Genomic DNA, 288,358 nt, shown 5'->3' with positions numbered 1-288,358 from the left:
ATAGGACAATTTTACACAGATCGACCTAGACCCACGGTAAGCTCAATAAGGCTTGTGTTGTGTGTACTAGACGACGATATATATATAATACATATATATTTATATATAAATACTTATATACATAGAAAACATCCATAACTTAGGAACAAATATTTGTGACGAACACATAAATAAATGCCCTTACCAGGATTCGAACCCGGGACCTCCTGCTTCGTAGGCAGGGCCACTACCGACTAGGCTAGGAGGCCGTCAAAATGAACCTACATAATAAATAATAAAGTTAAATACTACTACTAAGTATCTGTACAACCCTTGTATATTTATATGTATTATGTTATACATTATATATTTGTCAACATGTTTTTGTCATCTGTGTTTGTTTGTCATAAATAAATGTATTTCTATTCTATTCTATCCTTGTAGTACATACGTATAGCGAAGTTTACAGTAAAGTGGTAAAATAAACAGTTAGAGATACTTAATAAAAAATTATTAAAACGAAATTAAATTATAATACTAATAAATAAATAAAATTAACTTAAAATCCTTATATAAGTACGGCATTACGTAAGGTCTGAGGGGCTACCGCGAACACCGAAATTCGAAAATAGTTCTGTCAGCAGAGAAAAATGCCCGCAATTTGCGAACTTCAATTTTCGCGGTTATAGCCCTGTCCTCATACGGCAAGCCCGAGCAAATAAAACTAAGTATGTTTCACTTAACCCACCTGACCTTATAAAACTTAGTTTCTTAGCCATGGGTTATAAAGTATATCATATTACTACATATTTGATTATTTATGTTGCTGGCCTAATATTTTTGTATATAGCGCCTTGCCCTTAGCTGCCAAGTGTGTTTGCCTGAGAGTTTGACAGCTGTTTGCTCAAAAGTGGATGAATAACAAAAATGTAAACTATCCTTGATTTTTTTATATATGTATTTACGTCGTACGTGCACGCAATGATGTTTACTGATATACTTACATTAGATTTCACCATGAAGGTTGGTTTTCTTGTCTGTGTGTGTGTTGTGCGTGTGTGTATTCTAGGTAGCAGGACCGCCTTTGGAAATTTGCTGCTTTTTTTTGTAGCTACGCTTGTAGCCAATTCCAGCGTGTTCCCGTTTTGTAAAGGAAAGCGACTACGAACAGAGAACCCGCAATTTGGAGCACATATAAATATAACATATTAAAATCTACTTAAATTTATTTATTATAATATGTTGTTAAATCTTTTCTTTTACTTTGCAACTGAGATAACGGGGGATCTCGCGAGAAAGGAGCTTCTTACAGATCTGCAACGTTCTGCAGATGCTATCATCCTCAGACTCGTGTAACGACGTACTTCCCTTGTGCAGTGGTCATTAAAATGGAGCTTTTTATTTCTTCTTATTAGCCAGCATTTTAAATCTAGGTGAAAACTTTTACCACGTATTTTAAAATTTGCGCGAGTGCTGCAATGTTTTCATGTATAACATAATACAAATACTTAGATGTACGCTGTATTAAGGTGTAGCATAGAAGAACATAGATCAGTGTATGTTATGCAAAGCATATAATGTTTTTAAGTATCCATAGTAACAGTAGTATCTTATAAGTCTTACAAATGGGTTCACTTATTACCATCAGGCGAGGCGAAGACTTACCTATTTGCCACCGACATAATATTAAAAAGACATACATAGGTACTAAGAGCAGCGCAGTAAGATGGGAAAGAAAAGCTCTCAATGCCTCCTGGTAAAAACCTACCTACCCACCTTCTTGCTGGTAAAAAAGAAGGGGATTCGACACAAAAAAGAATCGAAGAAAAGCGTGAAGAGGTAACAGACAGATAGAGTTACTATCGCATTTATAATAGGTATTAGCAAGTATTAGTAAGGATTGAAGAACCATATCCACGTTACGTATACTAAATCCATACATAAATGTGTTAACGTACATGAAATGATTGCTACGGTCTAATTCATGGTTTCATAAAACAACTCTTGGAAAATATCGACCGCTGTTTTCCCGGAACAAACAATTGTGTCACAGGCATTCTTTGAGCGGCACACAAACGTATTATCAAAGCATTAAATTATTACCTACTCCATCATTTTCAGTCCAATCATTCGGACGTTTCCACTACGAAACTAGGTAGACATAGCTAGATAGACTCGTAGCTACAAGCTACGTATAACTGTGAATTTTATACCTAATAACACTTGACTAACTAAATAATTTGCGATTTTAACATAATCCACCCTGTAGAACAACATAGACACATGCATAGAATAAAGCTACCTTGCTTGAGGCTTATAATATTAAAAAAAAAATACTTTTTTTACTTATCTTGTTCTCTTTGAATAAGTTCTTTATTTAAACGATGTTTTTCATGCAAGTACTGCACGTACGATAAGCAGGGCAGATTGTATGCACAAAAGATTTGTTCATATTATTTATACTTAACAGAAAACAAAAAGAGATATGTAACTGAGGGGCTGTTTGACTTTTAAATGTGACATTGCGACATATCACACTTAGCCAAATCGCATCGACCTCATCAACATATTCTGTTAAGTAGTAGTCAAATGAACTGAGTCTTTTCAATAGGGCTATGGTGTTCATAGAGAAATAAGCCCTTTTGAAAATACTCCCCTCAAATCTGTGGCTTTTGAAACGCGATAGTAAGAAAGTCCATATTCAAAACCCATGAAATCGCTTTATTGCTATTACAAATCTTCACGACAAGTCTACAACGGAAACACCGAAGGTACCACTCGGCGCTTTATCGAATGTCAGAGTCATTGCATGTTTATTTACATTTTATCAAAAATAGATGCGCAGCGTTCTGTGGTTCAAAGGGACTTAAGTTACCTACGTAATCATGGCATTTAGGATGTTAATGTTGTAGGTTGAAAGGGTTGGCATGCAATCGCTTGGCAGACATGAGCGAGTCGATCGCTCTGGCTAACCAGTATATAAACGCTTCCCGAATATGAATACTTATTACTCATCTTCGGGTCACCTTACATTACTCGATTGGACTCGTGCAACCAAGTGAAGTTCACACGTCCAATGCGCCCGAGCATTGTAGTTGTCTCACTCACTATCCCAATGCTAACGTTCAATGATAGATCTTCATTGCTAAAAGCTATTTTAACACCGCGCAAATTAGAAGTGTGGACACACATGTGTTTCGGAAATAGCATTTCTTTGTTAGCGGATTGGATTGAGACATTGTCATGGAATGATTTATTGTTTTTTTACAGGCTTTGTGTAAATGTCAAGGTTGTTCTTTAGAAATAGCCGGTTTTTACTTATAGGGCGATAAGTCATGCCGATTTTGCAGTTGTAAGTAAATGCTTAAAATAAAACGTCACTCCATTGTGTAGGCAGGTATGTACCTGTTTCTTTTTTGTTACAAAGTATCATATCATATGTGTGCATTCGTGAGTCATATTAAAAAACATAATATAATATAAAATTGATATAATTATTATTATTTCCTTTCTTAATTAGAACCCGCATTTATTGACATATGGATTACATTATTATAATGTAAAACAAGTTACACATACCGATAATAAAAATCGAACCAACAGATTTACGGGTAGTCGTTTTAATTGATGATCAAACCAATTATATAACATTACATGAATATTGTACCCGATATGTTCTGTTACCTCAATTACATAGTTATTTTTAGTTAATCGTCATCGCTACGAGTATTCTAATAGGTAGCTGCAAGAGGTGGCCACCTACGGCTGGCTAGCATTTTAATAATTTATACGGGTAAAAGTAGGTCTCCACGAATCGATTAGCGGCCAAGCTTTAAATGTCAATCGGTCTTGGTACCTAATGACCCGTAATTTTAAGTCTCAAGCCCAGGCAGCGAACGCCTGTTCCCAATTTGGAAAACTTTTTAAAATTTCGTTTTTAGGTAGAACAGGGAGGTTGAGGTAATCCAAGAGGATTTGTACGACTCGTCCGACATGCCACGGGTGCTCCCGCTTTCAGGAATTTCAGTTAGGCCATGTTGAAAAATATCTTATTTACGGTCATTTTATGTGAGCATAGTGCTTTTAAAGTCTAAACTCAACTTTACCTTAAAGTTAATGTGATAAAATAAACAGGAGTAAAAATTTTATTGCAGTACATAAAACGGAATGTTCTTGTTTATTAATAAAAGGCTCACCGTCGCTTTGCCGTCGTCGCGTAAAGTTTAAAGACCTCGAACAAAATCGATACTAATGGAGTAGTTATGTACTACTAACAATTTATATTTATATTTCTCGAATATATCATAATTATTGATTATGGTGGGACGTTGCGTGTTTTTTTTTAATACTTTTATACATGCTAACGCTATTACCATTACTAATTTAGCACCTAATGTCATATAAGTAAATACCGGATAACCGGGACTTTTAGATATGTTATACATAGGTACAGATTCGGTGGTAGAAGTTTATCTGCATGTACATTTACATAAGTAAACGAGACAGGTCTATAAACCAAAATCTCTTTATGAATGAAGAAGGTAGTGAAATGTAATAAGTTCCGCGTTAATATTAAAACACCAGTTGTCACCTAACCCTTGCTACGCGGTCTACGACAATAGACTGACGACTCGATTTGGGAAATGAATTAGAGATTAACTAGATACGATATAGTGAAGATTATCTTTACTATTTCATATCTAGTGAATCTCTAATTCATTTCCCGAATCGCACCGTGATATTCGAGCGTCGAGTAGTACCTACTCGTATCTGTTACGCAGTCTACGACGTAGCTGGGCGTAGTTTAGGTACCCTGTAGCAAAACTGATATCGTTTTACATTATTTCATGATCGCATTAATGGCATATTGAAATCATGGGTCTTATTCCATAAATGGACTTGAGAAGGAAAAGCAAATTAAATATTGTCCTAGATCGAGATTATTCAGATTGATAAGGATAAGCGGCGACTTTTCCGATTTCCTGAGGTGCCGAGTGCCAACGACCATCGTAATCCGCTAAGCTGACAAGCATCAGTAAGCTGACTACGGCGGTGTTTTAGCAGCTATTTCGAATCGACTCAATTGAGGCTTAGCGTGTTACGGTTTGAAGGTCAGGATCAATCTCGTGAAAAACTGTTAAAACACAGTAACGAATTATTAAACTTTGATGCTTAATTATTGACGTTGCAATCAAACGGTATTCCGCTTGTAAATAATTAGGCTTCATTAAATTACTTCCCTCTAGATTTAGTAATGAACATAAGGTCCAGACAACTTATGTGTGTGACAAGAACTGCCTACGAGTTACCAAGTGTTCCTCGCAAAACTTTTGTAATTATTACATTTTCTCAAACATGCAATGAGATATTGATGTTATGTTCCTTATAATAGGCTGCGAAGTATGACGTTTCAGGTGCGGCTAGGACAAAAGGTCGTTAATGGAATTTCATATCTTGCAGGCCTAGGCCGGCAAAGACCTCTTTTTAATTTTCATTTCACAGATATTTGAGCCACAGCATCGTGGCATTCATCCATTAAAAAAAAAACTAGAGGCAGTATTTGCTTTATGGTTCGTAATGACACTCTGCCACTACGCCTATAAACAAAAAAAAACAAAAAACAATGTTTGCTATAATTTGCAGTTTTATTTGTATAAAATCAACATGAACTTAATAAATAATACATTCTATAATTTTATAATTTTAAATTATAAATTTAACTACACAAATAAAATCATTTAAAATATTTCATCTAAACGTTAGCGGTAAAAAGGTCTACTCAAACACGCGTAGTTATATTTTTTAAATTGTTATGGAGGTAAAGTTGAAAAATATTCATTCTGTTTTATTGGATTTATGGTGCGTTGTTAATTTTTTGACTTTAATATGAGTTCCGACGAAATAATGAAATTAATATTAATTGTAATCGTAGGCGTTGGAATTGATTTTAATAATTTGCTGCCTCTGCCGCCAAGTCAAAGACGAAGTATGTATATGGTTGCTTATGGCAATTTCATTATTTGAGAAACTAAGAAAAATGGCTTACAGTTTATTAGAAACAGTTTTGTGGTATATTTTAAATGAATGTAACTACAAATTCGTCAACACTGTGGAAATTATACTTATTTACTCCGGGCATAAAGCAACGATGTATGTGAAACATGATATCAACATGAAAGACTATGTAAACTTATGTGACGAAAACGACAGTCAGATGGATACAAGGCGAAAAAATCAAAGATACATGAAAATATACGGGTAGTAAAAATACACGACTCGTGTAAAACATACGCGTGATAATGATATAGGTACGTGTTGGTTATATTTTGGGTGTACTTTACTTTTAGTTTTTTCTATAAATAAAACTTGGGTTTCGTGGATTTTTTATTTTATTTATTTCATTGCATGTTAGAGAAAAGCACTATACATACCTCGGCGGCAAATGGGGTTGCCCGCGCTCAGACCTATCCGGCCTCGCTTCTCTCGGCCGTCTATATGTCTTCGGCCGGCAACCCCTTTCGTCCCGGCCTCTGTAGTAATGTACTATTAAAGCACGTTCACGTTCATTTCACTGTGAACCTAACAGTCTGCGGCTCACTATAACTTTACAGAGTACACCTACAGTCCTACACTACCGGCTGTAATAATGTAAAAGTATACAGATGTGCAAATTGCGGAAAATAAAAGTTCCAGAAATTTCTGGAAATTTTTATTTTGGAACCGGAAATTTTAAAAATATGAGATGTTTCCTAAATTATACCTAAATTTGTGGACTTTTTCCAATATTGGAAACAAATCTTTCCATCGGCATATTATTAGTAAGTATGTAAAAGTACCTTTACATATTAAATATTTCGTGTACCTATCCATTACTATCCACTTTTATATCAAACGTTAACGCGGCCATGCAATAGGTACCTACGCCGTTAATGAAATTAAACAATAACACAATTTGCGACTTTGGCAGCATAGCTGGCTATTTGCAAACACCATTTGATGCACGCTCCGAGCGAGCTGAGCGACCCAATCATCGAATTGTCGCCGCGAGACATATTACGGACAAACTCGTTTAACACATTCAGGGCCAAGAACCCGACTGTCGGGTACACTGTTCGTAGCGACTACGCGCTACATACGGCGAAACCGTGGCTACGCGCTACGAGCGTAACCCGTAGCCCGTTCCGTGATACATTTTTTCAATATTTACAGCATTTTAGGGTCGTACCCATTTGTCAAAGGTGTATACAAGTTGGTGTCACAAATATGTAAGCTTCCTGAGCCAAATGATGAAAAAGGTGACAAACATTATTTATATTTACATACAATCTGGTTAACTATTCATCCACCAGGAGTGAATTTTGTATGATCCAGTTTCTTTGAACTAAAAGCCATTAATAAACTCCTGTAATATAAGACAGTATTACTTAACTAAGGTTTAGTATACAAATAAACAGCACCCAAGGCATTTAGCCAGTTCCCGTTGACTGATGTTATCGAGTTAACCCAAATCTGGAATGTTCGAGACATTATGCGTCCCTTAGCTGTATCAGGAACGCCAGCATAATTATGAATTAGTAGTCGGCTCAACACATAACTCCTGGCTCGCAGACGTTCGATGTTAATGTGTTTAATTTGTAGCTTCATGAATCTATGAAGCAATATGCAATGATAGTTCTATGTGTGTGTTCGTGTGTCCTGATTGTAAGCAATCATTATTTTATCAACGTAGCGTTTTCCTAGTTGCATTCTAAAGGACCGGGCTCCTTTAGGCTTTATATATTTCTGGTCAATATTATGAGTGAATTGCAAAAAAATTGTAAGTAATTAAGCGCAGTTAAGAAGCTGTGATTAGTCTTAACTTAATTGATTCATTTGTGTAACGAAAATTAACTATGTAGATATGTAAATTGTATTGTATTTGTTGTAATTAATTCGTACACATCTATAATAGTCTATAGCATACGCTAACACACTTTCATGCATATAATCTAATAGAAATGGCTTAACTGTGGTAACACAATGGAATCAATTAACTTTAGACTAATTACAGGTGCTTAACTATGTACAATTTTTTTGCAATTCACTCATATATTTGTCTCTTCGATTCTTTACCCCTAGATAAACCTACTTTTTTTAAGAATATTATAAAATAAAATATAAATTTAATTACAGATGTGGGCAGTTAATCCCGCTCGCTCGTCCATTTGTTCAGGCAGTACCATTATTCTGCCAGTGCCTGTACCTATAAAAATATTACCCTACTTACTCAGTTTTCTGTTCTAGAAACCTTTGTCTTTTTACCGGCGGGCATCGCATTTATACGCGGCACAAGATTTCTCTACCACAGGAGTACGGAGAAATAAGGCAATCTGAATATAGCTGCTTGGGGAGAAATAAATTCTTTGAACGCCAATTTGGGGTCATCCATTAATTACGTCACACGTTTAGGGGGAGGGAGGGGGTCAAGAAAATGTGACATATTGTGACATGGGGGAGGGGGGAGACACAAACTTTGTGACGTCACTTTAACTTCATCAGTAACCGAAATTCTTTTTTAAATTATTTTATTCGCTGTACATTTAAATAACAAGTTTTTAAAACGATAATCGTTTTTATTCTTTTAATTTTCTTTCCTAAGCAGTTTTGGGTTATAAAATTACTAATATTTATATCGTCAAAAATATTTTGATAAAATATTAATCATACTTAGGTACTTACTTAATTCGATTTGGCGATTTCGTAGAAAAAATGTGACGTCACACTAGGGGGGAGGGGTTTGCCAAATGTGACCAAATGTGACAAGGGGGGGGGGAGGGGTAAAAAACCTAGAAATTCGTGTGACGTAATTAATGGATGACCCCTTTGCATGAATGAAAATATGAAACTTTGTTTAACAGTAAACATATTTTTATTATGTATTTCAAGTGCGTGATGTGTAGGTCCACGTAGATCCTATGTTATTCATGTAGGTATATTTTTTAGCAAGTGTTTCTGCTCGAACGGTTTTAAGATTTTTATCATAAATAATATTGGATCGCCTTGTGGGGAGTTACATTAACAATAAATAATAGTCAAAAATGTTTAATATTCATTCGAAGGTTAGCTGTAAGGGTTATAGTGATAAGTTCGCCTTTGTACTTCCATAAAGTGATTACTACTACTACTATTTAATTAATGACTATTTTTTATGATTTTATTCTAAAGAATTACTCAGTACCTACCAGTGTTAACATCATCATTAATCGTTCCTTCAATGTGGAAAATAGTGACAGCATTTGCCTAATGCCAAATAGCTAATCATAAACTCTCCTAAACAATGGAAGCAAAAAATAATAAAGTAGGTATAACGTAGCAGGATCCATAACGATGCAATATAATGGACAAGAGAACAATCATATTACCCACCCCGTAAATCTAAGTCGGGAAACCGATAGAATACCAAAGTTATACGCCAGGATAACTTCTCTACCAACTTCGGCAATAATTCTCTAGTAAATCCTAACCGATCGCCATTTATCACTTAAAACTCTTTCATAACGGTTCTAAAAAAAAGGTATGCTAGTTGTTATTATTTTGAAAGGGTAGTATATTGTATAACTAAGTATACCTATATATACCTACTTAACTGCATATTTTTAGGGTTCCGTACCCAAAGAGTAAAAACGGGATTCTATTACTAAGACTCCGCTGTCTGTATGTCACCAGGCTGTATCTCATGAACCGTGATAGCTAGGCAGTTGAAATTTTCACTGATGCTATATTTCTGCAGTAGTTATGAAGTTGACCCAAAAAAAAAATTATTAAGCTATGAGCTTCATCACATATGTTCCTTGAGTAATTCTAAGCATTTCAAGCCTAGGAGGCAATAAGAAATGTGCGTCTAGTCGGGGAGGGCGGGGTACAAAGATGGCCGCCACCCGTCATCTTTAAAAAAAATCTATTCTGGTCCTGGTGGCCACTAGGGAAAGTTTGGTATCATTTTCGTATAAACCGAAGACGTAGAATTCATTGCCGATATTAGTTTTATTCAGTTTCATAGTAATTTTACAAGAAAAACGTCAAAAGGTGAAAATTTTGGTTGGAGATTTTTGCTTTGAGAGCTAATAACTTTTGTATAGTGACCACGTCTAATAATATCCTTATGCAAAAGATGGTGAAAAAATATATTAAATGACCGCAGCGCGGGTAGCTGGACTCGCGCTAGGCGGCGTTTATCTTACAAAATGGTCGAGTACGAGTATCTGCTTATGTTTACTTTGTTAAATTTTATGGTTTCAAATAGGTAAAATACTTTCTATATATTTTTACAAAACAATTTAATGACCGCAGTATCCGATACACAGACATAATTCTGTGTACTTTAATTTTCTTTTAATGCAGTTGCAACGATTTTTGCAACCTGTCTTTCACCTACAACGAGTGAGCTCCAGGCACACACTTGCGACATAGGGTAAATCTGACCAAACAGGAGTCCATTCACTGTCTTCCATTCTCCAACCTCAAGAAGAAGGACTCTGAAGCTTTTGGAGAGGGACTAAGGCTTGTCCCCAGACATGGACTCCTTTAAATATTGCTCGAAGTGTATGCTGGCGAAGAGCGGCTTCCGTTGGAGGGATATTTTTTAGCTGTCTATCCCTCTTCGTAAATAGATATAGTCTGCATTCGTTGACTGTTGTACAAGGGCTTGAGCTGAAAAATAAAATCTTGGAGTCATTCTTACGTCATTCGGTACAAAATAGATTGTAACTATTTTATATTAAAATAGGTACGCTGAATTTGTATCAAACTAGTTTATACTTGCGGGTCGTAAATTGTTATAATAAATTTCTGAATAAAAGTGTCGATGGCTGATGGCCGTTGGGGCGGAAAGGTTCTCGAGTGGCGACCACGTACCGGAAGGCGCAACGTGGGTAGACCCCCCACAAGGTGGACTGACGACCTGGTAACGCGACGACCTGGCCTGGTAAAGGCGCAAGACCGGTCATTAAAATAAAATAAATAAAATAAAAATTGTTTATTTCAGACTAAGTAAGTCCATAAAAATGTTAGTTGTATTACAAACTTAAAAAAGGCTATGTTAGTTAAAAATAAGCAAAAAACAAAATTAATTTAAAAAAGGTTCCACTGACAGGAGCAGGTAGTAGATATTTTTATTCACTACCTGGTCCTGCCAATGACAACCTCCACCCAGTACTTGGTTAGCGGACAGTCCAGGCGTTCCGCTAACACCCTCAGCATACTGTTGCTGCTGCCACGCACCCGTCTTAGCATCGAGGCAATTCTTTTCCGCCTTATAGCGAAAAAGTCATCCGCCCGCGCCTCGGCAAACATGGCTGATGCACTGCAGTGCTTCGGCAGCCTCAGCAGCATCCTGAGGATGGTATTGTACTGCACCCTTAAGGTGTTATAGGACCTCTGCGTAAAGCTTACCCACAGGCATTGTGGCACTCTTTGGGGGAGGCCTATGTCCAGCAGTGGACGTCCTCTGGCTGATATGATGATGATGATGATACAAAAATTATTAGCTCTCAAAGCAAAAATCTCCAACCAAAATTTTCACCTTTTGACGTTTTTCTTGTAATATTACTATGAAACTGAAAAAAACTAATATTGGCAATGAATTCTACGTCTTCGGTTTATACGAAAATACCAAAGTTGCCCTAGTGGCCACCAGGACCAGAATAGATTTTTTTTAGAGATGACGGGTGGCGGCCGTCTTTGTACCCCGCCCTCCCCGACTAGACGCACATTTCTTATTGCCTCCCAGGCTTGAAATGCTTAGAATTACTCAAGGAACATATGTGATGAAGCTCATAGCTTAATAAAACATTTTTGGGTTATGTACGGGAGCGATGCATAACTGCTTCCAGTATGCCGCTATAACAACAAAATAAAAATACTATGGGCTCCCATACAACAAACGTGATTTTTTTGCCGTTTTTTGCGTAATGGTATGGAACCCTTTGTGCGCGAGTCCGTCCGACTCGCTCTTGGCCGGTTTTATACGAGAGACGTTCTTCACGCGACCTTTATTTAAATACACAAGGAGTGGTCTGAGTTTGAATAAGGCATAACGAGACGGCGCAAACTCGTGATGAAAGGACGGTCTGAAATCGCTGTAATGAATGATAATTATCGTAGTACAACGGCACACAAGACAATTTTGCCTGAAACTATATCCGTGTATGATACCCTTTTCTCGTGAAATTAGAACGTCACGTGGCGAAAACTGCCCGAGGGCTTGAAGTTGGAAAACAAACATTGTTTGTTGTTGTGTTAAATTAATTTTCAGAATAATGCTTCAACCTTTTTTTGTATTTATCAATTTAATTTAAATATTGTGCTTCGTTGGATGTTAATGTGTAATGTGTTGGATGTTTTTATGCGATAAGTGACTATGCCACTGCATTATTATAAAATTTATAAAACTAATATATACATGGATGTAAATAAGTAATTAAGCGGTATTATAGTATGTATAAAATAGCTGGGGTAAGGTGACAGCCGTCATCTCAATACATATTATAGCTTAGAAGTTATAAATTGTATGGAATGACAGCTGTCAGCGTACACAAGCTATGTCAAAAAAATAAAATAAGAAATAAAGTAAATAAATAAATGTTTATTCACGAGTCATGCGCGTGCGTGAATTTTAAATTGTGTCGCTGATTAGTAGTGCAGCTGCGGTCAGAAATGGAATGTTACCCTTAAAGTGTCATATTCCAACGACAGCAGCACTACCATTCATTTTACTATGGAAATTGACAATTACACCGACGCGTTCGTACTAGTAGTGCAGCTGCGGTCAGAAATGGAATGTTACGCTTATGGTGGCTTGTACTTGTGCCAATCACTCGGATGTCTACCTTATAATTTATACTCTATATTTTTATGAACACTCACAAATAAGTAATATCAGCCAATATTGCCAGTGCATATTTAAAACCTAGCCTACCTAAAAAAAATTGACATCTAGAGATAGAGGTACACATATTGTGATTCTATCTTTAAGTTATTCCGATAAATAGATAAATAAATTGCTATTACTAAGAAATCTTCCAGACTAATATGCTATAAAAGGCTGCATGCACATGTACCTACACATGTAGGGCAGGCTTGTTTTTCAACATTACCTGTTTAACGACATCCGATCGCGGCTTCTTCGTCCTAAGTATGTACTTACCAGTCGCGCAACCGAGTTAAGTGCTTTCCAAGGCGACAATAAAAGTGACGTGAATCTACTTAGATCCACGCGTTGAATTTTATATTATATTTATATTCTATAAGTATATTTTTTTTTGTGAGTCATATCTGATGAAAAATAAAATAAAATTGTAACAACTACGTACATACCTACACGAAAGCATTTTTGTTGTTTTAGTACTTATAAAGTTTTTTGGTTGTATCGACTATACAAAATATTGTACCTAAATTAAACGAATAATGTATTCAAAGTCAACATACCTAACACCTTGCTGGTGAGGAAACAACTGGAAATACCTAGTTACATCACAGAAACAAATACGAAAAAAAGCAGAAATAGATGGCATAATTATAATAGGTACCAAATCGATAGTGCTATCGCTATAAATAGTTGGAAATACAAGTAAATACGTAACGTTTCACGGCGGGTCTGAATTTAGTCTTCTCGTTCTAGAGTTAGCGGTATTTCGTATACAAGACACAGTCCCGCCAACTTCGTGATGTGGAAACTTAAAATTGAGTTTGTAAATTTGTAAAGCTCGCTACCTAATGTTTGCTTATTGTTTGAAGTTAGTTTGACAAGGTAATTGGCTAAATTCATTGTTTGTTGGCTAATAAATTGTGTAAACTGCAATATATCTTCGGCATTGTCTGAAGTTAAAAGGCCAAGAGAACCGGAAGATGGGACACGCTCGGAGCGTCAACCATTTTGGGAACGATCTTGTCGGTTATAAAATTTTGTCGATAATTTGCCGCCAGCTAAATTGGGCCATGACATGTACAATGTACTCGTATACTTGTAGGTACTTGTAAACCGTTTATTTCTCCATATTGTCAATTCTCAATGTTCTCGAGTCGCATATTAAAATATATAGAATATAAATTGAATTAGATGTCGCGGAATGAAAATCCATATTGAATCGCCAAACGAGGAAAGGGGAGGACTGCTTCCCCATACTTGCCCATACAAACGTATTCTCGTTTCCTCTCTTGATATTAATATTTGGTATAGAAAGTATGTTTACACAATTTGATGTATATTGACCATAGATGTGCCCCTCCCTACGTTTGATTTTTTTGATTTTTTGATTACTAAAAGAGTTAGAAGCGAAAAAAACCATTTTTGATTTCAATTTTATTAATGTTCCTAACCTTTTACTGATGAGCAGACATCATAAATTTTATACCATTTTTGGTGTAGCGGAGTGGTGTTAACGGAATTGGTATAGATAATTCCAACTGAAATTGTAAATTAAGGTTAATATTAACGTAATTAACGCTAATTAATCATTAGGGTTGAAATTGTTTATACCAATTCCGTTAACACCACTCCGCTGCACCGAAAATGCTATAAAATTTACGATGTCTGCTGATGAGCATGGCCGTGATTGATATAAGTACCTACCTATACCTACATCAAAAAAGTTAATATCCAGAGAGGAAAATGGGGACTACGTTTGTACAGAATTGCGGTTTCAAGGCAGTCGTCCACTTTCTTCTTAATAGGTTGTGCTCAGTTTTTGTGAAATTGTGTTTCAATTTTACAGTTCTCATAGTTCCAGATTTACAGTTACATATTTTCAAATAATCCAAGTATCTTCTGATATTTTAATGATGACAAGAGTTAAGTAATAACGTGTTAGTAATAGATTCCGTTAGAAGTCGGTGCACCGGCGAGGGCGAGCCCGGGGGGGCTCGCAGACTATCTTCACAGTCAACCACTTTATTTTGTTACCTATGTTATTCCTCTACTAAGGGGATAGGATGAAAATTAGTGCTGACCTTGTCCGCGTCGGCTACGAGTACTGATGTCATATTTGTGCATTTTTATTTAGGTAATGTAAGATTATTCCAAGTTATAAATCTTATAATGACGACCGGTCTGGCCTAGTGGGTAGTGACCCTGCCTGCGAAGCCGATGGTCGTGGGTTCGAATTCCAGTAAGGGCATTTATTTGTGTGATGAACAGTAATATTTGTTCCTGAGTCATGGGTGTTTTCTATTATGTATGTATTTATCTATATAAGTATGTATACCGTCGCCTAGCACCCATAGTACAAGCTTTGCTTAGTTTGGGGCTAGGTTGATCTGTGTAAGATGTCCCTAATATTTATTTATTTATTATTTATTTATTTATACTTTATTGCACAAAACATAAAAATAATGTACAAATGGCGGACTAAATGCCTAATGGCATTCTCTGCCAGTCAACCATCGGGCCAAACAGAGACATGTAAAACTTGACTAGGCTAATAGGAGGCCGTTGAATTCTACCTACGTTCCTTCGTAAGTTTAAAAGTTAGACTTATCGAGTAGCTATGCCATATCTTTACCAAAGTTCCATCGAATTCCCTAGCACGATAAATAACAACAACAAAAAGTGACTGTTTAAATAGGCACATTTTCGTTTAATTTGCCAGTAAAATAAGGGCACGGGATTCGCATTTCCCAGTAAATTATTATTACGACGGCAAGCGACGTGGTTCCAAAAATAAACCAAATTTCCACTAATATAAATATTCCTGGATTGTGGTACAAGTCGTTATAAATTACCTACTTGGATACAATTAACTTTTTTCTCATGCCTATTCTAAATGGAACATAAATTACAATGTTTTTCTAATCTGCTTTTGAACGGGGCTCCTTAATTTGAATCATTTTTATGGCACGTTTTCGTAACTAGATGGAAACAGTATCATGATTTGCAAATGCTATATATTAATCACAACTGGCAGCTTTCTCACTCAACCTCAACGCATTTGTATTGCAAAACTGCGCGGCGGTGAATTATGCTGCCATCAGCATCTAAAACAAGTACCAACCACGGTACACCCAAATATTCCGAAATGTTTTTCCGACTTTCATAACCTCGATTTTCATAATCCCGATTTTTTATATTGGGTCCTTACCTATGAAATTGGCGTTTTTGTTCATAGATATAAGTCTGATCCTAGTTTTTTTTTTTTTACTAAAGTACATACACAATTACAATAAAACTACAGTGCACTCAATAAACAACGATTTTACATACAATTAATTGTTATTTTTTATTGTTAAGTGTTCAGAATTAAGCCTTGAAAATAGGTCTTTTCATGTGCTGTCGGTTCGAGTATTAAAATTACTTATATTTTTCTAATGGTACCAATTTTCAAGAAATGGAGATATTGAAAACATACCTTAAAGGTGTCAAAAATTACTGGAAAAATTTTGTTTGGTTTGAATTAGCCATCAAAAAAATATCCGCAAAATTAATTGTATGGAAATTCGTGTTTCGTTGAAATTCTCCGAACAAAACGCCAATTTCATAGGTAATGACCTAATATGTCCGAAATATCGAAATTACGACTTTGAAAACCACGAAAGAAGAAAATCACGACTGTGTTATTTCCGAATACTTAAAATCCGATTTTCATATGGACGAAAGCTTAAAGTTCCGATTTAGAAAAAATCCGAAAATATTATATATAATATTATACCGATCGGAAATAAAGTAATTCGGTATTCAGAAATTCGATCTTTGTAAACTCGGAATAATGAAACTCGTGATTTTCAAAATAATACTTAAACGCACTTTTTTAAGTCTAACTAACCAAAATCCGAATCGGGCACCCCACTATCCACGTGGTCTTGTCTGTCATACCCCTAGAGTGTATTATGTAAAAAGCCGGAGGTGCAGAGGGGAAGCAGCCCTCGCCCGCCGTAGCAAAGCTCAGAGTAAGTACAATGTGAGCCGAAGCGGCTGAGGCTGGTCGCCTCCAGCAAGCCGAAGCTGCGCAGGCGAGCATGTGCCTGCGCTTTGCTACGCAAGGGCGAAGAGGCTGCTATGCCCGTAGCGCCGGAGCAGATGCTCCGTAGATGCCCGTAGCGCCCAACAAAAAAACTGTTGCCAGAAAAGTGGCTTAGGTTAGGTTAGAACTGCAACCCCACGAAAACCAACTGTTGCCACAAAAGTGGGTTAGGTTCGGTTAGAACTACGACCTCACGAAAACAAACTGTTGCCAGAAAAGTGGGTTAGGTTAGGTTAAAACTGCGTCCCCCAAGAAAACGAACTGTTGTCTGAAAAGTGGGTTATGTTAGGTTAGAACTGCAACCCCCAAGAAAACGAACTGTTGCCAGAAAAGTGGGTTAGATTAGGTTAGAACTGGGACCCCACGAAAACAAACTGTTGGTCGCCGAAGGCGACCAGGCCCCAATTTCACCACGGTGACAGGTGCGACAATTGTAAAATCACTGTTGCTGACGTCACAGGCATCCATGGGCTACGGTTACCACTTACCATCGGGCGGGCCGGATTCCTGTTTGCCACCATCATTGTATTATTTAAAAAACTTTATTAGATCGGCAAAAAAACAGATATTTCTTTTGCGAAGTTTCTGACAATTGTCAAGATTTAGAAGAATTGTAGGTAATTCTTGACAGGTAATGAGTCATATGTCGGAATTTCGTGACAATTGTAGTGTTTCTTGTGACAATTGTCATAAACTTAGCGAGAGAAATATCTGTTTTTTTCCGATATAATAAAGTTTTTTTTAATAAAACAATGATGGTGGCAAACAGGAATACGGCCCGCCCGATGGTAAGCGGTAACCGTAGCCCATGGATGCCTGTGACGTCAGCAACAGTGATGTTTTACAATTGTCGCACCTGTCACCGTGGTGAAATTGGAGCCAGCAAGCCGAAGCTGCGGAGGCGAGCATTTATTGTGCCTGCGCTTTGATACGCAACGGCGAAGGGGCTGCTTTGCCCGTAGCGCCGGAGCAGATGCGGAGCACGAATCGATAAATTCGGAATTTAAAAAATGGGGATATTTAAAATAGGAGTCACGTGGAATCGGAAATCAAATTTTCGGAATAATGGCATTTCGGAATTCGTGATTTCAAAAATCGTAAATGTTAAATTCGGTGTTTATCACTATCGGAATTTTTATATTCAGAATTATGTGGTTCGGAATTTAAAAAAATCGTCTTTTTTGATATTCGGAAATACACACTTTCGTGATTTTCATCGTTCGTAATTACGACAGTCGGAATTTTGATGGGTCGAGCATTTAAAAAACGGAATAATAAAATTCGATATTTCAAAATTTGGCATAAAATATTTCGGAATTACGTAGTGTACCCACCACGGTATACCTATTTAATCATATTTTTTTACCCATATTTTCAGTATGTTTCCTCGTAAATAATTAAGTTTGTTTATTACAATTCTATGTAAATAAAATGGTGATGTCATTTAGGGATTTAATTACGAATGAATATAACGGGGTCGTTTACGCTAATTAGTATTGTGTATGTTTAAGGTAACGCCCTATGGGGTTACATTCGCAAATTAGTTTTCAGGTCGATAGCCTTGGTCCGTGCTATAAAAAGTACAAGGCTTTTATAACAACAACATCGCTGTCAGCTGGTTCTATTTTTGTTTTTATATATTAACTTTATACTCAAAAAAATACGTGGGATAAGGCAGTATAAATTTTGAAGTAACATCTGAACGCTATATTGTTATTACCTACCTACATCATTAGGTACCAAGATATTACCAGGCCAACAATCACTTCATAAGGTGCCCACTTTACTTCATTTGGTCCTAAATTCGAAGTATATATAATTATATATTTTTTTTTAATTAATACCTATATGTTGATTCGTTATGTACATGCCGATTAAATAAGCCTTACTACTATCATGTTATAATACTAAATGTGGTTGTGTATACCTTTAATTTTTATATAAAAACTGTTGGAGCACAATTACCCAGTGGGGAGCAAAGTAGGCTAATTTTACGGTTAAGATATTAATAAAGTGTACTTAGATGATTATAAATTCATTCTTATCTAGGTTTTATGGCCTTTCTAGGTATATATTATACTATACCACATATTATGCAATCGTTTTTGAACGCAATTTACCATATAACGTATATACTGTAACCGATATAGTTTAAACGTTACGTACCTAATCGATATTGCGACCTTCGCAGTACCTAAAAGAATATGTGACTTGTACTGCTTAAAACGTCTTATGTGTAATTAGTAGGTACTTGTCTATACAAATATCTTGACCAAAAATAAAATATCTAGAATCGCCTGTAAATAAAATAATAAATAATAATAAGTTATAATTTGAGTGTTGACTTTTTTTAAGTACTGAAGTAGAAAACAATAAATTGTTTCGACTCTTATACTTATATTGATTATCGCAGTTTAATTACCCACTAATCGAACGTCAGCAGTTCCAAACGAGTTGTGCAAACAATCGGCTGTTTGCTAAATTGGTTCAGTTTTAACAATTTGCTCAGCAATATCGCAAAGCTTGTAAAATTTCAATACATTTTTAGTAGCGGACCCGACAACATTTTCGTTCAACTCTTAATTTTATTTGTAACCGTTTTGCGGATTTGCTGAAAGTTGAACGAACATACCTACATCAGTAGTTCAGGTTGATAGGTAATAATTTATTATATTTAAACTGCAAAACGTAATTCAAGACCAAAAAAGTAAGACAATGTTGCCACTGCAATAATTTGTTTGTAAAATAGTAAATTCCTTTTGATAAATAATCACGCTAAGATAATTTATTTACTAGTAATTTTACTCCTACTATTAAAAAAAAAGTACTTTTATTTACTTATTTTTACATAAATACAAGACGCGCTAGTAAAAAGTGGCAACATTGTCTTACTTTTTTGGTCTTGAATTACGTTTTGCAGTATAGGTATAATACAAATGTAGATTTTTGCCCCGGAAACTACATTCGGATAATTTAAAATATCAATTAATTAAATCGCCCCACGGCTACGACCTACTGGGTACTATAAGTTATATCGGTTACGAAACAGACTGCTACATAATGTATGTACTTACCTACCTACTTACCATATATGTATTTCTGATAGGTAACGTTTTTCATAAATATGTACTACACGAAAAGGAACATAAGTACCTACATTACTTATACGGGTGTCCAGTGGCAAATTTCCGTAGAAAAAATGAGTTTCAAAAAATTGTATCCGCATTTATCAACTTTTTATATAAGTACACAGTTTTGGTTTATATATTTTAGTTTTTTTTTTATCAAATTATGAAATCGGAAATCTGCCACTGGTACAAGCGTTATTCCTTTATATACCCAGGATCACATTCGTCTTTAAGTCTATCGCCTATCATAAATCATGATGGTCGCGTAAGCCCTTCCCTTCCATGTTAACATCCAAAGTTATGTTCAGATACGTATAATTTTATACGAGAGATCATCCTATCTGTTAACGTCCGCAATGAAAAGAAAACGATACCTTTTCAAATGGAAATCTGCTATAAAACGCTTTAATATCTAGGTACCAGCGAAAATAAAACTTACGAGTACCTAGTTTACAAAATGTTTACAGCTGCAATCAAACACCTTTAGAACCATAAAAAGGTTTTCCAAGTCTATAGTGTTCGTTGTTCCCAAGGCGCTAAAGATGTCTATAACACCAGTTTATAACAATATATGCTGGCTAGCTCCAATTAAAATTTAATGCAAATTGCACTTATAAGTTTGTTACGAGGAAGTATTTGCTCATATTATAACAAGGTGTTGGTTTAGTTAGTATGTAGTTGGTATAGATCGATAAAATTAACCTAGAGGCGTTTGCCAAGTTGGCCACCACTGCCCATGACCGCGTCTTACACATTTGTCATTAGTACCTACTGGCGTCTTTAGTAGGTATTTTTCTTAAACTAATTATTTTATAAAGTTCTGACTTGTACTGATACTATTTTCTTTCTCCACCTGTTCTCACGCGTTAAATGAATAAAAAACCTAAAAAATTTCGGAAGCGTCGCGTCGGGGCCCAAGTAGGACGCCCTCGTATATCTCGATTGAGCTGGCGCAATGCATACGAATTAGTCACTCGGACCTCGTTATCGGTATTTTACCCCTTTACATTAGTAAAAGGTATAGGTACAGGTATAGGTAAGGTAGGTAGGTAAGGTAGGTAGGGAAGGTAGGTAAGGTAGGTAGGAAGGTAGGCATGAGGCATCTTTCATTTGAAATCTCAAACACATGCTGTTGGTGAAATTTTCGATAAGTCAATTTTATCAGCCCCATCGTGTGTGTTGAGTTGACCTAAAAATTCAATGAATCTGATCGAATATTGCTCTGATGTGTTCTGGCGTTTGAAAATTAGTTCACACATTACTTACTACAGTTTGCATAACACATCACTCTTTCAGCGCGTGAAAGTAGAGTTAGAAGGATACAATACTCACCTACCTACCTATAGGTACATCATTATTTTGTTATACTGATGTCAGGGGTAAAATATCTACTTCTACTATTGACAAGTGTAGTTATTATACATAAAAGTGAATTGTTTACTTTTACCGTGACGTAAATTATAACAATGTAGGTAAGTGGTAGTTGTCGTGGTTAATTTAAGCCGAAATGGGGCGGTGCGGGTCAACGATTTATATTCATTTTATCGCCACTCCGACCACCGTGTAAGGACAGTATCTGAGGTACAAATAGTTCCTTGACAGTTTTATTTATAGGAAGGTCGACGGAAGGAAAGGTTAGTAAAATTTATTAAGTCGTTCTTTCGAGTAGTTTCGTTACAGAACCAAACCACTCAAAGTATATAGCAATTAATATTTCAATTTTATTGTTAGGTATAGCTTATAAATAAGCAACTGCGACTAATACTGAAGTCTGGTTCTCCCTTATTGTTACATGTCCAATTTATTATTTTAAGTGATTATTACTTTTTCAATATTCGTAGACGTGAACACTTGAACAGGGGTAAGTGTATTACCTATATCTTATTAATTATCTATTCAATATTAATGATGAAATAATAGATTACTATTATATATTAAGTATGAAATAAGGGACACAATTTACCACCCACCTTTATTTTTGAAAACATGAGCAGCAATATTAGAAAGATATATTATACTTATAAACATACATCGGGATTTTCGGTGCGGGAATGTTTTACACTAGCCAAATAACAGGTAAAAACTGTAAAAAACGATACTAATTTAACATTTCCAAGCACATTTGGACCTTACTACCTACGTTTAATTCATAGTTTGGTAATTATTTTACAATAAACAAAGTTATAAATACACGAAATCATTCCCGCACCGAAAACCCCGATGTATGCTTATAAATGAGCTTTTGTTCTAAGCCATTGTGATCAAGAGTGTTTTCTTCGTAGGGACAATAAACAAAAAAACCCTAATAATTACGGTTACTGTTTCTTCTCAGCTGGATTCCAATGGTGTGCCAATTAACGATAATAATATATTAGGAAATAGCCAAGAATAATAGCTTGAATCCAGTCGCAAATCAGTTGATGGGAACCAAATATCTTTTTAGCTGGGACTTTTCTTTAAAAAGGTATCTAGTAAGGGTGGCCAAATAACAGGTAAACACTTCAGTTTTTGTAATTTTATTCTATTAAATATAAAAATTATTAAGGATCTCTTGTTAAATATAGTATTTAGGGCCGGCAATGATATATGGAAAATAATATCAGACAAATGTCCACCTCTAGCAGCATGGCAGATGTGAACCCCTTTTCATCGCGTTTTTCATCACATTTTCTGCGTTATCTCAGTGACTGTGTCTCGAATATTTTGTTTTAAGGGGCTACCCCACGCCAATGACCTTCGATCTGAATCCCTTAGTTTTCTAATGTTTTTCGTAGCTTATTATATTAACAGCAACGGCTTTAAGCAATATAGTATCCCATATTTACTTCAAAATTCATTGTCTTCGAGATATTTGGCATCAAAGTTGAACAATTTTAGGCTAAAAAACTGGTTTTCTGGCCATAACTTTTGTGTTAATTAGTTTAAAATTAAAACCCTGGACACGTTTTTCGAGACGTCAAAGACAAACCCAAATATGTAGATTTCGTACCTGTAAGATCCTTCATTGCAAACTAGATACAAAAAAAGTGTTTTTTTAGACAGTGTTTAAAAAATAAGTATTCATTTCTTTAAAAATCCGGTGGAGAAAATATTGAAATAAAAGATTGAAAAACCGATAACCGTTTGTCTTATAATTCTATCTGTAGTGCAGTAAAGGAGATACGATTCAAAACTTGTCAAATATCGATGAAAACCTCGGGTAGCCCCTTAATTGCTGAAGGTTCATTGGCCTGTTAGCATAGACACGTCCCTTTAGATAGCCCCACAGAAAAAAATCAGGAGCTATTAAATCAGGCGATCTTGGGAGCCAATCAATGTCACCGGTTTCTCGAAATTAATCGACCGGGAAACGTTCTCTTTAAAGTTTCTATTGTGGCTTGTGACACACGGCCCCGTCATGTAAAACGCTCTAAAACAATTTTTCATCACACTTGCTCGGAAAAGATGTATTTACACGTAGGGCTTGCGGGCGGGAAATTGAAATTTTCGCCCTAGGGCGGAAAAAATCTTTTCCGAGCAAGTGTGATGAAAAACACTTATTTACACGTAGGGCTTGCGGGCGGGAAATTGAAATTTTCGCCCTAGGGCGGAAAAGTGTTTTATACAGAAGTTTGTTTTTATTAATTCTCCTTTTTTTCCTTACAAGTGTGATGAAAAACATTGTGTGTGCCACGGGCGGTAAAGAAATTCCGAACTCGTGAACATTTTAAGCCCTCGCTTCGCGTCGGGCTTAAAATTGACACTCGTTCGTAATTTCTTATTTCCCGCCCTTAATACACAATGTACTATTGCCGTATCTACACAAAGTAATTTTCATGCAACAACTGTCATATTTGCTGCCAAAACAAAATGGCGGCAAAAAAACCTTGTATACCTCCAAGTTCCCTGTACATAGGTAAATATCACAGAAGTCCATCAGCTTGCCCATTTCGGGCGTACAATAATAAACTAAACTAATATTTACATACAAACGTAAAAGATTAATTGTTTATGTACCTACCTACATAAAACATTCATTTCAAATTATAGAAACTTTACCTGTTTGAAATACGGCCATAAATGCCGTAAAAATAAAAGGATAATGCAGTATTTCGTAGATATTACGCTTAATTAAAGGTCATATAAAACAAGTGTGATGTGGTAAATAGGCTGTGAACTGGAACACGGCGATGCAACGAGCTGTAAAGGATGACATTTTACCCATTGTTCCGGATCTGTATAAAAGAGACGGTTATAGATGGCTGGTCAAACAATGTAAACATTCAATATTCATTTTAAAACTCAGCTCTATTTGAAACTGTTTACCAGCAAAACTGAAACTCGTCAGAATTTCAAAGACAACTATGTATTTACTTAATTGATTGTGTATATTTGTTGTTTAACAATATTCATAAACATGAAATATGATCCAGCTGGAAATTGTAATAACTAGTGAGACAAGCAGCCCCATATGTAGGTAACTCGCAATAGTTTATATTCTATCTCATAAAAAAATACAACACTGTAACGTAATATACCTTACCTTATATAGTATTTATCACACTGGAAGGGTACGATGCCGATGATAGATGTTATATCCATACAATTTATGACGTAAAAATGCCAAATGTCGCATAATTGTATCTATCATTGTACCAGTTTCATCCAGTTTGAAAAATACTGTAGCGAGTGTTTTGAAAATGGAATCGATTTGACATGAATAGAGCTCCTGAACGGGCCAACATTTATCTAGAATTAATAGTTCTTCTTTATCCCTCGCCTTGCCTTTTCTAATTAGTCACGAACGCCAACGCCGCCAGCAAACTTCCGGAAATCAGCAAATAGCGCTCGGAAACCTCACCGGCGGAGGTTGTATAGCGGCGGATAAATGAAGCCCGGCTCAACACTAGGTGCCATACAAAGTTTAGTATAGTTAATTATTCAGCACACCCTGTTCGCGCATGTTCTCTGAGGAACGTCTCCGGGCGCCTTTCGTATGGAGATATTACTCCGCCTTATTTTTTTCTAAGAAATATGCTGAGTGCCGTGCTGACACGCAGCGCTGAGACGTGAGACAATTCGGAGCAACTGCTCCCTTTATTTGGATTGTTGTGCTTATTTTATGAAAAAGAGCTCGTTTGTCTCCTGATTTAACGATATAGGGCGAAAAAACTGGGAAGGTTTATAAACTGCCCTAGTTATTTAGGTAGTAAATTAAAAATTATATATATACTCAAAAGTGATTCAATAGCAGTCACTTTGTCCACTTGTTGTGTACAGTAGTGTACACTATATATTAGGTATTGTAAATAGTAATTAAGTAGGTACGTATTCTTCATTTTCTACTAAAGCAGGCAAATTGCTTTGCTATCTGAAGTTCTACAGACCTATTGTTGTATATCGATTTTAAATGAAGAATGCCTAAAATGAATACTTCAGTTAAATTTATCAGAGAGCAATACCAAAATTGCAACTTGTTTCAACACTGTGTGCCGTGAACGATGTGACTATAAAATTAAATCTTGATAATCCTATTATGAGTGTTACGGCCAACATAATCGAGCACATGCAGATAATCCTTTAAATCTGTTGGTTCGTTGCTGAAAGGCCATTCAATATTCGTAATTTTACAAAAGCTTTCGAGCAATGAATTTATATAGAATTTCCTACACTTTGTTTTCAGTGAACCGTTTGCGTTGCTATTGATATTTAGTTAGTATATTATTTCTATGATATTTTTGAACATAGGTTAAGGGGTCAAATCGGTTGCCCCTAAGGACAGGTGCCATTCGTCTTCGTTTTTCCGTACTGAAAGCGGTACCCACCATTTCTGAAAATCAACACAGTGCAGAGTTGATTGACAAACACAATCACTACATTCAACATTAGTAAATATTCATAACGTACGTGTAACGGTTTGCAGGATGATGCATAATGTACGACCCAACCATCCTCATCATTTTATTCACCGTGTGATTAAACGGATACGATTTCCTGGGCAATGAAAAATCCTGTAGGACAGACACATTTGTGTTGAAAACTAAACTATCTATATGACACATTATTTATTATCACGATTTTTAAACATTATTAAAGTTATTAGTATCGCTCGGCTAGAAGATGTTGATGTCAACTTTAGCCAGTCTTCCCGAGACCACGGGGACAACGAACGCTGTCCTCGAAACGTCGGAGGTAAATCTTAAAACATAAATACGCGATTAAGTCCCGTTCTACAATTTAATAATATCTATACGAACTTCGCTTTGTCAACAAAGGGAGGAAGCTAGAATATCTTGGTATCAACATAATAAAAAGTCAAAAGTACCCACGAGAACGTAGGTACTGCCTACTGTTAACACGGTCATCTTAAGCCGAAAAAAAGGAGTCCATCTCGGAATGAGAGATAATAAGCTAGAAACTCGTATAGGTACACCTTCATTGCGGCGTTTTAAAAGTTGTCTTAGAAGTCACTGAAACTAAAATATCATACATAATTTAATACTGAAACACTACCTAGATTGTAAGATACTGGAAGAAGCAGATAGTTATGTTGAAACGCTATTTATTAAGTTTAGATACTCTTAAGTCTAAATATACATTTGTTAAAGATTGGATTTCTAACTTTCCAAGTGAGGTTAACGCAAATAAATTTCCTTTCTAATAAGCACAAAAGAAAACATGGTCCAATGTTCGATACCCTAATTCTATTAAGTGAAATCCTGCTTGTCACTTGATTGAAGATGCCAACTAATGCACGGGTAAGCCAGCGAATTCAACAATAATATTAATGGTCGTATACCCCATACCCCAGTCTTTGAATAGGAATGAGGACAGCAATGACTCTGTAACCCCTCGCCACTAAAATAACCAGTAATAAACGTCGCAGTGGCCTTGACACACATACATTTACCTGTGATTTACGCCATATTATAAGTGCTTACTGATAGCACATAGGTAATGTATTTACATAAGTGGAATTTAACGCATACTACAACCACGCCTAGGGTATCTGCCAAAAAATATTTAACAAGGTACGTTTAATAACCAGACATCGTAAATTTTATAGCATTTTCGGTGCAGCAGAGTGGTGTTAACGGAATTGGTATAAACAATTTCAACCCTAATGATTAATTAGCGTTAATTACGTTAATATTAACCTTAATTTACCATTTCAGTTGGAATTATTATTATTGGAAGTTGCCGTTATCCCTTAGAGCCTTAGACAGTCCCAGTCGGTAGCATCACTCAAGACTAAATTGCATAAACTATGGCTATCCAATGACTCGTGTTCTGGTTGAGTACTAAGTATTTTTATTTAATTCTGTTTATGTATATATTTATTTCCATGTATGTATTTATATTAAAATGTATTATTTATGTGTATTTATATTAGAATGTAGGCTAAAGGTTTTAATTATTTACTTGGGTAATAATTGAACCACAATTTACTTTTCTGTACATGTGTTCGTTCGTTTCATTTGTCTACTCTCAATTGCTCAACGGTTGACTGGAAGAGATCCCTTATAGGGATAAGTTCGCCTTTGTATATTGTATACTTTCTTTTAATTGTATCTTAACCTGTCTTATGTACAATAAAGTGTTTACATACATACATACATTATCTATACCAATTCCGTTAACACCACTCCGCTGCACCAAAAATGCTATGTCTGTTAATAACATAACATGTTAAATTACTTTGCACTACGACTAAATGATCCGGAGATGTGCCTTGGGGCCATGAATATCATAAAGCATATTTACAATCAAGTCATTTTGAATTCCAAAAATGTAAGATTATTATAATTAAGCACTAAAGTGACCATTTATTTATTGGCACTAGGGACATGTCTGAATAAGTACTCTGCATTTCAGCACTTACGGAATAGCAATATTTTAGGGTAGCTAAGTGCAGGTAGGTACATAGGTACTTAAAATTCTATTTTCGCTATTATGCACTTCGTCATGTTTGTTCAGTTTGCTCTATATTGGGTTACTCCGAAGGCAGACCGTTCACAAATTTAATGTAAATAGGTCAATGTTTATGTTAGTTGTTTATTGTTCCGAAGTAAACGTCCGTCCGCCCCACATATACCATTTTGTCTAAAAGGCTGCACTCCCAAGTTTTTAGAATAACTGCTGTTTTTGCTCGCTTTAGCGAGGTAACGTTAAATGCGAATATCACTAGGGGCGCCGTTACCTAATGTAGTTTGGGTGGGTATCGCTTATTACCTACGGTATTATACGTGTGCGTACCTAATTACTTTAAGAAACACGTTCGGTTTTATGACATTTTTATGAGTTCATCTTGTAACTATAATCTCCCTTAGGGTTTGCACGACGGAGCCGAAATGTATGGGAAGATCCGCGGATCCGGATACAGATCCGGATAATTTCATACATTTCGGATCCGGATTGCAAACCCTAATCTCCCTCTTATGATTATCAGGGTGTCATATCACATTTTACCTACCTATATTGCAGGCGTTAAATACTTTATAAATCCAAGAATTACATTATTTATTACCAGTTCTGGTTTCCCTCAGACGGAATGAACATAAGAATCGTAGCTTTATTACGAGAAACCGTCCAGGTTTCACAATTTCACAGTTGATTAAAACAATATATTATTCAGGGGCTTGCTGGCAGGTGGTGAAAGCTATGTCTATCGTGGTCGTGCCAGCATTGCTAATGCATTCCTGGGGCCCTGCGGTGTAGCCACCGAGACATTGTAGGGTTAAACACGATGCCAGCGATATGCAGATTTGTATAATTAAATATCTGGGGTTCTAGCCAAGTGACAATCGTTTGTAGAAAACGCCAAACAAAACTTAAATAAGTAGGTATATACATCCATTTCCATACATCTTTAATTCTTTACTCTTTCGATTAGCGGTTGTCAATGTACAATTTTATTATCATCTTGGCTACGGCTTCTAGTCTCGTCGTTGGGGTCCTCAGTCCTCAAGAGAAAAAGCTAAATTTTAAGATTTAACACAAGGTCAATAAAAACACGTAAAAGATAAGTATTAAAGAGAGCAGTTTCATATCCACAAGTATGCTGATAAATATAATCCAAACTTTTCATTTAACTTTTATTGTACTAAATAACGCCCTATTATTACAAATCAAATTAACCAAACTAAAAGCTTGTATAATTTTGCAAACAAAGCAGTTACACTGTAACACTTATTAAAAAGCAAAACTTATTAAATAACCTGACCTTAAAATAGGTATCATTAACATTGCATTAACAGCATCAGTCGTGTAACAAGATGAAAAAAAAAAATCCCCGCCCCGTTTTAAATGTGGGCTTCCGTTTGCAACACTATACTATTGCATTGAAGCTAGTCAACAACCATAGTGTAACTAATTATGAGGGACGAGTCGCAAATTAGTAGCAAGACCTTACGCTCAATTCAATTGGATCCCGATCGGTTTGCACTAAACCACTTGGTGGCAATTCACGCTAGATTTCCCCGCCCGTACATGGCGGCCTAATTAACAGTGCGATATTACACACGCATCACACATCAACATGGGCTTATATATGTCTTGAAGCGCTAATGAGTGGGTTCTGATGATATATATTCTATAAATTATCGATATAAATTGAAACAACACAATGATTGTCGAGGAACGACAAGCGTGACCGTAACGTAACTTAAATTTGCGCGTTGCCGACCCTTTAAATATGCTGAAGAGCCTTAGAAATCGATGTGTTAAACTTCAGTAAGAAGCTGATCTTCTTCCTCGCGTCATCCCGGCATTTTGCCACGGCTCATGGGAGCCTGGGGCACGCTTGACAACTAATCCCGAGAATTGGCGTAGGCCGTTTTTAAAGCGACTGCCATCTGACCTGCCAACCCAGAGATAAACTAGGCCCTTATTCTTGATTTAATCATCCCTACCTACTGACCCCTACTGTATCAACTTGACCCTTAATTATTGAAACCTTATTTTGTACAAAACACTACAAGATCACTAGTCAATAACACGTAGTGAATATAAAGATAAGGCGATTAACAGCAAAATATGAACCCATAGATCTGATTAATCGATTTGGCACTTGATGCACGGTCTTTTATGAAGACGGAGCATAAACAACCCGGGAGCAAGTTAGGGCAGTGTTGACATGCCATCTGGTCTGTTTAACTCGTGAATATTTAGACAGATCATGTCCGCCGGACATCCCTTTACGAGCTACCGATTTCCGAAATGAACTGTCCGCACTACGGGAGGACAGGTAGTGCAGCGCTACATTGGCTATAAATTATGAGTCAAGAGTATATGGCGTAACATTGATATACCATTATCCAAGCTGTTCCCAACACATATTGGTATTTGGGTAATAAGAAGTTATTGCTGTGCTATTATTAAATACCTACAATGTAATCTGGGTCTCCGCGAAGATTCTTTCAATTCTTAGACGCTAGATTGCGGAAACTATAAACGACCATTCTTTGAAACGAACATTGTTTCATAAACCATTGCTGCAATATATAATTTAATTACTTAGGTGCATTGCTTGCTAGTATTATTAAAACGGCAGAAACTGTGGGTACAGGGTAAAAGTAATTTAAGTAAAGTCGTTCGTATCATAAAATACAAACTAATAGCAGCATAATCAACTTTAACACTCGGTAAACAATATACATACAAATATTGTTTTAATTATTATTCGTAAGAACTTAAATTAGCTATGAAATTATTCATGGACCAATTATTACCGCCTTCGCGCCTTACGTGACCAGCGTTCGAAAATGGTTCAATGCAAGGACAATTGAACGAATTCTGGGGATATTGGACTTGATTTCCGAAGCAGAGTTGACTAATAGCTTTTCCGACGGGTGACAAACGAGCCAGTTAAGATGTATTACGCCGGGACAGTCTTCTACTATGATAATAAGTTCTACGCTACGGCGTGTAATTGCCAAGATACGTTTACTAAAATAAATGGTATGGCGCCAAACGGATGTAGATAAATATTTATGATTCCTCTAAGTAAATTGTTTACAAAAAGATTTCCCTTTTTTACGTATATCGATATCGTCATATACAAGAAACATGTAAAAATTATATTGTGTTACTGTATATATATGCAGGATCGTTTATATCAATATAATATTTAAAACTTTGATCGTTTTGAACACATATTAACTCACATTTATAGAGGGGTATATCGCGAATTTATTTTATTACGTTTATTTACCGACGTTTCGACATACGTTTTGAGTTAGAGTCGGACCAAGAAAAGTCTGCAGCGGTTTTGATAGCCCACGCAGTGCAAGTGTTATTTTATACGTCATAATTTCATAGAAGTTTGACGTTTTGCACTGCGTGGGCTATCAAATCCGCTGCAGCCTTTTCTTGGTCTGACTCTAGCCGCGACCACGACCAGTGAAACCTGCATCGAAACGTCGGTAAATAAAGGTAAGTAATAAAATAAATTCGCGATAGACCCGTCTGTAAATGTGCGTTTAAATATAATTATTGTAGTGGAAAGAAAATACTTAGATTACTTTTCAGTTCGCTATTCAAGCTCATTGCGGAGTTAGTTGAGCCGATGCCGCCGTATGCATTTCCGGCCTTAGGTAATCTCATTTGCCGCGCGGGCTCTCCCTCCACTCAAAAGCATTTGTTAATGCTGCTTGAGCAAGTAGATTTTCTTCCAGCTCGTGTTTTTATCCTTTTACTTACTAATGGTACTTACATAATGAATATTTCACGCTTTTTCTGCCAGAACTCGGGGTCTGACGGTTATTAGATCCATTTACATGTGGTGTATTACTCGGCTTTAATGGCCCCATATTATATAGCTTGCAGCTTTTGATTTATTTAGCGTGAAAAAGGTTGGCATATATAAATATTAAGACGATGAATTAATTATTAATATGTCATACACATAATGTTTGTATATGTTTTAGCAAGAATACACACGTAAGGCGAATCCGTTAGATTTGAACCACTAAATATAGGACTTAGCGCTTGCATTTTGAAATAATCCATATTGAGTGATTAATGACGTTACCATAGTTTTGTCAGAAAAAAATGGTTAAATTGGAGATATTTATTTAGGAGACAGAGTCCTAAATAAATATCTTGGACTCTCCTACATCGTGTTTATTTCTTTTTGGTGTCGTAGTTACAAATTCAACACGGATTTCAATGTGCTCCTGTACGGCACTTCTATAAAATCTCGTCGAACTATCAAGCTAGCAACGCGAGAAACTTAGTTAGCGTATTAATTACGAATGTAGATTATATTGCTCCTGTACGACTTCATTCCGGCACTTGGAGATAATGTTAGTTACAATTCATTAATTTACCATATACGCCACGCTACAATCTACTCGAAACTTTAGGCATATAATTCTGAGAAACTAAATAGGTTAGAATAATAAAGAGATCGTAATATAAATTGCGTCACACAAGTCGCGGTAATTCGCGCTCCATGTTATTTTAGTTAATATCTCGACTAAAAGCCATTTTAGGTGTTGGTTGACAAAAGTTTTGGGATGTTGGAGAGCCCTTAGAAGCTAAAGATGCCAGCTAAAGTGGCCGCTCTGAGAGAGCCTCGAGTGACCCATTGTTCGACTAGTGACAAAGCACATAACCATCCTTTGTCGGGAACTATTTTGAACGGGACTTGTTAAGTTTTCGGTCATGCTTGTGTATTGGCATCCATTCATTTTGACAATGATTTAGATAGGTCTATTTGAACCTAATCTTCGCACTTAAAAAAATCCAATTGTGTCGGTCGGTAACTTTAATCTTGCCTTCCTTTTTACTTACCTTTTATATTTTTAGAAGAATATAAAAAACGGATACTTGACATTTATTTTTACCAAAAGACCTTAAAGTGTCATTCTATGGAACTTGCTAACTATGTAAACAAACCGCCATATTAAAATTATCTCTGAATGTAAATTTACTAGTGACTTTTGTTTACATACAAAGTTAGCAAGTTCCATAGAATGACACTTTACAAAAAACCATAATCAAAACATCCATGTTATAAGAATATGAATCCAAGTACGATCCTTATGCCGAGAGGAAACAATCATGTATTTTTTACAACTACGAAAAATCCTCCCACAGACTATTACGGAAGAACGAATTCCTTTTTAGACGAAAATGGAGAAAGGGATCGTGTTCCTGAAGGCACACTTGTCGTCATTCGACATACTATTGGCTTGGCCTATTTAATCATATACGTAACCCGTAAATAAACAGCACTACGGAAGAGACAGAACCTACCTACACTCTGATACTACAAAACAATGGCTGTGTACTTGGTGGTTACGAGTGTGGGTACCTACATACCTAAAGGATGTATGAAACCATGAGTCATGCATGAGATGTGAGTAATACTTAATTACTTATATTAAATCCATACCAATCCATACTAAATCAGGGCAAGATGTTCGAATACGGCGTCTTTAAGGTGTGTTTTAAGCGAGAGGCATTAGCTGTAATATTTACATAAGTAGACAAGCAATAAGTAAAAGGGAAACAAAAACTTTTAATTACTGCTACTGCTCTATGGAAATCTTAATCAAATATTTTTCAAGGAATTAGGATAGAAAAACTGACCAGAACATATAGGTGTAAGAAATTCAATATACTTATCTGCTAGCGACGACCCATTTGACACCCATGATCGGTTAGTTGCGTGTTTGGTCATCGATTTGCCGAAGACAGAAAAATAAGACATGCGCCGGGCGTAGTTACTAGCTATCTTCTAAGTAAAGATATACTTGTCCTAGATTGATTGATTACGCTAAATATTTTTGTTGGGCAGAATTTTTTTGCGAAGTCCTTTTTTCGGACATTGAAAATACCTAATGCTTAATTTTGACATTGGAAATGTCTTTTCGTTCGCTCCAGTATAGGGTCCGATTTCACGAAAAAGTGCGATCCCCTTATATCTCGGAAAGTTGTGAAGATATGATATTAAAAAATAGGCTCAAAAGACGCATAATCACGAGAGCTGTAAAGTGCAAAAATAATTATTCGAGAAAGTCAAAAACGAAAAAAGTTATGGTCGAAATAGTGAAAATAAAATTATTTTTTTTCCGAATTTTTGATTTTGGTGCTCGATAATTTGGAAACGAAGAACGATATCAAAATTTAAAAAAAACGGCTCTGGACAATTTAGTCAGCTACAATTTGAGCCTAAAACAAAGACGATCGGGTTAAGGGTTTGCCCTGTAGCCTAACCTTAAAATAGTCAAAAAGTCAGAACGCACTATTCGACAATCTATGCATTCTTGTGGTGGTGGAAATAGAAATAAGAGGTAGAGGTAGAGGTAGTAGAGGTAGAGGTAGAGGTAGAGGTAGAGGTAGAGGTAGAGATAGAAATAGAAATAATTTTATTCGTGAGCACAAACACAAAATAAAAACTTATACAGTGAAACATAAAAAAGAAAAAGTGCCACGAAATGGTCTCACCTCAGCATGTTGCTGGCGGCTGCTAGCAGATAGCTGATGCTGAACCCTGGTTGTACCTAGCGGAACTCAGGTTTGGTGCAACATAGGCACGCGCTGTTTTGGACATCCGATTCGTCATGATGATCACATGGTAGAGCATTACCCAAGATAGCTGATGCTGAACCCTGGTAGTACCTATTGGAACTCAGGTTTGGTGCAACATAGACAAACGCTGTTATGGTCATCTCTCGTCGCGTCAAACTGCTGTCAAGAAAATTTCATATCTTGCAGCAAATGGGCCGCTGCCGATCAAGACTCGAGTGACGATAACGGCGATGTGGCTACCACTTCTCGAGTTGACTACGGATTTGCCGTGTAATAATTTTCTTGTTCTTTGAACATTAATATATCCTGCTTATTAATCGAAAAATGAAATATTATACCTATTATACTTATGCGACAATTATTCAAACTTCGATACGCGTGTGGAAATTTTGCAATTTGTTTGTTCACATGCGTTATGTCCAGGATACTTGTGTTAATCTAAGAATAAAATAATTATCATTCAACGTTGTAGTTTTATTTTGTAACTTTTTCCTTATCCAGACTTTCTCGTCGCTCAGCGACAATATTTTTTCGAATTCCGTAGATTCATTTCCAATGTGCTCGATAGTCGTGTGAGGCACGAAATCTGTGAATTTTTTTACTTATTTTTATTTGTACTCACAATAAGTAAATATGGTGACGAGAAAGGGCAAGCCTGTGATTCAATTACAAGTATTATAGATGCGTATAATATGGTAATGACGCTTTACAAAGAAAAGTATCAAATAACTGTATTCCTTCCAATAATAGTAATAGCATTGCACCTCGCGTGTTGTCGCTCAGTTGAAGCGCGCAAACAAATCCCATTAGCACTAATATCATGTAAATGTACGTTTATCGTTGCGTCTGGTACAACCATTCGTATATTGACTCGAATATTTCTGTGATGTCAATCTTGTATGAAAAATGTCTACACCGATACCTATGAAAGTTTATACTAAAAAAAACAGTTAACTCTGACTAAAAGAAAATTCACAGTAGTGAATTATCGAACGAACGTTTATTTCGTTCGCGAACGGGCGGTCGATATCGCCACTACCAATAGACGACGTGTCGCCGAAACGGTCAATATAAGGTCGTCGCTCCATAAAGGCTAAAACTCACCTTTTATTATTTAAGTAAATATTATAGCTGAGGGATAAAGAGAATTTCAATCCGAAGAAATTTTTTCAGACAACTCTGCTATCTATGCACTGAAGACGAAGTGGGTCCAGGCCGATTTACGGTATTTACTTTTCGGATCTGATATTTTATAAGTTTAAGTTCTGTTTTATTTTATTTTATTTATTTATTTGGAAAGCAAACAGAAATAAGTGAGCAGGAGATAAGTTTACAGAGACACACTAAGGACATTCACTTATTTCCTTAACAGCTCTCACTAAAACATATATAACAGGAATATACTACACTTAACTACTCTTAAGGTACTAAATACAATTGTTAATTTACTAACACTACATAGACGCTAAGCTTATCAAACAGAATGATGGTTACTAAGAGAGGAAGAGACACAGTAAAAAATAAAAATAAAACAGTAACGACTAACACGACTATTGTACAATAACTAGGTACTATAAGTATGTAGTATGCGTATGTTCACTCATGCATTAAAGTAAGAAGGTAGATCTCTTATTAACTATCCATTGCCAATTTCAGTATTTTTTTCTTAAATTGCAGTTTACTATTATTAAAGATGTCGACTGAAACCCACAATTTATTGTACTCATCACAAATACGGTGCAAAGGTGCGCGAGCGCCAGCGTGGCTCGAGGACAACGGGACGGCAAAAGAGGCGAGGGATCGCAATGAGCGCGCGCTACGTGTAGGGACTCTAAAGTGAAGTTCCTCAAGAAGTTCAGAACTTTTATAACAGCCCGAGCAAATATTAAATAGCGTTGTCGCGTCAGCCATTTTACGCCGAGCTTCAAGAGTTGGAAGGTTATATTTTTTAAGAAGAGCAATGTAGGACATTTTTTTACCTGTTAGTCTACGGTGCATTGACCTCAGGAACCGCTTTTGCACCATTTCAATAGCATTGGAATATTTGTTATATTTGGGGTTCCATATTACGGAGGCGTACTCGAGATATGGCCTTACAAGTGCCTTATAGAGCTTTAGGTAGGACGAGGCAGTCTTAAAAGGTTTTGTTGAACGTAATACAAATCCTAACATACGCATAGCTTTGGAGACAATATTATCAACATGAACATTAAAATGCAGTTTATCGTCATATAATACGCCCAGGTCACTACATTGATTTACCTTCTTTATTTTGGTATTTCCAATACTATACTCGGACTTGACAATGTTTTTGTGGTTCTTAGTAAAGGTTATTTGCATACATTTGTCTACAGCAAGTTGCAGTTTGTTACGCTGACAATAGTTGAGAAATGAATTTAAATCACTTTGGAGCATGGTGGAATCATTTTCATTTTTGATGGCTTTGTAAATTTTGAGGTCATCAGCAAACAAAACAAAGCTACTATTCTGAAAGCAATGCAAGATGTCATTAATAAAAATAACATACAACAGTGGTCCTAATATTGATCCCTGTATTACACCGGATGTGACGTCAGTTTCCCTCGACTTAAAGCCATTAACAACAATGATTTGAGTTCTATTGGATAGGTAGGATATAAACCAACGAAGGAGGTTACCACGAATACCATTGAAGGCTAGCTTTTTCAGTAAGAGCAGATGGTCAACTTTGTCAAAAGCTTTGCGAAAATCGGTATATATGACATCCACTTGCTGCCTCGCATCCATAGACTTGAACAAGTAATTACTGTAAAGCAGCAAGTTTGTGACAGTGGACTTATTTTTCATGAATCCATGTTGCTCAGGTAGAAGAGTACTTTCAACGGAAGGGTAGACAATGTCATGTACGAGACCCTCGAAGAGTTTAGGGATACAAGATTGAACCGAGATGGGTCTATAATTTGAAACCTGTGTTTTAGAGCCCGATTTATGTATGGGAGTTACATAAGAAACTTTCCAACGCTGTGGAAACGTGCCCGCCAAAAGACATTTGTTAAAAAAAATTATGTGTAACGGGCTAAGTAAGGAATGAGCCGTATTTTTTATAAAATAGGGATGGATTCTGTCTGGCCCAGCGCCCTTATTGGCGTCAATAGTTTTGATCTTTTTAAGGATATTAGATTTAGTTAATATTACGTCGGCTACTTGTACGGCCGATTCAGAAAAGGGTATTTTTTCAAGGTCATCGTAATCAATTGAGAGACATGGTTCGAACACCGATTTAAAGAAGTCCGAGAACATTTCCACCATTTCTTCCGGAGAATCCGATATCTTGTCATTATGGAGCATCTGGGGTGGGTACTCAGATGACTGACTTTTTAATGATTTTATGTATGACCAGAACGGTTTTATGTTATTACGTAAAGACTTCTCGGTATTAGAAATATAAACATTAAAACAGTGCGATAACAATTTTTTACAACGAGCTCTGAGAAGGCAGTACTCAGAATAATCAGCTAAGGAGCCATAAACTTTCCAACGGTGCCATATTTTTCGTTTTCTTTTAAGGGTGTTTTTTAATGCCGGAGAAAACCATGAAGGGTATTTAGATGACTTATTATTTACTAACGGTACGTTGTTATCAATTATGTCGAATAGGAGAATGTAAAAACGGTCAACAGCGTCATCCGGGCTTAGATGAGAAAGTTCAGATTCCCAATTGATTTTATTAAGTTCATCGGATATGTTTGTATAATTAGCCCTATGGTAATTAAATTTTGGTACTTGCACCTTTGGGAATGCGTTTGATGTCGAAAAGTCTAACGAAAATTGAATAGGAGGGTGGTGCCTGTCTACATTAGAAAGCTCGATCTCAGGTTGAGTAATCTTGCAATGAGTATTACAGAATAACAGATCCAGTATTTTATTATTCGCGTTTCTGAGCATGTTGTATTGACTTAATCCTAGAAATTTAGTGGTATCTAATAACGTTTTCTCGCTTTGGCCCAAGTTGTCGCTGGCTACCAAAAATTCAGACCCACCCGTAGAATGAGTCCAACAAATGTCTGGCAGATTAAAGTCACCTACTATGCAAATATCACAATCATAGTTCATAAAATTAGACTCCTCTATTTTACTAACATACGAATTATATATAGAGTTATTAGATTTAGGAGGAATGTAAACTCCATTTACTACAAGTTTTCGTCTAGGTGTCAAAATTTCTATAAAAATACCTTCCACATACACTGATTCCCAATCTAGTCTACGGTTTACTTTTAGATATTTCTTGGTAGCTATGAGCACCCCTCCCCCGTCCTTTTTTGCCGTACCCGCCAAATCTCTATCGCGCCGAAAAACATTGTATGAATTATCAAACAATTCAGAGTCATTGATTCCGGGCCTCAGCCATGTTTCAGTCAACACAATTATATCATAGTTACACTGTAGTATGTTTAAGCGCACTTCTATAAGTTTCGATCTAAGTCCGCCGCAATTTTGATAATAGAACGTTATTTTATTTCTCGTAATTTTTAATTAATATGAAGTAACAATAACTCAGATATACAACTATAATGGACGGTACATATATGCGGCCGAGGACTTGTTTAGCTAGTCTTAGTAAAATACAGGTATGTGCGCTTGTTACATAAGGTATTATTTGTAATATTATAGAAGTTAACACAGGAAGTCGAAACAACATTAGTGAGATAATAAGTGGTGTGTAGATAATAGGACATTGGCTTCGATTTAAACAACAGACAATATAAATAAAATAAGCATTATGTGTTACTATTGTAGTATTTGGCAAAGTATAGGCAGTTAAAAATTCAAATGGTACTAGAGAACTTTGACCGAACCGTCATAGCTTTGATAAGTCGGTCTCACTACGAATAACGAGCACCCGTGAATTATCATCTTTACGGACGAGAATCGTAGCATTCTTAATCCAAACATATTTATAGTTTTTATTCTTTGCTTCCAGTCTAGTCCGAGCATATAAAATCTTATTTTTTAAGGTGAGATGTTCATTTATATAAATACGTCTACTGGCAATAGCGTCGTCAAGGCCCGCGCCGCCCGCGCCTGCCGCCGCGTCCATCAGCTGGCCCGCGGTGTGTTATAGGCTTTGTTATGAATTTAAGTTCTGAACTAGAGATATTGCTACTACTACTAGCCGAGATACTTACTGACGACTGAGGTATAACACTACCAGTACCATCTTTACTAACGCTATTACTTGACAAGAGCCAGTCAGTATATATTGCGGCTACTGTACCTAAATGATCAATAAAAGTTCGTCTCTTATAAAATTGATGCGGAAGTACATCACACACCTACGACAAATCGACACACGAACATTTTTAAGTCGGAACTTGGTTGGAACGCTAACCTGGCAAGTGGAATCGATCTAACGTCAACTGTCTAGGTCTGCTTCAAATAATTATTAACCAATATTGAATACACAATATGCATTCCCGTTGCCACGTTTTGGGATTATACTGAGCAACTTTAACTATGGGACCAACCCCGAAATCGCAAAAAAGAAATTTACCCTCCCATAGAAAATGGACCAGCAAAAATGAATGAAACAGCCAAAAAAATTTTCGCGATTTCGGGGTTGGTACCATAGTAAAAGTTGCTCAGTATAATCCCAAAACCTCCTTGGCAACGGGAATGCACTTATTTTTTGGCCAACCTGTATACAGGGTGATTCATGAGACGTGAGCAGGACTAATCCTGCACACTCAGTAACTGATAATTGATCGATCACCGTCGTATTTAGGAGAAACAACAACACTTTTTCCTATTTTTTAACTTTTTGGTGAGGGCAAATTTAATTCTCAACAATCATGGTCACCCTACCGGACCTAATTAATAAACATAAAACCTCTTTAACCGTAATGGCATTTTGATTACGAAGAAAATAAACTGTCAAACTTGAGTGAGATACGAGTTTTCAAAAGTAACCAGACCTGACAGTAATGACATTCAATTTGACACAAAATATCGGTTGTTTAGTATTCTAATTTTCGGGTGACCATGCATGTCGTAAAAAAATTAATAACTTTTTTTTTCAACATGACTAGAAAATTAACGTTAACCTCACTAATACTGATACGAAACAGTTGCTTATAATGAACGATATGCGCAGTGTTAGTCCTGCTCACGTCTCCTGAATCACCCTGTATGTAATACGTTACTCATACTCATATACGTTATAGTGCATTACTTAGTCTTCGTTGGGAATCGGGTGAAAATATGTTTAATATCGATGGAGCCAGTTAGACTGAAGACTAAACTAGAACACGCTACATCTACACCAACTTAGTACAGCTGACATTTAATTGCCATTCCAAGGAACTTGTTTCATTGAACGGACTAATGTCACGGCCCAAAGATTAAAAAGTTCATTCTCTAGCAAATTGTACTACGTCGTTGATTAGTAATTTCAAAATAGATTGAGATATTTATTCCTGGCACTTAGAGTCTGAAATCATCACGAAGTCAATTTAGCAGCGGCATAACGATTCGCTTCGCTCTAAATTAGACTCCATTTGCGTCCATATTCGGATTGAACTATTTCTGAACGGGATGACGTCGGTGTTTATTTTTATCCTCAATCTACATGGACACTACTATGTATAGTCTATAGTATAATTTCTAGCTATAAGAATAGGAAAATTACCAAATTGCTGAATATAACGTATCCAAAAAAGAATAGGTACTCCTGGATGCAGGGGCGTATTTACCCTAGGGCCATCCAGGCCATGGCCCGGGGCTCCAATCCCCTTTTGTTTTTCTTCCTTGGCTTCTGGGACGGCGAAACGTATTGGCCCGGGGAGCCAAATTTCAAAATACGCCCCTGCCTGGATGACAAATTAATAATAGAATGGTGTAGTTATCATTTGTAGTATACTCGTTAGCATTAGGTAAGTACATTATTAATTACGTTCCTTGGTTTTTCAATGTGTACCTAAATAAAATTTTAAGTTTTTTTATCGCAGTCGGGTTTGATATTTAGATTTTTTTAAATCTGCATTTAACGCAATCCCCTGTATCTAAAGCTTAACTGAAACTCTTAAGAGGAAAGGGGACGAAGTTACGTGACCGTTTCTCCATAGAAACGCACTACGTTTCCTCTCTGGATATTCCCATATAGGAAATATTTTTACGCAATTTGATGAAAATCAATCACAGCTATTATGCCCCTTCGTTTGATTTCTTTTATTATTTTAAGAGTTGGTACAAGCTTTTCAAAATTTGTATGGAATTCGTTTTTTGCTCAAAACTTTTATTAATCAAAAACTCAAATAAAAGTCAATGACATTCGTATAGCTATGATGAATATACAATAAATTCTGTAAAAGTATTTTCCATGGAGGAAAATGAGGCCTACGTTTGTATGGAGAAGGGGTCGTCGAGTATTGTCTTAAAACCCAAATGTTTGCGAAAAGACAACAGATACAACTGTAACAATCTCGAAAATTGGCGATTATAACGTTTGAATAAAAGCCAACATGATACGGACACGGCCACGCCTTCAACGTCGCTGCTGCGGAAATGTCCGAGGACCAAACATTGCCAACAAAATGGAAACAGTCACGCAATGAATCGTACACTAAACGCCCTACATTTCGCGATTAATTTCACGATGTAAATATTCAATACACTAGCAGCTAAGGAAATGAATATTCATGGTATATTAATAATTCGTAACTCTGACACTCAGGTCTGTTGCCTAGAAAGGTAAGAAAATTAAAATGAGTAATAAAAAGGCATATCGTGTTTCAAGTGTCAAGAGGACTCGAATAAAAGTCCTTGGTATCGCAATCACTCCTTTGGGGACATTAAAGCCGCAAGCTTGCCATAAATACTAACAGTCGTAGCAGAGCGTTGCTTCCTTTTACATAAAACAAATACCTAGAAACACCTAGGTAACTTTTGTTTAACTAAACGTAACGATTATGGATGCCACGTGATAAAATAACTGTCACTTTTTAACACCGCGGCGGGATAGAAAGTGACAGACACCGTTTTAGCACCCTGTCACGTAGACAAGAACGACTATCATATCCGTACTGGATTTAATTAAAACTTAAAAGGTAAATTTAGGCATTAATGATGGATGGAAGGATAAACAACGTTAAGTTAAATCACTTACGGTTCTGTCGTGTCAGCGTATAGAAGCTAAAATATCAACTTGTCTAAATAAATATATTAAAAAGCACCTACTTACAAAATGTTAAAATATTGGCTAACAAAATATACTTTGAACCATGTCTGAGCGAAACAGATTATGACAAAGCGCAATATTCATCACCGTGGAGCGGCATAAAAGTTGGGACTTTGGAAGTTATTACAAACTTTTAGGAAGTTTAGCTTCTGTCTTTTGAAACTTAATCGCCAGAGGCTGGCCTATTACTGCGGGCCACAGCTCTTTAACTTACATATTTCAAAAGGGTATATTCACAACGAATTTTATTTTTTAATTTGTTTTCTCTTATAACACTTTCTAATCCCTTTAAGCTAGGAAATCAGAAAGGAACAAGCGCGAAACTCGCGACCGTGAGAGGTTTAACGTTTTACCTCAATAACTCAGTATACCTCTGGCCAATTCTAACGAACCTACACTGATATCAGAATGACCTCTCATCAGTTTTCGCTCGTACAAGTTTTGGCGCCACACTCAGTGCCAGCGCGAGCTACGTGCTACGAGGGTAGCCGAACAGAGGAATAGAGGGCCTACCGCGAACCACGTTCGACGTGTTGCCTCTCTGTCGCACGTGTACATTCGTACGTAAGTGTGACAGGGAGGCAACACGTCGAACGTGGTTCGCGGCAGGTCCTCTGATCGGTGACAGGAAATGTGTTAAGTTTCGCTACATGCGAAAATTTACCTGTTACGGGTTAAGGAGCAGCTACGCTTAACTTGCGGCCTGAAAATTTATTCCTATCCAAATGCTGAGAAAACGTTAATGTAAATTTAAGACTTTCGACGTTATTTGCATTAAAATTCACGTGTTAACCTTTATTCGACTAGTTATGGTAATCAAATATCTTGTAGCTCTCTTTCGTTTTGTAGCAACGAAGGAAAGGATCCGCGACCAAAATGAGGCTCGGTCACGCGACGAGCCAGGGTTAACATTCGGAAGGTGAAAATGAAGTGGAGGTTAATGTCGAGCGAGACGTTTTACCTAAGCGTTTGCCTTCGGAATCGCAATCTTGCAAATGCTAGCCAGTCAGTAGCAATCAATTTTTTATGTCTGAAATGAATCTAATAACTGCTGATTAACTAAATAGGATAATTTCATTCAACAGGAAAATATTTTTTTGATTGTAACTAGGATTGTTAACTAACTACAACTTGATAGTTAATGCAACCTGACATTTTACTCGTAGCGTTACTGTTCCGTTTACTTGAACTAACTAGTTACGATACAGTGTACTAAGCAAGTCCTCAGTAATATACCTAATCGTGTCTGCAGTGAAGAAGGTTACACTCAAGGATATGAAAACAGCGCGCGAACAAAACTAACCTTGAGTTGGCTGTATTAAAAAATAAAATTACTGTTATTCTTATACAGCACCGCAACTGTAATTTTACTTTGGTTTAAATTATGATTTGCATTTAAGTCGGTAAGTAAAATTATGTTTTTATCTTATAATTATAACGTTATTAAAACGGAACATATGGAAAGTATTTCAAGTCTTTTACATAAATAATTTAAAACAATTTAATTGAAATGATGGCTTCCATTTGCGAATGGAACAGACCTGACGTTCATTCATTAATTCATTATCGATTCGACAAATTTATTTTCCGGTCGCGTTTCCCTAGACTTGGTAGTTAAAGTCTCTTATTTAGACTGCCTACGTTTTAAGTTCCTATCTACCTCGAATGTCTCCATTGCGAAATCAACTTTCCGTTTAACTATACAAGGTTGATAATCGCGCCAAAGAAGGAGAGAATTTTTGATGTCTAAACACTCGACCAACCGTTCTTCCCAGGCTATTTTGGTATTCGGAAACGTTTCGTTTTTAAAAGACCTCCACTGGCTGACATGTGACACGTACGAAGAAACGGGGTTTTGTTTGGTAGGTATGTAAGCAGTAATTTACACGCGTTCATAATGAGTGACCCTTGTGGGACATACAAATGTAGTCGAGGTTTAATTAATGTTGAATTCGCTTCGCTGGTATTTTTGTTCCGGAATGAGATTCGAATTAATTTTATTTTACTGCCTATATTTTACCAGCAAGCTAAGTACGAGCTTTTTTGCAGTTACGAAGTATTGTACATTTACCTTCCGAAGTGCTGCTGTTAAAGATTTAACTCTTATTTAAAGTCTTCCCCCTTTATTCATAAAACTCGACGGGCCTGATTTAGTTAAATTATGTTTTATCCTTTTCTTACAAATACATAATAAATCAAAATGACAGATAAATACAAACAATGCATAGCTCCAAAATTCGAAATTACTTAAATATTAATTTTAAAATTATTATACTGTGGTAGGTATGTTGATATATATGATGATTTATGATACTATCATGTAGTAACACTAATATGAGCTTGCGATATATATACTTTTCTTACTCGTACGAACTGTTGAAGCACAATTACCCGTGGGGAGCAAATTAGTAGTACGTAAAAAACAAAGATTCCGACGAATGGAGAACCACCTCCTTTTTAAAGGCGGTAAAAAAATATGTCTTCTCAATAATACCTGAGATAGCTCACAGGAAACAAATACTAAAATAGGAACGTAGAAAACAACAATCACGATATTGGTTTTCAGAAGCTCACGGGATAAGATTAAAATTGGATGGAAAAGGTCTGGTCTGCACTCTCCGTTTATTGCTGGCCCACATACCGACATTACAATGTGATTATGGTTATGTTAAGGTAGGGTAAAACACAGGTGTTTACGTTTAATACTTCACTACTTGTTTTTTTAGGTTATATTTAGGTTCATCCATAAGTTAAATGTGCACTCATATTTTATACAAAAACGTTAAACAATCCGGCGTTGAAATCATTCATTCTCATTCATTAATTATTAATTGCATATACAAAATATACAAATCGAGCAATATTTATTTAAAAAAAAAACTACTTTTTCACCGAGTTTATGTGTTTTATCACTGATTTCTTTTTATTTCGCTGGAGCGTTTGACAATCGTTCTACTTGATATGCAACGGAACCGGAAAAAACAATACTTATTACTATGCCCTAAGTCGCACCACTCGTAGCATTGACGGCTCTAACTAAGCAACAATGATCCACAAAAAAACTGAACTTGAGTTCCATTAACTAATATCACATATTTAACAGTGTTAACACTTTCATGAGGTGTATGAAAGTGTTAACACTGTTAAATGTGATATTAGTTAATGGAACTCAAGTTGTGTCTTATTAAAATAGAGTTCTTTCTTGCTAGTTACCACTTTACCAATGGTACCTAGTGGGAACAAACTTTAAAATTTGGTCTCAAAGTGTAAATTAAATTTAGTTACTATAACTTTCTTCGAAAACTAGGCAAAATGTAAAATACACACTTTTGAGGTAGAGCGGCACGCCTCGGCTAAAAATTAATAATTCATCTAACGCAACTGCCATGGTGAAACGAAATAATTGTGTAAAGAAAGATCAATTAAGTATTTAAATCTTAATTAAAATATACACCGGGTACACTTTGTCAATAAATTATTCATCAGAAGACTGTTAATATTTAGACGGTAATTTGATTTTACTTTAAGGGAGGGTTATACTAAACCATCTCAACTTACACAGTTAAAACGTTTCTAAATAAATTTATTGGAAGTTTCATAGTTATCTGCAGTGTAACTTTGATCAGTCTATCGTTTGTGGTTGGTATTTATGTCCTGTTTAAAAACTAGTCATTAATTATGTGAAATAAATTTTTAAAATAATAATAGTACGCCAGTAGGTTATTTACTTTTTTCGTATTTCGTGTCCAATATCTCAATTCAAAAGAGTAGTTTTTTATTATGAAAATTATATAAAACATTTTCCAAATCCTAAATGTTGAATAGGTACGCCCAAGGTACGCCCATGAATCCTATCATACAATTTATAGAGGAATCATGATTTAATGTTAGTTAAGGCAAAGTTATGTACTAAAGGTGAATTTAAGGTACGTATTTTTGCTAATACTTAAGGTATTTTCAATGAACTACAACATTGATTAAGGGGCTTGGATCATTAACATTACGACCAATTCAACATACTTGTGTCTTTTTAATGATGCCTAACAAATAAATAGAGTAGAAATTAAATAAAATGGAACTAAACAATTTCCATACAAAATTGTTGCCATGTTTAAGCATTTTACGTCAAAAATGTGACAGTTACAAAAAAAGTGGCGTCCTCATTTATTTTCTACTATTTTATGTCGCACTTTGTACCTACAAGCCTGTTTCTGTTTTAGAATTACGGAGCATAACAACGCCCCGGTTGGCTAAATGGTTATCCCGCGGTGTCAGTGCTCAAACATACGCGCGGATTACGGCACTGAGCTGCCTGACGCCCGCGATATCCGCTGGATTTGTCAGGCGTTCAGACATATTGTATAAATAAATAAAGCTTTTGTATTGTCAAATTACGTGGCATAAAATATTAAGTGCTCTAAAGTTTGACCAATTCGGATTCCACATTCAATGTGCGTGTACACAAGCAATCTTTTCACGTATTTTCACTTATGGGTTCTGGGGTAGCTATTATATTACTTTAGTACAATTTTTCGTTTTGAAGTCACAAGTTGTACCAGGGGTTAGGTACTTAAATATATGAGAGCTTTTGCCGCCCTTACTTCTGACTTTTCAAGTTTTTGGAACATTAAGTGTATTACGTTTAACTAAAATGTATGAAAACTAATAATGGGATTGAACACACAGAGTTTGGTAACCTAGAAACTTATGATTATTACGTAAAACACGGGATGATATAAAGGTTTTTTTTTTTACTTTAAACCAAAAATATTTTTTACTCATTTCGACAATTTTATGTTATTCGACACCGCTTGAAAAGTTGAACTCTAGATTATTATAATAACATGCACCTCATTTTCGCCATATTTATGAGTATCTAAGATACCTAATACCTATCGCGAAGCCTTAATATTCATATTATGTGCATAGGCATAGGAAATTTTAGACACACGCACCTATTTTTTAGAGCTGAGGATTTTTTTAAATTTTGAAACAAATTCATTTTAATTCACAACGACGTATTTAATAATTTAAAGGTTGTGTATTGGATGTTTACAAAGCCAGTTAAAACTAGCAAAATTGGACGAATTTTCCAACGATAAGGCCTACAAATATTGCAGGCTACGCGATCTCGCTAATTAACTCGGCGTGAAACGAGTGTAATGTAAAGCAAACATTTTAATATGCACAACTTTTACATTTTACCCAGAAACCAGCGCGACTCCGTTCAGACTTAAAATATTTTTAGCTCAGTGTACCTTCTATAAAAACTTTATGCGAACTAGATAGATAAAGTTATGCCTTTTTAACGATGATAAATGTCAGGGGATAGTGCATGTAGGTAGTTTTTGTTTGCACCATCAACTTTGGTTATTTGGCGATGTCACACGGTCGCATCAGTTAGGATGACGGATAGTAGGTAGTTAGTAGTTTTATTATTTTTATGAAAATGGGTTAAGAAATAGCGGATAATTTAGCCAGTCTTTCTTCGAGATCACGGGGATAATCCGCACTTGCTATTGATCACTCAGTCGACACACAACACTCACGATGATTTGTTTTTCAACCGGCGATATTCGTTTACATTTACTAATGAATGGATTCCCGAATAAGATTCTGGATTAAGTCCCGTTTTCGTAAATAATAATGTATAAGAATCGTTAAAGTTAAAATGAGACTACATAATTATAAGCAATTAATTATTGGATAATGATGTGGTACATTAGGTGTGCACCTAGTTCCTGAAACACTCTCACTAAGAAATACACCTACATAGTAAATAAAGTATTGCTACGGTAAACTAATCATCGCAGTCTAATAATTAAGTAAACATGAAGAAATCAAGTCTCAACTAGGATACAAAATATTTGTATCCTATAATACACATATTACTTGGTTTATTTTTAATACCTACTGTTTTTTTTATTTAGCGTAATGAATGTGCAAAGTGCTTGATGGAAGAAAACAATCCAACGGGTCAAATAATCATTCGTCGTCTGTCTAATGTCTTATGATGAATGTGTCCCAACGCGCCAGGCGCTATCACCGTCAATAGATAACCAATTTCGCCGCGTGTTAGATGAATACCACACCGCTGATGTAATATTATTCATCAGCATTTCATAAACAATAAAAGGGCAGGTAATCGTATTACTGGAGAAGATATTTTGGATTTCCCCCAGGCAACATCACCGGCGAGTAAACCTCATGGCGGCATCTCGAGGGACGGTTGTCTAGGGCTCTGAAATACTAGCAAAAGCCGGTTTTAGTTATGTCTCACCGTTGCAAATAACATTGTTAAAATGACAGCATTTTCTTTAATTTTACATTAATGCATATAACTACGCTGTACCAGCGAGATCGCTAACTTTTTTGTTTGAAATACCTATGTATTATGAAGTCTCTAAAATAGTACATAATTACCTATTCACGTGACCCTAGCCTCAGAACAAAGCCTAAACGTACGGTGTGTGTTAATTAGGGTATTTGTAATAACAATTTGGACCACACGATATACTAAAACAATTGGAACGGAAATTTACGGAAAACAAAATAAGATTAAATAGAAAAATTGTGCAACCTCTTTGACTAAGAGATCCTTATGATTTTATTTTTAAGCAAAAGCAACTGTATAAGTGTTGTGTGATACTGATATGATTGATATTCATACCTATTTGTTTATTATCAACCAATATAATCATTAATAGTATACTAACGATCACGGAGCAAAGCCGCGGAAGGACAGTCGGACAGACAGACGGACATAGCGAAACTATATTGACTACGGAACCCTAAAAACGTACAATAAGCGACAATACTTGTACAAAAAATTAAACTTTTGACAGAGAAGTAAGCTTCTAATAATAACTATATTAGGGTAGCATGCGCGTTAACTATTGTACAGACAAGAAGGTAATAATAGGTCTGAACACCATCGAGGTAGGCGGGAGAAAGTATATGGAATATCAATTTCAATACAGCTGTCGCTTTTCTCAGGCCACTTACGTACACTTCGTAGAGGTATAAGTACTTAACTTTACCTATTTCGCTACGTTTTCCCATGAGGTAAGATAGGTACTGTAATTTCAACCATAGCCCATGTATTAGGTGTATTATTTAAGAGCGTAGGTCAAATTACTAAGGATACGTACCCTATGTATGATCAGCCGTGTACCGTGATGCAACTCTCCCCGAGTTTTCGACCTCGTATAATGCTTGATATTCATTTTCCACGAGGTACCAATTTTGTTTAATATCTTTTATAGAAGTGAAATTTGTAAAATAAACTAGGCATTAATAGGTCAATACCCGACAATTCAGGTATAGCTAACAGTTGGCGCATGTTGTATTTTACTCTAACGATAGGTATATCAGCGTACATTCAAACTTGCATACGGAAAGGTAATTTTTTATAGGATTAACTCCCAAAGGTCTCCAGAATTTAAACTAGAAAAGCGCAAGCACGAAATTGTCGGACGGATTCGGAAATTTCTGCTGTTAAAAATTCTTTCTGTCGGATATAAAATCGCACAGGTACCTACGTTATTTCGCAATGTGAAAGAAATGTTGGGTCACAATTCAATTTCTCACTATCGGCAATCGATCAAAAACTGCAGTTCGACTTGTGGTGCATTTTCTTTTAGGTACATTGAAGGTTTTGACATTAAACGTCAAAAGGGTGTTTTACAGTACATATGGTGTTACTTTCCCGCACTAGTGCGGGAATAAGCACTTTCCATGCCTATGTCGAAAATTTAAAGGGCCATATTATTATGTACTGTAAATCGTTGTACGATACACGTGCGAATAGGTAATTCGCAACTCCCTTCGGTCGTGTTTTAATTTATGTGGTGATAAATTTGCTGAAAAAAATAAATTCGTTGCGGATTTCCTACTTTCCGAACTTGTATCGTAAATAACTATTATATTACAGTACGTAGGTACTATTTATTCAATTATGTTGAATTAACTCTTATTAAGATGTAGGTATTTGTATTTATAAGAGTTCCTATTCGCAGTGGTGGATTTGCCCTAAGGCCAAGTAGGCCCGGGCCTAGGGCGGCAAGATATTAGGGGCGGAAAGTTGTGACAAAAAATTCGCTGATGATAACAAGAAATAACTCAAAATGTAGTCAATATGATGGGTGCTGAGAAAGGGGCGGCTACAAGGCCTGGGGCCTAGGGCGGCAAAGACTGCAAATCCGCCACTGCCTTTTCGGCATTATCCAACCGTCCAACGGTTTTCGATATTCGAAATTACCCGAATTACCTTACAAAGTATTCACTATTTATATGTCAGTTTTATTTATGTATAAAACGGGGGGTTAAACCAGATTAATGTATAGCATAACTTTAGTGCCAACCGGAAACGGTAGTGTGCCTTTTAAGTTCGGATATTCCATGTATTTTACATTTAAATTATATGCCCGCGCAGTATTCGCACCCAAAGTACCGCATTAACCTTTCATAGATCAGCCGAGCCGTCCGTTATTCTTCATTTATATTTAATCCGCCGGTCTCTATAACATTTCAGAAGCAACGGTATCGATGGCGGGCGGGATATACTTCGAGACGTTTCAAGAATGATAACTCAAGAGTTATGGAGGAGCTTTTGTATGCTAAGGCTCTTTACTTTTAAAATACCTATTTGTAATCCTCATCCTAAGAGCTTTTTAGTCGTCGAAAGGATCCCTAAGGCCCGTTTAATTTCAATAAGTGGCGCAGGTATTACTTTTTATGAAAATAATCCGACCTTGTGCCATGGAAGGGACTAGTCCTGGTTGGATGATTGTAATACTCTAATTAGTGTAGCTCCTCACAACGACTTCCTTCACCTGAGTTACTACTTAGAGAATATTAATATATTTATTCCATGCAAATAAGTTTACTAGAAAACAATTGGTAGGTAACTCGAGGTTGAAAGTCGCCGCCTTACCGCTTTGGCTACACGTGATGAATATGATTATTTAAATAATATTTGTCTATAACGGCATTGCCACACTCCAGTTATTGTTAAGTAAACATTATTTTTAGCAATGACAACTCTGGTATGAAGTGCAACATCATCGACGACAGTCGTATCGCCCTTGCGTCTAAAGCCTATTCCGGGAATTGATATTATCATAATAGACAGGGTCCCTTTAATATTTAACGGCTTGTGTATATAATATAATCTGGAAAATGTAATTCCCTTTGTTAACTCTGCCTTAATCTGCATACTTGAAAAGCAGTGGCGTAATTACCTCGTTCAAAAAAATGTGATTGCGTCGTTTCATGTTACAGTTCGAATAAAATGAAGAGGTTTTTGTGGTCGGGAGCTTAAAGGTAATTTTCTCTGAGTTTTGAGTGTTTTGTTCCCGTCATGGAGGAAAGCATATGGTTCCCCTTTTATGTGGTTCTGGGAAAGAAACCGACAGAGCTGCCTTATGTTCTTGAAAAAATTACATTTTTCTAACACAAGGTCTGTGCATTTATCTGACGTTCAATTAGTCAACACTTTATTTAACCAGAGTTGTTATATTTCTTTAACGAAACCAACTATTTACACAAGGCTATAAATGTTTCTGACCGGATTAAGGAAGAATAAAATTACAACATGAAAAAATCGTTAGGTAATGGGTAGGTAGGTAAAAAGGTAAAAAGCTTCACTTCGAGTCGCTAAAATTGAATTCAACCCGAATACGAATTGCATTCCTAACAACGCTTTCCAAATGTCCGATCAAATATCAATCGAATTTTCTTAAAAGGAATTTTTGTCGGAGAATGTAAATTCAAGTAAATTTATTTCCGGATTCCCTTTACAGAGTAGAATTCTTGTAACATATTTTATATTTCCCGTTAAGAAAATAAGTACCTATACATTAAATATTTTAAAACGAATCACTCACGTTTTGTTTGTGTATTGTTATTATGTAGGGTACAAAGTGGTACTAGCACTTGTAGCTGGTTTTCCGCTACTAGCAGTGTAGACAGGCTAGTTAAAGAGTTATAAATAGTAAGATACAAGTTTTCATGATTAATTGACTACTTTTGAAAGTTTTGAATAAGAAGAATGAACTGTGCTCAATAAAGCGGAAATCAGTTTAACATGCGAATCTGCCGTAACTATTTTTTATTTATAATTTCCCACATGTAGGTATAGACAGTGGGGAGACACTCCTTACTTCGGTCGAACTCGGCTCCGTTCGGCTCAGCATTGCTCCGAGCAATTATTAGGGTTGGCACCACTTAACTTCCTTGTGCGTGCACGACCACAGCCCATATAACCATTCCAGTCGCAGAATCACAAAGTGGTAACTAAATGTCAGATGTGTCGTAACAGAGTCCACACAATGTGTCTAGAATTGTTTCGAAACAAAGTGTCGTCGCCGTGTCTACACTTTTCCGTAACAAGGTGTCGACACATTTGTGTGCACTTTGCGTGCGGTTTGCGACTAAATCTGACAGCAAATTTGTGACAGCAAATGTCAATATAAAATACCTCTTGAAAACCAAGGTTTGTCAAACTACTATTAGTGTCTCGTGTGCTCGTAATTCTAGTAAGTCATCATGGGCAATGCAAATGATAATAATCGACCGAAACCATATAAACACCCAACACCCGTCAACCTTTTACAGAAAAGTTTTTAAAGAAATTCAATAAGCTACTTAGGTCAGGCAACGAATGCTCCAAAAGTTGTAGAGGGAAATGCTCGGAACACAATTTTTGACTCCGTAACTCGGTTTGACAAGTTAGGAGGTGAACATATCAAAAGTCCCCGGCCGTAGCCCTTGAGCGGGGGGGAGAGAGGGGGCTTTGAAGGTCCCATTTTCCCGTTTTTCGATTATATCTCGGAAACTATGCATCTCAGCGACATGACCACTTTTAATTTAATTTGTTACAAGTTTATTCGTCAATTTTTTCGATATGTTGAATAGTTTTTGAGATATCCGCTCTTGAAAGTTTATTTAGGGCTCTCAATTTTATCTTGATATATCTATATCAGTGAAGGTGCTAGGCCGTGTTTGGTATCGTTTTCGTATAAATCTGGGGTGCTGAATTCATTTAAGATATCACATTGACACCATTCCACAAAATAAAAATAAATCTTTTTAGGGTTCCGTACCTCAAAAGGAAAAACGGAACCCTTATAGGATCACTCGTGCGTCTGTATGTATGTCCGTCTGAATACACAAAATAGTTCTTTACCTATAGATGACAGGAAAACCTATTAGAAATGTGCAGTCAAGCGCGAGTCGGACTTAATGTACGGAACCCTTAATACGCGAGTCCGACTCGCACTTGGCCGGTTTTTTTGAAACTCTTCTTGACGCTTAACCGCTGAACCGATTTCGTTGAAATTTGGTATAGAAATAGTTTGCGTCCCGGAACAGGACATAGGATAGATCTTATAACCAAAATCATCTTTTGAAGGTGTAAAAAGTGGCGTGGAAATTTGTACGGGAAATCAATAACCGCTGAACCGATTTATATGAAATTTGGGATGGTCTACATCTTTGATTTAGTTAAAAATGATGAAAAAACATGACTTCAAACCTAAACTTAAACAGTATTAACTTCAAGAAGTCAATTCTGAATTCCCCCCTACACCTCATTTCACACCTTTAAAGGATGATTTTTGAGATAACTTATTATATCCTGTCTCGGGACTCAAAATATATGTGTACCAAATTTAAATTAAAACTGTTCAGCAGTTTAAGCGTGAAGAGGAGTTTAAAAGAAAGTATTTTAATAAGTTTATATGTTTTTACTTCGGAATGGTGTCAATGTGATACCTTAACTAAATTTGGTACTGCGAATTTATACGAATACGATACCAAACATGGCCTCGTAGCTTTACTGTTGTAGAAGTCAAAATAAAATTGAGAGCCCTAAATTCTTATTACTTGGCCAAACTTGTGTAGAAGGAAAAGGTAAAATAAAAGTCTTCGGCAGGAATATAAGACACAAATATATTTTTTTTTGCGTTACTATTTCATTCATCAAATATAAACATACCTTGATTATACTATTCTAGTGAGATCCTCATAGATAAACAAAAACATTTACTTAAAAAATTACAAGGTCGAAATGTCACGGAACTTGTGAGAGTAATATGTGAAAAATATAAACTTTTATGACAAAAAAAATCTGGACACAATTTAAGAATCACCCAATTGCGTCGAGGAATCATCTGTATTTTTGCTTGTTTCATTACCTCCTCGCTTCTTTTTTGTCCTTTGTATTCTGTAGCAATTTGTTAGATCTGAAAATAAAGATAACTTGCGTCGTCACGGATGTCGATTTATAGGTTTTAGGGAGTGCAGAATTCGAAAACGATGATCATTTTATAATCCAAGATGGCGGCTACGTATTTTGTCATAAAAGTGGAATCCAAAATAGTCGTCATTTTCGAAATCTGCGCCCCCTAAAACCTATAAAACGACATCTATGACGACTTTTATGACATAGTGCATGGCCGCCATCTTGGAATCCAAAATAGTCATCATTTTCGAAATCTGCGCCCCCTAAAACCTATAAAACGATATCCATGACGACTATTATGACATAGTGCATTGCCGCCATTTTTAAATTGAAAATGTTATCATTTTCGAAATCTGCGCCCCCCAAAACCTATAAAACGACACCCATGACGACTTTTATGACATAGTGCATGGCCGCCATTTTGGATTCTAAAATGGTCATCATTTTCGAAAGCGGGGCCCCCTAAAACCTATAAAACGACATACATGACGACTTTTATGACATAGTGCATGGCCGCCATCTTGGAATCCAAAATGGTTATCATTTTCGAAATCTGCGCCCCCTAAAACCTATAAAACGACACCCATGACGACTTTTATGGCATAGTGCATGGCCGCCATTTTGGAATCCAAAATGGTTATCATTTTCTAAATCTGCGCCCCCCAAAACCTATAAAACGACACCCATGACGACTTTTATGACATAGTGCATGGCCGCCATTTTGGATTTCAAAATGGTCATCATTTTCTAAATCGGGGCCCCCTAAAACCTATAAAACGACATCCATGACGACTTTTATGACATAGTGCATGGCCGCCATCTTGGAATCCAAAATGGTTATCATTTTCGAAATCTGCGCCCCCTAAAACCTATATATCGACACCCATCTCGACTTTTATGACAAAGTGTTTTGCTACCATCTGCATGCAAGACATTTCTATTATTTTTACGTACAAAAATGGCCCCCTGTCAACTTTCAATCGAGATTTAATCGATAATTTATTCGATTAATATTCAGATTAATTCAATTTCAATCTATGTTAGGTCGACTAAACTAATCGCGATTAAAATTTGAGAATTAACTTTTTTTATTCCATTAATTAGTCGAATAAACAGTTAATCGATTAATGCCCATCTCTGACCACGGCATTTTTACACTTTGAGAATATCTGAAAACAAATCAACACAAGGAGCCATTTTGCAAATCCAGTAACATACCAGTAACTTTGTTATTACTTTTGACAGCGCGTGTCATGTGTCAACACAGAGTCGACACAAAGTCGAAACATTGCAACTACTTTGTGACTGCAATATTTCTCAGCCTTAAACCATATTTATACATCATAATTAACAAGTTTCGTAGTATGTAAAGCGTTATTTCTGTTATTTAAGTATAGTATACGCATCGAAGTACTAAAAATGCTTCAAATAAAATAGTTATGAACACAGGCACTGAGAAGTAAACAATTTCATTTCCGGCTAAACTAAAACAATGTGGTGGCGCGTTGATTATATTACACTTAGTTTATCAAATCATTCGAGCAGTTTAATTCCCCATAATAATTTAAGTCATATTGTAATATAAATGCAAACAATATATAATTACGTCTTGTAATCCGTTTTAGAGATGGCGTATTAATGTCACTTATTTTTATTTAAGTATTTTTCTATCTGACAGTTTCCATTTGACAGGAACAAAATGAACGAATGAACGAATGATTTTGGCATAAAGTAGTCGCAAACCCGAAACAATGTGTGCACACGGCGACCACACTTTATGTCACTTTGTGTCATGTGTCGACCCTTCCCCATTTCTGGTAACTGTGTCGACACGGCGACGACTCTGCGACTGGAATTGTGACCGAAACAGACGGTGTCGACACAAGATGTGTCAACACCGCGTCGTAACGGCGACTGGAAATGGTTGTATGGGAGATAAGATAATCACTTGAATTTTGACAACCCTAAATAGCCGAAAGGGATAGTGCTATATATTAGAAAGGGATAGCATGATTCGACCCTGAATCGCTGTCAAACTTCGGGTTTGTAGGAAGTGTCATTTCTGTACGGTAGTACTATTATTTCTTCTGTGGTATAGAGTGGTAGGTACAATTATTGCAATAGAAAATGTAATGCTTCGCTCGTGCTTAATAAATTCAACGATATATAATCCCGGCACGTTGATATATTGTTATTACATTTGAATTGAATTGTTTGTCAGGTCATTGGATTCAGATCCAGGCTCATTTCCCTATAAGAACACATTTAATAAACCCGACACAGTTCACCGCGGGTAGCGCCTTAGCGCGGCCTTCGTCCATTCTTTACACGGTATATTACTTTGAGAACAATCACTTTTCTTCGAGGGCATAGTATCTACTATGCAACCTTTAGCTTGGGCTTATAAGCTCACTATTTAATAATAGGTATTACACTAAGAAGTCTCGCTGACAAAAAAAAAATAGATCAAATGATTTTTTACGTGTTAGTCCCAATAGTGTGAGATGTAGGTGTAATAGTTATTTACGATACAAGTGCGGAAAAGAGGAAATTTGAAACGAGTGGCGTTAAATTAAAACACGACCGAAGGGAGTGTTTTAAATCGACACGAGTTGCGAATTACCTATTCGCACGTGTATCGTACAACGTTTCACAGTATATATGGCCCTTTAAACTTTTGACTTCGCACGAAAAGCTATTTTACGCACTAGTGCGGGAAGATAGGACCATAATTATGTACTGTAAATTCATTTTTTTATTTTAAGATGTTTTTCAGCAATAATCGCTCACAAAAAGTCCCCTTGAACCATGAATGAAAAAATATGAAAAAGTCATGAAAGTAAAGGTTAATAAAGACTTTGTAGGTACCTAGTCTAGTCATTATACAGGCCGGAAGTACCTATAGCGAATTGGAAATAATTTATAGGTAGGGAGGCTGATATTTTTAGTTTATGTACCTACGTCATATGGTTTTGCTGTATATTATTGTACCTATATTGGTGTATATTGTATACATTTCCATACATTAAAATTTTTTCAAAGAAAACAGGAGAAATCCGTAGAGGGTAGCCAACTGGGACGAAAGCATACGAGTATGTGTCAGGGTGGGATAAAGGGACTCAAAGAGAAAGGTAAAGGTTCATTCACACCTGCTACTTGGAATTAAGTCTCACTCATGTGTACAGTACAGTACGGTAATGAGAAACCGTACATATAGACACTCGACTCGAACGCTCAATCACCCAGAGTAAACGACTCATTGAAAATCTCTAATTTGACGTTATACTGTGTGATTCAATTTAATGTCGCGCTGGATTTGATGTGACGACTTACGAGTATGAATGAGTCGATGCACATAACATATTATGGGAGTTAATGTGTATTTCACTTGTATTTGTAACTGCTACATTTCTCTCCAATGAGTACTTATGGTGATAATTTCTACTGCATGTCGCTCTAAAACGCAAATTCATTTGGAATGGTAAAATAATAAGTACAGTATCTAAGTAGAGCACCTAAGTACAGGCTCAGCAAGCACACAGACACGAAACAACTTAAATTGTGAAATCTCTAATACCTCTATCATAACCGTAGGTACCTCTATATTAAAACGTACTATGTTCAATTCCTTACGGCACGGTCGTCGGAAGCGGGTCGGTGTATAAGCCCCGGTTAGGCCGGACACCGATGCAAATGCCGGAAACTGGTGTAATCCTTTAATTACAACCCGACAGATTTGCTCGGTTAAATTTGAAAAGTGGCGACCGTAAGTCCAAGCTGCCCACCGACCGTAGAATTATTTGACCGAGCGAGCGCAAAGCGCAAGCCAAGCTTCTCCGTTTCCGCTTTGGAAATAATGCTTTATTTATGAAAGTCCGGTTGTTCAGTTTATGTTTGGTTTTGCGAGCCACATTAGAGCATTTCATAATCTGTACAAGAACTATACAAGACAAATACAAATGTTTCATTTCGGAAATAAAATTATAACAATATTACATTTATGCTGGCCCCCACACTAGGCATTGTTTTGTGGTGGACATAAACTGTTGATGAAATCGGCATTACCGGATACGGCAAGGAAGATTGACTGACTTGACTGTTCATCTCTACAGGTCTATTTCTCAACCGATTTTTTGTAGATCCACGTACCTAAAAGACATTTTACAAAATGGCGGAGCCATGGAGGTTTGAGAGGCCCACAGCTCACAGACCAGTTTTTCACACGGTTATCTCACTAATCTCTGGATGCACTAATGCACTTACATCCATTAGGCTAGAAGCAACATAAACCTGGGAGCGTAACTATGCTTGACTTTATATCTATTTTTATTAATAAAAAAACCATTCATAATTTTGGTGTTTACTCTGCTACTAGTAAGTACTCGTTGGGAAATGCTTACTTTCCACACTTGTAATAGGTACAAATAACTTGTATTACACTCGACGGTCGCAGTAGGCCTACGAGTTACGAGGCTTCGCTACGTCACGTTAAATAATTGCATTAGCCGTAAGCCGTCACAATAGCCTCAATTGCTTTTCCGTTTGTGCACAAAAGTTTACCCATTATCTTCTAAAGGCTTAGGCCTACATTCAATGATAACAATTCGAAATCAATGTGATTATCAGGAAAATAAAGTTTTTTGTTAATACTATTTAAACAATTACAACGCAATAGTACCTATGACAAACCAATACCTATGTACCTACGTATAAACACTTGACTACTGTCCAGGGAGCCTACCGCAAAAACCAAAGTTCGCAAATTGCGGGCATCTTTCTCTGTCACTCTAATTAGGTACGTCTTAATTACGTAGGTATTAGGCCAGTACTGGAGGCCAATGTGAACGTACCCCAAGCTACAAAAGTGCGTAGGTATTCACTTCATGAATGAATTCGATTTGTAAAGTTCGTAATTTGTTAGAATTCGCCTCCAGGTCTTCTATTGGAGCCATGAGATGAGGTCAAGGTGCATCCCGCTTGTACGTTTTCTTATGAGCTAAGTGCAATTAGGCGCTTGCAACCAATATATATTATTGTTTAAAATAGAAACTACAATAACACAATTGAGAATATACCCACTCACGGATTTTGTTGAACTTTTGTAGCATGTATATTCATTAGCATAGGAATGTTTGTGTATTTGTACAACGTGACCTTCCGAAAGCAATAACAGCGGGAGAAGCTTATATGTATGCCGATGACGTCGCTGTTGTAGTATCCGCACCCAATATAGATAAACTCGAGCAGCGCCTAAATGAAGTTGCTAGTCAGGTATCGCGGTATTTCAGTGTGAACGGCTTAGTACTTAACTTAAAAAAGACCCATTTCCTGCATTTCAATCTTGCTGGAAGAGATCCTAGGGATCTAGTGGTACTCGTGGACCGTGTCAGAATAGACCGGGTCCAAAGCACCGCATTTCTGGGCATTGAACTTGATAGGGGCCTCCGGTGGGAAGCACACACTATTAAAGTTTGTAACAAACTGGCGGGTGCCTGCTTCGCACTGCGACGCCTGGCAAGGGTGGTGCCCAGGGATGTGGTGAGGTCTTGCTATTTTGCCACTGTGCACTCGATCCTCCAATACGGTGCGGAGCTGTGGGGCCGCGCTGCCGAATGGGAGCGTGTCTTCCGAATGCAGAAAAGAGCCGTCCGAGCGATTGTGCAGGTAGGACAAAGTACATCTGCAAAACCACACTTTAAGGACCTCCAGATACTCACGCTGCCCTCTGTAGTTATATACCAAGTGGCAGTCTATGTGCGATGCCACCTTAATGAATACGCGAGAGGAGCTGACGTACACGGTCGTAACTTGCGCAATGCCCACAGACTCTTAGGTGTTAAGCATAGGTTAGCCAAGTCAGCGAAACTAACCCACGTGATGGGGCCGACTGTGTACAACCGACTGCCGAGTCATGTCACGAATGCGCCGTCATTAACGAGCTTCGAAATGCAACTGAAACGATGGCTTATCGAGCACACTTTTTACAGCTTTAATGAGTTTATGGAGTACAAAATAAGTACCTAAACTTAGATTTTAATATAATTTTAATTGTATAATGTTACAAATCTTATTTTGTAAATAATTTCTTGTAAATAATATTTTTGACATGTAATACGAACTATTATGAATAAATATATGAATATGAATATGAATATGAATATGTGAGCAATGGAAAAACGTTTACGCAAAGTCGCCATCTGTATGCACTCTTGCTATTCGGGTAAGTATTAAGTACCTAGTTGTTTTTACAGCGGATACAGACGAAAAAAACACAATGCAATCATCATTATCATGATCAGTGCAATGCAAGGGAGGGATGTGTGTATAACTTGAAATCTTTGAAAATAACAAATATCAATGGTAATCATAGTAACTTTTTTTTTCAGTTTGTTCCGTTTCGTTTAAACTACTAATTCTTAAGGTTATGCTAACCATAGTAGTTCTCTACATTGATTTCTATACTCAAATTGACTTATTTGGAACAACAATTGGAACCATGACGTCCATAACGTAAATTTAATGAATGTGGAATGATAAATCGAATTATGATGAATTTTGAGATTGCTGTCAAAACACCAAGTACTTACCTAATTTTATTTTAATTAAATATGCATATTAGTTTTGGTCGACAGTTACCAACTAATGTTAATTGGCAATGTTTGAGTATTTCATCAAACATCATTTCCCTACAACACAATTATTAATGATAGTTAAACAATAATTTCTCCTAATAGTTATAACAATTAAAAATTTAGGTATTATTTTATGAACAGCATCCGAAATATCTACCGCGCTTTCAATTTCTATAATAACTCATTTCGGAAATGTGATATAGCTATCATGAAACAAGCTTAACGATGTACCTAAAATGGAAATTTCTAACTTTATCTTAGGCTCATAAATTAGTTGTCCCACGGCGACCAATCGACATAGCTGTTGAGTGAATAAATAACTAATACGTACCTACACAAAAGATTATGGATTGCATTGTTGGGCTTTAAAAAGTCAGGTTCTACAATATGTATAACGAAATGACAGGTGATAGGACTGACTTCCAAGCATCCGTCCGTTCCTTGTAGTTTTTGAGCATATAAAACTAGGTAAGTATATCAGTAGTGAATAATTAACCCAAAAAACGGGAGTAACGTAAAATTATTGCGCATTTAAACAAATTGTGGTTTTTGGTCAACATGTTGTGGTTTTCACCAATTAATACTTATTACAACGTTGTTATTAACCTCCACGTTAAAAATGAATAACTGTGGTCGAATGATTTGTAACAAATATTTAATTACACAAACGGGTCTACCGCGATATAATTTCATTGTTTTTACCTTTAATCCGACGTTTTGACGACGGGGGGGATTTGTAACAACTCTGTAGGTATGTGTGCATGATATTGATAAACAAAGGTTGGTTGAAAAATATAAGAACAACTTCCAGTCTTTTGTCCCTTCGTGCCTTTTAATAATATACTACAACTGCAGACTTTGTTTAACTTAATTAGCATTTCCCATAAGCGTTAAGCTTTTGCCGTAAATAGGAAAGTAAAATATCTAAAACGTAGGGAAATTTTTCTTGTCTTTATAAGTTATCTTGTTACAGTCGAGATGGGCATTCTCATAACTTGCCGAGTACCATCGATAGTTCACTATAAATGAACCAGTATAAGATTTACCTTATGATTTGTACCCGCTTTGAGTAACTGTAAACTAGATCGCCTGTTCGCAGGTGCTCAGATAGCAATGGGAATTACAGGGCTTGAGAAAAACAGAGACAATGTTTTTCTTGTCGAAACTGATCTCGACGGCTCGGGGAATCCTCTATTTGCATAATCCTCCCACGGACTGACGACATTGTTTTCGTTATTGGGCTCATCTGTTTTACATTGTTAAGTATGTATTTTAACTGTCTGTAGTAACCCCCTTATTAATAAAACTTAGCAAACTCTTATAAACCGCTGTTACATTTTGACTCTTTCTACCGAACTAAAATGTCAGAATGAGGGATAGGGACAGACGGTTAGCATCGGTTTGACAAACGTTTATTAATAACGCCATTAGTATTTTATAAATATAAATAAAATACAATAAGGTTAATTGAGAGTGAATGTCACGTCTGAACGGGCCGAATCGGAAAGGGTATTAATTCAACTCTATTCAAAAATTCAAGTTTAATTTGAATATCAGTGCATCATGCTCTTACACATATGATCGAGTAACACAGCAAGCGTGTGCTTTTAATGCGATTGATATCGTAATTCAACATGGTAAAAACACATTCAAGATCAAACCCATAGGATGTCAGGTAAATTAGGTTCATTTTTTATAGGGGCCGTGCAAATGGTCTTCATAATCATAAAATACAAATTATTACATCGTAAACCATCCGTCAACTATATTTTTGAAATGGGGACTAAAGATTAGTGATAAGCATATTTCAGGAATACATTCATACCTAGGTACCTCCTATCTAGGTTATAAATCATATACTGGTGTGAACTGATTAACGGCTCCATTGAATGCACACGGCAATAGTAGGCACTAGGTACGTGTCGTTATAGTGTAGTAAATGAAGCAAGTTGTTGTATGGAGACCCATGCATTAATTTCTCAGTCGATGAAATTTTGCTTGGTTATTGTATACGTAGGTTGCCCTGAAAGTTTCGGGAATAGAGAAAACTGTCGCATCTAGACAGTCAATCTTTATTGTAATGCATACTTAAACTCAAACTGACCACGCATATAAATTTTCTTTTGAAAGTAATCATTCTGTAATGCACACGGCTCATAATCCCAAAGTCCTTTTTGTATGGCGATTTTGGGGCCTTAGTGGTTTTGTATGAAATTCGTGGAGTAGCCAACGGAATTGAAGTTTTTTTACATATATATATATATATAAAAGATTTTTTTACTGTTGTCATATGAATATTTAGGAATGTCGAAATCTGCCGATATGCAACTTTTTTGGCAGTCTTTTTAATTAACAGCACAAATGCGATTTTAATTTTTGACGTCGCTTTGGAATGACATGCTTCTTTAAGATCACCCATGGGATAAAATGAAAGTGACTTTCATATTTAATTTTAACTGCAAACGAGCGTACGATGAACTCTAGTTCATAAAAAAATAACAGAAGCCCATTGTAACTTTTATTTGTTCGCTGAGGGCATATTGAAAACCGTTTAAAAATATGATCCGAAAAATCACTTGGCCAAAAATTCAAATAATGTTCGACATACAATTTTCAAATTGCCAGTAATTCTTAAATACAAATGACAACCAAATGGAATATACCTTAAAAGTTTTATAAAGAGTTACATTTTTATAAATTATATGCCTGTTTCTATTATGTTATTTCTAAGTGTCCCATTCCCGAAACTTTCAGGGCAACCTACGTAGTATGAGCTGAAACTAACATATAAATATTTAAAAAAAAACACTCCTAAGTTAGGTATTTATACGTAAAAATACAAATCTGTTTATATATTGAACCGATCCTCCGTCCAAAATTATTTTTCCAAATAAGTTATTTGTATCAGTATGTGATACTAGAAGAAAATCTAAAACTTTTGTCAAACATGAGAATATTTATTTTATGATAATTCCTTTTTTGACGCTCATTTTCATCGGAAAATTACTCTGCCATTTTTTCCTTCTTATATGATCTTAGAATATAATTTGGCGTAGTGGGTAAGAAAATAAAAAAAAATGCATACCCAAGTTTAAGTATTTTAGAACTATTAAAAACTGAGAGTGGAAAATTTCTCAGTCTGATTTCTTTTTAAATATATACTAAGTAGTCACGTATATACTTAAATCCAAAATATCCAAAAGAAATATCATCCCTTGTACACCCCGCTCCCTATACACTGCTCCCGATATGTTTAGTTTTTAATACGCTCGTTATTTTTTTGGATGTTTTTATAGTTGAATGGAAAGAAAACTGTGAACTTAATTCAATAAATAAAATGGATAGAGAAATTTTCCACAGCGAGTAAAAAGGCAATTTCTGAAAAAAAGTATAGTTACATGGTAACTTTTTTAGATTTTCAATTTGTAGGTATAAATCGGCAATAAAATGTCATTCTAGTGAAAAAATTAGACTGAGCAATTTTCCGGTCCAAGACACGCCAAAAAATTATATTTTGTTAATATTGGTATTTCTGCGGGGATATTTTTTTTTGATATTTCATATATTGTTGCAATACGTTACATGAATATGTCCGGAGAAGAAGGTTTAAACGGAGCATTTTTCCGTAAAAAGATATTAACGATTTAAGACTTTAGGTATTTACTTAAATCCTATTATAATTATTCTTTGGAAATTTATACAATACTTTTTATTTATTGATACTTTATCATACTGTAAAGATTTTTCTGGCTGAGGAATTACTGCGGGGTCCACTTCCTTTATTTACTACACTATTAAGGGATGCTTCGAAACAATGCGCACAACTAAATTCAGCTACAAACTTTATCAGTGGCACAGCTTTTATGTAATTTAAAACAACAGTCTTTTGTTACAAAGTTCCTTTTATTCAAAGTCCAAATTAAAAAAAAGTGTCATTGTCATTCCCTTACACTGTCTTTTGCTAATGAATTATTTATCGTGAAACAGTAACCGAGCATAAAATAATTAAGGATAATTAATAAAATTTTACATAAGCTATATTTATTGCTAATTATAAAGGGAGGTAATAAATACGAGCGTGACATTGTGATCATAAAGATATTAAAGAATTATGGTAACTTTAAACAAGACAAATTGCTATTAAGTCAAAAAATATAAATGTCACGAAACTGATAAAGACAATGGAGAGTCGCGCCCATGGGCATTGTTAAGTGCCCAGCAGTAAACGGCAATGTGGAGCAAAACAAAAACACGTCCGCGAAAGAATTGCAGAAATGGGAAGCCGTTGCTGACTTAATTAAGCCCGGGAGAGAGCTGATGAAAAAGGGGGTGTAAGGCTGAAATATAACCCAACGCGTTCACATTTATACTAGCGACGCGAATTACCCCTAAATTGAAACATAACTGTATGCTGGGTACGTTCCATATTCGAATAATTTTGGATTGTTTACCTAACAGACATGAACAAAATGATGTTTGGTCTGTAGAACAATCGATTTTATTGGGAATATTAAATTTGTTTTCTACGTGAGGTTCTTGATAGACGTTACTATACAAATGTTTCAATGCACCTGACTAGGTATGACATCGCACCCTTGGCACTGACAATGTACATAATTAATTAATATAGCCACGCCATACATATAACCACGTAAAACGACTTAGCATAGCCCTTTTTGTCAATGACGTGCCTACCTACAGTTTAATTTGGAGAGCACTGGAGGACACAAATACTTAACATCAATTTAGTAATTTGAAAGGCATGGTATAGACTCATAACAGTCATAACCAACCTCAATATGAAAAGGAAAACGCAGTAATATTAAAATGACGATGAGTAAATTCACATACCTAAAACGTCCTGGTTGTAAAGTTTAGCGTTATAGAATTATCATAAATGTATCTGTTACGGTTAACTATAACATAAAGGATTGCTGACATGTTTAGTTATGTCATGAAACAAGACCTGAAGGTCGCAATCGGCGCCATCTCTCTATGGTACCGTTGGACCTATTTTACCCCGATACTCGTAAAATAAGGCTATTTCTACCTACAGAGTTAGACCAAGATGTCTGCAACGATTTCGATAGCATACGCAGTGCAAGAATGAAAAACAAACCTGATCGACTGATCCCATTTATGAAAACTTGTCATCTAGCCTATAGACTGTTAAAAGCTGTTTTCGTAAAAATGTTAAAATGTACCTATAATATAAATAGCTAAATAGTTACAAATTGTGGTTATATTGTTTCAGATAGCATCGTGATGGTGCGGCGGTGGGCGCCTGCGCGGACGCGTTGATCACTCCACATGCCGACACCACTCTGCAGTCAGCAGAAAGGTATTGTGTCTTTATATTTTGATATTGAAAGAACAATTTCAGAAAAATCGAGCTTTTTTCAGACAAGGAAAAATATTCAGATGGTTTTATTTTGATATCTGTTTGATTCAAAAGTCAGTAGGCAATTAATAATAGTTCGACCGCGATAGCTAACTTGACTATATAGTTCGAGTTGTTTTTCAATCTAACGAACCTAAAAAATTTGTGTAACCACCAACGAATTGTGTTTTTCTTTTTCATTTTGAAATACTTTTACGTTCAATCATTAACAAAAGTCATATCATTCAGGATTTCTTTAAAAAGCACCTCTAATTAAAGTCTTAAGTAAATTGTCGGTAAAATTTCCACGCCGTATTTTATTTAGTTTGGTAGGACTTACATCAGTAGGTACTCTTTTGAAAACCACTTTATAAAGTCACACGGGAAACTTAAACTTTCTGACTGCAAAGTTATTTTGGCTCGGTATTGATGAACGAATCAACTCGCACTATGCCAGAGTTTCCAAAACTTCTAATAGAGTCGAACCCATATTGCTTAAAAAAGTTGCCCTCATTTAAAATTTGCGACGATGAATCTATGTAGGTATTTTCTCTTCTGTTAAAGCTCCAGGTGGCCCTCTAGCTATCCTACCACGGCTAGAAACTCCAGACTTACCTATACAGAACGAAGCGGGTTCACTAAAATTTAAATGAAATTGGCAATATGTTAGTGTTTTAATTTACTTTCTCAATAAGCCTCATAGGTACTCTCCCGATAAGTTTTGGTAGTCTACTTCGTTTACTTGTTTGGAAGTCGACATCGGTAATCCTGATAAATTTTAAAGTTACCTACCAACTGAACATTTACTCATAGCAACTGGTGAGCGATTGTGTCATGACAATATTCAATACCTTTGATCACGAACATATTCAATGAAAGTAGAGCTGTAGTTTGCAATTTTGCATTCATAAAGTTCATTGATGTTCAGCAAAGTTGTTGCTCCGATCCCGTCTCCGCCAATATCGCTTGCAGAGAACTTGGAAATTCAATATCAATAAAATTTTCGAGTGAATGCAAGTATGGTTCTAGCGCGAGTACGAACTGCTAAGCCAATCGAAGTTGATAAAGAGTTTTGGTCTGGCGACGTCTCGAGGGTCGTTCCTTGTTTGCCTTTTCGATTTCTCGCTCCGGGAGGTAAATGTTTTAACTGGTTGAGTTATGTTAGTTAAAATGTATTGCAATTGTTACGAACGTTTTAGAGCGTTTCTATTTTGAATACAAAATACACTATGCGAGTATTGATTAACTTTTGATTTGTCACTGACACATTTGTCGCTCATAAGACAGGATACATTGAGAGCTCACGGACTGTATATTTTGACAGATTAATCGGTAGTTGATGTTAAACCCGCTACGAGTAAAGGTTACTTTGTAATTTAGTATTTTTCATAGGCTCCGTGTAAATGTTTGTCAAGAAATATTCAGTAACCCGAATATAAGATAAGGCATTTATTTAAATTAAGCGCGCCCGCAATTTAAATTTTAAAGCGAACATTTTCATGTCTATGTTAGCACCGCATCAAAGCTTCGTGCCTTTATTGACGTCATAAGCATAACAACTTTTGAAAGTAGGTCATGTATTCAATTCCGGGCCAGTGGCAAAAAATATATGTATAATTATTATTCATGACCTTGCGACATGTAAGTTGCTCATGAACGACCGCGCCTCGCATGACTGTTCCCGTATGAAAATTATGCAGTTGTAATATCAGTAAGGGAAATCTTAATAAAACCAATAAATGTGTCCGAGGTGAACAGAAAACATTTTATTGAAAGTGCAGTTTAAGTACCTATAATTGAAACTTAAAACTTAGAAGTAGAAAATAATATAAATGCCACTATCGCATAAATTAACATGTCGTTTTAGTTATACAGTTTTTTGCCTAACATACCCTGCGATCTACCGAAAATATTGACATTCTCGTAGATCAAAAATGAATACGTAATTGTACTAACCAATAAACACTACATACCTAATTAGACATACCCGTAACCACTAATTTCATTGGGCTGTAATGAAATTTATTTTAGTTTTAATATGACATATTGAACACATTGTGTTCATGAAACATTGTACAAAAGAATATCAATATTATCATTTATTAATCGGATTTAAAATTTCGAAGTAGTAGATTCTCACTTCGTCGGGATATTTCAATTTCATGAAGAGCTGGCCAAATTGGAAAATTCAATGTTTTGTTTCAAAAGAACAGGATCTGAAATGTGACATGTGAAATCATTGGATTGGAAGAACATATTGTTTTAGTAGGTACAATCGGTGGTCTTATAATAACGAGTAGGTAGAGAAGAACTGATGATAGGATTCTGGAGAAATTGAAGGAACTCTTTAGCTAGACCAGCTAGAGTAATAGACTCACTGTAGTAAATGTTTTCTCTCCGAAAACGACCTTTATAAAAGTTGACCTGCTAATGATGACCAAAAAATTACTGAAATTGATTTATTTTTTGTAAAATGTTATAATAGTAGATAAAAAAAAATTCACAGATTTCGTGCCTCACACGATTATCGAGCACATTGGAAATGAATCTACGGAATTCGAAAAAATATTGTCGCTGAGCGACGAGAAAGTCTGGATAAGGAAAAAGTTACAAAATAAAACTACAACGTTGAATGATAATCATTTTATTCTTAGATTAACACAAGTATCCTGGACATAACGCATGTGAATAAACAAATTTCAAAATTTCCACACGCGTATCGGTTTGAATAATTATCGCCGTGGCGCATAAGTATAGGTACATATTTCATTTTTCGATTAATAAGCAGGATATATTAATGTTCAAAGTACAAGAAAATTATTACGCGGCAAATCCGTAGTCAACTCGAGAAGCGGTAGCTACATCACCGTTATCGTCACTCGAGTCTTGATCGGCAGCGGCCCATTTGCTGCAAGATATGAAATTTTCTTGACAGCAGTTTGACGCGACGAGAGATGACCATAACAGCGTTTGTCTATGTTGCACCAAACCTGAGTTCCAATAGGTACTACCAGGGTTCAGCATCAGCTATCTTGGGTAATGCTCTACCATGTGATCATCATGACGAATCGGATGTCCAAAACAGCGCGTGCCTATGTTGCACCAAACCTGAGTTCCGCTAGGTACAACCAGGGTTCAGTATCAGCTCTATCTTGGGTACTACTCTCCTAAGTGCTCATCAAGACGAGTCGGATGACCAAAACAGCGTGTGCCTATGTTGCAACAAACCTGAGTTCCTTTAGGTACAGCCAGGGTTCAGCATCAGCTCTATCTTGGGTACTACTCTCCTAAGTGCTCATCGAGACGAGTCCGATGACCAAAACAGCCAAAACTGCCAGGGTTCAGCATCAGCTATCTGCTAGCAGCCGCCAGCAACATGCTGAGGTGAGACCATTTCGTGGCACTTTCTGTTTTTCATGTTTCTCTGTATAAGTTTTTATTTTGTGTTTGTGCTCAGGAATAAAATTATTTCTATTTCTACCTCTACCTCTACCTCTACCTCTACCTCTACCTCTACCTCTACCTCTATCTCTATCTCTATTTCTATTTCCACCACCACAAGAATGCATAGATTGTCGAATAGTGAACACGTTATCTACGCCCGTCTCAAACAGGATAGATAGAGTTAGACCAAGAAAAATCTGCAGCGAGTGATAGCCCACGCAGTGCAAGTGTTATTCTGCCGTCATAATCCCGATAATTCACAACAAACACCGATAACGAACTCTGCGAAACATGAAGTCATAAATGTCATGTGAAAAATGTCGTTCCGACATTTTGACTATTTTAAGGTTAGGCTACAGGGCAAACCCTTAACCCGATCGTCTTTGTTTTAGGCTCAAATTGTAGCTGACTAAATTGTCCAGAGCCGTTTTTCTCAAATTTTTGATATCATTCTTCGTTTCCAAATTATCGAGCACCAAAATCAAAAATTCGGAAAAAATTGAATTTTATTTTCACTATTTCGACCATAACTTTTTTAGTTTTTGACTTTCTCGAATATTTTTGCACCTTAGAGCTCTCGTGATTATGCGTCTTTTGAGCCTTTTTTTAATATCATATCTTCACAACTTTCCGAGATATAAGGGGATCGCACTTTTTCGTGAAATCGGAGCCTATACTGGAGCGAACGAAAAGACATTTCCAATGTCAAAATACATGCTAGTTTTAAATGTTCAAGACTTTTTCTCTGATTGCAGATGTCCTAATATGGGTTGGTCATGCATCGTGGCACGCATCGTGGCCTTCTTCCTCATGCTCAACCAAGTATCGGCTCTCACGTCCGACATGTGAGTTACTACATATCATCATCTTCCACGAAACTGGTCAAGTCAGGCTAAGCACTTTTTACGAAAACCACTGCCATCTGACTTTCCAAATAGTTTCAACCCAGAGGCTACCTAGGCCTCATTAGGATTAATCCGGTTTCATGATATTCTTCACTGAAAAGCGATTGGTTAAATATCAAATACTACATATTATGCCAAGTAAACTATCGTCTATGGACACAGTTCCAGTAATCCCGCGAATAGTCGTATCCAGCGTTATATAGGCTATTGCGGCGTTTTTCGGCAATGTAGGGAAATCGCCCTTCGATCTTCAACCGGCTTTCAGTGGGAAGTAAGGCACGTTATTCAAAGGCTTTAGTTTGTTTTATACCCCCAGAAGCCCCTAAAGCCAATGGGTTTTGAGAGCATTTCATACAGAATACAATTCAGAATAATTTTGCGATTTAGGCATTTTTTCGTAAAAAATATTAATGAATAGAGTAATTAAATAGGTAGGTATATTATTCATAGGTTTAATTAATGAAAAGTGTAAGTAAGGATAAATAATGGTTTACTCTAAGCACCTACGTGGTGCAAGGAAAATGGGACCAAACGTAATAAATAAATATCTGATATTGATATAAAATTGCAAACATAACAAAGTAAGCTACCGACTGGTAGATTTATATGGAACTCTTACCAATAAACAAACCCTCTATATGCCGCTTTTTGCGGTCGACTGCGATATCGACATTTCGATCTAATTGAAATCGAGTTGCTCGCCTCGTATGGAGAACTGAGCGCGGTAATGAAAATACTCGTAGCTGGGGCAGAATTAAATTCAAGCTTTTGTATAAAGTAGAGTAATATATAAACTAATTTCATACATATTGAGTAAAACCATGAAAAGGCGAGTGGCGGGCGACGAAGCGAAGGTAACGCGGTGGCCGCTACAGGCTCGCCGAAGCGTTAAGTTCCTCGCTCCATTTATAGACCCTTTAGAGGGGCTATGTAAATCATCTGTGGAACTCTGGCGCCCCTCGTGAATATAATTATAGATTAATGCTGGAACTTGCTGTGGAATTTTATTAATTTTAGGTACCTACTACATACATAAGTAATATAATATTCTAATGTAAAATGGACTCAATTCAACTACACTTTTGTTATGAACCTAGCAAATAATAACTAATAGTCATTAATTAAACATTTAATACTTACCAAATAATAGCGTTGCTTCGTCTTGATACGAAGCTATATAACCAAGTTATGATTATTTTCCTAAAAACCATAAGAGATCTCCGCGCCCTACTCGTTCAGAAAAAAAGTTAAAAAAAAATCAATTATACCAGGATCTTTTCTTTTTATACTTCCCTTTATATACAATAAAATTAATTGAATAATAACTAGTATTAAGTATTCATGTAAAGAAGCTACTTTGACTTATGCGAGGAGCATTCGTACAGCAACAGTTCTCTTATATTATCACATAAATTAGTTAATACTATAGTCTGTCAAGCAATTTCTGACAGTAGAAAAACGCGGCAAAATTAAAAAATGTAGGCGCGCAGGGTAATCGTCCCATAGAAAATTTGAATTTCGCGCCTCATTGTGCCACATGTCTTTCTTTCTCTGGTATCCTGTGTGTTAAGTGAACTGTTAAAGGGTTGATTTCTTTCCAGAAATCTCATTGTCTACTTACGTCCGATTATTGGTGTGAGAAAGTATATTTTTAGATGTTAATAAGCCCGACCCTCTCTTGTGGCAAGGTAATGGGTACTAATCTGAAATCAATACCAAGTCTGCCATTCCGCGTTCTCACACACTTAATTTGCCGTGATAATATGCGTGGTAGATTGATGTTTCTTCTGCTTGTAATGGTCAAATTTATTCGGCTGAATTAATTATATCGTGGACATGATACAGCATCTGTTAAATTGAATGTTTTTCTTTAAATTATTTCCAGTTTTGCAGCGGGAAAGTCGGACAAAGAGATATTGGACAACCTACTGAAAAACTCCCGCTATGATAAAAGACTGCTTCCTCCCGTAGATGGTAAGCTTATCCCCATACACGTACATCATGTCTTAATTAGCGTCACTCATTAGCTGTTTTATTTTTTTAATAGGATGTTAAGATTAATGTAATAATTGCAGATCCAGAATTTTGTTGTGGTCTAACATCGCCCAATGACTCTCTGGCTCAAAATAGGGTCGGGCTGTCATCGCTGCGGCCCCGCTCGCACAATCGCGGTGCGTTGTGTTTCATGTTTTTGAAAAGAGAATTCCTTCCATGTGGAGCGTCTTGGATTTACTTTCTTTATCGTAGAGTACTTATGTATTAAGAGCCTACCTTGTTTGCACGCTATTTATGTGTTTAGGATCCGTTCCCACGTTGGCTTCTTCTTGCGGTAAATACTTCTTTATCTGTGTATATTTTTTTTTTACAATCACTTTATGTTTCATCCATGCACCTTGTTCTAAATGTGTTAGTTATGCACACTAATTAACACTAAGTGGGTAATTCAAGGATAATTTAATCACTGTTGTAATATAATTAAATCTCGATCAACCAGGCATCGTTGGCTGACGTTTTAACCCAAAATTAAATGATAACTTCGTTAGACAGCTAAAACATTTCAGTAGAGTGCCTTTTGTTTTGTTTTCCGCTTTGTTACTTCCTACGTTTTCTCTTTTCACAAACATCAAACACAAATCGTATAATAATATTATGCTGTATTTCTTTGTCCTTTAAATCTCGGGTATACCTCTTATTAGTTTGAATTATTATTGCAACATTTTGCGGTTACCATGCCTCTTACTGACCAATATTTTATGTAGGCACTTCTTATTTCTATTTAATGATTTGCTGGGGTAAGATTACAACTAAATTGCAGTGTAAGTTGAATTATTGTGAAATGTAGAGGTCCTTGCACTTAATTTAGTCACTTCCTAATGTCTATATATATTATATGAAACCTATAGATAAGCCTAAGTGCATGTATGTCTACTTATGTCATGCAGTATGTTCTGTAAGAATGATACTATCTTTGCTTTTAGAACGTCTATGTTAAGGTTTACAACTTGTGCGTATTCATTTTCAGGTGTCCTCACCGTAAATGTTAGCGTGCTACTTCTTAGTTTAGCATCTCCAGACGAATCTAGTCTTGTAAGTAGATGTCATCCCACTACCTATATCATATCTGTTCTATCAAATGTCAAACAACCAGCTGTAAGAGGCTAATTTACAAAACACTCAAAGCTATAAACATTTAGCTGTAGTTTTCATTTCCTGCTGATAAATAATTGTGTTTCTTAAAGGATTGATACATACATTTTAAGAAAGACTAATTAAAATAATGAATTTTCCATTGCCATACATACAGATGCTAACCACAAGTGATACGTTTCAGAAATACGAGGTAGAATTCCTTCTACAGCAGCAGTGGTATGATCCGCGACTGCGCTACTCTAACCAGTCCCACTACGATTTCCTCAACGCCATCCACCACCACGAGGACATCTGGCTTCCTGACACCTACTTCATTATGCATGGAGACTTCAAGGTCAGTTCCATTCCTACATCATACATATTAACTAACTTAACCAGTGTAAACCCATTTTTATAGTAAATTATTTCCACCATGCTCTCGTCTGAAGGAATTTTCCCAGCACTCATGGGTATTTATGACAAACTAGTAAAACGCTTTCAACTTCATTGGCCTTTATGTATATATATATATGCCTTTTAAATTAATTTAGGGTACCTACACACAGGTCGTAAAGTACCATTTCACACATGCTCTCACCTTTTATTGACATTGCATTTTACTTTGTGTGGTTGTGTTTCAGGACCCAATAATACCAATGCACTTCGCGTTGCGTATCTATCGTAATGGCACTATAAACTATCTGATGCGGCGGCATCTAATATTGTCCTGTCAGGGACGGCTCAACATCTTTCCTTTTGATGACCCATTGTGTTCATTTGCCTTAGAAAGTAGTAAGTAGAACTCACAGAGTGACTCACAAATTTTATAACATTCACTATCTACATGTTATGGCCAAAATCATACCTCTTATCGATTTTCAGTATCATACGAGCAGTCAGCAATAACGTATGTGTGGAAAAACGATGAGGATACGCTTCGTAAGTCGCCATCATTGACGACTTTGAACGCGTATCTAATCCAGAACCAAACCATCGCTTGCCCTATCAAAGCGAGTTGGAGAGGTAAGCAGCCATCTCCCCGCAACCATGACATACCAACATCGCTTATTACATCGTTATATTTATACTTATACATAAACAATAAAGATAATCCTAATTTAAATTATGTAGTTTAGCCTCCCAATTTTTTTTCTAAGCACATCCTTACACATTGCACAATAAAGGATAAGTGATGTTTTCATATTGTATTCAAATTCTAATTAACTCTTTTCAGCTTGGTCTTGATTTCTGTTAAAGGTTATTTTGAAACTTTATTTCATGTAAACATAAGTAGACGCTTTTAGACTGTGAAAGTTATAAACCTTAGTATATAGCTAGCATGTCATTTAGTTGTTTGGTTCAGTGAATCGAAACAGCCGTTTAATCAAAATAGATTTTTGTGACAGTAACAAAGTATGTCCCTACAACAAGTAGATGTTTTTAAATGTTAGTGAGTAAAATTAATTAGAGTATAGAATGTAAGATTGTATTAACGTCTTTGCAAGCAGCTGAGGGTAATTCACTTTACGAAGAAGATGAAGAGCTGACATGTAATCTTTGCCAGAGACGGTTTGAGGAGCAAGGTACTGAGCGCTGGACGATCGCCGTTCCGTCCGGTGCCGTCCGGTCATTTTACAGTATTATTCCGCTTATGTGTGAGTAAATGCGTTGTTGTGGCCATGTGCTCGATGCGACGTTATCGCGACCAAACACATGGAGACTCGTAACAGCGTCTTGTGGAATCTCAGGCCACGACTGTTGTAGCAGTACAACTTGGTTGTTTCATTTGCCGCCACAGTCTCTCACAGTTATTTTCAGAAATATTTGTTCTGTGAATTTGCTACCGATCTAGCCCTTTGAAATTACCAATACTTAATACGCAAGTCATATAAAGCTCTATTTGCTTACGTAAAGCTGCATTATACTCAATTGAATGTTATTTAAGATGTTAAAAGTTGTAACTTATTTTTTAATTTTTTTGTCTCTTCTGTATTATTATCATATTAATGGCAATGAGTGAAACAACCAACAGTCATACTCAGTTTCATCCTCCATACCCTTGCACGTAGTAAATTTGATGTACTTGAATGCACGTGTTTGAAATAGTTTGCGCTCATGTTTTTGGACAAACTACACTTCATTAAATATGTTCTTATACATTGAACACTATGCGCTTTACTCATACATACCGGATAGTATTTTAGTTTAGTTGTTACATTAAATATTTTTGTTTGACTTGCTAGACATTTGGTGTTTACTACAAGACCAGAGACTGAATGGAGTTACTTGGAATATCTATTATTCACGCCACCTCCAACATGTTATATACTTATCGTATACATCAAAGTGTAAATGTTATTTAGTTTGATGTGCTAGTATTCGTAACAATGTTAACTCCACAGGTAACTACAGCTGTCTAAAGGTCGACCTCATTTTTACAAGAGACCGCGCGTTCTACTTTACTACAGTATTTATTCCTGGGATAATATTGGTGACTTCCTCGTTTATCACGTTTTGGTTGGAGTGGAATGCGGTCCCGGCGCGTTCCATGATAGGTAACGGCCCGACGCGGCAGTGGGAATGGCGGCTGTACTATACGCATCTTTTCTTCTTAACATCTAGAAGTGGCTGGGGCTGATTGTAACACGCTAGCTCTCATTTCGCATTCCGAACTACAGTCAACTTTCGCAATGCACTTATTTGGTTTCTTATTTTTAGATTATGCTTGCTATTTCTAGGTAATTACAGCTGTCTGAAAGTGGATCTCATCTTTACACGGGATAGATCATTTTACTTCACTACAGTTTTCATTCCGGGCATCATTTTGGTGACCTCATCGTTTATTACTTTTTGGCTGGAATGGAATGCAGTGCCTGCTAGAGTTATGATAGGTTGGTGTTAAATTTCTATTACTTTGATTTATTTACACTATTACTTTTATTTAAATAATAATATACCAGAAAATGACCTTCATCCTGACAAAAATTAATATCAGATCAAACTTCAAAGCACAAAATTATCGCGTAACTTAATTACTACGAGTGAATCGTATGTAACCTTAAAACATTAAATTCGAAGATAGGCATTCTTTAATCATATACTCTACACACATCGTCCTACATGCAGCTTCTGCTACTTTAAGATATGTATGTATAAGACGGTTAGTAATGTGTAATCGAAATTTTAGGTGCATTTTAATAAGTAGACATGTTCTTGCTATTTATCTTACACACATGCTACTATTTTATAAGATAATCATTTACATTTACACATCTTTATACAATCACTCATTAGGTATAATTATATTTACAGTATTTGGCGGATAACCAACTTGGCATGTATCATCAATTCTCACTAGCTTTGGCCGGATTATTTCATATTTAACACTGTTAACTTTAAGTACATTGACAAATTGTTTTAATTCTTCATTTATGTATATCGTAGATAGTCAGTGTCTACATTTATTTAGTTGTTAGTTAATTAACTTAACACTGCATTTGGCCTTGCCTGATTAATGGGTATTTTTTATAAATTTAAGTGTCTTAGCCAAGTTAATATTTTGTATCCATAGTTTACATAGTTTTTTTTTTAATATTTATGTTTAAACGTTAGTTATCTTAAGGATTAATATATTTAATTAGCGTATTACTTTACATACTTAACGCTTATTTCTTTGTTTTTTATTATTATTCCCAATTATAAATATTTAACACAAGTCTCGTACGCAGGTGTGACGACGATGTTGAATTTTTTCACAACATCAAATGGTTTTCGCTCCACCCTGCCCGTGGTATCCAACCTAACAGCTATGAACGTATGGGACGGCGTGTGCATGTGCTTTATATACGCCTCCCTATTGGAGTTCGTGTGTGTCAACTATGTGGGAAGAAAACGGCCTTTACACAACGTCGTCTACAGACCAGGGGAGAATCCTGTTACTCAGGTGAATATGAACTGTCTTAACATTACAAGCATTAAATGTCTCTTTGACGTGGTTTTGTGTTCCCAGCTAAGATTTGAGGTCGCATATGAGGACAATTTAATTTTTGATTGTGGATAATAATAACAGAAATTGGCTTCATATCGACTTAAAATCTTTTTAGTGTGTCAATGTATTACAAAATATACACAAAATTAGTTTTGTTTGGTATGTTGGACGAATAGGTAACTTACATATTATTCCTCAATTGTAATAGACCTTACATGACAGAAGCACTTTAAAGTCAATAAATTATATTCGTTTAATATTGTTCCTCAAAACCTACACGTTGCATAAAATACCTACCCCGAAGGGCATACTTTGTACATACACATTACCTATATTTTGTATGCTGACTACATTACCGCGACTCTATTACCTTCCTTTTTTTATTTTAGAATTATAATACAGAGAAACATAAGAAATAAAGTAACCATTTACCTAAAACTGCAATTTATATACTCTTGAGTCACTACTAGTGAGAATGACCATTTTGGAAAGCACAATTATTGAACACAAAATGTAGTAATATTTTACACACAATGATACGGTCAGCATTAAAAGTAACGGATCAGACTACGCGTCAAAAGTACCTATCTATTTCATTCTCTAATAACTGAACAAAAAGAGATTCGTCTCTATTGTAAAACAATTAGACAGTGACAAATAGATATTTTTGAACGCAAACTGAAGAAATATGTCTTTATTTAAAAGAGTACTCCATGATGGTATTGATGGTAGATACTTTTGGCGCCTTGTTACTTCCGATATTTTTTTTGCTGACTGTACCGGTAATATTGCTAAAATTCCAAAGTTACCTTTCCGCTAAAATGTAATTATTACCTACAGCTACGACGCTTAGCACACTAGATGCGATTCGTACGTCGCTCCGATGTGCGAGCGGGATGTCGCTCTAATACGCGCATAGCGTTGTCTCGCTCAAACATCGGAGCGACGTGCGAATCGGATCCAGTGTTAAAAGCGCCTACACGCTTGTTAGTTTGTTTTATCAAAGCCATGTCAAACTGACTGTGTTTCAATAAGTAGACGTGTATTTTATTTAACTATTTACTCTTTGCAATGTTTTCCCTTTTACATGATATACCTACTAATCAATAATTGGCACAATCTGCTGGTAATTTGTATCTATCGATGTTGTTGGTTTTCAAAAATCCGTTATCTGGAACCACTAAGTCATTGAACTTTTAAACAGTTATTTTAACAAATGTTTTAAATTTAAATGTAATTGCAATAACACCAAACGCGTGTGATAATTAAAATAAATGTAGTTTAATCCAGTATACAATTTTATATTTAAATTTTGGTTAGATTGTTAAAAAAACGTAGAAACCGTGTAAATATGGTATATATATTTAATTACACAAACGGGTCTACCGCGATATAATTTCATTGTTTTTACCTTTAATTCCGACGTTTCAGCTGAGTTGCACCAGCTGTGGTCCCGTTTGTGTAATTAAATATGTGTACAAAACGCGAGAGTTTAAAGTGTTATAATATGGTATATGTAAATACTTCTACATTTAAAAATAAATCAGCTCCACAAGTTTTGGTTAATTTTCAAGTATATACCTACATATATACAGCCACGCGGTATTTTTGACACACCAACAACACAGATTTTCTGTATCAGCATGCTCACAATCAATGTTCAAAATTTATCTCTGCATGTACTTTCTTTGTGTTTGACGATTATTGTATTTCGGGTAGGCCAGATTAAGTCATCACATGGTTTCATTTGCAATCGTATCAGTTTCATATCACTGAACTTACACAAAGACTATTTTGTGTGGCCTTAGTTCACATTGATAATTCATTCATTCTTAAAACGTCATTCAATCCGCTAATTATTTTATTATAACTTTAGAAACCAGAAAACATTGCAAAGAAGTTCCGCGAATATCACTAACACCCGTAACCGTCCAAGATATATTCAAGATTAATGTTTAGTACAAGTACTTTCCCTGGCCACCACAGACTAGTCCGTGTTCACGGTTGCACATCGTAAGACCATCTGTCACGAGTGAACAAAATTGTGTGTGTGATGTGTTCACAGCGACTGCCTGCAGTCCTGAGCAGAATTGGCATTATACTGGCCAGCCCCTTGGTAAGAACGTTCGCCGCATTCATAGGCACTTTCCAAAAATTACACTGTTATATTTCTTTATCTATTCAAAAACAAACGCTAGGTATATGATTTTTGGCTAATGATTCCTGATACGTAATGCGTACTTTAATACGAATATGCATTTAGTTTTAAGAGTAATTGTAATTCTTAATGGATAAAAATTATGACAAACAATATTGCCCAATATTTTAATGAAAGAAATATAACATATATTGCAAATTCATTATCTTACTCCACCAAAGAACCATCGCACGACTTATATGCATGCGTTAGTTTTGTATCGTAGTGTGTTCATATATTTTAAAATTGGTAAATATTATTGTACTATTTATTAGGTAGGTACTTTAACTTAATAAACAAAAGATGACTACAAAAAAATACAGGTATTTACTGACATTATTTCTGGACACATGCTACGTCTTCGTTAGTAAGTAAGGTGATCCTACTCACATGCATGTAACTACACAACAAGCAAATGCTAGGAATTTAAATGATGTTGCTTACTCACACTACATCAAACCAAGATTTCATCTAGAGTAGAGAGTTGGTAAGCCGTATTGTCAAACTGTTCAGTCCCAACAGTAGAAAAATTACACGCCAACTTGATCACACTACAGAATTGCTTCTCATGAATACGCCATTTTATCTACATTAAATAGTTACAGTCACAGCTTACAATTTTACTATTATGTATTTGTATCCATACGTAAATAGGCTGACGCAAATAAAATTAAGCAAACATGCAACATGCTTTTCTTAAGCTTTCTTTAGATTAAGAGGCAAAGTGAAAAAGTAGATTTGAAGAAGAGCAATGATAAAGCTTCTGCTAGCCAAATATCACAAATGATTCCGACTCAGTCAGCCTGTTGCTTGAGCTAAAAATAGTTGTCAATTTATATAGGAGGCGATAGCATTCCTACAATGGGCTAAATCAGACGCGAACGATCCAGAGCCAAGCGGTGCCGTAAGTGATGCCACTGAACAGTTCAAAGTATCCCCTCCTCATCACCGTATTCCTGATTTCACGAAATTAACGCATGATCTTTCATTTAATGCTGCTTTGGATCACTTCAGCCTGTAAGTATTCTGACCAACCAATATTTTCAATGTCCATGTTTGTCGTCTAGTCCGTTTCAATCATATTTTTAACATTCACAAAATATTTTAGCATTTTACGAGTATCAACGGTTTCATGAACCATTCCCAAAATATGTCGTGAGGTGTATAGTGAATGATATGGTATACGTGCATTTTTAATATGGAACATAACTAAGTCAAAATGATCTTGTACGTACTAATAAAAAAATTGGAGCCACAGAAATTGCCTTACATATCCCTTATCTGTAATTATTTCCAGCATATTACTTGCTTTGTTAGATTCATAAACGTACATATATAGTTAATTACGTATTTTATATTTAGAGTATACGAAAGCATATGATAATTTTTCTTTGTTAATTTTAGGGAGACAAAAAGAGGGAGTCGACAGGTGCTGCGGACCTAGTATCGTGTACTACGTGCACTGGAGCGCCGGGTTCCTGCACACACACTGCCAACAACGGAGGAGTATCCGAGGTAGCTAAACAAAGCTCTATTTGCTCTCCAACTTCTTCAAAGTGAATGTTTAATCCACAAACAAAAGACTACTCCGCTATGTAAAGGTGCGCTGTGGAATCGCCATCTCCATTTAAACCACTGTCTCGTTAGAAAATAACTGGAGCTAGGTAAAGAGATCATCCATTTATTTTTTTACCTTTATTGCAGACACAACGTATAAAGTAAATCATTAAGTATACTTCCTGTCCATTAAAATTAAATTATGATCTACACGGCTAGCACAAGTTTTCAATACATCCCAAACATGAGGCACATACATTCTAGTACAAAATTATGTTAATTAAAAGATTAATTCATTCATTTCTCAGCTAGAGAAGTCCGTCATTGCCATGGTTCACCGTTTCAAATTAATTTCTTTCAGCCATGTTTCGTCCAGGTTCGCAAAAAAGAACCCCCTCATCCGATTCGCGTGGCGAAGACGATCGATGTCATCGCGCGCATCACCTTCCCCACTGCCTACGCCGTGTTTCTAATCTTCTTCTTTATACACTACAAGGCCTTTTCTTAATGCTGCCTCTACTTTACTTCCCGCTGCAGGCTGCTTCACGTGAACTGGACAGTTGTATTCTTAGATCTTGTACGTAAGTACTTCTTTCACCGCTCGTATGAATTGGATCGCGCTGCAAGTGACAACCTCCTCGGTGCAGTGTGTTCGCCTAACGAGTGTTCATGTTGACATTTGTTGCCATTGCAAATTGTGATGATTACTCACTATAGTGATAGTATTTGATATTAAGATAAGGACCATATTCAAAGCTGCAAAAGTAAAGAATAGTTGCAGCTTGCCGTTGTTAAATAGGACGTCATTGAAGTAAGGTATATGGATTAGAGACGAATGCGAATTTTCTACAAGTTTTGAAATAGTTTTCAAAAAATATTCATAAGTTGAGGATCGCTGAATATGGGGCACGAATTTTATTAGTTTCTTATCAATACCAGGAAACTTATGATAGGATAAAGAGGGATCAATAAAATATTACTATGAATATTCTGCATCTATGCGGATAACGATACACGGGACTGTGTGATGAGCGGTGTTTGAACGCGCATTCTAAAGGTGCGACTGAAAGGTGGTTTTGTTAGAATAAAGAAATCTATTTCAAACCTTAAAACAGTCCAAATGTAAATCATTGCTTTAAGTTCATGAGACGTATATTTTAAGATAGCAAAAGACATAACTTTTATATATGTTACATTTAATCACCACTGTTTCCTTTATTTATAGTATATGTGACATATTATGTATATAAATATACACCCACACAAGTTAAAGTTGTGATAATATCATAATTCAATGTTAAAATGTTTGCTTTTTAGAACAGCTACAAAGTCAATAGGAACGTGTAGATTTTATTCAAATATTTCCTGCATAATGTGTGTTAAAGTTTAGTTTCAAAATATTCGATTAGATATAAGTCAAGATGAAGCTCAAGTCTCTTATTTCAAAATGTATGTATTAGTTAGTACCTATCGTTATTAAGATACATTGGATTCTCGGATTGTCTGTTTTTATAATAATACTTTGTTTTAGTTTGTGAGCTGTTAATGTGAAACCATGAACATGCCTTCTAACATTAATTATTGTTTGCAGCCTTGACATTACGTAGGATTTAGCTTTAGCCCGCCCGCCGTAGACTCTAGGCAGGTACAACAAAGCCGCATCACACTATTGGGCACCATTATTTGTTTATTTAGGGTGCTTAGTACTTTGTTACAATCATATAAATTTAAATCAAAAATATCTTAATCAATTTATAGTCATATCCACTGTGTAGGTATATAATAATATGGCGGGACGTGAAATTTTAGGTATTTGTGCGCGAGTATGCTGTTATATTATTATAACACGTTACTTTTGTTTCTTCCACGAGGAAATACCTACGTCTTAAAAGCATTATGGTGTTGAATCAAATTTGAATAATGCATACACCGTTGCTTATATATTGTCCCCATCTGTTGTAGTTTTATGCCTTATTTAAGTTAAACACTTCCTGTTCTTTATAGCTCTGTTAGAATGTTTGATTAAGGGTTGTTTCCTTATCAACGTATTGAGGTAGTAATAAAGCGCACGCAAGTTTTAATAATAATTAATTAACCAGCCTTCAACAAAGAGAGATATAATCACTAAAGTTACTTAACTATTCATGATTTCTTAATAACAATCAATTTCTGATAATTGTACATGGAAAAGAAGAACAAAAAAAAGGAAAACAGCTCAACCAACTACATGTAGGTATACTAGTCCGGCTGTATAAAATTCGAGGTTAAGTTAGACCTTGACGGCATATTTAAGCCTTCAGCAATGTCCAATGTAATAGGTTTATACTTTTATATGTCGACCTAGTCCCTCAGTATAAAGTTTGTGTTGTGGATACTAGACCCCCTTTTTTCAGATTAGAATTTTTTTAACCTCAAAAGTAGTGGTAACTTGTTGTCTCCAAAATTAAACCTGTGTAATGTAACTAAGCACTGAATTATTGTGTCGTTTCCATAATATATATTGTGCCGCAATTAATAGATACCATAGGATCCCTTGTATTTCGGAATAAAAAGTTTATTACCACTACTTTTGAGGTTAGAAAAATTCAAATCTTTAAAAGTACTGTTTATAGACTGTATACATATATATATTGTTATATCAAAACTTAATTAATTAATTGCTCATTTATGTTTTTAATTACGGAATGGACTGCAACGTCTATTTTTTTATATGGGTACTGAATATACAGGGCGTCCCAAGACTATGGGACATTGGAACATCAAGGGAAAGTGCCTTAATATTTTGCTGAAAGAAGACATTATTTTAATTTACAAAACAATTTTAACTGCAATTGTTTTTTAAATTAAAATAATGTTTTCTTTCAATAAAATATCCTATCTACGATATTTAAGGTACTTTCCCTTGATGTCCCATAGTCTTGGGACATCCTGTATAACAATAAATGTAATCACAACTACCAGCCGGGCTAGATATGTGTGCGTGTCAATTGATAGATAAATAAACAAGATAATCGTCGTTTCATCATCTATCGGCGCGATTCGGGAAATGAATTAGAGATTCACTAGATATGAAATAGTAAAGATATGTGACGTTCCACGGCAAAAGGTACCTTACGGCGGCTGGCGCTTACGCTATTATTAACGCCGCTCCAATATTCAGCCGGGGCAATAGTACCTTTTGCCGTGAAACGTCACATATCTTTACTATTTCATATATAGTGAATCTCTAATTCATTTCCCGAATCGCGCCGTACGGTTATTTTAAATATATAAACCCATTCCAGGTCCAAAGCTACGTCGCGTAGCACACTGACGCCTCCTGGGCAATTTTCGCGATGTGGCGAAATCGCTCGTAGGCGCGCGGCGCGTTTAGGAGGCATTCCGCAAAAAGATTTTTGTCGGAGACGTGACGCGTATAGCAGATACCTTAATAGCCTGCAAAAATCTGTATTATACCTATACCGTTGAATAAACCCAAGTTATCATAATATATGTTACCATACCAAATATCGTCTTCTTAGCTTTATCAGAAGTGTTCAAAAAATAGCGTCACGTATCCGACACTGTTCTGGAATGCCCCTAAGGCATTAACTGGCTTTGAATAGATTCACAGAATACCTACTACAGACTTTACCTCATCTTTCACCGAATATAATATTAAACTATTTTAATAATTATCCATATTATTTCTAATGAAACTTGATACCATGCCTTTTGCTTAATAAAGAGCGGACCAACCAGTCAACTGTTTTGGAAAGTAGATTTTGTAGGTGTCTAAAATATAATAAAGAGTACCTTTAAGAACAAATGCGTTTTGGCTGTGCTTTGATTCAACTTATGTAAATTTAATATACCTTTAAGGACCTGTTACGTCTTTTCAAATTAAGTTTAGTATTTTATTCTCTGGGAAAAATAATATATACCTATCTATAGACTCGGTGTAACGTGTCTGTATTAAGGTTGCAAGTAGTTCTAGCTACTACGGCTTTAATAATTATAATCATAATTACCTACATAACACTTAAGAGGAAATCCCATACTTTACTTATGATATGGAGTGCTTAAGCGAAAATACTGCAAATGCAAAACAATATGCTATAAAATAGTAACAGAAACTGTTTATGTTAAATCATATACAAATAAATGATCTCTTGTTATATTCTGATACGTTACTAATATTTTAAAGTTTATTGATGTTAGAGTACAATGTTCCCATTCCCTAAATTTTTTATTAAGTATGAAAGTGATACTACTTTTATTCGCAGTGTTTTTAACTAATTAAACTATAAGATAAAAATAACATATCATTCGCTTTATAAGATATCTACCTAAATTGTGCTATATCCTGTTAAACTAAAAGTTAAAACTGAAATGTATATTTTGTGCTGGCTTTCTATATTTGTATCCGTTTTATTTATTATTAAATAAAAGTATCGTGTAAGTGTTGTGCCTGGCATTAGATACTAATATTTTATTTTATATGATTATTGTCTCTACTTGAAATATGACTCATTAAAAGATCTGCTGCAAATCGCAGTAACTAAATACAACAATAAAAAATTGTAATCTAAATGTAAAACATAATATTATTATTTAGGTACCAATAGCGCAAACATATTGCAATATCATATACTTGCGCATTATACATTATTAATGTACTTACCTATAACAATATTAAGCCTCGTAATGACGTTGCTTTCTGTAATTTTGTTTTGGTTAATATTGACTTTTGTTGTTTTTTTTCTGATAAACTGTTATTCGTTTCCTAAATAGATAATTAACGATTTAAGACTTTAGAAGAACGTCAACGTCAAACCGAAAAAACTGTTTCTTATAAATATTTTAATCTTAATTTATTTAGAAGGTCTGAAATCTAAATTTATACATAAGATTTCCAAATAAATGATCTAAAAAGACCACAAGCTATCAAAATAGTCCGGAATCTGGCTCTCCCGGATAATAAGAGTCCATGCAGTTCAAACGACGTTCGCCGCAATACATGTTCTTTGATAAACGTCCACTTCGATGATAAACGTTCTACTATGATATGAGTAATAAAGCTACCGAAGGAACCCTAGGACACCACAGCTGCCGCGCCGGCGCGCCGCCCCGGCAACCGCCTCCACGTCAGTCATAGAAGACAGCGCTGTCAAAATATTTCTAAAAACATTAATTTTAGTGTTGTTTCTTTAAGTTTTTTTTTGTGTTTTATACATTTTATACACGTGTAATGTCAACATCATGCTCACAAGCCGACAGCCAGGGATACAGTCAATCACAGCAAGAGTTTACAAAATGTCCTCACTGCATTCATCCAAAATTCTTTAAAGGGATAAGAGGTCTGCAAATCCATATAGGCAAGTCACACAAATCCATAAATAGTCAACCATCTGTCCCCATACTCGTACATCAGTCATCATCTCCTTCTACTTCGCGTCATATTTCGGCCTCACTTTCTTCCACCCTAAGTGATCTCAAGAGATCTTTCCCTGTTATTAAGCGAATTCCCAGAGGTGCTAGATTTACCGTCGCCTCTAGCCTCTCGAAGACGATCAATGACTGTGTCAGTGAAAATTCGCCTTCTAGCTGGGAAAACCTCTTTTTATTTGCTTACAAAACCCTGCACGTATCCAAAAAAGATTCCCGCCGTTCACTTACCTCGAAAATAAAACTAAACTGTTCCCAACCAAACTCAAATTGCTTTGACGTTACTCAAAATACATCCCTTCATATATCCAAGCCTCGTGAACGTGATATAACTAAGGTTGTTGAGGCTAAGATTAATGATGGGGATCTTAAAGGTGCAGCGCAAATCCTTTTCTCTTCTGACACTTCAGCGCCCGAAACTCCTGAGACTCTCACAATCCTACAAAGTAAGCACCCGGCGGCCCCTTCGACCCCAAATTATCCTGATCCACCCAACCCGTCTTTGCCATATATGCAAGCTACCGAAGATGCAATCATGGCTGCAATCATGTCCTTTAGGAATGGTTCAGCTGGCGGGCTAGACGGAATTACGCCTCAACACTTGAAAGACCTTATATTAGGTAGTCCTGGTGGCAGAAATGATGACCTGCTCAAGAGCATTACTTGTCTGGTAAACCTTATGCTTTCAGGGAAAGTTAATGACGAAGTTGTTCCCACGCTCTATGGAGCCAACCTGTGTGCACTGGGGAAAAAGGACGGAGGCGTTCGCCCAATTGCCATAGGCTCTACGTTCAGAAGACTAACATCTAAAGTCGGCTGCAAGTACATCACCAAGGATTTAGAGCCCTTATTTCAGCCAACCCAGCTGGGCTTCGGCTCAAAAGGAGGCTGCGAAGCCGCTGTTCACGCCTGCCGAACTTATTTAGAAAGTTGTAAAGAACAGGTGCTTGTCAAAGTGGATATAAAGAATGCATTTAATTCAGTAAACCGCAACGCCTTACTGACTGAAATACAGAAGAATATCCCTGGGCTCTACCCTTATCTTTGGCAATGCTACAGACATCCTTCCAACCTCATGTACACACACCACCAAATCCCCTCCTCGGTCGGCTGTCAACAAGGTGATCCACTCGGGCCAGCCATCTTTAGCTTAGCAATACACCCAATTATTTCGGCTCTAAATTCTAAATTCAACATCTGGTATCTCGATGACGGTACCATAGGCGGTGATGCGAACTCTGTCCTCGCTGATCTTCGCTTTTTAGTTACCAAATTCAGCGAAATCGGCCTGGAGCTCAATATGAGCAAATGTGAACTTTTTGTAAGCCCAGATGTCCAAAATGATACACAAATTATAAACGACTTTAGAAATAACTGCCCTGGCATAAAATTACTCACCAAAAGCTCGCTTCATCTCCTTGGAGCCCCAGTGTTTGAAGAATCAATTCCAGAATACATTGATACCCAAATTCATCGTTTTTCTGAAATTTCGGACCGCCTTCTACAAATTAATTCACACATGGCTTTTTTTATAATTCGGTTTTGTCTTTTCGTTCCTAAATTTACGTACGTAATGCGATGCAGCCCTCTTTTCAAATATCCACAATTATGTCAAAAGGTCGATGAAATTATACACATCGAAATACAAAAAATCATCAATATTAATATTGACAATAGGCAATTTATCCACGCCACATTGCCTATACGGTTTGGTGGCCTAGGTATAAGGCAGATATCTAGTGTCGCACTGCCCGCTTTTCTGTCTTCCGTGCATGGTACACTATCCCTCGTAGGTAAAATACTCACACCGTCACTGCGTGACTTCGAGGTAGTGTACCTGTCGGAAGCAGAAAATGCGTGGCGTCTAGCTTGCCCGAACAAAGACATGCCGGCCGAAAAATCAACCCAACGATTTTGGGACGAACCGCTCTGCCATCAAGTACAAAACTGGCTGCTAAATTCAGCACAATCCAACACAGAAAAAGCCCGCCTTCTTGCCTCATCCCAACATGAATCCGGCTTTTGGCTACACGCCTTCCCCTCCATTAATTGCGCAACTTTACTGGACAACAATTCTTTCAGACTGGCTGTCGGCCTCCGCCTAGGCGCCGAAATAGTTGTCCCCCACAGCTGTCCCTGCGGAACAGAAGTTGACAGTCTGGGCTCCCACGGCCTCTCCTGCCGAAGGAGTGCCGGCCGCCTGTCCCGCCACGCCAGCCTCAACGATGTCATCCGTCGGGCCTTTGTCAGCGTGGGCGTGCCGGCCGCGTTGGAACCAGCCGGTCTGGCGCGCGACGATGGCAAGAGGCCCGATGGAATAACCCTCATCCCCTGGCAGATGGGACGGCCGCTCATCTGGGATGCCACATGTGTAGACACCCTAGCGCCGTCCCATCTAGTCGCCACGTCTCAGAGAGCTGGCGACGCGGCGGCAGCGGCTGAAACCCTAAAACGCCGCAAATATGCTGGTCTTACAAACAACCACATATTTGCGGCGTTCGCGGTAGAGACCCTGGGGCCGTGGTGTCGTGACGCTCACAATCTTTTTAAGGGCCTAAAAAAAAGACTATTGGAAACCACGGGTGACCCTAGGGCTGGCTCATTCCTAGGCCAAAGAATAGGCATAGCTATTCAGCGTGGGAATGTAGCCAGCCTTATGGGCACCCTTCCGCAGGGGACAGATCTGGGGGACCTAAGGTAGGTGGGTAAGTTTTATTTATTTATTTTATTAGTTTTATATAGTTTTAATTTATTTAGTTTATACATAATTTTAATAATAGTTTGTATAAGTTTTGTTATTGAATAAATTAGTATCACTATTAGAAAAAAAAAAAAAAAATAGATAATTATTTTGAAACAAGAAAAAGTACGATTAAAAAAATGAACTGTATGGAATGTATGGGCAGGAGATTCTTTACAAGCTATAATTAATTTAGCTCGGAACACAGTTACATTAAGTACTTAGTTTGTTTAAGGTCAAAATAATATTGCAAACACGATATGAACCAAACGGGTTCATGATGTCCACATGTCGGATTGAGCTGAAACTTAACACACCTTCGCAATATGCAATGCTATTGTACCATCAGGCTTTTCTGTAAGTAAACTATTAAAGAGCATACTGTAATAAAAAAAAGTCGTCGTCATGAAGTGCTAGATGTATAAGTAAGACAATTTTTATTGAATAGAAAATTTTTTTTTACGTGATAATTATAGTTGGCTTAAAATTATTGCGTATGGTTATTAATTGTCTAACTAAACTCCTCTATTAACTTTTCCAGTGAGTCCTTTCTTAAATACCTTCTTTACATGTAATGACTAGTTGGAAGATCTCAAAAAACACGCGTCATTCGCAATGTATTGGTAATTAAAATACACCAAAGCTTTGAGAATACTTCTTGCAAATAGATTTTTTTTGTAAGTTCTCGGCAAATTATACATTTATATCCGTGCCAGTTTGGCTTCATAAATGTGTTTCAATCTTATTGCTACTGTTGTATCCTGTTTAAGATATTTAAAATCCAAATACCAAAAGAATAAAAAATAAACATTGAATACTGCCATTCAGTTTATTTTCGTACGAACGTTTATTTGCATTGCTAGTAAATTCTGGTTAAATTAGTTTTTGTAAAATACACTCGGCGTCACGGAAATCGCACACCCACGGATTTTTGTTTCAAGCCGTTATAAACCTTATGTTGTTGAAGGTAAAGTATGAGTGTGTGGGATCATTTTAAAGAGAATTTAACCCTTCATTTAAAAACAATGCAATAGTTACTAAAGAGTAAAAAAAAGGCACCTTTTTTAATAAGAAATAAAAATCGTATATTCATGCAAAAAAATCAACAAATTAAAACACAATAAAATCAACAAATATCGGAATACAAATGCCTAAAACTAAACTTAAAACCTAGTGTTGCCTCCTCTGGCCTTAATGACTGCCTCCATGCGAGCCTTCATGGACCTCACGAGAGACACGACGTATTCTTGAGGAATAGCATCCCACTCTTCAATGACGGCATCTCGAAGCTGTTCCAGGGTCGCAGGTGCAGGATTACGTGACCGCACCTTCCGTTTTAGCTGATCCCAAAGGTGCTCTATGGGATTCAGGTCCGGACTCCTTGCTGGCCACTGCATGACGGTGATCCCAACCTGATCAAGGTAGTCCCGAACAATCAACGCTGTATGGGAGCGGGCGTTATCCTGCATGAATGTGAATCCAGGACCGACAAATTCGGCGTATGGAACCACATGGTCCTCCAGGATCTCTGTGATGTACCGATGAGCAGTCATGGATCCCTGGCCTCGACCACCACCAGTGCGGGAAACACAAACGAGCTCGGTTTTGCCGGCGAGGGAAATGCCACCCCAGAACATGCAGGATCCTCCTCCGTATCCGACGGTTTCTTCAAGACAGGCCTGTGAATAACGTTCCCCTTGCCTCCTGTACACTTTTCTGCGCCTATCGTTGCAGAACAGGCACACCCTGGTCTCATCGGAGAAGAGGACAGCCTTCCATTGGTCGACCGTCCAATCCTTGTGTTCGCGAGCAAACTCACGTCTGACTCGCCGATGCTCTGCCGTCAATTTGGGACCCGTAGCCGCTCTATGGGGCATTATCTTCTTCTCCCGCAACCTTCTTCTTACTGTAGAGACACTCACCACCGTTCTCCGAACTGCTTGCAGCTGTTGCTGCAGCTGGACAGCGTTGGAGAAACGGTTCCGCAAAGACGTCGACACAATAAAGCGGTCGTCTCTTTCGGAAGTGCAGCGTTGTCCTCCGGATCCAGGCTTCCTGGTGAAGCTTCTAGTCCTCTGGAATCGATGAACTGCTCGGAGAACTCGGAAACGGCTTATGTTGAGTTGCCGAGCAACCGCAGACTGCGTCATTCCTGATTCCACCAGGGCTACTGCTTGAGCTGCTTCTGCTTCCGTGGTATCCATTTTCTTGGGGTGTTTTCTTTCTCCAGCTGTTCCGGTGTGACCTCTGTGAACTCTGGATACCGAATGACCCATATTCCACTTTTACCCCCCCTTTTAAACCTATCCAAGGTAACGCAACTAGCGACCCTTACAACGCGTATTGTAGGTGTTCTTTCAGAACGCCGTAATTTCGTGATTATTATTATTTTTCCCAAAAATGCTTTACTCATGTTTTAATGCTTATTAATTGTGCTTTTAAATGATGTATATATTGTGAGGGTATAATACATATGATAAGAGCTATATTCGCTTAAAACAAAAATCGGTGGGTGTGCGATTTCCGTGACGCCGATGTACTTTGACCCGTCCAATTCAGTAGGTGTATAAGCCAGTGGTGCTTAACTCGTACTCTACAATTAAATGTCGGGCTTGTGTCATAATTACACATCGGTAACTCGTGGCATTTAGGTAGCACTTAAAAGATTAGTGATGAGCACACATCGGTAACTCGTGGCACTTGTCAGTTTCTTACAGACTAGTGATGTGACAATGTTTTTCCTATACGAGCCGAGAAAAAGAAACCACTAAAAAAAGGAATTAATTAAACTAATCTTTTAAGTGCTACCTAAATGCCACGAGTTACCGATGTGTAGTCATAATACTATCTAGATGAAATTACATATAACAGACCAGACTCGAATGGCTATGGGTATAACCTAAAAATCAAGGGTAAATGAATCATTTAATCGATAATATTAATCTTTATCTCACATAATCTTGTTTTTCCTTCTTTAATAGAACTATATTTTTTATTATCACTGCATTAAGTATCAATTTACTTTTAAAACAATACTAGTAGTTAATAATAAAATTATATTAACCATTTTCTTGCTGTAAAATTATTTTCTTCAAGAAAAACAGTAAGAGACTTTAAATTAAAATTATTGTGAGTTATTCTAACGTCGTTGTTGGTAATTAATAAAGAATCGGTTAAATCACGTATAAATGTACTGTAGGCGCTACGTGTGAGGTACGTGCTTATCCCAATTATGGATTCGCGAGAAATCCGAAACATGTCGCGCTAACAGTGACAAAATACTTCAATTGAACCAGAAGTATGAATCAATTTATTAAAAATTCTAGTCAAATGTAAAAATAAGAGGCAGCTATTATTTTACATGTATATCTTTTGTAAACCATTGCTGACGCTACAATGCTATCGCCAGCTAAATGTAGCTATAATCATGTTTGGGTGTCCGTAGCGGTTACATTCATCAGTTGTATAAGTAATAACAAAACGCGAGGAAAATATCCCTTCAAAAACCAAGTGTCCAAAAACCTATTAAATCCAACCGAATACTCTAACCCAAATTCCACGTTAATAACAGGCAAATCTTCGTAAAATGAGCAATGAATATTGAGGCTGTGACTTAACATTTTATCAGATAAAAAATGTCGTACATATGTCGATATCTTAGATTGTATGATCTTCACATGCCAATAAATAAGACCAACAAGAGAAAAAAATATCTTAGAATATACTGCCTATGTATCCATAAGTAGATACGTACCTACATATAAATATGTATTATATACCGTCGCCGGACACCCTGTATTTTAGTATCTAGGTAGACAAAACTAATTAGGAGAAGTATGTAAAATGTATAACATATTTAGGTAAAAATATATAAAAAGGCACGAAAAGACATTAGTGAGATAAATAATTACAAAAATAACCAATATTCATTAGTAGTTAATGTTAACAGTTCTTTATATTGTTCGGATTGTTTTAAAATTGAACGTAGGATATTGAAAATTTCAAAACCCATGCTCACAAAGTGACAACCAATTTGATTTCAGTTTAATTCATAATAAATTTAAAACATAAAGAGAGGGCAACAATTTATCCAGTCTCGTTACTTAATAATCGTATCTGGGCCATTTTATTCAAAATTGTACATAACACTTCTTTTTAATTTATTGGGATTTTTTTATGTTATGTATAATTCTCTTCGAGCAACACCGGCTTCCGACACAAAGATAATTCTATTCAGAATCACGAGCTCTTTCCTCCATCCTAATAAGAGAAAAAAACGTTCAAAGGGGGGGGGGGTCATTCTGTTACCATTTTTTCATACACTTCGTAAAGGAACGGAAGGAACGAAACAAATAGAAATATATATTGTTTATATTATTCAGATGTCAATCACAATTAAAATATTAACGATGATCAAATCTGGGTAACGTGGGATTAGAACCCACATTTTTGGATTGTCGATAATACATTTTATAGATTTTAATGTGGCACCTACGTCTGACCTTTTCGACGCCGTGTCAAACACAAAAGCTGTCACTCCGACGCCACGTCACCGAAATGTCAAAACTGAAATTGAACTTTATGCATATGCACGTAGGTCTGTGTTGCTCTGTGGTCTGTGACAGATTAATCGGTCTTTGGCGTTGGACCTACGATACGGATATATCGGTCATTAGCGTCCAAAAGGTTAAATGAAGTCTTTTTCTCCTATTAAGATTGAAAGAGCTTAAGTTTCTGAGTAGGAATCACATATTAATAGCCGAATAAAAAAAAATTACTTACAACTTTAAATAAAATGGCTTACATGTTCCAGAATAGATCAAAAACGGTTATATCTTCAATAAAAAGTAAAAAGTAAATATCCATGCACTTCTTACATAATTAGCACGATACCTGTCGTTGTTAATATACATAATAATTGCAGTGATCCATCTCTGTAATAATATAATATGTGCATAAATCGAGTGGACAACACGGCCCATTCTTTAGTTAAAACAGTAAAAAACATTTTTAAGAATTTTATAGAGCCTATCTCTGTATTAATTTTAATGATCCAAAACAATATTACAAAATAACCGCGATTTTCCGATTCTTGGCCTAGCTAGGCCATCATAACACTATTAATTCAAGTAGATATGCCGGGTACGAGAATAAATGAGAAATTCAACTAAATTGAAAAAAAGGCAAATTTAAATCGAGGAAATGTAAGTACACGAATATCCCTACAAAAATATTGAAATGTTTTTGTTTTACTTACAATTAGATAAAGCATCATCCGAGCAATTAAGTAGATAGTAGGTAGGTGCCTTCGCGTGTTCAATGAATGTAATATCAAAGGAATCAGAAGCCTTTATACACTTTGCTTTATTTTTTTTATTTTTAGACCCAAGAGCAATGAAAACGGGTCATTTTGCACAGAAATGTCCATACAATATAGGTAACCCGTTTCTGATCACCTAGTTGGGAATCGTAAACAAAGCTGAAGAAGTTTCGTGTCAACGGTAACAAGTATTCTGCATATGCAAGTGGCTAAAAAATTCCACGAAGTAGGAAATAGTTGTCAGTTTTTTTTATACTTATAATATAAGTAGTTTTTTTTTATAATATAAGTTTCCAGTTTGGAATTTTGGAAATGGTAAACTTAGTTCCCCAAAGGAAATCTTAAGAAGTTTGCGAGATCCATAGGGAAAATTCTGGAATTTTGTAAACTTTCCACCAACACATATTTAAAGGTATCGTGCTACAAGAGATATACGTTAAACCTATATTTCGAATATGTAAAGTTATAGTCAAAGCTAATATCATATTTGTATAAAGCAACCACTTTGCTGAAGTGGTTCATTATTTATACCGTGTAATAAGAAATCAAGTAAGCATAAATTTATAAGTGCATTATAAATTTAAGATTTTTTTTTAATGTTTAAATACTCGTAGTTCTAGTGTGGAAGATTGCGCTACATGTAGGTAAGGGCAAATAGTTCATGCGATAGCCTACCGCGAACGAACCACGTTCGACGTGTTGCCTCTCTGGCGCACTTGTAAATTCGTACGTAAGTGTGACAGGGAGGCAACACGTCGAACGTGGTTCGCGGTAGACCCTCTGAAATGTCACCGTAACCGCGTATTTTTTGTAATTTGTATAGCTGATAATGTACACTCTATTTTAGTTAGATACGTCATAGACAAAGCAATAATAAGACTCACAAGGTTGAGTAATATAATACAGGCCTCTGGTTTAACGGCTAAAGTAGATGGCGCTATAAGGTGTTACCGGGTTGTCAACTTAACGCTTAACAAAGTAGAAACTTTTCAGATGTAGTGCATAATTATTTTAACAAGTACTGAGGTTGACTGAAGTAGCATGACAAATACGAACGTTTCCGAGAAAATACGATGGAAAACAATTATGCAAAATGTACGTCAGCGTACAGCGCCATCTAGTTCAGTGTAAAAAAACCGCCGACAATATATCACTTCACTTTGTCCGTGCTTTGTCTATGGTTACATAATTTAGTTGAATAAATGCATCCTCACGAATTACATATTTTGTAGTTCGAATTTATTACTGTATTGTACAATAATCACTGACACGCATAGCCTTTGTAAATAAAATGTATGCGATGACTGGCCATCGTGTTTGTAATGTGGCTCCAAAACTGTAGCATTGTAAATACTTTTAATGTAAAATTTATGAATTACAATTTTCATCAAATAAAACACAAATTCAATTTACATCGTTTTTGTTTTCCTCGTTACCAGATGAGTAAAAAACACTTACTGACCTACCTTTAAAATCATAATTCACGCAAAAATCCTAATTGATCTTCATTGGGTTACCATTTTTTTACACATGGTTCCAAAAAGAATATAAGCACTATGAATGGTTTGTTCAAATGACCAAATACCCAGTAACATACCCATAGGTATATCAATGCATGATGAGCATATGAATTAATAACATATGAAATCTAACATCGTTCTTAACAACAGTATTCGGAAAGATGTTGTAAACAGTGTTAGGTATTTATTTATATCCATTTCATTACACTTGTCACAGTCAGTATAGAAAAAATGTAAATTTTCATTTCAAAACATATAGAAAATATGGCAAATTTCATTATCATTAGTTAGGTACCATCAGCCGTAAAATTGCATGAAAACTATCAATGAATTCATTCCTAATTTCTCCATGCATTTTCGCAGGTCGATGTTCATTCGTAGACATGCCCTAAAGCACATTTGTTGCGGCCAAATATGTGTTCAATGCCTCGAGAAACAATGTAAAATAGGCCTAACGAAATGCTGTACCTAGGCCTAGGTAAGTATTTACGAAGCTACGCCGTAATCATTATAAAGCAAACTAAACACATCACAGGCAAGTAATTTTATACAATACTTAGAATAATACAGTAAAATTATACATTTAGCGTTTGCGTCAAATCCGGTAGTTCTGATTTTTTGCAGACTTATTTATGATGTTGGTCCAATGAATAATCCAAGTTGGTGACCTCGAGCGCCGAACGCAACTTTGTCAAAAATCGAAAAACCTGCGAAAATTTCGGTTTTTGTTTAGTTTTAGGCGATTCTAACCCTAAAGGACTAGTTTTTAATAGTACATTCCTTAGACGTTTTTAAAGAAGAGTAAATATGCTACAATACGAGATTAGAACTGTCTCTGTAGATTGAATAGTTTCCGAGATAGAGGCTTTCAAAATTTAGATTTTTTTGAAATTGAGCTTGTAAGCTAAGTGAGTGCAGTGAGTATGCACTTTTGACTCAGGCGATGCCGCTTGGCACGATTGTTCCTAAGGTCAAACAAAGCTGATATGAAAATGATATATAACATGCCCTAGCTCCTAAGAGTAGGAAGAAATATAGTAAAGATTGGACCTGGGGATCCGACCTTTCCCCTCCCTTTTTGGGGGGTATGCACGGTACGATCTCGTAGCTACTGGGCCAAATCAGCTTTGTTTAACCTTAGGAACAATCGTGCCAAGCGGCATCGCCTGAGTCAAAAGTGCATACTCACTGCACTCGCTTAGCTTACGAGCTCGATTTCAAAAAAATCTAAATTTTGAAAGCCTTTATCTCGGAAACTATTCAATCTACAGAGACAGTTCTAATCTCGTATTGTAGCAAATTTAGTCTTCTTTAAAAACGTCTAAGGAAGGTACTATCAAAAACTAGTCCTTTAGGGTTAGAATCGCCCAAAACTAAATAAAAACCGAAATTTTCGCAGGTTTTTCGATTTTTGACAAAGTGGCGTTCGGCGCTCAAGGTCACAAACTTGGATTATTAATGGGGCCAACATCATAAATAAGTCTGCAAAAAATCAGAACTACCAGATTTGACGCACAAGAGCCACGTTATAAAATTCTACAATTTCACTGGATTAGAAGTAATATTTTATTTGTGATCTAACTACTACTAAAAACTCACCGGCAGGCGGCGCAGTTTTCCTCAGATCTCAGATGCATTAGTTATACAATCGTGATGGAATTGTAACAAATTAAACTAAAATAAAAATAATAACGTAACTTACATTCCCGCATAAACCGCTGTCAACCAACTGTCAGTACTAGCAAAGAGAATATAGACTACCAGTAGCGTTTTAAAGCCGTGACAGACGGGCGTACAGACGGCGACCTTGGTTTGGTCAAAATATTTCTTTCTCGCTCTCACTTATAGCTGCGTCTTTAACGGACGTACGGTAGACCACCTACAGACGATAGAACGTGAACCGGACCGCGACTTTGGTCCGGTCCGAGGTCTATTCGATTGTGTGTAAGTGGTCCACGTCCGTTAAGGACGCAGCTATAAGTGAGAGCGAGAAAAAGATATTTTGACCGGACCACGGTCTCGATCCGATACGCCCGTCTGTAAGCAGCTTAAAATACCTTGGTAGTTCAGAAAACCATAGACAAATTAACAAATTATTTACAAAGGGCAACTTTATGTTCAGGAAAGTCATTGTCACTGTCAAAGAAATGTGAAATCGTCATGACAACAATTTCGTCAACCTGTAAAAATGTATAAAGTGAAAAGATAATAATTGATTAATTTATTAACATGGTTTTCTTCAATGTTTGGTCAGTACTACAATGGTATTTGAGACCTCTCATTAAATGGTTTCTCAGGAAAACAACAAGACTATGTGAGTTACAAAGGATATGTTATGGCGATAAACCTGGCGCGGAACGGTCATGCAATGTAGAAAGATCTCTGATGCTATCCCGCACTGAAGACGTAAAGCAAGTAGTTTCATATTTAGATACAGTTGTATATGAGCGACGTTTTGTTCCTTCTAACTTTCCCGAAATATTAAACCCATCTGTGGCTATAATTCTCAGAGCGAAAAAAATTAATCCAAAACTACATGATTTGTTCATTGTATCATTTCGGCGATGCCTCGAACAAATTTGGAGTTACAGAATGTTAGTACAGGGGGTAGAAGAAATGCGTAAGGCTCCCTATGACTGTACAATCCCTGATCATGAAGAGAAACTATTGAAACTTTGGAGTTTATTAGTACCCAATGAAGATCTAGAGAGTAGAGTGACCAAGCAATGGCAGTACATAGGATTTCAGGTCAGTAGATAGACAATAGCGTATGTTTTAAATTGACTTTATAAGGCAGAGGGAATATATTTCCCACATGATTTTGAACTTTATTTCAGTGATAGGGTTCAATTTTGCATAACTCCTGACACTCTTACACCTTATAAAGGGTTAAAATATTCCTATTGTAAATATTCAATGAGCATGCATCTGAACTAAATGTAATTTTGCAAGTGTTCATGTTTGTTTTTTTCCAGGGTGATGATCCCAAGACTGATTTCCGTGGCATGGGTTTGCTTGGATTGGAAAACTTGTTGTTTTTTGCTTCAGAGTATCCACAAGCTGCAAGCCATGTTCTGAGCCATTCACATCATCCAAAATATGGCTACACCTTTGCAATTGTGGGCATTAACCTAACTTCCATGGCATATTATTTGCTGAAGGATGGCTCTGCTAAAACTTACATGTTTAATGCTAAACAGTACTTACCCAATATGAATTTGTTCCACAGATTTTACTGCTACCTTTTCTATGAATTTGACAAAATGTGGATAGAATCAAAACCTGAAAATATGATGGAATTTTCAATAATATTCAAAAGATTTGAAGATGCTGTCAGAACTGAGTTAGCTGATCCAGCCTCAGTATTTAGAATCAACATAGAAATTGATACAATATAACAATGACCTGTTGCTAGTCTAATTTTTTTGGAAGGTTTTTTTAACCTCTATTTATTTTGTTCAAGTGTTGTGATGTTGGGTGCAAGTTCTTGCCACATTGCCTTGATAAAGCAATTCATTTGATCTGTCCAGTATTTACATAAAACAGATGTGAGGTGCTGCAAATTATAAATATTAGTTCAGTGTTTGGAAAAAGGTAAATTGCCACAATTTTATTGACGCCACTGTGATTCTACAAGGCATTAACCATCACAATTGTACATATAAATATTGTGTATAATCTTATTTATTGCTGTGCACTGTTTTATAAATTACATTATGTTTGTCCCATACTGAATGTATAATTAATCCTCAATTTACATGTGTGTAGTGTTAAGTACATGTCTGGTTGTAGCACATTTTTAAGTACACAACTAAAAATGTCTAACTAGTATGCATGGTTAGTACATTAGAGGTGTTTGATACTACTAGTAGTACATGGTAACCAGGGACCCTAGTAAGATAACTTGAGTGTGTTTTGTGAAGATGGTTTGTGTTTGTCAAGATTTGCTTTAAATGGTGTTCAAATAACATCTGCTTTAATGTGTGTTTGTAAATTGTAATAAATTAAGGATGCAAAAGCTAAATAAATTCAACATTATTTTATTCTTTGTTTTATTTCTGTCCAGCCATGTGAATAAATAATTCTGAAATATTTATTAATTGTGAGATTAGTACCTAATGATTTGAGGCGTAACATAGCATTAAAACTTACATGAATTGAATTCACATTAGAATAAACAAAAGTAAAGATTTCATATTCAGAATCCTGTAAATACAAATACTAGCAATTTCTATGAGTATTTCTAATTTATTTAAATTTATTAAGTTAGTTTAACCTTTTATCATGCTGAAAGTTCAAAAATGACAATTGAATGTCAATCTTACTCATTGAAAATACAACACATGTTTGAAGAGCCGTATGTGGAAAATATATCCTTAGCATGTTAAAGGGTTGACAATACATTTATATAGGAAAGGCCTCACCAACAAATTATTCCAAACATTGACTCTACTTCATTAAAAACATTTAGATTGTACAAAAGTAGAAAAATATACTTTAATGCAGTTTACTATCACCATAGATCATCTAGATTTTTACAATCCATAATCTTAATTTAGGACGGAAACCCTTAAATCTTATATCAAATCCAAAATGAGCCAGTCTCACTAACATAGTGATAGTAGACTTCGTATGGTAGGCATCAGATATATTAAAGAATACACTATTTTATAGGTTCATTTTGGATTGGCGGTCAAAAGGCTAAATAAAAAAGTTTATTCCTATATTTTTCTGGATATGTATTTAAAAGATATGTCAATCCCCTTGTCAGATAAAACTTTTAAAAAATAACGCAATTTGTTATAGAGACAATCTTGCACAAATCCACTTAGAATATATAAATGGACACAAATATTTGTACATACCAAAAGTAAACATATACTTATAACATATTACAATACATAAATGATCACAACTCATCAAGTCATCAGACTGTGTTATAAATAAATGCCGAGTCAGTCTATGACAGTGATTCTTAGCCAATGGTCCCTGGAAGCACCAGCAGAAGCCAGAAGAACTTATAAATAGAATAAGTAGATTAACATTTTGACTTGGTATTTACTTCGTAACTGTTGGTAGTCCTTGGCAAAAAAAGGTTAAGAACCACAGGTCAATCAGTACGTCCTATTTGCTCTTTTTCTCCTTTTTCGTCTCCTTCGCTGGTTTTGAACGGCCAGCTTTGACTAGCGCAATAAGAGCCGTGATGGCTACGAGGCCGAAACCGGCTCCACCGATTTGCCAAATCCAGGGGTACTTGGCCAGCAACTCCAGTGCGAGGGCGACGCCAAATTTAATCATCTCAACGCACCAGTCCACGAGTTCGTCACTAAAAAATCAATCGTAAAATTAGTTGACGTTAATTGTTTTGTTATCATTGTCATCAAGCAGTAATGTTTGCAAACGATACCTCCATGTTATAAATAAAGAAAAAAAACATAAATTCACTATCTCGGGCGAGACTCGAACTTACGACTCCGGGATATTCGCCCATCGCTCTACCAACTGAGCTACCGAGACTTACACGTTGACAGCGAATTTTGACACCATAATCCATATACCTAGGGGGGCGTTGGACAGTGAGTTTATTTTCACATATTTCCTTTATTTTAAAGCATTATTTGACCTAGTTAACCTATAGCTAGTGTTTCTTAGGCAAGTTAGAAATGACACTATCTACGCGACTAAGAAACAATATTTTGCTCTTATTGGGAAGAAGAAAACTCGTTCGATAGCTTCAACTCCAGCAAGAACTTAATTATACTTACTTACTTACTTAATGGCGCAGCAACCCAAAATGAGTCTTGGCCTCCGACACGAGTACACGCCAATTGTCTCGATCCTGTGCCTCTCGATCATCTCCCGCCAGTTATCGGCATGGAGATCGCGCAAGTCCGCTTCAACCGCATCGCCCCAGCGATACCTGGGACGTCCGATCGGCCTCCCCCCTACCGGTCGTCCCCGGTATGCCCTTTTAGCGCCGCGATCCTCCTCCATTCTCAAGAACTTAATTATAATGTCATAAAATTATATATACCTAAGAGATGCTACAATTCAAGGAAATAATTATGAAATATAATATACTTACAATGGTGATGAAACCAGAGGCACACTCTCAGCCTTTGCATTTTTGTACCAATCTTGAGCAAATGTGACGAATGATTTAACATCATTTTTAGGTATGTTGTACCTATAAACTTTACCAAGGCGGAAGCTGAAACAAACACATTTTATTGTTAAATACTTCAAAGCAAAGAATTAGCTGCAGTAAGCATTTTTTCGACTCCTTTCGTAAACTATGGTCATATCATTTGGGAAAAAAATATACTCATAAAGTTGAGAATTGAGAATCAACAATAGCGCTAGTAGCCTCCTGAGACTAAATGTACATTAGAATGTACAAATTCGTTGCAATCTAATTTGAACCTTTCATGAACCAAATAAAGTAGAATTTATTTTGTCTCATTGCTGTTTAAAACAAACGAAATTCGTTCCAATTTCCTTATAGAATAAGGTTCAAATTAAAAATTGAGAGGTATTGAGGTGGTGGTTTACACCTATTCCACAATCAATAACTCCTCAACCGTCCTACTAGGTAAAAATTATGCCGCCGAGTATGACAGCTGAACTAGATGGCGCAATACCGCGCCATATTTTTAAGTGGTAACTCAGGTAACTGAATTGTCAAACGTCAATATTAGTGTTAGAATGTGTATTGTCCTCATTAGATTGGTATGATCGTGTGTAGAGCCCTTACACTATGCCTGTATTTTTTTTTGTTTATGCATGTTGCCTCTGGTCTCTCTCTCTTCCTATCCGTCAGCCATAGCGTTAACATACAATATTAATTTGATGTCTAGATTAAATATAATATTAATATCTTTGGACAATTGCAAGTTGTGCTTTATTCTGAGCAATAAACGGACTACTTCAAGCTTATACGTGAGTTATAATTTCCATCACCTTCAGCCGGCCCTCGCTCCCATCTCTGTGTCATGCGGTACAGATGCACTGCTTAAGACCATAGGACCTCAACAGTTTATGTTCCCAGTGAAGGTAAATCCATTTTCATCTATCATCTGTATTACCGGCGTGACCTGGATTTACGCGCAGAGCAACCCAACAAGATGGCACCGCATGGTGATGACCATATTGAGGTTATACCGACTGCGAGTACACCGACTATTACGACAAATACCTCGACGGTAATGTTGGGTGGCACAGGCGTGATGGAGAAGCTGGAGGGTGCCGGAAATTTCATGAGTTGGAAATTTACAATGAAAATGATGCTCACACTAGAAGGATTATGGGACCTCATCGTGAGAACAGAAGAGACACCGCTCACAGGCTCGGATGTCGCGCGCGATCAACGTGCGCTGGCTCGCCTGTGTTTAGGCTTGAAGCCGGGGCTTTACCAATACGTTCGGGAGGCGAAATCAGCACAAGACGCTTGGAAGAAGCTGTCTGATGTCTTCGAGGATCGTGGCCTTTATAGGCGCGTGCTTCTATTGAGACAACTGCACCGTATTGAATTTTCTGACTTCAGTTCAATGTCTGCCTATATTGAGAAAGTTATGTCACTTGTGCACCAGTTATCTGACATAGACAAGACGGTGGACGATGAAGAAATTGCTGAAATATTGTTGAGCGGATTGCCACCAGAGTATGACCCGCTTGTTAGTAACTTAGAGACCCTTTGTTTGACGTCCAAGCTTTCTAGCGAGGTAGTGAGAACTAGGTTGTTACAAGAAGAGCAGAGGAAGAACTCCAATGCGTCCTCAACTTCTACTACTTCAGCGTTTGTTAGCAAAAGACAGATCACATGCAAATACTGTGGGAAACCGGGACATGTGAAGGCTAAATGCTTTAAGCTGCGACGCGAGAAGATGGCGAAGAAACGGGACAGCCAGGATCAACATGCCACTGCCTACCTAGCCCATGCTGCTGCCGCTGAACTGTACTTGGATTCGGGTTCCTCGAATCATTTAGTGAAGGACAAGGATTTGCTATGCAACCTTAAGGACACTAGTGTGCAATCCATATCAACAGCAAATAAACATCAGATGACCAGTACGAGTGCGGAGAGCTGCACCTCATTATGAACAATAAGGTTAGACATATTAAAAATGTTATGTTTGTCCCCAGTCTGTCTGTAAATCTCTTGAGTGTCTCTAAATTATGTCAAAATGGTTATATTATTGAATTTAATGCTGATGGTTGTTTCATATATGATGAAAATAGTAAAATTTCTGGCAATTATTTAGCAAAAGCTATCTGTACTAATGGCATTTATAAATTAGAGGGTTCTGTATGTAAAGGTAACTTGCCCAATAGGATGCACTCTTTGCTCCTGCAAGAGAGGCAGGAGACACCGAGCGCAGCAGTCGCTACCTCTGCGGCGGCAAATTTGTTTCATTGCCGTCTAGGCCACTTGAACATTGCAGGTATGAATAGCTTGAGAAAGCATGTGTGTGGTGTCGTGTTTCAGGGTGATGCTTATGACAAGTGTGAAGCTTGTCTTAAGGGGAAGATGGCCACCAAGCCTTTCCCTAAAGCCAGCTCAAGCAGGACTACCCAACCGCTGCAGCTCATACATAGTGACGTTTGTGGACCATTACCAGAGGCAAGCTGGGGTGGGGCGCGTTACCTGGTCACCTTTACCGATGACTTCACACGGAAGACCTTCGGATACCTCATGAAGAACAAATCGCAGGTAATGTCCCATTTTATTCAATTTAAAGCCTTAGTCGAAAAGCAACTAAATTTGCCTATAAAATGCTTACGTTCTGATAATGGTAAAGAATACTGTAATTTAAATTTTACTGAGTATTTGCAAAAACATGGTATAATTCACCAAACCACAGTTCCTTATTCGTCTTCCCAGAATGGTACGGCAGAGAGAGCATTTCGTACTTTATTTGAAAAAGCGCGCTGCATGTTACAGCATGCGTCCTTGGAAAAGCGTTTTTGGGGAGAGGCCATAATGGCAGCCATATATTTAAAAAATAGGTCTCCCACGACTGCTTTGTCCGGACGCATTCCTGAAGAAGTTTGGTCTGGGTCTAAGGTGGACCTCAGCCATCTCAGGGTGTTTGGCTGTATGGCTTATTCGCTTGTTCCTGAAAATAAAAGGGATAAGCTAGACGCTAAGGGGAAGGAATATATATTTGTAGGTTACAGTGAGACGTCTAAGGGATATCGACTAGCTGATCCCTTATGTCCTACTAAGGTGATTATCTCTCGGAATGTAGCATTTATTGAGAACAAGTTCAGAGGTTCTTATCCTCGACCATCAGAGGCTGACAGTGAAGAGCAAATAAATATTTTTAACTTTGACTGTGATACAATAAAACAGAACTGTGATAAAAATATTAATGAATCAAATTTTAATAATAATGAATTAAATTTTAATAATGATGAAATATGTGTAAGTGATAATGAATGTAATGATATTAACAGAGATAATGTTTCAATTTCAGATGGTGAGTACTGTACTGGGAGCGAGGACGAATCCGAACCCGCTGGTTTGTCTGCAAGCGAGGCCGAGCGCGACCCCGCTGGGTTGCCTGTAAGGGAGCCAAGCTCGGAGTCCGAGACTCTAGCTTCGCCGTGCGAGACCACAGCTCGGGATGGTGCCGCGACTGGTCCTGTGACTGTCGCTTCGCACACCGGTCGACCAATCCGCTCTACACGTAATGTACAACCACCGAGATTTTCCGACTATGATATGTCAACTGATAACAGTTTTATGGTCTTTGAAAATCCTTTTATCTCTGAACCACTTACATACAACGAGGCGGTGAATTCAGCTCATAGTAAGGAGTGGCTGGAGGCCATGACGCGTGAGTACGACGCACTAGTTGCAAACAACGTGTGGGAACTAGTGGATAGACCCGTAGATAAAAATATTGTTAAATGCAAATGGGTATTCAAAGTAAAATATGATGCATCTGGTAAATTTGACCGTTTCAAAGCTCGATTAGTTGCCAGAGGTTTTACTCAATGTAAAGGTATTGATTATAAGGAAACTTTTTCACCTGTCGTACGTCATTCTACTATGCGAATTCTGTTCTCGATTGCTAATCAATTTAATTTAAATATAGACCATTTAGATGTCGCCACAGCCTTTTTAAATGGCGATTTGAATGAAACTATATTTATGGAGCAACCAATAGGTTTTTGTGATAAAGATCCTAATAAAGTTTGCTTGCTAAAGAAAAGTATTTATGGCCTTAAACAGGCGAGCAGGATGTGGAATTGTAAAATACACAATTTATTATGTAAACACAATTTTGTTCAATCTAAATGTGAACCATGCGTCTATATGAGGTGTTCTGGTAATGATATTGTAATAATTGCTTTATATGTAGACGATTTTTATGTATTTTACAGTCCAAACAGCTCTATTAAAAGTTTGTTAGTTTCAATTCTTGAAAAAGAATTTAATGTAAAGAACTTAGGAGAACTAAAGAGCTGTTTAGGTATTAACGTCACTAGGGATAGAGTTAAGGGCATTTTAAAACTCGACCAAAGTGAATATATACGTAAATTGCTTGTTCGCTTTAATATGCAAAACTGTAAGGCCGTATCTACACCAATGGAAGTCAACTGTAAACTACTGAAATCTAAAAATATTGATAGTTTACAGGATGACATTTACAACTATCGTCAGCTGCTTGGGTGCCTGATGTATCTGTCCGTCTGTACGCGACCAGATATATCTTATGCATGCAGTCAGCTGAGCCAGTTCAATAACTGCTTCGATAGGACTCATTGGTTGGCAGCCAAACGGATTCTGCGTTATTTGGCAGGAACAATTCAGTACTCTTTATGTTATCATAAAAGTAAGAATTGGTTTTTAAATGCCTTTACTGACGCGGACTGGGCCAATGATGTGACCGATAGGAAAAGTTATACTGGTTTTGTTATCAAACTTGGAAATGATACGGTCAATTGGGAAGCTCGTAAGCAAAAGTGCGTGGCGTTATCATCATGTGAATCGGAATACTTAGCTATAAGTGATGTATGTAAAGATGTCACATTTATTCGAAATTTTCTTTCTGAAATTTTACCTAGACAGTGTCAGGAAATTCAATATGTTGTTTATAATGATAACCAGTCCGCACAAAGATTATTGCATGTTAATGAATATTGTCATAAGCGTACGAAGCATATAGACTTAAGGTTTCATTATGTCAAGGATCTTATCAATAAGAAATTGATTGATGTTAAGTACATGCCTACTGACAAAATGCTCGCAGATGTTTTAACTAAACCGTTATCTAAGGTCAAGCACGAGCGTTTTGTCACTTCAATGAATTTGATATAAGCATTTGGAATGTGTATCTTGTTTATTATGTTCTTTTGAATGTAGAGTCACATAGAGGTATGGCTTATCAAATGTAGAGTCACTTAATGTAGAGTTTTTTTTTTTGTGATTGCTTTATATTCTGCATTTGGTTATTTGCATTGAGCACAATAAGGGGAAGTGTTAGAATGTGTATTGTCCTCATTAGATTGGTATGATCGTGTGTAGAGCCCTTACACTATGCCTGTATTTTTTTTTGTTTATGCATGTTGCCTCTGGTCTCTCTCTCTTCCTATCCGTCAGCCATAGCGTTAACATACAATATTAATTTGATGTCTAGATTAAATATAATATTAATATCTTTGGACAATTGCAAGTTGTGCTTTATTCTGAGCAATAAACGGACTACTTCAAGCTTATACGTGAGTTATAATTTCCATCACCTTCAGCCGGCCCTCGCTCCCATCTCTGTGTCATGCGGTACAGATGCACTGCTTAAGACCATAGGACCTCAACAATTAGGACAACCAGATTTACCGCATAATATACGAGGCCGTACAACGCAATCTTCTGATATTAAATTTCTAGCACGAATATTTCTTCTACAATTCTGCTAAAAGACCCTACTCAGTGCATAACTTTATTAAACAGACAATCAAATCGAGGCCGACTTACTGTTATTACCCAGAATATAAGAAGCCTAAACTGTAACTTTAATAACTTACAAATATTATTAACTAGCTTCCATTTTGAATTTGATATAATAATTTTAACAGAATGTTGGTTGTCTGCGGATTCTGTTATACCAATTATGCCTAATTACCGAAGTTATTTTACTCAGAAATATCTTAATCAGAATAGTGGTGTTGTAGCTTACGTTAGAGAAGGACTCGACGTACAGGTAACAGAACCGGATCTAGATGAGGCAAACTGTCTCCTTATTACACTTAGACATAATTTTGCTATCGTAGGGATACACAGACCACCTTGTTTTAGAAATATTAATCTTTTTATCACAAGCCTAGACCTCCTACTTCAGAGCATCAAGCGCTATCCAAATATGATAGCCATGGGTGACCTTAACATTGATATAAAACCACAAACCAATGATCACAGAAGTTGCGACTACTTAAATACTGCGGCTTTTCATGGTCTTATACCAAGGCACTACCTCCCGACGCGCCTTGACAACTGTCTGGATCATTGTCTTATTAAATCTCGACTCTCTGCACTAACTTTTGTATGCGAGACCACCGTCACCGACCACTGTTGCGTATTTACATCTATTTGCAATGTAGGAGCTCTTGCTACTAACACGCATAGGGTAAAACATAAAACTATGTATAAAACTGCAGCAGAAGAAATATTAACCGTCGATTGGGGCCAAGTCCTGGAGTGCTCTGATGCTTGCACGGCAACTGATTTATTTCTGTCAATGGTATCAACTATCTTGGATAAACATACTGTTTCCCACGTAGTGCCTAATAGAAGGAAGGCTCATAAGCCATGGATTACGCCTGGTCTCCTCCGTTGTATTAGGTTTCGAGATCGACTGCACATACAACTTAGGAAACAACCTAATAATCAAGTTCTACAAGTTTCATATAAAAGATATCGTAATACGTGTAACCGTATTCTAAATAATCTAAAGCGTAACTTCGAACGCGATTTAATAAACAAAAATAAACACCCCCCGCCGCCACCGCCTGTTGCTACCTTTATTTACAATGTAAATCTGTTTTTGTATTTTTTTTTCTTTGTGGTGCAATAAAGTGTATTTACTTACTTACTTACAATTTAAAGAAAACTTGGGAAGTAATAAAGGATATATGCCACATTAGTAAACAAAAAGCTGAACCCTTTGATATCCTAAAAATAAAACATAATCCTCAAGAGTCAGTAAATTTTATTAATGATTACTTCAGTAACGTTGGACAAAATCTTGCTGAAAAAATGCTATACAAACTACAACAATCAAACATCTGCCAATAATTACTATGCAAGCCCTGCCAATTCCATTGTCTTACTACCGACCGATTCTACGGAAATAAAAACCCTTATACTATCCCTAAAAACCAGCTCTTCTGCAGGATGGGATGGAGTTTCATCTTCGTTCCTTAAGCTATGCGTGGACTCCATATCTCAACCTATAGCTCACATCTGCAACCTGGCTCTGACAACTGGTGTTTTTCCAGAAGCACTTAAAAAGTCTATAGTAATTCCCATTTACAAGTCGGGTGACCACAGACCAACCCCTATAGACCGAGCTTATAGGACGACTCGCGGTCACCGTCCGTATGGTGTATAGGTCAAATATAAGATTGTTCGCGCGCCGCTCCGATCAGTTGCGCCCAAGGTTACGACCTGTTAGCAGTGTGCACGAGTCTTAAGAAAATAAATCGTAAACTATTGAATTCATTGGGAAATCATGGGATATTGCAGCGTAAAATGGCGTGGCAAGTCATCTAAGACATCTACTTACGAAACAGATGGAATAACATCCCACAGGAAAGTCAAATTCATTATTTCATTGAATAATGTTTCTTGTCCGCGGGGTTCATTTTATACTGGTCAGTAAGCAGAGGCGAAGTATGTCCGTCCCTTTTCGTCAACTTGAAAATGCAATGCGCTATCCCTTTCCCTTTCGACTAGTGATGGTTTTTCAGTTGCGGAAACTTCGTGCTTCGTCATACCGTATTGTACCATTTTAGACATAATATATAGGTAATATGTTGTGTAAGTTTTTTAGAATCCTCTAGACCAGCGGAGCAGTTAGGCCGCATGTCACGAGATGGACCTGATGATGAACTTCAAAGAAGTGCGAGGGCACTCGGTGTTGGTTTGTGATAGACATATGTTGTATGGGTTTTTTAGAATCCTCTAGGTGAGCAGTTAGGTCTCATGTCACGAGATGGACCTGATGATGAACTCCAAAGAAGTGCGAGGGAACTCGGTGTTGGTTTGTGATAGACATATGTTGTATGAGTTTTTTAGAATCCTCTAGGTGAGCAGTTAGGTCTCATGTCACGAGATGGACCTGATGATGAACTTCAAAGAAGTGCGAGGGAACTCGGTGTTGGTTTGCAATAGGCATATGTTATTGGTCCATTTGAATATGTTTTCAATACAACCTTCTATGACCTTAATAAAACGGACAAAAGAAAATAATTGTATGAGATTTTGGCGACACTTTTTTCTCGTATCGAAAGAGATTGCGATTCTGAGTGGAAATAATATAAAAATTCTAAACTTTAAAATTCATGTTCTGGGTACTTTAAGCAGAAATGCCCTAATATGTTAAGTAAAAATTTCAGGTACATTGTTAAATTACTTAATGAAATATTAAATTAATCAATATAATTATTAAGTAAGTTTACTCTAAGTATACTAAATTGGTAACAATTTTACCACAATAAATTTCGGTATCACTGGTAGCAGTACCCACTACCTGTAATGAACATGTCCCATCCCTACGCTTGCACGTGTCAGCGCGCCATGTTTGAAACGACCAATCGCAACGCCGTGAGCACCCCTCCCGCACCTCACAGTTTGGTGATTTGCATCGGGAACAAAATGGCCAATATTAGGTTTCTAGAGGCGGTGTTCTGTGCGGGTGACAGACACAGCATTAATAACTATCGTCCAATTTCCCTCCTCCCAACTCTAGGGAAAATCCTGGAAAAGGTTATAAATAAGCGCCTGTTGCATTACCTCGAATCAAATAAATTTATTTCACAAAACCAGTATGGCTTCCGGAAGCACATCTCCACGTCTGACGCTTTAAATCACGTTGTTAGTTTAATATCTCGTAAACTTGACTCTAACTATAAATGCCTGGGCGTGTTCTTAGACTTAGCAAAAGCCTTTGATACCGTTTATATTCCATTGCTTCTAAATAAAATGGAACACCTTGGTATCAGAGGAATTCCACTACATTTATTTTATAGTTACCTCAGCGGAAGAACACAGTCTGTCAGGGTGGGTGAATACATGAGTGACGAGCAGCCTCTATCTTTCGGTGTTCCCCAAGGCAGTGTGCTCGGTCCAACCCTTTTTCTTATATTCATTGACGGACTCTGTCGCTTACAACTACAAAATGCGGATATTACCACTTTTGCTGATGACACGGTTTTAATCTTTCATGGATCCACGTGGGATGAATTTAAAAACAATGCGGAATTGGGCTTAGCTAAAGTCATTGAGTGGCTCAAATCCAACATCCTCTCTCTGAACCTTGATAAAACTAAATATATTACCTTTAGCATAAGGAATTCCACCCAGCCAGATAATACTTTCAGTATCAAGGCCCACTCGTGTACTTACCCCTTCCTATCTTCTTGTAGTTGCTATAAGCTGGAGTCTACAAGAGTAACTAAGTATCTGGGACTACTTATTGACCAAAATCTTAATTGGATCTCTCAGATCAATTTACTCTCATCACGCGTTATAAAACTTATCTATATCTTTAAAAATATTAGACACCTAGGCGAATCACTGGTAAAGAGTGTTTATTTTGCTTTGTGTCAATCCATAGTAACATATGGTATTGAAGCTTGGGGAGGAGCCAAGAAATCACATCTGATAAAAATTGAACGGGCCCAGCGTGCTATTATCAAGGTCTCAACTTCTAAAAAAATAAGTTATCCCACTGCTCTCATCTATAAGGAGTTTGATGCTCTGACTGTTAGACAGCTATTCATCGTGGCTCTGATTTCCAGACAACACAAGAACACTTCTGGTGTAAAAACTCTGCAAAGACGACGGGATCGAGTCTTTAACATACCACCCTGTAAAACAAAATTCGCTCATAACTTTCAGTTCTTCTTAGGACCCTTCCTGTACAACCGCTTAGCTAAACACATATATCTGCAGAAGTACACCAACAGAAATTGCAAAATTGCTGTAACTGCGTATCTCAAGCAACAAAATTATGAAGATACAGAATCACTACTTAAGATATCATCCTGATAATATGAAACAACATAACATATAGATAACATAACCAAAGACCTCGAATTGATTTTATGTAGAAGTATGCTTTTCCTGCTGAGCACTGTTGTCTGGCTATACTGTGTATTGTTACGTTTTGCCGACCGTTAAGTTTTATTTGCACCTATATATATACCTACACACATTTATTTCTTGTTTTATAACTTAAAACTTCCATACCACATATAGCACACACACAGACACACCATGACTTCACAGACATATCACACGCACAACATACACTAAATAGCACTTACAAATTATACATTTTTTGCATGTAAATCTAGTACTTAAGTTTATAACATAGCCTGTTTTTATTATTTTAATGTATTCACTCTGATTCATTACCTATATGGGGTGACCAACTATGACATCATGGACCGCGGGCAGAAGGGGAAGGGGGTACCTTGCCGTAATACAGTGTAAACTAGTACGGAGGGTAGCTTGCTTTCGCTATACCTTGCATATCCATAAAAGTAAAAATATATCCATATGTATAGCAATGTACCACACCGCATTTTGTACCTAAGTTAAGTTCTTATGTAAAGTAAGCAATAAATATATTGATTGATTGATTGATTGATTAACCCTTTGAACGCTACGCCTATCGTGTGTGGCGCGTTATCCTAAGCCTTGTCGGAATGCACGAAGATTGATATTGGGATGTAGCCGCGCGCGTCAGCGTCAGTTAACGTCGTTAGCGGTCAAAGGGTTAATAACTCTTTGTTTTGATTGTTTTAACTATAACTTGTCTAAGAGGGCCTACCACGAACACCGAAGTTCGCGAATTGCGGGCATCTTTCTCTGTCACTCTAATTACGCCTTAATTTATGGGAGTAAAAGAGAAACATGCCCGGAATTGGCTTCTTTGCTACTAGTCAAATCAGCTTCTTTTTTAGAACTGTCAAAACGATTTGCTAATATGGAATTTATATGAAAACGTGCATAGTGACGTCACGGTCAACTCACCTATTTTTTTTATTTCAATCCGATTTAATATATATGTCGTAGTCAGATCGTATAATCCGCCGTATTACATTACGGCTAGCCGTTATCAAAAACAGGGGCGTTTTGAAATGCGGCGGTTCGACGATTAGCCGGATTGTCATTGCGATACGTTCTTCAATAAGGCGGCCAACGTTTAGCCGCATCGTACTACTATTTTAGATTGTAGAGTGACCAGTTCTTTCGGTCGCCTACGTAACCGGAGTTTGACAATGTTTGCAATTTAATTTATTTTTACCATGTTCCCACCGCACTACATGTGTTTATTTTCCAAAACATTTCCTTCGCAACTTAAATAGACGGAGCCCCGCAAGCGGGGCTCCTATTTCTGGGCGGTTTGCCCTTCGGGCATCTGAAGCTACCTAACGAACCTAACCTACTTACCTACCTACGCTTTTTTCCCCAAAGTGTAATGTTTTCACGGACGTCTCACTAAATCAATAGGTAGGTAGGTTAGGTTCGTTAGGTAGCTTCAGATGCCCGAAGGGCAAACTGCTCAGAAATAGGAGCCCCGCGAAGCGGGGCTCCGTCTAGTTAAGTTGCGAAAGAAATGTTTTTTGAAAAGAAACAGTCCGACGAACTCCAGATTTGATGGACACCCCAGCGTTTGTCAGGCAGCGCCACGGGTGTTAAAAATGGGAACTAAAAACTGTCAAAGCGGCGGCTAATGACTCGCTGTATTACATTACGGCTAGCCGTGTTGAAGAACGTATGGCGCCGAATACATTCCAGCGGATTCTCATTCAGCCGCATTCAATCCGGCTAATCGTTAAACCGCCGCATTTCAAAACGCCCCTGTTTTTGAAAACGGCTAGCCGTAATGTAATACGGCGGATTATACGATCCGACTGCGACATATACAAATCGTGGTTAAAACTAACCGCTATCTATGTTTTTCTAATAATTATCTGGTGTTTTATTTCGTGCACAGTGTGTAATAATTTATTTTAAGTAGAGGAACGTACCTAATTTGCCAACTTTACGTTGTTCGCGGTAGGCCCTCAGTACTTACAATAAGAACGCTGGCAGCTTAGAGACCTGGAACCGCTTGGCAGTATTGAGGCCGGCTAGATTGGCGTCCATGCGCGCGACGTTGATTCGGCCGCGTAGAGTCGCGCCCACGCCTTCCCATACTGCGTGCAGGCGCTGGCATTCCACGCATGAAGCACCGTAGCTGGGAAATTAGTTTTAAACGATTATTTTTTAATCATCAGAGTAGTTATTTTTCGTAATATGTCCCAAGGCACTGGGCTAGAACCGCGAAAATCGAACTTCGCAAATTGCGAGCATCTTTCTCTGTCACTCTAATTAAAACTAACTAACTATTTTGGCTCAGCGATCCAAAGAGAATCTTGGCCTCCGAAACGAGAGCGTACCACCTGTCACTCTAATTACGCCTAAAAAAAAAGAGAAAGATCCCCGCAATTTGCGAACTTCGGTTTTCGCGGTAGCCCTCTGGCTTGTAACAGTGATAACTGATAAACCTTTAGAGTGATAAATAAAAAATAAAGCAGCAACAGAATTTCATACAATGATTCTTGGGATGCCCCTTAATACGCCTAACATTAATTGTCATAACAGTTTCGGCATAACATAATTGTGCATAACATTGACAGGCATAATATTAAAAAAGCATACCACTTATTGCGCATAATAATGAATCCCGCATTAAATATGCATAACATTATTAACTATAACTTTATTTGGCACAAAATGAATTAGCATAATTTAATAAAGCAAGAGAATTAGATGGATGAAGGCAAAACCAACTCGGTTAGGTCAGGTTCACAAGGCTAAGGCAGGATCGAGCGAAACGAAGCGAAGCTTTTACGAAGCGAAGCTTTTGTAACAAATAATAATCTTTTTGCTGTAAAACATTATTAAGGCGTAGTACGTTCGAGTTCTTCTTTTTTTAATTAATTTAGGATTTTATAGGTTTTAGAAATAATTTTCATATTTTGATTTTTCTGTGCAAATTTATTTAAAGTGCATTTTAGACCTATTTTAGTGTTTTTTTTTATCGAGTAAAAGTCAAAAACAGGATTCGAATCGCTGAAGACCCTAGAGAAAAGCCGCAAAATTGCTAATAAAATTCTTGGCAACCGTATTGTGATATTTGTGATCTAAAAAAGCACTACAATAACTTAAAACTTCGTTTTCTGAACCTACGGAACCTTAATTGGAGCCGCTTTGTCTACATTTTTATTAATTTGCCTTTTATATTTATACCATTTAATAATTATGCAAAGTAACTTTATGCTTATTATATTTATCCCAAGTCATTGTTATGACAATTTACGTTATGCGCATTAACATTATGCGTACTCAGTTATGCGGAATAATGTTATGCGATTTAGAAATTATGCGTAACATACGTTATGCCGATTTGAATTAAGAGTATTACGTTATGCGAATTAATATAGACCCTGATTCTTGAGATATTACCTGCCAAATGCTTGGTGACAGATGGACAACACAGCTCGCCTTTTAGGTATAGAAACCAAAAATAGGTTTTGTGAGTCTTGCTAGAACTACGCGCAAAGTGCGTAGCTGATAACACGCTTCTTTCTGTTTGTAGCGAAAAAAATTAAGAGCAAACTTTTTTTTCTGTTTTCCTCACTTAAATACACTTAATAATTAACTTTTTTGAAAGTTAATAAGTAAACTTACAACATAATAAACCAGTCTCCGGTAGTTGCTCCAGTAGCAGCTTGCGTTATGTGCTCAAAGATTTTATCATTGAGTTCTTTGACTACCGGTGATTGGTTCTTTTCCAAAAACCCGTAGATTTCATTTTCATCAGGCTCACCTGCAGAAACAAGATGATTGATTTAACATTTAAAAAAAACATATCACAGAAAGGATGCCACTCAGCAAGTAGTGACAAGAAGTCATCATCATCATCAATCATCAAACATTAAACCTAAAAATAGACATAATAAATAATATTTTTTTAAGCAAAACTTAATTAGACTTGCCACATAAAATATAAATTTGGGAAGGAAGAGAGAGGGCTAGAAAATTTTATCAACTTAATAGCACATTTGTTCTGCCATTCATTGGCTACAGTATGAATAAAGGATACCTTGTAATCCTTTACTAATGTAACCTCTTTTTTTAATTAAAATTCAAATTAATCACTTCAATCAGGCACATATCGCTGGCCCAATATTACAGGGTTCTATGTTTCACTTTTATTGAACTGAAATTTAAACATTGTCATAGTGACCTTAAATCGAATCCGGAAAATGTAACATTGAACCCTGTAATATTGGGCCAGCAATATGTGTCGCTTAGCTTCAAACTCGGGTAAATCCATTCAATCTCAGCAAATATCTACCGCATTACCTTTTCTTAATACCAATGATGGATGGATTTACCCGAGTTTGAAGTTAAGCGACTCACATTGTCTTGCACATGCCACAGCTCATGGGAGCCTGGGGTCCAGAATTATTGGTGTTTACTCAGCCACATAGTAGCCAGATACCTATTAATAACATTGTTATATCACTTTAATAATATGGTAGATAAGAGAAAATGCATATCAAGCTTTTATCTACAGTGCATCTATAAATAATTATTTGAAATAGATAAGGTGAAATATTTATTCACTAAATTATAAATATCTTACCACTGTACAATAAAGGTATCCCATGTCTAAAAAAGACAATTGCAGGTTCCTTGGTCGGGCTGTACAGCCTGGCCAGGTGGCTATTCAAAACCTTAACTGTATCTGCATTTAAATGCTTCTTAAAGTCTTCCTTCAGTCCTTCCAAATTGTTGTTCAACTTTGTACATACATCACAATCAGGTTTAGCTGAAACAAAAAAGTTTTTCATTCACTTTTAACTCTTACAAACATTACTTAAGTACAACAATTGATACGAGATTTATTAAATACCGCCTAAGAGTATATAATACATTATTAAATCGCATAAACAGAAGATCATTCGTATTCATTTATTGTTAGAAGAAACAAATACTTACTGAACAATACGATAAGTTTTTCTCTGTCCTTTATCAATTGAAGTAACTCGTCATCACTAACTGTTTGCAATACTCCACTTTCTGCATTAATTAAACTTAAGAATAAAACTAAAAAACTAAGTTTAAGTAGCATTTTTATAAATTTGTTTCACTTAAATACGAGAGTCGAAATAGGTTAGGAAATTCTCTGACTCGACTGACTTGTCCATTGTCAAAGTTTTTTTTAACAGACCACCTGCTTGACGCAGGAGTTTTCACACAAAAGGAGCTAGTACTGTCAGAAAAGTTAATAAGTAAAAGGTATTCTATTTGTATAAAGCTAAAGTTTAATTTCGATTGGCAAGGAGGAAGAAGGAAAATGTGCCGAGCGAGAGACAAGAGGGAGACCTCTGTCCCTTTCTAAATGTTGCCATAGAGTTAAACGCTTCACATATCTTAAGCCCGCTGCACACTCGTGCGCGAATCGCGGCGCGAAGCCGCAAACGCGAGTGTGAACAGCACATGAATCTAGTATTAAGGCCGTAACACACTATCGCACCGCACCAAGGTCATTGTGCGGTGCGATAGTCTGTTACCACTATTAAAACTGGATCTGGCATGAGGGTGGGGAGAAGTGACCGAACAGGATAGTCTTATGTATCTTTCAGTAGGAGTAGCAGCGAAGGAGCTATTATTGTTTGTCCTTGTCACAGTCTCACATTTTATTTGTTCCCCACCGTTTTTTAGTATGGATTATGGTGGGCAACAAATGAATTCGACCAATCACAGTGTCGCATTTGCGTATGTTTTGTCCCTCATGGAGGCACGCGTATACCACTTCTATACGATCCTACCTTCTATGGGACAGCACCGCTTTCCTAGGAAACCAAAATGCATGTTGTAGAAAAAAATATACAAACATAGACAGAGAGAATCATACAGTCTTTGTCTTACGCTAGGACTAACACTCGAAAGAAAGGGATGAGTATAGTTTTTTATTCTTATTTACTGACAAATTTGGTTTGACAGACTATAGATTGATGTGACAATGAAAAAGTGCTTTGAAATGGTTTGAACTTTGAACGCACCTCATAAAGGAAACTCCTGTCATCAGTGTCAAATGAGTATCATTGACTTGACTGACACTTGACACTCTTGACAGTGTCAGATTAGAGATTGCATTGTTAGGTTGTGGCACCCTTTACTCGTGATTTTGATTAGAAAGGATTGTTTATTTTGTTTTTCTTTCAACTCGGAAGTGATAAAAATAAACAGGTAATAATACTAAAGCATGCATTTGTATCATATTACATCACATCATTTCATTTCTAATTGCACTTTAGTTTCGCTTTGTTTTTGATCCTAATTTGTATCAAAACAGGCTCGCCTTGTAATACTTCGCTCGATAGTCCTGCCTTATAATCATAGCTTAGTATCAGTGACCTCCTACATCTTTTAGTTGTACGGTGCCGGTGCAACTCTGTGCCACTCGTCACAAATTAAAGAAAGAAGTGAGTCATCGGTGTCTTATTGAGGCGGGAACGAGCGATGGTCACGGATTTTGTGATTATTATTCTTATACGAAAAGCAACGAAAAGTGATCTCTTTGTTGACATACCTGTTTAAATTTTGATATGGCATGAAACCATTCTATAATTTAATTCAATTGTAGTGGCAAGTGGGTGGGTGTGTTTAATTATACTAATGTACATTATTAATTTACTGTCCAAATTGATAGGCTCTATAAAGAACAGGCTTAATAAATTAACTAACCTGTCCCAGAAAAGTTTTGTTATTTTGTCATTTGCTTCAAGCAAAAAATTATTATAAGTCAGGTTTTTGTCACATAACTCTTAAAAGTGTCTTTGTGTCCCTGAAATAATTACTATTAATAAATCCTACAGAAAAAATGGCAGACAATATAGAAGAAAAAGTGATAATGACCCCGAAGTGCAAGACGGCCACATCCACAACTCTGGTAGTTGAGAGGAAGGTGGTGCAAGCGGAGGCCAGTGACAAGATACATGTCGCTGGAGGGGACCACACTGGCATCATTATCAACAAGGAACAAGTTTATGGTAAGAGTACATTTTGATAGTATTCATATCCATAGTCTCTTCTTCCTCGATTCCTCTTGAGGGTCGCAACCACATCGCCAATCAGTTTATAATAAAAAAAAAGGGCATTATTTTGTGCACCAAGGCTCTCCATTCTGTACGATTTTCTGCCTTCCTGATAATAGGCGCCTGTGTAGATCGCTGGCAGGTCTTCAATCAATAGTGTAGTATGTTGTGGGTTTCCCTACCTGAGGCCATAGTTATTTTATTCTGCCCCCTTTCTTGTGCCACTAGAGGCCATGGTCTCTCTGTTTCTTCATCACTGTGCCACTGATCTGTATTTCTAAAGCAAAAAATACGATTTTTTTAATTCCTGAATTAAAGATGATTATTCAATGAAATTCAGGAAATTCAGCAGATTGTATTTAAAACAATGTTATTGTCTGACTTTTTCTTTACTGTTTCTATTTTCTATTTAGTACTTCATTATTGTAAGTGATTGAATACTCATAACTCTTATAAGTTAAAACATGCTCTATTATATTCTGTGGGAAGTGGGTCAAGGTTATGTTGCCATGGAAATATTCTAATGATATTATAACTGTTATGAAACTGCTCTTTTAGCAAGCAGCATGGGTTATTTTTCTTTTCCTGTGACCTGTCCTGTATGCCATATGTTAATTTATATAGTTACTAAAAGAACTTAATAAAAGTTTACATAACAATAACAATTCTTTTAACATAAAAAAAAACAATACAATAGATATTCTGACTTGATTCTTATCCAACTAAAAATTCATATTAGAAAAGCTTATTTCTAGCAAATACATTTCTTCTGTGTACTTATTTTATTACCTAAATACCACATCCAAGAAATAGAAATAAACATGCTATAATATGTTACATAAACAATGCACCATGACTAAAGTTTCAATCCAAAGGCTATGTTTAAAAAATGACTAATCTAAAACACAATTAGCATAGGTACACTTCATCAGCGCTATTTCTATTTAACCAATCATTTTATGAACTCCTTCCTTTTCTAATAACATACTACATAATGAGTTAGACAAAGAAGGAAAACGTAACCCAAGAGCTAAAATTATTTTGTGACATTGTGTTGATAACATATGTTTTGACCTTGTAACTTCCGTTCTCGCCATTCGCGAGTTTCCTTAAATTAGATTTGTGCTTTTATGAACTAAATATGTGGTATTCACTGTCAGGCTAGAGTCTGTATATAGTTTATTTTATATTTTGACAAATTAAAATGATATGTACCTATCTAACCATGATTTAAGTAGGTACATGTATATATGCATGCCTCTTATTGGGATTTTTTTTGTTAGTTATGTTACCTACATGTAAGTAATGTATTAGGTAGGTAATATTGTAGATTTTAGAAAAATATCTGTATGTGATAATAGACATAATTACCAAAAAAAAAATTACGATTTTTTCTGTTAATTAGGGCACCAAAAAATGTTGGCAATCATGCAAAAGGTGATTAACTTATCAGTTTTTCGATAATTAATATGCTAGTGTTTATTTTCAACATAGGTACCTACCTAAAACATTATTTTCTAGAGTGAAGTAGAGTAGGTACAAAAGTATCTCCTTGACTACAATATACCATTACTAGACTAGATTAGGACCGTCCAAATAGTAGGCGCGTTCCCCTAATGGGCCACGAGACTGCAAATGGGGCCAGTTTAACCTCATTAATAATAAAGCTATTTTCTTCGTTTTACAAAAATTTACCAATGTATTTTTTATGGTTAAGTAACACATTTTTCACGGAGAATAATCTGAATAATTTGATAATGTCCGACCGAAGTTTCGGTTTCGTTAGGTTTCGGTATAAAAATCATGCTTCGGACGAAGTTTCGGTTTCGGCCGACAAACTGACGAACCTTTCGGCCGCGCCGAAACTGTATTTTCGGTAGTGTCGGTTACAGCCTTACAGCAGGTTTTGGCATTAAAAACTAAAATCCTCGGGGTCGGTCAGACAGTAATTTTTGATATGGTCATCCGCGCAGATAGATCTGCCGCCGGCGTTACACGGCACTCGGCAGATGTGTAATTATCTCTAATTACCTACGTTCAATGACTTCTTTAAGTATTCTTAGACACTAGATAACGTACATGCATTAGTAATAAATGGTTGACATTTTATACCATACGGTCCATGTAATATGACTTAAAATTGCATATGTCCAGTTGACATTCTATTAATATTATATTACAAATGTGAAAGTTTGTATATTTGCTTGTTCATTCCTTCGTCACGCAAAAACTATTGAACGGATTTCGATCAAATTTATAACACAAATAGTCTATTAACCTGAAAAAGGATATGTTGATTATTATCCCGGATTTTAACCACTAAGGAGATCCAATTTCGATCGCAATTTAGTACGAGAGTACATACTTACATAGGTACGGGAAAAGGGTGCAGAATAGCGATATACGCGGAAGAAGTTTAATGCAGACTCTGGCTAGTCTTATTATACATAGAAAGTCGTATTCGAGAAAACCCCGAAAAGTTCATAATTTGGGGTAATCCCAAAAATGGTATCTAGATGGAATTATGGGTGATTTTCGGAGTTAGTCGACATTTTGAAATAGTCGGAGTTACCCGAATACACCTTACATATATTTACACTTGAACCTTATTACATTGTAACAAGGAGAGTAAAGTAGGTACTTATACATATCTTACAGTACAGTCTCACACACATCGGAGCGGCCAAGGTGTTCACAAATATATGAACAATGCAATAGAGGCATCAAGACGTTAAAGTGCATGTTCCGATATTTTTGGGCACCTTGGCCGCTCTAATATATCTGATGGCAGCTGTACTTATTATTAGTCGTGACCGTGCAATGAACTTGTCATTGTTGCATTACAAAATTGCAGTGCTTGACCATAATAGCAGTCAATCAGGGCCGTAAATATGAATCATTGTCGAGATTGTGTATGAATTATATGCATTCACTTTACTTATTGCTTTCTGGTTGTGTAAGTAATTTAGCAATTACCGCCCGCTGCGCTGGTGGAAAACCGTTTTTCTGGGCAGGGGAAGTCGTGACGTTTTAGCGACTAGCTGTAAAAAGGAAATCCTTAGATCGCGTGTCTATTGTGTATAACCTCCCTGTAAGGAGTACGAATGACTCGTAGTCGCCTATAGTTGCCGTATATAAAATAAAATTATATCATTCGTTTTTTTTCCTAATATAGGTAATGGTCCAATCTTGCGCTCATGGGATGTAGAGAATTTAATTATTTGTACCTATACATAATATCTAGTGAAACACCGTGGTGTTTTTATTGCTCTTAAGTATAGTGAATGAGAAATTATATTTTTTAGCATTATCTACCTAACAAATGTTTTTTTGTAATTTTTTCATTACATCACCAATTCACCACATTATCATGACGTAAAGGGGCCCACTGATTAACAGTCCGCCGGACGGTATCGGCCTGTAAGTTGTTCGGAACTGTCAAAATTTTGTTCTAACTGACAGGCCGATACCGTCCGGCGGACTGTTAACCAGTGGGCCCCTTTACCTAATTTAGGTATCACACAGTGAAAATGCATCCAAAACCTTTCTCATTAATGTTAGGTAGAGATATTAACTCTATGGAATGCTTTTAAGTTGACACACCTCTTCGTATGTGGGTGGATTTCAAAATCCTGCGAAAACTTATGGTTCGGTCTTTATAAAAAAAACTAGTAGGATGTGCGAGTTGCAACTTTTTTATATCGTCGTTGAGAATGCCAAATACGGTATGTGCGCGATTTTATTCAAATTAATTAATACCTTATGTATTTTGTTGCTAGGTAACTATTTGTCAATCAAAAATCGTGCACATAACGGATTTGGCATTCTCAACGACGATATGTTTTTAAGAACTATTATCTTCATGTTCCTTCAATTACCATCTCCAATAACTTAATAGTTTTTTTTTATATAAAATGTTTTATGTGTCTAAAATCATCACCGTCTACCGGAAAAATCTGAACTTTTTTGTTTGCAGTGAAAATTATAGCATACCTATCGTACGATTGCGATTTTTCTTTTACGTTTATCTTTTCCATGTTGTTGTTTGTAACATGAAAAAATATGCAATAATTCTTTCACCGAGAAAGTACATCTAAATTTTTTTTAAATATTGTGTCGAATATTCGTCAACACCGTCATGGTAATGTCAATGTGAGCTTATCTCCGTGTAGGACCAACGAAATACCGCTAAAGGTCCTTGCCCTATTTTTCACTTTAGTATAAAATGCAAAAAATGATTTCACTATAAACGAACAAATTTGTAAAACGTAGTTTGTCACAACAGAGCATCATGACCGTTATGCTTTGGTTTAAAAAAGTTACAAATGATATATTAAAAGTGATTACTGAAATGAATGGCAAAATACATGAAGTTTATTGTATAGCATAGACATTAACTACTATTATTCGTATTCTAGAAATAAAAACAAGAAACTCTCAAATCGTCAACACCATACCCATCATCACCGGGAAAAAATGACGACCGGTGATGATTTCATGTGTATGGTGATGACGGTTCTCAGACACTTTTCTAGTTATTTTGCTATATTTCATTACGAAATTAAGCTGTATGTTTGAAAAATGTTCTCTATGTCTTCTAACACTATATAATGTCTACCTTATAAATGTAGAATAAATGTAGAAGAAGATATGACTATTTCTTTCACACTAGAGTATGGTTAGGTTTTAAATAACATTTTGACTGAAGTAGGCAAAATTTAGGTCACTTAGAACTTAGAACATACAAATTATTATTTTTTATAATCTAATAATGTAAATCGTGCAACTTAGAGTCTGTAATTGCATGTTAGTCGTGTTAAAACAAGCAACATATATTAAGTTTTAAGCGACCATAGGCTACGGTACTGGCTCACTATCGTAATGGCCTTATGTTTTTTGATAATATTATATTAATTGACGTATATAATTACAGCAATTAATAATTATACCATTGGGTAATTTGGGTAGTCACCGGACCCAATACCTAACATTTTGTAACTTATGACATGCATTACAAGTAGGGGTCTTGCAACTTATAAAACACTGATTATATATAAATGTTTAGCTATTAAACAAAATATATCTGAATTTAAAACATTATAGCTATTTTTAAAGTTAATTTATAAAACAACAAAAATACAAACTTATGCAATGAATCAAATTATCAAACAAAAAGTAATATATCATAAAAAGTAAGCTCATTGGTAAGCCAGCAATTTTATAATATGATATAAATACCAAGTTATGCAGTAGATAAAAGAAGATGCGGGTTTAAACTGATAATAAGAGTACAATATTGTTAATATGATTTAACATTGTAAAAACCCAAAAATATAATTGAATACATAAATTGCCTATTTCGGAATATAAATTATTTAAAATTATGGAAAAAAAAATACTTGTTATATATTTATTTATATGAGTAAATGTATTTTTTATAATTTTCTAAAAATAATTTTTGTAGCTAGCCTTATGTTTAAAAACATGTTATTTGTAATGTTTATTAAAGTTCTAAAGCCTTACAATTCAAAAAAGTTGTTGTTTTTTTAATACGTTTTTAATACATATATAAATTAGTTCGCAAATCGTCATTACCGTACATGCAGTATCATCACCGTCCATGAAAGAGTCATTACCATACCATGGTTGTCATCACCATCTTGCGTTTTTATTTTCCGAAAGCGATAACTTCATATATAAGCCACAAATGATTGTATAAATACCATAAATATCCTCAATATACAGCCCCCTATTACTTTACCCAGCTAGAATCGTGTTAAATTAAACATTAAAAAAAAAATTTTTTTGTATGGTGAAATTTTTTGTGATGAAATCCACCCATGTACAACGACCCTTTTTTTTCACAACAATTTTGTTTAGAGCGAGAGAATTTTGGATAAAACCACTAACGATGGATTAAGTAATGAATAGGTTTAGTTTAGATAAAGTCTGTAATTGTAAGTTGTCAATATGCGCTTTAGGTTTACAGGGTTAGATAATTCAGAATAGGCAGCGTTTTCAATATTTAAACGTAGATATCGACAATACAAAATATTGACAACCTTTGACCGTAGGGGGCTGTCCATAAATTACGTCATCGATTTTTGACAATCATCCAAAAATCATGCTTCGAATGACCCCGTTTCCTCCTACGTCGTGCTACCGTCATCCGAAGTCCAGACCCCCCCGCCCTAATTTGAAATGACGTAATTTATGAATAGCCCCTAGGTATCTCGAGTTAATTGGGGCCTTCTTATGTCCATGAAAATCCTAACGAATTATTTCATTGTTTAGTTTTTTTTTTCAATTATTTCTCAATATTCCAGAAAACGGCGTAACAGAGCCATGTCACGCGCAACTCGAATTCCGAGTGTACCTAGTGTCAGCCGCAAACGGCTCTCACACTCGGGAGGCGCGCGCGCTCAGATTCTGGTTCAAACCGCAAATGACGCCCGGCGAGCGGCCGCACGAGGCGCAGGCCTTCTTCAGGGAGCTGGTCAGCCCGCAAGACTTCCCAAAAGGTATGTACTACAATACAACTCTCCCTTACAATACCTACAACCCAAACTCTCCGGTTAGTGTACCTTAGTGTCACCCGCAAACGGCTCTCACACTAAGGAGGCGCGCACCGCTCAGATTCTGATTCAAGCCGCAAATGACGCCCGGCGAGCGGTCGCACGAGGCGCAGGCCTTCTTCAGGGAGCTTGTCAGCCCGCAAGACTTCCCAAAAGGTATATATATAGTTCAAATTTTTACAGCCCATATTATAGCCAAATAGTAGGGTTTGCGGGAAGGCGGAAAACATAAATAACGCCCAACGAGTAACCCCATGATACACAGGGGGTCAGTCCGGAAGGCTCCCCGAGGGTTACATGGAACTGTTATTAGAGTGTAGTCGAGAAGTATTTTCTCGACTACGTTTCATAATAGCATTTGCTCTTCTTCCTAAAAAGAGGCTGATCCATTACCTTAACTGATTCTCCACTTCACTGGACGATTCGTGAACTACCTGTAAGCAGGTAGTTCAAAGTAAGTACTTTAACTCCCTTGTAGAAGTACATATGTGGCTTTCCATCACAGAACGGTCCTTATACTTCAAGTTCAATAAGGACCATTTTATCTGAAATTCCAACAGAAATTTAGGCGTGCAGTTCCCATACAAGGTGCAGTCGGGTTGCAGTCCGTCTGTACCGACCGGCTCTTACGTATTCTACTTTGGTCATGGTACAACCCATTGTTATTATCATTAGCGATGACGACATCGATGACGGATGACAATTAAAAGATAAGTGGTTTTAAACCTGTTTTTTTTTTCATTACAGATTACGTGGGATTCATTAAGAAGATAATAAAGCTTATGCAACACAAATACCTACAATTAAAGATTTTAGAGATAGAGTTACGACAAGAAGGAACGGGAACTCCGCCTCCAGGTATGTTATATTGTATCTTGAACATTTTCGATGTCTTCTACGCCTTTGAGCCAACGCACAATAGCGTCTCCCGAGCGTTGGCGATTAGTCAGCTCTATGTCTGCTGCTCGACGCAACGTTGGCGCAACTACGCAGCGACTCCATTTTCCATAGCGCTGTTTAGACGCCGACGCTCAAAAGACGCTAGTGTGGGGTGGCCCTTAAGCAATGTCCAAAACATAGTAAAAACAGGATTTAGAGTTTTAAATCATTCTATCCGCCGCATTCTAAGAGCATCTATTCCGCCGAGAGCCTTTGTCAATTAACTTATGAGTTATGAGTCCCGCACAGAGCGCGGCGTACATATTTTTATAATGTAAGTTGTTCCACCAGTATTATAGATAACTATGTATTATTTATTTTGTGATGATACTTATAGAAAAAAAAAAACTAAAACATTAAAACTTCATTTAATAATTCCTCCAAGGTAATTAGCATAGAGTCCGAGTACTATAATCAAAGTGTAAATAAACAACATAAGTTTCTACCGCTAATTGGTTTCTACAGAAACGTGCCGAAATAGTAAATGAATGAATGAATCAGGTTAATGGGGCATCAACGGGATGTTAGTTCCGGAAGTGTATTCTTAATGGCTCTTTTAATACCTTCCGGCTATAATTTCGTGAAAATAAGAGTCTGAAACGAGAGGTAATTTGGGTAAATCTTTTGATTAATACGTTAATATTAGCATAAGTTTTAAATGAATAAATGATCTTATCTTTACCAGGTATAGCTAGTAGAACTTTTATATTTAAAAAAAATGGTTAAATTAAGTAAATGCGGACTCTTTGATTCTTCATTTTGATTTGATTCTTTGTCTAATACCTCACTAAAAGTACGTTTATCATGTTTTTTGGTAATAATCCAGTAACTTTGTCGAATTTTGTAACCTGGCTCTTTTGCGTCAAATCCGGTAGTTCTGATTTTTTGCAGACTTGTTTATGATGTTGGCCCAATGAATAATCCAAGTTTGTGACTTCGAGCGCCGAACACAACTTTGTCAAAAATCGAATAAACCGCAATTTTTTTTAGATTTGGGCGATTATAACCCTAAAGTACTAGTTTTTGGTAGTCACTTCCTAGGACGTTTTTAAAGTAGACTAAATTTGCTACAATAAGTACATCTAATATTTTCCGAGATAAAGCCTTTCAAAATTTTATAATTTTACGTCAGTTCTTAGCTATAATATAAGGGTTAGGTTGGTCATTTATATGGAATTCATCACCCGCACGTTCTACAAAATATATATTTTCCATAAAAAAATGTATGAGTGCCTATTTTAAAAATATTTTTTTTAAGGAAAATAAATATTTTGTACAACGTGGCGGTGATGAATTCCATATAAATTACCAACCTAACCCTTATATTATAGCTAAGAACTGACGTAAAATTATAAAATTTTGAAAGGCTCTATCTCGGAAAATATTAGATGTACAGAGACAATTCTAGTGTCTTATTGTAGCAAATTTAGTCTACTTTAAAAACGCCCTAGGAAGTTACTATCAAGAACTAGTACTTCAGGGTTATAATCGCCCAAATCTAAAAAAATTGCGGTTTATTAGATTTTTGACAAAGTTGCGTTCGGCGCTCGAGGTCACAAACTTGGATTATTCATTGGGCCAACATCATAAACAAGCCTGCAAAAAATCAGAACTACCGGATTTGACGCAAACGCAAAATGTATAATTTTACTGTATTATAAGTACATCCAACATTAATCATAGCGGGCGAAATCTTCAAACTGACTGAAAAGAGCATACCTTCCAGACCGTTTAAAAAACTTATGCTATTAATATATTCACTATCAAACCTCCTAAATTAGAAATAAGTATAGCCACTGTAATAGCCACTAGCCATCATGCAGATACGACCTTTTAGTTTGAATAGTTTTAACGCTCTAGTATAGAAGTAGGTCAAGAGAGTTTATAGTGCGGTTTTAAAAATAGGGCACCAGTATAAAATTTACGAGTTCATTGCATCATCTTCGTGACAGTTGATTGTTTATGACCAAAACGGATGCAGTTAGAACACTTCGCAGCGAAGCCGTTAATAATTTGTAGACCAATATTATTTCTATGTCCTGTAGTCGAGATGAGTAGTTACTCATCTCGGTATATATTCAGTTTACAAGCTCAGTTTCTGTACGTAGGTATGTCATGATTCCTGAATTTAAGTTCTTATTTAAATAAATAATATAAATCACTGATAAAAAAACAACGGGTTGCACTCCGGGAGTGCCGGCAGAAGTGAAAACTCAATGACATTGTAACAGTTTTTCGATCAGGTCACGTATCCGTCTTACGAATCTTACGGTCACGTGACCTGTCGCGAGTTTAACATTTTTTCCCCATCACAAAAAGTGCACAGCGCCGCTAAAGAAGTTTTCACTTCAAAAATAAAAGGTATTGGGTGGTGGATGGCTTATGCTATAATTACTGTAAGTATACTTCTATCGCTACATATATTTATTATAACTTTTTTTTGTTATTTATCGTACAGAATCCAATGGCGTTATTTCAAGTAAGACATATACTTACGTCTATTATAATGGCTGTATGTATACAATTATTTTCTTTTCTTTGAGTGCAAGCATGTTCCTCTGTTGACATGATTATGAGATATATTTACTTATATTTCTTAGTTAATTTAATTAATGTAGCATGTGCTATTAGACCTTTATATCTTATGTTAATTAGTGACCCATACGTAATCGTAATAGCCTAATAGCTAATACCGTTCATTGTACATTCGTCATCAAATATACCGCAGCGGCCAAAGTGTTCACAGATATTTCTACACGCTTCTATTGTGTAAGATTGTCCTATATTATTTATTTATTTATTGTGGAGATGTCAGAGTGTATGTTCAGCTATTTTGGGCACCTTGGCCGCTTGTAATTATCTGCTGACGAATGTACAAATATACCTACTATATACAGCTGCAACCATAAATATGTAAACATGCATGTGCGCGCAGCAAATGACACTGCATGGTCATATAACAGTAATTATACATAAGCTCGTATGCTGTATAGCTGCCTATGTAAAACACCTTAAATATATGTATTACGCATTGTAGCCACCTTTTAGCAGAATAACCGTTATAACATTAACGAAATAACGTGATACCTACTACCATTCGATCGATGTAATTAGAGTTAGTTCTAGGACCGTTTTAACCTCCTGAGACTAAATGTACATTACAATGTACATATTCGTGCAATCTAATTTGAACCTTCCATGAACCAAATAAACTACCTAGCATTTCTTTTGTTTCATTGCTTTTTAAAACAAACTAAATTCGTTCTAATTTACTTATTGAATAAGGTTCAAATTAAAAATTTTAAAACTTTATATGATAAGTCTTAAGAGGTTAAGTTAGTAAAGCCTTAAAAGGGCTGTCTTATTTTCACTCACATAACAGAGATCATGTGCACTATAAGAATAAGTATAAAATAGGTTATTTATTATACGTACCGTTGCGCAGGATACTTTCTACCGTAGTCTGATGAGATGATTGTTGTCACTGACGTTATTTTTGATGTTACTGTTCTTGATACGCCATGTTCAGCGCAACGCTAGGTGTCCTCCTTGAGGAGTCTTCAGCGCTTTCTCGGTATTTATATCGGAATAACCTAATCCCACGATTTGGCACAGGACCTATATTTAACGAAACCCACATCGTTACCTAATGGGATTATTTTTGATTGATTGTAATTGGGATTAACTCGGTTTCCTCGTGATGTTTTCTTTCACCGAATAGCAAGATATTTCTTACTTAAATTCCAAGATACTCATTTGTGCAGCAAAGGCTTACCCACGACCCGGAGGTCCCAATCGCAACTTGAAAACCGCGAACGTCTTAGAGATGTAGTGCATACTTATTTTCCATCGTATTTTCACGGGAACTTACGAAAGCGTTTTGCTATTTCAGTCTGACTGAATATAGTAAGTCTCGGTACAAAAAAAGTACTGACATTGACTGAACTAGCATGACAAATACGAACGTTACCGAGAAAATACGATGGAAAACAATTATGCATTACACTGTACTATAGGTCGACTGACGAAAATGGCACGAATTTTATATAAGAATTTCTACAGTACAGTTGAAATTTCGCGCCAGCTCTTGTGTATCAACCTATACTTAATTAAGTACTTGTTTTTATAGTAACTAATGTATAATATATCTTTCAGCGTTTATTGAAGAAAGTGCAGCAAACCAAACTCCAGTAATATCTGAACAGAGAGTACTGGATATGATCGAGAATGCTTACCCGAACCCGTTGACCGTGGATGATTTCATCACGTAAGTTGTTGGATATTTATGAATTACAGCGCCATCTATATTACCCCGGCCACATACTCGAAGAGTGGCATGGGAAGTAGCAAAGAGAATAGACAGTATAGAGGGGTCCTGTCATAGTCACTTTTGTAGTCACAGTAAATTTACTGCCATCTATCGACACACGACTAAAACTCAAAATGAAAACGTATAAAATTATCAAAAAATGTATATACATATATGGATAAATGATTTTATTATTTTTATATTATTTTGACCCATGTTCATTCACTGATATCTATGTGTTAAAATTGTTAAATATGAAACGGTGTCGTCACGCCATCTAGCCGACCATAGGTCAAAGGTGTGTGCGCCATCTATCCGAGAATGGCTTTTTCTTGATTTCCGAGGCACGTTTTTTCCTTAGACTGAATTCATGTTATACGAAGTTACATATGTCTTTGGAAGTAGGGTGGGCAGTACAAAAACAAGTAAATCGGTAATTTAGAAAGTACGCCATCTGTTGAGGGCAGGACGCTTTAAATTGAGTTTTCCTGTTAATGCATTTGTGATCGCGTTGCGTTCGTGATATTAATTAACCCTACTAGATGTCGCTGGTGGTATTACTATAATCGGTATTTGTGTTGAAATGCAAAATACTTATCAATAAATGGACTTTATTAGGATTTGTATGACGTGTTCAGTTGAGTAGATACTTCAACATTTTGTTTTCTACAGGGCAGGAAAATGGTCGAAAACAGAAGTAAAAGATGCCCTGGAGGCGCTAGAAGAAAAGGGTCTCACACGGGCCATGTCGGACGGACTATACATTCGGCAGCACAGCGTTGACACACAGGTAACCATTAATAGCGGCATAGAGAGATATAGTCTGTCAAGCAAAGTTAGTACAGTAAAGGGCCATAAAGTTTGCACATCGGTATTTAGAAAGAGAATATTGGAGGCAACGAGAATGAAAGAGACAACGCTCTACGAAGCCGAAATTCCGATGTGCAAACTTTATGGCCCTTTACTGTAGTAAAGTATTTAGTAGCAATGTACAGCAAAGTGAAGTAGGGCAATTAACACTCAAAAGAGCTATATTGCGCTAAGAAAAGCAGCAATGGTCATCGAACCAAAATATGTCATTGTCATAACCTCAAATTTTACAAATATTTACCATCAACGAGCTTGATTGTACATTGTAGACACCTTGACTTTGCTTAAGTTCATGCACAATCTTATTTAATATATTGGTATTTAATGGTGACAGCAGAAATTTCTCTTGAAATAGCAACGATTCAGAATGTAAACAAACAAGATGGCTGTCATTCACGATCACGATCCACATTCCACAGATAAAACACAGATGACACGCGATTTTGGAATTATTCGAAAACAGTGTATCTAAACCCGCGATTTTTGAAATTTGCCGCCTTTTGCTACTGACAAGATTTGCTTGACCAAGTATAAGTAAGCTTAGAGTGCCTACTCCGTACATCAGTTTCCTTACTTACTTTGTATCTTTAGGTATTTAAATAAAGGTAAACAATCAATTTGTAGATTTTCGGGTAGTTGTAACATTTATTGGTTAACCAACCAAAAACAAAACCGCCTGGATCAGTCACTGAACGACCTGACTTTAACCTACATTATTGTGTTTATGTTTTCATCTACCCTCAAGTGGCTTAAGGAGCCATTTTTTTAAATACCTAAATATACAGAGTATAATAACAATAAGTTCTATGGGAGGTATGGTAAACAGTATAATTAATAACTTTAAAACTCGGTTAAAACGAAATACTTAAGCTTAGATCTCAATACAAATAAGTATTCGCAAAGCTCGCTTAAAACTTATCATAAATGGGTTTTTATCTATGTATAGAGTGAGTACTCTGAGTTTACATATTTGTCTATGCCTGCGGTCATAAACTACAATTTAGTCACAGGGGTGCTGACCTGTAGTGAGTGTGGGCACAGAATAAATAATAGTACTAGGTACAGAAGACTCACTCTCTAACAAAACGCGTCTGTTACGATCAGGACTGATATGGCCGCTAGGTGGCGACAGCGCCACGCGCGGCTTATGGCTAGCCACCAAAATTGGTGTGGAACAGATGTACTTGTACTCTTGTAGCTACCTGTTGCAAAGCGGCGAAATCGCGGAGTGAGCCACGCCTGGTGTGGGTGTATTTACTGTTAAATTAGGCTACGTCAGCTACCTGAGAGCTCATGAACGCTCATACTTACCAGTACAAATCCAGTTGCCCTGGCCAGGACAGAATGATGATGATAATGAACCTTTACCCTGTATATTTTACAAAATTATCCTCAGGAATTGAATCTTCCTGCCTAGACAGTAAGGTCGGTATTTGTACAGTCAACGCCGAAGTCACTAAGCGGGCGAGGTGCAACTCTCAATACAACATTATTATTATAAGCATTAACAGTATGTATTGGTGATTTTGAACACCTCACTCACAGTGACGTACAAACGATATCGTTTGTACGTCACTGTGAGTGTATACGTCACTATATAGTTCAGTAGGCATTTTCAAGGCTTACCTTCGTTGTAGCCAAGACATATATAACTTCGTATAAGACGTATAAAGTCTAAGGAAAAAACGTGCCTCGGAATTCAAGTAAAAGTCATTCTCGAATAGATGTCGCACACACCTTTAGCCTATCCTCAGCTAGATGGCGTGACGACACCGTTTCATATTTAACAATTTTAACACATAGATATCAGTGAATGAACATGGATCAACATGATATAAAAATAATAAAATCATTTATCCATATATATACATTATTTGATAACTTTATGCGTTTTCATTTTGAGTTTTAGTCGTGTGTCGATAGATGGCAGTAAATTTACAGTGACTACAAAATTTACAATGACAGGACCCCTCTATACTATCTATTCTTTTTGGTTGTAGGCATATAATCCGCATAATAAATTATTCTCCCAATTCACTGTATTTCTGTCTGTAGGTGGTGAAACAAATGCCAAAGTTATGTTCATCGCGCCAGCCAAGCATAGCTATAATAACCGCGCTGTACTGCGAGAAGCAAGCTGTGGACGCCATGATGGATAACCAAGAGACGTTCGTGCGGTATACGACAGTCGGTAAGTCTTTTAGTCACTTACTTAGCGACCCGTCACGGCTTCGCACGGGTTAGCAAATTATACACCTAAACCTTCCTCAAGAATCACTATTGATAGGTGAAAACTGCATGAAAATCCGTTCAGTAGTTTTTGAGTTTATCGCGAACATATCATACTCACAAGCAGACAGACGCGGCGGGGGACTTTTTTATAAGGTGTAGTGATGGCACAGTCCATGGTCTAATAAAACATGGTCTTCTATTCCCAGAGTGACACGGGCCTACGTCACAATAACATTGCCACTTTATTTCAACATAACATGTTACATGGGTACCTTATACCTATGGTTAATAAGTTAAAATATTTCTTTATAATATTATAATTTTCATTTATATGTATTTTATCTTAAATTTTACAATAACTCGTCATTTTTAATTATTCGTTAGCAATATCTTCCGATTCACGAAAGAAATTTCAGACGTTCGGGTAATTCTGTTTACATTACTGGCAAAACAGGATAGCGCTGTCACATTTGACAATTCGGATCTAGATAACTTCATGCCCTGACCGTCATCCTTGTCGAACGCGTGTTAATTGTTATTTCCTTCTCGCTCAGTGTCAGCAGTCGCAGTGTTTTCCAAACTTTTCACGTCGTAAGCTTGGTAATTAATGTGTAACTGTGAATTAGTTTTTCAAACGTTTGTCTTGTATAGATAAATAAAGTTTAATTTAATACATTAGATTTGTTTTATTTTACTATGTTTCTACATAAATAACTTAAAATTAATGCCGTTAAAATAATTTTCACCGTTGGTTAAAATTCTCCCACATTTTAAAGTTTGAGAACCTGTAAACAGCATGATGACGTAGGCCCGTGTCAGTTAGGTCATACGCGAATCTCGGAATAGAGTACCAGGCGGAGTATATTATTATACCATGGCACAGTCTATAAAACAATACAGTCATTCGACGAAGCCGTCTAGACAGGGCAATCGTGCGGGGTGCGAGGGGCGCGGAGTGAGTCGCGAGCACCCGAGCTGCATACATCGCCATTGTTAGTAGCTCGGTACTACTTACAGGGCTAGCGTGTTTTGTGTTGGGCAATTGTGTACGTAAAAGTACTTGTGCGGCGTCGCCATTTACGCAAAGATCAAAGGCGTCTGTCCACTGTTACTTTTTACACTGTGCTTAATGGTGTTGGTGTCACCTCGCCATGTTTTACTTTTGTGCTTAGTTAGTGTGCGCTGCAGTGGCCTCTGTTTCAATCGAAGCTTGGCTCAGTTTTTAATACAATATTTAGCTTTTTTCTAATCAAAAGACTCAAGTAACTTTTGATGTATAAATTCTCAGTGTACGATTAGTTTCAAATTCTGGTGAATTCTAAAAGAATAATACAGTTTGTATATAATTAATGCGTACCAGCCTTGAGAAGAAGAGGCATAACGTATCTGGTTTTCTAAATGTCTGATATCGAACTTTAGTCAGAGGATATTTATTTGTTCCACATACATTGTATACATATGTATACATGTACCTATATTAAAAATGTCGCGTCGCAATGATCATTCGGGCAAAAACCCGTATTTTCCGAACTATCTAACTCTTACGTCAAACGCTAACGCATAAGTCACATAATTCAATATAGGCGCCAGCCATTCCAATAAATTGTATGCTTGATTATATTGTTATTGTCAACCGTATTTCTTTCACGTTAAAATTGATTTGATCTCTGACACAAAGTTATAGACAGAGAGCTGGGGCCTATTTCTCGTATGTTACAGTTCACAAGTCTACAAGCTTACATTTAAAATTTCATTGTACAAGTGTGTTTTAATTCTGTTTCTCGTAGGAATGATTACTACAAGTGCTACAAGGCGGCTGTCTAAAGTTAGAAAATAGGTTTGTTTACTATGCAAAAAGGAAATGCAATGGCCATTATAAATGTTATCTTAATGTCAATGTCACTGTTATGCATCATAATCTTAATAAGAGGAAAATAAAATGGCTGACTTGTGTTTTCGGAATATACAAGCGTATAATAATACAAGTAGTAATGAAAAGCGTTTCTCAAAATTATCAATTACAAGTGTAAAATCAAACTCAGTTTCGTCAGTCACTCTATGAATGTTTACAAGCTTCAGGGTGGGTCAGTTTTTTTTTATAATACGGGTGAATTCGTTACAAAATTATTATGTTATTGGTCATTTACTGGTTCTTTCCCAATTATAATAATTTCATAGGAATGAGTTTACTGTTTTTTTTTGGAGAATAAAAGCTAAATTTAAATAATATTACTGATTTTAACGAAGTGCATTCAAAACTTACACGTTTGAGATCTTAAAAATGCAATATCTTCATTTATTTATTAATCGATTTTTACCAAAAACGCATATTAGCAGTTTATAGAGACTCCTTATTATTTCGTGATAAGTCACAAGCTACAAGTATAAAGTACAGCTTTTGAGACACGAAATTACTATTTTAGTATATAATATCTACTAGTGTTTGTCAACTTGTGAAACAAAAACACTTGTGAAAACTCTTTTATCCCCGCTCTTGTAACAATTATACATTTACGTGAAACGGAAACTTGTAAAAAATATTGAAATACAAGCGTTACCATAGATACACACATGTATTACAAGACTTGTAACGTACGAGAAATAGGCCCCTGGTCATGGATGTAAGTAAAAAGAGGTAGATATGGTACCAGGCGCACGATCGTGAGCCATCAAATATAGGTTCCGGAACCTATATTTAGTTAGTCGTATGGGTGACGCCAACCTGTCAAGTTGTCAAAATCGTTGGATCAAATTTTAGTTTTGTCAACTATGAACGTCACACGTCTACATAAATAAAAGGTCATTGCCCCTGGTGGCAGTTTTTTTACTTTATTTACAACTAATTAAATTATAATACTTAGTGCAATTTTGGAGTTTTTAAGCGACTTAGTGACCTTATTGCAGTCCGGCTGCCGAGTCCCGGCGGTGTTTAGGCTCGGAAAGGGGTTTATAAATATATGCAGTTTAATATACAACGGAAGTATGCCTTTTAAAAGGTCCCACTTTGTCAATTCTAGTTTCCGAGTTACGGGCAGTTTAGTGAATACTAGCTAAACTTATAAATTTAAATTAACCTTTTGGACGCCAATTACCGATATATCCGCACCGCAGGTCCAACGCCAAAGGCGGATTAATCGGTCACAGACCACGGAGCAAAATAGACCTAAGTACGTGCATGTGTATAAAGTTCAATTTCAGTTTTGACACTTCGATGACGTGGCGTACGCGTGACAGCTTTTGTGTTTGACACGGCGTTGAAAAGGTTAATTAAGACGTGATAATTGGTATACGTGACATCTCGTACAATAACATAAAATTACTCATACACCTTCAACGTCATGTCTATTGTACACGCTAAGGTAAACTAGAAAATAGAATAAGAGTAATTATCGTTTTAAATAGTCATAGGTTACACCACAAGTAACATCGGAACTGTGACGGGTTGTAGAGTCAGACCAAGAAAAGTCTGCAGCGGATTTGATAGCCCACGCAGTGCAAGTATTATTTTAAACGTCAAACTTCTATGAAATTATGCCGTATAAATAACACTGGCACTGCGAGGGCTATCAAAATCGCTGCAGACTTTTCGTGGCTTAACTCTAAAAGGGTTTTGACGAAAGTGGGGCTAGGCTATATAGGGTAGACCGAGGAAAATTAGTGTCGTTCCTAAGGTATCTGTCTTAATATCCTTCGTAAATAAAAAAAACTAATAACTTTTATATTACTTAATAGGAAATTTCAATTGAAACGGATTGTTTGCTAAATATATATACCTACTTGATTTATCTAAAACCACATTATGTGTACATTCACACATATTTTACCCGGAAAATCATAATAGACGGACAACTAATTCATTCATAAACTGTTGTTATGAATTAAGATATATGTGACGTCCCACGGTCAAAGGTACCTTATGGCGGGTATGGAGTTATGCATACCCCAGTAATCTACAATAAATAAGCTATCGATAACACAAAAGATCAACCTTCTAGGTTGCGTAGTTACAGAGATATGATTTTTTGAAAATAATGTTGTGAAATGAGCAACTTTACGATAAAGAAGTTTTAAGTTTAGCCGCCTAAAAAACTATGTTCCTGAAGTAAGTTACATAGTTGACTACAAATAATAATGCCTTATATATCTGAGATTAAAAAAATATTGCGACTTGTTCTGTAATGCAAATAGAAACTTTTGATATCGACTGATTTATGTGTATACTAACCAATCTCTTGAAAATAAAGTTTTATTTCATTTTCACGATTGATTGCAATGAGCTCTCAAGATTTAAATTTTATCTATTAGAAAACGACACTGACAGACAGTTTAAGCAAAAAACAATACCGATTTAGAGGTGAAAATGTATTTTCTGACTTTTTCATATAAAATCACAAAATTGAATATTTTTACTTTTAATGTGACACACAATCAATTTTTCTGAGCACATATGAAAGAAATTCTGTCATTCAAATGAAATAAATCCTAAAACCCCAACTAAATACTATATTTAACCCCTTATGCCACTTTAAACTTACATAACAATAACAGTATTTGCTCCATACATTTACGAAAAGGTACCTTATGGAAATAAATCTAATAATACATCACTACAAAATATCAATCATATTATAGTTTATCTTTTATGAATAGAAAATATTAATTTACATTAAACTGCCCCCAATTTAATTAGTTCTTCGTCATAATAATCTTAAAAAAGACCAATAATTTGTATGTAATGAAAAGGTACCTTGTGGTCAAGTTACATGATGAGGCATGATGATGATGGAACAATTAGGATAAACTAATAATATTTTGGGGTTAAGATGGTATAAATCGTCTATTTCTTATCAATAATATATTTCGGTTGCTATTGAAGATAAGCGGCATTGAGGTTCAATGACCTCAGATATTCCATAAGGTAATGCGTCGGGTATTGGCATTTTTCAGCAAACCAATGGCTGATTTACTGCATGCGACCAAACCAAATGAAGATTATTCTAGTTAAGAAAGACTTGACGAGAGTAACTTTGGTATAATAGCAGTCTACTTGGATTTGTGATGTCGGTCTATGTACGGTTATAATATTTGCGAGGCGCCCCAACCAGAACTGAAATTATCAAATTAGTTTTGCAGAATGCTAATACAGTTCTCTACCAAACTTCTTTTCCCGTATTGACTAGTTTTTTTGGGAATTTTCAATCTTTTTTCCATAAGGTACCTTTTCTACTAAACTCTGAGACGACATTACTAGGCTTATAACTAACTTATAACAAAAATAAAAACAGGTAAACAAACGTTACGCATTAAGGTTTCAGATCACACAATAAAAAAAAATTGAGCATTTTTTCACCTCTTTACAAAACATTTAATATCTCCGAAACTAGAAACCCTCATAAGGTACCTTTTCCCGTGGAACGTCACATATTTACATTTACGTCAATGCTCCTACTATTTCTGTGTTATTTCCCGAAAGATGCATTCATAATAAATAACAAAATTCTCGGAGTTAATAATTGAAATTGAATAAGGATAAGGACGGATTATTTTAGGTTTAGGCTGAGAGTAAATAAGGCATTATTTAACGGCTTGAGTTTCAATTAAACACGTTTGTATACTATATATGTCAATATTTATTTCTCGCTGTGATGCAAAAATAATATTCTACCGTATACATAAACATAAACTGCTAAAACTGAATACGCGTTGAAGCTTCCTAAATCAAACGCCAAAAATAAATAACAATACTGGTTACCACTTTTCAAATGTTATTACAACCAGTTGAAGTAATACTCGAAAATCTAAATGCGTATCACAATATTTAATACCTATACAATACACGAAAGCTCGGTTAAAGTAGGTAACTGAAGTACTCGTAATAATAAATATACCTATATGTATAACGCGTCTTATCTTGTTATGTGTCACACGTAAACTTTAAAAGTTGAGGGTGAAACTATTGAGAATTGACAATCTATTTTAAACATCCTTTATTTGGATTTGTAAACGTGTTAACGTTACAGACATGGGAGTTATGAGTTGACGCATTGAAATGTAACGTATTTTATCTGTTTACTGAAGGCTTGGTTTGAAGTGTAAACTGCTTTAAACACTAGTATTTATTGCTAGTACAAACAACTACAGTTACAGCTTAATCTTTATATAATACTAACACTACTAACAGTGTATAAGGCACAGTATAACACATACACAAATTAGTGACAATGCGGGACTAAATGCTTATCTATATTTCAGGAAATACATAAAACATACACGTATTTAAGACAATTATTTAACTTTTTAAACCTTTTCTACAATTCCAAACATTCTGTTTCTGTTATTCATTGGACAGTGTTATTAAATTTAAGTTTACAGTTAAAGGACTATTAAGTGTTATTAAGTTTTTTTTCGCCACCGGTCCGACAAGAGCCTAAAGATATGTAAGTTTTTTTACATAGATAGGTGTTTTTTACATCTAATCAACTTATATCATGGTGTACTGATTGTAAAAAAAAACAATTGCACAATTTATATCCTGATAGCGTTTACAACGGTGGGATTATATTAATAACATAATACCTAACTAATTAACATTAATATACAAGCATATCAATCACCGTAAGTGTCATTGGAAAACTTAGAATTCAAAATCACTCGTTTTGTATAAAGTTAAATTCTATACCATAAGTCAGGGGTCGGCGGGCCGGATTGGAACGCGTCGCGAGCCGGATTTGGCCCGCGCGCCGGGGTTTGGAGACCCCTGCCTTAAGTAATCATACTCGTAGCTGTACAGAGCAACGGCACCATCGCATGACAAGTTTATTAACACATTTACTGCCAAGAACACGCCAGGTGTGTTCATTTTGTATTAGAAATGGGCACTGAAAGTGTTAACACACTTAACACTTACCCAACTGTCAGGTTGTTATATACAGAATTACATTTAGCAATAGGTACATAACTAAAAATACAAATCTATGTGTTACTGCATAAAATAAAATAAGCGTTTAAAAATACAACATCAGATGCAACATATTATAAACAAGTACACCATAAATATCCTGTTTGATAATAGACAACAGCAGATCGTATCAGAAACACGAACTACGAAGTTCCATCCAGAACTGGCTTTGCATATGTGGGTGTGACGTCTGTTACTCAAGGGCCAAGATAGCACGAGTCTGTTAATACTATCTGTCCACACTGTTGACTGACTATCCGTAAACCGTATTACAAATACATAAGGTTCACAGATGGTCAGTTAATTGCTGTTAATACATGCGGAACAGTGGGCCAAAAAATTTAACCTCATGAGCGCGGAAGACTAAATTACGTTGACCGAATGTCGTGCCCGAGACCCTACATCTTATATTTCTGTGGCGTTAAGATCGTAACGTTCATGACTTCAGCTCGGTGTCAAAAAAAGGGCTGTATGAGGTTTAATTAATTTCTTTTATGAACATTTATGGTTGACTGGTCCAGCCTGCCACCTGGACCAGGAAAGCCATTAATAGAAAGGAATGGAAACAGCTGGGAGAGGCCTTTGTGTCAGAAGACACGCTGAACACTAATCCGGACAACACGATCTGTTAGTTTTTAAGTAAATTTGTTTATAAATGTAATGTAATACTGTTTTAGTTTCGGCAATAAAGGCTATTATGATTATGATTATGGTTGACTGGTAGAGAATGTCTTAAGGCATTAAGTCCGCCATTTATACAATTTTATATCGTGCAATAAAGTTTAAATAAATAAATTTATAACAAGCAAAATAAAATAAAGACATTTAATAAATAATCATCCTAATTAATACAGTCGTGATTATAACTATTCAATTATTGTACTTGAATATAAATAAGTAATTTATGAAATAAGTAATTTCACATACATTACTTAATACCAAATGCGTCATCACTATAATAATTACAACAAGCATCCATGGGATCAATATTACAACAAATATCTCAGAATGTGCACAAATAATACCAGTTATCAATTTTGACACAACCTTTAAGCATTATAATTATAATCTAACATGTAACTATTGTGAAGTGTTTATTAAACAAAAAATATGTAAAAGTATTTTCATAACTATTTAAAATGGGTTCAAAATTGTGAGATAGTGAATTGTTGATGATTATATTGATTATCTAAAAAAATATGTGTACATAAATATTATGCACAAGATTATTAAGCAAATTTAAAATTTAGTCCGGTAACCTTCACATCTCCTAACATTTCCAAAAATGTTATTTTTTCAACATCATGTTTCAATTCAAGAACATCTAAAAATGATCTATTTATATACATTTCCAAAGTAGTTCTTCCGTAGCCTCCTTCAAATTTGAATTCTAACAAGACATCTGAGGAACCTAAAACAAAACCATCAAATTTAATTTTTCATTGTCATTATATTTCCTAGTTGATTCAGTGAAGCTTTTGTCAACCAATGAAATAATGTTCATTCAATCAATTTATGGATAAGAATAAATGGGTAAATCAAATTTTTTTGTTGTTGTTCTGGGGGATAACAGTATTAACACCAATTGTTAGAAAAAAAATGTGTACTTAACTCAGTTTGAGTTACACATTTCTTAGATGATTAGTAGATAGCCTTTAAAGAAATACATAGTCTTAAAATGACAAAAGATGCCTGTTTGATGCGATATTATTCCACACACTGACTAATTTAAAGTGTGACCCAGACAAACTGAAACTTACACAATTAATCATTCCTTTATTTTATCATATTTATGTCAGTTTTGCTAAATCAGCATGTATAATCAGGCAAAGACGTAGTGTGGCTGCGCTACTTGTCATCGGCCGCCATACTGCCCTGCATACTTCCCTCACTACTTCCCATACCACTTGTCGAGAGTGTGACCGGGGTATTAAAAACAGTAGACATACCAGTTTGTCCATTGGAATGAGGCTGCATTAATAATAAAATTAAAACATAAATACCTGACATCATACCATTGGCTTGTCCTTTGACCTGATCAGATTCTGGAATGGCTTGCTGACCATTTTCTATCACTCTGACAGTTATTTCATTTCTCTGGAAATCACTGTCTATTTGACAGGCAATATTATTATTATCTGGCCTTGGTGATCCCGTCAACAAATTAGCAGTGAATCTGGAAAAAGATAAGTTACATATTAAATTATTCAGTTTTTATCCAAACTGTTTTATTTTTAATGCTTAGATACATGTTTTATTAGGCAGGTTAAAAATATTAAACACCCTTTCAATCAGAATCATCTTTTTATTAAATTTTGATCCTTTACAATAATTATAAACATGTTGGAATCCAAACAATGATATAAAAAAATATTTTTAGAGTGGTGTTATTCGTAAATGCTTGTCAAATCGAACGAGCGTTTGATAATCGTTTATCCAACATTTTGAGATTTGTGTTTGATAACAGGGACAAATTTAATAGAGGTTTGCTAAGTCTTATGAATGAAGGGTTAGACATTTCCACTAAAGTAAATTCACTATGACTTCAGCTAGAAATTATGCATAGGTACCTGTTAGGATCATTGATAGTGCAAGAGACCTCCAAGGAATCTCCGTTGCTCAGCGCCCGCGGTATCACAAACATGTTTCTTTCTGTCGATCGCGCCGGCCGCAGGGGAACGCTCTCGCTGCCGCCATTCAACTGAGTGCCATAAACGCCATCACCGCGCCCATTTTCCACACCACTTCTAAATCAATAATAACTAACTTTAGTCTCCTATATTATACAACAGATTATTTTAAAATATCCAGGTCGGAAACTAGTTACAACTTACGAAAAGCCGAGCTAAACTATCAGAGATATTGATTCAAGTGTCACTTATTAACCGTGTCCAACGTTATAAAGATAACAGCATTTACTATCAATTGACGATAAACGCAGTCTTCATAAAAATATGATTCACTTTCATACATTATTATTCATTTGTCGTCCAAAATAATAATAACCTTGACTTGAAGAAAACTACAATTACAGTTACACTGACGCATCGTTAACGTTGACATTGACATTTGGGTCACGTCTGGAAATTTTTGTAGCTACGAAAGTTTGAGTTCGTAGTACTTTTTTACACGACATACTTAATAAAATGTACCTATTTTACGGGTTTATATAAAATAACGGTATGAATTAACATTTTACATATATACCTACCTATTGATAATAACCTACCTAATCTACCTATTAAGAAAATTACGCTGTCTATGTAAGGCTGTAAGCCCTAATCAGGCTGTCAGGTTTATCTTAAAGCTGCCGTTTTGGCTACTTCCGTCTAAGTACCTGTCCATATTTTTTTATCTTGTATGGTTTGTACTGTACCGTATAAAAACAAGAATATAATGTTTTTGTTTATAAACAGTAAAAATTAAAGGGGATAAGCTCGAAGAAATATTCACATCTAGGTACTAACTTTATGGGCGGGTTATTGACCGGGTTTTTATATTACATACCGTTTAAAACACTGTAGGTACTCATTTAAAAAATAAGAGCCTTTCATCTCTTATCCCTCTTTAATTATTAATACAGTTAGAAAAAGACGGGTACCTATCTCGCGGCGAGATACCTACTGTCGCGCCAATCATGTGCTTGGCCTAATGGTGCACTTAGATAAAAAAGATTTTGACAATAGAAAAGTATCTACTTACAAGATTTTACATTAAGATTATTGTAATATTATAAGGTACGTTAGAATTTCAGTAAATTAAAATCTTGTACGAACGATGTCGGGGGTATAGCTAGTTATTTAATAAAGTTAAAAGCCTAACTTATTCAAATTTTATTCCATACCCAGTCCAACAATCCCAGCATGCTTTCAACATCTTCAGACACTTGTTAACACTAAACTGCGAACCGAACTGATTTCAAAACACGATAATAAATCAAAGAACGGTACAGTGCTTAAAATTCCAAAGATGGTTTTCATTAACACGATGACGTAATATTGAAAATAAACAATACATGAACACACCGCTGTTAACAGTTATCGCGTCATCTCACATACCCGCTTGCTCGTACAAGTTTTGTACACTATCACTGCACTGTATTGACCTTAAAAATGCTTTGTAGACAAATTTCTTGTATAAAATGATTCTGTGACCAACTTCGCGCGTAGACACGCGCACCTCTCTTTACCTGACCATGATAACTAAATCTTACTAACTACATCACAGCCTTCGTTGTGAAAAACAAAGTTGATTTCGTTGTGACGAAATACAGCTGCGCGCTATTCACCTCTCTTGTAAGGTTTAAATTATAGTAATTTACTTGATCTAGGTGTTCTTCGTCCCTGACGACTTCGAATCCGTCAGTTTGTATGTTAAATAGTCGAGTGGGAGTAAGATGAATGGATTAGACGCGTTCTCTGTATGAAAGGCTATGCTTGTGAGTGAGATGTACGAAATGGAGCGGACGGCGAGACGGTACCGTAAACGTTTTTCAATGTGTGCTGTGTTCCGTGGTACCAATGCGTGGTGTGGGTTACATTCCGACACACACAAATACTTCTCCTAAATGTGGAACCGATCAATTTATATTTAGACATTACAATTCTCAATAAAAAGGCGGTATCTAAGTAGGTAGGTATGTTCACTGCATACGAACAGTAAGTAGGTGCCTACCTACTTTTAAACAGTAAAAGCAGGTTAATAAATAAAGAAGACTGACAACCTCCATACAAGAGAATAGTCATTGATCGACGGCAGCGTATTCGTATTTATGAAGAAAATTAGGTACTCGTAAACTAAAATAATTATCGTTCTATCAATTTAATAAGCTTAGATATATTCACCAATTGATACAATAATATTAACAGAAAAATATTTAGCAAATAGGTATAGGCACCTACGCCATAAATCTGCAAAAACTTTTGTATAGAAATAATTTATAATCAGAATCAGAAAGAATCATCGCATTTATTCGTGATAAGCTATAACATTAAGTAATTTGTATGTTTAATTGTTACGTTTCTATCTGTTCGTAATTTGTGTTGGTAGTGATAAATATATTATTTCGTACTAATACATACCTAATGTCAAATCTTGTAATATAACTACGATTAATAATTAATTACTTTAGAGATATACTTGTTGCGGGTTTAAGTTGTCACGTCACGTGGGATTAAAATTATTTCTTCAATAAAAACAGGTTCACTTAGTATTCTCGTTTATTGAATCATTGTTGCGTAATAAGTAATAACATAACACATCTTAATAACGTTAGAAATAATAAATAAATAAACAATCATCATCATTCCTTTTCGTTTAATTTACTTAATTGAAATTGTCGACAGGTTTACTTACTTTACTATACTTATACTAGAATAAATAATCGAAGTATTTACATTATCTTCCTACAAAATAAATTAATTTGACTAGGATTTAATACCATTTTTCCTTAATCTATCCTACGTACATACAATATGAGGATACTTTATTTCTACATCGATACAGACACGTCTCTATAGTAGTTAGAAAACCAAACGGCTATATAGAACGACTTTATACGAGTGCATTTAGGTACACCGCAAACCGTATTTTATATGAAACTTAAAAAAAGGCAGGACATTACGTTTTGGCCATTTGGTAGTACTAAAATTGGTAAGCCATAAGGCTATATAGAACAACATTAGAGTAGTTATAATAGTTAGTAAACATAGCAATCCACAGATACCTATACAGTTTTAAAAATTATCTTATTTTAAATCTGAATGCATACCCAACTTTGTCATTACTCATTAAGTTTTGGTCAACACTATACATAATTAGAATATTTACCAATTTGACCCATCGGTTTACCTATGAATCTGTATATAATGTCTACAAGAGTAATAGGTACATAAAATTTACTAGGAACATAATACTAGGCAAATTAGTTAATAAATCACAATTTTCAAAACAATACAGTAGCTTTAATATCAGTCACTTAATGACAGTTATACTATAACGTTTCAGCGTTACGACCGGTAATTTATCTCGCGGGCGAGATACTGTCGCGCCAGTGCTAGCCCGGTTGTTAAAAAGAGTTACCTATACCTACAGTTTGTCATTTCTTTCCAATTATTGAGCATTGATTAATTTCATACGTGCTTAAATTACTACTGATATTCGTGTTTAAATTCAAATTCCAACTTTTTTATCTCCTCAATGCCTCCGACCGAAAAATGCTTTAGTTTATCAAAGTCTGCCAGGTCGATTAAGGCGGCGTCATGATGGTTTCCATTTAGTTCCACTGTTAGCATGAGACTATTATCTATGCGTCCGGCTCTGATAGCTATTACGTGATCTATGATCTTTTCTGAAAACAAACGAATTTCTTATACATATTTTACCAAACTTCTCGTTTGTAATTTTATGAGAAACCTACAAATAATAGTTGTTATGTGACTGCTACATAATGAAATGATAGGTTTTAAAACACGTGTGGGTTTACGAAACCAACGAAGTGAGTTTGATAACAGGATCACACGAGTGTTTAATGCCTATTATGTGCAGTACATACTTTATCTACACACACACATATTATGAGATCTCTATGATTTGTTCAGAAACCGCATGTTACGACCGCCATTGCAGCATCTGATCACACTGTTTGCAATTGACATTTAATTTCGAGTAAACCGTCATCTCCACTGATACTAGAAATAAGGTCAAATCAAATTCCTTTATTTTTCAAAGGTGTTCAAAATTTTTATGTAATTATTAAATCGATATTGACGTTATTATTACGAAATAATAACATTTTCACAAATAAGAACATTGTTCTAACAAATAAGTAGATTGTTTTTAGGCTGGCCGTAATTTGTGTTTTTTGAACGCATCATAGAGGATTTATGATGTGTGTGTAGATAAAAGATTCAAAGGTCAGTTAACTCTAAACTTACGTAACATCACTTTACTCTTTTGGTATCTCATACGGAGATGATTCCTATTAAATAAAGAAGAGTAAGATTAAAATAGTTTGCTTTAATATTTTACTTACTAGGTTCCGCCGATCTGCTGGTCCATTCCTGGTTTGGCATAACGCAGATATGCTTGCCTTCAATGTTGTTGCTCATGCAATAATCGGGTATAGGCTCGCTATCGTCCTCCGCTTTGGGCAGCATTTTCACTTTCCTATAATAATTAACATTAGTTTTAAACAGGTATTAATATAACTAATGTCATCATCATTGGCCACAGCATCTTTGCAGATGATAGTTGCAGCGACTAAAGAAGGTATTTTGAGGAGGTAGTCTTCAGCCTACATCGACTGCGATGACTGTATAGATAGACCAATGGCCGATCGGCATTTCTCGGCCGCATCGATCACAGCTGTGACACGCTAACTAATGTATATTTATAGGTATTTATAATATATGGAAATATAGTTGATTTAGCATGATTCCGAATGTAACTACTTATTCCGGAAGATTTCAGCTCCAAACATGGCTTTTACGGAACTATCACTCTAAGAAAATTATGTAAATAGGATTCATATTTTTTGCAATAAAATACTTAAGTACTACGAGAGTTACTTGTCAAATTCCATTCTAAGAACATTTTTAGGATGGCTCGGAAGTATTCCCACAGAAGGGTAGACCGAGGAAAATCGGATCACATGGCGTAACAGATGAAACTTAAGAATCGTTTTTAAGCTATTGCCTATTATGGTAAGAGGAGATAATTGTACGGTGCAAAGTTTGGCATGCTATATGGTATGGTAATATTAATGCAATATGTCAAGTATTAACAATTTTTTTTGTTCCGATTCCACGAAGTGGATGATTACTATTGTATGTTCAATTTGATTGACATTGGTACCTACATATAAAATATAGGTAGGTAATATTATAAAACCATTTCTTAAATTTATTGCAATTTTTTTTTTTTTTTTAATATCAGTAGGTATAAGTGAATCCTGATAAAAAACTTACAATTTATTACTTGTGCTTGCACTTGTAGAGACTGATACTGTTACGTTCATAGTAAATCCTCCACGAGCCATAGGCGGTAGATCGAATTCGTTGTTTTGGTGAGCGATGGATCTAAAAAATAATATAAAACTTACATTATATCACTAATACTAACAATTTAAGATACAATTCTATGATCTAACGTTTCATTTTTTTATCAGTTTTCGTTTATTAATAATAACAAATCTGTTTACAATATTAATAACAAACTTGGGTACGAACCTCGCAACGCAAATTAAAAATTGCCTTGATAACATTTCTTAGACTTAAAAAAAAATATCGATATAATTATGATTCTTAGATGAAATTTAGTGCACTGTTTTGAAAGTAGATATGTAAAGTATATAGGTACCTAATTAAACAACCTTTTAATTTTTCAAATTGCGAGCATAAAGTAACATAAACATAACTAATTGGATCGATAACGCTCCTTTGACGAATACCAACATTTATTAACATTTCTCCTTAGAAATGTTGTATTAGGTATAATAGTTGATACTTATGTAATTCATCGTATATATTTAGATAAAAAAAAAACATACATTTAATGAGTTTAAATAAAACTTACCCTGACTCCGTTGTTGGTGCAGCATTAATTTGCGCAATTATTGCCATGCAAACAAAAAACACTGCAACTTCCATTGTCATAGTTGTACACATAAAACTAATAAAATATAGGATTAACAAAATTGTCCTTAAGGACAGTTAGTTAAACAAATGGAACAAATTTAAAGGCACCTATTATTTATTGCCACCAAATAATGGTTATGCTAATAGGACCATACTATTTTGAACCACTTTGTGAACTGGTGTTATTGTTTAATGAGCATCCTTTATATCGTATATTAATTGTGACTCAACTACGATTTACGTACATGTAGGGGATTCAGTTTGTTGTCTTTTCCCTTTAATTTGTTCATAGAATTCCCTCCAATGCATCTTTACCTCGGTGATATGCTTTAGTTTTCCATTAATGACCTCAATTTCATAACAAAAATGAGATCATTATCAATGTAATCCTTTTTACAATATTTTACTTAACTCCCAATGTTTAAGCTATTGTTTTAAAGGTGACGTTCGTATGGCGACTGCAACAGCATTACTGCTGCGGCATTGCGACAGGAAGATATGGGACATATCTGTCGCTATCCGAATGTAACCTTAACACTATCATTCCTATCGAATGATGTTTGATTAACAGGTGCATAGACGTACGCACCTATAAGCACCCGTTAATCACGTTTTGTACAAAATAGTTAAACGTTGACTTTGTAAGCGGAAGCATATTTAAGCATTTAGCTTACCTTACCCTTGTTTCTTTGTTTCTAGGCGAATCCAACGTGTATACGTTGGGCACTATTGGAGCACATCGCGTGGTGACCACAAAACTTCCCTCCGTGGGTCGCACGAGAGAAGCGATGACAGCAGCAGGCAATACAACCACGAGACTTCTTGGCATCTTCCAAAAGGTACTCGAATATTAGTTGTAATTGATCCTAATTCATTTATAAAGTAAAGAGGATGAATGAAAGAAGACTGACGAAAATGCCACAGACAGACCTTGGCGGCAAACATATAACACTCCTCTTTTTGCGTCGGGGATTAAAAAGTAACATGGTAATAACTTAAATTAACATTATTAGATAAATAAGAGGTCGATTCGGGTCACGGTCAACCTAACACGCTCCTCCACGCTTCGCTCGTCGTCGCACCTATCTTCTGACTCTGGCAGAATACCCTGAAAACTAGTTTTAACTAGTGAAAACGCTATTTTCCCAGTCAAAGCTAGCTTGAAATTTAATATTACCTAACGGCAGTAACCTGCAGCATGCAGGTTATTCCTATAGTATTTGACCTTTGGTATTTTTCACACCCTCATACGTCACTTAATGCGGTTTAGTCTTACTGTGAATGAAGTATGAGTCCTGCAAGAATATTAGGTACCAATTGCATTTAGGTAGGTACCTATCGGTCAACTGAAAGGTACGTCAGGTAATTCATAATGTTGATGGTTATAATTGCTAAGGAATCCTATTCCAGAACGGACGAAATACATTGCTATGCATTAATATTGAATCCATTGCTATGCTAATCGTACTTCCAGCCAGCCATTGGTTTATAAATAGGTTAGCAACACTTCGAGAATAGATGGATAAAATATAACACACTGCATGTCTCACATTTTGCAAGCTCTATATCATAACATAGATTAATTAAAACGGAATTCGGGTAGCAATATGCAATGTAGGTAGGTATATAATGTTAAATTCTTTGGTAAACGTGCCTGTTATGTACACATTATTTAACACGGCGATTAGTTGCTACCCGAGATTTTTTGATTAGAACTCCTTAACCTGTTTAAAATGATATGCATAATGGGATGGAAAAATTTGCAGAGCGCATTTCAAGATCGCTTATTAAGGTCAAGTGGTTGTTCATTCAGAATTGTTTAATTCGTCCATTAAAATGGTGACATCATTTATGTGCTAAAAATTTGTGTAGGTATAAATTTAATAGTTCCTACAGGTGTGTATGTCCAAAACTTGATCTGGCCCCAATTTCACATCGGTGACAGGTGCGACAATTGTAAAATCACTGTTGCTGACGTCACAGGCATCCATGGGCTACGATTACCACTTACCATCGGGCGGGCCGTATTCCTGTTCGCCACCATCATTGTATTATTAATAAACCGGGCAAGTGCGAGTCGGACTCGCGCACGAAGGGTTCCGTACCATAATGCAAAAAAAAAACGAAAAAAAAGCAAAAAAAAAACGGTCACCCATCCAAGTACTGACCACTCCCGACGTTGCTTAACTTTAGTCAAAAATCACGTTTGTTGTATGGGAGCCCCATTTAAATCTTTATTTTATTCTGTTTTTAGTATTTGTTGTTATAGCGGCAACAGAAATACATCATCTGTGAAAATTTCAACTGTCTAGCTATCACGGTTCGTGAGATACAGCCTGGTGACAGACGGACGGACGGACGGACGGACGGACGGACGGACGGACGGACGGACAGCGAAGTCTTAGTAATAGGGTCCCGTTTTACCCTTTGGGTACGGAACCCTAAAAAAACTTTATTATATCGGAAAAAAACAGATATTTCTTTTGCGAAGTTTCTGACAATTGTCAAGATTTAGAAGAATTGTAGGTAATACCAGGGGTGCGAAACTCCTGACTTCGGCCAAACTCGGCTCCGCTCGGCTCAGCATTGCTCCGAGCAATTATTAGGGTTGGCACCACTTGACTTCCTTTTGCGTGCACGACCACAGATAAGATAATCACTTGAATTTTGACAACCCTAAATAGCCGAAAGGGATAGTGCCATATATTAGAAAGGGATAGCATGATTCGACCCTGAACCGCTGTCAAACTTCGGTTTTGTAGGAAGTTTCCTTTCTGTACGGCAGTACTATTATTTATTCTGTCGTAATACTTGACAGGTAATGAGTTATATGTCGGAATTTCGTGACAACTGTAGTGTTTCTTGTGACAATTGTCATAAACTTAGCAAGAGAAATATCTGTATTTTTCCGATATAATAAAGTTTTTTTTAATAATACAATGGTGGTGGCAAACCGGAATACGGCCCGCCCGATGGTAAGCGGTAACCGTAGCCCATGGATGCCTGTGACGTCCGCAACAGTGATGTTTTACAATTGTCGCACCTGTCACCGTGGTGAAATTGGGGCCTGAACTATTTTGTTAACTACTGAATCTTTTTTTAAATTATACAGATAGTCTTTTTTTATTAAAGGAAAAATGGAAGAATTTCATTTTCCATTTTCCTTTAATTTGAAAGTTTTTAGTATCGCTCGTAGACGTTTCTGCTTGATAAAAAATATATGCTTAGATAGTCTTTTGTTTTGGTTCAACATCATTCCTTTGACGATGCGTGTCGATATGTGTAAGATATCTAAATCTAATAATAGAATTGACTCATATTGGCAATGATGTGTGCAAAGCCGCAAAGGGAGGGTGCTCAAAATACACAACGAAATGATTATTCGTTTTACTACTGTCTAGACACAATTCAATTTTACGCGTATTTGATGACTTTATGACAACAGTGGTGCCGCGTTAAAGTATTTACGACACAGACTAATGGGCATTTACTCTACAAAATAAACGATCGAAACTGGTACCTACTCTTATTGATTTACAACATTACTACCTCACTTACTAATTTGATCTTTATCAGCCGGTTAACATGCAATAAATAAAACCTTCACAGTTAATAAGTCGTTTCATGCCTACGTAGGTCTTAAGTAGTTACACGAAACTGATTATCCAGGCACGAAAAAAAACCGTAATAATAAAAAATTACAACTAAAAGTAACACCAGGGGGGCCGATTTTTGAATTCCGATCATTCGATTTCGGCACTCGAAATTCGGTGGAAAACGGAGAAATGCTAATTTTTTAAACACGAGCGATAGAAATTGGGAATCGAGTGGTATTGACCACTCGATTTCAATTCTATTAGTAGAATTTAAATGCCTAGTAGTGGAGATATTATTGAACGAAATACACGAAATCGACCGGTCGAAATTCAAAAATCGGGCCCCAGTACATAGGTAAGTTTTTAATAAAAAAAGAGAGCTCACTGACATTAATGTGAAATTGAAATAGTTACAAAGTAACTACATACCTAAAATAAACCAGTTCAGTAAAAAAAAACAGCTACAAAACCGTGTTAGTTATTTTGTCACTTCAGAGTTCTTCACTGCGTTCGACTCATTGAAACATGTCTATATTGTTTGCCTAAGACAGGCTTATTTTAGCTTCTAGTTAATCAGATCCCGTGGCTGTTGTCAGGTGGAGTATGTGTTCCTCGTGGGCGTAGGCGGCGGCGTACCTCACTACACCGACTACGAGCGCCACGTCCGGCTTGGAGACGTCGTGGTGTCCACCCCTGCGGCGGATCTGACTGACAAGTTAGTTACATCCATTATTCATCTCGCAAATATCACTGTGTTTTATGAGCTGTAGGCTACACAAAGCTTCATTGCTCCGCCATTTAAAAAAACTTTCAAACACCGAATCGCTAAACAAGTAATTATCTAACATGTTCTGAGAAATGCTACATGTAGAGGAGAACAGCCCGACATACGAACGAATACGAACTTTGTCCGGCTACGCTTTTTTGCGAATCACGCATGCTCGGTCGACAACCAACACAACATCTTATAAATTGTTTAAATTTTTTATGTTACGTAGATTCAGTTAGAATAATGTGGTAATACCAATGGTTCATTTTTGAATTTTGTACTGACAACTGCGAGTTGAGGAGGTATCAAAGAGGGCATCTCACACCAGCTCTTTCAATTGACCCCCCGCCTTTCTTTCATTTGACCCTCAAGGTTATGGGCAAATTACCTAAACATTATCGAAGATTAGATTAATTATTATTAATTTTTATCTGAACATTGTAAAGCGCATATATAATTATGAAACCACCATCTATTTTGTCATTTTTTAGGTATATACATATATCCAGATAACCTGGCTATAATGAAAACTTCTCACAAAACAAATTAGATGAACTAGAGTGGAAAAAACGGTCAACGACGGTCCAATTGACCCCAGTCTCCCTTAACACCCACTAAACTATTAATCTCACCTTTACAAATACAAACGGATAAATGTGCCATCGGCAGCATTCTAACCAAATAAAATACGTATACTCAATTAAATACTACGTAGGGTAAACCCATTCATCCTTCGAATACCTTATTTTTCTGTCTGTCCGCATTGTCTTATTTCCTTAATATTTTCCTTCATCCGGTGTTATACGCTTGTTATGTAAAAGTTTATCGTTGTAGGTACATAATAAATTATATAGAGGTAAAAACAAAACAAACTCAAGTGAGGAAATGAATTCTTCATATGAGTGAAATATTGCGTTTGAGGAATTTGCCGAACTGATGAAATTTACGTGTTTGGTCACAAATTTTAACCCACAATTTACGTACAGGCAAATTCACGAAACTGTTGGTGAGTGGTATAAATTGCAAACAGACCATAATACTCATATAAAATATTTAATGTAGTGTAGCAAAAAAAAAATAGTTTCCATATAAGTTTTTAAAGTCTCTAAAACGCCGTTTGTTGCGGCAGGTCAACGCGTACTTTTAAACCTACCCATTATTTATTAACTCGAGCAATGTAATGCTTATCTTAGAACGTGTCAAAAACGTAAAAGAACTTGTGTGCTCTTGGCGCAGTAGATACTTTATGCATACCTATGTGGTTATTCAGACATTCTACTTGTGTAAAGATAAAAAAAATTGCAACGTTCAAGAATCATTAGAATCACTACCACATTTGCAATGTCTCACAAGGCAATCATTCTTTATATTTTACTACAGTATAGAATTCACTTTTTTGCTATCAGTACTTGACACCTTTACAATGCTTTGTTGCCAATAAATTAAGTCTATTACGTAGGTTGCCCTGAAAGTTTCGGGAATGGGACACTTAGAAATAACATAATAGAAACAGGCATATAATTTATAAAAATGTAACTCTTTATAAAACTTTTAAGGTATATTCCATTTGGTTGTCATTTGTATTTAAGAATTACTGGCAATTTGAAAATTGTATGTCGAACATTATTTGAATTTTTGGCCAAGTGATTTTTCGGATCATATTTTTAAACGGTTTTCAATATGCCCTCAGCGAACAAATAAAAGTTACAATGGGCTTCTGTTATTTTTTTATGAACTAGAGTTCATCGTACGCTCGTTTGCAGTTAAAATTAAATATGAAAGTCACTTTCATTTTATCCCATGGGTGATCTTAAAGAAGCATGTCATTCCAAAGCGACGTCAAAAATTAAAATCGCATTTGTGCTGTTAATTAAAAAGACTGCCAAAAAAGTTGCATATCGGCAGATTTCGACATTCCTAAATATTCATATGACAACAGTAAAAAAATCTTTTATATATATATATATATGTAAAAAAACTTCAATTCCGTTGGCTACTCCACGAATTTCATACAAAACCACTAAGGCCCCAAAATCGCCATACAAAAAGGACTTTGGGATTATGAGCCGTGTGCATTACAGAATGATTACTTTCAAAAGAAAATTTATATGCGTGGTCAGTTTGAGTTTAAGTATGCATTACAATAAAGATTGACTGTCTAGATGCGACAGTTTTCTCTATTCCCGAAACTTTCAGGGCAACCTACGTAGTAGTGGTAATTTACACACGTTCAAATATATACTCTGTCAAACCATTTCCGTCAGTAGAAAAGAGCGACAAATTTAAAAAATGTAGGCTCTAAGAGTTATTGTCCCATTTTCAGAATATTTTGACAAAGTTGTTTGACCAGCTATAGAACCAGAATTGTAAATGCTTTCAACCAACCTCTTCAGTAATCTTAACAGATTGGCAAAGTGATTCAATTCATTTCACTCGCCCTAACTCTCTTACCATACCTAACAATGAGTAAAACGTCTGGCATGAGTTGCCGGGGAACACCGTGTTACACTATACCATAACAGTTCCAGTGTTAGTCAGTCAGTCACTTGACGTAGATGATGCGTCACAGGCGTCACAGCCAGCAAACTGTTGAACTACAATTCACACCTAGCGATCAATAATACAAGAAGCCAACTCCTTTAATTAGAATGAAACGACCGCTTGGGTTGGTGAGTAAATTAGGTAACCTGAAAGGGCACAAAAGGCAATAGGTATTTATGTAAATGGGCCTGGAGAATACTATTGAGACCCCCGGCTCTAAACTACATAGGATAAAGATGGATGTGTAGTGTATACGTGACGAGTTAGTGTATAGCATAGTCATTTAGTTCTACCTTTGAGGGAAAATTCAACCACGCATTTCATTGCAATTCTGCGCATGACATGCAAAAATCGGGCAAGTGCGAGTCGGACTCGCGCACGAAGGGGTTCCGTACCATATAAAAAAAAAACAAAAAAAAAACGGTCACCCATCCAAGTACTGACCACTCCCGACGTTGCTTAACTTTGGTCAAAAATCACGTTTGTTGTATGGGAGCCCCATTTAAATCTTTATTTTATTCTGTTTTTAGTATTTGTTGTTATAGCGGCAACAGAAATACATCATCTGTGAAAATTTCAACTGTCTAGCTATCACGGTTCGTGAGATACAGCCTGGTGACAGACGGACGGACGGACGGACGGACAGCGAAGTCTTAGTAATAGGGTCCCGTTTTACCCTTTGGGTACGGAACCCTAAAAATGTCGTGAATTACATGAGCTATGGAAAATCACACACTCTTTACTCATTCATACCGAAATAAGCATTCAAAATAAATGTAATATCGATAAATAATTCTGAAAGCTAGTAGGTAGCTGTCCTACCGTACCTGGCATAATAGCCGTAGGTACCCTTTGGAAAATGTCACTCAATTGTTTACTTACGTATTCTTATTCACTCACATTTATAGACAGGTCTATCGCGAATTTACCTTTATTTACCGACGTTTCGACACAGGTTTCACTGGTCGTGGTCGCGGCTAATTCGCGATAGACCCGTCTATAAATGTGAGTTAATATGTTGTTCAAAATGCGAAAGTTTTAAATATTATATTACGTATTCTTGCTCAAAAAATAGGGCAGATGGGGTAGTTCTACCAAAGAATATACAGCAACTGAGATGGAATGCCTAATCGACCCTATTTCTGATGACGTCGGCTTTCGTCATTTATTATGACTACCTAAACGCCTACTCACTAGACAGTAGACACCACATTAATTCATCATAATCTACTTCTCGCTTGGATTTGTCTTTGTCTACCTACTTTTTTAATTTTAGAACGTCATCATGGGCCTTCGAGTCAATTACAGACTATACAAGCAGTGTTAGGTAGGGAGACAACGTTTTTCTTGGCTGTGTAAGCCAATACGGGAGCGGGAAACACGACCACAGGCCTGACAGGTGTAATGTGCCCGTGGCGAGCAGGTGTCGGGCTGACGCTTGGCTCGCTTACTTGCGAGTGTCTTAAACCAAAATTGAATCTAACGTTAGTTTTCTGTTTTTATCACTCAGACGGTTTAAATTTACTATTTTTCCATTCACAGGAGTGTATACGTGTTCTGCGAAAAGGCAGAGCGCAACGAGAAAGGCGGTTGGGACTACGAAGTGAAGCCTTATAAGCCTGACAGTTTCCTACTTCAAGATATCGCACTACGACTGATGCGCTCGCACGCGCCTTGGGACTCCTACGTCAATGAAGGTATAAGGCAACATTTTTAATATACCTAGTCGGAAAACATTGTTTAGTTGACGACCATATAATTATGCGAGTGCAATAGAGATAAGAAGTAAGAACAGGCGGGTCAGTGTACGAAATTTCTCATGGTAATTAAGAGGCCTTCCAATGTAACTTTGTTAATGTTTGAGTTCTGTTTGTAGTAGCGATAGCGGCTACGGAACACAGAGCTTGTCCCGTCATACTCTTGGTTTAATTTTTGTGAGATTTGAGACGTTTATCAGACGTGAACATTCATAGTGTATGCATCGTCACATAACGACTTTTACATTTTCCATGAATGGAACACTTTTCAGTAGGTATAAAATATGAAGGTTGTTCCTGATTCTGAATAGAAAAAGACAGAATTGTGTACCCCAATAATCATACATTTAATATTATTTTTAACCTATATCCGGAAGGATTTCAATTTATATGGGAGGTTAATCCTCGATTTCCTCTTTCAAGGTTTGATACCATATACTTACGGCTATTAAGATAATGAAACTGATTCTTTCACTCACAAATTACATATTAATCTAAAAGGAAACAGGAGGTAAAGGCGTAATTTTAGTACAAGGTATAATAATTAAAACGGTCAGATATATTACGGAAACTGGTTATGAAAGAAGGAACAGAAACATCGGGATTCAACTTCAGAATGTTGAAACAATTTACGCACATGATAAATTCTTGAAAATAACAAGTTCACAAATTCCGAGTTGCAATGAAACAATTTACAATAACAGGTAACAGGAAGTTTAGTGGGTAAATGCACTGGGATTAGTCAATGGAAAGTCATATTGGAAAGTAATCATGTGTCACATCTTTCGTCAAGTTTACGTTTAAAACATTACTGGAGTTTCTAGTTTCCATAGCCTACAGTGTCCACTGAACGTCAGGCGACCATAATGATATGTTAATTATTTACTTAACGACTAAATTATTTTAACACGTGTCAATATTGTAAAGTTGAAATTATTTCAATTGTATAAAGTTGTCTTTTAATTGAATCAAATAATCAATTCAGATAGGTACCTACATGATAGAGATAGGTTGCAGACAAGTTTAGGTCGGTCGAACGTGAATTGTTTATAATATGGCCAATCAAATTTGACAATATACCTACTATGTATTGCTATCATTATTAGATAGCAAAACAGACTACCTGATCCTCGGATCTTAGACTACGTATATGCAGCACCAATATTTTTCTTTCTCAAGGGATCTTAGACCGTAAATTGGGTAACTTGTTTCATAAGAAACCTCAGTAATCCGAATAAAATAATTTCAGGATTGGAACGACTGCGAGGCGTACCGGGGCGCTGGGAAGCGCCTCTTGGCGGCTCAGATCGTCTCACCATGGACGTCGGCAACGGAGCCTTCATAGAGGTCTCACATCCCGCACCCAGCGGCGACCAAGTGTGAGTAACTGTTCTGTTCCTACTGATGCTGGTGTAAGATCTTTTCCAATGGAGCTGTTCGAGGCGCTGTTAGGCGCTCATGGTTCAGACGCCTCACTTCGATATAAGTACGGAGCATTTAGAGCGCATTCCGCTCCTAGCGGCGGCGAATTATGAATGAGCCATTCCGGGGCTGGAGTTGTATGAGCGGTTGTTAGGCGCCTGTTGAAGATTCAGGCTGCCTCACTATCGACGTACGGAGCCTTGTCTCGCACTTCACGCTCATCGCTGGCGGTGGTGAGGGCTGGATCAGCTTGGGGTGTTACAAGAAGACCGTAGTATCGAACCGACCGTGCCGAAGATAGTTTAAACACGCCACTAAGGACGGTGGTAACAGGGCACAACCCCGTCTAAGAACATTGGCAACGGAGCCTTCATCGAGGTCTCCCTCGGATTCGGATACTAATATGAAAACTCAAGTTCAAAATGTTGTACTGTATCGTAGTTTGACAGCTAAAGTGCCTAAACTACCTAAAGCTCACTAAGTTGTCAGGCGTGCGCGGCCTTGAAACTTGTAATTTTCGGAATCTTCAGCAAGAGCCGAGTCGTTAGTGTCGTAACAATAATAGCCTAAATTAGAACATATCCATCTATTACTATTTGCAGAGACCGCGGCGGGCTGCGCGTGCACTGCGCGCCGGTGGCGGGCGGGCGCGCGGTGGCGTGCTCGGGCGAGGCGCGCGCGGCCTTCGCGGCGCATGCGCGCGCGCAGGCCTACGACTGCGAGCTCGACGCCGTGCTCGACTCCGTCAAGGGCAACAGGAAGGACTGCTTCGTGTCCATCAGAGGTCAGTGTCAGTCACAGACGAGCCATCCTCCAGACTGAGCATAGTAGCTCTACCGCCTCTGCCACAAATACGGTAGTTTTACTCCATTTTCGAGACGAAAGTGTCTTTGTGTGACGTCCGTGTCTTTGAACGGACCAATCACGGCACGTGACCTCGCTCACCTCGTCCCCCGCACCCCCGTATTTTTGGCAGCATCGGTTTCATAAAATAATTGCTCTAAACTCCGTCTAGAGGACTCCTAGTCTATGGTATCAGTAGACACAAACCTTTATTCCGTACGTTTTTTTTTGTATATCAGGACAAACATAAATTTAAACCCTCTTGTAGCAGAAAAAATATTGTGCCAAAAATTTGATAATTTTTCGTGGTTCTTAATTTCTATGTTGGCTATTTTGTGCGTTGTTCCTTAACAGCGCGTAATGTTAAAAATACAAATTGGATTTTTTACATAGTCACCTGAAAGTTTGACACAACGTCATAGTATAAACACAGAGTTGTGGGACTGTTCGTACTCGTACTTTAGTTATTTAAGTAGATTTAATCACCTAAATAACTCTATTTATGAAACGTGTATTAGCTATATTTTGTAAAAAAAATGTTTGTACTAAAAGAAACTTATTCCAGACTGAATGAAAAGTTGTTCTATTTTAACATGTTGACATTATTACAGGTATATCGGACTACCGCGACGGCACGCGCGGCAAGGACTGGCAGCCGCACGCGGCGCTGGCCGCCGCCGCCGTCATGAAGGCCATAGTTGCCGCCATGGACCCGCCGACGGACTAACCTAACCTCTACGATGAATAATATATATACCCATAAGGCTATTGCACCAATCACAACTGACGAACTTATTATTCTGCAGTTCTATCAAATTTCCCGTGAAATGCAATTTCGCGAACGTTCTTACGGTGATAGACGGTTTGGCGCAACCGAATCATAATAATCATACCCGCTTTTCTTTATAAAGCCTAGCATACGGTCACGCCGTAGAATGTTGTAAATGCATGAACGATTGTGCGTCTTTACATTACATGAATCCTGGCAAGGTCGCCATGTGAGGGCGTTTACTTTCTGTTTTTTTAAATTGTATAAACTAAAGCATTATTGTTAGGATTAACGCTAGTAGATAGGTAATCCTATTTCATCACTGCCCTAGTAATAAATTATATCTAGAGGCGCTTCCTTCACTGACTGAATGTTTACATTACCTTTCTAGTATTTATTGACATTCCCATAATATACCCCGAAATAAGGTATGATAGATCAAAATCTGATAGACATTCACACTATGCCTAAAATTATAAGCCATCTACTTAAGATAGTTTTGTCTAGATTAGAATTATATTGATGACTATAAAGATTCAAGAAAATTGACTTTAGTCTTTAGACTAGTAAATTAATTTACAGGATTACTTGCCTTAAATTTGGCTGTTATGAAAATTTACATATAAAATGTTTTATCTGATCGAGGATCTTTGAATGTGGACTGTGAAAGTCCAAGTTACTCCTAAGCCGAATAGCAGTATCTCAAAAACAAATGACGTTGAAAATTGAATTTTCAGATAAATAATGTAAGGTATATGTTTGCATAAAACTTTTATTTGAGATACCGCTAATTGACTAAGCAGGGCAGAGTAGTAAATTGTATACATTTTTCAGTGAGATTTCGTAGATTGGAGAATCAAGACTCCATTTTAAGTATATTTATTGTGACGAGGCAGGTACTGCTGTTGCCATAAGAGTGTGTCAAATGTACAGCTCAAGTTGGAACTTCCCCTTTATTGCCAAAAACCTATTAATAATTTGCTCCGTACTTTCTGGTCAGCTAATGGTGATAGAGTACAGACAGTCAAGTTAAATATGGGTGCACAAATAATCTAAAAAATATGTCCCGTAGCTCTTATGTCAGCGAATTAAGAACTATGGGACATATTTTTGAGTAAGTTTTCTACACCCATATTTTTACACTTGACTGTACACACTCCGTAGTTGCTGATAATAAAGAGTTCAGGTGATTATTTCTCCACTTTCTATTGGCACGGTTAGTTGATTAACATAATTTTATACATGTTAAAGCAAAGAGAAACCGTGCAAGTTAAAGTTTAATTTTGTACTAAGAATAATATGCCTCTCTATATGCATAATTTGATTGTAAAATGATCATTATTTGTACTATTGACCATTTAATTTATCTCGTTAACATAATATTGTCTTGAAATACTTCGCAAAGTTACGTTTTACAATTTACATTGTCACAAATAATTATGACAATAGTAGTGAAAGAGTTTACAAAACTATGTTACCAAAGGTAAATAAAATTATGTATTGCAAGGTAAGACCTGTAAAATCCATATTTAATATATTGAGTAAATATTTAATAGATTGTTCCGTTTATAGAGGTAGGATAGCTAGTTTACCTTTTATTATAGGACTTAAGGTCACAAGCACAATATTATACAGGTTGAAATGTAATGGTTTTTGAGTATTAACACATTTAGCACCATGCGTATACACCTTACCCGAATATCACATTGATTAGATTAGATGGGAATCCGTACGTCGCTCCGGTGTGTGGGCGAGACGGCGTTATGCATATGTATACAGGGTGGAAAGGCACGACGATCCTTTCCGGAAATGGGAGATAGTTTAGCCTAAGCTCTATATTTTCTCCATAGAAACTATGTTAATATGGGCAACCGTTTCTAAATTATGGCCTTTTAAACATCCATGCAAAAAACTACTTTGTTCTAACCGAGTTCTAACCCTAACAGGTGACAGGGTCAATGAACTTACTTGTAAACAATCAGTATACGACAGGAAATTATGCTAATTTGTTGCCATCTAACCATTTATAGGTCTGCTTACAACACGGTAAGAATCGTTGCAGGATTTTCGCTTTCTTAGTGGAAACTTGTTCAATACTTGAATGAAGTATTATGTTATTCCTTAATATTAATAATACTATCCACAACATTGTTTACAACGACAGTTCAAATGGTGACATTGACAACCACTCAAAAGTACGCAATCGTCTTATAAATATCTCTGGTTTCCTTGACTGATAAAAAGGTTTTAGTTTCTTAACACGTTTCACAAAATTATTTTCGAATAATTGGAAACTATCTAAAATAATAAAAAAATACAAGTAGGTTGTGTTAGAGGCACCAAATGTACATGCAAAACAGAACATTAGAATAAATCAAGAATAAATACTTTTTCAATACCAAACTAACAAACCTTCTTGCGTGGTAGGAAATCTTAGAGAATATAACCAACGGAGACGCCATGTCTAAAATTTTCGGTACAAAATAGTCTGCCGTTTTTTGCGGGGGAGGGGCACATCAAATGTATAGGTACGTCATGTCAGATAAACGTCAGTCCATACATATGGTTGACAAGTTGTTGACCATTGGCCGCCTATTTTCGACAGAGGGGAACGCCTGTTAATGGCGGCTCCATTGTTAATTACTCCGAGTAGGAAATAGACAAAACGTCTGATGTTTGGAATTAATTTTCATTGAACTTTACTTATTTAATGTCATATTCGTCAAATAAAAATGCCGTTGTTAGATGCTCGTGGCTATTTAAATTTGTGGTGCTGTGTAAAAGATATGGTGTACCAAACGGAATGTGAAACTGCGGACGAAATGAGACGAAGGCTAATTGGTGCTTTCTGCGGAGGACAATCTGCGGAGGAAAAATGACGAAGAGCATACACTATCGCATGTGCATCGACATACTCGGGCACGGGCTGCGGCGGCGTTGTAAGACACGGAGGTACATTTGAACACCGTATGTGAAGAGAAGATAGTGTTAAATATTGGCAAAAAGTAATTATCTAAGAAAGTAATAAAATTGTTTGTAATATTTTTGCATTCATTTGATTTATCTGACATTTATGCGTCATTCATACATCATTGCGATTCTGTCAACGATCGGAAAAAAGTGTAAAGTCCCGAGCTTTCCCGACGGAGATCCTTAATCTATAGCCGTGATGTGCACATGCTATAAGGGTTGTCACCACAGTTAAAAAGTAGTAAATTTGCAATTTTTTTTTTACTCAACTAACGATTCTTACCATTACCAATCGTCTCTGTATCACTTAAACGACCTAATACTTCCGGGAAGGATCGTCGTGCCTTTCCACCCTGTATATGATGACCCGCTCGCACATGCGGCATGCGAATCCGCATCCAATGTAAAGATCGCCCTAACTAAGCTCCCAATAATGAATATTTGTTGTTGGTTCGGCAACGCACGTGTAACTACACTAGCGTTGCAAGACTTGCAAGCGTCCATAGGCTACGGTGGCTGCTTAACATCAGGCTGGCGGCACGCTTGTTTGCCACCGTCGTGGTATTCAAAAAAATACCCACACGCCTTGGTCAGTGGTGGTGAATGAGTTAATATTATTCATTACGATAACATTACTGTTTCAGAGCTTAATCTTCGTTAGGATTCTTAACTGTAGATGTGATTACTGCCCGCCATAATGGCCTGTGTTAAAAACCATATGCCTAATTAAATAATATTTAAACAAGTTGTGAAGTAAATTATTAATAACCAAAGTTAAGTACATGGCTGTTTCGTTTAATAAACCAGGTCTAGTCGCCTGAATTGTGAAAACCTTTTTGAAATTATTTATATCTACATATAAGTATCACTGTTGTTTGACACATTGCATAGTTTAAATAGAATTACAGTTTACGCAGTTTACTTGCATACGAATAGATTTACTTGAACATGTATTAGTTATTTATTAGACTAGTTAAGATTGCATTGTCTTGAAGCCATTTTACAATTTTTTTATGTAATTTTGTGAAATAACCCCTATTTAAACAGCTCTATATTATTACCGTACACGGCGAGAAGAACTTGATAACTCGAGATATTTTATTGAAGAAATTTGAACTTAAAATAAAATATAATAACATAAAGTTCAAATTTCTTCAATTTTTTCTCGCCATTTATCAACTTCTTCCCGCCGTGTACGATTTATTTCATTGCCTACTTTGGTTACATGGTAGAATTAATTTTCATTTTTATTTGCAGTATTGTCAGCTAGGGTAAATCTACCCGTCATTGGCACCGCTATAAAATGATTAGCCTAATTTTAAGGCAAAATTTGTATCATTTGGGTACTCAATGTCTGGTATCATTGATGCCAATCAATTGGTTTGACGATGTGTTTGTATAATTTAAATGTTTGTTTGTATATTTGTGTTATCCATAATTACCTATATCTACCTGTAATTTTATCATGTGTTATTTTGTTTTGTAATGAACGCACAAATAAATGAATTCGAACTATGTCTGAATCTCATTTTTCGCTCTCTCAAGACTAGCGCTCATAATCTACTTATATGTGGCTTTTAATCACAGAAGGGTCCTTATGCTTCCAGTGCAATTCTTCCAAGGTCCTTTTTACCTGAAATTCCAACAGAAATTCTGATTAAAAGGTCCTTATTGCACATGAAGTATAAAAGGACCCTTCTCTGGTAGAAAGCCACATCATTCTTCCTTGCGTTATCCCGGCATTTTGCCACGGCTCATGGGAGCCTGGGATCCGCTTGACAACTAATCCCAAGAATTGACGTAGGAACTAGTTTTTACGAAAGCGACTGTCATCTGAACTTCCAAACCAGAGGAAAGTATAGGCCTTATAGGGATTAGTCCGGTTTCCTCACGATGTTTTCCTTCACCGGAAAGCAACTGGTAAATATCAAATGCTAATATGAAAGCCACATATGTAGGTATAGTATAACAAAGAAACAACAAAGTGAATGTACAAAATACTTTATTATTACTCGTATTATTTGCTATGCTAACTGGCTTATCTTATTATACCCTCTTGCTTCAATTTCAGCGTAACAGCTGATATTTATCTGAAACAAATAAAAATAAATATATAGGGGAGAATGAGTACAGTCGCCCAAATCTTTGCTTGTATTACTCGCACACAGTATACATAGTATCATCGCACATCCTCACAGAGTGCCCTTGCCCAATGCGTACTCGTGACCTAATCCTGGGCGGACACATTTTGCGCCCGGAGGAGGTAAAGTCTCTCGAGACCAAAAAGATCCTGCAGCTGTTTGAAGTTGCAGGTTTGGATTGTGAGTTGTAGTAGGTAGCGATCACAATAGATCAGGAATGGTCGCAGTGATACACAGGCTTTGGCGCCTTATATAGCCCCTAAAAAGAAGAAGATCATCGCCCACACTGGTAACTAACAATACGTAAACCTTATTGCAACTAAATAAGGTCCACAAATGGTCTTTTAAAAGTGTTGTTACTGTTGTTAGTAATCGCGCTTAACACTTTCGCAACCAGGCAAAATTTCAAACAATACCCCAGAAACCGACAGTACTCGCTAGTCGGGCAACGACGTGCAACTCAATGCCGCACGCCGCGAACCCGCTAGTCGGGCAAGCAGCGGACGCTCAGGGCTGTGCCAAGTAACTTTCGTATAAGTACGTGGATAAAATTAAATCTACTGTCTCATCTGTTTAGGCTCCCCGTTTTGTTCTTCTCCTAATTCTAACTCCTATTGATACATACCCGTGTATTCAATTTCACGTAACCAACTAATAAGAATTTTTATTTTGTAATCGCATTAGGTAAAGTAAATAAAAATACAAAGTGAAGTAATAAAATATAATAATCAACTGTACCAACTTTTCGACCACATAATAATCAGAAGACTTACAATTTTTTCTGTTAGTGGCAGTGGCAGCCCTGAGGTAGTGAAGATGCAATGCTTGCCCGCCTGTCGGGCACTTCGGCGTCGCGTGTAGGTTTATAGCTCTTGCCCGACTAGCGGGTATGCCGGCATCTGAGTAAAGTTTACGAGTGCCCGAGAGTCGGGTACGCGGTGTCGAATGTGTTAAGAGGTTGCCGCTTAAGGTGCAGTAGGTTCACTAGGTTCAGAAAAAGATTTTTAAAAAGTCGTAGCATAATACGGCTGCCATAAATTTCATTAGCAATCTTGAGGCCTCTCTCTAGGGACTTCAGCGATTCAAATCCTGAATTTTTGACTTTCGCTGTATAGAAAAAAAAAGCACGAACATATGTATACCTATGGACTTTAAAAATTATGATAAATTTTGCACAAAATGTACGTGGTGTAAAATGCGCTTTGTAGAGAAAAGCGCCAATGAAGAGAGAACCTGCCTAGCGAGTCGCTGGCAGTGAATGTGTTAAAAGTGACGTTGATGTACCTAGAGATAAACCTATAAATAATATATAAATACTCGAGACAGTACAGCGCGCTAAGGTCATCTAATAAACATTTTTGTGTGTATACAATTGTGCATACAATTTACGGTATGCGAAATTATAAAATAAATATATGTATGTAATTATATTAGGTCACATATAAAAAAGGGATTTTTACAATACTCACATTACATAACTATTAATCACATCTTGATTCTTCATTCTGAAAAAGAAAGGAATTAAATTAATATCACTTAGTTAACAGGTATCAACCCTCTGAACGCCAAAACCCCTGGCTTCGTGAGTTTTTGTATCTATAGCCTCAGAAATGCTATGCGCTGTCATTATATTGTAAGAATGGTGTTGGCGTGTGCATGTCATTTTTGGTTATTATAATTGGCGGTCACAAGGTTAAATACCATTTGTAGGTATGACAGCACGAGACAAGAAGGAAATGGGAGTTTTAGGTACCATTTCATAAACAAACAACCATTGGAATAAAGCAATGTGGGAACGTTAATAAAACTTAATTTATCTATGAATCCTAAGATAATGAGATAAACCATTATGGCAGAGGCATGGTAAATGGTTATATATAAACGTTTATATGCTTTTTTTTAACACAACTCTCCCATCGCTGACATGAAATGCATATTGTGGATATCTTTGATTGCCGCCTGTAACGCCTGTTCATTCGCCAGCGAGAGATTTTTCTAAAGAACCTGTGACGCAATGTAATAGGGGTCATACTCGTACACACACTGAGAGAAAAATCACCACCAGGAATTAATAAACAGTTCTGTACTGGGGGAAAAAATGAAGTTTTAGTAGTAATCATGGAAGTTTCACTATTTCTGTAAAATTTATTTATTTCTACAAACAGCTCAGTAATACTAAATTTAATTTCAGCAAACAGACTTTAGTAATCCATTTACTATCCATTAAACAAAGTTCAGTATTTGTTACAATCCATTTTTATTACTACTAAAATTCTCCGATTTTTACTAGTAAAGTTTGTGATTTTTGGAAAAAAGCATCTGTGATTTCAAGTTATGATTTTAGTAAATGTCTCACTTACATAGTTTTGTAATATCTAAAAAACGAGTTCGCGGGAATAACATTACCCCATTTAAAATAACAATTCAGTTGTTACTATAGCGACATTACAAAGTTTACTGGTATTTAGTAGATAGACTTGTTGTGTTTATGTTCATTGTTGTACCAATCACTAAACGAGTTTTGTAATACCAACACAGCTACTTGCTACGTTCATTTGGTTAGAGTTAGTATTGTGTCGGATGTCGGGCGGGCGTGTCTCGTGTCTTCTTTGTTTAAAACATACTTAAGTTAAATAATAAATTTAGGATATATTGTGGGCCATGGACATATTAACCCGCGACCTACTGTGTAGTTGGGGTCTACAGGAATATATTGTTCTGCAACTTCGAGCTAGCTGTTGTTATTCTAGTGATAATGACATCAAAGGTAAATCTAAACTGTTTGCAATTCCAACCTCCCTAGCACAGGTGCGCCGCGAGAGCATGTTGCGCGCGTAATAACTACTAGTCTCTTTCTGACTGTATGAATAAGAAAGGAATGGGTAGAATATCTCGACAGGCTTTTATAGTGCCTCTTTAGTACAGAGATATACTACCAAATGCTTTTTTATTCATACAGACAGAAATAGAGACGGGTAGCTACCACGCGCGCGACATGCTCTCGCGGCGCCCGTTTGCTAGGGGCGGAGGAATTGCAAACAGTTTAGTTTTTGCCTGTGACGTCATTATCTCTAGAATAACAACAGCTAGCTTGGAATCGCAGTACAGTTTAGTAAAACCTATGACGTCATCGTCTCTGATATTGCTAAAGCACGCTTAGAATTACAAAACGGTTAGTTTTCACCCATGACGTCATCACCTCCGATATTGCTAAAGCACCTCTCGGAATAACAAAACCAAATTTCTGAAATTACTCTAGCATACTTCAAATTACAAATATAGAAGTTGTATTTCCTACTAAATGGAAATTGCAAAAGTCAATTTGTTCCTATTAGTTGACTCTCCTTGTCCCCGGATTAAGTTTTATTTTTGTAATTCTAAGTATGTTTTTGTTAGTTTTTTCTCTCAGTGCAGTTTAGGTTCTTATTTTTCTTTCCCGTGTTGGTGGTAAATCGATGCCCGCAATTCTTGTTCGGCACAAACTATTCGGGTCGGTTTTGGGCGAAATTAGTCCCAACTTTATAAAGCTCTATTAGAGCCTAGTTTGTTTGATGTGTATGACAAAAATAGGTACCTATGAAGGTTGGTACTATAAAGGTGCTTCTTCGCACTCTCCATGTGCATAGGCAATTATTAATGTGAATGCGCCCATTCCCAATGTTTACCTATAGAGGTACCTACGTAATTTTTTAATAAATTCTGACAGACAAGAGGACTGATAACTTCTATACAAACTAGCATATGCTGGGATTTGATGTGATGGATGGCTGACTGGTATTCATTCATATAAAAAAAGATATGTACCTACAGTAATTACCTATGTTTTTTATAATTCTTAATTCATACATAATAAGTGCTACAAGTGCGAAACTAATGTTATTTAATATTGCACAACATTAACTACAAACGTGTCGTTAGGCGGGTCCACATAGAGCGAGTCGCCTCGCGAGCAAACTGCCACGCAAGCAGTACGGTCTGTGAAGTCATGTCTCGTCCGAGGAGGCATCCTAACCGCGCATTTGCCTCCGGCGTGGTACGTATTTACAGTCCGAGCTACTTCGCGCGTTGCTCACAAGGTGGCTATTCTCAAAAAATTGTACCAATTTGTTGGTTGACAATATTTAATGTGCTGTGTTTCATAAAGATACAAAGCCTATTGCATAGTAAAATACAAGCTAAAACTACAAAAATAAAATACAAGCTTACATAAAATACAAGCTAATTATACCTATTATTATTTTATTTTGCTATAGGCCCCAGAAATCATCCTTATTGCCAACATATATAGGTACAAAGTGGTATAATATTTTACCTGAGAATGTCACACACTGTGTTTTAGGGATATTTAGAACCCTTAGTGCTATTTGGAACTAGGTATGTTAAGTTTTGTGTCTTAATATTTTACAAATTTACACAATGGCGACTGTTAGAACAAAATGCTTTACAAAAGAGTACTATTTGGTCTAATAATTACAATTGTGTAAAATATGCAAATATGACTCATGATTCCAAATAATTTCATGGGCCTGTTTTATAAAAACTTGTCACTTCTATTTTTTTTGTTGTAGTTTTTATTGAAAAAACTTCTACTTGTATTACAAGATACAAGCTTCCATGAACCAGGCCATTGGTGTTCTAGTCGCATGAGGTGGTATTCCCATGTTAGTTTACACTTATTATCAATAAAGTAACTCTGAGAATGCCTATTTTTGAAATACTAAATCCAGTATTATGTTATGGACATTCTTAAAGTTAATTGTACAATCTAATCTATGAACAATGCAACATAACATTAGTAGGACATGCAAACACATAAGCATTGCATCAATAATAAATTATACGTATTACTTGCATCAGCCTTAGAAGCTGTCTCTTGTTCGCCATCATCATTATTGTTGGTCTTCTATAAGGTTACAAAATTGCGCAATAAAAACAAACATCAAAAAGGTACTTAAAAAAACTAGTCAATTGCAACCAAAAAAAAAAACATTATCAGAACATCCACACCAAAAGTACCTAAGTATGCCAAAGATTGCATGGTAAAAAGTTACTAAAAACGCATTTAACTGATTTGCCCACCCGCATTGGGCCAGCGTGGTTAGTCCAAGCCCTCTTCTGCATGAGGGGCGGCCTGTGGGACGTATTTAGGCTGAATTATTATTTATTATAACCGATTTGCAAGACTGAAGTGATCCAATGATAGGTATAGCTATATTATTGCCGAAATTCGGGAGAGAACATTGCATACCTGACAAATCGAGACTGGTTTTGCTGAAGTACCCACATATTTCAATACATTACAGACCTCGTAAGTACTCGTACTCCGTGACCAAAGTTTTCAACAGAGCACTAAACAGCAATAATTGGGATGCTTCATTGGATACTTTTGTTGTGGTTGTTAATGTATTAATTCAAATAAGCCAAAACAACAAAATTTCATCAGAATATTGTTTTTCAGCAACAATTTTACTAGTGATGGGCTTACTTACCAACATATTTAACTTCGTCAAAAGCTTTCCTAGCTTTCTTCAGTTCTTCATTCATAGTAAGGAGGTCCTTGACCCTGGCATATTTCCTTTGATCTTTCCGTACTAAGAATATAATATCTTCCACTTGGACCCTCCCTGTTCTTCCTACCTCCATTGCTCTGTAAGATCAGGTGATTTGCTAAATAATGAGAAATTTAATGTTTAAATTTATTAATATAGCGACACATGAGGATCACGCACACCCAAACTAAACAATTAATCCATGATTTTAACGCATTGAAAACTGACAAATGGTGAATTCCCATTCGTCCCCGCCAGGAACAGATGGGAATTTTTATAATAAGATTTAATCTTAATCGTTTGTATGCCTTTGTGAAAAAATTGCTACTGAATTAATAACCTTGAGTTTGTTAGTTACAATCCAAATTGTGGGTATGAAAGGTTAATAAAGTGAGTTTCAAACTTATTAATAATGTTTTTCCATATTTTATTATTATTAAGTAAGGAAACTGATGTATGGAGCACTCTAAGCTTACTTATTTATGTATGACAGTGTGGACAATGCAAATAGTTAATAATTCTTACCTGTGCGTGGTTTCCGTAATAAATTCAATAACCAAATCCTCCAAAAAGTCCACACTCTCCGTGTAAGGATTCTGGTCGTCCCCAAACCCGTACATCATGCAACGCAGCTCTTTGCTGAAGAGTCTCTTCCGGCCAGAGCCTGTTGAACCCAGTTGCTGCTCGGTTTCATCATCATCAAACTGTAAACATGTCATACATACAATAATATTGTTTAACCAACAATAAATGATCAGTAGACATCAAGTAGGTATGAAGTTCAAAACAACTTAATTCCTTTGTGAAAATTGACACCAGTTATTCATATAACATAACCATAATATCTAACCTGGTCGAAATTTTCAGGAGCATCAGGAGTAGGCGTAGCCATTTTAATAAAATATGATTGTGATAAGTCTTTTTCAAAAGGAACTTTTTCTGTACACTTTTTGTTTATCTTCGAGGCCTTTCTATAACAACAACTGTTGTCTGTGTATCGTCGAAAGTCTTTCTTCTTTGATATATTTTGTTTTAGCTAATTAAGTAGGTTGTTCTTTTACAAGCCTAGCTACAACAAAGTAGGTACGCTTTTCAATAATTATTTGCTATAGCTTTAGCTTAAGTTAACTTATTTGAGCGACGTCGACTTCGATGGACCACACATAATGACGGTTTGGCGATTGACTGACGTTTTAGACGTTTATGCGTTTTTGACACTAGACTTTTTTTTTTTTTTTTTTTTTATGGCATCGCGCTCCTGGCGCATTCAGCCAGACGAGTAAAGCAGGGTAACGGAATTAAAGGATTACATTAAAACGGATAAGACGGAATTTTGGAAAAGGATCAGGAAAGGGTAAATTATTATATAGGCAGTTAAAGTTTAATATTATGACGTGAAATAAATGAATACAATGATTTAAATATATATGGAGAAGAATCATTAATATACAGGAGTGTTGTAATCAAAGAATATAATACTCACTAGGAGAAGAACGATAACTCCATACAAAAAAATGTCCCTTTCAAAAGTTCGTTTATACTACTAGCGCTCTGGTAGGATACCATTGTAATTAGAATTGACAACTCGTTTAGCCTAGCGGGTATTGGCAGTAATCCAGTTCAGGAAGCTAATGGTCCTGGGTTCGAATCCCGGAGAGGGAATTTCTTTTTGTATTTTTTCTTTTTTGTTGGGGTCAGGTTTTTAAGAGCCCATCAACATGCACACTAGCGCCACTACTGAATACATTAAACTAGTTTTTATGTTACTGGATTCGTCAATCTACCCGTCCAAAGTTAAAATGGCCGTTTTTGTTTTGAGCACATAGATCGACGAATCCAGCAACTTAAATACTAGTTTGATGTATTCAAAAGGTACTTAAATACACAATACAGTCCGTAGCGGCCCCTTTTTTAAATTTAAATAATCACGATTATTTAGCAGTGGCGCTAGTGTGCACGTTGTTGGGCTCTTAAATTAGCATATCACAAATAAATAAAAAAATACGTTAAAAGATAATGATTAGGTACTATATTTAGAAATTCGTCAAATATAAAAGGTAACAAAAAGTTACGTATTAAGATATAAATATTTTCATTCCTATTAGCATTACTGTATATATACTGCGTCAAGCAAATCTTGTCAGTAGAAAAAGGCGGCAAATTTGAAAAATGTAGGCGCGAAGGGATATCGTCCCATAGAAAATTCGAATTTCGCGCCTTTTTTTACTGACAGGATTTGCTTGACCAGCTATATGTTAGGAGTAATACATATGAATACATACATTGATATGGCAAATGGTTACAAGTTGTTATTACATCTATCCGGTTATCGGACATTTTCTGCTTCACAGCTCCGCGCGGCGTTCTTGATCACCGGGAAACTAGTCTGGATATGCGGCAGATACGTGCCCTTTGAGCTTTTTCCAAGAAATCATATGACGGCCCAGGATTATAATATATTATTATCTCACGCTCAAGCCATCAATTTGATTGATTCAATTTCTAAAACAAAATAGTCACAAATTAAACAATATAAACTAACTTCCTAATTACTAACGTCGCTAATTCCTAGGGTCTAAATTTACCAGCTCAAACAATGTGAAGTTTTACATCTATGATGAATTTTGATTATAATTTCGGACGCGATATAACGTCCGCGGGTTTACGGGGATAGTAAGATTAAATTATTATATTTGAATTTGGTAATTTAGTACGCTCATTTTTATTTAAATATTAATATATTTCTTACCTTGAAATTATCGCTGTTTCTGGTTTCCACACACACATTAGGGCTTTTCATAATCCGGATAAGAATTGTTGATAAAGTCGCCATTCCCGGATACAGCAAGGAAGGAAGAGAGACAACGGTTTAATTTTAACTAAGTCTGTGCGAAGACGCATTTAGATATGTTGCTCGTACATATGAATAGTTTTTATTTTAAAAATTAATAGGAACCTAAATAAATATATTTCAAGTGAATAAATCGTTTTATATGAAAACTGATATGATATTTTTGCGTTAAATTACTTTACTGACAGCATTGACATTACAGACTTTTGTAATGACCTATGTTCTTACCGGACAGGCCCAAATCAAGGCCTATCAAAGAGGCCTATTGACAAAGTTTTTTTTTTAATTTTATTAAGGAGGGTAGAGGCACGTCTACCCTTCGTCATTGATATAGAATAAGAACTGGATACCCAATCAGCCGCAAAAAATGGCCCCGCAAAAGTAAAGCCCCTGCTACACGGCAGCCGACAAGCCTACTAACCGTCTGACCTAGGTCTGTCCTTGGTGTGTGGGTCCGTCTGAGTTGTCTGGCTAGACGGTGGCAAACCACAGTGTGTTCAGAACTCGCGGACAGACAACACGTATTGCAAGCGCACAAAATGGCCCCTAACCTTTCAGAAAGTTGGCGTGGCATTAGTACCTACTCAGTGGCGTATGGCCCTAAGGGCTGCGTATGCCACCCCTGGCGGATTGCATTTTGTTTTTCTTCCTTCACTTCTGGGGCGGCAAAACTTATTGGCCGGGGCGCCAAATTTCATAACCTACCTACTCATACTAGTGCAATGACAAAAAAATAAGTTTTTGGCAAAAAAATAATATTTGGTACAAGCTTTTATCGCTGACTGTACTTTTCTTTCCAGAGGCATCTAATACAGTATTTTTAGGAATGACATATTTATTATACAACTGTTGACAACCAATTATGAGCCTTGTAGCTTGAAATAAATGAATTTTATTTTATTTTATTTTTTAATACTCGTCGAGACAATTCTAAAAACCCCAAACACAATTAGGTCGCGTTGTTCTATCACAGGGTTCCTATGGCCACCTCCTGTCTCCATCATCAGATCAGCTCTATGGTACCATAATAATGCATTGTCACCCGACTTATATATGTATGCAAATTTTCAGCTCCATCGGAAACTAGAAAGTGGGTCTAAATTAACTTGCAAGATTTGACCCATAATAACATATTTACATACTTACATTAGGTATATTGCAAGTTAATAAAAAGTTTGTAAAAAAAGAAAAGGGTATATGAATGAAACGCTGGCTCAAAAAACGGCATTTGTTGAATCATTTCAACTTAATGAATTCGCTGGACTACGCTACGGGGACATACATAACTTTCTGAGAATGAAGAGGAAAGTATTTGATGAATTATTAGAAATGCTACTGAGTACCCATGGCACGGCTATTAACCACACGAGCGCACACGGCGCGTCCTTCAAGCGAAATGGCTTAGTGCGGTCGGCGTCGGGCGGCTACACGGTTCCGGACCGACCGCTCAGACCGCGGTCGCTGGCGCGCGCTCGCATGCCAAGGGCGTCCGGAGGTCAAACGAAATTTTGTTGGTAACAACTGTCTACACGGTCCGGGACAGACCAAGGCCACGCGGTTTGGGGGCTTGTCGGCTGCCGTGTAGCAGGGGCTTTACGTTAAAACAGATCACGCGTTACTTTTTCGTTTAGTCTTGTATGGACCGCTCAAATGTGAAGTTGTCAACAATGTCGTAAAATGGTCGTAAAAATATGCAAAAACAACAATGATAAAACGAGGAAGAAGCATGGAATGTATTTCTTTCGGTTAGTTCTTTGGATAGCATTACATAATTTATGTAATCTGGTGGTAATTTCATGATTTTGAATAAATTATTTTGTTAGTACCAAAGAATAAGGGATGTGAAGGAACAAAAATCTAATGAGTCGATGTGAGGCCAATACTTTTTTATTTTTATATGGAATTCGTAAGATATAATATTATGTTTAAATTCAAGATTTCCAAGAAAACCTATGCGACGTGCAGAGTGGACTGCTATTATAGCAAGAGATAGGGGTGATGCAGTTTTAAACAAGGCAAAACGGCAGTTGTGTGTTCGGCGCATTTCCCTGTTTCCGACATATACACGACCAATAAGGGCTTACATCGACTATAGTGTAAATAACATTATTTGCGGTATTTGACGTCTGTCACTCACAACAGCAATACTACGTAAAATGTTTTGCACATCGAAATCACAAAGGAAAACAACTGCACTGCGAACGTTTACGTTCTACGTCTTTTTTTTTTTAATTTTAGGGTTGGCCGGACACCACCGTTATGAATCGGTAGTCGTCTAAGTAAATCGATATGAATTTTTCATTTTTCTTTTAATAAAAATAAGGAAAAGGTGGATAATTAACTGTAAATATGGATATATTTATCGTCACTTAACAGACAACAAATTTGACACAGAAATAAACTTTAAAATAGATCCCCAGTTAGTTTCAATTTTGACAATGGGTGCGACCTACTCGGTCGGTGTATTAAATACACCGACCGACCGGTAGCTTGCGGGAAAACCACATAATTCTAGCTTTATTTAAATCTCAAATAAAAATTCATTATACGTCACAATTCGATACCTCAGTCTACGTGCCATCCAATCGTAATCGCTTGCTGTGACAATCGATTTGCGTTAGTTACATCTCTATATACGTCAGTCATAATGTGTCAAATACCGCAAATAATGTTATTTACACTATAACTGTAAATGTTAAACCTGTCTGATCACAGTGACAACCACAGGATTTTTTTGATAAAGACCATAACCAATCAGTACCAGTAGCGACCTGAATGTCCCCGTGCACTATATTGCATAGAACGAAAGTGCGAAGAGTATTATGTAGATCTAAAATACACAGTTATTTAATAAGTTGAATTTATTTCAAGGAAAATATAATAAATTTATAAATTTATTTTATGATAACTTACACGGGTTGTTACCATGAATTAATTTTATTTGAACTCCCGATCAAATTAAATTTGTTTCATTTATTACTTCGGTTTTTCTGTACAGTAATACCTATTAAAATGTACCAAAGGGACTCCATTCGTTCATTATTCTCGTTTGACGTTGTTTGACGTAAATACAAAGGTGAAGTTACGTTTAGTGCCATCGGACTTAAAGTTTTAACAGTGTTGGTAATAATGTTTACAAATTTGACACTTAATGCTTACGACAGTAAGTTCTTTTCCGTACAAAACATTTATCTTGACTCAAAATTTACGTAAGCGTTTTTATCATCAATGCAAATTTGCAGCTAATGTCATTCTGATCCACATTTTGTTGACATTTTTGTTCCGCTCTGTGTGTCTATTTCTAATATTAAGTCAGTGCCCTTCGTAGATTTTATGAACATAGACAAAGACAAACTGAAATATAATAGATAACAATTTACATATATCAAAATATAAATAATAATTTACATATGACTACTTCATAAAATCCAAACAAAATATATTTGATAAAATAATTTCATTTGTTCCTAGAAATCGTATAGACAAAGCCAGTTCTAGCAATGTTGCTGTAGTAAAATATTTTTATGTTAATTACTGGCAATCTCGTCTGGGAACGGACAACACATATACAATTTTGAAGGGTCACATCGTTTCAAGGAAGTCAATAGGCCTTGGTTGTAATCAAGGCCTATTGACTAGGCCTATAGATACGATTTCTAGGAACAAATCAAATTATTTTGATTTGTATTTTATGAAGTAGTCATATGTAAATTATTATTTATTTTTTGATATATGTATATTATTATCTATTATATTTCAGTTTTTCTTTGACTATGTTCATAAAATCTACGAAGGGTAGACGTGCCTCTACCCTCCTTGATAAAATAAAAAAAAATCTTTGTCAATTGGCCTCTTTGATAGGCCTTGATTTGGGTCTGGCCGGTAAGAACATTGACAAGATAAAAGTCTGTAATGTCAATGCTGTCATTTAATGCAAAAATATCCATTTTCATATGAAACGATTTATTCACTTGAAATATATTTATTTACCTATTAATTTTAAAAATAAAATCTATTCATATGTACGAGCAACATATCTAAATGCGTCTTCGCACAGACTTAGTTAAATTTAAACAGTTGTCTCTCTTCCTTCCTTGCTGTATGTATCCGGCAATGGCGACTTTATCAACAATTCTTATCCGGATTATGGAAAGCCCTAATGTGTGTGTGGAAACCGTTGTAGTAAATCAGAAACAGCGATAATTTCAAGGTAAGATATATATTAATCTTTAAATAAAAATGAGAGTGCTAATTACCAAATTCAAATATAATAATTTAATCTTACTATCCCCGTAAGTCCCGCGGACGCTATATCGCGTCCGAAATTATAATCAAAATTCAACATAGATGTAAAACCCCACATTGTTTAAGCTGGTAACCCTAGGAATTAGCGACGTTAGTAATTAGGAAGATAGATTATATTGTTTAATTTTTTGACTATTTTGTTTTAGAAAGTGAATCAGCAGATGGCTTGAGCGTGAGATAATAATATAATCCTGGGCCGTCATATGATTTCTTGGAAAAAGCTCAGAAGGGCACGTATCTGCCGCATATCCAAACTAGTTTCCCGGTGACCAAGAACGCTGCGCGGAGCTGTGAAGCAGAAAATGTCCGATAACCGGATAGATGTAATTACAACTTGTAACCATTTGCCATATCAGTGTATGTATTCATAGGAGGGGAAGAAAACTCATTTATTGTAAAATAAGTGTTATAAAATGAATACAAAACTAAAATTAAGTACAACTAAAAACTAAAGCTAAAAACTAAAAATATTTATCAAAACTTTGCGCCCTTGGTAAGGTGCCCATCACGCAGGCAGCGTTCCCGCGCTGGATTGCTATGGCCAATCTTTGCGCGAGAAAGCTGCCCGCGCGAGGGTCACCTGTGGCCTGCCTTAGGCGTTTGCTGAGCTCCTTGTGGAGCCCCCGAGCCCCCCTACCCCACGGACCTAGTGTCTCGACGCCGAAGGCTACAAATTCGTAGTGTGCGCCGAGACAACTATATTTATTAACCTTGGAACGTTCTCGGACGTCAGCCGCCGCCCCGGCCTGTGGCATATGTATTCATATGTATTATGAAAATATTTATATCTTAATAATACGTAACTTTTTGTTACCTTTTATATTTCACGAATTTCTGAATATAGTACCTAATCATTATCTTTTAACGTATTTTTTTACTTATTTGTGAAATGCTAATTTAAGAGCCCAACAACGTGCACACTAGCGCCACTGCTAAATAATCGTGATTATTTAAATTTAACGACATGTATTTAAAAAAGGGGCCGCTACGGACTGTATTGTGTATTTAGGTACCTTTTGAATACATCAAACTAGATTTTATGTTGCTGGATTCGTCGATCTATGAGCTTAAAACAAAAACGGCCGTTTTAACTTTGGACGGGTAGATTGACGAATCCAATAACATAAAAACTAGTTTAATGTATTCAGCAGTGGCGCTAGTGTGCACGTTGATGGGCTCTTAAAAACCTGACCCCAACAAAAAAGAAAAAAATACAAAAAGAAATTCCCTCTCTGGGATTCGAACCCAGGACCATTAGCTTCCTGAACTGGATTACTGCCAATACCCGCTAGGCTAAACAGGTTGTCAATTCTAATTACAATGGTATCCTACCAGAGCGCTAGTAGTATAAACGAACTTTTGAAAGGGACATTTTTTTGTATGGAGTTATCGTTCTTCTCCTAGTGAGTATTATATTCTTTGGATCAGCTCCACAAGTGCATGCAGAACTGGCCACGCGATTTAGTAGTTTGAGATGTTCCGGTGTACATACGTGACCCAATCTCATTCGAATTAACATACTAGTTGCAGGTTTTGGCAGAGAGATTTTAGCAAACCAAGGTTTGGCAGGAATTGATTTTTGAATGCTCCGATAATGTAACGCAGCAGCACCTGCACCAGATGCCCATAAATTCCTCCATTCCTTTCGTAGGTATAATTTAGGCAGTGCCAACAGGTCTTCAGCAACATTCTTAAACGGAAACATGTCCCCACAACTAATGGCATCTCGAGCTAACTCATCCACCCTTTCATTACCTTTAATCCCTCTGTGTCCAGGGATCCAGGCAATTGAAACCGAATACTCTTTAAGGTGACATTTTAACAGTAGGCTACGGATTTGATAAATAATTGGGTTATTAGATTTAGATTTGAAAGGAAATTTACATATTGCCTGAAGTGAACTTAGGGAATCTGAGAAAATAATTGTTTTTTTGAGATGCATTATAATGATGAACTCTAATGCTTTCAGGATTCCAAAGCACTCACCACTGTACACAGAGGATTCAGGTGGCAATTTTATTTTTTGGTAAATATTAGATTGGGTGTGGAGAACAGCAATGCCAACACAACCATTCTCTGATGTCTTAGAAGCATCTGTGTACATATGTTGAGCACCCAGGCCATTCGTTCCAACGAATCCCAGGAATTGTTGATTTTGTTCAACATCATTCTTGGAGACACCAATATCAAGGAGAACCGGAGGAACAAGTGTTAGAGAATCATATTCATATTGGAAAATGGGAAGCGTTGAAGAGCTAACAGTGGGAGCTGATATAGACTTAAGTTTTTGAAAGCTTTTAATTAAAAAAGGGGGACTCTTGTGTTTCCAATAGTTGGAAGTAGTTATTTGAACCAGAAGATTAGACAGGATAATCCAGAGTTGGTGATTAGAGAATTGGGAACAACGGAAAATAAATCTATCACAAAGATATTGGCGTCGTAAATGAAGTGGAGGCTCAGCACACTCAACTTGCATAGCATTGATAGGGCTTGATTTCATGGCTCCACAAATCAATCTGAGTGCTTTGGATTGAATACGATCTAGTTTTTGGAAACCAGCTACATATCCTGGCTCTAACAAAAATGTCCCATAATCTAAAATACTTCTTATCAAGGCATTATACATGAGTTTCATGCAAAAAGGATGCGAACCCCACCAAACTCCTGAGACGCACCTGAGGATATTAATATTTTTTTCACATTTAGCAACTATGTAATCACAATGTGGAAGACCTGTTAATTTATTATCTAAGATAACACCTAGGAATTTGGTTTTATCTTTAATGGAAATGGAGCAGTTGTTAAATTGCACATTGATCGGAGGAGGAAACATTTTTCTAGTAAACAAAACTACAACACTTTTTGACACTGAGAGTTCCAGACCATTTGAATCTAACCATAACTTCAATAAGCCCAAAGAACAAGTGACGGATCTACTGGCCTGTTCAATAGAAAGGTTTGGCGAATATAATAATAAATCATCAGCATATTGCAAGATTCTAACAGTGTCATTTAAGGCTGACTCTAAATCAAACGTGTAGATATTATATAGCAAAGGACTTAATACGGATCCTTGTGGAAGCCCTCTCCACACTAAACGGGAAATCCTATTGTTGTCATCTATGAGAAGGTTAATGAACCTTTCTGATAAAAGGTTTATTATGAAATTGGTTAACATTATTGGTATAGCTAATTTGTGAAGTTTTGCTTGTAACACTGAGACTAAGACATTATCATAAGCGGCGCTTATGTCAAGAAAAGCAGCTACTACAGACTCATTCCTAGAAAATGCCAATCTAATATCTGAAACTAAAATACCCAAGCTATCATAAGTAGACCTACCTTTTCGGAAGCCAAATTGACTATGAGAAAGTAATTGATTTTTTTCTACAAAATATTCTAATCTGTTTTTAACTAAATGTTCTGCTACTTTAACAAATACAGAGGAAAGGGCAATTGGACGATAAGAAGAAACATCTGACACTGGTTTGGATGGCTTTAAAATAGGAATAACTATTTGAGATCTCCAAGAATCAGGAATTTTACCAGACTGTATAACAGAATTTATTATATTTAGATAATAAGAAAGAATACCATCACTGGCATTTGCTAAAAATGAATAAGGAACTCCATCTTCCCCAGGTGAAGTATCTTTTAAACCACTTAATACAGCTTTTAACTCCTCCATTTTAAAAGGCCCATTTAAAGAATTATATGTGGTATTCATAGGTTTTAAGTATGAATAATATATTTAAAGTAAAGAGCTTGTTTAATCAACATGAGTTTTATTCAGATCCATTATTGCAAGTTATAGATAATCTATATTCTATTTAAGGCCGCTACACACTTATTAACTTAAGTATGATTCACACTTATAACATCCTTTCCTTTCCATAAACACAAAAGTTACATTAATCATTAAACATTATTTTCATTAACACTTAGAAAGGATGTCACTTGTTAAATTCCAAAACATTATTCTAATTGATAGTCCTTAAGGTAAACTGGTCTTTTGATTTGTCTACCAGACCTTGAGAAAGTACTAGGCATAGGCATAACATCATTAAAAGAACTGGACCTGGACACATTTCCAGAACCATGAGCCATATCTACATCATTAGGCAAATCTGTTACCCTATCATTATTTATTACAATGTCATCATAGTCCAATTTGTTTTCTTTATAAGTCCCACCTTTAATTAACATATACCTATTCCTTTTTATAATATTTCCATCTTCATTTTTTATATGATATGATCTGGGACCTGGAGCCTTTCCTACTACTATGCCACTCTGTAAGGGCTTGATGTTACTTTCATTTTGTATTTTTACTTTATCTCCTACTTCCAACTGTGGTAAGGTTCTAGTTTTAAGATCATAATACATCTTTTGTTTTTGCTGATTTTCAGTCAATGAATTTTTATAATTAAGATCCTTTTTACAATCATTTCCAGTTACACAAGGTATTATTGTCTTTACTTTTCTTTTGTATAATAACTCACTTGGAGTTAAGTTGGAATGTACTGGAGTATTTCTATACATAAGCAATCCTAAATTTATGTCTCTATTAGTGTATATCATCTTTTTCAGCATATGCTTTACAGATTGTATATAACGTTCGGCTAATCCATTTCCTTGATGGTGCTTTGGACTAATAATTTTGTGCTCAAATGTCCACTCATTGGCAAATTTATTAAATTCATGGCTGGTAAATTGAGAGCCTGAGTCTGAATACAATATGTCACATACTCCATGTCTAGCCAGTATTGATTTTAAACAATTAATCAAGGTAGCAGTGTTCATATCCTGCAATTTACCAATTTCAACAAACTTACTGTATGAGTCCACCACTAACAAATAAGGTTCTCCATAGAGAAAAAATATATCAGTTGCCAGTATTTGCCATGCATTATCAGGGATTTCCTTATTTATTAATGGTTCTTTCCTATTATTTTTCTGGAAACTTTTACAAGCATCACAATTTTGAACAAGATCTTCTATTTCTTTTGACATATTAGGCCAAAATACTGTTTTTCTAGCTAAAGCTTTACATTTGTCAATTCCTAAGTGTGCATAATGAATTTTCTGCAAAATTTCAGGTCTTTTACTTTTAGGTATTACTATCTGACTTCCCTTGCAAATCAGTCCCTTATATTCTGTCAACTCATCTCTGTAACTATAGTATATTTTAGCCTCATTCTCAATGTCATTCTTACTGTTGGGCCATCCATTTAATATGTATTTTAATACACACTGTAACTCTCTGTCCTGTCTAGTCTCATCTGTCATTTCCTGTAATTTCCTATCTGTTATTCTTACACTCTGCACTACCATAGCAACATGAGCCTCTAGATCTGTTTCATATGTCGGTGTAGTGTCATTTAAATATGACCTACTCAAGTGGTCCGCTACTAACAATTCTTTCCCCGGTTTATATACTACCTGGAAACTATATGGTTGTAATGCCATTTTCATTTTTTGTAATCTAGCTGGGCATTTATTAAGCGGTTTGGCAAAAATTGAAACTAAGGGCTTGTGATCCGACTCTACAATAAACTCTTGCCCATATACATACTGATGAAACTTAGTACATGCAAATAAAATTGCCAAGCTTTCTTTTTCAATCTGACTGTACATTTGTTCAGTTGGTGTCAATGCCCTAGATCCATAAGCTACTGGTTTATTATTCTGTAGAATCACACAACCTAATCCATCTTTTGACGCATCTACACTCAAAGTTATAAGGCTATCTATTTCAAAATATGCTAACACTGGTGGTTTACATATCAGTTCTTTCAGTCTATCATAAGCCTTTTGTTGTGAGTCTGTCCATATAAATGGTACATCTTTTTTATTTAACTGCCTCAAAGGTGCTGTCACCTCGGACACATTGGGTATGAATTTTGACACATAATTAATCATGCCCAAAAAACGCAACAATTCTTTATGAGTACTAGGTTCTTTCATTTCTGTAATAGCTCTAATTCTGTCACTGTCTACTTTCATTCCTTCTGTTGTGAGAACATGCCCTAAATACTTTACTTCTTGTTTTTTGAATTGACACTTTGCTCTGTTAAACTTTATTCCATACTCTTTTGCTTTTTCAAACACTTGCTTTAAAATTTGGTCATGTTCACTCTCTGTCTGTGCATGAATTAGTATGTCATCTATGTAAATTTCTACATTTGGAATGCTACCTAAAATACTACTGAACACTCTTTGAAATACTTCTGGACTGGATGCTAACCCAAATGGCAATCTATTATAAAAATATCTCCCATAAGGGGTGTTAAATGTTGTCAACTCTCGACTGTCTTCCGACAAACTTATTTGAAAAAATCCTTTATTGGCATCTAATGTGCTGAAATATTTACTACCTTTCAATTTAGCTGTTATCTCTTCTAGGGTCGGGATTTGAATATGTTCTCTCTGTATTTGAGTATTTAAATACTGAGGGTCTAAACATATACGCAATGATTTGTCAGGCTTCCTAGTCATTACTAATGAACTAACAAATTCTGTGAGTGTCTGTACTTTGGAAATAATTCCTTTTCTTTCTAAACTATCTAATTCCTTTTTTAAATCTGTCATTAATTTAAAAGGCACATGTCTACAAGACTCTATTTTACCTGTAGCACCCTCCTTCAACTTTATTTTGTATTCATAATTTTTTATTTTTCCAATCCCTTTAAACAACTCTTCATAATTTCTTATATCTATTTTTTCTGTCACAGCCTGTACTTTTCTTTCTACTAATTCTAATTCTTCCAATGTAGGCAACCCTAATACTGGCACATAATCATTCTTACATACCTGGAAGTTTATAACACATTCTTTGTTTAATATTTTACACTTCAAGTTAAGTTCACCAACTGTAGAAATACTTTCTTCACTATAATTAGTCAAATGACAATTTGATTTTTCAAAGTGAAATATGTTCATTTTGTGGCATAAAGATCTGGGTATTATATTACAAGCAGCTCCACTATCAAGCTTAAATTTGAAATCTTTATTCTGTTCCACAAAATGGACATTTTCATACCAACTACTACTTTTACTTTTCTTATTGCTAACCGTTGAAATGTCTATCTCTTGTGAATCACTGTCACTTGTGCCTTGGTCTTCAGGATTTGTACTACCATAATACTGTACTCTTACTGTACCTATCTTATTCCATCTGCACTTCCTAATAAAATGTCCCAGCTTGCCGCATTTGCTGCAAGTTTTTCCATACGCCGGACACTTATTCCTTTCATGACTGTAGCCACACTTGTAGCACTCTGCATGTCTGCTTTCTTGACGATGGTAGGTAGATCCACTTGAACTGCCTTTACTGCTACTGGCTGATGCTTGCTGGCCTTGATGGTGATGGTAAGTCAATCCACTTGAACCGCCACCTTTACTGCCACTGGTTGCTGCTTGCTCTTTTCTTGCTATCGGTTTCTTCTTAATGACCTGCACCTCTGTTTTTTCTACTGAGCTTTTTCCTTGTATTTGTTTGACTTGTTCATTAGCTAGCTCAGCTGCTTTACATATATTGATCGCTTTCGTTAGTGTCAAATCAGGTTCCCGGAGTAATCTATCTGTCAGTTTCTTATTGAAGACACCTGATACTAGCTTATCTTTTATTAATCGATCTTCTAGTGTACCAAAGTCACATTCTTTGGCCAACTTTTTCAATTCTGTTAAGTAATTGTCAAAATTCTCACCCTCAAGTTGATTTCTGGTGAAAAATATGTGAGAATTTACACTTTCATTTTTTCGAGGTATGTAATAATTCTCAAACGCCGCAATAACTTCAACATATGTAGCTGATTCTTCAAGATTGAGCGTGTTGTAAATATCTATACAAGCCTCGCCCATGCAGTGTAGCAATAATGCTACCTGTACTTGATCATCTTTCTTGTCAGCTCCGCTTGCTTTTCTATATAACTCAAATCGTTGTTTCCATTTTTTAAAATCATTGTTGTTTAGTTTTTCTGGTGGTTTTAGTCCCACAACGCCATGCTCTACTGCTCCTTCCGCCATTTTCTCGCTTCTTTTATTCTTTCTATTTTCTTGTTATGACTCGTTTCTTGAAATCTTCATTTGTTTTCTAATATTTGATCTTCTATGCCTTCTATGCCGCAGCGCCATGTGGTATTCATAGGTTTTAAGTATGAATAATATATTTAAAGTAAAGAGCTTGTTTAATCAACATGAGTTTTATTCAGATCCATTATTGCAAGTTATAGATAATCTATATTCTATTTAAGGCCGCTACACACTTATTAACTTAAGTATGATTCACACTTATAACATTATAACAGCATGAGTCAAATGAAAAGGCAGCAGGGTGAAATACATATTCTTCGGGGACGGAGGCAGGTGCTAATCTGTCCATAAATTGTGTAGCAAGGTTAGGAGGAAGGATCTGTCTAGAGGACTCATTGAAAGCATGTCTAAATCTTTTAATATTATTCCATACTATGGATGGTTTTACACTAGGACTAAGAGACAAACAAAATCGCTTCCAGCCTTCGAACTTTTTCTTTCTCAACATTTTTTTAGTCTCACGAGCAACTTGCATGTATGTCTCAAAATTTTCATTTGACATAAAATTACAATATTTTCTTTCAGCCTCCTTGCGGTTTCTGATTGCTTGTGTGCAATCATCATCCCACCAAGGCGGAGAAGGTATTTTACCCGATGCACTGTTTTTAACCGGGAAAATTTCATCAGCTGCTTCGATCATTGTCTGAGCTAATGCAACTGAGCAACTAACTACATTACTATCATCTATGGACGGTAAACACAACAATTTCTCCTCTACACGGGTTTTGAAAAGTTTCCAATCAACATTACTTAAATTATACTTAAGCCTAGGGCTAGGTTTTGGAGATGGCGGAATAGAAGATGGAAATGTAATAATGATAGGGTAGTGATCACTCCCATATGTTGATTCCAGAGTATGCCAAGTGAGAGAAGACGCAAGATCGACTGAACAAATTGATAAATCAATAGCGCTAATTGACTCTGTTGGAGCTGTTCGGCGGGTTGGAGAGCCGTTGTTTAAAACACAAAGATTGTGTTGGTCTAAGATATGAATGAGGCGATCTCCATTATAATTAGACGACGAACTACCCCAAACCTGGTGGTGTGAGTTAAAATCTCCTAAAATTAAAACGGGCCTAGGAAGAGAAGAAATTATTTGTTCAAGCTCAACAAAAATGGATGATGATGGATGAGGAATATATACAGAAATGATACAGATGTTATTTACAATGGCAGCAACAATTGAAAAATCATCGCTATGGGATGGAAGATGAAAAGGTGAAAATGATATGGTATTCCTGACGAGTAGAGCTACTCCGCCCCATCCGCCAGGAGTGCCAGGACGCGCAGGACGGTCCTCTCTGAGACATGAATATCCCGTAACTCTAAGAAGAGCTCCAGGCTTGAGCCATGTCTCAGAGAGGGCAAAAACAAATGGTTGAAATTTGTTTAATTAATGAATTAAATCTTGTTTTTTATTAATTACACTTCTGCAGTTCCACTGTATAATTTTGGCCATTATTTTTAATAGTTGAAACAAGTTCTTCAAGCATGGGGGCAACGTGGGACGGTATTCTTACATTAGGCTGAGATAAATGATTAATTAATGCTTGTATTTCCTCAGCTACTGAAACATTATCTTTAGGAGACTCTTGCTGTAGTGCACAGCCATTTTGAGGAGATGGAATGATATATTCTTTAACTAAAGCATTGTGGGCTGCTGCATCATGTTGTTATAAGTTTTTTAACTGTACGCGGTTTCAAAAAAGTTGTCTTTTTATAACTGTGTGACTGCATGGTTGTACCCGGAGCTGGATTATTGACAATGCGATGTAAATTTGGCTGAGACTGTGGCTGTTGCGGTGATTGTGTCAGAAGGACATCGGCAAATGATTTTGAAACAGCTGGATGTAATTTAACAGCCTCACCATACGAAATACAATTGTTAGCCATAGTTAGTAGTTACTTTAATATCCTTCTGTCTCTTGTGCTCCGGGCAAGCCCTGTTCGTGGCGAAATGGAAACCATTGCAAAGGCAGCAAACGGCATCGTCCTCCTCCACTGAACAGGTATGACCGGAATGCAACTGACCACACTTAAAGCACTTGGGTCTAGATCTGCAATTAGTTTTCGTATGACCAAATTTAGTACAGTTGAAGCACTGGATTGTGGGAAAGATATACAGTTCGACAGGCAGTGAGTTGTAGCATGAGAATACCCGTTTTGGTAAAACTTGACCATCAAAAGTTAGGACAACTGTTTCAGAGGGTTGCCACGAAACGGTACCATTAAGTGTAACTCTATGGTTCAAACGCCGAACTTTAAGTACTTTTCCACACCCAGTGGGCACAGAAATGTTGGACATTATTTCCTCCTCAGACCACTGTGATGGAATACCACGGACTAGGCCCATGCGCGTTACTGTAAATGTTGGTATGTATGCTGTTAAATTTTCCTTGTCAAGTTGAGGATTGGTCACAAATAAATTAGCATCTATGTGATTTGCAAAAGCCATAGAAATTCTTGTCCTACCAATACGTTTCACACTGCCATTTATAATATTTTTGAAGCCGTTTTTTTACCAAGAACCTACCAAAAGACACCGGGTGCAGGGATGAGTTAGGATCCGTTTGTTTCAATTGAACATGTACCGTAAACGGTGCAACATCAGATGTTGAAAATAAATTTCTGCCAACTTTGGTTGTTTGAGTATCAGAAACTACTTTATTTGTGTCCGTATTTGTAATAGAATGAGTTTGGGTCTTCTGTACAATTTCACACTCGCAAACATATTCCCCACCAGCATTTCGCTTTCTCTTTTTGTTACAATCTTTACACCTCTTATTTTTATATACTTTTCTTTTCAAATCATTTTTATTATTTACAGATGTATCTGTATCCATGCTAGATTCGATTTCAATATTTACACCAACCTGGAGGTTTTCTCCTCCAGGGTCGGGAGGATCATCCTCCCCCATTGTAATGAATTACAAAACACTTACCTAATATGAGTGAATGTCACAATATATACAGAAAACAAAAATATTTACATGTAATATTACTATCTAAAATATATACAAATTACCAATTCCTTGATCTTAATCTTATATTAAATTAAATTAAATGTACGAGAAACCAAAACACAACCGCCACGTTTCACGTTTCCCGCGCTTTTTCCTTCACACTAGACGTTGTGAATGCGTTTATGTGGAGCGTTTCTAACTTAAAAATATATCAAATATTAAAGCCGTAACAGACTACCGCACCGCAACGCGACCTTGGTGCGGTGCGGGGCACGTATCGAGTGTATAAGGTGATCGCCGTACGTGCGTTAAGGACGCAGCTATAAGTTAGAGCAAGAAAGAAATATTTTGACCACACCAAAAAGAATAGATAGTATAGAGGGGTCCTGTCATTGTAAATTTTGTAGTCACAGTAAATTTACTGCCATCTATCGACACACGACTAAAACTCAAAATGAAAACGTATAAAGTTATCAAAAAATGTATATATATGGATAAATGATTTTATTATTTTTATATCATTTTGATCCATGTTCATTCACTAATATCTATGTGTTAAAATTGTTAAATATGAAACGGTGTCGTCACGCCATCTAGCCGAGGATAGGCTAAAGGTGTGTGCGCCATCTATTCGAGAATGACTTTTGCTTCAATTCCGAGGCACGTTTTTTCCTTAGACTTTATTCGTCTTATACGAAGTTAGATATGTCTTTGACCACACCAAGGTCGCGGTGCGGTAGTCTGTTAGGGCTTTAAGACTGCAACGATTTTTATAGCACACGCAGTGCAAGTGTTACTTATACGTCATAATTTCATAGAAGTTTGACGTTTAAAATAACACCTGCACTGCGTGTGGTTTCAAAATCGTTGCAGACTTATATTGGTCTAACTCTAGCTGTGTTATAGTAGTCTCAGAGTTTTGAAACTAGGTCCAAAATCGTAAAACTTCCTTTTGACCTTGCTGACTCGGGTAAAAAACAATGCTTGACTATACAAAATACCGTTATATTCTGATAAATCTCTTAAAAAATATACATATGTACTAACAATAGTAATTTCAATATTATAATAATCCGTATCACAGTTTTGATCTTTGCCCCAAACTACTCCAAAATCTGTCAATTCCGTCACCAAAGTCCTGAATAAGTTTAATGTTCTCGTCAATCTCTAGAACATGACGTTGGCAGTCTGTGTAAGGTTTCCATTCAATGGGCATGTTGTACCATCTCGGAACTCTGAAAGTATACGAAAAGAAAAGTGTTGTGTAAGTGGTAAGTATGTATACTCTGTATCTTTAGGTATTTAAATAAAGTAAACAAAATCTACCCTCAAATGGTTCCTTAAGCCAGTTGAGGGTAGACGAAAACATTACATGATCAAATAATGTAGGTTAAAGTCAAGTCGTCCAGTGACTGATCTAGGTGGTTTTGTATTTGGTTGGTTAACCAATACCTAATTTTAAAACTACCCGAGAATTAATACAAATGTTTGTTTACTTTTATTTAAATACCTAAAGATACAAACTATAGGTATAGACACGAATACCACGAAGTATTATTTTATTTGAGTAAAGAATTTAAACTACCTATACTTTATGGATACGAATAGAGACAAATATATGATAAAGACTGCTAATATAATATCCTTCTGCTCAAATATCAAAACAGCGAATTTGTTGTATTGTGTCAATTTGTATTGGTTTACTAAAAGTACTCGCTATTATTGTGCAGTACTGTATGTAGTGTGTCTAATTCCTACATTTTTACTTTGTTATAGTCTAGTTAATATATAAGTGAGAACAGAACTTGTATTAACTCTTCAAATAAATAGGTAGGTACTAACTGAAATTATATTAGAAATATTACACAGTTGGGTTTTTTATATAGGTATGCAATAAAAATAGGGGTAAGTTACTCTTCGTGTCTTCATATGGCAGTAAAATTAGTGCTTGCGCCAATTTATAGGATTAAGTTACCAAGGGGACTCCTAGCTAATTTAAAGCGTTATGAGGAGGAATCCGTCTACAGTTAATATAAAGTGCTAGCTTCTATTCGTAATTGGACAATTACTTCAACAATAAGGTTTCTCAGTTATATTTAACTACTGATCAGATTTAATTTCCATTATACATACCCAGTTCTAGCGAAGTTACTAATTGTCTGATTTATAATGGTTATTATTTCTTTGTCTTTTTCATTTGCAATGTCAGCTTTTCCCTTTCTGTAAAAAATATATTGTAACAGATCTCCATGGACCGTGCCTTTTAATCCTAGCTGTTGCGCTTTTCTGGTATTCATTTTACTCGAATGTGAAAGTTGAAAAACATATAATCCACGATCAGAGTGCTTTCCAAAGGTATTTAAAAATGTCATAATATCCCTTTTGAAATAGGCATCAGATACGAAATTGATGTACTCCAGTTTTTTCGTTTGATCTATTGCTGCACCATCAAAATAATAATTTCTTATCTTTTTTGCAATTTCAACACCATCAGCACTATATGGTTGGACAAACAAGAAACGTGGTATGAAATAACGAAAATCATTCTCAAATTTAATGTTTCCTGCTTTGTCCTGACGGATGAAAAAACCACCTTCATAAGTATTCACGCCAAACAGAACAGGCAACTTTTTATGTAGATTTTCTCGGAATTTAATTAAAGGGTATTCATCAAAATATCTCTTGTTGACAAATTTCTTTTCTACAACGGGAAGAAAGTAAGCACTTATTATTGACGGCGGTCTGGAATACTCAACCATGGCTGCTGCATACAACAATTCTTCAATAGGAAGTTTCATAAGATAATCGTACAAACTTCTCACATCACTAAATTCTTGTTGAAATATGCTGGCTAAGTGTTTAGCCTTGAAAATAGGGTCGTCATCTATCATAAACAAATCTGACACGCAAACTCCGGACAAAGCTATAATCTTGTTCACCAAGCCATTTGCCATTTCACTAATCAAGTATGACGTCACTATAGCGCCACCCGCGCTTTCACCAATCGCCACGATGTTATTTTCATCACCATTAAACTTGCTTATGTTATTTTTAACCCATTTTAATGCCATTACAGTGTCTTTAAGCCCCATATTCCCTGCAGCTTCAGGTATATGAAGGCATAGAAAGCCTAGGGCATGGAGTCTGTAATTCAATGTAACTAAGATGACATCTTGCTCTATTAAGTATTCTGGCCTGTAGTAATCACCAAACCCAAATAAGAATTTTCCACCATGAACATAAACTAGCACTGGAAGTTTTCTAAGTTCTTTTTCAGGTAGACTTGGAGTGTAAACATTTAAGTACAAGCAGTCTTCGGATCCGAAATGCTCTCTTGTTCCTGGCTTTAACTGTATGCAACTATTTCCTGGTTTTAATGCATCGCGGACACCCGTCCAGTTTTCCGGCTCCTGGGGTTCCTATTTAAGCAGAGATGCATATAATAATTTTTAATTGTAAAGTATTACATATTACATTAGATTAGATATAGTACCTATTCGACACCGAAAATTGCTAGAAAGACGATGTTTGGTCTGATATTCCATTCCATGGCATATAATTTCATTTTATTTCATAGCATACCAAAACTCGACTTTGTAGCATTCTCAGAAGAATCAAAAGACTTTGTAAGCTAAAGCCTGGCCAGTAATATGTGATCATTGTCAAGAGGGCGCTGTTATTCTCATTTATACGGTGACAGTTCAGTATAGTATGACATATTTAGTTCCAATGAAATTCCGCAACATGGCGCGTGATCATAATATTACTGGCCAGGATTTACACTGGTGGAATGCACCACTATAGAATAGGACATTTTATAGACAGAAACTTTTATATGACACGGTCATGGTCTAATAAAACATGGTCTTCTATTCCCAGAGTGACACGGGCCTACGTCACAATAACATTGCCACTTTATTTCAACATAACATGTTACATGGGTACATTATACCTATGGTTAATAAGTTAAAATATTTCTTTATAATTTTCATTTAATATGTATTTTATCTTAAATTTTACAATAACACGTCATTTTTAATTATTCGTTAGCAATATCTTCCGATTCACGACAGACATTTCAGACGTTCGGGTAATTCTGTTTACACTACTGACAACACAGGATAGCGCTGTCACATTTGACAATTCGGATCTAGATAACTTCATGCCCTGACCGTCATCCTTGTCGAACGCGTGTTAATTGTTATTTCCTTCTCGCTCAGTGTCAGCAGTCGCAGTGTTTTCCAAACTTTTTACGTCGTAAGCTTGGTTATTAATGTGTAACTGTGAATTAGTTTTTCAAACGTTTGTCTTGTATAGATAAATAAAGTTTAATTTAATACATTAGATTTGTTTTATTTTACTATGTTTCTACATGAATAACTTAAAATTAATGCCGTTAAAATAATTTTCACCGTTGGTTAAAATTCTCCCACATTTTAAAGTTTGAGAACCTGTAAACAGCATGATGACGTAGGCCCGTGTCAGTTAGGTCATACGCGAATCTCGGAATAGAGTACCAGGCGGAGTATATTATTATACCATGGACACGGTCATTTAGAAAAGGGATGGTATGCAAAATGCCAAAGAGACATTTTAGGAGCAGGGCCTTGGCCACCCCAAGCCAAAATGTGTATTAATGTTAATGTTTGTCATAAAATGCTTCAATTTATAAGGCCAAAATTATCTGATATATAAACTTCTAACAGAAAAAACTCGACGATCATTGTTCCTATAGTCGTGTCAGCGAACGGTCTCTTAGCGAAGAGTCTCGACCAACACCTAGAGAGACTCTCACTGGCATAGTCTAATAAAACATGGTCTTCCATTCCCAGAGTGACACGGGCCTACGTCACAACAACATGGCCGCTATATATAGCGCTATCGCATATTATCATATAGCGCTGTCGCATGATGACGTAGGCCCGTGTCAGTTAGATGACCTAGAAAAGACGGGAATGGAGTACCAGGCGGAGTATATTATTATACCATGCTCACTGGGTGGTTGGATTAAGGGTCAGATGCAGAAGGCGGTAATTTTGGACACGGCGCGTAATGCGTATAGTACGTCGATTCCTCACTCTGCGGCCCTGACCACCGGCAGCTTGGGCCCTGCCCCGCTGCCGACGGCACCCTAGGTTAGGTTTTTTATAATGTGTTTATATGTATTTTTTTGTTGTTTTTTATGTGCTTTTGTATTTTACTTTTATATTTATGTTATAAACAACCTAACTTAAGAAGAAAAATAAATAAATGATAATAATAACAAAAACGAAAAGTTTCATAGTTACTTATGATATTAGCAGCTTTCTACAACAAATATATACATATATACACAACTAAATACATATGATTTAAACTTTCACGATTATTAAACATTATCCATCATCATAATATATATATATTATTTATCATTCTCTTTATTTATTTTTCGTCTTAAGTTAGGTTTGTTATAATATGAATATAAAAGTAAAATATAAAAACACTTACAAAACAATAAAAAATACATATAAACACATTATAAAAAACCTAACCTAGGGTGCCGCCGGCAGCGGGGCTTGGCCCAAGCTGCCGGTGGTCAGGGCCGCAGAGTGAGGAACCGACGTACTATACGCGCCGTGTCCAATATTACCGCCTTCTGCATCTGACCCTTGATCCAACCACCCAGCGAGAGTCTCTCTAGGTGTTGGTCGAGACTCTTCGCTATGAGACCGTTCGCTGACACAACTATCGGAACAATGATCGTCGAGTCAACATCCCACATGGCGGTAATCTCGTGAGCTAAGTCTAGGTACTTGCTGGACTTGTCCTTCTCGGCCTTCACGAGATTCTCATCATGGGGGATGGTGACGTCGGCGAGCACGGCCCGGCGCTGCGATCGGTCTATCAGCACGATGTCAGGCTTATTGGCGACAATAGTCCTGTCAGTGTTATTTATCATTATTATTATTCTCCGAGACCACGGGGACAACGCCGTCCTCGAAACGTCGGAGGTAAACGTCGGAGGTAAATCTTAAAACTTAAATACGCGATTAAGTCCCGTTGTGTAGTTTTGATAAATACATATGTATATTAATATTAATAATAGAAAAGATTTAAGCTTATAATTTAATCATATCTTCATTTTCTACACAAACCAACATCTTGAATTCTAGCTGAAAAACAAGTCTATAAGGCATAAGGGTGTCATGGAAAATTGCTAATCACTATAAAATAAAGTTGAAAATCAGGTGAGAAATATATTCCCTCTGCCTTGAAAAGGTTTAAAGTATGGGAATTTGCAGTCTTTCTTACTTACTCATCTCTGACAAAAACTATCTATTGAAACTAGAAGAGTCAAATTTTTCGAAGTTTATTTTGACATGTAATAATATATATCTATGTATTTAAGACTGAAAAAACCAATTTTCATTATTTTACTTAAGGAATTATTTTACTAATATAGAAAGTGTTTAGCAACAATTAAACATTGTTAAGCATTTGACTATGCCAGGGATAACAGGGATAACCAGGAGGAATAACTGTAGGTATAATCCTACATATGTAGCAGTATGTTGGGAAACAGATTGGGTTAAAACTTTTTGTCGTAAAAGAGTAGATAATAACACTACATAGAGTATTGTGGTATTTATTATCTAATCTCATTGATTATTCTAGACTGCTAGTTTCTATTACCACTATTATTAGTAGGCATCAATGACTAAGATTATTCCGTAATTATTAATATTGTATTACCTTGAAAACTTGTTATTGAGATTGCTACTTAGGCAATAATGTTGCAAGTTATTGTTTAGAGATTAAATCAGTAAAACTAAGCAGATGTTACATATAACTTCTTTTGCTAGGTAAACAAGGATGGCCTGAGGATGGCTATGTCTATCACTCTTATTAACAATGGCTTATTAGATTTGACCCATTTTTACAAATAATGCTAAAGGATTTAAGGTATATATTTGCATTCAATTCTGATTTGAGATGCCGCTAATTGGCTTATGATGGCAGAAGTCCCATTGTAATTATGTAATCTCATTAAAGCAAGTGGTCTTACTTACCAAAATGTATACTGTAACATAATAGTAAGTGTTAGCACCTTAATGAAAGTATAAAATATATAATATTTTTAGTTTTAATATCAGTCTCTCTTCCTAGCCATGTATCCCGCATGGTGGGGGGTTAGCTTTCCTGCTTAACCTTCCCCACTTCACCCAGTTCAAGACCTCATCCTCGGATAACTTGCACTCACTCATGTCTTTTAGCGCTACATCCTTCCATCTTGTTCTGAGTCTGCCCCTGGATCTTTGACCTGAGACGGAAAGTTGTAGTGCCAAATTTCCTACATAGTCAGAAGGCCTTCTTTATAATATGGCTCAATAAATAGCACTCACCCGAAACCTCAAATCCCCAATGGGTGGCTTAGCATATGGTATGCCTTCAAAGCTATAATATTCCTTTCCACTGTAGTTGCACAATTTTCCTTGGAGTATGCCCTGTTTGATTTTCACTTGACAGGACATCTTTTTTACCTACTGGAACACATATTATAAAATTATTACATTAAATTTGCAAAAAACATACTGGTGGCAACGCTAATAATTTTTTGGTAATTTGGTATAGGAAATCTGTAAGGTTACTTACAATCTTTTCGTATTATCTTTAATGTTTTATCACGAAAACTCAAGATACAAAGAAATACTTATATTATTATCTACACTGTAAGGCTGGCGTTTGTAAAAAGCAATAATTAAAAATTAATTGCTTACCTAATTCGATTGGCGAGCACTAAACAACATGTTTATTGTGTAATTGTGTTACGCATGAGAACAATCTGTTACAAGTCGTTTTATCTTAGCATAACATGGATGCAAATGTTCATCATTTAAAAATAAAACAATATTTACATTTAAATACCCAGGGGGGGGACACTTCAAATGTAGTTAACGTCAGTAAAGATGCAGGCGACTTCTATATCTTGCTTCTGACAAAATTAGTTGACTTCCGATTACACAAACTACTTCACCAGATGTCACTATAAAATGTATATAATTTTAGTGGCATTAATATTTAAATTAAAATAAGTACGAATTCATATTTGTAATTATTATAATTTTCTATAAATTTTGAAAAAAAATAAGAATTTTGTTATAAATTGATTTAATTATGCTGTTTTTTTATGCTGGCAACACTTGCATATCCGCCAAGACATGCAATTTTTTTGCTGTCACTGGAAGAGGGTAAATTTGAAATATTTTAGTGATGGTTCAGCCATTTCCTTCATTACGGTTCTGAAAGAAATTAGATTATAGCCCGAATTAAAACACATGCCCTGTTATGAAAACCTCGAAAGTGCGTTGAGTTGTACCTCTGTGTTGGTCCGCCTCGTCGTTGAGCATTCGCTGTGTGCTGTGTTATTTTGTGCGATATGGACGCTATTTTACAGTAAATTTATTTTGTGGTAGGTACCTAAGTACTAGTAACTTTTGATAAGGCAGGCCACTATCGATAAATCTGCTACAATGCTTAGACTATGTGCTGCTGTAAAAACACTGGTAAGTTCATTTTCAGGAATTATGGTACCTAATACATACAAGTTCAAGTTCTTTATTTGCATTCATGTTGTACATATAGGTATTAAATAACAAATGAGTTGTTTCAAACATGAGCCCTACAAGGGCATAGCAATTACTGAATCTAACCTAAGTATACCTAATACAAATAAAAATGAACAATTACTTATTAGAATACATCTTAAAACTTATCATTTAAATATTATTAATTAACTATAAAATAAACTATAAGAATCTCCTCATATCTATGCATATGTATAGTTTAAAATCCCATATCTAGATACTCCAGACATGGTATAAAAATATGTGTCATACCTACTTATTTTAACATTATCTTACATGTATCAGGCAAACATAATACAAAGAGAGTGAATTTATTTTTTCAGGAACAATAACCCATCGCTTTCCAAATCCTGACAAGTATCCAGAAGAATTCAAATCTTGGGTCACACTTGTTGGTGGCAAGTTGGAATAGTCTTCGGATTATGAGTACCATAAGAAGAGGATCATTTGTGATAAACATTTCAAGAATGCAGACAAAAACCGTAACCACCCGTTAAATAGATTAGCAATGCCTTCACTCACTTCACTGCATTTACCTGGTATGAATCTATAAGATTATCTTTCAGAATTAGTTATACGTATGTAGGAAAAACCAGTTATAACGATGTTTTTAGGGTTCCGTACCTCAAAAGGAAAAAAAGAAACACTTATAGGATCACTCGTGCGTCTGTCTGTCTGTCCGTCTGTCACAGACTATTTTCTCGGAAACTACTGGACCAATTAAGTTGAAATTTGGTACACATATGTAAATTAGTGACCCAAAGACGGACGGACGTGTAACGTAAAGAAATGAATTTTAAAATTGGGGGCATTGGGGGGCCACTTTTGGGCGGTAAATGAGAAAGTTAAAAAATAAAGTTTTTCAAACTATATTTATATACACCCAATGAAAGAGCGCATTTTAAGTACATATATTAAATGTATTTATTTTATAATAGAAGTTATTTAAGAAAATTGCCAAAAAATACCTTGTACACACGTAATAGTTATTTTCTCAAACATGCAATGAAATATTGATGTTATGTTCCCTAAGCGAGGCTGCGAAGTATAACGTTTCAGGAGGCCTACCGCGAACCACGTTTGACGTGTTGCCTCCCTGTCACACTTACGTACGAATTCACAAATGCGACAGAGAGGCAACTCATCGAACGTGGTTCGCGGTAGGCCTTCAGGTGCAGCTAGGCTAAGGCCGGCAAAGTCCTCTTTTTTAGGGTTCCGTAGCCAAATGGCAAAAAACGGAACCGTTATGGATTCGTCATGTCTGTCTGTCTGTCTGTCCGTCCGTATGTCACAGTCACGTTTTTCCGAAACTATAAGAACTATACTGTTGAAACTTGGTAAGTAGATGTATTCTGTGAACTGCATTAAGATTTTCACACACAAATAGAAAAAAAAACAATAATTATTATTATTATTTAAGTTTTGGGGGTTCCCCATACTTAGAACTGAAACTCAAAAAAATTTTCTCATCAAACCCATACGTGTGGGGTATCTATGGATAGGTCTTCAAAAATGATATTGAGGTTTCTAATATCATTTTGTTCTAAACTAAATAGTTAGCGCGAGAGACACTTCCAAAGTGGTAAAATGTATGTGGTTTGAACGAGATCTAGTAAGTAGTTTTTTATTACTACGTGATAAATTGTAAACCGCAATTTTATTATGTTACTTGCTGTTACGGAACCCTTCATGGGCGAGTCCTACTCGCACTTGGCCGCTTTTTTTAATTTCCATTTCACAAATATTTGTCATACAGGGCTATAACCGCAAAAATTGAAGTTCGCAAATTGCGGAGATTTTTCTCTGTCACTCTAATTACGCCTTCATTGGAGTAAAAGAGAAAGTTCCCCGCAATTTGACAATTTCGGTTTTCGCGGTAGCCGCTCAGCATCGTGGCATTCATCCATAAAAAAAAAACTAGAGGCAGTATTTGCTTTATTGGCCGTAACACACAGAAAGCGATATCTCTTTCTCGCTCTTACTTATCGGTGCGTCGCACAATGACCTTGGTGTGGTGCGATAGTCTGTTACCACTTTATGGTTCGTAATGACACAGTGACACTCTGCCACTACGCCTATAAAAAAAAAAACAATGTTTGCTATAATTTGCAGTTTTATTTGTGTAAAATCAACATGAACATAATAAATAATACATTATTAACCAAATTCTATAATTATAATTATAAATTTAACTACACAAATAAAAACATATAAAATATTTCATCTAAACGTTAGCGGTAATAAGGTCTACTCAAACACGCGTAGTTATTTTTTTTTATTGTTATGGAGGCAAAGTTGGAAAGTTTTCATTCATTCTGTATTTCTGTTTTATTAGTGGAGTAAACGAAGCAAGATGTTGTATGGAGACCCATGCATTAATTCCTCAGTCGATGAAATTTTGCTTGGTTATTGTATAGTATGAGCCGAAACTAACATATGAAATATCCAAAAAAAAAAAACACTCCTAAGTTAGGTTTTTATACGTAAAAATACAAATCTGTTTATATATTGAACCGAGTAATTCCTCCGTCCAAAATTATTTTACCAAATAAGTTATTTGTATAGCATGTGATACTAGAAAAAAATCAAAAACTTTTGTCAAACATGAGAATATTTTTTTATGATAATTCCTTTTTTTGGTGCTCATTTTCATCGGAAAATTGCTCTGTCAATTTTTTCTTCTTATATGATCTTAGAATATAATTTAGCGTAGAGGGTAAGAAAATCCAAAAAAAATGCATACCCAAATTTATGTATTTTAGAACTATTAAAAACTGAGAGTGGAAAATTTCTCAGCCTGATTTCTTTTTAAATATATACTGAGTAGTCACGTATACACTTAAATCCAAAATATCCAAAAGAAATATCATCCAGGACACCGAAATTTTGGAAGCGAAGATAAATCCATCCCGCGGTTACGCAATAATGTACCGTCTTCCTTTAGCAGTTTAGTGCAGATTAGCGTCCTTGTGCTTCTAGCGGGACGATAATCCTTCGCTACATTTTTTAAATTTGCCGCCTTTTTCTACTGACAAGATTTGCTTGACCAAGAATATTTTACAAAAAAATTATTGCAGCAGTGGCAACATTGTAGTAAGTTTTTTTGGTCTTGAATTACGTTTTTTAGTATAGAAAAGCAGCAAGCCGCCACCGTGCACCGCCGGGTAGTATAGGGCGAGGCGCGGCGCGCGCGCGGGCGGCGGCCGGTACCGCTCACGCACCCCGCTTGTACTCCACTCCCTACACACTGTTCCCGTTATGTTTCGTTTTTAATACGCTCGTTATTTTTTTGGATGTTTTTATAGATGAATGGAAAGAAAACTGTGAACTTAATTCAATAAATAAAATGGATAGAGAAATTTTCCACAGCGAGTAAAAAGGCAATTTCTGAAAATAGTATAGTTACATGGGATTTTTTTTGGATTTTCATTTTGTAGGTATAAAACGGCAATAAGCTGGCATTCCAGTGAAAAAATTAGACTGAGCAATTTTCCGGTTCAAGACACACCAAAAAATTATATTTTATTAATATTGGTATTTCTGCTGGGATATTTTTTTGGATATTTCATATATTGTTGCAATACGTTACATGAATATGTCCGGTGAAGAAAGTTTGAACGGAGCATTTTTCTGTAAAAAGATATTAACGATTTGAGACTTTAGGTATTTACTTTAATTCTATTATTATTATTCTTTGGATATTTATACAATACTTATTATTTATTGATACTTTATCATACTGTAAAGTTTTTTCTGGCTGAGGAATTACTGCGGGGTCCACTACCTTTATTTACTACATTATTATTGGATTTATGGTGCGTTGTTGATTTTTTTACTTTAATATGAGTTCCGACGAAATAATGAAATTAATATTAATTGTAATCGTAGGAGTTGGAATTGGGAGCGTAAGCAGAATTGATTTTAAATAACTTGCTACCTCTGCCGCCAAGTCAAAGACGAAGTATGTATATGGTTGCTTATGGCAATTTTATTATTTGAGAAACTAAGGAAAGTGGCTTACAGTTTCTTAGAAAGTTTTGTGGCATATTTTAAAGAAATGAAAGTAACTACAAAATCGTCAACACTGGAAATTATACTTATTTACTCCATGCATAAAGCAACTATGTATGTGAAACATGATATGAACATGAAAGACTATGTAAACTTATGTGACAAAAACGACAGTCAGACGGATACAAGGCGAACAAATCAAAGATACATGAAAATATACGGGTAGTAAAAATACACGACTCGTGTAAAACATACCCGTGATAAAGATATAGGTACGTGTTAGTTATATTTTAGGTGTAGTTTACTTTTAGTTTTTTCTATAAATAAAACTTGGGTTTCGTGGATTTTTTATTTTATTTATTTCATTGCATGTTTGAGAAAAGCACTAAGTATACATACCTCGGCGTGAAAAGGGATTGTCGGCCTCAGGCCTATCCGTCTTCTATAGCGGTTTCCGGATCTGAACTATCTCTTCGACCGTCCCATAAGGCATAGTACTAATATGTAGTATGCATAATTTTTATAGGGATATTTAGAGAAAAGAAGCCATTACTTGCAATGTACTGCTGACAGAAATAAGGTCAACGTAGCTAATTCTGTCATATGAACTATTCCGTCCATTAACGCACCAGCCAACCTCTCTACCTTTTTACAGAACAAAGGCATGTTGACAACTTGGAAATTTCGCATGCTACTCAGCCAAACATTAATGAACAAGCCTCTACCTCAAACTTACAACAAGTTTCTAATGAAGCACCACAGCAGGCTGCATTACCAACCAATACGGGTAATCTATATATTTTATATTATATTTTTAGGGTTCCGTATCCAAATGGCAAAAAACGGAACCCTTATAGGTTCGTCCTGTCTGTCTGTCTGTCCGTCTGTCCGTCTGTCCGTCTGTCCGTCTGTCCGTCTGTCCGTCTGTCCGTCTGTCCGTCTGTCCGTCTGTCCGTCTGTCCGTCTGTCCGTCTGTCCGTCTGTACGTCTGTCCGTCTGTCCGTCTGTCCGTCTGTCCGTCTGTCCGTCTGTCCGTCTGTCCGTCTGTCCGTCCGTCCGTCCGTCCGTCCGTATGTTACAGCCACTTTTGAAATTTGCACACCAGGTTAGATTTATAAACTGTACAAGAGATAAGAAGCGATTTTGGAAATTCAACCCCTAAGGGGGTTAAAAAGCGATGAAAGTTTGTATGGGGTTCAAGTTTTATTTTATGCTAGCAATTTCAAACTTCGTAAAAAGATATATTATTAAAATACAAGAAAATTAATTTCGGCATTTTGGGAAATTCATCCCCTAAGGTGATGAAAAAAGGGGTTGAAAGTTTGTTTGTTTGTATTTGTTGTTTGTAAGCGATAATTTCCCTTACCGAACAGGCTACCACCGTCTTTTTGTTAATCGCCACAGTTTCTCTTATGCTAACGTTATTTATATAAAAAATTGATTTTTTCAGATGTTTTTGAAATGCCTCAAGCCGCCTTCTTTCTGCAGTTTCAGAGTGTCAGTACACCAACAGAAAGCAATTCCGCAGGTAGGTTTTTGCTTAAATAATACCATAGAGAAATATAGTAAGACAAAGAGTGGTCACTCCATACATCAGTTTCGGTACCAAAAATATTAGTATTTTCATAGTCGGCATCTAGCATCGAGTAGCGGAATTATCAGTACCGCTACTCGATACTAAATGTCTCTCAAGTGCCGACCAACGAAATTTTTATTGAACAACAATTTACAACTAATATTAGAAGCGGAAGGGGTTGAAAATAGAGTTCCGGTTAATCAGTTTATAATATTAGCTGAAAATTGTTGAGCATTAGACTTTACGGTCGCCGCTACATCTATCGTCAAGTAGCAGTACTGATAATTCCGCTACTCGATGCTAGATGTCGACTATGAAAATACTAATATTTTTGGTACCAAAACTGATGTATGGAGTGAGCACTCTTGTCTTACTATATTTGTCTATGATAATACGTACTTACCTAAAATTTGTTTATTTGCTTGTAAAGGTACATGTTTTTTTTGTAAAATTAAGCAATTAAAATATGGAATGTGAAGGAGAGTATTCTAGCACTTGCCTTCTATTTCATTCTCATAGAAATTTTACTTAATGTCATGGTTTCATGAGTGACAGACTACCTCATCCCAAACACATAATAGCGACTGGAGGGCAGCATGAGGCGCACCCAGCTCTATGCGGGCAGAGACATTATCCACAGCCATAGCCTCAGAGTACGAGCAGATTTCATCAAATTCGATTCAGTTATTTCCGGTTTAGCCGTACCTTACTCAACACTGTACCACAGAATAACTATTACAAGCTTTTATTTAGTTTCACCTGACCGTTGTCTGTCTGTCTGTCTGTCTGTCTGTGTGTAATAAAATCTTGCAAGTTAAATTTGATCCACTTCCCGGTTTCCGATTGAGCTGAAATTTTGCATGCATGTATAAATCGGATGACAATGCAATATATATGGTACCATCGAGCTGATCTGATGATGGAGACAGGAGGTGGCCATAGGAACTCTGTGATGAAACAACGTAACCTAATTGTGGAACTGTAGGAACTGTGTTAGGGGTTTTTAGAATTGTCTCGATGAGTATTAGTTGTCTGTCGTAAGAAAAGTACAGTCAGCGATAAAAGCTTGTACCAAAAAAGAGATTTTTGCCAAAAACTTATTTAGTAGGTATAGATAATGGATAGATGAAAACAATCTTAATACTTTTTCAGCTAAACTCAAGACACGAGTGCTGCTCAAGCTCGCGCCGGTGTAATCATGGAGCATAATTACAGCGTGATAAGCAAATCTAAATGGGCTCCGGTGCTTTGGGCGGTCAAGGTATATTTACATTTATACATAACATTATCATGATAAATGAGTAGTTTACTTTTTGTTCACCTTTTTAGTCTGTTCGAGATCTTGAAAACAGTGAAAAATAGAGATACTACTCCTAAAAATACGTGTGATATCTCATTCGTCATGATGCCTAGAAAAATGTATTGGAAGCGTGTAATGCACACAAAAAATATCCAAAGTAATATACAAAAAGAGAGGGACAATAGTAGATATTAGTAGAACTTTGACGTACAATAATTCTTAAACTACAAGTTCAAATTGAATGTTTTTGAGAATATATGTAAAGCATGTTAAGTCCTATATGTCACTGAAAATTCAGAGTTCTAGCTTTAGCCAGCACAAAATCGCTTCGGGAAAAGGATGGTACGGCCGGGCCGGGCGTCTTTGTTTTGCTCGACTCGGCGGGGGCACTGCCGTGCCCCCAGATACTTATTGCGATATTGGGGAAATAAAAAATAACTATTTAATCTCCCCTTTTTTTGTTCTGCTTATTATACATAGATTACCCACACATACTTCCACGGAGCTTCCTTTTTTATCTGAAATAAAAGCTATCCTTTGTCCTTCCTCGGTAGTCTCGGTACCTACTCAGAAAACTATCTTTATTGGTACCAAATTTCATAAAAATCAGTTTAAGATAGAAGAGGTAATGAGGGTATCGTCTTGGGTCGTCCCATTCGTTTTTCGTCAAGTTCTTAAATTAGCCCTATTCTGCTTTGGTCACTCATTCTACATTGAAAGCCACCGACGATTGTGACGAATGTAGATTGGGTGACGAAAGCAGAATAGGACTAATTTAATAACTTGATGAAAAACGAATGGGACGACCCAAGACCATACCCTCATTACCTCTTCAATCTTAAACTGATTTTTAATAAACACAATAAACATACAATAAACATATAAATAGTACAATAGGGAATATTAGGCAAAGCTCTGCGTAGGTGGCACCACTAGCACATACAGTAAACAAACTACGTCAATCACATGGCCTACCGCGAAACACGACAATCGAAAGTTCGGTTTTTGCCTCTCTATCACTCTTGCTAATTCGATCGATGGAGAGGCAGATAAAGAAATCCCGATTTTCACGTTTCGCGGTAGGCCACCTGTAAGCAAACCACCTTGGTGCATCAATGTCAGAGTGAAAACTTGTCAAAAAACTGTTTAAGGCCTAGTATGTATAAGTTACTCTATGGCAGTGGTTCCTAACCTGGGGGTATTTACCCCCGTGGGGGTAAACCTGTTATTTTGCGGGGGTAATAAGCTGACCTAATATCAGGTTCCCTAGTTAGTCATAGGGGTGACCGAACTGAAAAGGTTAGGAACCACTGCTCTATGGTTTACTAAACAAATTAATGCTGCTCTTTGGCGGCAGAACATGGCAGTAATAGTCTCTATTGTAACAGTGCGGTTTGTTATTTTAACCATGCTTCCAAATTCACACATTCAGTTTTGTTTTTCAGATGGGCTGAAAACAAAATCATCTAGCACCAGCTTAGAAGAATCAATCTCACTGCGTACAAAAATCAAGCGGCTACGTACGGAGATATTAAGGTGACAGAAAAAATCTAAGTCATTTGCAGCGAGGCTGGCAAATGCCGAAGACCTCACAACCAATCTTGCATTCCAGGATATTGTAAATAACATGACAAAACCAGCGCGACTATTTATGCAGATGCAGCAGCAAGCGAAAAAAACACCAAAAGGACGACGCTTCACTGTTGAAGAAAAGGTGCTATCATTAACCGTATACAAAAAGAGTCCGAAATGCTATGCATTACTTCATAAATATTTTACGTTGCCATCTACAAAAGCTATGAAGCGCTTATCTGGGCCAGATAAAACTTAGACCGGGGATAAACCCTATAATTTGACGTGACAAGGCGTTTGCGGACCACGCCTTAGTATTTATGGTAAAAGTAATGAAACATAATTTTAAGCAACCGATTGCCTACTATTTTACGACAGGTTTGCAGAAAAAGGAATTTAAAAAAAAATATTGTGGATGTTATCAAACACGCACAAAAATCCGGTCTCATAATCGTGAACACTGTTTGTGATCAGAGCCAAGTAAATGTTGGAGCCATCAGGGAACTAGTAAATGACACAAAAAAAGAAAATAAACAGCTAGGTACAGAAGGAGTCACCATATGAACACTTTAAAATAAATGGCAAAAACATTATCCATATTTATGACACTCCCCATTTAATGAAGGGACTCAGGAATAATTTACTTTCCAAGGACATGCGCTACGTCACAAACGGGCAAGAGAAAATAGTGATGTGGCAATATTATGAAATGTTATATGCCTCCGACCTAACATATAGAGAACTACGGCTAGTGGACAAGTTGACCGAAGAGCATGTTAATCGACAAAAAAAATCAAAAAATGCGAGTCATATTAGCGACCCAATTATTTAGCCACAGCGTAGCTGCATGGAGCCGCTGAACACCTATCGGCCAGTGGCGATCTGCCTCAGGATTGTCGTCAGTTAATTGACATTACTTTGATGCTCGACGACCTATTCGACAGCTTGAATGGAAATACCATAAGCATTCCTAACGGAAAAAAATACATAGGATGCGTGAAGCGGAATTCGCCACATCATAAACTATGGCAAGGCTGTAAAACAATTTTAAAGACAGTAACATTTATAAAAAAAACAAGAAATGAGTGGGAATAAAATGCGAAAATTCGAACAGACCGTCCCATCTGTTATTAATTTTATTAAAACTATAGAAGGTGTAGAAAGAATATGGACAGTTTTGTCGGAAAAGTTCGGTTTTGACATTTTATTAACCCGACACTTAAGGCCCCGTTCGCACGGCAGCTTTTTCAACGCGCGTTGAAAAAGCGTTTGAATGACGCAAATGGATAACCATGTATGTATTCACACGAAGGCGGTTTTTAAGCGCGGCGCTTTTTTATCGAGCACTGTTCGATTTTCGGCGTTGAGCGTTGGCGTCAAATTGAATAGAGCATACGGAACTCCGTGTATCTGTTCTCACAAGCGTTAAAAAAGCGCCGGCGCTGCTGTCAGTTGGCTGTCAAGTGTCAATTTTTGGTGTCAATCGTCAAGATTATTATTAGTTTCACCTTAAAAATGTCAACTTATGCTTACAAATTCCTGAAATATTCAAGCTATATTCAAATAATACGTCGTAATAGCAAATAAAGTATGGCTTTGCTGAGATGCGTACGTGGCAGTACGACTCACAAGTGATTTTTAAGCGTTCATATGAACACAAATATTGGAAACGGTAAAAAAGCGCCAACGTCGGGTTTTAACGCAACGCTTTTTAAGCTGTCGTGCGAATGGGGCCTTAATCAGGATCCCTTAGAAATCTTTTTCGGGAACATTCGCAGCTATGGGGCAAGAAACAACGCACCTAATACTACGGCGTTTGAAGCCGCCTTTAAAGCGCTTTTATTAAACAATTATAACTCGCTCCATTCCAAAAATGCGAACTGATTATCCTTTTAAATGTTTTATACATAAAGATAAACTGACCCAGTATTTCACAAACACTACAATAAATACAACTGTACAGTTGGTGCTGATCAGTTAATCGCATATTATGTGGTAAAATAAATTATAATGATGACGAAGACGAAACTAAACGTGCAGCACAATCATATTACAACAAACATAAACATTACAAAAATAAATAAATAAATTGAGTTGGCACTGGTATAACGCATATTTTTAGGCTCTATTAGGTATTCGTAGTAAATTGTCTTATTAACATGTATTTTCTTGTGTGTGAATGCTTTTTCACCACACGCTTTCTTTTCTATTATTTACCAAAAATTGTACTTTCCTAGCGATAATGTGGTGTAAAAGATGTATTACTCTAGGCAGCAAAGTTTGCTGGCTTCTCGTGACTCTGCAACGCTCAAGATTCCACTTTTTAAATCTCTCTATACACTAGTAATTTTGGAATATTTCGCATGTTTTGACCTCGATATAAGCATGAGAGGTAAACAACAAGTTTGCTTCTTTACGAGTACACTTATTCTATTGTCTCTGTTACTATTTTCCCTACACTTATTGTATTACTTACGCTATCAACAAAATGAAAGTAATAAACATATTTACTTTAATATTCTGTTTTTTTTCTATTCCATTATTGATAACATTAACGTTTTCCACATAATGTTACGTCTTATCTTATCTTATTATCTTATCTTATTGTTTTCGGGGGCCCTTGCGGATACGCTTCGACCCATAGGGATACAATGTTAGGTCTACTTGGGCGGTTTACAAGTACATTTTTTGTTTGACTTCTTGTAAACAATTACAGTTATTTGTTACAAGAAACCAATCAAAAAATGGACTTGTAAACCGACCAAGTAGACCTAATATTATGTGGGACGAAAGTACACATATGGATGCATATGTAGTTGTACACGCACACATACATACTTAGTTTCGGAGGAGAATCAGAGATGGCGCTTTCAAATGAGTTTCCATAAAATGCTTCAAGAGGGCTCTCTTTACCTATATTACTTACTTTACTCTTTGTAAATACCTGTCAAACATGAAAAGTTTACCCACAAACTACTAAAGTCAGACCAAGAAAAGTCTGCAGACGATTTGATAGCCCACCATAGATATAATAATATACAGAGATACCTTCCAAGCGAGCTGTCAGTGGGACCACTTTTGTTTAAAATGCAAAACGTAAAGAACGTTTAATTCAAGACCAAAAAAAGTAAGAAATGTTGCCACTTTTTTACTAGCGCGTATTGTATTTATGTAAAAATAAGTAAATAATAGTTATTTGTACAACAAGAGATCAAAGTTTGACATTTCTTCGAGTGCTTATTTTGAGTCCCGTGCAAGCGAAAGATTCTATAATAGATTCACGAGCGTAGCGAGTGAATCTAATTTAGAATCTTGAGCGTAGTAAGGGATTCAAAAGCGCACGAGATGTAAATAACTTTGATCTCGTGTAGTACACAAAATTTTTCACCCTAAGCAGTGAGAACATACCTAGAGGGACAGAGATAATAGAACCCAAGTATATCGAACTTGTATTAGACCCCGCATGTTGAAATGACATTTGACTATAAAGGTCACTTGAATGACATTTTGTCTCACTCAGTGAGCAAAATCGCATTTTGCTCACTGAGTGAGACACACTCAGTGAGCAAAATGCGATTTTGCTCACCGAGTGAGACAAAATGACTCAGTGAGCAAAATCGCATTTTGCTCACTGTTTTTAAGAAGCAAAGTACCCTTGTTCGCGCTGCTGAGGTGAAAAAGTACTTTTTTAAATCGTAGGAGTAAAAATAGTAATAAATAAATTATCTTAGCGTGATTATTTATCAAAACGAATTTACAATTTTACAAACGAATTATTGCAGTAGCAACTTTGTCTTACTTTTTTTGGTCTTGAATTACGTTTTGCAGATAGTGTACGATTAACAATGTGGCCCACCTTGCTGTAGCCATGTCGATAAAGTCATATCGATAAACTATCGACATTTCTTGCAATTTTAATTTTACTTCAAAGGTTTAACGATACCTAAAATGAACAAAAACGCTTTTATTCTTTATTGTAGTTATCAGATCACAATTTTATAGTCACGCCCCAGCAGGGAACCAAGGGAAAGTTCAGATATTTAATTAAAATACATAAATACCTACTAAAATAGGTGTTCCGCAATAATTGAATTATTTTATTATATTATAATTATTTATAATATATTCATTATCCATTAGCATTTCAGTTATGTTTATGTTTAACGAAGATATTGAAGCTTCAATTAATCGCTATTGCGTTCCGCTGTTTAGCGTTTATCGATATATAACATGATTAAAATCGACTTTTTACATCCCTAAAAGAGCACACATATACGTTTTTACGCACACATACACAACCTTGGTCTACCTAAAAGGGGGACACCTGGATTTGAAGTCCATCTTGTCAACAGTATGGTTGTCCTTTTTTGACAAACGGCATTTTTAAAAGAGCAAGGAGAGAGAAATGATACTAGTTGCTGCGCCGTGGAAGAGAACAGACAGCGTTGGGGCCTTGTAGCCCACGCAGTGCACGTGTTATTTTAAACGTCAAACTTCTATGAAATTATGACGTATAAATAACACTTACACTGCGTGAGCTATCAAATCCGCTGCAGACTTTTCTTGGTCCGACTCTCAGAAGATACTAGTTTACCTTTCATTTTTTTTCAAATTTTGTTTGATAAAGTTCATTCACCCATCACCCCATTTTCATTCTTTAAAACGTTTACAACTCAAAAAATGTGAGTGAAACGGAACATCTTTGAAGAGCATTCGAATTCTATTAATTACAACTTACTTAACTTATTGTGTCATAAAGAAATTAGTCTTTTATTTTTGTAATGAATACTAAATAATTAACTTTACGAATCTAACAACATATAGACGGTCAAGCAAATCTTGTCAGTAAAAAAAGGCGCGAAATTCAAATTTTCTATGGGACGATATCCCTTCGCGCCTACATTTTTCAAATTTGCCGCCTTTTTCTACTGACAAGATCTGCTTGACCAAGTATATTTGTCCGATTTTAGTGGTTCTTTGTTTTAGAAGAGCCATAAAAGAGCACGCGCATGATCCGCACCGTGAGTAATATTCGAACTGATTTGAACGCGCTCACGATGACAATTTGATTGACAATGACAGTGACATTTCTTCACTTCGGAAATGAGACGAGCATGAGACGAGCGAGAGTTGAGGCTGTTTTATTTTCATAATCTAATTCTAAACTGTAATACAAATTAATTTTACTATTTGTCAGTACGATGCTAAGTATTGTAATTTATTAATATAAAGTGTTCGAAAACACAGATCAAGATGAATCCTATGACGTTAGTATCAAACATTAAACAAGTCTTAATACAAATTTATGTTATTCTGTATAGTATAGCAAATACATTTTATTTGTTTTCTTCCAGCAATGTAAAGAACGTGCTAAAACTAAGCAAGCAAGAACTAGCCGGCAACTCCAAATCTTCATGGCACGATCAGTACAAGGACAGTGCGTGGCTATTTGTCGGCGGTCTGCCGTACGATTTGACCGAGGGAGATATCATTTGTGTATTTTCACAGTAAGTATTATTCTAAAGTTAACTGAAATCTCTCATAAAACCTAGCAAAGAGGATAAAATTACGAGTCTAAGTGTTAATACTAAAATTTCTGTTGATTTCAGATATGGAGAAGTGGTTAATATAAACCTGGTAAGAGACAAAGCCACAGGTAAATCGAGGGGTTTCGCATTTATATGCTACGAAGACCAACGCTCAACTATCCTTGCTGTAGACAATTTGAATGGAATCAAGGTACTTACCCCATCATACTAATGTTACAATAAATGCAAAGAGTTAATGTCACTTTTTTAAAGAATAACTACTGAAAGGGTATTAAATGGTTTGAGACAATTGTGCACCTTATTTAACAGGTCTCAAAGGAAATCCTCTTAAACATAGTGCAAAGAAAACTTAAGGTTGTGTTTTTCAACCTGGTTCATAATGTTATGTAAAGCAATTGTTTCATAATGTTATGTAAAACAATAAGTTAGTACGTAATTTTGTTTTGCTTATGTATTGGTTTACAGCTGGTAGAGGCTTAAAGGGGGTTGCGACCTTCATGTTGAAAAACACTGGGGCTACCTCCTTGAATTTAGACCCTCTGCAGGGTCTCATCCTGCAGAGGACAGGAAAAATGACAAACTAAATAACATGCCTTGTCTGTGATGTCAAAAATTCCTAGTACCTTATTAATAATCAATATTGATGTTTTAGATCTTGGGTCGCACTGTGAGAGTAGATCACTGTGAGTCATACCGAGCACCAAATGCTGACATGAGTAAGGTTGATGAGGTGACAGCAGCCCTGCGACATGAGGGGTGCGCTCCTGTTGTACCAAAAGCTGAACCAGTCACAATAAAACAAGTAATGCTTTAACATGTATTTCATTTATGATATTTTTACATTATAAATAGATATACATATTTACAGTGAAACCTGGATAAGTGAGACTTCAAGGGACAAGCAGATTTGTCTCACTTAAAGAGGTATTCCACTTACCCAGGCTCTCAGTTAGCCAGGTACAAATACATTTCTGTCTCATTTACAGAGGGTCCCATTAATAGAGGTGAGAATAGAGGATATATCTCAGTTATAGAGGTGGTTAATAAGGTTTTTTGTAATTATCTTTAAGTGTTTAGGTAAAATAATCTTTGTCCCTAAATATTTTTTAAGTCTGTTTAAATATTTCTTTGAATTAATTTTTAATGATAATCCAAAGGATAGATTTTTTCAATTAAATTTGACACGGACTTAATTGCGACTTAGAATTTTATTAAATAAAAATTTGTTTATTCTTGTTACTTATCAAGATTTCAGCTTTCGTTTCGATAGTTTTAACTGCATAAAGTAACTAAATGAAACTTAATGTTGTTTAGACACAATTAAGCAAATGCGGAATTTGTGGATAGACTAAGAGTTAGTAAGAATACGGAAATAGATCGATAAAGTCCAAGTTAGAGAGGTCATAGATTGACGTTAGCTCAGATACAGAGGTAATTCGTATAAAATTCTAAAAAAACAATTAGGAAAATGTAATCTTATAAATATGTGACGTCCCACGGTCAAAGGTACCTTATGGCGGGTATGGAGTTATGCATACCCCAGTAATCTACAATAAATAAGCTATCGATAACACAAAAGATCAACCTTCTAGGTTGCGTAGTTACAGAGATATGATTTTTTGAAAATAATGTTGTGAAATGAGCAACTTTACGATAGAGAAGTTTTAAGTTTAGCCGCCTAAAAAACTATGTTCCTGAAGTAAGTTACATAGTTGACTACAAATAATAATACCTTATATATCTGAGATTAAAAAAATATTGCGACTTGTTCTGTAATGCAAATAGAAACTTTTGATATCGACTGATTTATGTGTATACTAACCAATCTCTTGAAAATAAAGTTTTATTTCATTTTCACGATTGATTGCAATGAGCTCTCAAGATTTAAATTTTATCTATTAGAAAACGACACTGACAGACAGTTTAAGTAATAAACAATACCGATTTAGAGGTGAAAATGTATTTTCTGACTTTTTCATATAAAATCACAAAATTGAATATTTTTACTTTTAATGTGACACACAATCAATTTTTCTGAGCACATATGAAAGAAATTCTGTCATTCAAATGAAATAAATCCTAAAACCCCAACTAAATACTATATCTAACCCCTTATGCCACTTTAAACTTACATAACAATAACAGTATTTGCTCCATACATTTACGAAAAGGTACCTTATGGAAATAAATCTAATAATACATCACTACAAAATATCAATCATATTACAGTTTATCTTTTATGAATAGAAAATATTAATTTACATTAAACTGCCCCCAATTTAATTAGTTCTTCGTCATAATAATCTTAAAAAAGACCAATAATTTGTATGTAATGAAAAGGTACCTTGTGGTCAAGTTACATGATGAGGCATGATGATGATGGAACAGTTAGGATAAACTAATCATATTTTGAGGTTAAGATGGTATAAATCGTCTATTTCTTATCAATAATATATTTCGGTTGCTATTGAAGATAAGCGGCATTGAGGTTCAATGACCTCAGATATTCCATAAGGTAATGCGTCGGGTATTGGCATTTTTCAGCAAACCAATGGCTGATTTACTGCATGCGACCAAACCAAATGAAGTTTATTCTAGTTAAGAAAGACTTGACGAGAGTAACTTTGGTATAATAGCAGTCTACTTGGATTTGTGATGTCGGTCTATGTACGGTTATAATATTTGCGAGGCACCCCAACCAGAACTGAAATTATCAAATTAGTTTTGCAGAATGCTAATACAGTTCTCTACCAAACTTCTTTTCCCGTATTGGCTAGTTTTTTTGGGAATTTTCAATCTTTTTTCCATAAGGTACCTTTTCTACTAAACTCTGAGACGACATTACTAGGCTTATAACTAACTTATAACAAAAATAAAAACAGGTAAACAAACGTTACGCATTAAGGTTTCAGATCACACAATAAAAAAAAATTGAGCATTTTTTCACCTCTTTACAAAACATTTAATATCTCCGAAACTAGAAACCCTCATAAGGTACCTTTTCCCGTGGAACGTCACATATAGTCTCAGTAAAAGAGGTAAAATACACTCTCTGTCTCAATTATAGAGGTAAATGTGACCATAAAATCACAACAACTAATCCCAGTTATAGAGGTTCATTTTATCTCACTAACAGAGGTAATTCAGTGCTAAAGTGTCGGGACCGCACCATGAGTCCCAGCTATAGAGGTTTCTCACTTATCCAGGTCCCACTTAACCAGGTTTCACTGTATTAACCTTTTGAAAGCTAGATGGCGAAGGAATACGCTGTGCCCCAGACTCCAGGCAAACGTGATTATTTAAGCAAAATTTAACTTTACGGAGTCCCGCGTAAGACCCTATTGCATTGGCGAAGCTGACGGCTGTGGCTGTCATTAGCGTCTGTGGCAAAACTTTCCGATGACGGCCACAGCCGACTGTGGCAGTCAAAAGGTTGACAGCACTGATACAAGAAACCCCTCTCCTAACTGAACATCCTAATTAATATTTCAGATATTACCAGTACCACCACCTATTTTCTACTAAAATGCAGCTCTGTGCTTGTAATAGGATAACACATTAACATTGAATATTTACCATAACATTTACTTGCAGGAACCAGTCAAGGAAAAAAAGGAAAAAGTCAAAAAGAGCAAAAAGAAGAAAAAGAAAAGAAGTAGAAGTTCTGATTCCAGTGACTAGATTAATATAATCTTCTAAAACGAATTTAAAGAATTTCACTTTCATTCACACAACACAAAACATCTAAAATACTCCGAGAAAATACTATAACAAGAGATCAATGTTAATAAAAGATTACATAAGTTTAACAATGAATTTAACAACATTATTTCCTTACATTATTCACCTTATTTCTTAAGAATATATTCTCTGATTAAATATTGGAAAGACAGATGTCTCATAAGGCATTCTTTTTATGTTAAGTTTCTCACCCTAAGTTTTGTTAAATACTAATTTGATGCCATACAGAACTTTTTGTTGACTGTAAGCAATTATACCATCAGAGTTGCAGTGGGCCTTCTCGTTTTCTGTGTTAGTCATATAAGTAACAGGTGTTAGAGTCGCACAGGAGAGTATGTCCCCACCACTTGCTTTAATGACAGCATGTGGGGCACAGGTATCCCAATAGAATGTTGTTCCTTTTGTCACAAAATATGCAGCAGCTTCACCTAGAAAACACATAAGAACTATTATTACATTGAAAAGATACTTTAAAACTTGAGAAAATTCCACATAACTTTCTGAACCTTTCTTCTCTAAGACTTCTATTTGGTTTTCTAATGACCATAGAACAAATGGGAATATTGTAAAAGTTACTTAAGTAGGTATGTAGCTATTTGATTTTAAGTACTATATGACCAAAGTTTCAAAATAGTCAAAACTGAACCTTCTGTTTCAGTCGGACATTAATTTTAAGTCCATTAAGTCGAAATATATGAAAAGGGAGAAAACTGTCCATGCAAATTAAAAATCACAAAAACACACCCAAGGCAACTTTTAGAAGTTTATGACCACATCCCTTTGCTGGTTTAACCTCCCACCCGCTCGACCTGAATCTCTCCACTAGCTCGGGTGATTCAGCGCTGCTAACAAGCACAGTGTTGTCATTGTGTGAGCTTGGTGTTTCACATCCTCCCATCCTGCCATAGTCACTGTAGCTTGCACCCCATAATATACGCCCATTACCACTGCAAAGAAAAATTATAAAATTAGTAAGATAAGTAAACTCCATCTAGTTTTAGACCTTTAAGCATCAAATCAAACACATTAAATAATTGACACAATATATTACATATAAGTATACCCCACTGAGGTGTGCAATAAAGAGTCAATCTATCTATATACAATATCCAGAATTATTCAGTAAGTCACAGATAAAAACCCTTTTCTATTTCAATTAAAAATTAAAAAGCTCATTATTCTAACTAAAATTAAAAAAATATAATTTTGGGGAATGGCTGTTATCTTGTCTATGTAATTTACATACTTATCGTAGAATGGTTGGTTGACAACCCCCATCACAGGCTCCCCCGTGGACTTCACAAATGCCCCTATTAGGACTGTGACACAAGATAGCCCTGATTCACTGTCTGCTGTGTGTTTGTTCTTCACTCCGGCTATGAATTCCGCTGTGGCATCTATAACAAATGGAAAAGATTTAATAGCAAAATAAATGTATGACTGAAAAGTTTAGAACTCGGTCAGGGGTCAGTAAACTTTTAATATGAGTCAACTGCAGTAGAAATCAGTTTTAGGAATCTCAAAAGAGCCAAATTTTTTTTTCAGTGGTCTAAGAAACTAAATGTGATTTTATTGGTGGACTTCAAGAGTAAAGAGCCACAATTATTGTGCCTCCAAAGAGCCGCATGCATTTTAAAATGTCTTCTCTTATATTGGTGTAATGTTTATTGATTCTCCTTATTTTAAGTAGTGACTGGGAGTCTATATATTTAATGGTAATATGCAGCAGGTGCTATTGAAGATGGAACAACTTCAGAATTTAACTCGGCAACCTGGTATAATGAATTAAATATATACATACCTATGGGATCTATCCAAACTCCTAATGTAGCATCATCTATAGCAGGAAGATCATATGGTAATTCACCAAATAATTTTGGATTTAATTCACAATGACAGCCTTCCGCAAGTTTAAGGGCTTGCTCCTTTGGCACAATTTGGCTTAATAGAAGAGCTGTTTTATCAATATTGTCTCCGAGTTTGATAGGGTGACCGTTGATTTCTCCACACTCTTCACCCCAAACACTACTTGCAAGGTTTTGGCAGTGGTGGCCTATCTCTACTTTAGCAGCTTCTTGAGCTAAAACATCAGCAATGGTCTTGAAATCATGCTCAAAACGGCTGTTAGCTTCGTCTCCAGATTTCTCAGTAACAACGAGGTTCTCGTCACTTAAGCTAGCTGCACAATATCTTGCAATACAAGCGGCTCGTTCGGATGCATAAATTAGGGCTTCCAAAACGTTTGCCATTTTGAAGAACCATGTATCTTAAATTACTAGCACTAATAAAACATGTTAGTTGTATCGATTGGTTTCAAAAATACATAATTAAGTTATTTGCGCCAGTGAATTTCTCACACGCACGCGCACTTTCATATTCCTGGTTTCAATTCAATATCTGAAAGAATGCAAGCTGAAATGAAATATATAAACAAACAGCTGTCATATTTGACATTGACAATCACAAGTAATGATAAGTCCAATTTCTATTTCTACTCGCATTACATCATGTTAAATTTAATTTCTGTAATCAATTTTATTCTGTATATTGAAAGAATTACACTTAAATATAGCTTTTATTTCGAACTTAAAATATTTTTTGAAAGTTTGAACGATCCTGCCCATACAGCGCCATCTCTGGCGCAGTACCTTACCATCTTAATTTTTAGCTAGGGTGGTAAATATTCCGCCTGTCCAATGTGTATTGCATTTCACATTTTGCCTAATGAGAGAGTGAGACGCAATGCCATTGGACAAAAAAATTGGACTTAAATATAGCTTTTATTTCGAACTTAAAATATTTTTTGAAAGTTTGAACGATCCTGCCCATACAGCGCCATCTCTGGCGCAGTACCTTACCATCTTAATTTTTAGCTAGGGTGGTAAATATTCCGCCTGTCCAATGTGTATTGCATTTCACATTTTGCCTAATGAGAGAGTGAGACGCAATGCCATTGGACAAAAAAATTGGACTTAAATATAGCTTTTATTTCGAACTTAAAATATTTTTTGAAAGTTTGAACGATCCTGCCCATACAGCGCCATCTCTGGCGCAGTACCTTACCATCTTAATTTTTAGCTAGGGTGGTAAATATTCCGCCTGTCCAATGTGTATTGCATTTCACATTTTGCCTAATGAGAGAGTGAGACGCAATGCCATTGGACAAAAAAATTGGACAGGTGGAATACCACCCTTAGTCGTTGTTCGCACCGTGAACTTGGACTGGTGCGGTGCGGTAAAGTGTTACAGCTATTATACTGAAACACACCCAACTTGTCAGTAAAAAAAAGCTCGAAATTCAAATGTCCTAGTCAACTCTTCGCGCCTACATTTATTAAATTTGCCGCCTTTTCTATTGACAGGGTCGCTGTGCCAGAGTATAATATTATATTGTATCTTTTCCTATTTTTTTTATTTCATCATTTAATTACAATATATACTTGGTCAAGCAGATCTTGTCAGTAGAAAAAGGCGGCAAATTTGAAAAATGTAGGCGCGAAGGAATATCGTCCCATATAGATTTTGAATTTCGCGCCTTTTTTTACTGACAAGGTTTGCTTGACCAGCTATATTATATCTACTAGAAAAAAAACTACCTATAAATCTTAAGAAACTATAACCCGTTCTGAGCCATGCCGCGGGTCCAAAGGACCCCATCACACTATATGCAGCGGTACCCCGCTGCATGGCGATGGAGACCTGTTGGGCAAGTCATGACTAAGTCAAGAACGGGGGTCATTCCCTTTCTTTCTCCTATTAATTATATATATATATTCTCAACCCGAGGTCAAAGGTTCCTAGAGTCAGACCAAACTAACTCAAATAGGTAGTGGCCTAGTGGTAGTAAAGTCTGCAGAGGGGTAGCTTAGACACTCACTACGCTCACGATTGTATTATAGAAACTTTCGCTTGTTCGTGACTTTAAATTACTTACCACTCGAGGTATATTCAAACGAAAAAAACTTTGCTCTCTTGATGCACAAATAAAATGGTAGAGTTAGACCAAGAAAATTCTGCAACGATTTTGATAGCACACTCAGTGCAAGTATTATTTGAAGCGTCAACCTTCTATGAAATTATGACGTATAAAATAACACTTGCACTGCGTGTGCTATCAAAAACGTTGCAGACTTCTAAATATTAGGCATGTTTCAGCAACTAAAAGCAATCGCTGCTTTAGTCGAGGTAATTACCATTTGTGTACTGTTTTAAAAAAGCGGGTCAAGTGCGAGTCGATCGGACTCGCGTTCCAAGGGTTCCGTACATTACTCAATTTTTAACAATGTATTTTTTTATGTGGAATGTAAATGAAATGTCTTATAAAACCCGTAGGGGTCGGATCAAAAACTAAGAAATTAAGTCCGACTCACGCTTGACTGCACATTTCTAAGGTTTTCCTGTCATCTATAGGTAAAGATGCAACCAATGGCAGAAACTGGCTGAAGACCGACCCATGTGGCGTCGTGCTATTCACGATGGTCAATCCAAGCACGACGATGCCTGGTTTTCCTCATTAAAAGAAAAACGCATGAGGCGCCAGCACAAGCAGGCCTCCAACCCTCGCCCACCTGGGGGAGCATACACCTGCTGCGTGTGTGGCCGAGGGATCCTCTCTCATATAGGGCTTTAGGTACAGCCACGAACGCAAGTGTCGTAACTGGGATGCTGCTTAAAACATCTGACATAGATGATAAAGGCCTATTATTTTATTATAACTATATTATTGTGTATTTTTTTCAAAATTTTAGACTCAGTAGTTTCGGAGATAAAGGGTGGGGGGGAATGGTCGGACATACAGACAAACCCACGAGTGATCCTATGGGTTTCGTTTTTTCCTTTTGAAGTACGGAACCCTAATATCTGAACACCCATTCTAACGCCTTGACAATAGAGGCGTGTTCAGATATCTGTGAGCACCTTGGCAGCTCCGATATATCTGATGGCGACTGTACATACTCGTAGGTATAGGTAAGTACTACGCAGGGAGCCACATGCCGTGCTGCAATACGCATGCGGTGTGGTCTGGTCTTTACTCTATTACATATTGTATAGTAAGGTCGGCACGCGCCAAGCGTGATCTCGTTTAGCGATATTCGGACCTTAACATAAATCCGTCGATAAGCGCGTTTCGTGCACTTTTCAATAAAGCACGTTTCTTACACAACACCAATGACTTTTTATAGTAGTGCGTCCTTGGTGTCATAAAATCGGAACAGACAATTTGCCATGTGAATGGGTTTTGCTGAATGGCAACTTTCCCTTAAAGTAATGTTTTACGTTAATTGCTAAATTCAACGAACCATTTTTAACAAGCTTTTATTAGGTCGACCTGTATGTAACTATTATGTAATGGAATCTAAGTAACCAATTTAACCGTCTTCCAAGGATCGTAGCGTCATGAAAATTGGCAGCTGTATGTAGTTCTGATGACAATACAATAATATGGTACTGTCGAACTGATCTGATGATGGAGACAGGAGGTGGCCATGGAAACTCTGTGATGAAACAACGCAACCTAATTGTGTTAATAGGGGTTTTTAGAATTGTCTCGATGAGTATTAGTTTTGTCGTAAGAAAAGTACAGTCAGCGATAAAAGCTTGTACCAAAAATGATTTTTTTGCCAAAAACTTATTGTAAATAAATAAGTAATTATATTAGTAGATTTTTATATCATCACTATGTATTACGTACCTACTTATTTTAGATTGTCTCGCCTTTTAAGCTGCGGTAGCCTACTCAAATACCTAGTTACTTAGTAGAGTCGTGCGAAATTCAGTCTGAAGTTCAACTTCTGTAGGTAACGTCTTTCCTGCTGCTGTATCTTTCGTCCCGGTAATAGGGTCATTGCGTTAGTTTTCGTCCAGTGTCAGTTTCCGTCCACTTGACGAAATTTGTATATAAACCTTAATTGCTGCACAAATTTGGACTTATTCCTTTATCCTTAATATCTAAACAATTTATCTACCTACATAAAAATTATATTTAGATTTGCAAATAATACATTTCATTTATAAATGAAATGTATTATTTGCTAATCCGTCAAGTGGACGGAAACTGACACCGGACAATAAACTGACGCAATTACCCTATTATTTGTAGAGTGGAGTTCCTGAGTTATGGATGTTTTTTATATAAGTATTTATATATAACTAAATATTATATACATATATATCGTCGTCTAGTAAACACAACACAAGCCTGCCTTAGTGACTTTATTATGTAAAATTGACCTATAATATTTGTTTATTCATTTACTTTTATAGAGACTCGTGTTTTTCGGGACTAGATACCTACATAGTTTCTAAAGTACTTACCTGAAACACCTGTACAAAAAATATTTCTTCATTGGATTTTGTAATAAAGCCCTGAACCCTGAATCTATGTAGGTACATAGTTTAATTGACACATTTTAGTAATTGTGGCTTCAATCAGTCAAGATTGGCTGAATCTGGAAGATGCCTTCATTCGAAGAGGCCAGAGGGGTTTCTACAAAAAACCTTTTATTGTAAGTAACTGTAATTTGTAAAGAATGAATAAAGGCTTTTAATTCGCCGGCTGTAAACTGTTTGTTTCTTAACTTTATTTCTACACCTTATATGTACAATATAACTGAAACGAACAAGACACTCGACACGTTAATCTTCAAGCTGTGCTTAAGGCGCTACGCGCTGTTTTTGGCCATAAACTCCTACTTTCTAGAGTATACATCTTCTTAACGCTTCAACAAAAAATTATGAAAAAAATATATATGAATCTACGTTTTATGTACAACATTTGTTATGATTGACTTTTTTCCTGTGACTTATAATTTTTCCAATAAAGGAACATTACGATAGGCCGTTTTGCGACTAACTTTACCTATTTCTACTAAACGGTTTATTCGATTAAAGTTATTTTTAAACTAAAATAAATGTTTTAGCCGACACTACAAATGCAACGTATAATAATGTTAATCAATCAATTTTTTTTTAAGAAATCGAATAGATTTCAACATTTCGTGCGTATACCGTTCGAAAAAGGCGTGTCCGGCAGTCGTGTGCTAGCTTTGAGACGAGGAGGCTGTGTCGCTCGTCGCTCCGTGCCTTCCTTGTATTCTGCATGCTTGTGCTGAGCCCAAGTGCAATAACATTGGAATTATTGTGGCCAAAGATTAAATAACTGCAGAAAGTTGATTTGGTTGTGACGCGCTTTAGCGCGCGCAACACGGTATTTCGCAGCCTATTATTACGAACGTAATGTCAATATTTCCACTTATGGTACGTTTTTAATGAATTTCGATTCTTAAAAAATAATAATTAATTAATCAACATGTTGCATTTTCTGCATTTATGTTGTAGGTATATACTATATAGTTTGATTCAGAAACCATTACATTTTTAGGATTCTTCTTCTTCGCCTAGCCTTTTCCCATATCATTTGGGGTCGGCTCTTCTCAATCTTTCTTCTTTCTTCATTTTTCGCCAGGCTGTTCTGGGTCGTCGAGACATCTATTTACATTTTTAGGATTGTTACCTATGAAAATGATGTTAGTTTATTAAGTAAATTATGTTTTCTCAAACATGCGTGGAAATATTGTCATTAGGTCATTACGTCCCATCCTTATTTGAACTTTTATAGGTATTTCCTCACATTTTTTGATACAAGTACTTACATACATATTATTTCAATCGCGATAACATTGACCGGCCTTATGTTCATAAAATATACGTTCTTTGCTGTCTGTTTAATATCATACTCGGCAGGCATAATTATAATAGGGATATTCCGGCCATGTGTAAATATTATAAATATCTTCTTTCGTGAAATGTTTTTTTATGTGCTAGTCAGCAAATGAGCCGCCTGTTGAGAAGCGGTCATCGTCGCCCATGGACTTATGTCCATGTTGCTTATGCAACATCACATGTATTAAGAAAGTTACAAAGGTAAACCAATAAAACGCAGGTTTAAAAATCAGTAAACTTTAATTCTCTTTGACAATCATAGTTATAAATTATTTATAACAATGATTTATTTATATTTGTCGTATTAACCGTGAAATGTAATTTACGACCTCCATTAAATGCATGATCTAATCATACATCATCATGTTTGAAAACAAAATATCTGCAAACAAAAGATATACGAGTATCTCTCTATCTTATTCTTTGAATCGCGTGGCGGTGCAGCGATACAAAATTCACGTAAGTACGATCGCAGTGAGCGGGGTAAGCGGGTGGTGCGGGTACAGAGCGCTTAGCTCGGCCCAGATGCTCAAGGGCATTGGGCCTACCTATCGTCTTAAGATCCTGCCAAAGGAATAGACAACCATATGTACCTATGTAAATGTACATAAGTACATCATTGGATGTTGTCTTCGCCCATCCTTATCGTTATGACTCATAAGTTATGAGTCGGGTAATTAAAAAAGTATTTATTTATTGAGTGCTTAAGGCCAAGGGCGAGCCTGTAAATACTAATTGGGACATTTACCTACTTCATTAGTTAGACAATATTAGTAAACATAGTGTCTATAGGTCAGGGTGTCACTAAACCAAGCCTGAATGAGATGTTTGGTAGGCGTGCAAGCGGCCTTCACCTTGAACGTGAAATGTGAAACTTGTTCTACGTGTTTACGTGTCGTATATTAATGTAGGTGAGGAATGGCTTGCACGCGCTATTAAAGTATCAATATTCAATAGCTATAGGTACGTTTTAAAATAAAATAATATCTCTCGTGTAAATAAAATATTTCTGCTGCAAAGGCTATTAGCTATTCGACGCGGGAATGCCGCGAGCGTTAGGTATGGGCACCGGAAGCGACCAGGGGGCCGATTTTTGAATTTCGATCACTCGATTTCGTCACTCTAAAATCGGTGGAAAACGGCGAAATGCTCATTTTTGAAGTACGAGCGATCGAAATTTGGAATCTAGTGGTATTGACCACTCGATTTCAATTCTATTAGTAGAATTTAAGTGCCTAGTAGTGGAGATATTATTGACCGAAATACACGAAATCGAGCGGTCGAAATTCAAAAATCGGCCCCCAGGGGCGGTTTTTTTGTTTTGTTTTTTGTTTGTTTAGTCTTTTAAGATAGATAGTCTTTGTTTTACCAAAGTATGTGTAGTTTTAGTAAAGTTTTCATAAACAATATGTGACTAGTTTTCCAGCCAGTTTAGTTTTTACCAAAACTTTAAATTGAGCGCTTTTTGTCGCACACCTTTTTATCGGGTTTAATTGCATAATGCAGGGAAAGGCGCCTTGCTTAATTTTGGACTGGTTAACATTGTTTGACTTTGAAAGTACCTACTCGCATGTTGTAGCAATGATAATGGGTGCAAATAGAGCACTTGGCAACAACGTTTTTATAATTTTTGCGCTTATTTACTTAGATTGTTATCAGTGTTTTCATTAGGTAATAACTTACACGTTACCTATTATACAATGTTTAATGGATTAGTATGTGCACACAGTCATTGCCCAGTGTTTAGCCTAGGACAGGATATTTTACAATTCCATTAACTTTCAACAACTCTAACACCCTAGCGGTTGCTGCTTGGGACTGCTCCCGGTGCTGGTTTTCTATACAAATACAGTACCAGAACCGGGAATTCCCGGTTTTCGCCATACAAACTCAGTACCGGGAGCATTCCCTTTGCTGCCCCTGGATGCGTCCCTTGACATGAGCAAGGGCAACATCCGCTCCGTGTAGTGACCTTTTACATTTGATTAAATTGTTAAAGGGCTCTACGTGTTCGTGTCGGCTCCGCACGCGTCTTATAAATGCCCGCGGAACACCTTTGATTCGTGAAACACAAAATGTAATGAAATCCATAATTATTATAGGTAGGTATTCTGAATCACTTGGTGACGTAAAAGTAACAGCGACCCTGGCCTTCACTTTCGGCTCGAGATGTGAATCTCGATCGTGCCCAGTGCCCAGATAATGACCTCTGATTACATAAGACCAGTCATGACAGTGGCGGTGTACTTGGTATTCTGTCCACATAGCCAGTGATCTCACTCAGTTTGTTTAAGTAGAAAAACTTTCAAGGCTGGGTGATATGCAGTGAGGGTAACTTGGAGATGTACATAAGTCATAGGAAAAATGGCCGGACTTAAGGATGACTCACGCTAGAACGGTCCGGGCCTGGGACGAGGCCTCCGACACTCCTTTTTCTATGACAGGGTGATCGGTGATAGTACCTATTGGGAATAACCCTCACAAGTCCATTTTCGCGTGTCAGTATTTAGATCATATTACTTTGCACTGGAATTCAAACGAAAATTAAAAGTTGGTATGTAGGTAACCACGAAAGCATTACGTGTATCAACATCTTTGAAACGTTTATGAAATGACTATTATTGTTCGAATCACATGTATACTTTTGTGGTTTGCAACGAATGAAGAACGCATGTCTTAAAACGGGTATTTAGTCACACTTAATTTATTTTCTGGTTCACAAAAGTTAACTTACTGGTGATTACTTAATATCAATTAAACATTTGTAATATTGAACTGTGGTTTTTGTAAAAGGTTTAGAGGTTGGCAGATACCTACTTTTTGACGCATTTTTCTATATAACTACTTTTGACAGCATCAAGAGTGTACAGTATGACTTACACTGATGCATTTCCGACATTCCATGTACAACTGTACGCTAGCACGACTTGTTTTTATTTTCAGCATTTTTCCTTCTCCATATTTATATTAGGTAAGTACAGTTTTATAATACAGTTTTATAGCGTAGGTATTGCATGGCTGTCACACCCGCAGTGCGGGCAATGTTACATAAATCACAAGTGTATCGGTATCGTACGAGTATATTATAGCAACCGCTAATTAATACGACAAGAAGGGCAACCATGCTGGAGGCTTTTAATTCGCCGGCTGTAATTGTTTGTTACTTAACTTTATTTCTACAAATTATAATAATATGTAAGTACAATATAACTGTCACGAACAAGACACTCGACAAGTTAATCTTCAAGCTGTGTTTAAGATCGTGCCAAAGAAATAGATAACCATACTTATGTAAATATACATATTAGGTACATCATTGGATGTTGTCTTCGCCCATCCTTATCCTATGAGTCGGGTAATTAAAAAAGTTAACGGTGCGCTAGTTAAAAAGTAAGCGGTTTTAGGGTGGTTAAGAAATACAAAGGTGTATGTGAAGTACCCAACCTGTTTGGGCCAGCGTAGGGACTATAGCCCAAGCCCTCTCGCGCATGAGAGGAGGCTATATCCAGCAGTGGATCCAGTGGTACGTATAGAAGGTGCCCACGAGGAACCCGAAATGTTTTATTTAACCACGCATATTTAGACTAGGCCCCATAATGGCAACATCGCCATGAAAAAGGCGTTTTTCAGTATGTAATTTTTTGGCTCTAACTATTAGCTATTAACTCTAAACTAAGCGAATTCCAGAAAAGCTTATAGGACATTTTACTCTTTAAATATGATCAGGATCACTGTCACAATATTTCGGGTTCCTCGTGATCACTTTTATAGACTCAATTATTAGGTACCTATTTGTATTGTATCTCCTTGGATTTCACGGGCCTATAAATCCCGGTCTTTTGATAGGCTTGCGTGGGGATATAGATCCAACACGTAGAGGCCCCTTGGAGAGCTTTAATGTCATGCAGAACGCCTGCTGGAACCCGATCACAGGCACAACAATAGATACCCATGAACCGATCGCAACAGGCATTGGGACTATTGTAGAAAAAGTGAACAACGGTCTATGGGTTGAAGTTTGGGTGGATAATGGCTCAATTACTATTATTATGCGTAATGTGGGTTCCGTCTTATTCATTTCGTTAGTGAGTCTCCGTCTTAGTCATCTCACGGCAGATCTGACAGGTGACTTAGGCCTCGTTGCGGCACATGCGGCCAATGTCGATGTAATTAGTGCTAGCGCATTGACGTAACGTTAACCAATCCACAACGTCCATTGTGTGTGGCTAGCGTAAGAATTGCCGATGAATGAATACCACTCTAATGTAGAGGCGAATCCAACTTGTTTTAATGAAAGTTTGTGACATGACCATCATACGATTATAAATAGTTGTGTAAGTTGTGTTATGACGGCTAAACAAATATAGTATGTCTTATACATGTCTAATACCTTCTTCGGATAGGTTTATCTGGAAAACCATAAAAATATCACAATGAAATCGCTTGCGAAGACTTACCTACCTACTGCAGTCGTAGTTATTTTTAGGGTTCCGTACCTCAAAAGGAAAAAAAGGGTTCCTTATAGGATCACTCGTGCGAGTCGTGCGTCCGTCTGTCACAGCCTATTTTCTCGGAATCTACTGGACCAATTAAGTTGAAATTTTCTCGGAAACTACTGGACCAATTAAGTTGAAATTTGGTACACATCTATGTAAATTAGTGACCCAAAGACGGACATGTAACGTAAACAAATTAATTTTAAACATGGGGGCCACTTTTTGGGGGTAAATGAGAAAGCTAAACAATAAAGTTTTTCAAACTATATTGTGTTACATACATATCAAATGAAAGAGCTCATTTTGAGAATTTCAAATATATTTTTTCAATAATTTTTAAAATAAGGTTAGTAGTAATTTAAGAAAATAGCCAAAAAATGACCTTTCTCCCTCTTTATCTCCGAAACTACTGAGTCTAAAATTAAAAAAAAAATACACAAAATAGTTCTTTACCTATAGATGACAGGAAAACCTATTAGAAATTTGTAGTCAAGCGTGACTCGGACTTAATGTGTCGGAACCCTTGGAACGCGAGTCCCACTTGCACTTGGCCGGTTTTTTAATTCGGCTTGTCTTAGACTACGGAAGTAGATGCAGCATGTCTTATTCTGTTATTATTAGAATTAAGAAAAGCAATTTCGTGATATTGGCGGCCATGTTCCATTTGCGGTCCTGATTTCAAAAGCTGTCAAAAATCGTGTTTATGCCAGCTCAAAAAAAAGCACTCACTTTTTTTTATGATATAATTGAGGTCAAATTTGGCCTTACTTACCTACTCGTAATTGTCTGAAAAGTAACAGTCTGTCTGTACAGTTTTAAGTAAGTGATTACTGATTATGAATGATAATACTTTTGACTGAGAGTTTTACATGGTAAAGCTGCCCAATGTATAAATAAAACAAATGTTTTTAAAAATAGGACCCTTAGGTAGATAGGTGCCTACTGATATGAATCTTGTTATGAATGTTATGATACGACCTTGATGTTAGCTCACGCTGAAATCTGAATCATTTTAAATATGTTCTTAAGTATAATGGACTTCTAATTTCCATTCAATTGTTTTCTTTAACGAATCAGTCATTTTTAAACCATTCGTGTGGATTTCAAGGATTAAGGAACCAGGTTCTTCTCTCACTCTCACTGAGCGTAATCTTTTTAATTATTATTTTAGGAAATTTTCGATGAACAAAATATGTAATCGATGAGTTCGATCAAAAAAGAATTACGCATATTTTTAGCTTTTGTGCAAAAAAATTTACAAATTTTAAAGGCGTGTTTTAGGCCTAGGTATGTTCGTGAATTTTTACTAGGTATCGAGCGAAAGTTTCAAATCGACGAAGTTATATTTATACCCTCAATATTTGGCAACCGTATATTATGTTCTAAAAAGCGCTACGATTATCCAAAATGTCTGCTGGCTGAACCTACTGCAACTTAAGAAAGATTTCCTTCAAGCCAATGAAAGGCATTGTACCTATTTTAATTTTACTTTGGGCTGCCCCATACTTTCAAAACATTACAAGGGCTCGCAATCCTTTTGAAAAAATTTAACGGCCCGATTCGAACTTTAAGATACGTCAAATATTACGGCTAGATACGATATGGATTAGATATGTAAGTGTCAAAAGTGACGTTTCTTCAAACAAAAACATCACTTTTGACACTGACATATCTAATCCATATCGTATCTAGCCGTAATATGTGACGTATCTTAAAGTTCGAATCGGGCAGTAAGTACTACTACATATAGGTAGGTAAACTAGGTAGGTACTATCAAGGAAAACTAATAATACCTAGCCGTTAATGGCGGTCTTATCCTGGCGTCTAACAAAGTAAAATGTGCCATTGTTCGCAATGATGCTAATGCGGCTAGTCTCTTAATTAAAGACATCTAGGTTCTCTTAGCGTCATGTTTTAAAGATGAGTAGTAATAGACTGAAGTCGTCATTAGGTTAGGCATGGCGTGCGGCTTCAGAACCAGACACGCGAGGTGACGCAACCCTACAAAAGACAACTAATGTATAATTATCTGATTAAAATATCATGTATTGTTTTCCATAAATTATAGATTTTTCATCGATAATAAGTTTACTTTTTTTTGCATTTATTCATTAAAAAGTAATAATAGCTATAGTGTCTTGACTTGACTGTTTGCCGATATGTAAAAACAGATAAAAACATTGATTACCTCTAAGTAAGTGCCTGCTACCAAGGTACTCAATCAAGCTTTTTGTGCAAAAGATTTAAGAAATAACTTGCAAAACAAAAAGTATACCTACAGATACTCATTGAAAAACTGGATGAATGACTGAGGGTACCTAATCAGATTATGTCAGTCATAATGACAAACCTCTCTAAGATTCTGTTACGTGTAAAAAAATCAATACATACTTTTTATCAGAATATAACACTCGTACCATTTAATGATTAAAAATAATGATTAAAATATATTCTATGTATGTAGCTATACCTAATTCGTTACCTGTATCCTATATCAATATCAAATTGCAATTTATTTAGATTTTATTAATTTAGCTACTAAAATTATGGACAATTTTTATCATAACACTTTATAGAGCAAAGAAAAGTAGTCACTACACCTTATAAAACAAAGTCCCCCGACGCGTCTGTCTGTTTGTGTGTTTGTTTGTATGTTCGCGATAAATTCCTAAACTGCTGAACGAATTTTCATGCGGTTTTCACCTATCAATAGAGTGATTCTTGAAGAAGGTTTAGGTGTATAATTTGTTTACCCGTGCGAAGCCGTGGGGCGGGTCGATAGTAGTAAAAATAAAATACTTAAATATGCTCAAAGTGTTATTTTGTCGAAACTGCCTGTCTGAATTGTGGGTAGACTACGGAAGACCAGCCTCAAAGCACCTCTACACAATCTAAAATGTTTTCTTTGACAAAGGATTAGAAAATGGTTGTAATTACCTACCCGTGTAATAATAGTATCTTTTTATGTTACAATCTCGTGTCGTAACCTATAGGCGTACAGTAAATTACCGAACATTCCCGCACTTGTGGCCGTTGCATCAAGAGATGATGACACCTTCGACGCAGCCTCAAAGGCCAGCGAGCCTTTGGTAGAAGCACGTGATGCGTGCATTGAACTCATATAGTAATACGTAATAATTCACTATTTGTACGTGTAGCTTTTTATATTACGTCGTTAGCGGCAAGCGGTTCGTAGCCTTAGGAAACAATTTGCTGACCAACTTTACATATGCCTTTGTTGTAGAATCAATCTCATTCTCTGCAGGAAGCATATATCCTATGCATACAACCAACGTTTTCTTGAATATTACCCGTACGGATATGATGGTCGTTCTTGTCTACGTGACAGCGTGATAAAACGGTGTCCGTAACTTTCTATCACACGGTGTTAAACAGTGACAGTTATTTTATCACGTGGATAAAGATGGATAAAGCCATCCATAATACACCGGCTGAAACGTAAAAGTTTATGGCATATCCATACTAACATTTCTACTCGGTCTCCCGAGGCGTGCGGCGGCGTGGTGACCAAATCTCCGATCTCTGTTAATCATGACATTAATAATTCAATTGCCACGAAGATATCTATAGCAGAAATGATTGTCAATGTCAAGTAATGTACTATAGGTACTTATTCTTTTTTATTAACTGTATAAGCAACTGGGTGCAATAAGGGCTTTACTTAAGTTTTTACCATTAACCAGTTGAGTAATATCACCCAATTGAAAATGAATTATCGTTTGCTTACTGTAAAAAATGTCACGAACTAAGCCAATGATTGCACAATCGTGCATCGTCGTAATCGTCTCAGACACTTATTTGACACTTGTCACATTATACTTGAGAGTCCGCAGCAAGCTCGGGGCTCGGGCTAATTCCTCCTTCCTATACAAACGGAGTTTCACTCTCATTTTAAAACTGTTGGATTGTAATGAAACTTTGCACATACAATGACATGAGGTATATCTATGCCTGTAATTGGTCTATATAGCTTCAGCTTATAAAACAAACGAAATAGAGCAAACACAAGTTTTGTATGAAATAGGTACTTACATTCGCTGTATTTTTTTTAACTATGGTATCTGAAGCTCCATAAACTTTACAGGCATATAAACCTATACCTTATTTATCCTATGTCAGTACAAAGTTTCAGAGCAATCTAGCTAATCGTTTTAAAATGAGTCCATGTTTGTATGGAGAACGGAGCTTGCTGCGGACTCTTAATGGATGTCAAAAAAAAATCTGTTAAATGTCTTTAATTACGCAAATTTGCTTCATTCAGGGTTGTAAATCACGTTAGATTGACAATTGAGACTGATCGTCATTCCTCCTTCGGGGCCTAAATCTTTTACTAACGTATACTTAATACTTCTTACCTATTACTTCGTTTCATGTTTAAACTTTAAACTATGCATTGTGTATGTACGTGGAAGTAAATTAGGTGCGGCAAAGGGCAATAAGTATCTTTCATCTCAAGTTTTGAAACTAAATAGGCACTTAAGTATAAATCCAACACCATTCATATAATCGTGATCGCATTTAAATCCGATCAGCTATCCATTCCACTGAAATTACTTTTATTGTTTACGATATCGTTTTCCATTGAGCCCGGTTTTGTGTTGTTCCTGTCACTTCGATAGTGATCGTTGGAAACGGAGCAAAGTTTAGTAAGTCAAGGACTTTAAATGCATTCATTGTTACAACTTTAAGGAACCATTAGGTCGTACTCATGAGTCATGATTCAATTAACGATTTCATTTGATTACGCGCGTTGCCGTCAATAATAATAAAATTCCGGATTCAAAAATAATAATAATAAAGTTCTTGCGTTCCACCACTAGGCGAATCACCTCGTCATATTTGCATGAAGGCATAGAATATGTACCTACTTCGTACATTCCAGGAGGCCTATCTAAGATCATAAATGTCATAGAGTCTGGCTACTGAAATATTACACAAATTTTTGGCGGGAAATTCAAAAAGTCTTGGGCTGGTCACACTTTTTGTAGTAGGAATTATAGTTTTGATACTAGAACATATTTTTGATTTTCTGTGCACACGTAAGGTACCTATGGAAATAAGTTAAATATACGTTTACGTGCACTCAAAGTCAGCTCACATAATTTCTACCACTATTTAAAGTACAGTCAACGACAAATACATATGTTTACGTTCCAATGTTTAGATTATATTGATACTTTCCAGAACTTCTAGTTTATCCGTTTCTTTACACACTTGCGCTGGTTAAGTGATTCAAGCATTAATAAATTCACGTACGTAATCAAAGTAATAGGCAAATGTTAGAACTAGTACTTAAAGTATCAAAATATTAATAGAGCACCAACCTACTAAATTGTTTACGACTTGCAAACATTGCAGTTTTTCGTTATACCACGCTTCACGTCGACTTCGCACATTGTCGTAATTATTTACGAGCTTAAATAATTGTTTGCGGACCTCACTCGGTATTTATAGATAGTGATTATTATTATTATTTATAATAAACGCCTTATAAACCGCGAACAATTTAAATGAATGACCTAAATTGACAGCAGACTTTTAACTTTTTTTTAAATCATAGACAATTGGTGATACAACAAGGAAATATCTGTCAACAAAATTTGGCTAGCCAGACTCTACCCGTTGATAGAAAACGCCAATCCAAACTTAATTAATGTATGGCAATTGTCACGTGACTTGTCGTAGCCTCATCCAAGCATCATCCCGATATCTATAATTTTCCTTTTCTTTTGGCATTTGTTGAGGTAGGTACGAATGCTCTAAGAGGTACGTACAATTGTCATCTTGCCTGGGCCCACACGAACTTTCCAATAGTTTTACGCAGCTAACAGAGTTTGTCCGAATACTTATGAAATCTTTGAAAATGACGGCGAAGGGTTACATATCAGAATACCGAAAATCGATTTACCTAATGTTGAATCACCTATGCTCGTTTCACCTATTTTTTTAAATACCTAATGATCAATTAACCTAAGCTCATAACACCTAATGAACGAATTACCTATTGCACGTTTCACCTACAATTGGTTTACCTAAGCTCAGAATACCTATGCTCGATTTACCTAAAGTTGAAACACCTAATACTCGAAATACCTAAAGCTAATATACCTAATACACGAAACACCTAATGTTGATATACCTAAGGCACGAAATACCTAAAGTCGGTATACCTAATGATCGCATTACCTAAAGTTAACATACCTAATGAACGAAATACCTAAATTTGATACACCTAATGCACGTAATACCTGAAGTCGATGCACTTAATGAACGAAAGGTTACATATCAGAATACCGAAAGTTGATTTACCTAATGTCGAATCACCTATGCTCGATTGACCTATTTTTTTAAATACCTAATGGTTTATTAACCTACGCTCATAACACCTAATGAACGAATTGTCTAATGCACGTTTCACCTATAATTGTTTTACCTAAGCTCAGAATACCTATGGTCGATCTACCTAAACTTGATACACCTAATGCTTGAAATACCTAAAACCGATTTACCTAATACATGAAACACCTAAAGCTGACATACCTAATGGACGATCCACCTAAAGTTCATATACCTAATGAACGATATACCTAAAGTTGATTTACCTAATGGATAAAATACCTAAAACTGTTATACCTAACGAACGAAATACCTAAAGTCGATATACATAAAGAACGGAATACCTAAAGTCGATATACCTAATCCACGTAATACCGAAAGTCGATATACCTAATGTACGATATCCCTAAAGTTGATTTACCTATTGACCGAAATACCTAAAGTTAATATATGTACCTATAATGCACGTAACACATAAAGTTGATATACCTATTAGGTACAGTCAACTGTAAGAATATGGGTGCACAAATCATTTCAAAAATATGTCCCATAGCTCGTATGTCAGCGAATTAAGAACTATGGGACATATTTTTGAATAAGTTGGCCACACCCATATTTTTACTGTTGACTGTATCTAATGAACGAAATACCTAAAGTCGTTATAAAAAATCATTTATTGCAGATAATATAAGTAAATATAGCATTAATAATAAAAATCAAAATAATATTATACGTAATTAATAGATACCTATAATAAAATTATTAAATTAAAAATGATAAAATCTATACATTTATTGATTGAATTCAGATTCAAATTAAAAACTCTAAAACAAAAAGCAAAAAATAGTTTAAATCATATAATGTTTATGCGCAGTCAAAAATAAATTAGAATGTGAAACTTAAAACATGCAGTAAGAAAAAACGCCTCTTCTTTACAGGCGTTTCGACAGCTATTCCGTTCCATTCAGACAACTTATTAAGAACGGTTTTTCAATATTCAATATTAAAAAATAAACGTGTTATAATGATGAAGAGGTAAGTAATAAAATATGAAATATGTATATTTTCTTACATTAACAGTAGGTTTTTATGTTGATTACGACGTTTAAAGGAAACTAATATTAACACTCATCAATAAGTAGTCATGAATTGGAACAAGTATAAATTAAAAAAAATTGGGAAAGTGAAAAGCACTAGTTCGCGAAAACCAACTTTCCGCGCGCTAAACAGCTACGTAAACTAGCACTTCTTGAGCAACTGTATTAAAAAGATTTATTTTAATTACATGTAAACTTATTTTTTTATCGCGTTCTAAAAAAACTATGGCCTACTACCCTGGAATCACCCTAACTACAACATTGGATTGAGGTAGAGACAAGAGCCACCGAACAGTGGTACAGAATGAAAGAATGCAAGGAATGGAGAGGAAGCTGCCTGGACAAGAGACACGCGCTGATACAAAGAGAGGCACTATCAAAACTTGAAATGTTGATGGCCAATAATGACCTTATAAAGAGGCAGGAGATATTCGACAAGAAATATAGAATACATATAGGAGACAGAGACAACTGGAAGGTGGAAGTCGGACACCCGACGACCATCTGCTTCACGGATGGCTCAAGAAGAAGCTCGACGAAACTAGCAGGAGCGGGCATAGTGATCCCCAAACTGGGAGAGAAAGTATCAGTACCACTGGGTAGATATGCTAGCGTGTTCCAAGCCGAGGTATGTGCTATAACGCGCTGCGCAAGCATAATCAAGAAGAGTGTAAAACAAGAAGGCGCTGTCGTAATATACACAGACAGCCGGGCAGCACTAAAGGCACTAAAGAAAATATCAGTTACCTCCTCTCTCGTGAGAGAATGTCGAGAGGAGCTCAACTTGATAGGCAAGCAAAGAAGTGTCACGGTGGCATGGGTACCAGGACACCAGGGAGTAACGGGAAACGAGAAAGCAGACGAGCTGGCGAGGATAGGGGCGGAGACGGAATACATAGGTCCGGAACCGGCTCTGCCTATGTCAGCGGATGTCACGAAGGGAGTCATAGAGAAGGTAAAAGAGATGGAAGCACATAGAGAATGGGAAGAAGAGACTGGATGCAGACAGTCGAAGATGATGATCAAAGGTATAGACCACAGGAGAACCAGGTATCTTCTGAAACTAGGTAAGAGCAGTCTGAGACTATTGACAGGTATCATTACAGGTCACAATACTCTCAACAAACACCTTAAGATAACGGAAATTAGTAGAGACGCCTCCTGTCCACATTGTGGTAAGGAGGAGACTAGCTTACACTTACTAGCAGAATGTACTATGTACGCGGCACCGCGATATAATACAGTCGGTAGAGACACACTAAAAGAAAACGAACTAAAGGACGTCGAACTCAAAGATGTCCTTCTGTTCTGCAGGAAAACAAGAAGACTTGAGGAGAATAGTGTGGGAATGCCGCCGGTACAGTAACCTGCAGCTCCAACTCCAGGGAACTGGGCTGAATGAACGCGACAAGCGATCGACAGCCCGCCTGCTTCCGGCCGGGCGTCCCTACACTACATCTACATCTACATCTAACTACAACATTTATGGCCACAAGTTCAAACCCTTAATAAAGAAATAAACTGTTAATACCAATTTTCTTTTTGCTGATGTTGTCTGAGTTTTTCCATCACTTTATTAAAACATTTTCCTTGAAACTCTGGCATTCAATAATAGTCACACCTGATTGAAGATATTCGAGTTTATTATGGCCCAAATTTTGGAATGTAATTTAGGTAGCCTACCTTTTTGAAGGTAGTTAGGCATTGTCTTAGATTAAATTAGCTATAGGTATTTCGTTCGTTAAAACATATACCAGCCTTAGGTATTTCGTGCATTAGGTATATCGACTTTAGGTATTACGTGCGTTAGGTATATTAGGTAGGTATTTCGTTCAATAGGTAAATCAACTTTAGGCATATCGTCCATTAGGTATATCGACTTTCGGTATAACATGTATTAGGTATATCGATTTTAGGTATTCCGTCCTTTAGGTATATCGACTTTAGGTATTTCGTTCGTTAGGTATAATAGTTTTAGGTATTTTATCCATTAGGTAAATCAACTTTAGGTATATAGTTCATTAGGTGTATCAGCTTTAGGTGGATCGTCCATTAGGTATAATAGCTTTAGGTAAAACGTACGTTAGGTAAAATGTGCATTAGGTAAAACGTTCATTAGGTGTTTCGTCCATTAGGTTAATTGAGTTTAGGTATTATAAACTTAGGTCAGTCAATGTTTAGGTAAAATGATCGTTAGGTAATTTAAAAATAGGTGAATCGAGCATAGGTGATTCAACAATAGGTAAATAAATTTTCGGTATTCTGATATGTAACCGAACGAAATATGTACCTAAAATCAAAAATATCATTATTGTTTAGTAGAATATTATTAGGACATAAGTATAATTTTTTTTACCAAATCATTCAATTGGCTTACTATTTTTTATTATAATATAAGGTCTAGTCATTTGCCAGAGTCGAGATAGGTGCGACGACGAGCAAAGCGAGGAGGAGCGTGTTAGGTTAACTACGACCAAACAGTGCCAAAACCGACTTTTATTCATCGTCATAATGTTAACTTACAAAAATTAAGTTTTTGATAAGTTAACTAATTTTGTATTAGACTTACGAAATCATTGTACTACCTAAAAAGTAGCGTTTCTTAAAGTATATTTTTAAGTTGTTATCCAAACAGTTTCTACTGTAAGGTTGGGAAATCATACGATTTATTGGGTGGAGTTGCCACTGGATCATTCGGCAAAATTATATGAATTTTGTACTAGGTATATAGACTTTAGGTATTCCGTGCATTAGGCATATCGAAATTAGGTAATTCGTTCAGGAAGTATATCAACTTTAGGTATGTCGTGCGATAGGTCTAACAGTTTTAGGTATTTCGTCCATTAGGTAAATCAAGTTTAGGTACATCGTTCATTAGGTATATCAGCTTTAGGTGTATCGTCCATTAGGTATATCAGCTATAGGTGATTCGAGCATTAGGTATAATAGCTTTAGGTGAAACGTGCAGTAGGTAAAACGTGCATTAGGTATATCGTGCATTAGGTGTTTCGTCCATTAGGTTATTTGAGCTTAGGTATTATAAACTTAGGTCAGTCAATGTTTAGGTAAAATGATCGAAAGGTAATTTAAAAATAGGTGAATCAAGCATAGGTGATTCAACATTAGGTAAATCAGTTTTCGGTATTCTGATATGTAACCCGGAGAAGGCTTTATTGTGTTGTCTGTAAAGGATGACATACGTTACACCGTACTGCGCCCGGCCCGAGTTGATAATCGTGCAGGGAGCTCAGACAACTAATATTTACCTACTAATGTTAATGTAGTAATATTATAAAACTAGCGACCCGCTCCGACTTCGCACGGGTTACACAAAACCTTAACAAATTATACACCTAAACCTACCTCAAGAATCACTCTATTGATACTTAATCAGTAAAATTTTAATGACACGATGCGACCCGAACCTTGGATACCTTGTGGGAAAATGTTTTCTATGCCCTAGCAGTCGCAGAAAACGAAGTAGGACGCGACTATCAATTATATCTTATAGTCATTATTCTCAATAGAAAACTAATTAATTTTATTACATAATAAGTGTTATAAAATGAAAAAAAAACTAAAATTAACTATTATTCTCTGCTATTTAGCGCTATTTCAATTATTTATTGTGTCTTTTTATTTATTTAAATGTTTGTGTAACGAATACAGCTCTTGCAAATAATCCAACATCAAACATCAATTAGCATAAAATTCATTTGTAAGTACATAGATAACAACTGAACAAGAAAACTAGGTAGGTATGAAATAAAATTTTTCACCACACCAGCTCGGAAAGGCTTACTTTGCACTTCAAAAACTGATAGCAAAGTTGCACTTTGCTATCAGTAATTCACATGTGAGGCAAAGTAAACAAATGCAAATTTTGAGTTGTTTACTTATGTTTGCTGGTATAATTGACTTTTAAATTATGATTTTGGATGATAAATATTTAATAACATTCATTTGAATTTGATTTGGTTTGATTTTGTTTGATATTTTACATTATAATATTTGCTTCGAGTTGGTGTGGTGAAAAATTTTGTGTTTCACTCCGGAGCAAATTTTGTTTAAACCTCGTGCTTTGAAACCCTCGCAACGCTCAAGATTCCATTTTTCGAACCACTCGCTACGCTCGTGGTTCAATTTTGGAGTCTTTCGCTTGCTCGGGTATCAATAGTAGCACGAGCGGTTTTCAACAACTTTGCCCCCTTGTAAAACAAATAACTATTTCATTTACTTACATTACATGTCTAGTGTAACGAATACAGTTCTAGCAAGTAATCCAAAATCAACATCAATTAGCCAACTAGATAACAACTGAACAAGAAAACAAGGCATGTAAATCTAAAAAAAAGGTTTTTAATATGAAGTAGGCTTTATCTATTTAGTTTAGTTCACCCGGTAAAAAAGACAACAGCAAACTTAACCTTATCCGCACAAAGTCACTACCGATACTCATGCCACACGAACCACTCGGTTGCAAGCGTGCGGGCCGGCAGATAGCGAAATACGTGCAGCGGCTGAAAAAACATATCATTGAACTATCAAAAAAAATATGCAAGTCATGTCATTAAAAAAATCTTTTAGTTAAATGTTAACTCTGTGTCTAAATAAAAAAAGTGTCGTGATTGTGACAAAAAGTTTTGTAATCTTAAAAAATGATATTTAATTCTTATGAATTGAGCCGGTAAGTGAAAAAAATATATTTTTTAATACAGTTGCTCAAAAAGTGCTACTTTACGTAGGTAGCTGTTTAGCGTTCGCAAAGTTGTTTTTTGCAAACTAGTGCTTTTTACTTTTCCAGCTTTTTTAAATTTAATTCTGACCGTATTCGATACGTCCACACCAAAGAGTTTGGATATTCAAAAACTTTATATATTTTTATTTTGCCATTGCACATTTATTACGTACAAACAGTATTGTTACACAATATAAAGTAAATATTTATTTGTTATTATATAAATAAAACGTTATAAAATACGATATTTCACTAAAAAACTTTTTTATTATTTGGCTGAATGGAACTATATCATTGCCACGTTGGCGTTTATCGTTAACAGAAAAAATGAAAAATTAAAAAGTAAAACCGGCGCCCGCCATTTTCACTTGAAATTTAGTTGTATCAAAATAATTATCTTAAATTGCAACTGTAAGAGTGTTTTTGTATTAAATGAGTTATTGTGATTAATTTAGGCAATGTAAATCAACGCTGAACGTAGTTTATAGTGCTGAATAATAGATAATATACAACATCATTCAAGTTCAAAGGAATATTCGTAAATGTAAGTGTAATACTCATGTTACCAATATTTGTTTTATTGTGATTTTTTCGCAAATGTATTAAAAAACGTCGTTCAATGTACGTGTGAAAGTGTTATTATTTACTTGTCCCGTGTCTTTTATTCGCCTACGGCTCATAAAAGACATCTCGGGACTCTTAATAATAACATACTTTCCACACTTGCATTGAAATGTACTATTTATTGCAGCATTTACTTTTACTTTAGTTTGGACAAATTTAAAAAACAAAAAGAGGATTTAAAAAACAAAAAGAGGAGGTTCAGGCACCTGCCGCGATAGCAGAGGACGCTGGTTCGTTTCCAGCCTGGAGCAGTGGAGGCCTTGGTCACTTTTTCTTAGTATATGACATTTATTTCAGTTTATAATTTATATAGTAGTGATTCTACTTAATAAAAACAAATTAAAATATTTTTCAGAAAAATAATTTAATTTGTTCAAATATCTAATAGTATAAAAAGAGGATTATCTAAAATTACAATAATGTTGCAAGACAGTTAATTTTTTAATGAATGAACTTTGGTCTTATGGTACAGTCAGCGTCAAAAGAAGCGTATCAGACTAAGCGTCAAAAGACTCAAAAGTACTCTATTCGGACCTTTTTCTGAGAGCTTTTAACCAAGAGAGATATGTGTCTATATTTAGAACAATTACGAGTAAAAGTGTTGCAGATACTCAGATACTTTTTGCGCGATGTTTTATACGCAATTATTGATGGTGAATAATACAGTAAGTGCCATGCTATATATTTTTCAATAGTAGCCTAAAAAAATATTCTTTCGACAGGGTTTCTTGGAATTAGGAAGGCTTTTTTATCAGGGTTTTGCTCATCATCATTACAAGTTGCCGTTGATGTAATCATTAATTATGAAGCATATTGGCCACATATACACGGTGGCCCAAAAATACGTTGACAATTTTGTAGCTGCACATATTGTTGAAAATTTTAACAAAGGTTTGCGTTTGTGTATCCTTTATTATTTATTCAAACAAATAAGTTTACAGTTGCAGGATGCCAAGACACTTATACTGTTAATACATAGTCAGTATCATAAACATGTATACACTTTTCGAACTATATATATCAAAGCCAAAGGAGAATATTTTGAAAGATAAAACGTTTTATTCCAGTTATTACAAAAAAAAATTGTCAACGTATTTTTGGCCGAAACTGGCCCTTGTATACCTATTAATAGAGGCCTGCGTCACACTATATCTCAATCATCTACTTGTAATAGGTACTAAATATAGTTGTATTTACGAAAACTTAAAGTATAAAACAGATGATAAGGGAAAGAGACCTGTAGCGGATAAAATAATGGGGAACAATAATATGCTGCAAAATGTAATTATTAGGCACAACAATATATGCTTAATAATTACATTTTGCACGAAACAATACTGTACAAGTCTATTAATAGTTACACGTGCTAATTACATTTGCGTCTCTTGAAGCATACACACTTACACATTCTTATAAATTTATATTGCATTAACATTTATATGCTTAGGTGGTTTTCTGATTTAAAAAATATGGTTGTCTGTAAAGTCGGTTTACGGACGATAATTTTGCGTGATAACGTCATAAGAAGACATTACCATTACGTTACGTAACGTTACCATGGAGATCTGTCCACAACGTTACCATGGAGATCTGTCCAGAACGTGACACTTTTTCGTGCATGCTACCGGTGTTCATCGATTTATAAGACGTTATCACGTCAAAAATAATAGTAAACTTTATCCAATGTCTTCATTTCGTATTACAAAACTCATAACTAATTTTTATGTTTCGATGTTTAAACGTAATGTTGTGGCCTATTTGAAATACATTGACTAACACGATTGATATTTAAGTGAGTGATAGGTTAGTGTTATTTTGTAAACTTTAAGAACTTTGAGATCACGAATATAGAAATAACGATAAAACCGAAACGCACTTCGTGGTTTCGTTGTTGCGTCGCTTTTGTTTGATATATTGAGGAAAGAGATGCAAATAGCGCAGCCCGATAGCAAATCAAAAATTGAATTATCAGGGTAACAGAATTAAGCAGCTAACCGAAACCTAAAGCATACGTGGAATTATTTTATACACATAATTTGAGCAATAGAGTCTGGCTAGCCAAAAATTGTTGACAGATATTTCGTTGTTGTATCACCAATTGTCTATGATTTAAAAAAAAGCTAAAAGTTAGTTGTCAATTTATGTCATTCATTCAAATTATTTTCGGTTTATAAGGGATATATTTTAAATAATATTAATAATGTCTATACTGAGTGAGGTTCGCAAACTACTATTTAAGCTCGTAAATAATAACGACAATGTGCGAAGTCGACGTGTAGCTTTATATAACGAAAAACTGCAATGTTTACAACTCCTTAACAAATGTAAACAAATTAGGAGGTTGGTGCTCTATAAATATTTTGATACTTAGCATTTAGCACATTTGGCATATGACTTATGTATTTTTTGTGGTGATGGATTAATATTGCGGTATTATCGAGCTAGGTCTTATTTATACTACATTTCATTTTCCGCCTTGTTACAATGGTATATGGTGAGAAAGTGTTAACATATGTGTTTATCGTTGACTGTACTTTACATAGTGTTAGAAATTATGTGAGCTGACTTTGAGTGCGCCTCAACGCACACTCAACTCAACTATATAACTCATATCCTTAGGTACCTTGCGTGTGCAAATAAAATCAAAAATATTTTCTAGTATCAAAACTATAATTCCTACTACACAAAGTGTGACCAGCCCAAGATTTTTTGAATTTCCCGCCAAACATTTAAGTAAAATTTCAGTAGCCAGACTCTATATTAGGTATTAAGGTAAGTACCCCTATTAACGAGGGGGTTAAGCAAGTTTTTCAAAGAGAGCCAAAAATTTAGCATAACCGGCGGTGTATGGACCAAGACATATTTTTTTATGTTAGTTTGTTAATTAAAGTTTATATTATTTTAGTTTCTGGCCTTGTTTTAGAAAATTATAAAGGAAAAAATAATTATTAAAACCAAAATGTCGAAATCGCCTATTACCGTGGTAATGGACCACTGTTACCCAAATACCGCGGATATGGGTTCCTTTTTACGAGGGTGGATAACCCGTCGCATTTTTAGTTCCACAATTATGATAAATATTATTTATTTGACAATAAAGGATAAAAAATGGTATATAAAAATACCTACGCTTTTCATATTATAAGACTTAATGAATGAATTTAAAATAAAAATAGTTGGTTCCTTTAACGCTAAAAACATCGTGGGTTACCCTTTAAGTGTGATGCTGTCGAAATTCTTGTTTAATTTATTACCTAGCTACGTTAAATAAATAGATACTTAATTATTTCAACCGGACGTGGAGGGCAAATTGCGCCAAAACGTTCAAGCTATCAGAATTATATTCTACACACTATACAAGATCTATGTAAGTTAATGTTAATGTTAATGTTGTATGTTTGTGTGTCTATTGTATTATTAAAATAACATATAATATATTTTTCTACTCTAGCACTTCTATTTGTCGATTAAATGACTGCCAGTGATATCGAAATCAACTACATTTGAAGCGCGGTGCGTAGGGGGCCGTGTCCTTTGTCTATTTATGAAAACAAATATCACAATAGCCATGTGTTGTATTTAAAAAAAAATGCTATCTTCTAGGCAAAGATATAAAAACCAATATTTACTTTGTCTTTATATATCATTTTATGGTTGCTGCCTTAGAAAAAAATATTGTGTGCAACGGTACATAATTAGGTCTGAAGATTCTCGGGTCTATCTTCGGCCCTTGAATTTTAAGAATCCTTATTATGTACCTGGTATACAAAAGACTATCAAAAGTAGGTATTAGGTATTTTAAGAATCTATTAATATCAAAGCCATGAAAGTTTTGGGTGGGTCTGTACTAGGTTCTCATACAGCTTATTACCGAGTGATGTCTTTTCTAACCATCGTTAAACGGTTCAATTCAAATAATTTGAAAACTCATTTACGACTAGTAAAAATAAATAGTTATCTTGTATTTTTTTAATACGATCAATATGGATGATTCCAAATATTACAAAACAATGGTTAAAATAAACTTTATAACCATACTTTTGTTTTTATATCAATACTTGAACGAGTTTCTCATATAAGTGTTTCTAAGAAAACGTCTGAGAAAGTGTCTAAAATTTTAATAAATATTAAGAGTTCTTACATATATTTCATACCACGTTAATAGCTCTTTAGCTTTATAGGTGGCTAAATATTTCAATAACATTTAATGTCAAGGAAATGTGCATTTATATATGAATATAAGATCGCTCGAATCTAAAATACCGTTTCCGTTATTACCGAGGTATACCTCGAAATTAGGTGTCACTCAAAGAAAATGGAACCTAACACCGATGTTTTTAATTTCCTATTTTTTTGCTATTGGCGAGCAAATATCGCAAATAAAGTATTTGGGAATCATAAAGATAATAACTAAGAATCAATCTCAAGTCTTAGTCTTTTCATAATATTTACCATTATTACGCTAATCACTAAATAGAATACGCGTTTACTTACTTGAGGTGTTGCGTGTTAGTATGGAGCAACCAAATCTTGCGCTCCTTATGCGCTAGTTTACGATTTACGATTTTTTTGCGTGATGTTTTCTTAGTAGTGTTATACTTATTCGACAGTCAAAAGATAAGGCTTTATTTCTGTGTTCTTAGATTCAAAGAAAGTTAATAAGCTTTCTTATTAAACTATTTTATACATACCGCGGTAATGAATGCCAATTTTAATGGGGTCGTTAATAGGGGTACTTACCTTAAGTAATAAGCATTAAAACCACCTATGAACTAAATATTTAAAAACTAAACTAAAATTAAAATAAAACGACACTTTATACTATTCACCAAAAGTTATCCTTATTGACTCTTCAGATCGTACACTATCCGTCACCATTTAAGTACCTATACAGGTTGACTTCAAATTGGTAATACAAAATCAATGTTTTAGATACATCTTCCCTTAATTAAGCCCCTCAATTAAGTCTCATGCTTTTAAAATAATCAAAAGTATTTTTTTATAATTTTTTTATCTATCCCATTTTTTTAGGCTTCACATGGTTATCCTAACATAATGATTAACAAAGAAGGTTAAATAATTTCAAAAGAACACTTTCCTCTTTGGTTATCAATCTCCTGTCACAGTATTTATGAAGTAAACCTGTTTTGATTAGTAATTGTTACTTGTCAATTGAAAATTAGATTTTCCGCAAGATTTTGATTTTACAATAAATTTTTAAATAAAACAATTCCTGAGAAATGTGTTACCGATTTTGCTACAAAAGGTGCCGGAGCAAAATTTGGAGAATCTCCATTTCCAGCAAGATGGTGCACCAGCACAGTTAGCTCTAAGTGTGCGATATCATTTGGACCAAGAGTTCCCTGGCAGATGGATTGGACGCAACGGCCCAGTCGCATTGCTGCCTCGAAGTCCCGATCTTCGCATGGCCGACTCGACTTCCTTTGTAGGGCCAAATTAAAAGGAGAGTGTACGCACGGGAATCAAATACCCTCGATAACTTCGCCAAAAGATAATTGAGGCGTTCAATTCTGTGAAAACCAATGAATTTATTCTTGGCAGACTCAAGAATCTCAAGAGTAATCATATGAATCAGACTTATGTGTCCAGAAAAGCGGTGGTCATTTTCAACACATCTTATAAATACGTTTAGTTAAAGTAGGTGCACACTTATCTACTTATTAAAAGTATTGAAACGTAGGTACTCGTATTTTAAGATTGTGTTACATTCGGTAGATTACGCACATTAATAAATGATTTAATTTAAATTTATTCGCTTATTATTTACCACAGATTTTACAGTCGACTTCAAAGATATGTTTACACTTTTGCACCTTACTTCTTTGTAATAAGGCGAAAAACGTAAACATATCTTTGACGTCGACTGTATCAGGGTACTTAAAACCATGGTCTTCCATTCCCAGAGTGACACGGGCCTACGTCACAATTATTAAAGTATAACAAGAATAGAGTTTGCGTTTATTATTGTATTCAGATAAGTCAAAAGTAACAGTCAAATCAACAATGTTTCATAGCAACAGAATATATTAAAAAGACAACACTTCAAGTGTAAAGAGGATGTTCATCCTTAATATTCCCTCTCTTTTCAAGCCAAAGGCAAGCCTAAGGCTTCGCACAGTTTAATCAATCTTGGTTTGTAAAGAGGTTTCGTAAACATATCGGCAAGTTGATCTGCTGTCGGTACTTGCTCAATTGTTATATCTTTTTCAGATACACACTGTCTCACATAGAAGTGTTTCAGTTTTATGTGTTTCGTCTTCCGGTGTTGCTCATATGGAGGATTGTACGCAAGCTTGATTGCAGACTCATTGTCAATGCGCAAAATTGGCGTATCAAGTTTTATTTTCAGGTCTTGGAACAATCTCCTTAGCCAAACAATCTCACGGCTGGCGTCACTGGCCGCTACTATCTCCGCCTCTGTAGATGATAGTGCGATGACAGTTTGCTTCGAACTGCGCCATGATATTGCTGAACCAGCATATAGGCATAATATTCCACTAGTGGAGCACCCCGTCGCATCGTCTCCACCGTGATCGGCATCGCTGTAGCACACCAGACGCTTTTCACCTTTCTTATACTCAAGCCCTGTATCGACAGTTCCCTTCAAATATCTAAGTATTCTTTTTACTTGTTGTACATTGCTTGAGGTAGGTTTATCTAGGTTCCGTGATACAACTCCAACTGCATATGCAATATCTGGTCTCGTCCCAACCATTAAGTACGATAAGGACCCAACGGCTTGCCGGTAAGGGAAGTCTAACTGGTCAGGACTTTTACGATCCTCCATTTCTCTTTCAGGCTTTAGAATGGGTGTTCCAACCTCCTTACAGTTACTCATTCCATACTTTTCAAGCAATTTTCTTGTGTAAGCCGTTTGGTGGACTTTAATAGTACCATCTTTGTGTTGATCTATTTCAAGCCCCAGAAAATAGGACGGTACCTTCGTGGTGATTTTAAAACGTCCTTTTAATTCAATGTTAATGAAGTCATTAGCCTCTTTTGCGTCTGACGCGGCCAATAATCCGTCATCTACATATAGTGCGAGCAGTATTTTCTTCTGTCCTCGTTCTCTGACATAGACACAAGGGTCTGCTTCGCTCTGAATGAAACCTGACCCTATAAGAAAGTCATGGATGCACTCGTTCCAACACTTAGGCGCCTGCTTCAACCCGTATAGGCTTCTTTTCAGTTTGCATACTCGATTCGTTCCATCGTCGTATCCCTCTGGCTGTCGCATAAAGATTTCTTCCTTGACAGTTCCGTAAAGGAAAGCAGTAGCCACGTCAAACTGTCTGAGTATTAAACCCTCATTAGCAGCAATACTAAGTAACATCCGGATTGTGCTCATTTTCGCTACAGGGCTAAACGTTTGGTCATAATCGATACCCTTCTTTTGTGTATATCCAACAGCGACTAATCGTGCTTTATACTTGTCGACTGTACCGTCAGGGTTTCTTTTGATTTTAAAGACCCATTTGCATCTTAGTGCTTTTCTATTTTTAGGTAGAGTCGTCAATTCCCAGGTTTGGTTTCCTTGTAGGGATTGAACTTCATTGTTCATAGCTTCTATCCACTTCTCTTTTTCAGGGCTTCTTAGGACGTCTTGGTACGAGGTGGGTTCAGAGACAGATATAGCCTCATTGAGAAATTGATAAAAACTAAACCACTTCGGAGGTTTTATCTGGTTCCGATCGCGTAGCTGTCGTGTCGGAGGTTCAATATCTGTTGTCTCTTCTTCTTCCATTGACTCATAATCCTCTATGACGCTTGCCTCTGAAGGTGGATGAGCATGGCATTGTTCGCTGTAGTCATCTTCGACGCTTGCTTCTAAAGGTGCACCAGTGTGACTCACCTCGCGGAAGTCCTCTCCCACGCTTGCTTCTATAGGTGTAGTAGTGTCACAACTCACCTCACGGCAACCCTCTTCGATGGGACCCTCTCCAAGTCGACGAGAGTGACTCGTCTTGCTAGCAGTTTCAGAATCTGTAAGAGACAAAGGAAAGTCATAGGTGTTTGTTTCAGGCTGAGGTGTTTTCAAGTTTCTACCAATCTTGGTTTTCTCAGGTAGAGGTGCTTCATCGAAGACAACATCTCGGGATCTGACAAGTTTTAGCTCCTCTATATTAAAAACTCTGTAACCTTCATCGCCGTCATACCCAATGAGTATTCCTGCTTTTGCTTTTTTGTCCAACTTACTAGTCCTTTTTTGCTTTGGGATATGGACGTAGCAGTCGCATCCTATTACCTTTAGGTGATCAATTCTAGGCTTCTTGCCATACCAAAGCTCGTGCGGAGACTTTCCTTCTACAGGAGTAGGCCCTGTCCTGTTTAGGATGTACACAGATGCGTTTGTTACTTCAGCCCATAGACCTTCTGGGATCTTATTGCGGGCGTGCATCAGTGTCCTTGTCATCTCTACGACCGTGCGATTTTCTCTTTCTGTGGGCATATTCTGCTCAGGAGTGTATGGCATGGTGAATCTTTGTTTGATTCCGTATTTTCTCAAAGTATTCCGCACCAGTTCGTTGTCAAATTCTCCTCCATTATCGCTTAATAGTTCTTGAATTACGTGTCCAGAAGTTTTCGCTTCAGCAAGAAAATCCTTCATCCGAGCGTGCACTTCAGACTTCTGTTTTAGAAAGTATATCCAACGATACTTGGAGTAAGCGTCTTTGAACAGGACATAGTATCTGCACTTCGAGATCGAGTAGGGGAAAGGACCGCATACGTCGGTGCTTATTATTTCTCCAGCTTTTGTGGTTTTTGGTCTCATACCAAATTTTTGCCTATGGCTCTTTCCAAAAACACAGCCTTCACAAATATCTGATGAACTTGAGTTTAACTTTACTCCAAGCTCTTGGTGTATCAGTTTTGCCACATGTCTCTTGTTCTGATGTCCCAGGCGTTCATGGTAGAGTTGAAGATTCTGAGGTGCCGATAATTGGTTCACTTCAAGCTTCGGCATCAATACCTTGACGTTAAGTTTGTATAAATCGCCATATTTGACTCGGTTTCCAAGTAATAGCACTCTTTCATCATTCTTCAAACTACAAGACAGGCCATTTGACTTAAAACAGCTATTTTTCAGCGTATCTTGCGCGTACAGCACGGAAAATAAGTTTCGTTTGATGCTTGGTATGTACCATACGTTTGAAAGGATTACTATCTCTTTGTGGCCGTTAATGTCAGCTTCAAGATGGATTGAGCCTTTTCCTAGGGCTTGTATCTCCTGTCCGCTGGCTGTCATTACTCTAGTAGAAGACTCGTCAAACTTTTCGAAATTTTGATATATATCTCTTCTGTTAGAGACGTGGCTTGTCGAGCCATTATCTACATACCACGAGTATGGATCCGTATTCTTTATTTCGCAGGTAAGAGCGAGGTCAGTCAGTGTCAATGTCGCAATATTAGAGGTTTGCTTCGGAGGTTTAGGAGGTCTACCATCCGCAATCCACTTCTTGCAGGCTGTGACTTTGTGAAAGCCTTCTCCACAGTAATTGCATTTCTTGAACTTCTTATTTCTTTTCTTTTCGTACTGTTTATTCCTTCGTAACATAAGTAGTTCGTTGCTTCCTCCGGCTTCTTCACTACTTTTCTGATTTAGAGACCTCTCGTGTGCGCATACTTGTGTAGTCAAGTTCTCTATGTTCCTGTCACTTTTATTCATTAAAAGCCAACTTGATTTGAAGCTAAAGTATTGTTCAGGAAGTGTGTCCAAAATTTTGCATATTAATAGCATTTCTGGCAGGTTATCTCCCTCAATTTCTTTGTTCAGATCATACCATAGAGTTTTAAGATTTGAAATATGCGTAGCCATGTCGTGCTCTTCACTCTTCTGGTAGCGGAAGAACCTCATGCACAGGTCGTAGCTTCGGTCTTCTTTTGCCCCGTCATAGAGTCTATGGAGCTCTTTCCACATCTCGCTCGCTGTTTCACAACGCATCACCTTTTGTAGTGTCTCCTCTGTCATGTTAGTCGTGAGGATTAGCAGCGCCTGACTATCTGATTTTTGAAACCCTTCCATTTCCGTTTTATACTTTGTTTTCTCCTCAGATGTTGCTTTTTCATCTGGGGTTTTAGGTTTTATTAACGTACCTTGTATTGCTTCCAACGTACCTGGGGTACTTTTTAGCAGTAGTTGTATCTTATACCGCCAGGTTTGCCAGTTTGTGGCTCCGTCAAGACGACCAATCTCAATTTTTATACCCGACGAAATAGTCGAATGCATTTTTGGGAATTTCGATTTCTTCACCACAATTGCAAATAATGTCACATTAATTCGAACCACGCTCTGCTACCATATTAAAGTATAACAAGAATAGAGTTTGCGTTTATTATTGTATTCAGATAAGTCAAAAGTAACAGTCAAATCAACAATGTTTCATAGCAACAGAATATATTAAAAAGACAACACTTCAAGTGTAAAGAGGATGTTCATCCTTAATAACAATAACATTGCCACTTTATTTCAACATAACATGTTACATGGGTACATTATACCTATGGTTAATAAGTTAAAATATTTCTTTATAATTTTATAATTTTCATTTATATGTATTTTAGCTTAAATTTTACAATAACACGTCATTTTTAATTACTCGTTAGCAATATCTTCCGATTCACGAAAGAAATTTCAGACTTTCGGGTAATTCTGTTTATACTACTGGCAACACAGGATAGCGCTGTGCACATTTGACAATTCGGATCTAGATAACTTCATGCCCTGAGCGTCATCCTTGTCGAACGCGTGTTAATTGTTATTTCCTTCTCGCTCAGTGTCAGCAGTCGCAGTGTTTTCCAAACTTTTCACGTCGTAAGCTTGGTAATTAATGTGTAACTGTGAATTAGTTTTTTAAACGTTTGTCTTGTATAGATAAATAAAGTTTAATTTAATACATTAGATTTGTTTTATTATACTATGTTTCTACATGAATAACTTAAAATTAATGCCGTTAAAATAATTTTCACCGTTGGTTAAAATTCTCCCACATTTCAAAGTTTGAGAACCTGTAAACAGCATGATGACGTAGGCGCGTGTCAGTTAGGTCATACGCGAATCTCGGAATGGAGTACCAGGCGGAGTATATATTATTATACCATGCTTAAAACTAAACAGCTTAAGGCCAGTCCAGACGGGAACAGTTTTGCGCCAATCTGGTTAAATTGTCTGATCAAATCAGGTGGTGTGGTTACAAACTCCATTTGGCTCGCCGATTCCCCTTTTATTCGATTGTAAGATTATGACCGATAAAATGGAAGGGCATTATTTTTAATTTAGAGCGGTTGTCACCATAATTCCCCCGCCCGTCTGCACTGGCATTTACACGAGTGTCACTCAGTGATATCGATAATTATTAACTTACATTGATAACATCGAGTGACAGGTATGACAGTTAGGTATTTAATGTGGGGTAACTACACTTCGGGACTTTAATTATTTGTTTTATTAGAAAATTAGCGATAATTAAATACAGCTAATTTTAACAACGGAGTTACTGTAGTATACTATTGGGCATTAACTGAGTCCCAATCAAGTGTTTTGTATTACCAATTTGAAGTCACCCTGTATATTCGATCATATTGGATTTCCATATAACAATGAATACCTAATTACCTAGTCTTCGGGACGTGCTCTACAAAAAACTGGGCAAGTGCGAGTCGGACTCGCGCACGAAGGGTTCCGTACCATAATGCAAAAAAAAACGAAAAAAAAAAGCAAAAAAAACGGTCACCCATCCAAGTACTGACCACTCCCGACGTTGCTTAACTTTGGTCAAAAATCACGTTTGTTGTATGGGAGCCCCATTTAAAGCTTTATTTTATTCTGTTTTTAGTATTTGTTGTTATAGCGGCAACAGAAATACATTATCTGTGAAAATTTCAACTGTCTAGCTATCACGGTTCGTGAGATACAGCCTGGTGACAGACAGACGGACGGACGGACGGACGGACGGACAGCGAAGTCTTAGTAATAGGGTCCCGTTTTACCCTTTGGGTACGGAACCCTAAAAATGACTAGGAAAATAATAATATTTTCAACAGCGGTCAACAACTACTAAAAGCATTTTTTTTATTGTTTTATGGGATCGACTAGGCGTTACTGTTTTCAGAACCAATTTTGTAATTTCTTAAAATGGTTCGCTATATGTATGAAGTGGTTAGCCACAATTGGTCTGAAGTCACAATATGCTATTGAAATATTTGTCAATTATTATTCGTTGACCAAAAAAGAACGAGGATATTGCACTAACTGCAAGTGCAAATGTAATTTGTAAGCATGTTACCGGTAAGCGACAGAAAAAGACTGTTTAATTTGAGCAATATACACAGTTGCTTTTTTTAGCAAAAGTTTCGTTATCGTATAGTTTGCAATTTGAAAAAGTAGGTTACTACGAAAATATTATAATTACCAAAAAATAAAAGCTAGAGTTATCTTTTATTTTTTAAACAAAAAACTAAAGACAAAGTCAAATGACCAAAAATACCTATCCTGCTAATTGAGAGAGCGTTAGCGAAGGTCTCCGTTCAAGCCTGGGCAAAAATGCTTTCGTATGTCCGGATGTTCTTCTCTTCTTCTTCTTCCTCGATTCCTGATGACTGAGGGTCGCGACCACATGAGGTCGTTATTTTATGCACCATGGCTCTCCATTCTGCACGATTTTCCGCCGCCCTAATACTTCTTCTCTACAGGTCGCAATTCTCAAAAGATACTCGTGAAAATTTGTGAGCAGGTTCCATGATTAAATAGTTTTTATGTATCGATTCTGTTTTTGGTATTTTTCCAAATGGCGGAGCCATACATTTAAGTTAGTTTAACTTTTAAGTTATGCTCTCGAGGTCTACAGCTCAAAGAGCTACTACATATATATATTTATATTTGTAGTTAAAAAAGGTGTAGGTATGTATCATTTCTCTTCAATTGCCCTGGTTGTTATTAATCCCAAATTCACAGCCACAGGTATAATCATTTGGTAAATTTGCATTTGAATTAGGATTAGAATATATAGATATTCTTAGGTACTTAAGGTTGCAAAAAGCAGGAATGTTTGCAAAATATGTAGCGGTCAACTATATTCCTGACCTCAGTCACCATGCGTTTATCACCTGTGAGCTTAACATTAGAAAAAATAAGCCGGTTCCAAGGTGGTTAGTGTACAGACCGCTTAAGGATATTGATATGCAAAGGTTTAACGCTGACCTTGAATCTATAAACTGGGAATGCATGGTGTGTGACAACGTCGGCGATACCCTTTTCCATTTCAATATGTCCATTTTACAGCTTTTTGAACTCCACGCGCCTTTTAAAAAAATTCTAACAAAAAAGAGACTTCATCCTTGGATCACTCCTACAGTCAGGGAGATGATGCGGCTCCGTGATGTAGCGCACGCAAGATTTCGCCGTACTGGGCTTGACTCTCATAAAAAATACTACAAGGATTTAAAAAACATAGTTAACACAGCCATTTTTACCGAAAAATCAGCCTTTTATCAAACATATATTACAAGTAATCAAAATAATCCCAAAGTTCTGTGGCAAAATATCAAAAGTAACATCGCCGATTTTAAAAAACGTAATGAATTGCCTCCTAACTTTAATAATCCAGATCAGATTAACAGCCACTTTCTTAATTTACCTACGAGAAGAGGTGTCACCCTAACCAGTTTAATGTATTATGAGTTCCATAGATTTGGTTCTGCGAAGTTCATGTTAAAACCAGTAGATGAAAGCACCGTTTTGAGGATCATTAAATCCTTTACAAGCAATGCAGTAGGCACTGACAACATCACGCTGGATATGGTTGAACTTACCTTGCCTAGAACCCTATTTATCATCACAAGCATCATCAACCAATCCATCTGTACTGGTGTTTTCCCAGATGACTGGAAATCGGCGATAGTTAGGCCTATACCCAAAACACCTCAACCTACTAACTTAAAGGACCTCAGGCCTATTAGCATTCTGTGTTTCGTGTCGAAAATTCTAGAAAAAGTGGTATGTCGGCAATTAACAGATTTTTTAGAAGCAAATAACATATTACCAAATAAGCAGTCTGGATTTCGGAAAGGGCGCAGCACAGCCACGGCACTCCTGGACGTGATCGATGACATACTAACAGCGCAGGATAAAGGAGAGGCATCTATCCTAGTCCTCCTAGACTTTTCCCGTGCCTTCGACACTATAAATATTTCGCTATTGCTGTCTAAACTTGCTTACTATGGTTTCGACGTCGGAACCGTAAAATGGTTTGATAGCTATCTCTCTGGTCGTTCGCAGAAAATTGGGCTTCGTAATTATTCTGGACTAACAGACTACTCTTTAAATGAACCTGTAAATTGCGGAGTCCCTCAGGGGTCGATCCTGGGTCCCGTTTTGTTTATTTTGTACGTGGCAGACATTGCGAGTTGTATAAAGAACTGTCACTATCACATGTATGCAGATGACCTACAAATTTATAAAACGTTCCATCCCCGGGAGACACAAACTGCTGTGGAGCTGTTGAATCAGGATCTTGATCGTATCGACATTTGGTCTGGACAGTGTGACTTAGTCCTTAACCCCAACAAGTCAAAGTTTCTAGTGCTTGGCACTAAAGGCCAAGTTGACAAAGTCACCAGCTTTGATATTAATGTTATGCTCGGGAGGGAACGCCTCGAACGAGTCTCTGCAGCACGTAACCTTGGCCTACTCTTAGACGAGGGCTTGCGTTTTGAACAAAATGTACTCGATGTCGCTAAAAACTGCTACTATAGATTGAAAGTACTATACCAGGTTCGTCAATATCTCAGTGTCGACCTTAGAATAAAACTATGCGACACTTTAATATTATCCAAACTCAACTATGTCGATACTGTGATTAATGGTTGCTTACTGGCTCGTTCGAAGGCACTCCTTCAACGCATCCAGAATGCTTGTGCCCGTTTCTGTTTCCCCATCCCTCCACGTACTCATGTCACCCCTTATCTTAACAGTGGTAAGATTTTGAAAATGGAAGCACGTCGATCGTTGCATTTTGCGACCCTACTTTTCGGTGTAGTAAAATTTCAGCAGCCCCAATACCTTTTTAACAAGTTGTCGTTCTCCTCCCGCCCAATGAGAGATGCCATTCGACTTCTCTGTCCGAGGCACGGCGGTTGTGCAGCGTTTCGTGGCAGTTTTCGCTATTCTGCCACGAAATGCTGGAACAACATACCCCCTCCAATACGTAACTCAAAAACATTACACACTTTTAAACTTAAATTTAAACAATATCTTTTCAGCTTGCAACTGCCGTGTTCTTAGCGTTCCATGCATCTTAGTTAAATCATTTCATAGGTATATTTTACTTACTTCCGGCGTGATATTGTGCATAATGTATATTTTTTGTTGGTTAAAACCGTCGATCGTTGCCTTTTCTATAAACCGATTTACAACTACCAACTCACAAATTTTATATTATTTTAATTCTTTATTTATTCGAGTTCCCTTTTTTATGTATATATGATCCACTATATTTAATATTATACTAAATACATGCCTTGCCTGACTTCTTTTATATATATTTACATATTCCCAACCCACTCACTTACATATCAAATTTCAATTTTTTTTTTCTTTTCCTTTTTCTTCATGTATAAGTTTCTAATTTGTGTTAAATATTAAGTACCGAATCACATTTTGACACTGCCTTTACTGTTCTGAGCTATCTTCTTGCCCTGGGCTCCACGGAAGACCAGCGCTATAGCATATATATTATGTTAGAGCATATGCTGAGTGGTGTCCATTTGTAGCCTCTATAGCAGCATCAATACTACGATTATTATTGCATGTTAGTTAAGCTAATAATAGTTTAAACTGTTTAGTGTATAAGATCCTCTTTTTTAAATTTATATGTGTGGTGCTGTATGTAGATGGTTTTTGCAATAAACGTTTTTCTATTCTATTCTATTCTATTCAAAACGAAAACAAGTTATGAGCTGAATAAGGTACCTATTTACCTAAAATATTTATTTTTACTCTTTCGTTTTTGTTAGACGGCAATTGTCACGTGTTAAATATGTGACACAGGAGACACATTAAACCTGTTTTAACAACACTCTGTAGTCCGAATAACCATGGCTTTTATTATAGTTCGTTTTTTTTAGCATTAGAAATAAGGTAAACAATCTTGATGTGTCTTTTAATTGAAAAACACATTTAAAAAATAAGTTACGGCAAATATGTAACAATTATGAATCTAATACGATCATTTATATTCTTCTGCTTTCATAAGTAATAGTTACTGATATTTAAAAAGCGTTTTTCCATTTAAAGACAAGTCAAGATCGCTTACCTTCTTTCAAGTTCTTTCTAATGCTAAAAAAATCGAACTATAGAACAAGACACGAATTCAAAATACCTACATTCCGTGCCTACATTTTTTGAATTTGCCACATTTTTAATGATTTAATTTGCTGGATAAATTTGGCAAAGCCACACATGCACACACTTAAAATTAGGTAACCACTCTGGTGTTGCGGGTGTCCATGGGCGACGGTGATCACTTACCATCAGGTGATTCGTTTATATCATAAAAAATTAGGAAATCGTAAGTTATAACTACTATAGTATGCGATAAAGTATACGTACTTCAATATTACGGGTAACAAGCTTTCTAGAAAATGGCCTTTGGACCTCCTGAAGTCTGGGCCATTTACATGCATAGTATAATGTAGGTAGGTGGCCCGTTACTATCATAACTCTCAACATCGTACATCGCACGTGTATTGCAGTAATTATGCAATCATAGTTGATCAAGACGCAGAAATGAAACATTAACTTTCGTTTTTTTTCGTCAGACGGCTATGGTGTGTCCTCTTGCTGCTTGCGGCTACATCGGCGCAGTCTCAGCCTCCGCATGTCGTGTTCATCATGGTGGATGATATGGTCAGTATAAACAACTCCTTATGTGGCCATCATTTGCATTAAGGAGCCCACTGATTAAGGTAAACGTACTGGTGCTCGACGCGGTCCCAGTTCATGTCAAGGTGACAGCAAGGTGTCTTTAGATATCATTTCAATGTCAAAGTGTACGTTCGAATTGGCCTCTAGAGTTAATCAACCAAACGGTATGTCATAAACAATAACAGTCTGGAATGATTCACGGTGAGTTTCACTAGACTTATATCGAACTTTGACACCCACCCGCTATCATCAGTTACCCGTGAACAAGATGCATGTAACTGCGTAGAAATATCGGGAGCTCGAAAACAATACAAAAGGTAATCACGGTTCATATCCCGGTCGATATAAGTCTAGTGGTATGTCAAAACTCTTAATACCATTGACCGGAAAACCAGTGCAGGCTCTAAGGATGCGAGGCCAAGGACAATGTGGCGTTTACCCGCGGTAATTAGTGGGTTGCGTAACGCGGCGCCCGCGCAACAGTGAGTGCGGCGCATGCTAATGATCCTTCAGCTGCGTTCAGTACGGTTACCATCAGTTTGTCACTGACATAAACGCCGTCGAGAACGTAATTTACTTTCTATACATCCCGTTTGCACTAATATGCGAGTGCGAGCGAGATGTATAGAAAGTAAATTACGTTCTCGACGGCGTTTATGTCAGTGACAAACTGATGGTAACCGTACAGGAGGTCTGGTCGACACGTCAGTGTCAGGGGCGTGGCCAAAATGCCATTTTTTTTATTGAAAAAGGCTATCGAACCGTAAATTTTTGTGAACAAAAAGTTAAATTAAAACAACTGTCAATCGTTTCGTATAAACGATTGACAGTTGGCTACTCCCCCTGGTGTGATAACCCTACCATATATTTATAACTACTTTTATATATTTCAATAGTTGTCAGTAGATAAATAAACTCCTAGATTAGGTAGAAGTATTATAATTCACAACGATAGGTGTGTGAAATCTGGAAAAAATGTTTGAGTGGAGTTTTTTTCATTTTTACCACCCATCGGTTGTAGTTCCTTATTTTCCCTCAGTGGAATGATATACCGTGTATCCCACATGTATTTTTATTTTTGTATGCAGGCATCAACGTCAGGATGTTGCTACAAAAAAACATCAGGATGTTTTATAGTAACAACAATTACATTAAAACTGTATCATCATCATCCTTCTACTGTTTGTCCAGTACTATGATGTGGTCCGCTTTCTTGCTTTTTCTTTTCCACTTCGATCTATCCCGGGCATCGTCTTCAGCTATAACCAACAGGCGTTCAAATCTTTGGCGATGACATTGCGCCACCGCTTCCTTGGTTTGCCCATTTGGGCCTGGCAAAGCAAAGCTAAGAGCTTTGATGCCTACGTATTCGGGCGGCCTCTTGGCGGCCTTCTTTTGCACATGGATCATTGATGGCTTGGACATGTCGCGGGGTCATTGGCCATATTTCGCTGCCATAAGTGAGGACCGGCCTTATGATGGTGCTATACACGAGGCATTTTATTTTTATTGGCATTTTATCGTCGAAGATTTCAGCGGTCACCCTCTCTCTACTTTAACCAGGCTTTAACATTAAAACTGTATCAAACTTTTCAAAAATTGTAAACCAGTTCCCGATGTTCCACTGACTTAAAATTTTGCAAACATAATATAACTTCGGTAACAAGCAATGCTATGGTACTATCGGTCTAGTCTCATGATAAGTGTGCATGTAAAGTGGCCATAGGAACACTAAAAAAACGATGTAACTAATACCTCCGCAATTTAGACTCATTGTAAAGAACAGTACAGTAGGATATAAAAGCTTGGAGGTATCGAAAATGAAATTTTTGTCAAACCTATTTATTTCTAGCTAGTACAAGTTTAGTTTACTGTAACGTGTTTATGTAATAATTACAGGGCTGGAACGACGTGTCCTTTCACGGCTCGAATCAGATCCTGACACCGAATATCGACAACCTGGCGTACCAGGGCGTCATACTACAGCAGTACTACAGCGAGCCAATCTGCACGCCGGCCCGCACCGCCCTGCTCACGGGAAAATATCCTATGAGACTTGGTAAGGACTTTTTATTCATGCCGTCTAATTAATTATATAAAGGCGCAAAATATAGGCCTTGAATGACGACTCGTTTTTCATCTTTTTCTGTAGAATTATTCTTTTGTAAGTGGAACATCGTTCAGCTACTTTCTATAAAATTGTCCTGCAAAGTTACGTTTAGAAAACTTTTTAGCATTGAGTTCTTGGTATCTAGACACGCGGTAGCGTGTCCAGCCAAGTTCAAAGAAAAAGGAACTGGCGACGCAGCAACCGTGTGTAATATTACACGAACCATTTCGAGCTACTTTTGACTCCTTCACAACTTGAAACCTACATAACCTACAGTAGTTTACGTATAGGCTACTTTTCTAAAATTTTATTAGTTGGTAAAAACTAGCCAAGTCAAATCCTTTATAATTTCAGGATTTACTACACAACACAGAACTTGGCACCCATATAGATCTCAATTCTTTTGTCGGCGAGTCAACAACGACACATACCTATCCTTAATATTGAACTTGGCTCTCATTTCACATTTATGTTTTTGTTGGGATTATAGTTACCTACTTGTATTAGGGCAGCGGTTCTCAATCTTTTTTTTGGCGGAACCCTTTTGGAAAGCGAAATACTTGATGGAACCCTACAATAAAACAATAGTTTTTAGAAGTGTCTTTTTTGCATAGAAAATTTTTTCGAGGCGACTAAAGCATAGTGTTCTAAATTCTTGCGGAACCCCTGCAGGGGTGTCGCGGAACCCTAGGGTTCCGCGGAAGACACTTAGAGAATGGCTGTATTAGGGCATAATTCTGTAGCATCATCATAGCAAGCCCCGTTAAAAAAATTAAAATCATTTATGGCGGTGGTACTAGTGCTCGACGTGCTAACGCCCAATAGATGACACCCTGCTGTCACCTCTATTGGCAATGACTTAAGTTTCAAGATGACATCTACTTTGACCGCGTACACCAGTACCACCACCTTACTTGCATGTAATCATAGCAACCGCAGTAATTATTATTTTCTGAGAATAGCCTTTGCAGGGAAATATAGGTAATAATATGACGCATCCATTTTAATTAGGTACTTTAATACCCGAGATAGTGACACGACTGAACAGTGAGTTGTGTTAGTTATTGGTCAGTAACATATGTACAGGAATGGAACTGTAACACATCAACATATTATATAGTTGACATATCAACTCTTTTTGTACGTTTTCTATTGGGAAGTAGTATGACATTTTGGGGTACAGCAATGCCATTTGGTACGAATGTTATACATGTCCAACTAAGCCCAAAACGCTCGGTAGCCAGATTGAACACCGTGTCAGAGAGGGGGGGAGGGGGGGCAAAGTACAAAGCTCCCGGCGCTCAGAAAAAAAAATCTGGTGGATTAGTTTGGACCTTTCAGTCAAGTTTGGTGTCGTTTTCAGGTAACTGGATGATGCGCGATTCATTTCTCATACCAGTTTTTTATGGTTCCGTAGCAAAATATGACGCAATCCTTAAAATAATAAACTTTTAGTAGTAACGAAATGCAATCAAACCCTCATTATTTCATATTTTTGTATGAAACTTGATTTATAAAAAATACTGCCAAAAAGCCCATTTAATACAGATTATAAAAACATTAACAGTAAATATAAATTTGACTATTTTAAATGTAAAATAAAATATTGAAAGTACTGCGACGTTCGCCAGCTCAGCGTAGGGGATGGCAAAAAGACCATAGAAAATCCACTTAATATTATTCTAGCTACGCCCTGCGGTGTTACTCGCGGTAAAGAAGTAGTCTATGTGTTAATTCAGGCTGTCAGCTACTTTCATACCTAATATTATCAAAATTGGTCATGCCACTTAAGCGTGAAGAAGTAACAAATACACACACTCACAAACTTTCGCTTTATAATATTAATCATCTTCAATGTGTGATTTTTAATCATCTTCAATATATAAATAAAGTCAGGTAAGATTGTTAAAAATAAAGACAATAATAGAACGTTTGTGAAAGTTTTATTTACATTTACGTCGAGAGCAGAATTAAGAAGGCTAAAGCTGCATTTGCTCAACTCAAGCCTGTCTGGGACTCAAACATTCTCACTCGCCGCGTAAAAGTCTCCCTCTTCGAATCCATCGTCAAGTCCGTGCTGCTCTTCGGCTGTGAGACGTGGAGAGTGATAAAGGGGCTGACACACAAGCTACAAGTGTTTGTCAATAAGTCCCTACGGTCGATCCTCCGCATATTCTGGCCGAAGACTTAAGAAATGGGGATTTGTGGAGTCGACAACCTCCGATCGCCGAAGAAGTAGCGCTGCGGAAGTGGAGATGGATCGGTCATACCCTGCGAAGAGGAGATACGAACAACGCCAGTATCGCGTTCGAGTGGCGGCCTCAGGGCGGGAAGTGAGCCCGCAAACGCCCTGTGCACACCTGGAGGCGCAGCGTAGAGAACGAACTGACAGCCGTAGGACTGAGCTGGAACGAGGCCAAGACGGTTGCTCAAGACAGGAGGGCGTGAAAGGATCTTGTGGAGGCCCTATGCACCTCCGGGGTGCCCTAGGACAGAAAACAACAATATCAGCAAGATGAAGCATTATCCGTGTGTCGGCTTATTCGTGATTGCACGGTGCCACATTTTCAGTCAGAGTGGTTTTACTCAGAGCTTTGTCGCCATCAGTTATGATGAACTCTCTACCCATTGGTAAGTCCATGTTTGAGTAACAATGTAACGACAAAAGATGGTATAGCTCTTCTTTGTTTGATCCTCGAAATCAAATGAACGCGAATGGCGAAGGTCCTTTACCCCACCGGGCGACGCCCGCGCGCCTCCCGCAAAAATCGAGTAGGTACGTGCAATAATAATTTTATTTCACAAGGAAAATAGTCAAATGTATATTTAATGTTAATGTTTTTAAAATCTGCATTAAATGGGCTTTCGTACAGTATTTTTTATAAACCAAGTTTGATACTAAAATATAAAACTATACGGGTTTGTTTGCTTTGTGTCACTATTAAAAGTTTATTATTTTAAAGATTGCGTCATATTTTGCTACGGAACCCTAAAAAACGGGTATGGGGAATGAATCGGGCATCATCTAGTTACCTGAAAACGACACCAAACTTGACTAAAATGTCCAAACTAATCCGCCAGAAAAAATTTTCTGAGCGCCGGTAGCGTTGTACTTTGAGCCCCCCCTCCCACCCCCCAAGCACGGAGTTCAATTTGGCTACCGGGCGTTTTGGGCTCAGATGGACATGTATAATACCCCTACCAAATGGCATTGCTGTACCCTAAAATGTATACCTCTCCATACAAGCATGCCCAATAGAAAACGTACTATAGCAACCGCAGTAATTATTATTTTCTGAGAATAGCCTTTGCAGGGAAATATAGGTAAGTAATAATATGACGCATCCATTTTAATTAGGTACTTTAATACCCGAGATAGTGACACGACTGAACAGTGAGTAGTGTTAGTTATTGGTCAGTAACATATGTACAGGAATGGAACTGTAACACATCAACATATTATATGGTTGACATACCAACTCTTTTAAATTTTTAACAACCTTAATTATTAACACAAAAAATGGATATGTAATTAGATAGATATCTATGTATGTATAAAACTTTTTATTGGCTCAGCTCAGTAAAAGATACAGCTTAAAGAAAACAATAAAAATATATAGTGTTAAGTATAGGTTTTTCTTTTCGTAACTAATGTTTCTTGATTTCAGGAATGCACGGAGCTCCTTTATTCAACTCAGAAGACCGTGGCATTCCACTCACGGAGCAACTGCTGCCCTCCTACATGAAGGAGCTGGGGTACGCCACCCACCTCGTGGGCAAATGGCACGTCGGCATGTCCAGAGAAGAGTACCTGCCGACGAACAGGGGCTACGACTCGCACTACGGCTTGAGAGGAGGCGCCATTGATTACTATACCTATAATAAAATCGATGAGGTGAGATGTTGATAAGACATTCAAATAACGAAACGCACCTAAATATCCGTACACGGCGCGGCGGAAAGAAGGTGATAACTGGCGGGAAAAAATTGAAGAAATTGGAACCTTGTGTAATTTTATTTTAAGTTCAAATTTCTTCACCAGAATATCTCAGGTTATCAACTTCTTCCCGCCGTGTACGGATATAAACAACAACTTTTACTTATTCGTGTTCTCTCCTGTGGGCTGTAAATAGATTTAATCTGATTTGTATTCCTTATCCCGACAAGGACTCGGGAGTATTAGAAGTTAAAACTTTGGCAACACAGGACAAAGTATCGGAAACAAGGTACTTAATGTATTCAAAAGTGTAAGGCTCAAAGTGTCTATAAGTTTCGGAGACAGAAGAGTCCCTCTGAGAATAAAATACGATTTTATTAATACCCTAAGTAATTTATTTCACAACATGGACCATGCACTTTTAATATTTTACTTTTAATTCTACCGTTTAACTAAGGCGGTCGGTAAGAAGTAATTACTAGTAAAAAAAGAAAAATGTAATAAAGTAGTTTTAATTCTAAAATTCAGCTACCTTTTACTATAAAATCACCGCACAACTTCTTTTATAAGAGCCCGAGATGAGCGGTAGTCCTTTAGTTGGCATACAACACTCCTAATGGTTGAAAATATATCAAAACTTTGAGTACATGCCCATGATTTGTTTGAGAAAAAAAACCTGCCAAGTACGAATCGGACTTGCGTACGAAGGCACGTAAAAACAGCAAAAAAATCACGTTTGTTGTATGGGAGCCTCACTTAAATATATTATTTATTTTATTCTGTTTTTAGTATTTGTTGTTATAGCGGCAATAGAAATACATCATCTGTGAAAATTTCAACTGTCTATCACGGTTTAAGGTCTCTGCCCACTACAGGCAAAAAAATATTCTTTGTATTAAAAAGTATGAGACTATGCCCACTAGCCCGTTCCGTCACCGACCATACCCGTCGCGTGCCATGCACGGACCGTCAAAAATAGTCGGCGAGGATATTTGGCCGGTGCCGAAACGCTCCGTGCATGGCACGCAACGTTGCCAGAACGGTGCGTGCCGGCGGCGAAACGGTGGGCATACGGGTTATAACCACGTATGGTGACCGTTCTAAGCCCGTTATAAACGCGTTGCTATATTTCTTGCTCGCTCTTACCAGTCTGATAACTATTCGCTCGCTCTTTCTGGCGAGTCTTGCTCTCGCGAATAAAACGCGGGTATTAAGGGGATGAAACGCGGATGCTACGGGGATTATAGGCGGGTGCTATGGGGATGATGTGTGGTTACTACGGGCACTAAACCCGTTATGTACGGATATGAAACAATGTGGACACGGTGTAGTGGGCATAGTAGTCCGTATCGCGTTACATTCCGTGCCTGATACGTTCACAGCACGGTCATGGTATGATACGGTGTAGTGGGCAGAGACCTTTATGAGATACAGCCTGGTGACAGACAGACATATGGGTTTTACCATTTGGGTACGGAGCCCTAAATATGCTTTCAATGAAAAAATCCAATCTTCATATCTCTTTTGCATTGTTTTCAGTGGCCAAATGGGAGACAGATGTTTGGGGTGGATTTGTTTGACAACGATATACCGCAAGATACTGAAACACGATACATAGTTGATGCACTTACAGACCGAGCTTTGCGGGGTAAGCAAAATATTGTTCAAACTTTTTTAATAATATCATTATTAATTAGTTACAGTGCGACATAAAATAGAAGGAATTAAATGAGGGCGCCACCGCCATTTTCTACGTAACTGTCACATTTTTGACGTAAAATGCTTAAATATGGCCACAATTTAGTATGGAAATTTTTAGGTCCATTTTATTTAATTTCTACTATTTGATATCGCATTATAATACCTAATTACGTGCATATCATATATAGCATAGCATAAATATATCAAAGTCAATTAGGTGTTTTAAAATAAATAACTATCATTGGCTCTATTTTAGATTATAGGTACTAGTTTGCGCTATATTTGTATAAATAAGTATTAAAAAGGCAGACGTCATGTATTTAGATTTACATGCATTATATTTATTTAAATAGGATCAACAAAACTATAAGTATCTTAAATACATGCATATCATACATAACATACTTTTTATTATAAAGTAGTTACTGAATATTTTGTATATAAGTAACTATCAATTCGAATCATATATACGGAACCACCAGAGCAGTTGTTTAGGGCAGCGGTTCTCAATCTTTTTTAAAGCGAAATACTTGATGGAACCCTACAATAAAACAATAGTTTTTAGAAGTGTGTTTTAAATTCTAAAGCATAGTGTTCTAAATTCTTGCGGAACCCTAGGGTTCCGCGGAACACACTTAGAGTATGACTGGTTTAGGGTGTCAAACTATAATTGCTACGTCCTTTGGAAATGAGGTTACAACTAAGAAATATTTTATTCAAATAAGCAACCTGAGATAAATCTAACTGCAAAGAAATATTTTATATTCCTGTATCGCTGCGTTGAAAATCTTTTAGGCACAATCAAATCGTTTAGAAAATCATGTCTGACGGCTCGGCCACGAGCCACGACATTGAGCGACTTGCGACGGCGGCAGCGACAACCATAGGTGGGTACAAAAGGTCCGATCACTGTGTCTCGCTCCAACCTATTATGGCTATCGCTGCCGCCGTCGCAAAACGCTCAATGTCGTGGCCGAGATACGCGATTGCTTTGCCCTGCTGGGAAATATAAGAAACATTTACTTTTTCCAGTGATCAACGGGCACAACATCTCCCAGCCGCTGTTCTTGCACATCGCGCACAACGCACCGCACGCAGGCAACCCGGGCTCGTCGTTGCAGCCACCGCTGTATTCTTCCGTGAAGAATGCACATATCGCGAACCCAGACAGACGCCTGTATGCAGGTTGGTTTGAATTAGAATCTTATCAAGATTTAAAATTACAATCTATCGTAGGTCGATACTACAACCCCGGCATACCGGCATACCATAGCAGCCAACTCTTAAATGTATTTCTCGGTGTAAAAATTATAGAATGCTCAGATAGCTTAGCTGGACTGACAGTTGTAAACAGGTTAATTTCAAACAATGTTTACGTAGTCCTGGAGTCTTAGTTGTGTCAAAATTATAACATAATGACTTTGCTCGCATAATCCATATATATATATTAATATTATAAAGGCGAAAGTGTGTCTATCTGTCTATCTGTTACCTCTTCACGCTTAAACCGATGAACCGATTTAGTTGAAATTTGATATATAGATAGTTTGAGTCCCGGGGAATGACATAGGATCGTTTTTATGTCGGAAATCATCCCTGAAGAGAGTGGAATTGAAAGAGTTTATGAATTGCCTAATAATTGAAGTAAGCAATGCGCGAATTGAATGATTGCTATTAGCATTATCCAGGCGCTATACCTACTTTAGCTGCTGTCACTAATTCCATGCAGACGAAGTTGCGGGCAAAAGCTAGTAAATAATAAAGGTTTGTTTTTTTGTTTGTAAACACGAAGAAATCGAGCAAAACACAATTTAAAATACACAATGATTTTGTGAATAAGCGAAATATGAAAAAAAAAAAAATTAGGCGCGTCACCTGACCGTTAAAAACGCTCTTTAATAAATTTAAACCAATTTCAACACACCAATTCACACCTGTTGAATTCGCAGCACATTTATAATAAAATTGACTGTGTCAGACATTTTTATAATTCATAATTATTCTTGTTATTTCAGAGGTGGTGACACATTTGGATAGCAGTATTGGACTGGTCGTCAAGGCTTTAGCTGACAGAAAGATTCTCGACGACACTATAATAGTATTCGCGTCAGACAACGGCGCGCCTACGAATGGAATGTACAACAATTGGGGCATCAATTTGCCGTTCAGAGGCAAAAAATATACACCATGGGAAGGCGGGGTCCGGGTCCCGGCTTTCATATGGCACTCTTCATTCAGACCTAGAGTCTGGACTGGCCTGATGCATATCACCGACTGGATGCCTACTCTGGTAGCAGCAGCAGGCGGAGCAGTTAATAAAGATATTGACGGCGTAAACCAATGGGACTCCATAATACAGGACGGCGAATCAAATCGCAGAGAACTGCTGATAACTGTTGAAGACAGTGCAAACAATGTTTATGCGGCATATAGAGCAGGAGACTATAAAATTGTAGTTGGTAACGTCACAGGCGTAAGCAATGGTTATTACGGGGCACCATTTATGGTGAACAAACGGCAACCGCCGGAATACTTCCCTATATTAAGAACTTGCGACACAGCGAGAGCCCTCGAGACTTTGGGCATGTATTTGGACGCGGATGAGGTGCACGCGATGAGGAGGGCCACGGCCGTTGTACAGCTGGATAGAGTTCGGGATCCGCAACCTTGTGAACCTACACCAAGTAAGTTGAATGCCCATTAATATTGTTTTCGTGTCATTCCAAATACTGTTGCATTACAAATCAACCAAGCTAAGGTTAGGTACATTAGTTGCATGAAAATGCTGTGTCATTGCTACACTACGCACTTTGTACATAACCGACCATTACAATCTGAAAATACGCAGCTTAATGACAAAATAAATCACTGTAGGTAGGTACCGTAAAATCACCCAATTATAGTCCAAAATCTCCCAATCATGGTCTAAAATTAACTTGAATATTTATCTTTGTTTAGGCGTAACTTTTTAAATTACGCAGTCCTGAAGCAAGATTTTTCATTTAGGTCATATTTTCACGTAGTTGTTGTATTGATATTGGACTATACCAATACTCATTACTTATTGAGTCGTTTTACGGTACCTACATAATGCATGTAGAAAAACATTGTAATGCGTTTTATTTTGCCACATCACTGAACAAAAGTTGCAATAAAGCACCTATGCAATAGCCATCATTGTAGGTAATCGTCGCCAAGTAATCATGTCTAAACATCTCTCGTGACTTAAAATTGACAAAATATCACTTAGCAAGGACGGTTGCGTTTGCGCCTATAGCATGTTCCGAAATTAGTTCGGCAAACTGTCGCAACTACTGTGACACAACACAACAGTACTTAACTTTCTCGCGAGTCACATGACTCAAAATGTCTACACTATGGTAACGACCACACAATAGCTTCGAAACTTTTTAGTTTTTCGTTTTCAGCTCAAGGTTGCCTTTTCAATATCGTGCGGGATCCAACGGAGAGTCACAATTTGTGGACACAAGCTAGTAACATAGCGGCTCTGTTGACTAGCAGACTGCGGGCTTTATGGGCCACACAGATGCGACGAGGTCCTGTCATCCTCCAACCGCAAGCTGACCCGGCCAACTTCAACTACTTCTGGATGCCCTGGGTCGACCAGGCTACCAACGTCACGGCCAGGTTAAGAGGAGAAATAAATATAACAAAGACTGAACCAAACGCTGACAGTACGAATACCACCGTGGCCATAATGGTCAACTGTAACGGCACAGTGGGCATTAGAAACTTTTTGTGCATTTTAAGAACGATTCTGTAATTATTTATTATTGTATGTTTCTTTATTATGTTATGTTTTATTTAGTGTTGTGATTTTATTTATAAATAGAGTGGTTGTTACAGTAAGCGCCTCCATATTGTAGGTATACAAATCGATAAAGACTTACCCCCTTATTCATAAACGTTTACTAAAGTTGACAAGCCGATAATAATCGTTTGTCCCTTTCCGACGTATTGGAATGATGGAAAGGGACAAACGATTATTATCGGCTTGTCAACTTTAGTAAACGTTTATGAATAAGGGGGTTAATTGATTGTTTTTTTAAATAAATATAATGTGTGATATAGGTAAGAAAAAAAATACATGTATTAATATTATGATTTTTATTAATATTCTTAGGGCCACTTGCACAATCCACTTAACTAACCCGGGGTTAAGCGGTTAAACCGTTAACCCACTGTCAAATTGTACTGGTAACCATGGTAACTCCAGGGGGCCGATTTTTTAATTTCGACCGCTCGATTTCGTGTATTTTGATCAATTATATCTCCACTACTAGGCATTTAAATTCTACTAATAGAATTGAAAACGAGTAGTCAATCCACTCAAGCTACTCGATTCCAAATTTATATCGTTCGTATTTCAAAAATTTGCATTTTGCCGTTTTTCACCGATTTTCGAGTGACGAAATCGAGTGATCGAAATTCAAAAATTGCTCCCCAGCGGGCTTAGCAAGGTTATATCATATTGCGCGTGGAATCTACTGTCGTCTTTTAACGATAGTCGTGTTTTTATCGTTTTGCTGAACATGGTTACGGGCTACGATAAGAATACCACGTCGATATCGTATATAGTTATCCACTATCATTCGTAAGTGACCACGATTGTCGATGCCTAGAGTTTATGAAAAATCCATTTAATGCCTGGCTTTATTAAAATGTCGGACGAGTGTCGGACGATGTTTGAAAACGAATAGTTAGTTTTATTACTACACTTCCAAATTGAAAAATGTTTAAATGAGTGACAGCTTTATACAAATTGACTTACATTATAACATGCACGGATAATCGTGTTTTCTCAACTGACAATTCACTTGACATTGACAAGCATCGCGTACGCGCATGATTCAGTGAATTTAGTGAAAATACAAACCAAGTCGAAGAAAAATACTGATTTGCTGTGTAAACTAAAGGAAATGCCACCCAAAATGTAAGTTTCTCTAATTTATTTATAGAAAAAGTTATAGTTCGTTTGACCATTAACTGGTTTTGTCATGAATATGTTTAATTTCAGTCGATGCTTCGGCGCACAAGAAAATGCTAGCCAAATATATAACTCAGCATCCCCTGTTCGCCTACACCTACAGGGAGATTCATGAGCTTCTCGGAACCCAGAGATACAAAATGCAATGCTGCACAGTGCACACAAGTTCTAAGATCTAGAAGAAAGGATTGAAGATGTAAGTACACCTTTCTTAAACTAAAATCATGAAAAGTTTCTGGTGCCTTTTAATATTATTGACACTTAATATCTATTTCTTCTCATTCTATCTATTATGTTCTACTAAGTGACAAAAGTTTGTTAAAAACCTGTTCTATCACTACTATAATTGCAGGAAGTTGATTTGACAACAATGATGTGTAAAAGTTACACTACAACACTACCTATGCATACATTTATTCACACTGCATAAAAAGTGCATACTTAAGGGTTCTAACAAATATTAAAATCTTTGAAACCCGTAGACCTCACTTTAAAAACTTATATATTTTTTTACTCTGTTTGTATATTCTAGAAGCTGGTTTTGTAGCAAGAATAAAAGTTTATTGAAAAAGAAAAAGACACACTTTATGCTATAAATCTAAGACATAAAGATAAAATATTATTAATAAGTATTTAGTTTTTATGCCCGTTCCGGATGTCCCGCTCACTTAAACTTTAAGTCCTTCCTCTTCATAACCGTTTTATGTATGATTGTTTTGCCGTTCAGGCAACCTATCTATGGAATGCACTCCCTCTACCTGTAAGACAAGCCCCAAGAAAATTTGTTTTTTGAGTAGTCATGCTCGGTAGTTATCTGCTAAATGTCTCGTCTAGTGTCTATCATCCCATATACATATTAGTACATTTATTTTTATAACATATATGTATGTTTATGTTAGTATGTATATCTAAGATATACCTACTGCATTTGCTTTTTGATTGGGTTTTGCACCAACCTTTAGTGTTTATATGTGACGTCCCACGGGTAAAGGTACCTTATGGCGGTTGGCGCTTACGCTATTAACTATTAACGCCGCTCCAATATTATTGCGGCGCTATGCGACGTAAGCGCCAGCCGCCATAAGGTACCTTTTGCCGTGGAACGTCACATATTTGTTTCTATGGTTGACTAGTAGGTGACAGATAATGCCTTTTGGCATTAAGTTCGCCATTTTTACGTAATTCTATATTTTTGTGCAATAAAGTTTATAAATTAAATAAATAAAGTAGCCATACCCACAAGTAACTTACAAATTCCCTGCAAGAGTTAGGCCGGCGCCCCACTGCTGCGCACGCTATGTACACGACCCACGTTCCTATACAAAATTTCGTGGGCTTGCCCATGGTTTGTATTAAAACGTGGGCCGTGGATGTAGCGTGCGAAGCAGTGGGGCGCCGGCCTTATTCAATACAAATAAATTGTATTAGTACCTATTCTACTAAGATTATAAAATAATATAATACCTACTCGTACAATATTCTTACTTATAACATGTAGGTAATATAGGAATACTAGGAACAGTTATGTTAGCACTAAAGCTGGCCATATACATTTGACAGCTAAGTTTGACCCACTTCCCGATTTCCGATTGAGCTGAAATTTTGCATACGTAACAATATGTAAATCGGATGACAATTGCAATATTATGATGACATGGAGCTGATCTGATGACGGAGACATGAGGTGGCCATGGGAACACTGTGATAAAACAACGCAAACTAATTGTGCTTGGTGTTGTTAGAATGGACTCATGGAGTATTAGTTGCCTGTTGAAAGAAAAGTACAGTCAGCGATAAAAGCTTGTACCAAAAATTATATTTTTGCCAAAAACTTATTTATATTGTTAGGGCTTGGGAGTAGAAGCTGGTTTCTTTACTGCTGGCAGCTGGAATATTTTTTTTGTGTTTGGTAAAGTGGTCTATTGTACCTATACCTGACTATGGGAATGATTTTAGCAGCCTATGTATGTGTGTGGGTATGTTTGTGTCGTATATTACCCTAGCATAGAATATCTGACATACATTTTGATAAATAAGGTGTTCGTTGGTTTGTTTTTATGACGCAAGTGGTACAGAACTACACTTGATACATAATACAACTTTAATAACGGATAAATAATTACTAGAACAAAATTCAATTTATTTTCAATCGATAATTTGGACAACTGTAACAAAAAAATCCCCCTGGCTTAAAAACGAGAGCTTTCTAAAAGTGACATTAATTTCACATAATTTGCCAATGAACCGCTGTAAGTACTAGCCTGCGCCTGACCTCATCTAATATAATTTGTTTCTGTTTCAGTCATAACATATTGGAGGCTTGAAAGTGCACATACCCATAGATTGGACGTTAAGCTCAACGAGACCATGCGATGCATCTCAGGCACTATCCGATCTACAACCGCCACTGGCTGCCGGCATTGAGTCACATTGCCCCTCCTCACATCCGACGACTCAAGGCGTTGAAGAGGGAGGCTGAGAATATCACGAATAACCCCACAATGCCTGTCCACGAGGAATTCTGCCGCCCGACTGCCCGCCGACCCTGTGCTACAGCTGGGAGCCTGAGCAGCTTTAATATTTCGGATAGGTGGATAGCGGAATGGTCAGCTTCGGCAGCTCGGAGTTGCTGTATATCTGACCCAACTAAAAAACCAAAAGGGTTTGACCTTCCTCGGAAAATCTGGTGCCGCCTGAGAACCGGACATGGCCGCTGCAATTCAGCCACACAAATGGAGATAGACGGCTTTCCCACTTTGCGAATGCAGAATGCAGACCACTTAGCATATCTTCCAACGCTGCCCACTCCACTCCTCCTCCACTCCTGGGCCTGTTGAGGACCTGAAGACCGTGACACCTGACTTGGTTGCTTGGCTTGGCAACCTCAAGGCTACACTCTGAATGCCCTCATCAGTTTATGATATGAAATGAAATCACTTTATTGGAGCATTCCACGAGCTATCCCGTACAAACGCATTTTATTTCCTGTGTTGCGACTTTTTTTTTTCGCCATTTAAAGCAAGTGATTAATTTTCCGTGCATGTTTGACCATTTGTCATAGAAAAGGAAACTCTTATACCTGCAAATCTCCAGAAAATCTGCATTTCTACGGGACAAACGGTAGACAATTGCATGGAATGCTCCATTGCCAAAACATGATAAGTTGATGGTAGAAAAAATATTAGGAATACAAACCATATACCTACATATAAATTCTATGTTAAGTATGTACTAAGTTATTCTAGGTTAAGTACTAACTTATTGTCTACTCTATACATAGGTAATTACATTTAGCAAGACATGTTGGCCGTGGGTACCTCTCCGCCTTGCCAAAGGCAGCAGGGAAACTTTTGTCAGTCGTATTTACCACCACTGTGAAGTGTGAAATGCGGATGGTAATCTGGCCCACAGCGCAAAAGAGAAAGACGATCTTTTAGGAACTCTTTTTGCATCGAACTCGACCTTGAAAGACGACGGTAGCGCCCTACCGCCCACCATCCCGTAGTGTGAATACTCTATGCCAGAAACTTCTATCAAGCAGAGGGATATTCGGCGGGAGTTGCTATGCTTTCGTTTTATAAGGCGAGCGGGCCAAGTGCTTCAGAGTTGTGTCCAGTGTTAGCGCGTGTTACGTTAGGGGTCTCCTGTCGAAGTTACCATTATGGACTGTCCAATAGACTACCTATTATGCAAGTGGATCGCTAGCCCTTTGTCCGGCAGGCGCATATGAGCCGTAGTTGACGGAACCTGCTTCAATAGCTGCTGCTGCATATCTGTGACATGTTGTCTATCGACGACATTCATCGATATGTGGACTACTGAGGCTTCCTATACACTATACAGGATGGCTAAAAAATAACTACATTCCCGTTGCCAGGGAGGTTTTGGGATTATACTGAGTAACTTTTGCTACGGGACCAACCTCGAAATCGCGAAAAAAATAGTTTACCCTCCCATAGAAATTGGACCAGCCAAAATGTATGAAACAGCCAAATTTTTTTTCGCGACTTAGGGGTTGGTCCCATTTCGTTTCGGAGAGGGGGGGGGGGGGAGGCGCAAATTTGGTGCCTGCCCCGGGCGCCATATGACGTTCCTGGTACAAAAGCTGTTCATACTTCATAGTAATCCAGCGATAAAGCTGCTGGCATGATGGGCACTTTCACACCGGGTACGGCAGCCAATGATTTGTTTGTACACCTACATTTAATGTGTAAATAAACTTTGTTTAATTTTTTGGCAATAGTTGTTTTATTTACCCATTTATAATATTCTCTCTAGCACAGAGCCGAAATTGTTAACTTATCTATAGAGTTTAGTAAACAAAAAAGACTTGACAACACCACAAGTGACGAGAATTGTCATTCTTGTATCTACCTAAATGGAATTTAACATAGTTTTTAATATTCAACATTAGTTATTGGCGTATTGAGTCTGACCGCAGTTCTAGTCACTAAAGTAGACTTATTAGCATAATAGAGCATTTAGGAATATTCTTATTTGACCTTTTCACCGCCAGACTCACTAGACGCGTCTTTTCATACAAACGTAGTCCACATTTTTCTCTCTGGATAATAACATTAAATATTTTGATACAATTTGTTGTATATCATATCAACATCAACTACAGCCATGCCCCTACGTTTGTTCTTTTTTTTGAATTTTTAATTATTATACTAGAAATAGAAATAGTTTATTCGTGGCATAAAAAATTGGTAACAGACAAACGAGAAAAAAAGAAGAACGAAAATTAAAATTTACACTTAACATTACAACACATATCATTACATAACAGAACAAGTAAATAGCCACGAAATGGTCCGAAATGGTGATAAGAGTTAGAAGCATTTAAAAATTTGTATGTAATCTGTCTTCCGCTCCTAATTTTTACAATAATCAAAAATTCGAACGTAGGGGCATAGCTATATGGTTAATATACATTAAATTATGTAAAAATATTTTCCATAATGTCAATATCCAGAGAGGAAAATGAGGACTACGTTTGTATGGAGAAGCGGAAGCGGCCATCTCCCTTTCCTCTTAAGTAAGAACGTGCCTAAAATGTTTTTATTACCTATGCTTTCATTGTACTATACTGCATATGAGTCGGATTTTACATTTAGAAGCTATAATATCACAAATTTTGTACGCATAAGGCTAAAATGAAAAATAAGAATAAGTGACACCTACATTGAAGCATGCCCGGGAATGGTGTTCTGTGTGAAGATTATCCGTCTTGAATGTTTACTAGTCTCTACTTGTATAGAAATATAGGTAAATTAGGTAGGTATTTGTGTGATAGTAAAACATAGTAATAGGCGAAATATGTATTTATTAAGCTTATTAAGAGCCGGTTTTGTGCATGCTTGCATGCTTAGGAAGTTTTTTAGGAGTGTCTTCTCTAATTTTTCCCTTGATCCACGAGAAGTTTTCTGGAAGAAAAAGAAGGAAATAAGTAAAAGTAGGTTCATGTGGCAGCGATGGAGTAAGTATTTTCACATGAGTGCAGTCTAGTGCACTCAAGATATATACTAAACAATCGCCAGGAATAATATCCATTAAACAAGGCAGCACATTAGAACTAGGTGCCTTAGTTAAACCTAATAAGTATTGCATTCCCAGATTATATATCCCAGAGATAACTACTTATCATACATAACTATCAAACAATGGGTAGGTACATATCTCAATGCATAATACAGCCGCACTCATACTTATTCAAAAAAGGAAAAGTTACTAAGACAGTCCTTGTGGAAAGTCACAGTTTTTTATGTCTAATACTTAATTCAGTGCTCAAAAGAACTTGCCTTCTGTTTACAGCATCTACAAACTGCTCGAGGTTCAGGCTTACAGTAGTGTGGCCAATCCAGTCAGTAGTGCTCCAATGGACAAGCCATGATCTTGACTAGTCCCACGTTGGTAGTTAATTGCCATCAGCTAGCAGGTGTAACTGTTACACACCAGCAGCTGCTGCTGCTGCTGCTGGTGTAGGTGTGCTGCTGGTGTGGTGTATACTGTTAGAACCTAAAACAAATAAGTACCTAATTACAGTACCGGCCAATAATATATCACCTCCATGCTTTTACGGTATAACTTTTTTTTATATTTGTGAGTGACTTCCACAGCTTTAGGTAGTTTAGTAGTATTCCTTGTCCAGCGATGAGAAAAATTGGTCTATGTAATGATTTTTTCATAGAGGTTTTTTGTTTTAATGTATGGTCAACTTCATTATTTTTAAAGAGCTTTTTTAGTAATATGCTGAGTCTCTTATTGTAGTTCACAGTATTTCAGTATTCATAATATCTTATACCTTTAAACGAGCAATTCTTGTATATTTATTTATTTATATGTATATATATTTCGGGGATATCGGAAACGGCTCCAACGATTTCGATGAAATTTGCTATATGGGGGTTTTCGGGGGCGAAAAATCAATCTAGCTAGGTCTCATCTCTGGAAAAACATGCATATTTATATAAAATGACTAGTAAAATATGAAATCTACAAACTAACCTACTACAAGTTCATACAAAAACACACAAAGGTGATATGTTATTGACCGGTACTGTAAATCTAATTTTGTCAAGTAGATTTTCCCCCTGGAGGTTAGGATATGAATGTTGAAGTAAATAGTAGCTTAAGTAACCTCTGTTAGTAGGTTAGTAGCATAAGTAAGAGATTGTACAACAGATATCTTAACATACTAACTTTTACATATAATAATGAGGCCGGTACCTAGTATTGAAGAGTTTAGTAGCATTGTCATTAAGACGTCTGTTTTACATAGAATCAATGATTTCAAATATAATAGGGTCTATGCATAGAATACATATTAACTTTATAAGAAACACTGCAATTTTATAGCTTTACCTTTGAGATGTTTTGGTAGGTAACCCATCACCGTTTTGAAGCTCGGCGTTAAATTCGGCACATAAGTAAATGCACTGCACACTCCTTACGCACTCTGTAAATATGCCGAAACTCTTCGTCCGTCATATCAAATGGGCTGCAAGTGTTTCTTAAAGCTGTTTACGATATTTTTCTTCAACAGCAGCCGCGAGTAGGAATAATAAAATTTGACTTCCCTGCGAAGAAAATATTGACAATATTATATACAGCGGAACATTGTAACTAATAACTCTCAATATAATCATAGAAAAACTGACATTTACCTGTAATTTATACCTTAAAATATGATTATTCACTACTTTTGCTTTCACGACAAGGCTTATCGTCATCTAAGAAGCACGTAGTTAAAATTAACTAAGTTGAACTGTCAAAATGGGACAATCTGTCAAATTATCCACATCTTATCCAACGACCATGTTATGCAAATTGTCTTCTATCATCTACCGCTGTCAAATGTGGATAACTCCATATATCGTCTGCAACCATAGTATGCATGATAAAACCGACGATAACGGCCGTTTTATCCACACCTATTGCGTGATAACTACCTTGTCGTACAACCTTGCTAAGCCCGCAGGTTTAACCGGCTAACCCCGGGTGGTGCCAGTGGCGCTTAGAGATCCTAAAAATTGTCCGAGTCGGATTCGCGTTCCAAGGGTTCCGTACGTTACTAAATTTTTAACAACATATTTTTTTGTGGAACGTGAATGAAATGTCTTTAAAAAACCCGTAGGGGTCGGATCAAAAACTAAGTCCGACTCACGCTTGACTGAACATTTCTAATAAGTTTTCCTGTCATCTTTAGGTAAAGAACTATTTTGTGTATTTTTTTTCAAAATATTAGATCCAGTAGTTTCGGAAATAAAGGGGGCGGGAATGGTCGGACAGACAGACAGACGCACGAGTGATCCTATAAGGGTCCCGTTTTTTCCTTTTGAGGTACGGAACCCTAAAAATTGTGCTTGTGCAGGTCTAGTTCTGCTTTTTGGATATCACGTTCCAACGTTATATGTAGGTAGTAACTACCTGACAATTCAGAAGACAACAGACATAGATAAGATAATACATACAGTCATGGATATATGTATTATGCCGTTAAATAATCTCGACATGCTCTTAGATACTCTCTAGATAACGGTACTCGTAATCTTTCCGGCTACAGACAGACGACGACATCGACACTTATATTTAGCAGCATTCAAACGGTTAAAATATGTTATTGATTTGATATGAATACGATGTGCATGTGCGCTTAGTGCACCTCGTTCGTTATTATTGATTTGTTTCGTATTTACAGTATTTGCCTATGGTTAAAAACTTGTATGACTTACTTATAAACAAACAGTAATAGTTCTAATAATATAATTAACAATAGGGTATTTGACTACTAGTCAAATCAGTTTCTTTTTTCGAACTGTCAAAACGCTTTCGCTACTATGGAATTTATATGAAACACTAGCATGTGACGTCACAATCAAATTACCTACTCCTCCTAGTCTTATACGGGTTTAAAAATAGAAATTGTGTCTAAAAATAGCTGCTGTCCACGTTTTTCTATTAATCTTTTGGTATAATATTTCATGCATGATGTAAAATAATTTATTTAAAATACTATCAAATACCCTATTAGGTATTTAGGATATTTAGAAAATACGTTTCGAATGTGAATTTATTAGTAACTAGACGGGCCCGCAGCTCCGCTCGCGTAAATGAAATAAAGAGTGTGTCAACCCTGCCAGGGTTCATAGCGGTGATAGGGATTTCTTATCTGTACCCGTTATTTGGATAACTTAGTACGCAAAATATCTGAAAAAAATTATGTGATTTGATAAAAGGCAAAATTATACTTTTTCATCTACGTAGTTATTTATTTAAAACTCGTTTCAACATAAAATTATTATTTATTTTTATAAGCCTAATTGCAAAAACGTTCATTAGATTAATTTCCGCCTTAAGACGAATATGGATGACCACCGCCCATAAATCGCCTTTTGGTACAAACGTACGTACTCCCCATTTCCCTTTCTGAATACTAACATTACTTACTACGGTTATGTGAATCCTGGCCTCCGAGAAAAGACAAAACAAAACACACCATGTTTCTCGGTCTTGCGATAGCTCTCGCCAGTCCCCATGGCCGAGGATAAGCAGATCTCGAGCAACTACGTCGTTCCAGCGGCAGAGGTACCTATGACGTCCAATTGGGCGTCTCCTATTTCGTTGTCCCAAGTACGCTCTCGTCACGGCGCGATCCTCTCCCATTCTCTCTAAATGTCCGAGCCAATGTAAGCTTAGCCACTTTTGTCTCTCAGTATTCCGCCAGTATATCGGAACACATCCTTATTTCTATAGCAACAGAGTTATATTACGATATTTGGCCGACTGCTGACTGTACGTTTGCTTATTTTCACCAGGTCGTTTCGCTCAAAAATATCTATCTGAACATCCACTTAAATTTTATCTACCTACATTATAACTTGCTATCAACTTTGTATTTTTGGCCCATCTCGGCAGCCCGGTCCCTGGACGAATTTGTTTGCCGAAGCTGTGAAAGTAAATCTGAATAACATAACTCAAAAAGAAATTTAAAATAACAAAATACAAATTACTATTGATATTGATAAGTCATTATCAGTCATTATATGGCATGTCACTCGTACGGGCATAAACTAAGGTAAAAGGTTGAAGTTGACAGCACTTTTTATTTTACTTCGAGTAAAAAAGGCCGAAATCACTGCATACCAACATAACAAACATAATTTTGGTTATTTGAAGTTCGAAACGAAACCAACCGAGAGTTTCCGAAAATAGCCGATAGTCGTAAAATGAAGCATGTTATGAAAATTTCTTTTGCTTATTGTAAATTAAATACGCATCGAAAGCGATAGTTTTTATGCTCTAGTTATATTCTCATACTTAGATAATAGATTAGAACAGTTTTTTCTTATCATACGTGCGTCGTATTTGAGAAACGTGTCAAAAACTTTTTTAGAAATTTGTAAGGCGCCATTCAATTTTATATATATGATGATGATTAAACAAATCGACTGTAATAAATGTTTGGATAGTTTACATAAAGTCTAATAAAAAAAAGCAAATAAACAGGTGAATTATGCATACTCGTTTTAAGCTACCTAGGGGCTGTCCATAAATTACGTCATCGATTTTTGACGATTTGTGACCCCCCCCCTAAAATCATCCAAAAATCATGCTTCAAATGACCCCGTTTCCTCCTACGTCATGCTACCGTCATCCGATGTCCAGACCCCCCCCCCCCCTAATTTGAATAGACGTAATTTATGAATAGCCCCCTACTCGAAACTCGAATATGACTACACTGTGCTCTGACCGGCCATTATCTCCATATTTGATACACGATGGTATCGGAGGCCAATTCGAACGTACATTTATTTTACTAGTAGTTCGCCCCGAACTGAGAACTCGCGGTTTGCCAAAAATAATATAGAGCGATTGACTTTGTTGCACCTACTTACTCGTATAGTTCGACATAAAATAGTAGAAAATAATTTTCAAGAAAAAAAAAACCGAATTCTGTGGGGGCCGGTGAAAGATTATTGTACATAGATGGTGCGCTATGTAGAAAAGGAGGTAAAACCACCCACTTTTCTAGTAGGTAGCATTTCGTTTCTGTAAGGATCGTAGTTTTAGCTAGGGCTCGCGGTCGTGTCCGGGTTTCGTGTACACGTGTTCGGTACCCGTTTCCGAACTACACGTACACGGTTTTCTGACCCGTTCTACACGTGTAGTCGTGCACACGTGTAATTAAGATCCGTGTATCCGGGTACCCGTGTACCCGTGTACACGGCGAAACGGACCTTAAATACACGCGGGCCTAACCCGTCCTTGGCGTGTAGCGGAGATTGTAGTAATGTATATATGGATGTTCAATGTGATTGATATGTGTTGTACCAATTTAATTTATTTTTCACCTCAGCAGCTCGAACAAGGGTACTTTGCTAACAGTGAGCAAAATGCGATTTTGTTAAAGGAAAATATAACATATTCCGTTCGTGGTAGTTTCAGTCAGAGATGGGCAAAATTCATTTGAATGACGAATTACGAATGAGAATTACCAAATCATTCGCGAATGACGAATAATTTTTTCGAATGATCATTCGTGTTCAATTCATTCGCGAATAATTTATTCGGCGAATAAAATAGCCCACGAATAAATTATTTGCGAATAATATTGTCGAATAGTTAGCTTACAAAATAACTATTTAGCTGTTTTATATCCCAATAGTAAAAAGAAAATGTTTTCTATCGGTTTATCTGGTTGGTTGATTTGAGGTGTGGAAACTGGGAATACGCCTCATGTATTGGCGGTCACGTGGGGCGAGAACAACTGGAAATACACCAATAATGGGGGTATTCCCGTTTGTCTCCTTCGGGAACATGTGGGAAAAGACAAACAATCTTTCCCATTTGTCCCCACTTCATTGAAGCAGGAACAAATAGGAACACACCATTAACGGGTGTATTCTTATTGTTCCCCGATGGGAATAGGCGCTGCATATAAAACATTTCCATTTGTCCCTCATGTATGGCGTAGGTCACGTGGATAGGGGACAAATGGGATTACATCAATAATGCACCCATTATAACCAATAATGGGTGTATGCCCATTTGTCCGCGCGGGGAACATATAGGAAAAGAAGCCGCATATAAATATTTCCCATTTGTTCCCACCTTATTTTTGTAAGGACAAAAGGGAACACACCATTTTCGGATGTATTCCCATTTGTCCCCGCCGGGTACAGAAGTGATAGGATTTGCATATAAATATTTCCCATCTGTACCCTCCTTACTGGTGTGGGGACAAATGGGAACACACCATTTTCGGAAGAATTCCTATTTGTCCACGCCGCGAGAGACATTTGGGAAAAGACGCTGCATAGAAATCTTTTGTATCGGCACCAAATGGGAACACCAATATCGGGGACAAATGGGAACACCAAAACTCATATACAACATGCACATTTGTGCCCGCCTCATGTATGGTGTAGGTCACGTGAATCGGGGACAAATGGGAATACACAAATAATGCACCCGTCATTACCAATAATGGTCGAATTCCCATTTGTCTCCGCGGGGAACATATGTGAAGACCCTGCATAAAAATATTTTCCATTTTTCCCCACCTTATTGGGGTGGGGATAATTGGGAACACAATTTTCGGATGTATTCCCATTTGTCTACGTCGGGAACTGATGGAATAGGTGCTGCATATAAATCGTACCCATTTGTCTCCGCCTCACGTATGGCGGCGGTCACGTAGGGCAGGAACAAATAGGAATACACCAATAAAGAGTGTATTCCCATTTGTTCCCGCGAGAAACTTATGGGGAAAGACGCTGCATAGAAATCTTTTGAGGTGGGGACAAATGGCAACGCCAATATCGGGGACAAATGGGAACACCAAAATTCATATAAACATTCCCATTTGTCCCCGCCTCGTGCATGGCGTAGGTCACATGAATTGGAGACAAATGGGAATACACCAATAATGCACCCATTATTGGTGTATTCCCATATTACTAATAATTACCAATAATGGGTGAATTCCCATTTATCTCCGCGGGGAACATATGGGTAGACCCTACATAATAATATTTTACACAAATATCGGATGTATTCTCACTTGTCCCGGCCGGGAACAAATGGGAATAGGCGCTGCATATAAACAATTCCCATTTGTCCCCACCATGGATGGCGACGGTCAGTTGGGGCCTTTCCCAAAATTTTCCTTGGCTCTAAAATACGCTGCAGTTGCATACCTATTCAGATTTGCCATCTGAGTGTGTATTACAAAAATCCTTCGTGTAATTTATTCGAATAATTCATTTCTTATTCGAAATTCTAAACGAATGGTTTATTCGCGAATATTAATCTCACCATAATTATTTAGATTAAAAATGATTCGAATAATGCCCAACTCTGGTTTCAGTAAGCATAACTATCTACTTCTGTATTAAATAATCATTTAGGTTTATATAACACTTTAAACTCTCGCGTTTTGTACACATATTTAATTACACAAACGGGTCTACCGCGATATAATTTCATTGTTTTTACCTTTAATTCCGACGTTTCAGCTGAGTTGCACCAGCTGTGGTCACGGAAAGACTGACGTCCCAACAAATGGTAACATGGTGGTGGTGGTATTTAGGTTTACTTTAATTATCAAAAAACTACATCAATGAAGAAATTGAAATACCAACAATGAAGTCAACGGTTACTGAGATATTGTTAATTTTAATCTTATGATTATTGAAACAAATTGTACTTACCTACCTATTATTGACATTACAAATCAATCCAGTAAAACTGCAAAGTAGGTAATCGAATCTTCCTAACCTTCCACATATTCAATCGTATGTCTTCATAGCACGAATCTCCGCTACACGAGAGTGAAGGGTCGAACCGGCGGGTAAATAAGATCCGTTATTTCGTGTATCCGTGTACCCGTGTACACGGGTACCCGTGTAAACGTTTCCGAATCCGGGCGGGTTCGTGTAGTTCGGGTTCTTAAGCCCGGCGGGCTTAAGAACACGGGTACCCGTGTCAGCGTGTAACACGTGTATCGGGAGCTCTAGTTTTAGCCTCACGAACCCACTTCTCTGATAGCAGTTCGGTTCTGTGAGGATTGCAATTCGAACCTAACCAAAACCACTTTTCTAGTAGCATTTCGTTTCTGTAAGGCTCGCAGTTCTATCTAACCTAACCGAACCCACTTTTTTTCGGTTCTGTGAGGATCGCAGTTCAAACCTAACCTAACCCACATAAACGGCGCGTGCGGTGCGGTGTACGCGGGTTTGAGCGGGAGGGGCTAGTAAGTTTGGCATCATTATACTTTATACCTACATTTTATGGTAGGTAATCATAGTGGTTTATTTAGCTTAGGTATCCGTGGTTTTCCGGGTCAAGGTCCGAGTCCGGGTCCAGTTCCGGGTCTAGGACCAGATCCAGGTCTAGGTCTTGGTCCAGGTCCAAGTCTAGGTCCAAGTCCGGGTCCAGGTCCGGGTTCAGGTCCAGATAAGAGCCCGGATCCGGGTCAGGTCTGGCTCCAGGGCCAGCTCCGTCAAAATCGAATTTCGAAATCGCCAAACGTGTAGTCATTGAAGAGTTCTGTTCTGACCATCATCGGCAGTTCCACTTCATCAAATGCGACAGTTTTTAATGTAAATTCTTGATTTTCTGATGAAAATACACAAATTTATATACGCATGCCTTTAAGATTTGAGGAGTTCCCTCGATTCCTCGTGGATCCCATCAACAGAACTCGACTTGACAAAAATGTGGCTTAAAAACACAACGAAAAGGACAAATCGCCAAACGTCCGGGTCCAGTTCCGGGTCTAGGACCAGATCCAGGTCTAGGTCTTGGTCCAGGTCCAAGTCTAGGTCCAAGTCCGGGTCCAGGTCCGGGTTCAGGTCCAGATAAGAGCCCGGATCCGGGTCAGGTCTGGCTCCAGGGCCAGCTCCGTCAAAATCGAATTTCAAAATCGCCAAACGTGTAGTCGTTGAAGAGTTCCGTCCTGATCATCATCAGCAGTTCCACTTCATCAAATGTCACTTTTTTGAATGTATATGCTTGATTTGTTGATAAAACACATAAATCACTATATGTATGCCTTTAAGATTTGAGGAGTTCCCTCGATTCCTCATGGATCCCATCATCAGAACTGGGTTTTGACAAAAACGGGACCAATCTGTATGCATATACATACAATCAAAAAAATAATTTTCAAAATCGGTCTAATAATGACGGAGATATGGAGTATTAAAATATAAAAAAATCACAATCGAATCTCCTCCTTTTGAGATTTGGAAGTCGGTTAATGAGGGCGCCACGTTCTACGTAGCTGTCACATTTTTGACGTAAAATGCCTACACATGGCAACAATTTATGGTCTGTCAAGCCATTTCCGTCAGTAGAAAAAAGCGGCTAAAAAATGTAGGCGCGAAGGGTTATCGTCCCATAGAAAATTTGAATATCGCGCCTTTTTCTACTGACAAACTTGTTTGACCGACTATAATTGGAAATTTTAGAGTTCCATTTTATTTAATTTCTACTATTTTATGTTCCACTATAGGCGGCAATGGATCAAAATCGCGTGGATATATGACAAGGTCTGTAGAGCCTTTAACTGTTACTGTATCTGTGGTAAGCCGAAGTATTTCCTGTCAAATGTCAAATACCTATATTATGTTTATTTTTATCTTGCTAATTATTTCAAAATAGAAAATTTAAAAACGATATTATAAAAGTGAAGGCCTCGCACTTTCATTTGATACCAAAGTCGACCATACTTTCTTGCAAAATGATGACCAGAATAGCAAGAACCCTCACAAATAGCTGTTTAGCCTTCTAAGCTCTTCTAGCTCTATAACCCTTTGATCGAGCATGCTCATAATTTAATGACTAAAATATAATGCCCTCAACTACACGTTTACCCCATTTCATTTAAATTAGAACCAATTTACTTAAGTTCTTGAGTATCAAACTATCCTCCGATAGTTCAGCTTAAAAACAT

General features: G+C 36.5%; 11 protein-coding genes, 3 long non-coding RNA genes and 1 other non-coding gene across 52 annotated transcripts in view; 7 read left to right on the top strand and 8 right to left on the bottom strand.

The window, feature by feature from the left end:
• LOC134792086 (glutamate-gated chloride channel) overlaps positions 1 to 84,597 on the top strand; it is a 90,678-nt gene extending 6,081 nt beyond the window's left edge. The window contains exons 2-17 of one of the 30 annotated variants that reach the window (XM_063763230.1): positions 66,961 to 67,047; positions 71,286 to 71,375; positions 73,321 to 73,409; positions 73,511 to 73,606; positions 74,458 to 74,522; positions 74,767 to 74,919; positions 75,014 to 75,034; positions 75,206 to 75,356; positions 75,447 to 75,587; positions 76,073 to 76,147; positions 76,967 to 77,119; positions 78,293 to 78,507; positions 80,618 to 80,668; positions 81,591 to 81,653; positions 82,154 to 82,264; positions 82,668 to 84,597. In XM_063763230.1, the coding sequence (XP_063619300.1) occupies positions 71,296 to 71,375; positions 73,321 to 73,409; positions 73,511 to 73,606; positions 74,458 to 74,522; positions 74,767 to 74,919; positions 75,014 to 75,034; positions 75,206 to 75,356; positions 75,447 to 75,587; positions 76,073 to 76,147; positions 76,967 to 77,119; positions 78,293 to 78,507; positions 80,618 to 80,668; positions 81,591 to 81,653; positions 82,154 to 82,264; positions 82,668 to 82,814 (1,611 nt within the window). In that variant the 5' untranslated portion in view covers positions 66,961 to 67,047; positions 71,286 to 71,295 and the 3' untranslated portion in view covers positions 82,815 to 84,597. Of the gene's footprint in view, positions 1 to 66,960; positions 67,048 to 71,285; positions 71,376 to 73,320; positions 73,410 to 73,510; positions 73,607 to 74,457; positions 74,523 to 74,766; positions 74,920 to 75,013; positions 75,035 to 75,205; positions 75,357 to 75,446; positions 75,588 to 76,072; positions 76,148 to 76,966; positions 77,120 to 77,302; positions 77,456 to 78,292; positions 78,508 to 80,617; positions 80,669 to 81,590; positions 81,654 to 82,153; positions 82,265 to 82,667 lie in introns of all 30 variants that reach the window. The other 29 variants (XM_063763229.1, XM_063763231.1, XM_063763235.1 and 26 more) reach the window with 29 other exon arrangements.
• A 14,833-nt stretch (positions 84,598 to 99,430) lies between these two features.
• On the top strand, positions 99,431 to 101,320 carry LOC134792073 (ELMO domain-containing protein 2). Its single transcript, XM_063763201.1, has 2 exons — positions 99,431 to 100,061; positions 100,289 to 101,320. Exons 1-2 carry the CDS (start codon positions 99,543 to 99,545, stop codon positions 100,709 to 100,711), a joined length of 942 nt encoding a protein of 313 aa, XP_063619271.1. The 5' UTR covers positions 99,431 to 99,542; the 3' UTR covers positions 100,712 to 101,320.
• An 87-nt stretch (positions 101,321 to 101,407) lies between these two features.
• Positions 101,408 to 118,796, bottom strand: LOC134792072 (thioredoxin domain-containing protein). The gene is made up of 6 exons (XM_063763200.1): positions 118,600 to 118,796; positions 118,244 to 118,429; positions 117,283 to 117,421; positions 115,625 to 115,786; positions 103,399 to 103,524; positions 101,408 to 102,639 (listed from the first exon to the last, which is right to left on the bottom strand). Exons 1-6 carry the CDS (start codon positions 118,730 to 118,732, stop codon positions 102,438 to 102,440), a joined length of 948 nt encoding a protein of 315 aa, XP_063619270.1. The 5' UTR covers positions 118,733 to 118,796; the 3' UTR covers positions 101,408 to 102,437.
• Positions 102,759 to 102,830, bottom strand: Trnai-aau (transfer RNA isoleucine (anticodon AAU)). Its single transcript has one exon. It is a non-coding gene; the product is annotated as a tRNA-Ile (tRNA).
• A 914-nt stretch (positions 118,797 to 119,710) lies between the features above and the next one.
• Positions 119,711 to 162,913, top strand: LOC134792084 (uncharacterized). 4 transcript variants are annotated; one of them, XM_063763223.1, is made up of 14 exons: positions 119,711 to 119,853; positions 120,483 to 120,656; positions 127,028 to 127,222; positions 128,024 to 128,134; positions 130,674 to 130,694; positions 132,371 to 132,482; positions 133,197 to 133,314; positions 135,450 to 135,585; positions 151,920 to 152,059; positions 155,413 to 155,531; positions 159,669 to 159,823; positions 161,133 to 161,262; positions 161,908 to 162,089; positions 162,760 to 162,913. In XM_063763223.1, exons 2-14 carry the CDS (start codon positions 120,488 to 120,490, stop codon positions 162,873 to 162,875), a joined length of 1,704 nt encoding a protein of 567 aa, XP_063619293.1. In that variant the 5' UTR covers positions 119,711 to 119,853; positions 120,483 to 120,487; the 3' UTR covers positions 162,876 to 162,913. The 4 variants fall into 4 exon arrangements, with proteins under 4 accessions (XP_063619293.1, XP_063619295.1, XP_063619296.1 ...); XM_063763225.1 differs by lacking the exon at positions 130,674 to 130,694; XM_063763226.1 differs by lacking the exons at positions 119,711 to 119,853; positions 120,483 to 120,656; positions 127,028 to 127,222 and adding an exon at positions 127,290 to 127,432.
• Positions 141,262 to 147,166, bottom strand: LOC134792098 (uncharacterized). Of its 6 annotated transcripts, none has more exons than XM_063763286.1 (4): positions 146,429 to 146,603; positions 145,155 to 145,331; positions 144,600 to 144,760; positions 141,262 to 143,995 (listed from the first exon to the last, which is right to left on the bottom strand). In XM_063763286.1, the coding sequence occupies exons 1-4, from the start codon at positions 146,458 to 146,460 to the stop codon at positions 143,814 to 143,816; spliced, it is 552 nt and encodes a 183-aa protein (XP_063619356.1). In that variant the 5' UTR covers positions 146,461 to 146,603; the 3' UTR covers positions 141,262 to 143,813. The 6 variants fall into 6 exon arrangements, 2 of the variants coding, with proteins under 2 accessions (XP_063619356.1, XP_063619355.1); XR_010144390.1 differs by lacking the exon at positions 146,429 to 146,603 and adding an exon at positions 146,906 to 147,166 and having other exon boundaries at positions 141,267 to 143,995; positions 144,588 to 144,760; XR_010144388.1 differs by lacking the exon at positions 146,429 to 146,603 and adding an exon at positions 146,788 to 146,915 and having other exon boundaries at positions 141,267 to 143,995; positions 144,588 to 144,760.
• Positions 148,689 to 151,718, bottom strand: LOC134792099 (uncharacterized). The gene is made up of 4 exons (XM_063763287.1): positions 151,159 to 151,718; positions 150,552 to 150,662; positions 149,618 to 149,751; positions 148,689 to 148,933 (listed from the first exon to the last, which is right to left on the bottom strand). The coding sequence occupies exons 1-4, from the start codon at positions 151,248 to 151,250 to the stop codon at positions 148,734 to 148,736; spliced, it is 537 nt and encodes a 178-aa protein (XP_063619357.1). The 5' UTR covers positions 151,251 to 151,718; the 3' UTR covers positions 148,689 to 148,733.
• Positions 162,914 to 162,919: 6 nt separating the features above from the next.
• LOC134792107 (uncharacterized) lies at positions 162,920 to 237,294 on the top strand. Its single transcript, XR_010144393.1, has 3 exons — positions 162,920 to 163,586; positions 163,721 to 163,931; positions 237,235 to 237,294. It is a non-coding gene; the product is annotated as an uncharacterized LOC134792107 (long non-coding RNA).
• LOC134792482 (uncharacterized) lies at positions 167,873 to 170,029 on the bottom strand. Its single transcript, XR_010144430.1, has 2 exons — positions 169,498 to 170,029; positions 167,873 to 167,977 (listed from the first exon to the last, which is right to left on the bottom strand). It is a non-coding gene; the product is annotated as an uncharacterized LOC134792482 (long non-coding RNA).
• LOC134792481 (transcription initiation factor TFIID subunit 13) lies at positions 172,877 to 174,665 on the bottom strand. Its single transcript, XM_063763763.1, has 4 exons — positions 174,428 to 174,665; positions 174,103 to 174,281; positions 173,518 to 173,675; positions 172,877 to 172,931 (listed from the first exon to the last, which is right to left on the bottom strand). The coding sequence occupies exons 1-4, from the start codon at positions 174,467 to 174,469 to the stop codon at positions 172,918 to 172,920; spliced, it is 393 nt and encodes a 130-aa protein (XP_063619833.1). The 5' UTR covers positions 174,470 to 174,665; the 3' UTR covers positions 172,877 to 172,917.
• LOC134792071 (uncharacterized) lies at positions 182,161 to 183,417 on the top strand. The gene is made up of 2 exons (XR_010144383.1): positions 182,161 to 182,293; positions 182,703 to 183,417. It is a non-coding gene; the product is annotated as an uncharacterized LOC134792071 (long non-coding RNA).
• On the bottom strand, positions 192,826 to 199,690 carry LOC134792069 (esterase E4-like). The gene is made up of 4 exons (XM_063763198.1): positions 199,548 to 199,690; positions 199,173 to 199,313; positions 193,924 to 195,209; positions 192,826 to 193,025 (listed from the first exon to the last, which is right to left on the bottom strand). The coding sequence occupies exons 2-4, from the start codon at positions 199,299 to 199,301 to the stop codon at positions 192,869 to 192,871; spliced, it is 1,572 nt and encodes a 523-aa protein (XP_063619268.1). The 5' UTR covers positions 199,302 to 199,313; positions 199,548 to 199,690; the 3' UTR covers positions 192,826 to 192,868.
• On the top strand, positions 213,989 to 218,433 carry LOC134792068 (RNA-binding motif protein, X-linked 2-like). Its single transcript, XM_063763197.1, has 5 exons — positions 213,989 to 214,140; positions 214,228 to 214,380; positions 214,483 to 214,612; positions 215,075 to 215,224; positions 218,017 to 218,433. Exons 1-5 carry the CDS (start codon positions 214,127 to 214,129, stop codon positions 218,101 to 218,103), a joined length of 534 nt encoding a protein of 177 aa, XP_063619267.1. The 5' UTR covers positions 213,989 to 214,126; the 3' UTR covers positions 218,104 to 218,433.
• LOC134792067 (inositol polyphosphate 1-phosphatase) lies at positions 218,221 to 220,561 on the bottom strand. The gene is made up of 4 exons (XM_063763196.1): positions 219,965 to 220,561; positions 219,410 to 219,560; positions 218,908 to 219,110; positions 218,221 to 218,591 (listed from the first exon to the last, which is right to left on the bottom strand). The coding sequence occupies exons 1-4, from the start codon at positions 220,410 to 220,412 to the stop codon at positions 218,356 to 218,358; spliced, it is 1,038 nt and encodes a 345-aa protein (XP_063619266.1). The 5' UTR covers positions 220,413 to 220,561; the 3' UTR covers positions 218,221 to 218,355.
• A 5,151-nt stretch (positions 237,295 to 242,445) lies between the features above and the next one.
• LOC134792066 (arylsulfatase B-like) lies at positions 242,446 to 271,753 on the top strand. The gene is made up of 8 exons (XM_063763195.1): positions 242,446 to 242,522; positions 260,034 to 260,121; positions 262,039 to 262,198; positions 265,918 to 266,144; positions 267,726 to 267,834; positions 268,920 to 269,072; positions 269,903 to 270,571; positions 271,316 to 271,753. The coding sequence occupies exons 1-8, from the start codon at positions 242,494 to 242,496 to the stop codon at positions 271,669 to 271,671; spliced, it is 1,791 nt and encodes a 596-aa protein (XP_063619265.1). The 5' UTR covers positions 242,446 to 242,493; the 3' UTR covers positions 271,672 to 271,753.
• Positions 271,754 to 288,358: the final 16,605 nt, after the last annotated feature.

Source organism: Cydia splendana, chromosome 7, assembly GCF_910591565.1.
Source record: "Cydia splendana chromosome 7, ilCydSple1.2, whole genome shotgun sequence".
Classification (NCBI taxonomy): Eukaryota; Metazoa; Arthropoda; class Insecta; order Lepidoptera; family Tortricidae; genus Cydia; species Cydia splendana.
This window is presented reverse-complemented; position numbering and strand designations above follow the sequence as displayed.

Excerpts from the sequence above, each read along its gene's own strand:
- LOC134792073 (XM_063763201.1), top strand. The coding sequence starts at position 99,543 with ATGGTTTTCTTCAATGTTTGGTCAGTACTACAATGGTATTTGAGACCT. Across the intron at positions 100,062-100,288 it reads GGCAGTACATAGGATTTCAG|GGTGATGATCCCAAGACTGA; the intron begins GTCAGTAGATAG and ends GTTTTTTTCCAG.
- LOC134792072 (XM_063763200.1), bottom strand. The coding sequence starts at position 118,732 with ATGCTACTTAAACTTAGTTTTTTAGTTTTATTCTTAAGTTTAATTAAT. Across the intron at positions 118,430-118,599 it reads AAAACTTATCGTATTGTTCA|CTAAACCTGATTGTGATGTA; the intron begins GTAAGTATTTGT and ends TTTTTGTTTCAG. Across the intron at positions 115,787-117,282 it reads GGAGACTGGTTTATTATGTT|CTACGGTGCTTCATGCGTGG; the intron begins GTAAGTTTACTT and ends CTAATTTCCCAG.
- LOC134792084 (XM_063763223.1), top strand. The coding sequence starts at position 120,488 with ATGGCAGACAATATAGAAGAAAAAGTGATAATGACCCCGAAGTGCAAG. Across the intron at positions 155,532-159,668 it reads GCGGCGGATCTGACTGACAA|GAGTGTATACGTGTTCTGCG; the intron begins GTTAGTTACATC and ends TTCCATTCACAG. Across the intron at positions 161,263-161,907 it reads GCACCCAGCGGCGACCAAGT|AGACCGCGGCGGGCTGCGCG; the intron begins GTGAGTAACTGT and ends TACTATTTGCAG.
- LOC134792098 (XM_063763285.1), bottom strand. The coding sequence starts at position 146,460 with ATGTTGAAAGCATGCTGGGATTGTTGGACTGG. Across the intron at positions 144,761-145,154 it reads ACTATCAATGATCCTAACAG|ATTCACTGCTAATTTGTTGA; the intron begins GTACCTATGCAT and ends ATCTTTTTCCAG. Across the intron at positions 143,996-144,587 it reads AGCCAATGGTATGATGTCAG|GTTCCTCAGATGTCTTGTTA; the intron begins GTATTTATGTTT and ends GTTTTGTTTTAG.
- LOC134792099 (XM_063763287.1), bottom strand. The coding sequence starts at position 151,250 with ATGTGTACAACTATGACAATGGAAGTTGCAGTGTTTTTTGTTTGCATG. Across the intron at positions 150,663-151,158 it reads GCACCAACAACGGAGTCAGG|ATCCATCGCTCACCAAAACA; the intron begins GTAAGTTTTATT and ends ATTATTTTTTAG. Across the intron at positions 149,752-150,551 it reads GCAAGCACAAGTAATAAATT|GAAAGTGAAAATGCTGCCCA; the intron begins GTAAGTTTTTTA and ends TAATTATTATAG.
- LOC134792481 (XM_063763763.1), bottom strand. The coding sequence starts at position 174,469 with ATGGCTACGCCTACTCCTGATGCTCCTGAAAATTTCGACCAG. Across the intron at positions 174,282-174,427 it reads CTCCTGAAAATTTCGACCAG|TTTGATGATGATGAAACCGA; the intron begins GTTAGATATTAT and ends ACATGTTTACAG. Across the intron at positions 173,676-174,102 it reads ATTACGGAAACCACGCACAG|AGCAATGGAGGTAGGAAGAA; the intron begins GTAAGAATTATT and ends CTGATCTTACAG.
- LOC134792069 (XM_063763198.1), bottom strand. The coding sequence starts at position 199,301 with ATGTCCTGTCAAGTGAAAATCAAACAGGGCATACTCCAAGGAAAATTG. Across the intron at positions 195,210-199,172 it reads TTGGGGATTTGAGGTTTCGG|GAACCCCAGGAGCCGGAAAA; the intron begins GTGAGTGCTATT and ends CTGCTTAAATAG. Across the intron at positions 193,026-193,923 it reads AGTAACTTCGCTAGAACTGG|AGTTCCGAGATGGTACAACA; the intron begins GTATGTATAATG and ends GTATACTTTCAG.
- LOC134792068 (XM_063763197.1), top strand. Across the intron at positions 214,613-215,074 it reads ACAATTTGAATGGAATCAAG|ATCTTGGGTCGCACTGTGAG; the intron begins GTACTTACCCCA and ends TTGATGTTTTAG. Across the intron at positions 215,225-218,016 it reads AACCAGTCACAATAAAACAA|GAACCAGTCAAGGAAAAAAA; the intron begins GTAATGCTTTAA and ends ATTTACTTGCAG.
- LOC134792067 (XM_063763196.1), bottom strand. The coding sequence starts at position 220,412 with ATGGCAAACGTTTTGGAAGCCCTAATTTATGCATCCGAACGAGCCGCT. Across the intron at positions 219,111-219,409 it reads AACCAACCATTCTACGATAA|TGGTAATGGGCGTATATTAT; the intron begins GTATGTAAATTA and ends TTTTCTTTGCAG. Across the intron at positions 218,592-218,907 it reads ACTTCTAAAAGTTGCCTTGG|GTGAAGCTGCTGCATATTTT; the intron begins GTGTGTTTTTGT and ends TGTGTTTTCTAG.
- LOC134792066 (XM_063763195.1), top strand. The coding sequence starts at position 242,494 with ATGATATTTAATTCTTATGAATTGAGCCG. Across the intron at positions 262,199-265,917 it reads AAAATATCCTATGAGACTTG|GAATGCACGGAGCTCCTTTA; the intron begins GTAAGGACTTTT and ends TCTTGATTTCAG. Across the intron at positions 269,073-269,902 it reads AGACAGACGCCTGTATGCAG|AGGTGGTGACACATTTGGAT; the intron begins GTTGGTTTGAAT and ends TTGTTATTTCAG.